At 36.5% G+C, this 288,358-nt stretch overlaps 10 protein-coding genes and 1 pseudogene across 15 annotated transcripts; 3 read left to right on the top strand and 8 right to left on the bottom strand.

The window, feature by feature from the left end:
* Nucleotides 1-77,397: 77,397 nt before the first annotated feature.
* LOC117408151 (parafibromin) lies at nt 77,398-168,177 on the bottom strand. The gene is made up of 17 exons (XM_034013160.3): nt 168,018-168,177; nt 167,298-167,403; nt 167,139-167,208; nt 166,770-166,832; nt 165,020-165,072; nt 164,584-164,672; nt 162,931-163,147; nt 155,536-155,634; nt 150,127-150,205; nt 134,576-134,640; nt 103,628-103,685; nt 99,468-99,503; nt 98,337-98,424; nt 84,378-84,539; nt 81,626-81,726; nt 80,574-80,715; nt 77,398-79,389 (listed from the first exon to the last, which is right to left on the bottom strand). Exons 1-17 carry the CDS (start codon nt 168,146-168,148, stop codon nt 79,353-79,355), a joined length of 1,596 nt encoding a protein of 531 aa, XP_033869051.1. The 5' UTR covers nt 168,149-168,177; the 3' UTR covers nt 77,398-79,352.
* On the top strand, nt 115,047-122,666 carry LOC117408167 (beta-1,3-galactosyltransferase 2-like). Its single transcript, XM_034013161.3, has 2 exons — nt 115,047-115,691; nt 120,572-122,666. The coding sequence occupies exon 2, from the start codon at nt 120,825-120,827 to the stop codon at nt 122,106-122,108; it is 1,284 nt and encodes a 427-aa protein (XP_033869052.1). The 5' UTR covers nt 115,047-115,691; nt 120,572-120,824; the 3' UTR covers nt 122,109-122,666.
* Nucleotides 168,178-168,853: 676 nt separating the features above from the next.
* On the top strand, nt 168,854-171,716 carry LOC117414012 (uncharacterized). Of its 2 annotated transcripts, none has more exons than XM_034023602.3 (4): nt 168,854-169,022; nt 169,930-169,996; nt 170,389-170,490; nt 170,905-171,716. In XM_034023602.3, exons 1-4 carry the CDS (start codon nt 168,946-168,948, stop codon nt 171,070-171,072), a joined length of 414 nt encoding a protein of 137 aa, XP_033879493.1. In that variant the 5' UTR covers nt 168,854-168,945; the 3' UTR covers nt 171,073-171,716. The 2 variants fall into 2 exon arrangements, with proteins under 2 accessions (XP_033879493.1, XP_033879484.1); XM_034023593.3 differs by having other exon boundaries at nt 168,860-169,022; nt 170,389-170,565; nt 170,905-171,495.
* Nucleotides 171,717-175,268: 3,552 nt separating this feature from the next.
* On the bottom strand, nt 175,269-183,681 carry LOC117413258 (RNA-binding protein RO60-like). 3 transcript variants are annotated; one of them, XM_059031817.1, is made up of 9 exons: nt 183,472-183,681; nt 182,202-182,808; nt 181,419-181,639; nt 181,188-181,289; nt 180,815-180,952; nt 180,449-180,565; nt 179,043-179,156; nt 178,779-178,925; nt 175,269-178,435 (listed from the first exon to the last, which is right to left on the bottom strand). In XM_059031817.1, exons 1-9 carry the CDS (start codon nt 183,475-183,477, stop codon nt 178,283-178,285), a joined length of 1,605 nt encoding a protein of 534 aa, XP_058887800.1. In that variant the 5' UTR covers nt 183,478-183,681; the 3' UTR covers nt 175,269-178,282. The 3 variants fall into 3 exon arrangements, with proteins under 3 accessions (XP_058887800.1, XP_033878059.2, XP_058887801.1); XM_034022168.3 differs by having other exon boundaries at nt 181,149-181,289; XM_059031818.1 differs by lacking the exons at nt 182,202-182,808; nt 183,472-183,681 and having other exon boundaries at nt 181,149-181,315; nt 181,419-181,523.
* Nucleotides 183,682-184,874: 1,193 nt separating this feature from the next.
* Nucleotides 184,875-195,242, top strand: LOC117414130 (ubiquitin carboxyl-terminal hydrolase isozyme L5-like). Its single transcript, XM_034023871.3, has 11 exons — nt 184,875-185,111; nt 185,616-185,679; nt 186,257-186,362; nt 186,906-187,031; nt 187,563-187,624; nt 192,454-192,584; nt 192,681-192,744; nt 193,119-193,221; nt 193,432-193,545; nt 194,572-194,670; nt 194,986-195,242. The coding sequence occupies exons 1-11, from the start codon at nt 185,036-185,038 to the stop codon at nt 195,028-195,030; spliced, it is 990 nt and encodes a 329-aa protein (XP_033879762.2). The 5' UTR covers nt 184,875-185,035; the 3' UTR covers nt 195,031-195,242.
* Nucleotides 195,243-203,248: 8,006 nt separating this feature from the next.
* On the bottom strand, nt 203,249-208,755 carry LOC117403615 (regulator of G-protein signaling 2-like). Of its 2 annotated transcripts, XM_034005855.3 has the most exons (5): nt 208,503-208,748; nt 207,855-207,953; nt 207,553-207,614; nt 207,112-207,278; nt 203,249-204,383 (listed from the first exon to the last, which is right to left on the bottom strand). In XM_034005855.3, exons 1-5 carry the CDS (start codon nt 208,610-208,612, stop codon nt 204,189-204,191), a joined length of 633 nt encoding a protein of 210 aa, XP_033861746.1. In that variant the 5' UTR covers nt 208,613-208,748; the 3' UTR covers nt 203,249-204,188. The 2 variants fall into 2 exon arrangements, with proteins under 2 accessions (XP_033861746.1, XP_033861755.1); XM_034005864.3 differs by lacking the exon at nt 207,855-207,953 and having other exon boundaries at nt 208,503-208,755.
* A 12,704-nt stretch (nt 208,756-221,459) lies between these two features.
* On the bottom strand, nt 221,460-224,331 carry LOC117402500 (regulator of G-protein signaling 21-like). Its single transcript, XM_034003716.3, has 5 exons — nt 224,162-224,331; nt 223,507-223,584; nt 223,331-223,392; nt 222,785-222,948; nt 221,460-222,255 (listed from the first exon to the last, which is right to left on the bottom strand). The coding sequence occupies exons 1-5, from the start codon at nt 224,257-224,259 to the stop codon at nt 222,067-222,069; spliced, it is 591 nt and encodes a 196-aa protein (XP_033859607.2). The 5' UTR covers nt 224,260-224,331; the 3' UTR covers nt 221,460-222,066.
* Nucleotides 224,332-229,314: 4,983 nt separating this feature from the next.
* LOC117402577 (regulator of G-protein signaling 21-like) lies at nt 229,315-233,037 on the bottom strand. Its single transcript, XM_034003885.3, has 5 exons — nt 232,854-233,037; nt 231,869-231,940; nt 231,289-231,347; nt 230,818-230,984; nt 229,315-230,126 (listed from the first exon to the last, which is right to left on the bottom strand). Exons 1-5 carry the CDS (start codon nt 232,940-232,942, stop codon nt 229,938-229,940), a joined length of 576 nt encoding a protein of 191 aa, XP_033859776.3. The 5' UTR covers nt 232,943-233,037; the 3' UTR covers nt 229,315-229,937.
* Nucleotides 233,038-250,123: 17,086 nt separating this feature from the next.
* Nucleotides 250,124-263,924, bottom strand: LOC117411125 (regulator of G-protein signaling 21-like). 2 transcript variants are annotated; one of them, XM_059031820.1, is made up of 5 exons: nt 263,817-263,924; nt 256,889-256,997; nt 255,836-255,897; nt 253,660-253,826; nt 250,124-253,023 (listed from the first exon to the last, which is right to left on the bottom strand). In XM_059031820.1, exons 2-5 carry the CDS (start codon nt 256,897-256,899, stop codon nt 252,850-252,852), a joined length of 414 nt encoding a protein of 137 aa, XP_058887803.1. In that variant the 5' UTR covers nt 256,900-256,997; nt 263,817-263,924; the 3' UTR covers nt 250,124-252,849. The 2 variants fall into 2 exon arrangements, with proteins under 2 accessions (XP_058887803.1, XP_034780247.2); XM_034924356.2 differs by having other exon boundaries at nt 255,836-255,915.
* Nucleotides 263,925-267,829: 3,905 nt separating this feature from the next.
* Nucleotides 267,830-273,055, bottom strand: LOC117411119 (cytochrome P450 2J2-like; annotated as a pseudogene).
* Nucleotides 273,056-279,259: 6,204 nt separating this feature from the next.
* Nucleotides 279,260-285,586, bottom strand: rgs18 (regulator of G protein signaling 18). The gene is made up of 5 exons (XM_034019709.3): nt 285,428-285,586; nt 283,702-283,806; nt 283,237-283,301; nt 281,692-281,855; nt 279,260-280,593 (listed from the first exon to the last, which is right to left on the bottom strand). The coding sequence occupies exons 1-5, from the start codon at nt 285,544-285,546 to the stop codon at nt 280,336-280,338; spliced, it is 711 nt and encodes a 236-aa protein (XP_033875600.1). The 5' UTR covers nt 285,547-285,586; the 3' UTR covers nt 279,260-280,335.
* Between the last annotated feature and the right edge of the window lie 2,772 nt (nt 285,587-288,358).

A 288,358-nucleotide genomic window follows, 5' to 3' on the forward strand; every position in this document is an offset into this window, starting at 1 on the left:
AACTGTAACATCCTATAGTGAGATTTGTAACAAAAATGTAGGTGTAATTTCTCACTCTATAGTAAATGTATATGTAAGCAATAACACATGATAGGGTGTCTTTCTGATTATTTAAATAAAGAAAACTTTTATTGAAAGAAGAAATCCAAGGAAATTGATTAATATAAAAATTGTATATGATTATGTTTACTTTCTATCAGTGTTGACTAATGAATAGTAAAAAATAAAAATAAAAAATTAAAAAAAGCTGAATATCTAAGTGGCCTGCAGTTCTTAACGACCAAAAATGGCGGCAATTCACTTAATTAAACTTTGATTTTAATGCAAAAATACAGTTAATTTAAGTTTTAAGAATGTGATGAGGCAAAAAAAGTTCCAGCCTGTTCCTACATGGTTAGAATGCCTAGACAGCCAATCACTGAGCTCCATTTCCCAATGCAATTTTTATAAAGGGAATTTGCCAACAGTGGAAAAATCAGGCCCCCAGTACCTCAACTGTAATATTTTAAATTATTTTTTTTAATTTTTTTTTATTTGTTTTGACGGTATTGCCAACACTGCAAAATCCCCTCTGTAATATTTTTTTTTCTGATCAAAAAAGCAGAGGCTATTAAAGGATCTAAGCTGGCTGGAAGGATCAGATAAATTCCCCATGCTCTGTAATCCCAGACACATGCCATACTGCACTTAAGAGCTTCACTCTAGTGTCTGGTTTTCTGCATCTCCTCGATTAATGCTGTCCTTTATATCCCCCTGGGGCAGTTGAATATGTTCAGTATAATTTCATATTATTGTAGGGACTGGACTATAAACATTACATACAATATATAAATGGCATTACAGTGTATTCTGCATTCAAGAATATTTCAAATCTACCCACCCACAAGTGCTGAAGAATAAGTGTCAGAGGTACAAAAAGACTACAGCTGGCACACCTGGGTAAAAATGTAATGATATTTTCAGATTGTACAAACCCTTTTTACATCAAATTCCTCCTCAAGAGGATTAGCACCAGTTCACATTTTGCAATTGGTTTCTTAGTTCTACTGTATTTTGAATCATGGAAAGCAATTACTTGCATGCAATTGCATTCACATTTAGAATAGATGATTTATTTAAAGTGCCACAGACAATGTATTGATTGATTAATACATAATTAAAAGTTCAATAACATTGATATTATTTATAAAAGCAATTCACTGATGGACACACAGATGTTCCAGATTAAATCTGAATTATTCTAACCGGAAAAACAACAACAACAACAACAACAACAAAAAACACCTTAAAGTTAAATCTTCATGTATCAACCCCCCTATATATGGCTGGTTGCATAGACTATGATCAGTAGTTAAGTATCACATGACTGAATGCACACAGCTGTCTTATTTTATAGCAGTGTCTATGCATTTTAATATTATGTAGCGCAACACAGAATTGCAAGCATGTGCAATAAATACAATCAAGAACACTGGTTTTTAGAACAACAATTTGGATCCTTTAACTGCTTAAAACATCAATGAAGACAACACTATAAATCTAAGATATGGTGATCTATTCAATTGATCTTAACAACGGCGGATCTAAAAACCATCCTCAGTTATACTTTTTTTTTTTTTTTTACTAGCTGAAATGAACTAAAAGGACTTACATGCACTGTTGGATGATTCATTACATTTGGCCCTTTATTAATTATTTAAACTGGGGTTGTAGTCTACTTAGATCTACCGCCATTTAGATCAATTAAATAGACCGCATGGTTATTTAAACACTAATGAAACTGTATTCAGGGTATTCAATTAGTATAAGTAAATCTAGACTCCATAGGTTTTGGTTAATATCTGTGGCAGGTTCATGATTATGGCCCTGTCTACACTATGCCTTTAAACAGTATTAGTTGCCTTTAAACTGGCTTAAAAGTGCTAAATACAGTTAGCGTCTACAGTACACAGCATTTAATACCGTACTTGAGGACCGGACTTGAGACCAGGTTGTTAACATAAAATATAATGGGATAATGTCATATTAGGTCCCATTGCGCTGCTAGGAACTGTAACCAGACTATTTTAATAGTGTTTGTATGCATTAAGCCTGACTAAATATGAAACTGTACTTTAGTGTGGACGCTTTGAGTTTGATTAATTAAAATGTTTTTGAGTATGGTTCACAATGTCAGTTATATAGTGTGGACAGGACCTATGAAAAATTAAAATGCTTCGAGTTTTAGGTCCATGTACATTTTTTATCACGCCAGTTATAAGGCAGTCAGAACTTGTTTCCAATTAAGTTAAACCGTTGTCTCTTTTAATAGAAGCATAAAGGGGAACCAGATGGAAGAAAACACTGTCTGGTTGTGGTTTTAAGAAGCTCAGAGACAGAAAGGGGGAGTCTAGGTCTCTCCGGGAAAGAGATTAAAGGCCAAAATGTGCATGGCATACACATATCTTAATTCCATTGCTAATTTGTTTAAATCTATGTTTGATTACAACTGATGTATTTTTAACATAGTTAAGTTATTTGTATTGTATCTGTGACTGTTTGAAATCATTAGCCTTTAAGCAGAAAAGCTACACTTTTATTATGTGTAGTTCCTTGCTAGAGTGGCCTTGTCAGATGTATTATAACAGCTGGTCTGGTAGCCCTGTTATAAAAGGATGGAATTGAGAAATCGCTGCTGGAGTGCAAAAGACAGTGACCAATACATGGAATGACATTATTGACTGGGTTCTGGCCAGCTACTGCTGATCAGATTCAGCATAATGTGTAACTATTTAATTTACTCTGAACTCTGAAAAAGGCACCCTATGATTATGCTAAGCATGACAACTGCACAACAAAATTATATTTTTAGTTTTATTTTTCCACATGTTGTGTTCATACAATAAACCTTCAAAACCTACTGAAAGCTTATTGAGCACATTAAACACAATATCCGATTTCATCTTTGGCTTATTGTCAATTTCCTGCACCCTCTAATAACTAAAATGCAGCTGAAGTGAAAAGAAAGGAGACAAATAATGAATGCTTCCTTGGATTAGGGAGTCTCGCTGCTTGACTTTTATTGTACCTGACATTTGGCAGCTGGTTGTAATTTACATCCAATTTAGCAAAAGGCTAAATATCCTCAACTTGCAGAATGTTATCTAATGGTGTAAAATGTATTGCTCACCTGACAAAGGATTGAGGTTTTCATAGTTTCTCAACGACTGAGGTCTATAGCAAGACTGAAATATGAAAACCCCTCTACAATATAATTATCAGAGTGATAACCTCATTTTCAGTAAAGGTTGGGATCTAAACTACTGATTTCATGTATTGCTGCTGTGCTTAAAATGTGTCTTGTTCATATGCACCATTTTGCACCAACCACCAATCCACCCCTAAAAACAGGGTGTTAATGCAATCCCTCATGTTGATCAAACTGACCCCTAGACACAAAGGTTTTATTCACTATTGCTGAATGGTTACTCTTTACTTTAAGAATCCATTAATCAAACATTTATAAATCTCTAAATGTTTATAACAACCTATAATACATGTATTGATGCAATTTTATTTTTGTTTAAAACAGATCTTTAAACTATGCTGAATAGAATACCACACATATCATAATATCTAAGTATTTAAGATTTATACTGTATGCTATAAAACATTTTGGAGGCTGTGTGGTCCAGTGGACCAGGGCTTGTAACCAGGAGGTCCCCGGTTCAAATCCCAGCTCAGCCACTGACTCATTGTGTGACCCTGAGCAAGTCACTTAACATCCTTGTGCTCCGTCTTTAGGGTGAGACATTGTTGTAAATGACTCTGCAGCTGATGCATAGTTCACACACCCTAGTCTCGTATCTTATAAAGCGCTTTGTGATGGTGGTCAACTATGAAAGGCACTACATAAAAATAAAGATTATTATTATTATTATTATTATTATTATTATTATTATTATTATTATTATTATTATACTTTGAATCAGATTTGTGTTAAATCTGAAGTACAATTATGAGTCAGGGGATGGATACTGTAGCATTAACTATTGACTCTTAAGAAGTAATGAATTGTTCAAGCAGCATTTCATCAGCTATTATTATTATTATTATTATTATTATTATTATTATTATTATTATTATTAATATTATTATTATTATTATTATTTATTTCTTAGCAGACGCCCTTATCCAGGGCGACTTACAATTGTTACAAGTTATCACATTATTTTTTACATACAATTACCCATTTATACAGTTGGGTTTTTACTGGAGCAATCTAGGTAAAGTACCTTGCTCAAGGGTACAGCAGCAGTGTCCCCCAGCTGGGATTGAACCCATGAACCTCCTGTCAAGAGTCCAGAGCCCAAACCACTACTCCACACCGCTGCCATAAGTTTTAACACTTATGTCAAGCTGAAGGGTGTAAATGAATACGGGGAAGAGCTTATCGGATGACAGGAGTATGGGGATCATAAGACTTTTGAAATATTGTTCGTGGTCACATGGTCAGATGGTCACATGAGAAAAAAACAATTGTTTCAGATCCTTATGAGGAGAGCTATATTTCTAAAGAGCAAGCTTCAGAGCTCACCTAAATATAAGGTTTACTATAGGTTGTGGCAACATTTTTAAAACTGTGTTGATAATGTTGTCATTGTTGCTGTTCATGTTTATGAAAAAGCTAATATATGTCACAATGTTTGCATTGTCTTCTATTTCACAAACTTACCTGCCAGCACATTTTATTAGTCACTGACGCTGACAGGGTGTGTGTGTTTCTAAGAAATGGTGACTTTAGCAGCTGTCCTTCATGACAGGCTATTTATGAATGCACAGCACTTATAGCTGGTTAGGTTATTGTATATTTAACTGTTACTTCTTCAGACTCCTGTGATTTATGCATGAAACTCAATTGGCTCTCAATAGCAATTGCAGTTCCTTCCATCTGATTTGCCTTTTGTTTAAATGAACTAATGGGAAATTACTGCATTGCCTCTCAGAAAGCTTCATGATAAGGTCAAATCAATAGTCTCTGAGGTTCTCCTCTAGTACTGCCTGGATGGTGCCAAAGATGACTAATGCACTGGGTGAAACGTCATTCTAGTAATCGGCACCAAGAGACTTTGCATATGCTAAAAGATCGCCTCAAAGCCTCCACTAGCCAAAGGTGGCTATCAATGCCATCTTGGTAAATAAGATCTTAAAGTGATAATTGTATGGCAGCAGTTTTCTATGTGTATGTAGAATACTATGTATTTGGTAACTGGAAGAGATATAAATGCTATCCCTGTGCCTGTATCTGTGTTATTGTTACTGAGTTGCTGCCTGAGAGACATCCATTGAAATAAGTTTCTGAATGTCAAGGACCAGTGCAGTAAAATTTCAATATCATAAACTATAGTACTCTACATCATTCTGTTCTGGTCACTTTTTTGACTTTTTTTTGAAACAGCACATGAAGATACACTGTTAACAAAATTACCCTGTGTACATGTTCCGTTTCTATGCTGCAGGTATTAGGCCCCCACAGGTCCCCACCCTCCAGTATGTACAGTTTGTAAAGTGAATGGCGGCGTTTACATGCACAAGTTATGACAGTATTCCTATTGCTATGCAGTTCTGATTTAGGAAAAAAAATCGGCTGTACCAGTGCAGATTACTCAATTCATAGTCATTTAGGGGAGAGGATATTTAAATGTCTGTGTCTGCTTACTAAGTAGGAAAAGAACGACTATCTCGAGGAGAGCTTCATGCGTTGCCATGAAGATAAAAACATTTAACAAGAGAAATGAATTAACGTGTTGTCGCGCACATTCTGAATTACGCCGCGCATTAGCTACGTGTTTGTCTGGTTACCTTTCCAACACACACACACACACACACACACAATTATCTAAAATATAATTTCTATAAGTTTTACTACTTAGAATTTATATTTGTGTGTGCGTATTTGTGGAACATCTAAAAGTTACTTTTCATTAACACTAAACCGCCTTTTACAATACATGTTTTTATTTTGAATATAACCTACAATATGCAATTTTGTTTGTGTGTGTGTGTATATATATATATATATATATATATATATATATATATATATATATATATATATATATACAAGCTTGCTGTTATCTCTACTGGACCTGGCAGCCATCAATTCCTTTGTTTTGTACAAGGTAGGAGAGATTTTATCTTGAAGCTAGCCACAGCACTTCAGCAGAAACATTTCGATCAGAAAACTGCAAAGATGCAGCAGCTCAACCTGGATTCTGTGCTGCGAGTGACACACACACACAAGATAAATCACATGTTACTTTCATGCTAGGTTAAAAACTACTTTTTTTTTACAGTTTTGTATGTGCATATACCTGTTTACACACTAGTTTCTTTTGAAATGTTTATTTTATTATAGTTTTTCATTTTTTAAGTAGTGCTTTATATGTGGTAAGTTAGAAAATAAACCCTGTTATGTTTAATTGTTCATTAAAATTACGCGTTTCGGCTGTGCAGATGTTTAATATGATGTGCTTGAATAAAACTTTTGAGTTGTATCCGATAGTTTGTCTTTCATTTTAATATTGATGGTGTTTAAAATGTACCAGCGGTTGTAGGTATGAGTATAACCACAACGGTTCTAGTGTTGAAGTAGTCCATAAATGTACAGTGTGTGTGTGTGTGTGTGTGTGTGTGTGTGTTGTGTGTGTGTGTGTGTGTGTGTTGGGGGGGGGTGTCTATGTTTTGTACGGCTTTTCTGCTGGAGATTACATGATATTAAATCAGAAAAAACTGGATCTTAACTGCTGAAACCTCGTGAGCCACAAGCACAATTCCTGCTCAGGTTTACATGGGTTTTTACAGCTATTTTTATCGTGAGAACGCGATTGACCCTGCCCTTAAAGTCGCGCTGCCAAAAGGACGTCCTTTTGCTGTTTCACGATGTATTCGCGTGACAACGTCACACAGTCGTTACTGTAGATTCGATTTTCAAGTGCATGTAATCCAAGCTATTAAGGCTCAGGTTGGCTCCTAACAGCTGCACAGGACACACCCTACCATTCAGTTTGTATTTTCAAGCAGGCACTAACAGTTTTTTTGGTGGAATAATGTCCATTTGAGACTGGGTAAGACCATCAAACTGTATCCATTAAAAAAAGGGTGAATGATCACTGTTTTTTAAATATTGAGCCTTCACCTTATTTCAAGTGTGAACTAAAATACTTCATAACATGATTTCTTTGGAGAACATTTGTAAACAGAACACTATCTCTTATCCATTAAAATATATTGGGGCTAATTTATGTGATTATACAGTACAGTGGATTGATGTGCACATAATTCAAATACAATACACTCTTTCATCATCAGTGAAAATGTTTCCTAATTGATAATGAATACATTACAGTCATACAATTACCTATGGTCTTGGAACATGGTCAGGTAGCTACATATTACTGAAAATGTATTTGGAATAAATACTTGGCCTAGCAGTTTATGTGAATACCATATCTGTACAAAAAAAAAAACATTTTAACATAAGAACATGGAGACCATCAGCCCATCAAAGCTTGTTTGGTTCCTAGTAGCTGATTGATCCCAGAACTTTGTCAAGTTGTGTCTTGAAATGATCCAAGTGATTCTGCCTCAGCAACATCACTAGTTAGTCCATTCCATACCTGCACCATTCTCTGTGTGAAGAAGTGTCTCCTTCCCTCCTGGTTTCTGTGCTGTGCTTAAAGAATTGGTTTAGGTAACTATGTGAACTCCTTTTAAGATTGTAGAGATATCAGTCATGTCAGTTCTAATTCTTCTGTGTTCCAGACTAAGTCAATTCAGTTCTTTCAATCGCTTTTTGTAGCTCAGTCCATTAAGCCCTGGGATTAGTCTGGTTGCTCTTCTTTGGACTCTCTCCAAGGCCACAATGTCCATTTGGTGCTGTGGTGACCATAACTGGACACAGTATTCCAAGTGTGGTCTCACCAGTGCATTATACAACCTCATCATAACCACCTTGGATTTGTACTCTACACTTTTGGCTATAGACCCAAGCCTTTTCTATTGCTTTTCCACACTGTGTGGTTGCTGACAGTGATGAGTCTATTACAACACTGAGGTCTTTCTCTGTGTGCCTGTTCTAGTTTGGTATTTTAATCTTACATTTTTGTTACCGGCATGTAACACTCTATATTTGTTGACAATGAGTTTCATTTGTCATTTTTCTGCCCTGTTCTGTATGCTTTGTGTTGTCTGCAAATTTGACAGGTTTGCTAGCCACCAATCTAAGTAATTTCTGTAAATAAGAAATATCAGTGGCCAAATTACAGAGCCCTGCAGCACCCAACTCAGTACATTGCCCCAGGTAGAAGTTTTCCCTCTTACAAGTACTCTGCTTCTTGTGTTTTAGTTTTGTATCTACTTGCATGTAGTACCTTGTACATGTATTATTGGATGTTTTCATAAATTATGTATTATGTCAGGTTACACAGTTACATTTTGACAAAAATACTTTTATTTAAATGGTACACAGTCATTTTTTCTGATCTGGCATAGTACTTTAACTTCTATACACCAACATTCATATTCAAGTTGGCTTGCAAAGTGCATACATTTTGCATACAAAGCAGGTTGGCTTGTAATGTGGGCACAGTTGACCCAATGAATCCATTGCTTCTTATGCATTGTAAATTCTCCAGTGAGAAGTGAACTCCCGCTATTCTCAGACCTGAGTTACCCCATGCTCCCAATTAAATGGTTCTGTAGAAGTTCGAATTCGTCCCACTTTAACCAATTACCTTGAAGCACAAAGTAATTTCTTTTCTACTGCATGTTCACCAAATACCATGGTCTTCTGTGCGGAAATGAATGAATAGCTTTTTTCACCTTAATTGGATGTTGCCAACTAGATTGGCATAAAGGGAAAGGCATAAGGCTAATTTCACCATAAGTTACATGAAATGTGTTTAAAATACCACATTTTGCATACACATGGTTATTATTATTATAATTATTTATTTCTTAGCAGACGCCCTTATCCAGGGCGACTTACAATCGAAAGCAAATACATTTCAAGTATCACAGTACAAGTAATAATACAATTAAGAGCAAGATAAATACAATGACTTTGGTTCAAGCAAGTACAAGTGTGACAAAATACAATTCAATGATATAGCAGATAAGTGTCAGTGATAGTTACATCAGGATTAAATACAAAATACTACAGATTAAACACTTGGCAGATTACAGTACTCTGACGTACAGGATTAAATGCAGTAAAATAGGGGGCAGATAAGAGCAAGTAAAGCGCATTTAAGGAAGGGTGATAAGTGTCCCAGGCGAAGAACAGAGGAGTTCTACAGGTGCTTTCTGAAGAGGTGAGTCTTGAGGAGGTGCCAGAATGTGGTCAGAGACTGGGCAGTCCTGACATCTGTAGGAAGGTCATTCCACCACTGCGGAGCGAGGGTGGTGAAGGAGCGGGCTCTGGAGGCAGGGGAGCGTAGAGGAGGTAGAGCCAGTCTTCTAGTGCAGGCGGAGCGGAGAGGTCGAGTGGGGGTGTAGGGAGAGATGAGGGTCTGGAGGTAGCTGGTTGTAGTCTGGTCAAGGCATCTGTAGGCTAGTACAAGAGTCTTGAACTGGATGCGAGCGGTGATCGGGAGCCAGTAGAGTGAGCGGAGCAGTGGAGTTGCGTGAGAGAAGCCAGGCAGAGAGAACACCAGGCGGGCAGCGGAGTTCTGGATGAGCTGGAGCGGATGGGTGGCGGACGCAGGGAGGCCAGCCAGGAGGGAGTTGCAGTAGTCTAGGCAGGAGAGACCAAGGCCTGGACCAGGAGCTGGGTGGCGTAGTTGGTGAGGAAGGGTCGGATTCTTCGGATGTTGCTCAGGAAGAATCAGCAAGTGCGTGCCAGAGTGGAGATGTGCTGGGAATAACAGAGGCAGGGGTTTAGGGTGACTCCGAGGTTCTTAGCGGAGGAAGAGGGAGAGAGTGTGGTAGATTCCAGAGGAACATAGATAGAGAGATCAGAGGAGGGGGAGGAGGAGGAGGGAAAGAAAAGGAGGTCAGATTTAGAGAGGTTGAGTTTGAGATGATGCGAGTGCATCCAGGAGGAGATAGCAGACAGACAGGTAGATATACGGGAGGGGATGGTGGAGTCAGAGGTGGGGAAGGAGAGGAAAATCTGAGCATCATCAGCATAGAAATGGTATGAGAAACCATAGGATGCGATGAGGGGGCCCAGGGAGCGGCTGTAGAGAGAGAACAGGAGAGGACCCAAGACTGACCCTTGGGGGACTCCTGTTGAGAGAGGGCGAGTTGTGGAGGTTGCTCCACGCCAGGTCACCTGGTAAGTGCGGTTGGAGAGGTAGGAGGAGAACCAGGTCAGAGCAGTTCCAGAGATTCCCAGGTCAGCAAGAGAGGATAGTAGGATAGAGTGATTGACAGTGTCAAAGGCAGCAGAGAGGGGTCGAGGAGAATTAGGACAGAGGAGAGAGAGGCAGCTCGGGCAGACTTTAGTGAGTTGGTGACAGACAGGAGGGCAGTTTCAGTGGAGTGAGCAGAGCGGAAGCCAGATTGGAGAGGGTCGAGCAGAGAGTGGTTGGACAGGAAAGCAGAGAGCTGGCGGTGTACAGTCCACTCGAGGGTTTTGGAGAGTAAGGGTAGGAGGGAGACGGGATGGTAGCTCTGGAGGGAGGTGGGGTCGAGGGTAGGTTTTTTGAGGAGGGGAGTGATAGAGGCTTTTTTGAAGGCAGAGGGAAAGAGACCAGAAAGGAGAGAGGTGTTGAGAAGGGAGGAGATGAAGGGAAGTAGAGCAGGAGCAGCAGCTTGAAAGAGGTGAGTGGGGAGGGAGTCCAGGGTACCTGCAGCAGCTTTATCATATGATAATGAGAAGTAATTACAAATATCTAATTTGCAATGTCCTATTTTCCTACATTTTTTAATAGACCCAATGTTAAAAACGATAAACATAAGTGTATTTATTTTTCATCTACTATAATAGCTGCATTACATCTTTCTCTGTTTTACACCAAGTTTCAATCTTTCCTTTTTTATCAGCTTCCCCAGCTGCTGACATTAATTAACATCTTATGTTATTCATCAGCCTGATTAAAACTAACTGCACATTTAAGAAGAGTTATTTTAAACAAGATGTTGTTTGTATTCCAAAAATCAGTAAATAAATCACATAGAATTTTTTTTTAAAAGGAACTGGCTACAATTGTTTGACAAATGCTTTGACTCTTTTTCAATTTTTAAATGACTAGTAAAATAATTGTAAAAATGTATTTTAGTATTGCTACATATCTTATGACCTATAGTTATTGATTCTTGTGTAAAGACAAAAATGTGTTTCAAGTAACACTAAGTATACATGTATTACATATCATCATGACAGTGTATCATGGAAAGGTCATTCCATATTTAATACAGTTTAGATGCAATATTGTATCTTTCGCCTGGCTTTCTAATGGAATTTAGGTTTTTTTATATTTTCTCCTGAAGTGCTAACATTTTAGTTTTCTCTGATTTACAAGCGTACTGTATGTATGCACTCATCCAATGAACCACTAAATTCTTGTGTCTGCCTTAGCTATAAACAAATTGGGCAACGGGTATATTTAGACGCTCATACAGTTATTGCACCAATATTGGTGTGGTGCTGTGACAGGGCAATCAACATTGATCAGTTCAACTTTATGTAGACTACAGACTGTAAAAGTAAAAATTCTACAAACACATAATGTGATTGAAGTTGTCATTGAAGTTCAAACATTTCACTGCAGCTCCCTCAGTATGTGCATTCCATCGATTTGAAAATTGAGGTCTACGATTATATTCTTGTCATTCTGGTCAGAAACCAAGCTGTCCAGCTGAGTGTAAAAATGCCCTGACAAATGCCTGTCTTAAAAAGCCAATCGAAATTGAAAAAGACAAGTATCTAATTAATGTCAAGAATATGTCATTACTATTACTGTAGCATTCATAATATGAACAAATAATAATAGTAGTACATGTGTCACATATAATGTTACTTGCTAAGAATTTTGTCATTAATCATAAGGGCATATTGTGTACATGGTCTTAATCTATCATTCCTTAACTCATCAATATATGGTTTCTTATTTCTATCTGTACCAACTTTATTTTCTTCTTTTGTTTAATCTAAAGCTTTCTTGCTTTCCAGTAAATTGTATTTTGTAATTCTGAAACTTGTTCCTTTTAATCAAGTAAAGACAGTTTTATGTCAGGGTCTTGTGTTAGGCTACACCCTGTGCAACCTTAAGAAATGAAGTTTCATAATCTGTAATTGTCAAATATGTGAATTGTAAACCTTTTTGAGACATACATTTATTTTCAAATGCTAAGTATTTGATACAAGTTATTTTAAATTAATCATACATTTGCACCCTTCTGTAGGTGTAGTGGTGGCAGATATCCACAATATTTTGTATTGAACCATATTCACAGGATAACACTGCTAAAATTGCACAAATATGTCTTTGGAATAAGAATGCTAAGGCTTTTTTTATTTTAATTGTTTTGATGTGATTAGTCAAATTAACTCAAGTTCCCAACTGTGACAAACTCCAAAATCTCGGATTCTGGGGGATGACATTCCTAAAATAAAGTATTGTCTAACACATGCTCTTCAGTGTTTATCTTTACAAAGCTGATATTCATTAGCATTTTTGAAGGCTCAAAATGAGAGGAAAGAACACTGAGAGATGTATTTTGTGTTTAATTCTGAATTACATGCTTTCATTTTATGTAACTGTGAAATTGTATAATTGTCATATGTGGAAACACAAAGTCAAGTAAAAAAAAAACATATTGTAGTTAGGGATTATCATGCACTGGTCATTTTTATCCACATGGAAGTGGTTAACCCTTGGTAACTGTGTTCTTGTTAAGCCCTGAATGATATTAGCTCAGTTTGGAATATAATTCTTGTTATATTATATATGATCATAACACATTATTTATGGTAGGAATATTTCGTAAGAGTAGTTATTTTCCTATTATAGTACTTTATTAATAATTCTGAAAGCTAGTATACTTTTGGAAGCCAAGCTATTCTGATGAAAATCAGGTTAAATCACCTGCAGGATGTATATCCTGTAACAGTAAATGTATATTAATTATGTGCATGTAGCCCCTTGCTTTAAATAATGCACGTCCTACATATTATATAAGCAATGAAAAATATGACCTCAACACCGGTGAAGGAGATCTGGCTCGGAGGAAGATGTGTTTCTAAAACAAAAGTGTCACCCCTGTGTGATGTCATTAGTCTGTGAGCACTTTTATCAAATCTGCCCCAGAGGCAGATTTGATAAAAGTGTAGACAAAATGTATTCGCCAAAACCTGTATGTGTGGCTCGTTTGGACACACAGGGGTCAGTCTTGGACTTTCTCTCACTACCCCAACCTCCTGCAATGCTAACAATCCATTCATCTGTATTCCTGTCAGTTTTTTTTTTTTAAATTCACGTTTTCATTGCACTTGTTTTTTATTTTTGCGTGTGAAAACTGTCAGCAGTTCAGCATAATAAAGTGTGCAATTTATGCTCATTCATATTTATTTTAAATATTAACAAGCTAATTTGCATAAGCAGATGGGGATTCTCACAGGGTAGTTGACCATTGCAAATCAAATTACTTAACTCTTTACTTTGGCAAGAAACTCTTATGGAACTTGAATTGAAGCCAGTTATAAAACTTTAAGTTTAAGGATCAGTTATTAAAAATCAATACAATATTTATAAATGTGTCATAAAGGATGTTATTATATATTATTTATAATACTAACAGTCTGTTGCAATACAATGTTATAATAGTATGTAACTAAGGCATTTACAGTATGAAAAGCCTAATAACTAACTTATATAAGCTTAACAAAAGTACCAGTGATTCTCTGTGTTATTAACTGTTCATTGCCAAATGTTTTTTTATGGCCTGAAACATGCACAACTGTTTTTTTTTCAATAATTGTGTTAAGCATATAGCAATCTGCAAATGATTCACATGCAACCATGTTTTTAACTTCGGGTAAGAAAGAAGTAGGAAAACACACCACTTCCTTGAATAGCTGATTGCTTAAAAACATTTTAACAAAAAAGAAAGGCTGACTTCTACCATGCCTTCAAAGGAAATTTTAGATTTTTGAACTGACAACTTAATAACACTTGGAATGATTCTGCCCATAGCTTGCTGAGTTATCAGTTACCATATCAACCTTGCCCACAGCAAAATGTTCCAGAGAAAATAATTATATATATATATATATATATATATATATATATATATATATATATATATATATATAGGTAGGGGCTTTAATATATACACAATACAGTACATACAAAGTCAATGAAACAGGAATTGTATCTGCTATTGCATATTTATTATAGGAAATAACATTAAACATAAACAATAGGAACCTAGTCATGTCAGTAATAACTTAAAATGTATTCACACAGAGCTTGATTGGGTATTGGTGGTGAATGCCTGGTCGGCACACAGGAACTGAAAAGGTTAAATAATATAAATGAGAACAAATAATTAGACCTGTTAATAAAGATTTCAATACACAATGGTATTCAATTTAAATATGACCAGGAAAGGGTATATCAATATATTCCTTTTCATGTATTCAACATAACCAAATGTTTTTCTCCCAGTGAATTGTGTTTGTGTATTCTAAGACGTCAGTTCGTATTGGTTACAATATACATGTATACAGGTGGTTTCACAGACCCACATTAGCACTAATATTACATTACCGTCAGGACTAGAACCTTCTGAAACTTGCTAGTCCTGATGTAAACTTGCTAGTCCTTATGTGAAATGCCTAAGTTGGAATCAACAACAACAGTAGGGGTCCTTAAAAGAGGCTTAGATTTTCTTTTGCTAAAATAAATTTAGATTAACATTTCTTTTTTTTTTTAACAAAGCACTTTCGTAAACTTTCATAAACGCTCATACATATCGATCAATCAATCACCTGTTTGCACCTTGTTACTGAGCGACTGCTGTAGGCCTACTGTGTGCTGAGAAACTGACACAGACAGCACCAAACGGGGTGAGAAACTGACACAGACAGCACCAGACGGAGTGACAGAGGAAAACATTCTGTCAGCTGTGTTACCTTGCCGACCATGAAGCTCCGCCTGAAATTGACACTGATGACAGAAATACAATGTTTATTTTATTGTACATTACATGTGTTGCTATTTACAAAAATGCTGGCTGGCTACGAATTACTATCTACAATAATTAATGTACTAACATACACTTGCGGTGTTCACTAAAGTCCCCATTTTAATACGTTTCACTGTAGCCCTCGGGATGAAATAAGTACAGTAGAATCTGCCAGAACTGATGGATAATGTTCTTTATGGTAATTGTTTGTTTATTAGTTTTAAAATATTTAGTAAAACGTGACCTATTGTTTGACCTCATACAACCGCACCCCTTTGCTAATGACATCTTCAGTCAGGGTCGTAACCCAGTATACATCTCCACATTACTGAAAAATGACTTTACACTTACTTCAAAAGATGAAACACATTTCAGTAAACTCAAACGATAAACTTTGCATCCCATGCAGAGGGAGAACACAAACATAAAATGATTAAACGTGAGAGTATATGTGTACATTTGTTTTAAGTACTCGCCCAGAAGACTACTGAGACACAGACATCAACTAGTCCTCAACAGATTTAATTCTGCTCAGGCGAGCGGGCGAGCGGGAGTTTCTAACCTTGCCTGTGACAGCATTAGGTAGTTTTTTGCTTACTTGTAATGTAGTGATGTTTTACATGAAAGGCTATCAAAAAAGTACATAACATTATACAGCATTTTGTTGACTGTTTCTCAAGCATACAGTCAATGTAATTTGCTTGGGTATCAGTTAACAGCATCTTATTAAGATGTGCAAAACTGCAAACATATATTTTTCATCCTGTATGCAAAATGAGTTGCCCGGAGCACTTTTATTTGCAGCAAAAAAAGCAACACTCAACAGTTCTTTATGAAATGCTGATATATTTTATACATTTTATAAATCACGTAGAAATTAATTGATACTACACCAAACCCACCTATACCTGAAAGTGATGCCCCACCTCACAGAGAAAATTATTTTTAAATAATGAAAATAGAGAACAAAATTCAAAACTCAATATAAGTCCAGGTGTTCAAGAAAAGAAAGTATTTTTTGACCATTTAGTCCAGTCTGGCAAATGTTCTAAATGAGGTCTCCAGTGACATAAGTGGTATTAAACCCTACTATATATATATATATATATATATATATATATATATATATATATATATATATATATATATATATATATATATATATATATATATTTTGTGGCAAGTTTTGAATCTCATAAAAGGTGCTGGATTGAATAATTAAGTATTTGTTATCAATAGCCAAAATAGCAGCAGCCATAGCAAAGTGAGCCACCCCATATCCTGCATGTAGGGCATGTTGAATAAGTCAGTTGCTAATTAGAGTGTTGCATTTAGTTAAACCATGATCAACACAGTCAGACATGTACTTCCCCTTCTCACTTTGACCTAGCTTGAAATATTACGTAGCAAATAAAAAACCATTTTCCTTTATTTGCACATCTTCTTGCATGCTAACCTATAAAATGACGCAACAAAGTATGAGGCTGCCATTGCTTCAATACATCAACTCAATAATTCTTGGAAGACAGCCTAGATTTCCTGCTAGCCAATAATGACCGCAGGGTTATGTTATCAGATAAACTTGATATTCAATACTGCAGTTCATGTGAAATCCGTCATCATTTTTGAGAAATGGATGAAATGTACCCTTACAATATTCCTAGCTGTTTCTTCCCTGTCTAACACACTGTTCCTCATTATTTGTGAAAGTCATAAAGCTCCTGATTAGCTCTGATCAAAATCCACTCAGCAACCAACTTCCATTGTGAAACATTGTTTTCCCATTTAATCATAGTGTATACATGCAACAGTTTGCTTTGATTTGTTTCAGTAATAACAGTACAGTAATAACACCGTGTAACAATTTTTTTTTTTTTTTGGTTCCTGGGTAGTAAGTGTTATTTCCTAATTGCTTATGCCTCAAAAGTATAGAAAATGGCTATTATTCCCCACAAACTTTGCTTTTGTGACCAGGACAGTGATATTTTGAAATTTTCCTTTTTTCCAGAACATTCCAGATAGATTCAGTGCTGAGTAAACTTGGAGTAACTTCTAGAACTTTCCAGTAATATAAATAGTAGTATAAATACAGGGGCCTTAAGCCCACCAGTTCAGTTTAGTTCCAGCTGCCTAAGTGGATACATACCTGCATTTTTCTGAGATGGCATCAAGGTCATAGGAGACTTCAAAATGGTGGCATTCCTGATGGGTCTCCAAGGCGGTTTTACCAAGTTTCCCTGCTATTTTGCCTTTGGGACAGCAGGGACACCAAGGCACACTACCACAGGCAGGACTGGCCACCGTCAAGTGGGAGCCACTGGTGGACCCCCGGAAGGTGCTGATGCCACCACTGCACATCAAATTGGGCCTTATGAAACAATTTGTCAGAGCTCTAGATAAGGAGTCAGCAGCCTACAAGACTTCTTCCCTAAGCTGTCTGAGGCAAAGGTCAAAGCTGGTGTCTTCGTCGGACCACAGATAAAGAAGATCCTGGAGTGCAATGAATTCCCCAAGAAGCTCACTAGTAAGGAGAAAGCGGCTTGGAACAGCTTTGTCGCAGTGGTTCGGGGCTTCCTGGGCAATCACAAGGCCGAAAACTATGTGGAGCTGGTTGAGACTGGTGAAGAACTACGGCACAATGGGCTGCAGGATGTCCCTCAAAGTCCATATCCTTGATGCTCATCTTGATAAATTCAAGGAGAACATGGGAGCGTACTCGGAGGAGCAAGGCGAGCGCTTCCACCAGGATATACTGGACTTTGAACGCCGCTACCAAGGACAGTATAACGAGAACATGATGGGAGACTACATTTGGGGGCTGATTCGTGAAAGTGATTTACAGTATGATCGTAAATCTCGAAAAACTACTCACTTCTAAATCTTTTGTAGTCATTTTTGTATTACTTTAGTATAAATGCATGTTAATTTGGATTCATATATTGTTTTTTTCTGACTTTATGTGAACGAAAAGACACAAATTCGCCCGTTTTCTCATTGGAAATAGGTAAATTTCAAAATATCACTGTCCTGGTCACAAAAGCAAAGTTTGTGGGGAATAATAGCCATTTTCTATACTTTTGAGGCATAAGCAATTAGGAAATAACACTTACTACCCAGGAACAAAAATTGTGTTACATAGTGTAATTTAAACATGTGTTTGTATGGTTTTTGTTGTTGTTGCTGTTGCTGTTTTTACAGTAATGGTACCATGACATAAAAATGAATGAATGAAGGAATGAATGAATGAATGAATGAATGAATAGTCTATTCAAAATGCCGGAATGACAGTTCGGAATGACTAGGCTTAGGAATAGAACGCGAGTTCTGAAGTCGTCTTGGTATTTAATTTTCTGTATACAATGGCACTGCTGCATGTGACACAAGCAGACCATATCCTAGGAACCTGAGCAGCATTTCTCAAGTGAGAATAATATAGCTGCATCAATGGACTTTTATAGTGGTGCACCTGATCGGAAACCATGACGGCGCTAATTCTGGGACTGCATCCAAAAATGTAAACATGCGCCAAAGTTCAGGAATAGAGCAGAGTTATACAGAAATTGTTATACGCAGTAACTTATGGGCATGATACTGGCTCTTTCATGGGATCAACCCCAATAAATGCTCTTATTAAATCCTTTATCTTCCAGCTTGCACCGCCCCAGTTTAATTTACACAAATAGGATACTATTTGGGGTATTATTTGAATTAAATCCATCATTCATTTAAAAATAGAAGGAAACACTGGTGTAATATACAGGGAAATGCTAGTTATGGCTTGGGGCTTATATTGTTTTTCTCATTCCGCTACAACCTTTTTCAAAAGCACTCTGACTTTCAACTTGGTCACATTCTGTACACAAAATGAAGAGAAAGTAGGTCTGTAACCCTGTCAATATAGAACACAACACATTTGACCAATCAAAAAACAACACTGGCAGTCACGTCTGGAGGTAGCCCACAGCCTAATGTGGTTCTGTGCTCTAAACCAGGGCAAAACATATCGTTTGTCAATGTTCATCCTTTATCCAAACAGCTTCCTAATATAGTATTACATTAAAGCAAATTTCTCGATGCATCTTCATGTTTTTTATTCACATTGTTTTGACAGATGGTACAGTCTCAGAATAATAATGTTCTTGATCTTTTTTTTTTGTTTGTTTTGACTGCGTATCCCCCCCAAGATTTTTTTTTTTCTGAGCTTGTGTGCAAACTACCAAGGGTATTGTGCACACATTTATTTTCATTTGCAGGTGTTTTATGTTAGGATTTTTTAGATTTTGTACAGATTTAGTAAGTAGAATTTCCAAGTTGTTTTTCGGTCTAATTTTCTAAATCAAAGGAGAAGGAGATTTTTTCTCTTTCCACCCACCAAAGCAACAGATTTTACAGATTCAAACCACGCTCACACTGCACAGTAGTGCTTTACTAGGTGACCCACTGGGCCTTTTTATAGTTATTAGAGAACAAAAAGATGCATGTGTTTTTAAATACAGCAGCAGATATAAAACACAAATATACCATATATGTTATTTTTATGTGTTAAATATTATAGACTGAATAGAGAAAAACAAAGCAATGTATTATATTTTTATTAGAACTGTTATATTTTGGATCTTGTTCTTGTCTGTCTGAAGGAAACAAGTTAAAACAAAAAGCAGCACTTCCAAATCCATGATACTCTAGTAGTATAACATTTAAATAATTTGTGTGTGTGTGTGTGTGTGTGTATATATATATATATATATATATATATATATATATATATATATATATATATATAGCACAAGTACAAGCACAAGCACTTTGTCAAGTTGAAGCTATGCATTGTCTGACTGTATTACATTTGTAATTTTAATGTTAATATATCAACATGCATGGATGTAACCTTGTTGGATTCAAACAAGATTACCAATTGTTAATAATGTTTTGGCTTTGTACTCTGTAATTATATATATATAAATAGCAAATGAAAATGCTTCTTGTTTCTTATGAGCCTAAATGAAAGCAACTCCATTCTTATTCTTGAATCTTGGTTGAAGGTTGAAGGTTGGTTTCCCACTGCAATGGTTGCTGGTTTTTTTCAAAGAGAATGGGAAAGTACTTTAGTTTGATGACTAACTACTCTGGCAGATTCTTCTACAGTGTCAAACATACCAGCTACCTAATACTAATTGTGATGAAGCAGCTGTCCCTGGCAAAGCTGTTTTAGGTTACCTTTTGCTTTCTGGTCCTGACAGCTCAGATGAAGAAACATTCACTTCCTTTCCTTGGGCTATGCTTAAATTGAGATATTTTGTAGCAAATAGTAATTAATCAAATGCATAGGGCCTTGTCATCTGTATATCTTTCAAAACCACCAAAAACATCCACATAATTTTGTGATTGTAGCCATATATGTTTGAAACCTATCAGTAAAATCTATGTTTACTGTTCTTTATGGAAGGGGCACATCGTTTGCTAAGTTTTGAGAATTTAGTGTACAAGAAAATGAAGACAAAAATGTGACTGGCTATTATAGAATTATATATAATATAATATACAATGTTGTTTTTGTGGGTTATAGGAAGGCATGATTGTGTGATCACAGGGTGTTTATTGTATTGTATGTTGATGGTACTCCAGAAACTGAATATATATATATATATATATATATATATATATATATATATATATATATATATATATATATACTCTGTATATATTGGTACACCCTTCAAGATACAAACAAAAAAGCCTTTCGCCATAAATCCTCAGCCACATGTGTTCAATGAAAAGGCTTTATTTCCAAATACACTGGCTGAACAAAGACATGCAACATTAATATGGTTCTTAACAAGCTGTACAAACTGTTACGATAATAATAAGAAAATATGAAAAACATGTCAGTGAAAAATAGATTAAAACATCTGAACCTAAAGCACTAAATCTCTTATAGATTTAATCAAACACAACAACACAATCCATAATCACGTTAAACCACACATTGTCCAGACATCAGAAACATTCTTTAACCAGGACAAAAAATAGCAGCTATTAACAACAAAAACAAAACCAAAAAGAATAGACAAGAAAGAAGGGGCTGGTTGCACAAATAAGTCTTAACTTAAGTCTAAAACTTAGTTTAAGTCCATTGAAATTGTCTAATGTAAGACCTTGAGAAGTCTGTTGCACAGACTTCATAGGTCTTATGTAAGACTGGTCTTAAGCTACTGTAACAATGACTGGTCTTATTTTTTTCGAGTCTGTTTGAAAAAAAATGGCTGCGTGCAATGTGAAGAAAATAACTTTTAGCAAAGAAAAATTGCCAATTGTACTAGAAGTAATTATTAAAAAAAGAATAATATTGGGGTGGTTTGGGGTGTCATAAAAAAATTCAGGCAAAAATAAAACCTGGCAAGAAAAAATTACTGAAAAGGTAAGTTGTACTGTAAATGACATTTTAAAAAATTTGCCACTGGCTGAGGCCATAAAAGAGTATTAAAAAAAGAAACCAAAAACGGCCATTCTGAAAAACATTCCCAGTTAACTTCTTTAATAGTTGATATTTATGGGATTTATTATGATAGTGATAGTAGCAGCAGGTCAATTAAAAATAAGTTAGTTAGTGTATATAGTTTCAAATAATCTTTAATTAAAAATGTATTCAATCAGTAGTATTCTTATATTCAAAGTCTTGTGGAAAAAGAAATCTGGTAATCACTCAATTTCAAGACAGTATTAATCTTGTTTAGGTACATACATACAATAAATACATAAATAAACTTAAACTTTTTTTTTTATAGAACCGTGCAGTGAAGTCGTATATACATCGTCATGGCATCCTTAAAACCGCTTGGTGAAGCTATGTAATTACCAACTTTGTGTAAAGCCAATCAAACACCTCTGTTATTGCAATGATCTATCCGTCAACGTGAGTTATACAGTGCTTGAAAATATTGTATTCTTATATGAGATATTTTTTCTCATGATTTTGTGTAACAGCAGTGTATGTGTGTGTGCCTGTTATATGAGAACAGACATGTCGGAAATGAAGTTCATTAAGCCCAGATTTTACTGAAATGTTTAGTTTGTTTATATTTTTTGCGAAAAGCTGCATGCACTTTTTAACGTTTTGTGTTGTTGACCTCAGCTGGGCAACGAAACTGGCAAAAAACATACAGATTAATTTAACTGTTAAAACTAAGTCGTTATACATCTATCAAAGTTTGACTTGTTTACAATAGTGTGTGTCTCTAGGACAAGGGTGGTTGTTTGTTCAGAAAACATTCATGAATAGGGTTGAATTAATCTGATACTACCATACCATGTTGGCTGATGATTTGTGAATCCCTGTGAAGTCTCCAACAACATTTTAAAAACGTTCAGTGGCATAAGAACGAATTACCACACAAACTTGAATGACTGCAGGGATGCTGTGGGTTCTGTTAGCTGCAGGCTCCAAGTCATTTTTTAACATTTCCACTGAAGTTAATACGTCCTCACAGTGGAAACACAGTCTTTCAAAACCTGCAATGTTATTGAAATTCTCTAACGGACTGTGTCTGTCCTTAAGTAGTCTTTCCCTACGAAATGCCATTTAATTAAAAAATTCAGCAAAAGCTATCAGTGATGCTGCCATGTTGGCTTCTATAACAATAGATACTTTATTCCCATTTAAGCCTGGTGAGGGGCAGGCTTAAAAAATGACTTAAATCTAAGACCAGGCTTAAATTAAGACTTTTTGTGCAACGGGTCTTATTTATTTTGGGCTTAAATTTTTAGTCTAAGTCCAATAAGCGGTCTTAAAAGCATTTCATACATTTTGTGCAACCGGCCCAAGAAGCCCACCAGTGAAAATTTCCTAGCAGGTACATGTGGAAATGGACAACTATCAAACCAAAAGCAACCTAAACATATCAAAACCGAGATCTGAAGAGATAAACATAAACGTGAGAACCTTAACCTTGAGTGGCCTTAATAAAACATTAACAACAATAACTCAACATAACTCAACAATGGACCAGACCAAAGCCTCTGCATTTACTTATTCATTGAGGTGACTGGGGAAATCCACCACTTAAAGCAACACCTTTTCGCATTTACTTAAAAAAAACAGATGAGTGAATCAAGACACATCCTGAATCTTGAAGAAAGGAATGTTTAATGTGACAATACCATATGTACAGTAACAAGCATTGGTTCGCTGTAGATGCAATATGACAGATGTCTAGATAGACATTAACTAAAATATGTATTCAAAGAAGAACATCCTAGTTACATGACAAAGACAAAGACAAAAACATGTTAAGTCAGATTTAGTCATAGATGTAATTTCTAAATAATGGTTTAGTGGTTTGATACTTTTCCTACAATTCCTTACAGTATTTAAGATTTAGGATGGACAAAACATAAAATGCTTATATAAGGAAAAAAATAAGGAATTTAAAACAAACAAAATTAACACTATGATAGCAGCAACATTTCATGTTACCATGTACAAGATCTACCAACCATTTACTAACAATGTGATATACTGACCACTGTTTTCTCAATGGAATGGAAAACAATGAGAGAATTTTTCTTTGCACACTGCATAGCCTCTAGTGTCACGTAGCCATGCTTTTTAAGTCAGGGGCTTGTTCACCGCAGATCAGAAAAAAATACTAAATTACCAGTTGCCTAAATCCATGTTGGTGTAATGTGTCATAATTTCTCAGAAGGTCATAGCAAAACATGCCACTAGGGGTGCAATTTGATACATAAAACAGTGACAGATTATATTTGCAATGCCTGCAGTAACTGTTTATCCATACAAAGCAGTATAAGCAGGTACCTTATGATGACAGCTCAACCTGAATCGTAGGGCTGTAATAATTAGCCCAGCCCACACGAGGCCCATATGTGCCTCCACTCAATCAAGCTTCCTGAAAATTGCATGTGAGAACATTAGGGGTCCCATTTATTAATGTTTCTTGTTATTAGTGACCAGCAAGCAAAGAAGAGACAGTACTGTGAAACTTTTACAGCTTTAATTACCTGGTAGAATTGCTCGGTGCTCCCAAGGTCAGACTTCACCCAGGACCTTGCTGTGAAGCTGATATCAGTATTCTGTTTTACACAAGCTTCTGCACATCTTAGCTTTGAAGCCTAGGAACATATGAATGCTGTTTTAAAGAAAAATCCATTCCGAACTAGCAGTCTCAGTGTTTCTGTACAGGATCTAGAGCCATTTTCACAAATAAATGCATAAATAAATACAAATAAATAAGCTTTTCTTGCTAATCGATTTTTTTTCTATTGCATTTGTAAGAAAACAAGAATAAAAACATGGAAAATCAAATACTATGCAGTCTTTTTTAGTTGATTTTCTAACATCATTGTTAGCTGAAGAACTATTGCAATGTGCAATGAAAAAAAGGGAATCTGACTATTGATGAAAATGATTTGGATTCTGCAAATATTTTACTTCAAGTATTTTTCAAAGTTGTTTCGGTTTCATTGACAAAGACTTCTAGTTCAATCTTTTGTCAAATTGTATTACTGTTTCTTTGTAGTATTACTGTAAATGTTATGATTGAGAGTTTAAAGTTATGATTGTGTATTTAAAGTAACCCATCAGAGCAAGAACCCGGTAAATCCTATTACAAACACAAAAATGTCAACTACATTAACATTCATTTATTTGACCTTAAGTATACATTGGGAATTATAAGGGACTCGTGATTGCATGTTATTACAATTCTACATTTTAAGAACTAAATCTGCAGTAATTTGTGTAATTACATTAAGGAGGTAGCTTTAAATAGTAACAGTTTCAGAATCTAAAGCCAATGGCAAAAAAAGTGCAAAAAAAAACAACACATAATTTTACACATTCTCCGACTGAAATCTGTGTCTTGGATCGGTGTAAAACATGAAAGTGTCTTTTGTCTGGTTACAAGATAGTTGCTAACTATGTATTGTCTTGTGTACTATTAAGTGTGAAAAGTACAAAAAGCAACATTCTATTAAAACCAGATGAAACAAATCCTTTTCACAACTAAAATAACTGCACCATAAAGCAAGCAGGAAAGACAGATAGATAAAGGTGAATGCACTGAATTCAGAAAGTATTGCTGCAGCTCCATTTTCACAAAATTTTCTAGCTTACCAATGTGTTTTGTTACAGCAATCAATCGTATCCAAGGAATGCAGCGAATGGCAATGCAGACAATAAGAAGTTAGCAAGGTCTTTCTGCATGATTTCTTAAAAATCACATACACCCCCAGCCAACTATAATATTATTATATCAAAATATTTGTATAGGGCAAAACCTACAGTACTGTACATAACAAGAAAAGTCATGCTTATATTCTCCTTCAAATAATACCTCCTTGAACTCAGTGCTTAGTCACAGTGTGAAGGAAAAATGACATTCTCCACCGCCATCTTGCCAGGATGTTGTGCTCAAGCGTAGAATCATGTTATATTTTGGCAATGATGCTGATGCTTTCTATGATGCTGAAAAAACTGATTCACTCTTTTATTACTTCAAATCTATTATATCCTGCAGCATTTTCTAAAGCCAGCGGTTTTATTCTAATCATAACATCCAGATGGCAGTAAAATATCACAAGTTCTATATTTTAGCTGGTCCTTTCACTGCGAAAGTCATATATTTTCAAATCAGGTTAATATTTCATTCGATGTGAGCTGCCAGTCAGGTATGGAAACCATGTCCTTTGATTTATCAGCATTTCAGTCAAACCAGCCTCCTGGACTGCTTCTGATCAAATCAATAATTTTTGCAGCGGCCTCACAGCAATGCATTCTACATCTCTCTCAAAAGCAGCCTCATTTTTGGCGCCATCTAAATCGCCTTAACACTTAAAGACCAACATTGATGTCCTATCTAAATTCTGGTTGGCAGACAATTGTGCAACAACCTCCTGCAATCCCAAGGAGGCACTTCGTGCAGCTTAAATTTGTTTCACTCACTTTAGCAGATTTCAGCTCCTCATGATTTGAATCTCTTTACTGATGCTTCATTCTTAGGATTCAGGGGTTACCTAGGGAATGAATGGTTCTCTAGCGAATGCCCTCCTGAAATTCAGAATTTTTCTTCCCACCTCAAAGCTACAGCTCTTCTGGAACTGTATCCCATCGTCGCAGCAGCTCACATCTGGGGCCACCGATGGTCAAGAAAATCTATCACATTCTTTAGCGACAATAAATCTACAGTCCATATCATCAATAAAGGAAGATCTTCCTCTCTCCTTATAATGCAGTTACTACGTCACCTCATTTGGATTTCAGCATCTTCTAATTTCTTAATTCAAGCCCATTACATTCCCAGTTCACATAATAATGCAGCTGATGCTCTTTCTCACCTACAGAGCGCCAGATTTCAGCAGTTGGTTCCCACAGCATCACCAGCACCTCTCACCTCAAGTTCTGGAATACCAGCACCTAGTATTCCTGTGAGCTCTCCTGTCTTCAAACCTTCTTAAATCTACTAGAAATTGTGTGTCTGCTGCTCTAGCTCCATCAACAAGATCATCCTACTCCACAGGCTGGTCTTCTTTCTCCTCCTTCTGCAAAAAATAAAAATTCAGCCAGCTCCATTTAATCAAGACTGGATCCTAGCCTTTATCGTCCACACACAAGACATTCTACAACTCTCCGCTTCCACAATCAAATCTTACATCTCCGGAATTCAGTTCCATTACTATCTCATGTCAGTGTCCTCTCCAATTCTTCTGGCGATTCCAGCAATCCACCTGATGCTCTGTGGCATATCTAAGAGCCCCCCTCCTACTTCCCCATCTCGACTTCCTATATCTCTGTATATTCTACAGTCGCTCATATCAATCTTACGAAAAGGCTGTTTCAACCCCTTTGACGATCTCCTCATGGAAGTCATGTGTGTAATTGCTTTCTTTGGATTTCTCGGATGCTCCGAATATACAGTCCCATCCCTTTCCAGCTTCCCTACTCTCGGCATTTGTTCCAATGACATCTACTTAGTTCCATATTTTCATTTTCTAATTATGCTCTGCATCTCTAAGACAGATCAACTTCATCAGGGTCAATTTATACAGCTGTCGAAGATTAATTCTCCTTTAGGTCCCTACACCTCCATGTCTAGATACATCTACAGCAAGAAGCCTTTCCTCATGACAGATTCACTGTTCACCAGCTCCTCCCGTGCAGTAGTTACAATACATTGGTTCTCATCTCACCTTGCCACTCTCATCTCCAAAACACGCCTTTCTCCTCAGTTCTACACTCCTTACTCCTTTAGAATTGGAGCAGCCACCTCAGCCAACATCAATCAGCATCTAATTAAGAGCCTAGGGTTCTGGTCCTCCTCAGCAGTGGAATCATACATACGCACATCTGTTTCCGATATAGCTGCAGCCCACCAAGAAATTGTTAGCATGCCTGGAGTGGGGGCTACCTGATTCACCAGGTCCACCAGAGGTTTTCCCCTCTATTGGGTGGGGTTTTTTCCTCTCCACTGTGTGGCAGTTAAACACATAATTTCACTCTACATATTCTTTTGTCCAAAAAAAAAAATTCAATATTAATAAACCATAATATAATGGCTTCACGTAGCATACAGTTGCATATGGTGAAGGAGATGGGCAGGCAAGTGGGCTTTACATAATGCAACATGTTTAGTTTTTTTTCCTGGTTATTAGAGGAAAAAAAATGCATCAACCCCTGCATCTGCTTTCTGAGTCTGTGTCTGTAAATAGATTTCTAGTTAGTTATATTTAGCTTGTTTGTCCCTTTCCTTGTGGAATCTTTGGGGAAGAGGTTCAGTATAAACAAAACACTGAACAAATCCCATTATTCAGTAACATATGCCATATTTCTTGTCTCAAAATATATTATTTAATGGCTGCAAAATAACATTAAAATGTAGATGTTCACTGAACAGTACTAAATTGAGAGAAAAGTATAGTTAAAACATGTTAATTGCTTCCAATTTTGAGCAATGATGTTACATTTAAAAGGGTATAAATCAGCAGACTGATTCCTCTCAAAAAATAACTCTTTCTGTTTTATTTATAGTAACAGAAGTGGAAAATAAATATTATTTAACCTGGTAACTTAATAGTAATTGGAATCAATATATATATATATATATATATATATATATATATATATATATATATATATATATATATATATATATATATTTTCTGTAGCTCTCAATGAGACTTCTGCACCTGTTAACAGGTAGTTTGGCTCACTCTTCCTGAGCAAACTGCTCCAGCTGTCTCAGGTTTGATGGGTGCCTTCTCCAGACTGCAAGTTTCAGCTCTTTCCATAGATGTTCGATAGGATTCAGATCAGGACTCATAGAAGGCCACTTCAGAATAGCCCAATGTTTTGTTCTTATCCATTCTTGGGTGCTTTTAGCTATGTGTTTTGAGTCATTATCCTGTTGGAGGACCCATGACCTGCGACTGAGACAGAGCTTTCTGACACTGGGCAGTACGTTTCGCTCCAGAATGCCTTGATAGTCTTGAGATTTCATTGTGCCCTGCACAGATTCAAGGCACCCTGTGCCAGGCGCAACAAAGCAGCCCCAAAACATAACCGAGCCTCCTCCATGTTTCACTGTAGGTATGGTGTTCTTTTCTTTGAAAGCTTCATTTTTTTGTCTGTGAACATAGAGCTGATATGACTTGCCAAAAAGCTCCAGTTTTGACTCATCTGTCCAAAGGACATTCTCCCAGAAGGATTGTAGCTTGTCAATATGCATTTTAGCAAATTTCAGTCTGGCTTTTTTATGTTTTTCTTTCAAAAGTGGAGTCCTCCTGGGTCTTCTTCCATGGAGCCCACTTTTGCTCGAAAAACGACGGATGGTGCGATCAGAAACTGACGTACCTTCACCTTGGAGTTCAGCTTGTATCTCTTTGGCAGTTATCCTTGGTTCTTTTTCTACTATTCACACTATCCTTCTGTTCAATCTGGGGTTGATTTTCCTCTTGCTGCCGCGCCCAGGGAGGTTGGCTACAGTTCCATGGACCTTAAACTTCTTAATAATATTTGCAACTGTTGTCACAGGAACATCAAGCTGCTTGGAGATGGTCTTGTAGCCTTTACCTTTACCATGCTTGTCTATTATTTTCTTTCTGATCTCCTCAGACAACTCTCTCCTTTGCTTTCTCTGGTCCATGTTCAGTGTGGTGCACACAATGATACCAAACAGCACAGTGACTACTTTTCTCCATTTAAATAGGCTGAATGACTGATTACAAGATTGGAGACATGTGTGATACTAATTAAAGAAGCTAATTAGTTTGAAATATCTCTATAATCCAATTATTTATTATCTTTTCTAAGGGGTACCAACAAATGTGTCCAGGCCATTTTAGAATATCTTTGTAGAATAAGCAATAACTCATCTCTTTTCACAGCTTCTTTGCTTTATTCTATGACATACCAAAGGCATGCAAGTATACATGATAAAATAGCTTTTAATTTAATCACTTTTCAGGAGGAATGAAGCATTATTTCAACGAGCTGTAAGGGTACCAACAAATTTGAGCACGTCTATATATATATATATATATATATATATATATATATATATATATATATATATATATATATATATATATATATATACTTAATAATGGTTTTGGTTTCAAATATATTTATTCCTATTTTCTGTTAATTCAGTTAACCACCCGTATTTGTTACAGCATCTGCTGCCTGTCAAATGCATTTTAGAGCCTGTGCAGTCCCAAATTGTTATTGCAGACCAGACACATTTTAGTAAGGTCAGCATGGGAGGACCTGAGCCAGCATTTGCTGCGTTATAGATCTACTTTGACCTATTTCACATAAATTCTGAATGCAATTCTCTTAGCAGCAAATCAACCAGCATCTATTGGGACGTTTGAATCAAATTGTGTGTAACTTGTATAAAAATGTTTAAATGTTATCTGAAGTGGGATTTAAATATTTGAAAATCTAAAAGTAAGGCAGACATTGGATGTAATATATAATTCATGCTGCACATTATTTCTCAATTATTATTATTATTATTATTATTATTATTATTATTATTATTTATTTCTTAGCAGACGCCCTTATCCAGGGCGACTTACAATCGCAAGCAAATACAAATACATTCAAGTGTTACAATACAAGTAATACAATAAGAGCAAGAAATACAATCATTTTTGTTCAAGTGTGACAAACCACAATTCAATAATACAGCAGATAATAGTGATAGTTACTTGTCCCATTGTCATAGGTATACAACTAGGCTGGCTCTCATTAACAAATCGTAAGCTTTTTCACTGGTACTGTTTTGTTTTTAAGGTTCTTAAAGGTTTGGTACCTCCTTATTGGAATGTTCTGGAGGAGAGGATTAACACTGGCTATAGTTTACGCTCTCAGGATTCTGTTAGTTTGGCAGTCCCAAAGGTTCGCACACATTTGGGAGAACTGTCTTTCACTTATCAGCCCCCAAAAAGGTGGAACTCTTTGACTTATAGTATGAAGTTGGAATTTGACAATCTCAACTTTTCTGGCTATAAAGATCGTATTTGGGAATTGCTTAGAGCCTCTTGCTATTGTTTTTCCTTTAGTCCACATTAACATATAGATGTGTTTTATTTATGTTGTTCTTTTTTGTAGGCTGCTGTTTGAACCATAAATGCAATTATTTTACTGTCTAGCAGGCCCCCTTGTAAATGAGGCATTGTTCTCAATGGGTAAATCTTCTGTATAAATAAATACAAAAATAAAAATAAGAAGCTGAGAGCTTTTTTAACTTACAGTATATACTAGATAAAAATCCATGATTGTTTCTTTCAAAACTGTATATGAGAGACCTTTGTAGTGAATCAAAGTGCAGGTAAGAGAAAATATTTATGGAAATATGTTATTAGCTATAACCTCTTTAAGTCCACCAGGAACATAATTTTATATTATTCACAATAAGTTGCCAAAAACAGTTTTGATTATGAATGAAAGTGCAGCTCAAAACAGGATGACCTTTGCACCTATTCTCCCAGTTACTCAAGACTGAATGTTAGCAAAAGCAGGTTATTAATAATATATGTAAGGGGTTAGGCTGTGGATTAAGCTGCCATTACAGAACACAAAATAATATAAAATGCATTAAGGTAATAGAAATAAACGTGTGTGTGGTGGGGGGTTGTGGCAAAGTGGTTTGCAGTGCGCAGGTGTAGAGGTGATGCAGTGTTCAGTAATAACAGCACAACACAGTTCATGGTGAAAGACAGCTGGGTTGCTTGTTTGGAAACCTTAAATAATAATACCTGGCTCTACACAATGATGTGTATAGCGCACGTAAACCACGGGGTTCAGTCCCGAAATAATAATAAATACACACTATACACAGACATGGTCACGAATTCCAACAGTGAGTGCTCCTAATGCAAGTGGTGATTTATACAGCAACAGTGAGACAGTTGTGCAGTGTAAACCGGGTTTGATGCTGGCTGATTATCGAAAGCTTCCAAATTTAGACTTCTATGAATTACAAAGGTGACAATTAATAGACAGACATATACAACACGAAAAACACTCACGGTTACTTCTTGCTGGTACCGTCCTTTACAGGTTTTTCCACAACCATAACAAAGGAACAGATTGCTTCGCCACATCCCCTGATATATCCTCAGTCACGCCCCCTTCGGTAGCGAGTGCAATCACGTATCCTCCAATCCCTGACTGACACATCGCCTACCACTTTAAGGCGATGACTTCTGGTATTGTTATTCCACCCCCTTACTGGATGGCCGACTTCCGACTGATCCTGGAATGAACTGCCAAACCATCCAGTCCGGGGCACACTGTTCCTGTTATACCGCTCCCTCAAAGGTCGGGAGGGAGATTGTTGACTAGGATTCATTCATTCTCTGTCACAGAGGTCTATAGAATTTGCAAGGCATTTATTTTCCATTAGTACAGATAAATAAATAGTGGTGCAACAGATGCTTTCACACAAAAGTATTTTTTCTATCAGTCATAAGGAAATGCTACTATGTAGTTACTCTTAACTCGATTGAGTCCTGTTTTTATTTAAAATTTCTGTTCAGTATTACTAAGAATTAGTGCGCTGTTTTAATATATTTCTGTCAACTCTTTTGTTAAGGGACCAGCACAAACATTCATACTGCTTACTACTAGTTCTACAGTTGGTATAGTACATTCATATTTACAGCACATACACCATCTACTGAACATAGTGTGCGTATTAATAAGCAAAGGGCAAGTTTTTTTTTTTATTATTCTGTTCAGAATTTTCTATACAAAGTGGGGAGTTTTGTACTTTATCCACTGTTAGCATGTCTCCCTGTCCTGTTTCTGAATAAAACCCCTCCTTGTCTCAACCAGAAGATTCATTTTGAAATAAGTGAGTTAACCAAGCACTTTATACACAATTACGTATATGCTTACATTTCAATTTTTTCATTTGAAATTTGTATACACCACTCACTCGATCAGGGTCCAATATAAATCCGCTATATATCGAGGGCAGCGATATAGCGAGAGACCCACAGAAAAAAACAGATAGTGTAACTGTAATGAACATTTATATGCACTTTATTGTTTACAGATGCAGAAAACAGGCAATCACTGTATGCTACATGGCAAACGGTAAAAGTAATACTTACATTACATACTGAACCAGTATTACTAAGCAAAATTACATGCGCAAATCAAAAGTAAAAACTTTTTTTTTTAAATCAGGGACTTAATTTTGTTTGCAGTAGAGTCAGTCAGGTTACATTTTTCTGCTTGTTTTTCTTGTTAACGTAATGTTCTGAGGACATGTGAGCCCAGTGCAGCAAATGCAAGTACCAAATGATCGATGATCTAATGCAGTGAATAATATTCAGAGGCATGCGCAGTTAGATTGTAAAAATGGGGAGCCAACTCCAGGACCGCGATATATCTGAACCCACAGTATAGCGAGGGGCGATATAACGAGGGGTGTGTGTATATAAGTTCATTTGTGTTAATAAGGAGTACTGTTTAAGATATTGTGCTATAATCCAAGTCCTAGTTAGACTTGACTATACAAGTAAATATTATGGGGCTGATGTACAGATACGTGCAAAGTGATTTGCGGCTGCAAACCCCCAATATTGTGGCCAAAATCTGCATTTTGCACGAGTTAACCATGTTTAGTGGCCGTAAAGTGGGACTTTAGCGGCCACAAAAAATGCGCCGTATTTAAAGAATCGTTTTCATCTGCCGTTCTGCACCCGGTATCAAATTAGCACTTTGCCATCATGAATCCATTTAAATGGTATTGAAATATATTCAAATTAAGAAAAGAGCATGGAGCTGGGCGGGGATCTGGAATACTAAGCATCTGTACCTTGGATTCTGAAAATGTTTTTTTTTACAATTGAAAACTCATCCTTGTGCATCATTTTGACTAGGAAAAGAATTATGTAGCCAGCTAGACTTTAAAGTAAATGGCATGTGGCTCTAAAGTGACAAAGCCACAATAACTTATTGATTAGGTACTGAGATAGCTGTACACAAGCTCAATATACACTGCTTCAAAAGCAAACAAAAGGAAAATTGCAGGGTGTATTCAAATGTCAGCTTAGATTAATTTTAAAGCTATAACAATAGAAGAAATGCTCAAAAGCAACTAGAAGAGCCTGACTCTATTAGAAAACAAGCTTCAGTGTTATTAATAGGAATAACAGATAATAATAATAATAATAATAATAATAATAATAATAATAATAATAATAATAATAATAATAATATTTTTATTTTTATATGGTGGACAACCAATTCATATTTTCTTGATAGTCCAATGTTTTGTGACACACAGAGAAGTCTACAACTGTGTTATATATGCACAGTATGTTCTCTTGATTACACCATTAGTAGCAAAGTGTGCAGCAAAATACAATTTCTTTATTTGTAATGCTAGTTTCAAGAAGAAACAACTTGTGCAGATGTAAATTAAAACCCTGAATCCAAGCCGCAACCCCCCACCCCCCCAATGGTACTACATTCATCGGACTTTGTAGTATACTGTAGTCTAAACCAAGCTCCTAAACCAAGCAATGATACTTGCAATCTTAGCAGTGTCTGAGGAAGATCATTTCAACCGATACAGTATTTTGATAATGAGTTTGAAGGAAACTGTCAACGACGCCTAGAAGTTTCAATATCTCAATTAAAATCTGCAGCAGGATAGTTTACTTTTTCTATGTTTAATGTTATGTTTAAGTTATTTACAGTATTCAAACTTTTTTTTAGGTAAGTGAATAAATATTTTTTTGTACAAACTCCACGTGTAATAGTCATTAATCGGAAGCTTACTTAACATCAAATAACATACATTTTTAGCATAAACTACATTTTAATGGTGCTGCTATACACTATTTTATTTATCCCGTGCCAAAAATAAACCACTCATCTCTGCTCTTAACTAATAGCCTGTATTGGTAAATATATTTGTATTTTAAGCAATATAACCGATCATTCTCTAATTGTGTTTACCACCAGCTGAAGAAAGTACTTTATTTATTTTACACAATACAATTTTTCTAACAAACTGCTGCACCACGTTGTTTTGAGCAAATTATAGATCTTAATAGTAGAATAATTTATACTGTGGTATATATTGTGCAACTTTAGGGTTCTTTTAAAGTTTTTAAAAGTCTTTAAAAAAATACATAAAATTGCTATGCCTTTTTTGAGCTTTTTGGTGTAGTAAAATATGAAATGCGAAGGTTCAAATCATTGTGTGAAAGGAAGTGTTTGACGCCTGGATACACAATCATTACACAACAGAAGCACATCAGCTCGGTGTGCAGTACTGGAGTTTTTCTTTTTAATGTGGTGGTGGGAACGCAAAGGGTCTTGTGCAGGGCTAGTTGTTTTAAAATATTTTATATATATATTAAAAAAAGTTCCCCCTTCAGGGCGTTGGGATTTTTTAATCTTAACCCCTCCTTTATCCCTTATCCCTATACAGAAAATTGCATATTTTAAAGTTAACATTTCAAAATGCTCTGAAAGAGGGGCATGTCGCCAGACCCCTGTGGAAGCAAGTGGCTCACTACTACACTATCAGCTGCTTGCTCTCTTAATGCCACACAAGAGTACTTATTTTTATCTCTCAAATGTTGGAGGGTATGTAATTTTATTAGAAAAGGGTTAGGGTTAGTCGGGTTGGGGTTGGGGTTAGGCTTGGAGTTAGGGTTATATCATGCAAAAAGATTTACACATTAAGTACATTGTAACTATGCATAATAACATTGTAATTATATGTAAGTAACCATGTATTTACTAAGTAAGTACTATGTAACTACATAGTAATTAGAGACACTTATTGTAAAGTGTTACCCACATTTGGTAATTAAAAACAAAAAAAAGCAAATCGCTAAAACAGTGTGAGCCAACACCTAATTTATAAGAGTCTGCTCTTCACATTTAGGGTGTGTGAAAAGTCATTTTTGGAAATAAATCAGTGGGACAAGGGCAGAGTTAGCCAAGATTTATTATTATCTATTTTGTAATGTAACAAGGACACTAGAATTGACAAGCACTAGCAGTCCATCCACTTTGAGATTGTATTTATAACATAGACCATAGATTAATGTCAGCCACAATATGGCTTCTCCAACAGAAACCCCTCCCACTGTCCTCCTTCCAAACTCCATGCTGAGAATTAATTGCGCACTGGGTTAAAGAATTGTGTTCCCTATTGACCTACTAAGTACCTAGTATTCATTTGAGGTGGTCCATCCAATACTTAAGAGATCTGACAAGTACAGACCCCAAACTGCTGTGGTTTTAAGGAAGTGTATAGTAATTATATTGTGATATTTAGTATGTACAGGGCTTACACTAAATTGCTTGTGGTTCAACCACACATGCTGTGGCTTAGCAGCCATGGAGTGCTGAATGTTGGTACTGTCACAGAACAATGGGGAAGTCAGTATTATATGGTTGATTAACTGTTTGATACTATGATAAATAAATGAATTGAGCCAAGCCAAGTAAATGCATTATTTTTATTCAGTTTTGCCAAATGTTTTGGTTCTCTAGCCCTTAAGCACAAGTATGCTCTAGATTCTACATGTCTCAGGGGTTGCTATCCAGTATCGGCCAGTGTCAATCATAATGTAAAGTAAAATGAACTGGGCTACTCACCAGCCTTGCTTACTACCTAAAGCTGTGCAACCACCAAGAAACATGTCAATGTGTTATTTCTGCTTCTAGCTTGAAACTAAACACGGGTGATGAAAAGACACAGTTTCATTTGTTTTGTAAAGTCAAAAGTTCAGATAGTGTGTAAGGCACTATAAATCCCAACTTTGATAAAAAAAAATAAAAAAATCTCTGCAGTCATTATTTTTTAGTCAGGACAACTCTTGCATCAAAACAACACTTTATGTACAGCCAGTAATTAAGCCTTTAACAACCAGTTCTGCCCCAAGAACTTGTGATGTGGCTGCGATTCCTCAACTAGCTCTTAGTGAAAGTCAGGGAGGCAGTCTGACTGTGCATCGTCCCTCCTCCCCACCCACAGAGAGATGGGTTGAAATTTCCCTTTGCTATGAGTGATTGACCGGTATGGGGCAGTTACATGCCTGAAACACTGTTCTGCTTTGCAGATCATTTTTGATGTTTTCTTTGTGAATCTTCTAAGGACCAGGTGCTGCTTGGCTTAGTATCCTATTTTCTGAGGAAACTAATGGTAAATGGATCCAGACGGTGTAAACATGCTGAGTTGTTAAGCACCACCTGGGTAACCAGCAAGAAGCAACTGCTATGAAATGTTTTTTTTCATTTTCCAGCTTCTTCTGGTCACAACAAACTTGTTGTATTCCAGCAGTGCTGCTCTCATTTACTTCATAATAAGAAAGGTTTTTCTTTTTACCTACGGAGTGTACAGTCATTGCAGTGACTTGCGTATTTATTTTCTAAAGTCTAAATACTTTTTTGGATTGTTTTATTTTGTTGACATTTTTTTTTTTAATTTAGTCGTTGCCAATTATTTTTTTATTATTATCTCCCCAATTTGGAATGGCCAATTATTTTTAGGCTTAGCTCACCGCAAACACCCCTGCGCTGACTCGGGAGGGCGAAGACAAACACACGCTGTCCTCCAAAGCATGTGCCATCAGCCGACCGCTTTTTTTCACACTGCAGACTCACCATGCAGCCACCCAAGAGCTACAGCGTCGGAGGACAACGCAGCTCTCGGGCAGCTTACAGGCAAGCCCGCAAGCGTCCGGTCAGAGTACAGGGGTCGCTGGTGTGCGGTGAGCCGAGGACACCCTGGCCGACCTAACCCTCCCTCCCCCTGGGCGGTGCTCAGCCAATTGAGCGCCGCCCCCTGGAAGCTCCCGTCCTCGGTCGGCAAAGGAATAGCCTGGACTTGAACTTGCGACGTCCAGACTATAGGGCACATCCTGCACTCCACGTGGAGCGCCTTTAATTGATGTGCCACTTGGGAGCCCCTTTGTTGACATTCTTCATCAAATTATGAACTGGTGTCAGTTAGCTATTTATCATTATCTTTGACAAGCAAGGGAAGAATTGCTTTATATCCCTTATTCCTGCATGGGAGGATTCGACACTAAGAAAATCCAATCTGACAAACAGAATGACTGTCCAGTCAACTGAGACTAAAAGAGTGTTTTTCAGCAGTTATGTACAATGTATTGTTTGTCTTCTTCAATTACAATGCTATGTTAGCCTGCAGAAGTAAATAAGTATGAGAACTACACTAGAGCCTCAGATTTGAGAGATTCATTTTAATATTTTTTGTTGATTTAAGGCCCCCTCAGGGCCTTGTATCACCTGAAAGACGTATCACGTTGAACACTTTATAACAGGAGAGGCATAGGTAGAAATAATGAGGGAATGGAGTTACCCAGGTCTGACATTACCGTCCTGAAACTGGTCACACTTTTGTTTAAGGATCATATTATAAATGTTATTAAATGTGTTTATTATTTATTTATTTCTTAGCAGACGCCCTTATCCAGGGCGACTTACAATCGTAAGCAAAAACATTTCAAGCGTTACAATACAGGTAATACAATAAGAGCAAGAAATACAATAACTTTTGTTCAAGTAAAGTACAAGTTTGACAAACCACAATTCAATAATACAGCAGGTAATAGTGATAGTTACATCAGGATATGATTAAATAGTGATAGTTACATCAGGATGTGATTAAATACAAAGTACTACAGGTTAAACACTTGGCAGATTACAGTATTCTGAAGTACAGGATTAAATGCAGTAAAATAGGGGCTGATAAGAGCAAAATAAAGCACATTTACATGAAGGGTGATAGTGTCCCAGGATACAAACAGAGGAGTTCTACAGGTGCTCTTTGAAGAGGTGAGTCTTAAGGAGGCGCCGGAATGTGGTCAGGGACTGGGCAGTCCTGACATCTGTAGGAAGGTCATTCCACCACTGCGGAGCAAGGGTGGAGAAGGAGCGGGCTTTGGAGGCAGGGGAGCGTAGCGGTGGTAGAGCTAGTCTTCTAGTGCAGGCGGAGCGGAGAGGTCGAGTGGGGGTGTAGGGAGAGATGAGGGTCTGGAGGTAGCTGGGTGCAGACTGGTCAAGGCATCTGTAGGCTAGTACAAGAGTCTTGAACTGGATGCGAGCGGTGATCGGGAGCCAGTGGAGCGAGCGGAGTAGTGGAGTAGCGTGGGCGAAGCGAGGCAGAGAGAACACTAGGCGGGCAGCAGAGTTCTGGATGAGCTGGAGCGGACGGGTGGCGGACGCAGGGAGGCCAGCCAGGAGGGAGTTGCAGTAGTCTAGGCGGGAGAGTACCAGGGCCTGGACCAGGAGCTGGAGGTGTTAACAAAAAAAATACATTTTAAAACAACACAATTGTAATGACACACTTCTCTATGCCATATTATACAGTTATTACAGTAGAATTTTCTAATGCCTTAGTTACGTTTTCTAACACTAGTTATACTAATTCTTATTACATGTTGGTATTGTTTATTACATCCTTTATAACACATTTATAGGGCTTTTTTTGGTATGTTTTTTATCAGAACAACTGGTGAGTGCATTGTGAACAGGATGACACAAGTCAGAACTAAATCAAAGCCATGCTTACCATATAAAAAATGGATAAGGTTCTTCCTTTTTCTTTGATGCAGCAGGGAAGTTTTATTTAGCGATCACTGCACAGTATGTTAATATTAATCTAGTGGCTTCTTTTTAATAATTTAATTTAAAATCTTTAAAATTCTGCTGATGTCCACATTATGCTTTTGGTATGCAAGTCCTATTTCCTTGCGGAGGAAATAAAAAGCCCAAAGGACATGGATCTTATTTTCTGTTGCTGTTTCATTTGATCAGAAATCCCATTTTTTCCTTAATGAATGATACAGTGCTACTTATTTATAACAATTTAGTTGAGAGCCATAGTTGAGAAACACAGCTATTGGAAAGGCCTTATGGGGCAAATGAGATCCATGTCCATACTGCCTTCTAATTCCTCAGTATAACAAAAAAAATTAAAAAAAATAAAAAAAACTCACGAGGTCACTAATATGTAATTAAAGATAACAGAGTTATATTTTATAGCACTCAGTGGCAGCAATTAGTTAAGCTTGGCTCCAGATTATCTCTGTATTGCTTTCTAAAGGTCTTCACATTATGTAGCTTTGGTGTTATCAAAATTGACTGGTTCACAGTTTGTAGCTGAGGTAACCTTGTTTAATTTTGCAGCTTTGGATAACACCAGATACACCTCTGGCCCACTGCTTAGGAATAGTGTTAATCACAGTCAGGCTGAATCAGGTGAGACCAGTGACAGTAGAGGCATGGAGTTCAGTCGCCGCTGACCTTGTTATAGCAGGAGAGGTTTATATAATGTTCCTCTTTTATTATGCAAGCTCTGGTTTCTCTATTTATAGTTTTCTCATGTGTATACTTCAGAATGTATTATGTTTGTGCTCAAAATAAAAACAATTGATCCCAAAAAAATTAAGGACTTCAAATAAAAGTGGATCTAAATTGGTTTTGTGCCATAACACTTGTTTCTCTTCTCCTCATAAGTCTTCAAATCCCTAAATCCCTATACTTGGGGTCAGGACATTGTTGAATTAAATCTATCCTTATAATAATATACAAATAAAAAGTGATTAGTATACCTGTGATATAAAAAATTAGAATAGTTAAAATCACTGTCATTTTTAAGCATCATATTTTATATAATTGTATCCCTGCTTCTGAGACAAGATTAGGTGTCCTAGTCATATTTCACTAAACATGCTTATTTATTCACAGAACTGGAGCAAGGCCTGTGCGGAGGAAGACCTTCAGGAATTGAGAATAGGAGAGAAGTGCTTTGTGACTTAGGAAAGAGTACAGGGTTTCCCTTTGGCTCGCGGAGGTGAGACCAAACCGATCGGCCTCCAAGTCTGGGAACTTGTAGGAAGCAACTGTTACTTCTCCCAATGGGGACCTAGAGGGTAGAGAATGGGAAACTGGGAGAGAGTTAGGATAGATTTGGCCTGGGGTCCCCTCTGGCTTGCTGAGAACCTTCCTAGTGGAGGACAAGGCCAACGTGGCTGAGCCTCTAAGGTTGGGAAGAGAGCTTAACTTACCCCCAGAGGTAGACCATAGCAGAGGTGGAGCAGCATACTGGAGGAGGAAGGCGTAGGGAGGATGGTAGGAAACAAAAAACGCAAGACAGAGAACAAGGGCATGATTTGGGGTTTAAATAGGGAGATTTGCAGATAACATTGGCGGGACAGGCTCAAGTCACACCCAAGGTTACAAGAATACAATACAATATTAAATCCATCTGATAATATTATGCCATTTTATTTTTAAAATGTATACAATATACTGTACAGAAAAATACATAATAATATACATAAAGGATAATATACGTAAAAGGGATTTACAGCAGATTCTTGAAGCCATGCCACCTCAATGGATAAACCACCTTGGGGGAGAAATGTGACTTCCCATTTAAAGAAATGCTCTAACAAATGCTTTTAATTTGAATGTAATCCCACTGGTATTCACATTTTATTAGTTTACTCTGCACCATATGTGAGCTCTGATTTTTAATTTGTGAGCAAGGGCCTTTGGAACTTATCTAATTATCCACAAGCAAATTGGATCCTTTATTAACAGACAACAAGCTAATTGGTTGCAGTTTTTCCATTTGTCTGAACCCTAAATCATCTCTTTCATATTACAATAAGGTGTATAATTAAAACGGCTTGGGTCCATACGACATGCCCTGGAATTGCCATCATTAGACATGGGTTTTAAAGGTTTTATAACCTTGACAGCTCTGCTTAAAGAAGTACCTGAAAACTGGAATTGAATCATGCATCGCTATTTAAATATCTATTGAATTGTATTAAGGTCTAATCTACCAAATAAAAAACATAATTTGAACTGCATTATACACCCAATCACAATATACAGTACAATTAGACAATTGTTATACAAGACTACTCATTGAAACGTTTGTTTCTTTTTACTACAGTACTACTACCCTGCCTGTCCAATTTATTAAGACATTTGTCATGGATTTGGCATCCCCCATGGTGTGTGGCATGTTTACCTTGTATAGGGTTCTCTTGAAGGCCAAATGAATGACATAGTTTGCTTAATTGACCACTATAATCCCTAGATCTCAATCCAGTAGTACACATTCATCATCACAATCCTCTGCCTACCTCTTGCGTGAAATATTAATGACTGAATAGATTAACATCTTTCGAGGCACACATGTTAATTCTCAATGTGCAGATTTTTCAAATCCAACACTTTTTTTGGGCAGCACCTTGAGGGGGTGGTCTGAGGTAAGTTGTTCTAAAAATGTATACTGTGTAACCTTGGCATGTGGTTTAAAGGGCAGGAGCTAGGACTTCCCCCTGTTCTGCCCTCGTCAAACTATCTGTCAATCCTATGTAAACCTAAGGCCATGTCCTTATTCCCTTCAGCCTCAACTATGTGGCACCTCTGCAGTGGTCTCCCTCTGGGGGCAAGTGAACTTCACTTCCTGGGCCTCCTCCTCAGCAAGGATGGTTCTCCACAAGCCAAAGAGAACCCTGACTCTTTACCAAGTCACAAGCACTCTCCTCCCCTTGTAATCCCTCCAGGTTCTTCCTTCGTGCAATCCATGCTCCTGTCCTGTGAATGTTGTATATGATATTGTAGTGGAAGTTGTAGAGTAGTATATTTGGGGTACTGTACACCTAAACAACACAGGAAACCAATGGGAATTACATATATTTTATCATTTTATTTACCAGCAAAAAAATAAAATAATTTAATATACTGTCCCACAATGTGTAGGTCTTCTCTATGCATTTTTTCAAATAACTACTATGTATCTGACAGATATTTGTTATATTTTATATTACATGTCAAGACAAGTCCAGTGTATTTCAAATACAAGAGTACAATATGATTACGTTCAGTATATTAAGTAACAGTATAACTTTAGCTTTCTTTGTTTGAGCTTTATTAGTGGTCTCCATGTTGCATAATGATGACAAGTGATCCTGCCAATAAAGTGAGTGCGTTATGAAAGAGAAACAACCATGCATGTGATCCAATTTCCAGATGCAATTAGGAATGAGATCATAAATCAATTCATGAGACATATGAGCCGACTAGACTTTACCAATTTGGTCAAATAAAACCACAATAATACATTTGATATAGTACATTTACAAGACTGCAAACGATATACTTGTTCTTATTATTATTGCCCCTGGTTTCCCAGTATTCAGTCAATCTTTCTGTGGATGCAGTGTATGTTGCTGGCAGATCCTTATCCCGATTTTCTTTCTCATTTTGAAATTCAAGAACTTCAGGCAGTTACATGTTAATGAAAAAGCACACATGCCTCCAGCTTTTTTACTAAATGCTTTGCCAGGTCAACACTTCATTGTACCGGATCTTGAAAATACATTTGTTGTTTTATTTGATATATGCTTAGGTTTCTGCTGTCTCAGTGCTTTACCAACAGCTGTCATGCAATGATGAGCACAGCAAGGGGGTACCTTACATTTACCCCATGGAGTAACCAAAAAACTGCAATAGACATTTTAACAATTGGACAGCTTAGTAATTAAATAGCTGGGTTGCAAGAGCAAATTTAAAATAGTTCCTTTTTTATTTTAATCAATCAGAATCAACTAATTGCAAAGCAGACATTCTCAAATCCGTGCCCTGCCGGTGGTTAATCGAAGCCTTCACCTTTTCTTGATTTAACACTTATTCAACTGCCTACTATGAAAGCACATGGGTTTGTCAAAATCATGTACATTTATAAAATGTATATACAATGTCTCAGTTTGTTTCAAAATGTTTTTCAAACCAAGATACCTCAAAATATAATTACAATTGTCCAGGAATGATATAATACAAATACATTACTGTTTAAGGGACCTCAAAAAAGATTCAATGTCACTTTAAGGGACTCAAATCTAAAATAATTGCCACAAAAATACTATTAAAAATAAAATACACATTTGCCATAATGTGTGCAACATTCATAAAAGAGTAAGCTACTTAGCTACTGTCCTTTACATAGAACCTGAACCAGAACCTGGTATATGTGTACGATATATTTATGCATTTTTGGAAGTTTGGTCGAATGAACACATTCCAGCTCCAGTGTAATCTCATGTCACATGTGCCCATCTCGCACATGTTCCTCGAAGTCGGAATCATGGCAGGGTGCACCATTTCTCCACTGGCCTTTACCATGGGAATGGGATCATTATTAGCCTCAAAATGGGAAGTGGGAGGAGAACAACTGGCTTCTGGCATGCTGCTGCCACCACACAGCATGCATGGATGACTTGATTACCGTGACTGCAATGGTAGCCTGCACCAATCGGTTACTTGGCAGACTAGCAGATAACATCAGATGGGTACATATGCAATTCAAGCCAGCCAAGTCAAGAAGCATCTCTATCATCAAAGGCAAAGTAGTGGATAAGGTGTTCTATATTGATGTGAGGCCTTTCTAGAGAAACCAACAGGAAAAGTGATTAGAACTAAGTTTGCCTGGGACCAGGGGTGAAATTCTGCTGGTACTCACCGGCAGTGGTGTAGTGCTATTTTTAGAAGAAAGGGGTCGCTATTATTTGAAACAGAAGTGCAACCGTTTGCAAAAAGAGATGTGTAAGGCCACAGCAACCCTTTATTTGATTGTTGCGATTGAGTTTTATCTTTTAAATAAATTTAGCTTATTTTATCTACATTATTTCTTATATGTGGGTCTAAAAATAAGAACTGTTCCAGTTCCTGTTCCAATTATTACATCTAATTGCAAATCGCAGCACAGCGTTAATAAAAGTTCCCTTCACCTCTCTACATTATTCACGCCTGTTCCAGACCAGGCACGCTATATTCAAACTTTTTTCATTATTTCTCTCAAAGGCTTCTTACGGTTATTGTATTCGTTGCTTATTTGTATGGATTATACACATGTATATCCTCATATTCTGTTAAGTACGGAAGTAGTGCTCTCCACGCCCAAGAGAAGTGGGGGAGTGGCACTCCCCCGCGACCCCTCAACACTACACCCCTGCTCACCGGTACTCTGTACCAGGATTTATTTAATCTGCTTTTCATCCAGCGCGGATGCATTCCATCCACTCACACAGTCCACTAGCGTAACGTTTCTCAAATGCGCTTTTATTCAGCACAGTTAGTGCTGCTTGCATTCTGTTTCCTCACACTGCTTCTGTTTCTGGTAGCTGCTATTGGCCACCATTAACGTCAGCATAATGACTGCATGTTGATTGGTCGAGCTTTCATTCTGATCAGATTTCATTTTGGCATGCGTCACAAATCTCCACCCATTTCACTTTGTGTCAGTGCTCATTCGTTGATCAACGAGAGAAGACCTTAGCAGTGCAACGTGAAAACAGCGGTGTGTATGAGGGGTGAAAGTAACAAAAAGTAAGTAATATAATGCAAACTCATCTATTAACAAAAACATAATCTATTAACAACAAAACAGCATACCTTAAATTGAAAGCCTATTTACTCAAGGACAAAAAACAGCATAAATTAAATTAAAATTAAATTTTATTTGAACTGTGTACAAAAAAAACCAGCTTCTCTTAAATGGAAATTCAATTCACACAAGGGGGTGAAAGATCTTTATTTGAGCTGTGTACTTTTGCTCCACAGTTCATTTAATCAACAGTATCACATTTGCCAATTTATCTAGAGTAGCCGACTGAGCTGGTGACGCACAAGAATTTGATATGAGGGGCTCCTGAGTGGCGCATCCAGTAAAAGCACTCGCTAGAGTGCAGGATGCGCTCTATAGCCTGGACGTCGCGAGTTCGAGTCCAGGCTATTCCACAGCCGACCGTGGACGGGAGCTTCCAGGGGGCGGCGCTCAATTGGCCGAGCGTCGCCCGGGGGGAGGGAGGGTTAGGTTGGCCAGGGTGTCCTCGGCTCACCGCGCACCAGTGACCCCTGTAGTCTGGCCGGGCGCCTGCGGGCTTGCCTGTAAGCTGCCCAGAGCTGCGTTGTCCTCTGACGCTGTAGCTCTGAGGCGGCTGCACGGTGAGTTCGCAGTGTGTAAAGAAGCTGACGGCACACGCTTCGGAGGACAGCGTGTGTTCATCTTCGCCCCTCCCGAGTCAGCGCAGGGGTGGTAGCGGTGAGCTGAGCATAATAAAATAATTGGGCATTTCAAATTGGGGAGAAAATAATAAAAACTAATTGGCAACGACTAAATTTATAAAAAAAAAAAAAAAAAGAATTCGATATGAGAGAACAGATTATTATTTTTTTATCGTGTATGTTATTTGTCCTTTTATACTTCAAACAAATATGTTACAAAGTTGCAAAAAGTGGGCAAACTGTGTATCCATTAAGATATTCATATTTATAAATATTTACAGTTGCAGGCTAGCTGCCTTCTACATTATAATGTAACAACAAGCTAGTTCCTAATTAGGCAGTGTAATATAGCGGGTTGTGAGAGACGGCAGGGAGGGGGTTAAAACCTCCCTGCAAAGAAAAAAAAAAAGAAAAACACGTGAGAATACACCGTTTTGTATTGCTTTATTGTTTTATTTAATTTTCTAATTGATTTGTTAATTGTTTTATTATTAATGATCATCCGCACCTGGGCTTTATTGGGGGAATTAGACCCAGGTGCAGGGTTTAAAAGGAGAGCAGGCAGTATGCTCGAGGCTGCTGAGTAGAAGGAGGCAGAAGGAAGGTGCTCTGCTTCCGAGCAGTCCTGATAAGTAAGTGCTGGAGACCTGTGAAGTGTGTTTGTGGTGTCAGGTAAACGGCTTAGCCGTCCTGCAAGTTAGTCAGGGAATAACCTGTATAGTTAGCGCTCCAAGAGGAGCTAGGTGTTTATTTTGTATTTTGTTTTATTTTGTCTTTATTAAAAATATAGCGCAACCGCGCTGAAAAATCCATTTCTGTGTGTGCTGGGTCGTATTTTTAAAGGGGCACGAACCCGAGTGAGTGCAATCGTGTTACAGCAGTTAAAGATAACTAAACCTTGAACTAAAAATGTGAGATTTCATTTGTGTGTACATCTAAAAAAAAAAAGGCAGAAGTAAACCACAATAATGATATTAATTTATGAAAATGTGTCTTTTGCCACTCTGTTTCTTGTGCAGAAACCACAATACCAGGGATAAAAAAAAGTCTACTTTTATACTGTTTCTGCCTGAAAAATCTTTTTCTGGAATAGGTCATGGGAATTAATCTACACAGAAACACAACCCAGAAGCACACAGAACATATTATTGTAAGATAAGTAGTAAGTACAAAATAAATAAAATAAACAGGGATATATGTTCTAATCCAAGGCTATTATTGTAGCATGGCCAGGTCCTGTTGTAGGCGAGTACCCAGGGTCTGGAAAGTATGGGGATGATTTCAGAGAATACTATGGAGATTGAAATGGCTAAGTACACATCATTAGTAGTACTAGTGCCTGTTACATAATAAATTTGAGGGGCATATTAGCCCCTATTGTCCATTGTTTGACTTATATCTTTTTGTATAATTTTTTCATAGCACAGTTGTTTTTATTTATACCATTTGTATAACATCATCCCTTTTTTATGATATCTTGAAACAAAACCCTCTCTACAGCAGTCACTGCACAGTGTAAAATGTCTTAATGCTTGTCATATAAGGTTTAACTTAAGTGTTATATTACAGTACATGACTGAAGCTGTTTCCTGTCAATCTTACTCTCTACTGGTTTTGTTGTGTTCCACTGTTCCTCTCCTATTTTAGTACTACTCCTTTGGTTTGGCACAGACATGGGCATTCTGACTTGCAAGATATTTTTGTGTTCACTCTTTTTGTATCCAGCATAGAAGCATGTTAAAAATGTCATATGCCTGGCAGCCCTTATTGATGAAACTCAATCTGCTTAAGCTGCCCTCCGATCCTTTAGTTTGTATTTTGAAGTCTAGTCATATATTGTTAAGACTAATTTTGTATATATTTATAACAGCAGAAATGTTTGAATGAATTTTTAATTTGACCATGCTGGCAAAAGCTTAAGTACAGAAAGCAATTAAACAACCATGCAATTAGAATGCATGATTATTTATGTTTGTCTTAAGGGTCATATGAATGCTTTACCATGTAGGTTACAAGCCAGCCTGTAATTGATATTTTCTAATAATAGAAGAGCTTTGCATGTTACTGAGGCAACCTTCTTTAATAGGAATTGCCGTTTCTAAGCCATTAAGTATTGTCTTAATTGTGCCATTATGCTCCTCATTAAGTGAAGATTGAGGTATAATCTCAACACTGATGCATCCTATTACATTGTGCTTCCCATCAATCAATCACCACTAACACACTTAATAATATACTCTTCTTGCAGTTTCCAAAACAGAGCATGCTATTCTGACCATGCCTATTAAAGGCCTGAAAAAGGGTACAAGAGTGAGAGAGAGAGGGATTGCAGTTGATAAACGGCACAAGTGTCTTGGTTTTATTTGTTTTACACAAAAAAAACACAGTGCAGGGTACGAAGACAAGTATGGTTAAGACATGAATGGCATTGCAGTAAAGATTATTCCTGGATGTAATATACACAAAGTGAAATTATTACACATTGGACTCACAAGAGTGCAGTACCCCAGTGTTACTGCCTGGTTCCACAGCAGATGGTACAGTATTGCCACGGTGCCCTCCAATAACACTGTCTGCATGGACTAATGAGACAGTGTTGACTTTCAGGCAAATCAGCCAAGGATGTATACCAGTGACGCAGGTGTGTCAGAAATGTTCCCTGAGTCTATTCTCATCTTTTGCCTTCATTAATTGTGCTTCATCTGTTTTAGGCTATGGTACTTGGTCAACCAAAAAGTATTAACGTTTATTGCAGGCTTATATTATTCTAAAAAATAAAATAAAGCTGCATGTACATTTGGTAAAAATGTAATTATGAAATAGGATGGGCCAAACAATATTACCTCTTACATACCAAATAGCATAAATCATTGTTATGAGCACTAGCAGGGGCGCATGACTTAGCTCCTAAATCAATATGTTGCTACAACAGCTTGTGTTTGCTGTTGCATTATCAGTCTTATTCCAGAAGTCCCTCAGAAGGTGGTTTCAGCAATAATTGGCTGTGGCTACACTACCTAAAAATCTGTCTTGTAACAGGATGCCTCTTACAAGCTACAGAATATGTTTTTGTTGTACAACCCTAGTTATTTGCCTGCACTTCTTTTAATAAACACATAGTTCGCAATGTTAGCATCCAAATATGAAACTGAAGACATACATACTATAACTTGGCTTCGGTTCTGACACAGATGAGGTAAATACAGCACCCATATTATATCCAAGATTTATTGTGACATTCAATCACATCTTCTGGAAGAAAGGTATGTTACATTCCAAGATTCTAAAGATCATTTGTCAGAAAAAAACACAAAGAGGTTATGGGTTATAAGCCTAAACAGGATTTGCACAAAATAATTGCAACCTTGCTTCAATACATCATCACAAGCCTACTCCATCAAGTTTCCAGGTTATTTAAGCAAGACAAACTCTCATTAAGCAAGACAAACTCTCATTCTCAAGGCCCAACCATTTTCTTTTTTTATACTTTATCAGTAAAAAATGTATGATTTATGATGATGTTTGGCTGGCTCCAGACCCCTTAATATAGTTGGATATTTATTATTAAGCTCTACACTTAACTAATAATACTAATAAAGAATAACTGGAATGATTCTCACCTGTGAATAAGAACCAGATCATCCCTAAACCAGTTTTGTTATCACTTTGATTAAAACATCTCTCTCCCCGAGTTGCCGCTCTATATCTAGTGTGGGTCATTTTGTTCACGTCACTGCCTTTTGTAATAAATCAGTGCAATTAGGTATAATAGTGTGTGTCTTCTAAAGGAAGCAGAAAGCCCTAATAAAACACATTTATTTTTAATAACATGCAGCTCAAAGGCACCCAGTTGGCATTAGGCTGGTTTATGTGACGGTGGAATATTATTAGAAACCAAAGTGAGAAATTTCATTTTTACAAGTTTCCATGGATATGTCATGGAAATAATCTTTATAGATGCCTGCAGTCAAAAACAGAATGAATTTCGCTTTCAGCATAAGTAGTACAGCATGAGATTGCATATTCTGATTACATTTCCATGTATAATAGTGAAACAAGTCATTTAAACTGAAAGAGTATTAAAATGATCTTGCCTTTCAGGAGCAGAATTTAGTAATTTGTTTATGTGTGCGTGCATCTGCGTATAGTAATCCTTTAAATTATTTATGCTGGTTGAAGTTATTTATATGTTCAAATACAGTCTCTAAGTTTGTACAGAAGTCATTTATCTGAAGCAGATTTTGTTGATCAGCAAGTGGCATGACATTCAAGGTAAAAAAAAAACCCAAAACCCAATCAATATTTTTTCATTTGTACTACATGTGTGGGAGTACCACTGAAAAATGATATTCCTTCAATAAGTGGCCAGCTGGAGTAAAGAAAATTACATCACAAATACTAGCTAGCCAAGCCAAGTTTGACCTGTTGGACAATGTCAGCTGTTATCTTCTAAATGGGATAAACATAAAAAATACAGCAAAAACATACTGTAAATATAAGCCCAATTTAAAAAATATATGTCCATATATATTTATAGTTTTACAAGTATAGAAGGTAAATTATAAAAACAATATGCTATTAAATGATAGTAACACAATGAACTGTTCAAACTAAAATGTCTACATGTCCTAGTTACAGTGCAAATGACTTTTACAATACTATATATTGTAGGAAGATGACAAAACAAAAATAAATATAAACAATGCAAGGAGTTCCACTGTCGCGAACCTTAAACTTGGGCACTTTGTATATGGGCCGTGGGGTCAGTTGAAGAAACACATGCACTGTTAGATATACAATTCACAGGTTTTTATGCATCTAACCAATATTCCCAATCCTGATTTCCTTCAACCATGAGTAGCTGTATCAGTATGGCTTTCCCCTGTGTCATTGCTCATTCATCCTCAAAGCTGTTTAATAATACATGGTCTTGTAATGATTTTACCAACAGAACAGACATTGATACATTTCACTTCTGTTCACAAGCAGCCCCTTTAAGAATTAGGTATTGGATGACATTTGAGTATTTTATGGCTTTAGCCCATTTTTGTCTCAATAATATACTGTAGGTACAAACAATAGCTACTGCAGCACTTTTTAAAAAGTAGACTGTAAATGTCATGACTGAAAACCAAACTAAGCACTTTCAATGTTGTTTTACAACTGAGCCATCATTTTTATACAGTGTGTCATACAGGGGCCTTAACTAACTTTTTACCTCTGTAAAGTGGGTGAGACAGAGTGAAAACAAAAGAGAAACACTCTATCACTACAATCATACATCACAGTATAACAGAAGGACATTATCCTAAAGACTGTCTTTTTAATACTGGTTGTTTGTGATTAACATTGTAAATGTAAAATAATAACAAATTGCTATGAAAAGATACAGTAAGCGTTAGTTCTGAGACCACCGCTGTAACTATATTTGTGTTTGGTAACGAATACTGCACATTTACGAGGACACAATGTGTTACTAGCGAGTTGCTTAAGTTTATTTTAAAGCTTAGACTTTCTTTTAGTTAAAGAAGAGAAGTGAAAGCGCTTGTATTTCATGTTTTGAATAAATGCGAACAGTTAATGCAGGGTAAAAATATATCTTTAAGCTGGGTTTTAACTATAGTATGCTTAACTGGTGAGAGTGGGTATATAATGTTTAGACAAAGGGAAATTGCCCTAATATTTTAATATGTGTGAATCAGTTAATGCAGATACTGTAACATTCATAAGACTATACTTTAATGAAGGTGTAGTGGATTAATCCTGGGGAGGGGCTAGTGAGAGGGAGGGCATACTTACCTGTGTAGAGCTCATTCTAGGGGGACTAGATTTGAGACCAGTGAGGCTGGAGTGACTAAGTAGCTGTGTATTCAGTCTATAATATCTGTGTTAAATACAGGCTTGTGGGTTTGATTTTGTTAATTATTATTGTTTTGCACTGCCAATTTTCCCCTGAGGCTTAAATAAAAGAGCACTTTTGGCATTTTAATCTGCCACCTGCAATAGCCACTTGACCACAATACAGCAGGAGACATTTGATTAAAAATATAAAGGAGACATAACTAATCAAGCAATACAGTCTACACATTGCTGTATTTCCTAAGTGGGATTTTTAGACATTTTTTTCATAAAACATAAAAAAATACCCTTTCTCATTAAAATGTGATTGTCCATCAACCAGCATACTCCTAAATGAATTCCAACCAGATAAGGGAATACTTCATCTCACTCACTGTTGGGTCTGTCAAGGAGAATAGCCTCCAAATCAATCTACACCACTTTTCCTGCAGAAAAAAAAGTGGCAATCCCATTTGTTGAGAATTGTCTGCTTCCTGTGCTCTGTTGCTATGGTTTTGGAAAACTGAGCTGTGTCAGGGTGTATGACTGTGAAGTATAGAACGCTGACGTTCCAATTGTATCTGTTGGTGGAGAGAAAAGGATCTCTGATTATTTGAGGCAAGGAATGTGGAGGCTGAAAAAGTAAAGAAAGATTAACATATGCCTTTTACAATGGGTATTTGTATACAGTATATGGGATATATTCTTCGAGACTATAGTTACATTATAGCTTGTTCAATAGATACTATATTTATATAATATATATGGAGGCTTGAGGCAAAGTGATTTGTAGTGCACAGGTGCAGTGGTGATGCAGTGCTCAGGAATAATAGACACAAGACAGTTCACAGTGAAAAAGCAGCTTTTTATTTGCCGACAAATAATAATACCTGGCTCTACACAACGATGTGTATTGCTCAGGCAAACCATGGGGTTCAGTCCTGAAATAATAATACACTAAACAAGCCACACACAAACACAACACGGTCACAAGTCCAGAGTGAGTGCTCTTAATGAAAGTGATGATTTACAGGTTCATTTGTGCATAATGGTGAGTGTAGTCCGGGTTTAATTGCTGGAGGTTGAGCTATAGCTACCGGAGGTTAGCCTTCTATAATGACAAGCACAGACAGTTAACACTCATGATACGCTTATCACAGTCTGTTTCCTTTCTCAGTCATTCTCATAAACACATCAAAGGAACCGATTACATCATCACATCCCGAATTATACCCTTAGTCACGCCCCCTGCGATAGCTAGTTCAGTCATGTCTCCTCCAATCCATGACTGATACATCACTTACCGCTTTAGGGCGATGACATTAGACATTGTGACTCCGCCCCCTTCCTGGCTGGCTGGCTTCCTACTGACCCTGGAATGAACTGCCAGACCAACCAGTATGAGGCACTCTGTTCTTGTTAAGCAGCGCCCTCACATATTGGGAGAGAAATTGTTGACTAGTATTCATTCGCTCGTTTATATATATATATATATATATATATATATATATATATATATATATATATATATAATGAAAATATAGTTCCCTTTACATATACCTTTAAGACTAGTCTATTTATCATATTTCCTGCACTCTAATTCCAAAGTTAGTATATCCATTCCATAGCCTTAATGTGCTTTGACTCCTAAACATCTGTTCAGGTGACATCACCTTGCAAAGCCATGTTAACAACAACAAAATAAAAGCTTTTTTGCTCTGAATTCATAGCCATTCCAGACATGTAGCATATAGTACACAAACATACTTACATTGTATTAGGTTTGGCTGTAACCTTACCAGGTTCTGGAACTATGTTCGTAGAAGGTAGTTCATCTGTTCTTTTCAAGTATCAAAGTTGTTTTGAGATGTTTTCTAATAATACTTTACATCTAATAAGAGCTGTTTAACTTTAAAAAATGAATTATTTTAATACACTCAGAACAACAGTGGCTCTCAAACTATGATTTACTGTCCGCTTCAGAGGAGAAAGCGATATTGCAGACCCCTGTTCAAGTCATTATTTTAATAATAACATTTTGTTTACTTGAACTCTCTCAGTTTTTCAGTTACATGTTTCAATGTAAAGCCCCTTTCACACTGGCATGCTCTACCCGGTTCGAAACCAACCTGGGTCGGGACCTGGTTTCATGCAGGTCAGCTACGTGATTTCTCACTGCTTTTGATAAAGTAGGGTGGACCTGGAGCCCATTTCATGAAGGTACTGTGATTGCAATGTGGTTGCAAGAATGCTTGGTGTTTTTCTGCCTGGTGTTGATGGCTGAAGTGTAATGCTGGCTCCAGGGATCAGCCTATTTTGCCTCACTGGTGCATTAGCACACACAACGGCTGCGATGCTGGATCCAGGGATCAACCACTGTGTGTTCTCCCTAGTGCATCAGCATAACGACCGTCTGGACTTCTCTGGGGTCTTCAAGAGGGCACCTTCCATCCTTGGTGTTTTGTCGACTAGCCCACGACACCTTAAGAGGGCTCGACGGTGATTCTGGTGTCCCAGCATCCCCCCCCCTCCGTCCCCCACTCAGCTAAGCCCAGATTACTTACCTTTACATCGACAATGCTTTCTTTCTACAATGCTTGATGTCCCCAACCAGAATCTTTTCGTCTCAACCAGAGCCAGTTGCTGCTCCTCTCTGCTGCTTCAGGTAAGTTCTTCACTATGCATCGCAACTCTTGAACACTGAATCCGATGTCTCTGAGAAACTGGGTTGTGGAGTGTGCTAAAAATCCTCAACAACCCACCTCCACCAGGTAAACCTGGACTCTCCAGCCTCGCAGCCAGTTGAGTGTACCGAAGTTTCTTCCTTTCATACGCCTCATCCACAGCATCCTCCCATGGACTTTATATCTCCTATGTAGGACTTTTTATCTTCTGTGTAGATCTTTATATTTCCTATGTAGGACTTTTTTTTTTTTTTTTAAGTCCTACATAGGAGTTAAAAGGTCCTACATAGGACATAGTGACCATTGAAAGGAACACTATGAAGTGTTATCATCCCATTCATAAGCTTCAGTAGGGAAACCTGTTTGCAGGACAGTATCATTCATTCTAATAGAATTATCTCCGACCAGCAATAAGAACATATTTTTAAATACACTTTACATTTAAAATGTGCCATACTTTACTGATAAGCTGCCCTCAGAGTTGAGCAGCCTAAAGTAATATAGAAGAGGAAGGTATGGGGAGGTGGATTACTTTAGGACTTTTAAATGTAAACTGATTGTATGTTTTTTTTAAATTTGTGAATACATTTAGCAAAAAGAAATTTTCAACAATATGTTGAAAATGTGTTAGCTTTGCCTCTTTAATTAACTCCTGTTCAATGCCCTGTTACAGTGTGTTTTGTATGGTATGTATTGAATATAGGTGAAACATAATTTAAGATTTTAAAAAAAAGCCAGTATTTACATATATAAATTCCCCCTGGGAAGAGGTCTTGGCAGAGAATGTGACTATTAGTGTACATGTACTTGGTTACAAATCAGGGGATTTGTGTTTGATTCCATCCATCGCAATCAGTTTTTATGAATAACTCCCTTTCTTTTCCACCAGTACTAACTCTGGTGGGTATACTGTACACTACACTGATGAGGATTCCCATTTATAGAATATTTTCCTCAAGTCCAGTTCTTAAACATGGGGTTCATGCATGTGACCAGGATGGCTTGTGGTGACGTCAGACCAGGAAGGATAATAGACACAGACAGGACTGGTGTATGAAAGCGCTGGTGCGCAAGGTGGCCAATCAGTCAAAAGTAGGGGGCTTCTTTGTGAGGAAAAAATGATAATAATAATAAAACAGAGGAAAAGCTTGTGGTTCTGATTTTAGATTTCCCAGATTTGTATAATACAACATTAAGTAGGTTTGAAATCTGCCTTCATCAAACCGGAGCTCCCATATCAGCCGACGATATTCGCCGTACCTTTTTCTTTTCTTGAGGATGTCATGGACCCACAGCGATTTTTGTTCTTTCTCCAGTAGAGCAGGGCAATCGCAATTATCTTTTTTTGTTTGCTGTTCATTGTTCCAGGTTTTGTGATGTCGCTTTTACAGTCCCCCCACCCCCCAAAAAAAGTTTGATATGATGGGATGGCAGTAGTTGCACTTTTTAATCTTGTGTATATGATAATGCTCAATAATATCAGTGTATAATGATGCCTTTAACAGATTATAGCCAAAATACATCTTTAAAATACTAACCTTATGTGAACACAGTCTTATATGGCATTATATTGTACTGCTTATGCTGCTATGAGAAAACATACCCTTAGGATCCAATAAGCAGAACAGAAATGATTATCACAATGTGTACTGTACAAGCACAGTATAGCACTCTTTGCTAAAGGAGAAATTTGCTCATGCTAGTAAAATACTATGGTACATAAATCTAATGGGTGATGCAATAGAAAAAACATAAGGGGCAGTGCTCAGTTCTGAATTTAAATTGACTGAATCCAATGACATGTATTCAATGGCTATCGCCTCAGCAACATTATATTTTGGTTTCTTATTTGTTTCTTTGCACGCTGCAGCACTATCATTTATTATTTGTTGTATGGTGGGCTGCCGTTGTTGTATGGCCAATGCTGTTTTATTCTGTCTTACCATTTGTTTCTGTAAATAAATTAACTGTCCAGTCTCTAGGCTTTCATTTACTTGCGAGGGGCATGTGTGGGGAACATGGGGTGAAGGAATTAGATTGTGGAATCTGGTTAAGGAGGTGCTAACCCTCCAGTTAAATTAGCTGGTGTAGTCACCAATTGAAGTACACCCTGTCTGGGTTAAACTAGAGAAGGGCTGAATCAAACCAGTACCGCACCTCGCCACATACAGAATGTACTCCCATTTATTATTAGTGTTTTGAGGGCTAAAGGGGCTGTGCAATAGAAGAAAATAAGTCACTTTGTGTGTCATAGACATATGTTCAATCCACAGCCTTGCAATTCTTTTAGATTGAGTGAGACAAGGTCACCTAACAAACACCTAGGTCTCCATTATTTTTGCTGAATTTTGGAGCTAGATTGTTAGATGGCTCATTCATCTTCTGAAGGTGAAGTAATCTGCAATACAACCAGTTTTTTTTTTAACTGAAGTGGCCTGACATCATGATAAACCCGAACTTATGATTTTCTTTCAAGGCTTCTGCACTGCTTTATGTTATTGAATATGTTTTTTCACCACATCAATTCAGCTTTAAAAAATATAATTTCTTTACTGATTGACCATATATATATATATATATATATATATATATATATATATATATATATATATATATATATATAGTAACAGAGCAGGGAGGTGGCTTAAAATCCTCCCTGCCAAAATACACGTGCAAATGCACGCTTATTTAATTTGTTAATTGTTTTATTGTTTTGGCAGTTGGCTTGTCAATGTAAATTAGAGCCAACTGCCAATATTTAAGGACAGCAGTCAGTCTGCTCGGGGCTGCAGAGTGAAAAAGCCCGACTGTGTGTGTGTGTGTGTGTGTGTGTGTGTGTGTGTTTGTGTGTGTGTGTGTGTGTGTGTGTGTGTGCGCGCAGCCATATTGAAAAAGGTAGAGTGTGAAATATTTTTGTCCTGTTTACAATATAACCTGTTTGTTTCGTTTTATGCCGATAAACAGCCTAGCTGTCCGGTTGATAGCTAGGATGCTCCTGTATGTTTAGTAAGCGCTCTGAAGGAGCTAGGTTTTGTTTTCGTTTTGTTTATTTTTGTATTATTAAAAGTGTGTGTAAGCGCTTAAAACCTCAAGTTTTGTGTCGGGTCTACGTTTTTATTGGGGCAAATGAATGTGAGTGAGAGCGGTCATGTTACAATATAACAAGAAAGGTCATTTGTGCACTACAATGCTTGATATTAACGAGGTGCTGACCAGTATAAGGTAATTACATGTAATGAAAGTAGAGTCTCTACAGCAATGCAAAAGTTCAAAATTCTTTCAGCCAAACTTTCAGTTTAGATGGCTTACCAAAAAAGTTTCAGTAGAGACATTCATCGTCACACTCTTGTCATCTTGCTTCAAAAGGATTACTTATTTAACTCCTGCCGTTTATTTTCTTCAAAAAAATCTCTTTATTAATTTAACAATTAGTTAGATATCTTATGTCTGTGTCAATTAAATAATTAATTTAATCAATAAACACTGAATAATCATTGCATTTAAGTAATTACAGATTTTACAAATAGGCAAGCAAATTCACAATTAATGTGAACCTGATGAAGACACAGTAGTGTCAAAACGCATTGTTTGTTTGTTTTTATAATCATGATTTTAAATGAATAAAGAGATTTTTTTGAAGAAAATAAAACGTCAGGAGTTCAATAATTAATCCTTTTGAAGCAAAATGACAAGAGTGCTACCATGAAAGAATGGCTGGAAGAATTTTGAACTTTTGCATTGCCGTAGAGACTCTACTTTCATTGCATGTAATTACCTTATACTGGTCAGCACTTCGTCAATATCAAGCATTGTAGTGCACAAATGACCTTTCTTGTTATATAAAATAATTGAGGATTTTTTATAAGGAATTCTCTACATTTTTGCTGCACGTTTTTACTTGTTTCCAATGGAGGATCTTCATTTATCTGGAGTAAACGCAGAACTGCAGGCTCAATGCCTCTCAATAACAGATGAACAATCAAAGGACATTGTTTTATCACAATCACTTTTTGAAGATCTCTAAAAAACGATTTTCACCTCTAATGATAGTGAAATTAGAGTGGATTTGAAATCCCAAATGAACTGCAAGCCTGCCATGAAGCCATTACAGAACTACAGCGTCGGAGGACCACACATTTACCTAAAGTCATGTTTTAATATAATGGGCACAAGCCTGGAGTTAAATGGCCAAGAGCTTGTGAGAAAACTGCATGGGACACAGTAAACACAGATCACTGCTTTGCATTGGAAAGATTAAGTGGAACAGTTGAAAAGAAAGAGGATAAATTTGGGGACATCATCTACGCATATGGAAGTGAGAGGTTTGGAGTTGAAAAAAGGAAGGAAAAAGTACAAACTATTCCTGGAAAGTCTAGACGGCAGCAGGAGATTGAACGCTTAGTTAGAGAAAGGAGACAGCTGAGGAAGCAATGGAGCAGAGCAGAACAAAATCAGAAGGAGGGACTCAGTCTGTTACAAAGGGTCATAAAAGATAAGCTTGCAACATTGTGCAGAGCTGAGCACCTACGGAAACGCTTCAAAAAGAAAGAGAGTGTGAGAACTAACTTTTATAAAGACCCATTCAAATTTGTAAAGAAGTTATTCACCAGTGAGAAAAATGGCACACTAAAAGCATCTAAGTTTGAGCTGGAGAGATATTTGGAAGAAACACATACAGATTCAAAAAGGCAGAAGCCTATGTCATTTCCTTCAGACATGCCACCTATCAATCCACTAGAATACCAAATGGAGGACTGTGCACCTAAGTGGAAAGAAGTAGAGCAAGCTGTGAAAAAAAAACAAGGGCGTCATCATCTCCAGGGCCTAATGGAGTTCCGTACAGTGTACAAGAGTGCTTCAGGAGTTCTACGAAAGTGGCATGGGAAAAACAGATTGTACCCAGAGCATGGCGCAGAGCAGGTCGGGTCTTTATGCCAAAAGAAAAAGATTCTACAAGCATCAGTCTGTTTCACCCTATTTCCCTATTAAACGTAGAAAGCAAGATTTTCTTAAAACATTATTACTCAGAGATTGTCAACTTACCTATTAAAGAACTGCTTCATTGACACTTCAGTACAGAAAGCGGGTATTCCAGGTTTCCCAGGATGCTTAAAACACATCAGTGTGATCTGGTAACAAATTCAATCAGCTAAAAAGGAGAGGAAGGAGCTCCATGTGACATTCCTGGATTTGGCTAATGCATACAGTTCAGTGCCACATGAACTTCTTTGGGCAGCATTTGATTTCTTTAGTGTACCGATGACAATAACAAATTTAGTGAAAGCCTACTTTGGAGATTTGCAATTTAGTTTTTCAACTTCAGAATTCAGCACTACGTGGCAATGCCTAGAAGTTTGAATAATGGCAGGCTGCACCATTTCTCCACTGGCTTTTACCATGGTAATGGAAGTAATTATTAGGGCATCAAAATGGGTAGTGTGTACAAGGTTTCTTTGACAACAGTAGGGAGGCTGGAAGCTTTAATCAGTTCATACATCAGGAAATGGTTGGGAGTTCCACGCTGCCTCAGCAGAGTGGGACTTTATGGTAAAGGAATACTGCAGCTACCAGTCTCCGCTCTAACCAAGGAGTTTAAGTGTGCCAAGGTCCGACTGCAAATTACATTAGTAGAGTAACGCGACAAATGCGTAAGGGGGGCAGCACCTGTGTTGAAAACTGGAAGAAAGTGGGCAGCAAAGAAAGCACTTCAAAGGCTGCCCTTCGAATCGGTGATATCATGGGGCAAGTTCAGCATGGAAGAGGGGGTCTTGGTCTCAGTTCAGCTCCTCCTACACGGCACAAGGCATTACCAGCTCAACGGAGAAAGCTGGAGGAGAAGATGATGTGCGTAAAGGCCGTTTCCAAGGCCAAGCACGGAGAATGAATGAGATGGGAGAGCGTGGAACAACACAAGATCGACTGGCAAGACCTATGGACAATGGTACAGAGCAGGATCAGTTTCCTCATCAGGTCAACATATGACGTTCTCCCATCACCACAGAACCTAAACCTTTGGGTAGGAGAGGATCCCTCATGTCCTTTGTTTTCATCACCTGCAACATTAAGGCACATTTACAGGATGTAAGGTGGGTCTTAGCCAAGGACGGTTTACATGGCGCCATGACAAGGTGCTGCAATGTTTGGCCTTAGCATTGGAAGACAAGCATAACATGACCAATAAGTTGCCACCAGTTCCAACAAAACATTACACACAAAAGACAACATTCCTCTGCCCAGGAGAGCAACCGCAAAGAAAAGGTGTTAAAACCAAGCCTCGCCCAGGACAACTGGAAGCTGCTAGAGGCTGGCAAATGCTGGCAGATGTTGGTCAACGGCTTGTTTTTTCAACCTCAGAGTGCCACCACTAACCTTCGACCAGATATTGTCTCATGGTCTGGATCAGCACACTTTGTTCACCTGGTAGAGTTAACTGCTATGGGAGGATGCTGTATGAGAGGAAAAAACTGCGGTATGCTCAACTAGCTGCTGTAGCGGACGTCGGATTCAGTGGCCAAGAGTTGCATCTGTCACAAAGACGGCCGGGGTGGGTGGCGTCAGACCAGAAGCAGGAAATAAACAGAGAGAGAGGTGTGGTTTGGTGAAGCTGAGCGAATGCTTTCGCTCACCATTTAATAAACAGAACAGAAAATAAAAGGTTGGAACAGACAACACAGGGCACGGCACTTGAGGCCAAAATAAATAGACGAACAAAACGGACTAGACAGACAAACAAACACGATGAGCACTTTAACTATTCACTTTTACAATTCACAATTACCTCCGTCTCCAATCCCGTTCTCCACTCACCGAACACCCAACCTCGAGTGAATGCTACGTGTCTCTATATATACTGTTGTGCTGGGATTCAATTACTAATTAATTATTCACTTGAATCCCAGCACGTGAATTAATTCTGTGCAACCCCGTGCTCACATATTACATTTAACCAGCACGTGAAGTGATTTGTGCCCTCCTCGTGCCTAAATATAAATCTACCTTTTTAAATCACACGTGAAACACAGACCCGTTTATATCCCGTGTACCAATCTATACACCAACATTAACACACGCACGCAACATACAACACATAATATGCACACAGGGGCGGGGCACATTGCCACAATCGCACAGTGAAGAACTTATCTGCAGCAGAGAGGAGCAGCAACTGGCTGTGATTGAGATGGAAAGATTCTGGTACAGGTAAGTAAGCTGGGTTGATTTGAGTAGGGGATGGAGGGGGGTGATGCTGGGATGTCAGAATTGCCGTTGAGCCCTCTTGAGGTGTTGTGGGATGGAAGGTGCCCACTTGAAGAACCCAGAGATGTATGCTACTTAGCTCAATCCAGACATTGTCATGCTGATGCACTGGGGAGACCGCACTGTGGTTGATCCCCGGAGCCAGCATCGCAGCCGTTGTGTGTGCTGATGCACTGGGGAGGCAAAATAAGCTGATCCCTGGAGCCAGCATTACACTTCAGTCATCAGCAGAAGGATGCCTACATCATCAGATGGAAGGAAATGCAAATTGATGGAGACGCAGATGGATCACATTAGTTTACTGTAAAGCTACATCTTAGTTGGTGCTTATATTGGCAAGAGCCAAGTTCAAATCAGAATGAAGTTTTAACATCTACTCTCATGTAATGGAAATAATAATCCAAAGTACACTCAATGCATCCTCTACTTAGAGCTTTCGTAAGACAAGTGCCAAGGCGTTTCCTTGTTTTAATGCTCCTGTTGTTCCACTGGTTGAATTTACTGAGAGAAAGGCCTCTAATATGACAACATGCTTTCTTATGCACTTTGGAAGGACCTTCATCTCACAAGATGGTGCCCTTCAGACATCTTTTGGAAATCAATAAGTGTCTACATTTCAAACACCAGATTTCATTACTATTGACAATCTGTTAATATCTTCTGCTTGTCTTGCACACAACCTTCCATTGAAGTTTTTTTTTTAGTGCACTGGGTATAAAGTTGACATATCTTAACCCTTTAAATACCGTATAGGTACTGTAAACAAATAAAACATTGCATGATGTTTACATTCCTTTTTCTGTGCCCAGTCTGCAGGGTGACCAAGAATTGTATTCTTGGGTTCCTGTACATGTGTTGGGATCCAGCATGATGAGCACACACAGGTCGGCTGTTAATCAAACATGTAAACAGCATTTATTTTAAAATAAACAAAAAAATGGTAATACGAGGTATAAAGTTTATATAATATGCAAACTACTAATCATATTTTGACGATTCTCGAAACCAGGTTACCTCCGGGCTGTAAAAACGCATTATACGTGCAAGCAAGAAATGTCATTAAGTCTTTACCATAACTTACCTTATACATTATGATAAAATAATCAATTTTTGCCTTTGGCCAAGCGTCATTCACAGACACACAGAGCATACGAAGTAGCCATTATGAGCTGCATGAATTTTGCCAGATAGACCAGCAGCAAATTTTCAAGAACACCAAAATCTTCGGGTGCCTATGGGTTCAATGCAACATGAATAGGAATGGTGCCAGTTGATTTGACCACTAATATACAAATAAGGGAGAGTCAAATATGGGAAGTTCTGAGATACGGTTAATAGATACTGTACATGCACCTTAGCTATCTCAGAAACGGATGTGCATTGCTGATGTATGCAAATGCTTTAATTATACTGCATGATGTAAAAAAACAGAAGTCATAAACAAAAAACAGCCCTGCATTTTTAGCCCTACATTTCTGAGTTAATGTTTCTCTATAGCGGAAAGGAAAATCAAAACAAAACATAAAGGCATTCTAAGGAAACTGCATCCTGAATAGTTATGTTCAGTGTTTATTATTCACTTCCACATTATAGGTGACATGTCCATGCTTCAATATCAGGCATATTTAGATATGCCAGTTCAACCCATGATTGCTTTAGAATTCCAACCCAAGGCAGCCCTTGGCCACAACAGTGACTAATAATCAGTTTAGAAAAAGAAATGCAGCTTTTAATTTATAATTCCAAATTACTGATGTCTTATGAGCAGCTATGACAGTTATGTAAGATACTTAGGTCAATAAACCTAAGTGTACTTTCGGTGTTCACCAGTGTTCGTCTGTGGAAAGATTTGTTTTTTCCTTTATATGATTACAATTTCTAAAGTGAAAACACAAGTAGAAAACCACATTGCAGTCATGAGACAGTGTCGGACATTTCAAACGCTTCTGTTCATATTACTTTGCTAGCAGACAAAGAGCATGTTTTGATACCGGGCTTCATTGTAACAGCTATGGGGTACTGCCTCATTTGATCTATGCCTGCGTATCTATGTCAGATTAAAAACAGCTGCATACAGTTTGTAATAGTTTTAATCTTGATATGCAACTGTATTTTTAGTTGCTGCAAAACATATCAGTGATGGTGTACTTGTGTGCACTTCAGATTTCAACAACATCAGATCTTTTGAAATATTATTGCCAGACCACTTTTTAAAAGGTCAAACATTTGATATTATATTTCTTAAAATTCCTTTAAATAGGTTCAGTCTCATTGAAAGTTAAACTGTGTCTTGGTCAGGCATCAATAAAAATAAAGCCAAGCTGCCTTGGCTTTTGATTAAATCAGAGATTAATTTTAAAAGCATGTTAAATTATTAAACAGTATTTAGGGCTACCCAAATATAACAATTTTTAGGATGATATTCACAAATGCTTAAATATTAATCCATGCAAATACAAAGCAGTCCCATTACAAGTTTAATATGGAGGATGATAGTCATTTTTATTTATTGCATTTCCTTAAAACAAATTTGTTTTTCCCCCTTCACCATATTCTGAGCTCTGAACTGACAATAAATCTTACATCCCTTTTTACTGCATAGGCTGCCTGATTGGCGCTGCCCTGTCTAATCACAGCAATTCATTTGAGAAAATCCAGGCTATATTAAATGATCTATGCTGGCTGAAGGGATCAGATAAATCCCTGTGTTCAATAAACCAAAGCGCTTTGCAGACCGCAATCATTCTTAACTGGTGCACTCATTCAGATCAGTCTTTGCCTAACCTAGAAAACGTGTATGAATTTGCCTGCTGGCTCAATCTGAATATTGTTATAATGTGGCTTTATGCTTAGCAAGGTTGTTTTTAAACATAAACTCCTTATTTTTTTCACATTTCTAAAGTACATGAGGTTTTGCTTGACCAGCAAGGTAGCTACAGTATGGCTATTGATGTTTTTTTGACATACTGTATCATATGAATATAAATACCACTATATTTCTTATGCTGGTGTTTACCAAAGGGGGGGGGGGGGATTTGTTTCCAAGTTATTGCATTATGTAGACCATTTAAATAGGTCCATATGTACATTTAAGAACAAACATATTAGGATCTTCGTTCATAAATGTGGACCCTTATGCAGTGATTATGCCCTTCTGTCTGTCTGTCACACTGCATGGTGAGAACAGCAATACGTTTTTCAAATCTGCTTCAATTTTTTTCCATTAACTCCTATCCTTCTATTGATCAGTGTGTATTTGGATATAATTGTATGCATTTCTCTATTTGTAATAGCAGGATGTATATTGAGTGTGTTTTATTTGCTAGAACAAGAATTAAGAGAAACTATGACTTGGGTGCTGGTAAATTATTATGGCAACAGGCTGCAATTGTTGTCCTCCAAATGCCTTTTCTATGCATATTTGGTCGAGATCCAATTGAACAGATTTCTGATTGTGCACAGGCTGCCATGGAAACATTCATAGCATATGACGCAGTTAGTTCCTGTGAAGCAGTTCCACTGTCTAATTAGTTTCTCTGTGACGTATATACAGTGAATACAGACACATGGATGAAATGTAATTAGCTGAAATGTTTTGGTAAAATAACAAAAAATTACATATCAGATTATTATTATTATTTAGGACTATTAAAGACTAAATGAATAAAGTGTTATAAAGCATATAACTGTGGCATTATAAGAAATATTGTATTGTAATTCCTTTACACCAGACCATGAGGCTTTACACTTTTGTGCTACAAAAACTATTGTAATAACGGTTAGTGTGGAGTAGTGGTTAGGGCTCTGGACTCTTGACCTGTGGGTCGTGGGTTCAATCCCTGGTAGGGGACACTGCTGCTGTACCCTTGAGCAAGGTACTTTACCTAGATTGCTCCAGTAAAAACCCAACTGTATAAAAGGGTAATTGTATGTAAAATAATGTGATATCTTGTAACAATTGTAAGTCGCCCTGGATAAGGGCGTCGGCTAAGAAATAAATAATAATAATAATAATAATATACCATGTAGGGTTGTGTTAATAATATCCTAATATCCTAGTGTATGCAATCATACTAAGATGTATGAGCTATAAGATTACAATTTTAATGACACACTGCCTCTAGAAAGCCTATGTCAGGTTATCAAGTTATTATTAAAGGTTTCTTCTAATACCTTAGTTACAGTGCGTTACTTATAAAACTGTGTTTATCCTCTAAAATACACACAGATGTATTATTATTATTACTTGTTTATTTAGCAGATGCCTTTATCCAAGGCGACTTACAGAGACTAGGGTGTGTGAACTATGCATCAGCTGCAGAGTCACTTACAGTTATGTCTCACCTGAAAGACAGAGCACAAGGAGGTTAAGTGACTTACTTATGGTCACACAATAAGTCAGTGGCTGAGGTGGGATTTGAACCGGGGACCTCCTGGTTACAAGCCCGTTTCTTTAACCACTGGACCACACAGCCTCCTGAATTATAAATAATGGAATTATAGTTTTCATTTACCTGTGAACCATATCTTTTAGTTGGAGCATAACACAAAGTAATCCAAAAAGTGAGGAGCCAATTACATAATGGGAGCTATTCTGCCAGAGACTGTGCAGGACTTAAGCAGCTTCAATAAAGGTCACAGACTTTGCAGATGAGACCAGATTTCAAGCAACACAGACAATGGTTTTGTCATAGCTAAATTAATCAGTATTAATGAAGACAACCTTGAAAACAACCTTGTTTCCTCTTAAAAAACTGTGATAATTTCAAACAAAAACCTATGATGGACATAAACTAGTGTATAGCAATACTGAAATCTGTACACAATATTTTCCACTAGTTTTTCATAATAATTTTAAGGTTAAAATAAATCCTAAACATTCCAAAATCTAAGACGGTATATCTATAGGTGGCATGTGTAAATGCTGTGAACCTGAACCTCATGTCTATTACTTCAAGAATATGTGTAAGGAAAACACTGAGCAGTATACCAAGACGTGGAGTATCTTGTTACTACTTTGGAAAGTTCTGTTGCCACCAGTGCATTTAGTTGTACAATATTGGTATAATGTTTCCATCAACTTCAGTGCAAATGTATACTAAAGGTAAATATGAGTCTTCTGAACACTATTACATGCCTTTTCTGAATTTAACACAGATACTATTAGTTAGCATGGTTGTCTCCTTAACCAGCTATATCTGAAGCAGCAGAGAGGAGCAGCAACTGGCTGTGGTTGAGACGGAAAGATTCTGGCTGGGGATCTCAAGCACAATAGAAAGAAAGAAACGCTGATGTACAGGTAAGTAAGCTGGGCTGAGTTGAGTGGGGGACGGAGGGGGGTGATGCTGGGACGCCAGAATCACCGTCGAGCCCTCTTGAGGTGTCGTGGGCTAGTCGACGAAACACTGAGGATGGAAGGTGCCCACTTGAAAACCCCAGAGATGTACCCTACTTAGCTCAATCCAGACGGTTGTCATGCTGATGCGCTGGGGAGGCCGCACTGTGGTTGATCCCCAGAGCCAGCATCGCAGCCGTTGTGTGTGCTGATGCGCCAGGGAGGCAAAATAAGCTGATCCCTGGAGCCAGCATTACACTTCAGCCATTAACACCAGACAGAAGGATATCTACATCATCATATGGAAGGAAACGTAAATGGATGGAGACACATATGGATCACATTAGTTTACTGTAAAGCTACGTCTTAGTTGGTGCTTATCTTGGCGAGAGCCGAGTTCAAATCAGCATGAAGTTTTAACATCTACTCTCGTGTAATGGAAATCATAACTGTGTTTAAAGATGATGTTTATTTTCTACACATATATAAATATATTGTGCTACTGTGGAAATTCTTACAGAAATTCCTAAATATAAAAGGTACATTACTCTTATTAGTCCTGATTTTCAAATCCTTAAACTTGTACTGAACATTGAAGCAGAAAATAGGGTTTAAAACACTAATTTCTTATTAATAACAGTGCTTGTTTGAATTAATTCTAGGAGTTACAGTTGTCAGAGTATACTTCATGATAGCGTTTACTTACATTCAAGCTGAAAGGTTTTGCTGTCAGATTCATGAAAGCATCCAGGCCTCAGCCTGGTTGCTTTCATGAATCTGACAGCAAAACTTTTGACAGCAAAACTTCCTGCTCCACTCCCTGGTTGTTGCTTCTGTTTTGCTACAGTGCTTTTCTGTAAACTAGAAAGTATAATCCAGACATATAAACAGTTTATCAAACCCTGGGGATGGGTAGCTGAGCACGGCAGCCAGGACTTCAAGAAAATAATCAGAAGTTTTTGAGGTAATTAAAAAGGTTGGCATGTGACAGTTTTTCACTGTATTGTATTAGGCATTGTTTTTTTTTTTTTTACTGTATATCATGTATTATACACTTCTCTGTAATTAAAGTATTATGGATTTTGGTGTTACTGTATCTTGTAAAGCGCTTTGTGATGGTGGTCCATTATGAAGGGCGCTATATAAAATAAAGATTCATTGATTGACTGATTGACTACATGCTACCAGGAATACTTTGACAGTCATCTATAAAGTATGTCAGTTACCTACATTCCCCCCATTGTGGTGGTAAAATGACAAAAAAAGTTGACGAGCACAGTAAAGAATAGTATAGAATAAGAAATGGCAATGATAGTGTAATGAGAATTTGATAAATGGATCTAGATACAAATGAGGTGTTTGTATCATGGTGTATTCTAAATGAGTGATTTACAGTAAGTGGAATAATATACTGTGTGCTCAAGATAGGTGTAAAAATGTAAGTGTGACATGCCGATGTAAGTATGTACAGAGAAACTATCAGACTACTGAATAATGTTAATACCAAGTTTCATTACAAATTAATTAGTGATTTTATAGAGAAATGCAAAAATGTAAGTGTGAAAAACAAATGGACAATCAGAATCTCATACTCTGAAAAGGTATCCTAAATAATATAGTTTCGTGACTGGATAAGCAGTTTTGCAGATAAATGTATGTACAACCAGCTGTAGCTGGAGATTACCATGGGGGAGGTAAGCACTTATGCATTTACTGTAGATGTGTGTGTGTTTATGCATGTAATCATACCACACAATATACACAAAATAACTGTGGATCTAGGTTATCCGATATTGCCTCCCAGAATGCGAATAGAAAAAGTGTAGATAAAGCCAACACCATCCCTTTAGCACACGATTTAGAACGCACATCAGCACAACAACAAAAAAGCCAACATCTGTGTACGGTTCTGAGGATTTTTCCAATTGAAAAAAGTACCCAACCATGAACACCTAGTTAAAATTGAACATGTCTGAATTCATAGGCTCAAAACACCCCCTGAAGGGCTTAAACTGAACGACAACACTGAAGCAATAAGGAAGGACAAGGCGTTGTTACTGCTGACATAATTGCTCACCTTGGGAGAGAGCGGAAACTGTTGGCTAGGGGGCCTCACACCCAAAGTGTTCAATCGTGTCAGTATAATGAAATCCTTAGAGTGTCTTACTGCTTTTACAAAACTGCTTGTTAAAGAACAACTAACAAGAGCAGAGTGTGTTATTGTTCCATATTCAGTAATCCATCTGAAAGAAACTGGTATTGGCTTTACTGTCAATATAAGATCATAAAAGCAAGCCAATCAGATAGCAGGATTTAATAAGCATGAAGACTACAATAGTTCTGATTGGCTAACCCAATTATTAAAGGTCTATTATATTCAGTGTCCCTGCAAATATACAGTACTGTGCAAAAGTTTTAGGCAGGTGTGAAAAAATGCTGTAAAGTAAGAATGCTTCAAAAAATAAACATGTTAATAGTTTAAATTTTGACTCATCAGTCCAGAGCACCTGCTGCCATTTTTCTGCACCCCAGTTCCTGTGTTTTCGTGCATAGTTGAGTCGCTTGGCCTTGTTTCCACGTCGGAGGTATGGCTTTTTGGCCGTAAGTCTTCCATGAAGGCCACTTCTGACCAGACTTCTCCGGACAGTAGAAGGGTGTACCAGGGTCCCACTGTTTTCTGCCAATTCTGAGCTGATGGCACTGCTGGACATCTTCCGATTGCAAAGGGAAGTAAGCATGATGTGTCTTTCATCTGCTGCAGTAAGTTTCCTTGGCCGACCACTGCGTCTACGGTCCTCAACGTTGTCCGTTTCTTTGTGCTTCTTCAAAAGAGCTTGGACAGCACATCTGGAAACCCCTGCCTGCCTTGAAATTTCTGCCTGGGAGAGACCTTGCTGATGCAGTATAACTACCTTGTGTCTTGTTGCTGTGCTCAGTCTTGCCATGGTGTATGACTTTTGACAGTAAACTTTCTTCAGCAACCTCACCTTGTTAGCTGAGTTTGGCTGTTCCTCACCCAGTTTTATTCCTCCTACATAGATGTTTCTGTTTCAGTTAATGATTGTGTTTCAACCTACATATTAATGTATTTGCTTACGATTGTAAGTCACCCTGGCTAAGGGCATCTGCTAAGAAATAAATAATAATAATAATAATAATAATAACACCTTGTAACAAATTTTTTATTTTATTTTTTGTTCCTGGGTAGTAAGTGTTATTTCCTAATTGTTTATGCCTCAAAAGTATAGAAAATTGCTATTATTCCCCACAAACTTTGCTTTTGTGACCAGGACAGTGATATTTTGAAATTTACCTATTTCCAGTGAGAAAACGGGCGAATTTGTGTCTTTTCGTTCACATAAAGTCAGAAAAAAACAACATATGAATCCAAATTAACATGTATTTATACTAAAGTAATACAAAAATGACTACAAAAGATTTAGAAGTGAGTAGTTTTTCGAGATTTACGATTATACTGTAAATCACTTTCACGAATCAGCCCCCAAATGTAGTCTCCCATCATGTTCTCGTTATACTGTCCTTGGTAGCGGCGTTCAAAGTCCAGTATATCCTGGTGGAAGCGCTCGCCTTGCTCCTCCGAGTACGCTCCCATGTTCTCCTTGAATTTATCAAGATGAGCATCAAGGAAATTGTCTTTGGGACAGCAGGGACACCAAGGCGCACTACCACAGGCGGGACTGGCCACAGCGGACCGAGTTCTCTGTGGGGAGGAACGTCGTCAAGTGGGAGCCACTGGTGGACCCCCGGAAGGTGCTGATGCCACCACTGCACATCAAATTGGGCCTTATGAAACAATTTGTCAGAGCTCTAGATAAGGAGTCGGCAGCCTTCCAGTACCTTCAAGACTTCTTCCCTAAGCTGTCTGAGGCAAAGGTCAAAGCCGGTGTCTTCGTTGGACCACAGATAAAGAAGATCCTGGAGTGCAATGAATTCCCCAAGAAGCTCACTAGTAAGGAGAAAGCGGCTTGGAACAGCTTTGTCGCAGTGGTTCGGGGCTTCCTGGGCAATCACAAGGCCGAAAACTATGTGGAGCTGGTTGAGACTCTGGTGAAGAACTACGGCACAATGGGCTGTAGGATGTCCCTCAAAGTCCATATCCTTGATGCTCATCTTGATAAATTCAAGGAGAACATGGGAGCGTACTCGGAGGAGCAAGGCGAGCGCTTCCACCAGGATATACTGGACTTTGAACGCCGCTACCAAGGACAGTATAACGAGAACATGATGGGAGACTACATTTGGGGGTTGATTCGTGAAAGTGATTTACAGTATAATCGTAAATCTCGAAAAACTACTCACTTCTAAATCTTTTGTAGTCATTTTTGTATTACTTTAGTATAAATACATGTTAATTTGGATTCATATGTTGTTTTTTTCTGACTTTATGTGAACGAAAAGACACAAATTCGCCCTTTTTCTCACTGGAAATAGGTAAATTTCAAAATATCACTTTTCTGGTCACAAAAGCAGTTTATGGGGAATAATAGCCATTTTCTATACTTTTGAGGCATAAGCAATTAGGAAATAACAATTACTACCCAGGAACAAAAATTGTGTTACATAGTGTAATAATAATTGATGATCATTAGCACCTGTTTGGTATAATTGTTTAATCATACACCTGACTATATGCCTACAAAATCCCTGACTTTGTGCAAGTGTACCTAGAAGAATTGATGCTGTTTTGAAGGCAAAGGGTGGTCACACCAAATATGGATTTGATTAAGATTTTTCTTCTGTTCACTCACTTTGCATTTAGTTAATTGATAAATATAATCTATTAACATGTCTATTTTTGAAAGCATTCTTACTTTACAGCTTTTTTTCACACCTGCCTAAAACTTCTGCACAGTACTGTACATGTGTAATAAATTAATGATAGTGCTGTTGTTTAATACAATATATTAGTACTATATTGCAAAACTAAAGTACAGTGCTCCCCTTTTATAAGGTGGACATTTATACTGCGGAACAGGTTATACGGCAGTACGGTCATGGCTCCCATTTGCCCCATAATGTCATTACACACTAACACTAGTATTCTCATTATAAAGCGGAACACAAATAGCAGTCTCTTAACTATGGCTCCCGACTACAGTGTTATAAAGGGGGAGCACTGTATTCATTACTTGCTATATAACGGACCTTGCTTTTATCTGACAGATAATGGTCTACTGTTATTTTTCAGTCATCAATAACAGTTAGCATCCTTATCACTGACACAGCATTTTATTCATCATTATTTAGCATTTTGACATATTTTCAGACAGAGAGAATATGCAAATAATGTAAAGAATAGCCTGGAGTGAAATGTATGGAAATCACGCAATCAAGAGATTAAAGCAACCTAGTTATACGCCATAGCAGGAAGCATGTGGATTTTGTAATTAGCCTAATTAGCCTTTAATCCTGAGAAGCCATATCACCGTGGATTTTGATCTCTTCAGATCTTGGAAGCTGTGCGAGCAGGAGAGGGAGTAACCACAAGGAAAAAAAAATAAAGGTTCTGTAAAGAGCAATGTTCCAGCATTTGACTCTCTATGTTTGAGGCACAGACCATCATTCAGATGAGAAGTCTTTTCTGCTTCATGGATAATATGGATAAATACTGGAGGAAATCAGAACAGGCAAAAATACATTGTTGAATTTAGTATTCAGTAGATATAGAACAATGAGACACGGCACTGTGGGGCTTGGAATTGCACCTGCTGCACACATAGCAGCACTTTGTATTCTGGGAAGAAACCCCACCCCCAACTCCCTCTTTTTATTGTGCAGAACCATTTTCGCTTTGGTGGGGAGAACAGACAATGACAAAGCATCCCCTTGCAGAGAGCAGTTCTGCACTAAAAGCTCATTATAAATACTGCCCACTGGAGATTACACTCTGACAAGCCCTAGTCACCACTCTAGTGCAGTGCTGGTGAGGTTGTACTGGTAGTAGACACATCAACGGTTTATTCTTCAAAGCACCTCACAAACCTCTTTCAGCCAATACTCCCACAGACGATTTCAGCTTGGGAAACAGTCATGTCTTTGTTCAGTAACAATACCTGTAAATACTTTTAGCAGCTACATTTAAGGCTTGCCGCACCCAATTGGAATCTTGCAATACTTTACATTAGGTTTTAATGGCACTCTGTTTTAAAAAATGGTTTATAAAGAGATCAACATACCGGTATAAATATATATATATATATACTGATGTAAGTTTTCCATCAATAGCTCATTGGGCACATACACAACGTTATTTACATTTTAAATAGTGAGCAGATAGTTTGGTTGATTATTTGTGTAGTATTGTTCCTTGGGATAACAAAATACTGAGCTCAATGTGATTTCATAAAAACACCAGGTGCTCAGTGTTTGGTATTTGAGTTAATGCACAAATATATATATATATATATATATATATATATATATATATATATATATATATATATATAGATAGATAGATAGATAGATAGATAGATAGACAGATAGATAGATAGACAGAGATATTTTTTTTTCATTTGCGTAATTGATGTATCCAGGCACTGCTGCTCTAATCGTTCTATATTATTCATTCAAGAGCTAGTGAAATTAGTAATCTTAATACTGAACAGTGTTGATATTACAATTTAGAGTTAGAAAAAGGAAGATAAAATAGGCAGTAGACAATAACAGTTTTGTGTTTCACATATTTTCTAACTCCTGCATTGACAGGTTTTTAAAATGTAATTATCTAAATCTTGTCTCTCCATACCATATGCCAACCACCAGAATACATTAAAAGGGCACCTAAAGTAACTCAACATTTAGACAGCTGGACTACAGGTAATTAACAGTCAAGCATCCACCAGATGTCTGCATTCCAGCTTCACTGAAGTTAAATTGCCAGTGTTATTCATGGCGACACAGTCAATGTCATTCCCTTGTGAAATCAGTCCACAGCGCTTGCCCTATTAGATGTAACTTCAGAGAAACACTGTAGTTTATTTGTATACCAAGTTAAACCTATTTTCCCAACATTCTATACATGCCTTTGCTGACCAGTAAAAATTATGCACATGGTTTTATTACACATAATAAAAAGCATTTTAGAGAATTTCTGTGTAAACTTAGCCTCAGTCTCCAACATGTATTGTTTATGACAGTATTAAGAATTTTGTTTAATAATGCATTTTGATTCTGTAACTTTGAGTGTCAGAAATAAAAGCAATACTTTCAGATCTTTGGTCCTTAACGGGTTAACTAGCACCGTGTGGCACTGTTAAAAAGGTTAGGCTCGGTGGTGTTAGAACGTATTTTATAGTGCGTAGTTCTCTTAGGTCTTTCCAGAGAAGTCTGAAATGTCAGTTCTTTACGAAAATTGCTTGGACTTTAGGGGAAACCTGTGCTATAGAACACAGGAGAGTTTCCTTCACGGTTTTTAATTGGCCAACTGAGACATCCCCTTTACAGTATCATGTACTAGAGACAAGTGGAATGTCTGATTATACTGTATTTTGATGGCTATGTGTGCACCTTGATCTAATGGCCTTAACCAACTGCATTTTTAGATTTCTATCTTTTTTTCTATTAGAGAGAATAATTTGTGGTGCCAGCAGGTTTTTTGTTAAGCTTCACTTGATCCCTAAGAATCAATTATACCATAATTCAAGGTAACAGATTAAGGACAAGCATGTACCACCTTTTAATAAACCAAAAAGCAAATTAAACAATTTCTAGCAATTTAACAAATAACCTTTATATAAAAAAAAAAAAAAAAAAAAATTAATTTGAAGCTAGTTCATGACAAAGGTATTTAGTGTGTCCTCCTTTTGCTTTTTTTATGGCTTTCAGACGTTTAGACCAGTTTACATCTTGCTGGTGAAATATGGGCCCATTCTGGCTTGCATATTTCCTTCCGCTCAGACAGAGTGGTTACACAACACTTCGCTACAAAGCATTTCTATTGGACTGAGATCTGGAGATTGCAAAGGCAATTCCAGAACTTTTATATTTGTTTTCAAGAAGTCCAGACTGGACTTAGCCTTATGCTTTGAATCGTTGTCGTGTTGGAATATAAATTGCCGGTCAAATCGGCCTACAAGCAGATGGTATCATTGAACGCCATGGAATGTTTTTATACATGGCTCCATTCATTCTATCTTCAAATCACATGAATGTCTCCAGTCCATGAACTGCTAAGACACCCTCCATGATTGAACCACCTTCATGTTTAACTGTAGGTACAAGGTTTTCTTCATTAAAGGCTTTCCCTTTTTTTCTCCAAACATCATTGGTAACAGCATTAATTGTTCATTAGTGTTCTTGGGCATGTTTTACATGCCAATACAATTCAAATTCCAAAGTACTGGCATGGCAGTTAAGAGTGACATATCAGAAGATTCTTGCTGAAATTACAATTTTCCATTAGAAACAAAATTATGTCTTAAAGAACACAATATTTTTGAAGTGGGGATGATTAGGGATGCTGAGATACAAATGCCACATCATCAGTAACACATCCAAAATGTGTTGTTTAGTCCAAACATTGTTTATTAAAAAAGGTTGAACTTTATGGGAGTATGGGCTTACTAATTACCTTTGTCAACCAATATACATGCTTTACAAAGGCGTATTTTTTCCATATCAATAACTCAACATAAATACGTTCTTTAAACACATAGTACATAGACATGGGTCTGCTTCATAGCCTTGTGTCAAACCTAAAAGGCATGCTGTATTTACATGTATACATTACAGGAAAGAGCCAAGAGATTCAATGTTTTCTGGGAATAATATTTCCCTCATTTTACACACTGAAAAAAAACAAAGTCACCTAACCAGTCTGAATCAATATTTGCCTAAACCAGACTAATAAAGATTACACACCTAACATAAACAGGAGATAAAAATAAGACAGCTAGAAACTCAGTAGAGCTATAAATGATCCGTTGTCATTTAGATTTACTGACTTGGCTGTCCCAGCACATTTACGGTTTGGTGCATTCTGTAAAGTACATATTATACTGACCTTGTTTGCGGTTCTGTGTCTGACTTCAGCTTCATTCTTTCATTTACCAGAAAGCTACTACTACAAAAAGCATTTGTTAACTGGAAGGAGATTTAACAACAGAAATGTGCCATTTGTATTAATAAAAGCTATGCATACTACAGTCAGCACTCGCATATCCAGCCCTATACAATGTTACTGTTACAGTGTTTTCAAGTTACCGGCTACTGTACCTGTGAATAGAAAAAACCATCATACCTAAATACACTGGAAGCAGCCTCTGAAAAGTGTAGGCAGGAAATCCTTATTTATTTTTTCTTCTCCCGCTGTGCAGGGAAGCTTACTGAACCACTCTCCCAGGGAAAGATGGCAGTGCCCTTGTCAGTGCATTGAAATAGTCGGTAAACTATTTGCCATCTAATGTTGCAGTTCTGATCTTGTGTTTAAGGAGGATGACCGTCCTTGTGTGGTCATGCTAAAACCCTGGAGCCCTTGTCTTCTGTGTTGGTGATCTCGATTTATTTAATTCACACACAAACACAAATTCCTGCTACAAAAAGCAGGGCAACACTTAACCACCAGAGTAGAGGGGCTGTTACATGAAAAAAAGCATAACTAACTGAAAGCTAGAAGGGGAAATTATATATATTATAATTATATATATATATATATAACATTTATTTATTAATGTAATTTATTTAAACACTTTGATAAAACAAAAACAATGAACAAAAACCAAAAGTGCCTATACTGCCTACGTCCAAGCGAATATAGGAGAAATTTGGACAATGACTGGTAGTGACGTGGGTTTTTATGGAGGAAATGACATGGGCTTTGGCGCAAAAAAAGATTATATCAATGACCTCTGGGTAAGAGATCATTTTATTCCTCCTGACCAAGCAACATGGAGACCAGGAGTTCACACTGTGTGGAGTTCATCTGACGAGGTAAAAAATATTGGTTTGCCCAGCACAGGGATAAGAAATTCTATTTAAGAGTTTTTTTTTTTTTTCTTCTTCTGATGAATTAAATGTTTGAGTTTAACAAATTATCATCCATCAATAAACAATAAAAAAGCATTAGCCATTCTAATTATTAATTGTCATTTCTGTAAAAAAAATTTTTTTTTTTTTATATATTTAAAAGCCTGTTTGAAACCACACAGTGAACGCCACACAGTGTGAACTCCTAATAGTTTTTCTCCATGCATTATAATAAGCCTGTGCTAGAACATTATAAAAAACACCATTTAGGCCATTCATTTAAAACTGGCTTCTTTATTCTACCGGATCTTAAAAGCATTAGCAGCATGGAGCACAATTCATTGGTTGAATGAGTAATGGCCATCCAGGCATGGACTACTCCCCGTAATTCCCCACAGCACACTAAAATAAATAAATCTTTTGGAGCGCTGATTGAAGTTGCAATGAAATCCAAGCAACAAATTGGTGCTCTTACAGAATTATATTTGGCCAATGCCAGCAATCACCACAAAGTGTTCTTTAATCATTTTTATGTCAGTAATGTCAAGATTCACACTTGCGGTATACACTACAGCATTGTGGGTCTTTGCATAAATTGACCAAAATTCTCTGTGCTTAAGATTTTAGCTTTACTGAAAAAAAAGTTACAGGTTAAAAGGCAATATAGATGAAAGCACATCTGTTCTTTTATTTTTATTTTTTTTCAAAAGCCGAAGCATTTCTACCACCACATTATCAGCCCCATAGGCTTGAAGTGAAGGCAGCATCACCAACCCTGTATACTGTATAACAGCAGCCATTTTATACAATCAAAAGGGGCATATTCACAAATGTGGAAGGTTGGAGAAATGAAGTAGCATAATGCAGAACATAAATCTTGTCTGCATTAGACAGCTTTGGTGAACATACAGAATCTTGCTAGTTTTCCACAGATTTCTATAAAATAAACTTATGAAATGTCAGCTATCCAGCCAGCCTGTGCTTAATGAATTATAAAACAATTTTGTGAAGAACAACAAAATAAACACACTGTGAGCTCTTAATGGATAAAACACCAAGTACCCTTTACTGCACCAAATAAGAAAAATGGAAGAAGAGAATCATCAAGGCTACAGGGTCTTTTGTATTTTCTCATATGCAGGATAGAGATCATTTACTGAGTTCATTGCATATCACATAAAAACTGGAAGGGTAATCATACCCTGAAAAATATGTACTTCATAAGCATATATTAAACATAATTAAAGGAATAAGAGAGGTCAATTTATTTATTTTGACATGTAGTTTAACAACAGTGTAAATCCCAAAACTAGGGGGCATGTACAACATCAATCCCTTAATTCATATGGAAGTAGTTTTGTAACCCACAAGCCAAAAACACTAGTATCTTGAATACCTGAAACACTTATTTAAGTAATTGTGAACAGATCCCTGCTTGGATAACATCATTATTCATACCTAACGACAGCATGGATTATTTCAACTGTCAACCATTTCACATTCAATATTCAAGCAGTTTATGAGAAGACACATTGTTTGCACTACTGAATAGAGCTGTCATTAAAAAAAGAAACAAATTAAATATGTGCTTTCTAGAAAGCAGACATAGGTGACCTCTAATACCTTTGCTGGTGAGCATGATGACTGCACTGCTTATCTTCTAAATAGTATGATACTGGAAATCACAAAAAATAAATGTGCCAAGAAACTATAAGTAAACATATTATTTCACCATTTCCTGATAATTCATAATACAAATTGATTTTGGTTCAATCAAATTGCCTAAATAGTCAAGAATCCAGTGGTGTCATCTGAGAAGTTCAATCTCTTTGAATTTGATAATGGAGACTCCTCTTTACAAACAGTTTACAGTATGTTCCTCCACGTCACATATTTTGTGTGGGTGTTGTCCCTTATTCACTTCTATGGCTATCAAGTTTGACCTATCACCGTCAATGGCCAGGTCTGAGATTTTAAGGCCATAATGTTGGACATTACTAATGTACAGTCACTACCAAAGAACTAATGTTTAACTAAAAAAAAAAAACCCTGCAACAAGTGTCATCATCATATAAAAATCACCAGTATTTTTTCATTTAATTATTTATTTCCACTCAATTTGAAAAAAAAAAAAAAACCTTGGGGGGGGGGGGGGGGGGAATAAAATATATGTAGGGATTTCTTCCTGAATGAAAACAAAATGAATGGCTATGAAAATATACACTTTTGGTATGCTTACTAGATGACAGCCTAAGGTCTGAAAAGAACTGGAAAAACCCCACAAAATGTTTACTTCAAGCTAAGGTAGACAACAATCATTTTGCCAGCACAGAAAATCCTTCAACAAATAGGTTCGAGTGGATGCAAGCTGCTTTTGTCTGATGAAGCTCCTGACAGTTCTTGGACACGCTGGTGAAAACGTTCATACTTCTTAATCCAACCACCAGAAAACCAGTGACAGACTGTAGACTCAGAATCTCAAGTGGGATTTGTGCTTCACCATGTACCTGTTTGTTTAATAAAAGAAAATCAGTATCAACAAAATGAAACCAAAGAAAAAGTTGAGTCCCAGGAGAGCAAGGAAAACGCATTGAGATACAAATTTTGTTAGGCTGCAGTTTCATACATATTGATGTGTACTTGAACTTTATGTCTCGGTATCAAGAACTGAACTTGGGCCGTGCACGTTAAAGCTGGCTTGCTTTTTTGTATAAAAGGACTGTTTTGGGCTGTTGAAACAAACTTGATCTGTAGTTTATTCCAATTATGGTTACACTAGTTGTTAATGAGGTATGTACAGCTATGGCCAAAAGTTTTGTATCACTCTAAAATTTCAAAGACTAAGACATAATTAAAAAACAAACGCACGCACACACACACATTATATATTATATATATATTATATATATATATATATATATATATATATATATATATATATATATATATATATATATATACACACACACACACATATACACATATACATATACATACATTATATACATACACACATTATATTTATATATATATATATATATATATATATATATATATATATATATATATATACACACACACACACACAGTCAACCTAGGTTAACTCGACATCCCACAGGGATGCCATTTAGTCAAAGAAACTACAAAATGATAGTAATAGTAGTACAGTATTTCAAAATGTCACACTGCTCAATTTGTCGGTTTTTCATTAAGCATATGGAAAACTACAATCATTCAATATATTAACGTAACATTATTCTGCAGGGTTCATTCGACTTTAGAAGCAAAATTCTAAAGGGTGATGCAAAACTTGTGGCCATAGCTGTACATCACGCAATATGATCCAATGCACAAACACAGAGTTATATGAATCATCTTACTGTTTTTCTTAATATATCTTTTATACTAATAAAATAAAGATCCCAGTTGGATTGCAATATGTGATTTCCCTAGCAGATTTATCTGTTTGGAATTGTTCAGAACTTAAAACACAAAAGGCAGAGCATGAGTTACTGGCAAACAAACAAAGGGAAATAAATCATAAACTGGCTGAAACTATCACAATGACTACCATCTCTTGCTGTGGAGATCTGGCATACAGAGGAGTAGTGCTAAACGTATAAACAATGCTACTGACACAATAACAAATGTGCTGTCCTTCATACAGTAAACACTGCACAACATTGCTCACCTGTCCAGTGTCTCCCAGAAACGCAAGAAAATAGGTCTGTCCAAATGCCTTTTGTGATGGCTTAGTTCCAACACAGTCACATCCCACTTCTGCACATTGGGATCCACCTTTACCTCATCGTACTTGAGGTGGAATGCTCTGACTAAATATAAACAATTAATTAAAATATTTTCATATCATCACTAGGGCAAGAAAATACAATACCAAGCTATCCCCAATGTATTCTATTTTAAAGCTTAAATAATAATACTATTTCTGAAAAAGTACAGACAAAACAGGGAATAAAAGAAAGCTCATTAACTTGGTGGGGATCAAACACTTTCTGCTGGACAATTTAAAGTGAATTAATGCATTGCTAGCAGCCTGGAGGTAAATACCCACACACGCTTTTTTTAACAATAGGTTATCTTAAGTAGGTCGCCGAGTTATTTCTATTCATTCTTTTGAAAGAATACATTCAGATACAATTTAACAAAACTCTATAATCCCTTAATATGTTTCAAGGACATGATTTTCCAAAAATGCAATTGTGTTTCAATTGACAAGATATTTCAACATCTAATCGATGATTCACGGGATGCATCTGGTCCATTTCCCTGGATTTACTGTGATCAGACTCAATTGTCTAGGTTATATCATCTTTTGAAACATGTGCCTGTATGTGATGACTCATGGTTAAAGAGGGCTGTGTGGATTGTGGACACATTAAGCAGGAAAACAATGGATTTAATTCCCCATAAAAGCTTACTGTACAAATCAAATAGCTTTTGGGTTCAGCAGTCTTTTTTTAAAACCAGGTAGCAATTTAAATTTGAAGTAAATTACTTGAACTGATCAGATCTGGAGTTTACATTTTTTATTTTAAAGCCTTACTTGGAAGCGACATGATTTGCTCTGAAGTTTAGCCTGCCTGCCAATCAGGATTTTAATGTAATACCTTGACTTCTTGTAAATTACATTTCTAAATTTGCAAGTGAAGTGTGCTTCTAAGCAACCACTTTGGGAGGGGGGGAAAAAACAACACAAAAAAACCCAGCTTTCAATTAACTTACTTTTTGCAAATATATCAACAGGTGACCCATCAGGCAGGACCCATGGCCAGCCCTTGAACTGCCAAGCAGGACCCTGCACAAATACTGCCACAACTCGATCCCTGAGGGCACAAAAACAAGAAAATCCCTACGTCACCTGGCAAAAAATAATTCTCGAAATATTTATTATGTATTTGTTACTTTCATTAGATGTCAGATCATTCTAGATGTCTTTAACAGTTGATCAATACGAGGTTTAAAAGATAATACATTCAACAAAAGGTGTCAAGATAATCCAAATCGGTGTTGTGTGATAATGACGCATTCCATTATTGAGAACTACCGGATTCTTTATATTACTGACCTGTACCATACTAAAAATGACCCATCTTGTCTTTGTTACATGTTTTTTTTTATACTTGCAAGTATCAATAGCTAAACACAGATTAAAACAGTGACAACTGTTAACTGTTTTACACACACGTAGATTTAATATTGAATTGTTTTATGTCATACTAAAGCCAAAGACCAAGAATCCACAACACATTTTGATACTTGATTGCACTTGTATTGTCCATTAAACCTTTAGGCAGGCAATCTACTCCGATGTCACATTATGTGACCCTGCTTCTAAAAGCAATAGACAAAAGGATTTTAAAAACTTGAGGTTTACTGGACTTTTAAAACAGCAACAGACTTGCACAGTATATTTATGTACCCCTGCACAGGCACACTTGCGTTTTGGCTGGAATGTCCCTGAAAATCTAGGAACACTACACGAATCCCTCACTTGTGAGGGAATATGATTTGGACCCTTGCTAAGAACCTAAAGTCATTTTATTTACTGTCTCTGAAAGGAAAATGTGGATTCACATTCAAAAGAATACCCAGGAGGCACAAAGTCACTTTAAATCTCTAAGGATCTTTTAGCATTTCATGAATATGGATTAAGTGTCATACAGCAGCTGACAGTGCTACTATAAGGAAAGCAATTCACATTTGCATACATTTCTTTTTTTAATGCCACCATTATGGAAAGCCAATGACTTTTTTTCTCCACTGCATCTGTGTTTGTATTGATAACCATAATTTAAGAAAACAGTCTGAACTAGGGGTGGGCATCGATATGAAAATTGTGTATTGATATCGTGCACGTATTTCGATAGATAATATCGAAGTCTTCCAAAAACACAGAAAAATATAATAACACAAATGCAATATGAAACATATATACATATAGACGTTAACAGACAAGGTCTTGTTATATTGTTTTTTTACTACTCCATGCCATCATGAGCCATCTCAAAACTGAAATATTTCTATACTTCACTGCGCAGGCTAGCCAATCCAGAAGTAATGTAATCTTCTCTGCATATAAATGCATGACACATCTAAAAGTATTAAGTATGGTGTCATGCTGAATGTTTTTATGTTTTAAAAGTACATCTCATTTATAAATCCCGAAAGTTCACATTTTAAAAATACATTAATAACAGTTTAAGTAAATCGCATGGAAAAAATGCAATAAACCACACTGATACATGCACATATCTCAAAATAATCCCAATGGTACTTAATGCAGCATGCAAATAGCGTTTAGTACCTTGTGAGCACGCTCTAAATGGAAGATATATATATATATATACAGATATATATATATATATATATATATATATATATATATATATATATATATATAGATATAGATAGATATATATATATATATATATATATATATATATATATATATATATATATATATATATATATATATATATATATATATATATACATATACATATCAAATTACTTAAGTCAATTTTCCTGTTAATTATGTTTGTTTGTGTTAAGTGTGTCTTCAGGTGTGTATCCCTTTAAAAAAAAGACGGTCCTGTTTCTTAATTAGTTGATGCACGCACTTTTTGAAAACAGGATATAGTTTCCAGTAAGGGATTGGCGGTGAGAGGAAACAGGTGAAGAAACGGCAGTAAAACACACAAGAGAGGGTACATAGGATGTGGATTTGTTGCTTTTCTTGATTTATAGCTATTGAAAGTTTGAAATACATTTTAGAAAAAGAAAAACGCCAAATCAGTGGAATAAAATGGTTTAATATTGCTTATGAGACTAACAATGATAGGTTTGTTTCGGGTTTGTTGTAATATAAAATAAACTTGATTATACTGCGTTTGTATTTTTAGCAGTATTAGCAATAAAAAGTATGTTTCTGCATGCATACGTGAATTTTTTTTAACCCACGATATGGAAATTATTATCGATATCAATATAATTTCAAAATACTGATATTGGTGCCCACCCCTAGTCTGAACATTTTTATTTTGAGACTATATTTGTTTCTGCATAAATCTAGTACAAATTCATAAACTACAGTTGTGTTAGGCTGTGACTTGGTATAGATACAAGATCCTGTCAAATGCTTCAGACATGTGTTGCTCCAATTTCTTGTTTGGCATCAAGAGCATAGAGATAGTCCTGGACCATATGATTGAGGGTTTTGCAAATTGACCTTTTGGAAATAAAAAACAAACTGACAACAAGGCTATTTAATGCAATGCATCAGCTGCTCATATCAAATGGTTGACATATTTGGCTGTATGACAAAGCTGGGTCAGATTTTAAAATACTTATTGATGGCGGTCACCAGAACACTAACACAGTTAACATAGTGTGAAAAAAATCCTGGTAAATAAGGCTGAGAAAAAATAAATACATTTGGATCAATGCTGTTGATAAGTGCCATGTCAAAACATACCAGTCTTGGGGTGCAAGCTTGAGGGGTTGGTCTATCACCCTGTAAGGTACTGTTACACTGAGATTGGTCCCACCAGGCTGGACCACATCCTTTCGTCTCTGGAGCAAGACTTCGTTTTCCCGCTGTAAGCCTTGCTTCTTCTTTTCCTCAGATGTTACAAACCTTTAAAAAGAAGACGTTTATGTTATTAAATTTTGTTTCACTAGGAATAGGGATGTCCAATTTACAATAAAAGACATAAAAACATGTTGTGGTAGCCATTCTTTGTAAGAATAGGGCTGCTACCATCTTTGTTTTTTTATGGGGGCTGGGGGCACTGGATTTCATCTCAACGCTATGAACAACAACAACAGCTGGCACTTTGTATTTCATCTGGACACAGAGTGCACCGTGATTTACTTTTGGTGTTCTAAATTAATTTTTTGATCTTTTAGTGGAAGGGCTTTGATAAGGTTCGTCTCAAATTGCTGGAAAGCTCTTTTCCCGTCTTAGTGTCTGGGATCAGTCATTGTATCCACCAGCATTAAGCACCGTGCTCCCTTGCCAATACATCATTAAAAAAATAAATAAATTGCTATATCGTTTTGAACCAGAAAACAGAACTCTGCCATGTACAGTATTTTACTCCCTCTTGCAACTACATTTTCTGACTGGGGAGAGGATTGCAAATATTTTCAGTTGTATGGTTGATACTGATGGAAACTATACAATACCTTTTTGCATTTACAGTGTTGGAGCATGATAACATATCCTCTGCCAGCACTGGATTAAAGTAGATCAGGTTAACAGCTGAGACCATAATCAAGGATGAAGGAACACTTGTATATAGTATAAACTTGTGGCAGAATAGACATCCCATGATGAACACAGGTTATATAAAGAATATGCAGACCACTTGCAATTTCTAATGACCTTGGATTAATGTATTTTCTAAAACCCAATATGACGAAAGGAGATATACTATACAGTGGACAACGAATGACTATGATTGTTAAACTGCTTCCAAATACCAACACTTTCACAAACCATGCATCTTTAAACCTCGTCCTAATGGGCTCTGTACAGTTTTACTTTCCAGCACCTACAAATGAGCTATCCTGCCAGACTGCAAACATATTGTTCTGGCTCAGTCTATGAAATCCTGAATGTTAACAGTGCACCTTAGGTTATAGCAGGTAGAGTAATTTAGGAATCAAGACCACATTTCAGGGATGGAAGGAAGCTTCCCATTGCATTACAGTTTGATCCATTCCTGTTTTTTCCAGGAGTTTAAAAAGACACACCTGAGCTTGTTACCTATATGCGCTGGCTAATCATGCTTACTTTAAAACCTGGAATGGGGGAAACTGATATGCAATGGGGTTATTTTCTTCCCCGCATTAACACAGGAAAATAAAAATGATAATTCCTACCTCAATGCCAAAATCAAAAGTGTATTTGTGCTTCAATACTGTACATATATAACTGGTTAAAGCAGAACATTTGTTTAAATGTACTGGTTTATCATCATGTCCAGTACTATTCCTTGGTGGTCAGAAATAATTAATTAGCCACAGGCTAAACAGGAGGTACATACTTTTTCAGAATCTAACCCTAGTTGCAGACTTGTACAGCAGCACCGGATGTTCATCTTTAAATTCTCCCCACCCAAAGGAAACACTACACTACGAATTCAAAGTAATCAATGCAATCACTTGCATACACTATAACAACTGTTAATATTTTAGAAAATGTAGTTCTCCTGAGTGAAAAGAAACAATTACCAGAGCAAATTTGCCACACACAACAATCTCAGATAACGCCTTGTCATTCTTTGGTAAATGTCATCTGTCTCACACTGCAAAGTATGACAAATTGCTACAGAATATTGTAATAGATTTTCCTTTGTTCTAATGCATCAGACACACAACACACTACCTTCCTGGATACCAGTGTCACTCCTGGTAGTACAAATTTGAAAGGTGCATTTCCCCGATTGCCTGCACCTCCCAGATCTCTGGTGGCTAACAGACATGATTCATCTCTGCCGGTACCACAGGAAAGAGGTCACTTCAGAGAATCTGCTGAGGGGATGTTTTACAAAATATCGCTGCAGTCATTTTTCTTCTTTCATGATCCTCAAATCAAGATAAATTCATCTGGGGTCTACTGGACTTCCTGGCAACATCCATGTAGAATGAACTCAAAAGACACTAAGGAAAGAATGATGATCCTTTGAAGGTTTTTCCAAAGAGTGTTATAAACGGGGGAGGGGGCGGGGGGTGCCGTGGGACACAACACACATCTGACTAAAATACAAAATAAAACTCCCTCTCTATAACGCACATATAGTGAAACAAAAATGTAACTTTCTGTGAATTATTCATGCATAAAGCAGCATGTAATCAACGCTATTTTTTACAAAAAAAAAAAAAAAAAAAGTGTAACATCCTCACTCGTGGATCATTTTAATTAGCAGTTTTTAAACTATAAATAGCCTGGCTAAACGGCGGTCAGTTCAAAGCGACGGACAAGCAAACCATGTGCAAGAAGCAGAGCGGGTCGGGCGAGGGAAAGAGGGAATGGGCTCGCACCAGGTTCGGCTGCTGGAGTGGGACTGAAGCAAAGCTGAAGTGTCTCGTCTCCCGGAGAAAGATGCAGCTCCTCTCGCAGCAAAAAAATAAATGCGTTAGGAAAGATAACCACGCAATATGCCTAATATTTATTTAGTTAGAAAACAAATGCTAAATAAGATGCCTGTGTTATAAAGTGCCAGCGCAGCTTTTCTTCAGTTCAGATACTGTATCAAAAAGGGAGAGACAGAAACAGAAGTTAGACTGAAGTTGTTTACAGTTTGAACACCGGTACTGTATTTATCGTAGAAATACTGCATGAATCACTAGTATAGGGAATTGGGGGACATGCTGTAGGAGTGTTATATCTGAAGCGCATTATAAACAACGCCTTATAGCGAGGGAGCACTGTGTGTGTGTGTGTAGATATGTATGTGTGTGTAATATATATATATATATATATATATATATATATATATATATATATATATATATATATATATATATATATATATATACACACATTATATATATATATATATATATAAAATAGGATAAAGAACTAATTCTTAATACAACAATCTTCCCAACACTGGGTACTACCACTGCTTTTGCTATGCAAATCTCATTAACACAAATGAAAAATACAGGAATTTAAATATATGAATAAAAAATAGACAGGATCAAAATTAGGCCCATGTAAGATAATCAGTATTCTCTAGTAATTCCATTAAATGTGGTTTCTTAAATGACCATTTGGATCATACACTATTTGCTCATATTTTCCCCATAACATATTCTGCCTAAAAAAACATAAAAAATTCCTGTTAATTGTGTGCCTTGCATTTCAAAACATAAAAGTTGTATCCCTAGCGTAATTAAACGTGATGCACCTTTGCAATGTGTCTAACAGCTTGAGCTACTCTCACTGGATCACACTGTCAGTAACTGATTTTACACTCAATTCAGTTCATTTTAACTAATCTTGCTACTAGCAATGGGGCACATAACAGATTCAAGAAGAAAACAGTATGGTTCTTCTCATTCTATAATTTGGCTAGTTGATTATGTTTTGAGTTTGTATCGTGTCTTCTCAAATCACAAATATTTAGTACCAAACAAAATAGGGCGGTTGGAAATAACCGATTACATTTAATGTATCCACTGCAATGTATGCGTGCGTTCTCTCAAAGACATGTTGCTCATCAATAGTGCTCCTATGGACTAAAAACTTGTATAGGAGAGCATGATGGTGGCTGTGAGGGTAATCAACAATGTACTAAAACTCTTCCCAAGTGTGTTTATGGTAACATGTATTGCTGTGGTTTTACTACACTAAATCTGAAGAGATAGAAAGGTTTACAGGAAACCAATATTTGTATTCTGTGAGTTGGGAAAAGTGGAGATTTCAAAAGACCCAGCAGGTTAAACCTCTTACGCCCTCTAGTCCCGCGGGCGGAACACGGAACTGCACGTAAAGATTATATTTCATAACTCATTTTTAATATTATTACAAAAGCAAAAGAGAAAAAAAGCTGACTCGATATCAAATCGTTGTTTTCCTACCGTCAAACAGCGAAGGAATTTTTCGAATCCGTCATTTCACCGCTGAGATATCCCATTCACAATGTGTCTAGTACCCCCTTGCATTCAAAACAAAAGCAATCGACTAGCTTGCGTTTTGCTGCTCTGGTCTTACAACCTTGATGACGATAAAGTCTCCCTGATCACGTTGTAGGGGAGGTCACAAGCTTTCCATTCATACCTTTGCTTTGTTTGTAACCCAATCCATCACAGAGTAATCGATGTGCAAACAAACACGCCCACCTCTTGAATGAGATAAGGGAAAAAAAAAAAAAAGCCTTTTAAAGGCAAATGCATGTGGCAATGGCTAGCCTGTGAGGTGCCAGAAGATAACATCCCTTTTAGAACTTAGTATATCAATTGACAAAGATTTACACAATGTTTATTTTTGGAGAGGTTTGGGGACCCTTGGGCTTAGCTTTGTAAAAACTCCTGTAGAATTTGATCCCTTTGTTCAAACAGTTCCAAATTTTTACCCAGTATATTAGACATGTTGGTGAAGCACTGGAAAAAAAATCTCTTTTCATATGCTACAAGTTGAAAAAATGACTATAGAACATAAAAAAATGAAAAGCGTTTGTTGTTTTTTTATGTATTTTTTCTGGATATCTCCTTCCAGTGTGGTACTGAGTAAGACTTTTATCACACCTGAGGTTTTAGTCTTGATGCCCAAGGGCTTACCTTGAATTCAAGCCCTGAACCATGCCTGTGCTGTCTATACTTTGGAAGATATTGTGATTTATTTAAGGGCACAGCCCCCCAGGCGGAAATTGTATTACAATTATACAATTTTTTTTTCTTTTTAACACAGAGAATTGCAGAGGCAATCCTGTAGCTTGTATACAATGTTATATACAACTAGGTCCATGTGATTGAAGAAATATGGATGATTAGTTTGGTTAAATGAACTGAATTAATTATTATTTGAGTCATAATAATGCAGTTATAAAACCACTTTGGACAGATGGTTGATGCTTGCACCCCAGCACCACCATATGGACTTTTAAAATGACAACAATCCAACAAAGCAACATTACTTTCATAAGTGAAAAAACTAGGGCACTCATTGGAGTGGACAAAGAGATAAATGCATTTCCGAGTGAATATACGCAACCTGAATTTACTTACCTATTAAATAAGGTCAATTATGTACAACTAAATACTTCTCATATTTAAGCCAATAGCTGATATCAAACGTAGAATACAGGCCCACAGTAACCCTCTCATAACAATGCAATAAGATTTTCAGCACTGCTGGAGACCAAAAATAGCTCTTAATGATGCAAATGTTAGTCTGACAGCTGGGCTACACTTCTACGCTGAAAGGAGTCTCGTATGTGTTTAATGTTGATGTGCACTTCAGCTAGCAGTGCCTGAATCAGTTGAAAAGGATGACGGATCCACTGTAATCTACAAAATTCCCCTAGACAACAGAAGGGTTTTATTATAGGTCGTATTAATAATTACTTGCAATCTGAAAATATATTTGTATTTGACTGCTTTGTTATATTCCATGTGTTTAGATATTTATTTGTGCGTTTCACAGTTGTAATACCCTGCTTGTTAAATTGTATTTCTCTTATTTTTTTCTATAATGTATTTCTCTGTACTTGTAATGTAAATCACCTTGGATGCAAGCATATACAAGTGCCATCTAATTAAATATTACTGTTTTTTATTATAGACTGTAAAAGTTGTTGACCGTACTGTACATTTTAATCCAGTGTTTATGTCTGTGTTCCTTCTGCTGCTGTAGTTTAACTTCTTCCATGGGCTATTTTCAAGAGGCTCATAACTACATATTAATTAGAACAGCAATGCATATTTAACACCAAAATACAATTTAAAAAATGTATTAAATCCATCAATCAAAGGAGCTGCAGTTTCCTGGTACAGCTGCTGCTACCAATATGAAACAAGCAGCCTTAACAATGAATCTGAATTTCCTCTGATGACTTTTAAAAGTTTGAATTTATTTTCAATGAAAAACAGACACTGGGAAAGAGTTAGACAATTTCCAACAGCGGAGTAAAAGATGTTCTCAATTAACCACTCGGCAGCAGCTAAGCATAGCACCTGTGCATACACACTAGCAGTTCCTCTGTGAAAGTAAAGAGAATGTATTCAATATACAGGCTGTGCAGTACAGAACAATGCTACCACCTTGGCCCCTAACGTATAAATAATTTCAAAAGGTTGAAAACTAAATATAGAAGCTCCATTTTGACAAATGGGTGATATATGGCTTGACTGGGAGATGTGCATTTGCTTATATTGAGGGGTTTGTTATAGCAAAATGAGCGATAAAACTGTTGGAGTAAGTTAATGAGATTGTGAATAAAAGTAGAATTACATGTACCGGTTTGTCTCATGTATGCAGTATTCTGCCTTGAGCAAAGCTTTAATTCTTTAACAAATAGGATAAAGCACAGTAAAAAAAAAAAAAAAAAATGCTGAATTGAAGCTGAACTTTTATTCAAAGTCAATCTAACATGAATCGTTTCAAAGTGCACCAAATCTTAATCCAACATGCAAGAATCCCAAACTGATCTTTTATTCCAAATCAACCTGACATGAAAAGTTTGACATGAAAAGCTCATCAAATCCGCAAGTTATTATTTTTTTTTGGTTTAAATCAATTTTGCTTGCTGCATGGTTACTGAACAAGCTAAAAACAGTTTTTTTGACAACCTATATTCACGTTTCTGCTTTTTTCAAACAATCAATATAGTTTCCAGCTTTGCTGAAACATAAAATGATTTTCGTTTGTTATATTGAATCGTGTTATAGCGAGGGTGTACTGTAATATAATTCTGTAAAAGGAAAAAAACTGTAGCACTTGCAGCAGTACAGACTGAAATATATTGCCACAAATGTGCAGGGTAGTGCTCGCTACCTCTGAAAGTTAGCAGTTGCTATATTTCAATAAAGTAACAGATGCAGTGTGGAATGGGGTAATTTATAGTTAATGTAAATTAAAAAAGTAAAATAAAATAAACATCACTTTGTAAAGATCTGAATAGGTTTTGTCATGTCAGTCAGATAATGACGTTGCCGTCGTTGAAGTTTGTCTTCTGTCTTGAGTCTAGGCAAGAGTCTAGATTTGAAAGAATGCAAGGACATTCTATATTTAAATAGACAATTCTTAACTTTCTTTTAAGACACCTAATTATAAGAGTAGCTTTGAAAAGATGGAAATAGTTTTCTCCTCATTTAAAAATATACTTCATGTGCTGACTTCACAGTTTAAACCCCCATCAATTACAAATTGCACGGACAGCTCAGGGAAACAGCCAGGTTGCTCATCCACGGAGGCTTCTGAAGGCCAATGCAGCTTTTTGCATATCATATTACATAGACGTTAGGGATCTGGCTGTCATAAAAACACATGCTTTTCAAGCATGCAAAATCTGCACACGATATGTTCAAAAACAACTTCAATATCTGACAGCACACAAAGCTGGTGAGCAGCACACAAACCTCTGGACCACCAAAAAGCCCTGGGTTTACAATAAATACACGGAATAGGGTTCAATAAAACCCCTAGGATGCTATTCTCTGTGCTTTTGTGCAGTCAATTTTACAAAACATGGCAGGGCCAAGTCTCTGCATTAACTCTTCATACCAAAAGTGAAAAACATACCGTAAAAATCATTTTATATGTCACACTGGCGTAAAAGTTGCTCCCCCCTTTTTGAGACTAAGTTTAGGAAAACAGTTTTTGTGTTAAAATATCTTTAAAAATAGTTTTTTTTCCCCCCTACATGCTCAACACAGATAAATAAAGAGACACAGGTTTAGTTTCGAAATAACCCTTGTTTGCAACATTTTATTCCATTAATAATTTTAGTGTTTTTCGTTTTTAGTTAAACTGCTAGAAACTATTCAGTTTTTCAAAATGTTTAAATTAGTTCAAGCAAATTTAAATGCACTGTCAAAATACATCAAAATATAGATATTGTAGCGATCCGTGCATTTGTGTTTATGTGTGTTATTCCCTCCCCGCTGTATTCCACCATTGCTTGTTTACCTTTTGTGTGTGTATTCCCATACCATAGATAATAGTTCCAGCTGCATTGGCTATTACAAATCTGTTATATTAATTCGAATTTAAAAGAAGTATTAAAACAGTGCCGCTTGCATTAATTAAAAAAGGAAAAAAAAAACAATAAACTAAATATTACACAATCTAATAACCAGTAAACAACACATGTTAGTGTTGCATACGGTGCAGTACAACTGCATTACATTTCCAGTTGCAAAAATGCATTAATTTTGTTAATCAGAACCATACACATACTTTACAAGCGTACCACTGCGTTGCATCGACATGTAGTACAAGTTACAGTATGGTATGTATTAAAGTCATTCCAAGTACTCCATTCAAACAATGTTTTCTACAAATTGGGCCATAAACACGTTCCTGCTCTATCAGCTCGTTTTTCTTTCAACATATTTAAATATATGTCTTTGTTTCCTCTCGTCACGCAACGTTTTTTCAGCACTGCGATTCATTTCAGCAAATTCAACACACAATTTCAAACCTGTTGTGTAGCATTTTCGGTTGTCTGACGGTCCTACTGTATCCAGTGTAACCGGGCCTTTGGCTCTTGGGTTTGTTGTGCACAAGTTATTTGACCCAACACAGGATTTTTTCTTTCTTCAGCACGTACTTGCGCACTTATATTCACACAATAAAATAAACAAACAAAAACCTAACTCCAACCGGGAGTGCTAAACTTTTTTTTTTTTTTTCTTTCCGATTAATCCTAACCTAACACTACTTGACTGCTAAGCCGTTACCCAGTCACACACAATCCATTACAGGTCTCCACAATACCTTTGCTGATTTCAATCAGACAGGTCTCCTCACGGCTGTACCAGCCTGCACCACAGCAGCCCTCACCACAGCAACCCTCACTACAGGGTTTCCCCTGCCTTTATGCAGGGCCCAATTAAAACAAACTGGAGCCAAGTGCTTTGTCTGACCCCTCCCCCTATTCTGCCACACCAGTCTCAAACTCAAACTTGATAAATTTACACTGCTTTCTAACTGCTTGCTACGGATCCCAGGGGCGGGTTTAGTCTGAATGTTGACAAATCAATGGCTCGGGAGGGTGGGAATAAGGAAATTCATAGAGATTGACAGCTAGCGTTAACAAAGAAGCAGTATAGGTGTGACGGTTTTAGTCTGAACGTTTACATTTAACATTCAAAGTAACTTGGGGTATTGAGAGTAACAAATTAAAACTTTTAATTAGAGCAGTGACTTTGTGTCAGATCCTGAAAAAATAATTGGGATGTTGACAGTTAAGTTTGTGTGAGCCATAATAACCGTGGCAGTAGTAATCCCACTGTGGCGCTGGTACAGTGGTTTAATATTAGACACACCGGCGCATACATCGCACCAGCGTGTTAGTCACTCCCCCCTTTTAAGGGCCCCGCAAAAATGGCTAGAAAATCGACTTGTACAACGTTTTTTACGGTATTTAAGAGGACCTCTTCAACGGTATCCAGGAATATTTTCAGAAAGTAATGCTTGTACCACCTGGAATGCCATCATATTTAATACAATTTCATTTCAAATTCCCTTACAGAGGCGATACACAGAAATCATGTACTTTATAGTTGGCTTCTGAAATAGCTAGTCATTACTTGCTATGCTTTTTGAACCTGGTCCATTTCAATCTATTTAAATTGTTCATTCTTATCTATAAGTGAGCAAGCAAGCTCCATTCAATTTTAACGCCGTTTGAGCACCACTTCACACAGCTAGTGTGATTGAACAGATAGATACCTGTGAATATAGTGAACTATAGCAAAAGGTCAGTTGGTCATTTTAATAGAAACTGTTACTGCATGTGGTGCATTGTGATTATGAAATCATTTTTAAATATCAAAATACCACAATTATTTTTTCCTACTGTATTAACTTCGCTGTATCCTGCCTTGGAAATTGAACCAGGTGGCTAAGAAATGGGAAAATCAGCTTCCATCCCTCTAACCAGACAGCAGCTGTTGAATGACATAAGGTTTCTGGAAAACCCTACATTAACTTAATATGTACCCCCCCACACCTCCCCTTAAATAAAATACTGTTAGTATTGACTATAAAGGTTTAATTGACATGCCTGCTTAACTCTCAACAAAGTGGATCCAAGCAATATTTAGGTAGCACAACATGCTCATTATAAGAGTAATTTTCAAGGATTCAAGAAACCTTTACATTGTTCACCACACTCTTGCAATAAAAGTAAAATTATTACTTTCATAAAAGGCCAAATTCTAGCAGGCTACACTTTCTATAGTTTAACATTTAAAATAAGTACCACAGACAACAGCATTAAAACACGATAATATGCAAGCCAGGTCAAATGAGGTTTCAGGGATAATATGGTACTTCCAAGCCGGTCTAAACAAAGGTTCTAATCTTAGATATACAAGCAAGTCATTTTATGTATGTATGTATTTATTTATTTATTTATTATACAAAAACACATTATCCTGGGATCCCAATTAAAAAATGGCCTAAAGCCAAGTGCTGTTTCTTTTCTCTGTAACCAACATTACACTGCAAATAACACCTTACAGACCTATCCAAAAAGACGTATGTGCATCCCACCACTGAAGTGATTAAAGAAAATCACAGTTCATACAAATGTACATTTCCACCCACAGAAGCCACTAAAAAAATGTAGTAGTTTATTTCCCTGAACTTGTACTTTTGTAAAAGGTCTAAGATTTCTCCAAATTTCTGCATGCAACCTTGTTTACCTGTGTGACCAAACCCAACCCACATACTTGGCCTTCAATGCATTTCTCACCTAATCTACATTACAGGCCTTTAAAACCTGAGTTCCTTTGTACATATACCGTATGCTGTATAAATTGCGTGCAGATTACCTCATTTTCTAGAACCAGCCTTCAGGGTACATTTAATATATCCTGTTCCATCTCCCATTTTATGCGTCCAGTGAGAACTGACTTTTGCGTATGAAGGTTGCATTTCTGAGATTTATGGACTCAATAAAATGCTATGATGGCAACTGCTCATATATAATATATATGTAGGGAATACTGCACCTAGGAATTCTAAGTCGATATGTTTTCAAAAGGGGTAATTTTGCTTTTAGGTTCATTTAATCTGCTGAAACATTCATTCCATAAAAAAATGCTTGCATAGTGGTGTGCTTTCTACCAATTATTTGTTTCTCTTTTTGTTTTATTTCTCCAGTAGAATGCAATATTTTTCTGTTAGATAAAAAAATTTCATCTTCATTACCAAGGTCAAATGTATTTTTGCAGCTCATTAAGGTGCAGAATAGCAGTTCAAGGTCAGACACTAATGGGACTGAACAACATATGATTCCTTTGTTATTACCCAATGGTCCTAAATCACAAAGCTCTACAAATGCACAATGTTCTACTGCAGTGTATACTCATGAAAGTGTCTTCAAGATCTGGAAGTCAAAGCACTACTGGAACAGCCAATCTCATGTTTCATTTAGTTAAGCTAATTGTACGGTTGTTTCGTCAGGCCTGAATAAATTATATTTTTCAGGACTGAGTTTTAGCTACAGGTAGTGGACAAAAAAATGGAAACACCAATGTAAAGTCACTTAATAGGGCGTTGGGCCACTATGGTATCCCGCTCTGTGAAGTTCTCGGCAGACCGTTTTTGATGAAACTGGCTGCTCACGCCCCAGGTTGAAATTTGCAGTCAATTGATCTGCAGTTGCTTGCCTGTTTTGCCTTGCATTTCAAATTAATTCATGGATATCACGATCCTGGAGTATGCGCTTCTGCCCACTGTTGCCCTTTGCTGATGATGTCTTCCCCTCGGAGTTCCATGCCGACATCACCTTAGACACCGTTGCTCGTGAAATATCAGCAAGTTGAGCTGTCTTGGTCACTGAAGCTCCTGCCAAACGCGCCCCAACAATCACCCCTCTTTCAAAGTCACTGAGGTCTCCTCTTGCAGCCATGCTAGCCATAATTATAGGCAACCAGGCCTGTCCAGCATCTTTATACATGACCGTAAGCATGCTGGGATGTTATTTGCTTAATTAACGCATGAGTCACACCTGTGTGAAAGCCCATTTACCCAGGTGTTTCCATTTTTTTGTCCACTACTTGCTTTGCCCATACATCAGAGCGGCCTCTCGTATTTCCCACTTCTGAAATCAATAGGTTTACATGGACTAAACTATTTCTTCCAGGAATTCTCTGTACATTACTACCAAAAATGCAGCTTAGAGATAAATCCATTAAGACACCAAGCTGTTCAAAGTGATAGCACCTAGTAATCAATGCGAAATAGCAGTCGCCCCCCCCCCCCAAATAGAATTTGCCACTTTTGTTGCTCAAATACAGATTTGTAATCATCAGCCAAAAGAGTCAGAAGGGAAATTAAAATGTTATTTTCTACAAATACTCTGTGTATTTCTACGGTTTTATTTTATTATTATTATTATTTTTTAAGAAAACTATTTATCTAGGCGTCTCTGACCGTTTGCTGGCAGTGACTGGGCTGGGCATCAATACATCCCAGCTATCACTATTCAACTCTAACATCTATTACAAATGCAACTCCTGAACAAGAACTACCATCATTGTGCAATATGGTTAATTGTTGAATAACATCCACAAATTCTAGGATCCAGTCAATGTATATGTAAAAAAATGATTGTATATCTTCGTGTTGAGAAATGACTGACATATCAGCAGACCCTTATTTTTCCAATTTACTTGTTTCTTTTTGTAATGACATCTATCAAGTCACAAATGTGTTTGCCATTAACTTTCTTTGTTTTCATTTGTACCATAATGAAATCTTATTAAATAGGAAAGAGTAACCTTTACAATTGGCAGCAGAACACTTTCTCTAATGTGAAATCCGTTGCAACTGGCTTGTTATACAGCTGTTCTCCTTATGTGAATGGTTTCAGAAGAACACACACTTCAGGAGGAACCATGGGTCAGCTGTACCAGCAGGTATTACAGTGGAATTAAATCTGCACCCACACTTTATGAACAGTGGGGTTTATAAAACAGCTGCTAAATCAACTGAATAAATTCAGTGTGATGTAATCTAGTTTCCTTTCTAATCTCTGACAATAAAGCTTTCCACATCATATAAGAATTAAAAAAATATTATTTATAATATAATAAAATGTGTGTGTTTGTGTGTGGTAAATTGAAAAACTGAAATGCTATAAAGGTGACGACGACACACTTTCGCAGCGACATGACCACACACCAGAAGTGACACAGAGGCGATGTGACAGGTTTGAAAACTGCCAGATCTATACAACTGTTCAAAATTGCTATTGACAAAACTATGATCAAGACTGGTACATATCCGTCAACATGATGTGAAAATTATGAGATAATTATGAAATTATTATGTCTTCTCTGATGGTATTTCAACATATACTGTATGGTAATAAATATATTATCTTTCAAATCTGTATCTTTATAGTTGTGATTCCCTTTGTCATAAAGCTCTGGGTATTCTTTCAAAACGACACGTATTATTATTTCCTTCGTCATTTTGGATACTGCTTCACACTGCTGGACCACGTACATTGAAGCTGTTCTTTGATTGCTCAATACCCTAGTCAACACGCAAAAAATAGGATTCAATCCTATTTATTTCGCGTCGCTCCAGTGCCACCCTGGTGCTGCTCCTGCATCACCTCTGGTGTGAAAGACGCTCATCAAAAGTATAGGTTCTATTCAGTTTGACGCATCACTGCACAGTTCCGCTGGCCGCATCGCTTCTGGTGGGTAGCAGCCTTTACACCATTGTTTATCAACTTACTTTAGATCCTGCAAAAGATCCTTTGCATTTAGCATGGTGATTAATGAAGTAGTGGCAGCAGGGATGATGACGATAGGGGTTCGAGAGCCTAGAAGAGGGAAAGCAGTTTTACATATTAGGAGAATCTCCTCATTTTATAAATGTACCTGTGCAGGTTTCCACTCAGGCAGTTCTTACTTGCTGAATAAAATTAGAATTTAGACATGCCTCCTTGTTCATTATTTGGTTGGAAGTCATGAGACCAAAAGCTGTCAACTTTATCATATGACTTTTCTACTGTGATTGGCATGATTTTTTGGTTAGATTTCCTGGACCAACACTTTATGAATAAAACCAATAGAACTCAAACACAACTGTATTAAACAGTATAATGTATATACCCTACTTTCTATGGCTTATATGTTGTGATCAGTCAAATGTTTAACAATACTATTAATAATACTAACACAATTAAATAAAGACCAATAATTCTTCAGGTACAGCATGCCTGGCCTAATCTTTCATGAATGTTGATTTTGTGAATCGTTTGTGATCATTACCATTTGGCCTTTAGTACTAGATTTCTGAAACTCACTTCTGGATTAGTGTTTGATCAGAAATACTACAACATATAGAGATCAAATAGTTTTCATGATAGAAATATACTGAAAAGGGAAATCGTTTGTAACTAAATAGCATGATTTCCATGGTCTTTTTTTTTTTACATCAAGAAAAAGATTCTTAAAGAGATTAAATTGATTAATAGACATTAGTGCTTGGACAAACATAGTATTTTCATGTTCAGATAAGTGTTCAAGATAAAATATTAAAATACTTTTTCATTTGCAAAACATTTAAGCCACTATGTAACACTGTATTAAAAGTACAGGTTGTGTGTATATATATATCAGGTAAACACAGTACATAAAGTATGCCTTGTCATGTCTTCACAATAAACAAAGCAGCCATATAAATCTTGCTAAATTACAAACTAGCGCAAATTCTGACAAGGTGGTAAATTGGTGCAAGGCAAAACACAAAAGTGATACTTATTTCTCATTTCTATCAATTGTGTAATTCCTGGCAGACGCAGACAATAATAGGCAAACCACTTCACCAAATGATAGGTTCAGCAAAAGATGAATACCTTACCCTTCTTTTGGTTTGGAGGAGGTCTGGCCTGAGAAACTGTCAAGAAAAAACACAAGCAGAATGTTATAAGATAAGAAGTTCATTTAAGTTAAACCCAGAAAATAACTTGCTACTTACATTAACCAATAGAGCTGGACTACAGCCCCACAAAATGAGGCAAAGAATACCAACATTCTGCTTTCCATCTGTCTGTCCTTCAAACTTGGTATCTCAGAAACGGCATGCAGGTCATTGTCAGATCAATTAAGTGACATCGTGTACCAGAATTCTGGGAAATCTTTGACCTATTACCTAGTCAAGGTCACAGAATACTAGGCCAATCCTCGGTTTTGAATATTCTCACCGTAGCAGTAGAACCTTTGATACAACATATATAAACCTTGTAAATGAAAAATCGTGGTTGTTTTAAGTAAACTTGTGAAATGCAAATAGGTCATAACATCCATTTTCACTTTTCTTAAAATAAGAGCTGAACCAATGCTCCAAAGTGGGTGAAATGCTGAACATACATACACACAGTTAAGAACTTTATATTTAATTCTAAAGACAATCTGTTAATAGAAAGTGGGTCATGTTCATGTTTCATAAAATGCAGTAGCTATGATGATGTCTGTAAAAACCGGAATACATGGTTCGAGTTTTCCAGGACAAACAAACTGGACAATCAACGTGATATGCTTTTTTGATAAATCAATGCAAGAAGGCTGGACTATGAAAGAATGTACCAAATCAAACTGCAGCACTTAACATTTTGGAGCACATCTGAACAAGTTAGCGGTACACTGCAGCTTTTTTTTTTTTTTTTTTTTTTTTTTTTAAAAGGTTTGAACATTTCATTTCCTACCATGTGCTGCCAGAAGAAATGACTGACGAGTGGGCTTGTTTTCGTACTTCACTGTAAAAAGCTCGTCTCATAAAAAGAGGATAGCAAACACCTATCTTTTTTTTCTAAAAGTACTTTGTAAAATAGAAAGTGCATTAAATATAGCAATGGTGTTTATGATTCCTCTGAAGAACCTTTTGAAAAGTCTTTATAATTAAAACAAAAGAAGGTTATTTATGTGTACAGAGTCAGCATCTTTGAGGTAATGACATCATATTTTAGTATTACATCAGCTGTTTTTTTTTGGTATAACAGATATGGATTTTGTTGGTATGCTAGATCTTCCAAAACCAATTTATGCGAGTGCTTCGTAGATAAAGATTCATCTGTAGAGGAATTTGAAAGACAATCCACTTATTAAAATGAGCAATGACCGCTAACTTCCAATATATAGACCTTAAAACTCAGGGATACATGACAAACTATTCACAGTTTGCATTACCATGGTGTATTACTCATTCAAAAGACTTATGAAAAACATGTCAAATCTGATTTAGAGATATTTACGAGTTTGCTGTTGTAAGCGGTTTTAGTTTTATAAAATAATATTGCAAAGGCTTGTGTATTAAATAGGATGCTCACTGCCAGGGAGAGGTGAGGTATATTTCCTAAAGTAGACAAGTGAGACATATTACTTTCTGGTTATGCAGTTTTGTTTTTCTAGAGATTTGCACACTGATGGAGAAAAAAAATATATATATTAAAAACTGGCATCTTCAAAACCTTATCTTATCCTCAGCACCACTTTTCTTCCTGGAGGTTTGTGCGACAGCAACTTTTGATTAATTTTCAATATCAGCTGCAGAGATTTCCCTCAGAGAAATTGCAATTTATCTAAATGCTTCTTGTGTACTATGTACCAAGAGAGCTTCCAAAAAAAACATAAATAAATAAATAAATAAATAAAATAAAAACAACCTTGTTGTAAGAGGGACGGAAGTTGAATACTTTCCTCATGTGCGCCTCATTTTTGTTCAGATTTCAAATAATCTTCTTGCTTAAACTTTTACTTGCATACTAAAAATACTTAAAACCATAATAGGCTACATTTGATCCATTACATTTCACAGCTTTAAGATTGCTATGTTCTGCATATCATATGGCAGATTTATGTTTCAAATGTATTTTTAAACCATTCACAAAGATCATCATCTTTTAAACACAATGGCAGCCCTGCTTTCAGAGCCAACTTGCAGAAACACGTGTGCTACCTGTTTAGTGACAAACCCAGCACGTTAATTGTCCATAGCAAATGTGTGGTGTAACCCTGCAGTAATGATCATGCATGCACTACGAGCACACACCAAGGAAATGGTGTTCATTAACCACTTCAACATCATGACGTACTCACGTAAGTCAAATGAAAACCCAGTTATAGTACCATGCTGTACGTCAAGTTTTCCATTCTATGATCGGTTTTTCAGTCTGGTGTTTCAGGTTTCGTTCTCTAAAGCAGTGCTCGTACTGTGGAATGTGCAATGAAAGTTGGGGGAGGGTCAGGTGACATTTTTATCCAATTGTGTGTCATGTACTCCTTGTGCTCCGTCTTTCGGGTGAGACGTAATTGTAAGTGACTCTGCAGCTGATGCATAGTTCCAACACCCTAGTCTCTGTAAGTCGCCTTGGATAAAGGCATCTGCTAAATAAACAAATAATAATAACATAGCTATTCCAGTCTAGCTGTGGGCGTTTAGAAGGCTGAGATATATTGCAGGAAGCCATTCAGCTTTTACAAGTATATATATGTGTGTTTTTAATTATTATTATTTTTTTATTTATTATTAGTTTTACTTGTTTAGTTATAGTTTATATAGTTTTTAGTGAAACATGGCAATGTACGTGGTCTTCAGGGGTTCGGAGGATTTTGATACCAGCGACAGTGATGCTAACTTATCACTCAGCAATTATGATGAAGAGGACGTGGAGCCAAGAACAGTACAAACTGTACAAACAGAAGAGCATGCAGCTACTTTACAGGTAAGCCAGCTGCAAACGGGAAGCTGTTTGGTTTGAAATGGCAGTACTGTGACGAAATACTATCAAAACACAGCACTGGGTACAGGCAATGCGGCAGCCAGATCCATCACAATGCTTGCGCAAAGTAGCTGTGTACACGCATTTGTGACTATCCCTCCAACACAAGCAAAACAGACACTGTAAAAAAGGTACAGGGTCTGCTATTAAAATGAAAACAAAAGAAAAGACACAAGAAATATGTGCAGAGGTTGCGAAGGCAACCCTGGGTTATGTTGTATTGAACATTTCAATAAATAGCACAGAGCAAGTCGATACTGGCACAAGTTTTGATGTTGTTTGATTTTTATTTGATAATTACTGTTTATCGATTATTATTGTTATTACCAGCGGTTTTTATTTCATTGTTAAAAAAAAATAATGTTTTTATCTCTATATTGAATATGGGTATGTAGTACACAGCAGCATAAAGGGTTAATGAAAAACAGAGTTTAAGTCATTTATTTGTGTTTTATTCATCATATGTTAACCTTTTATAGCAATTACAGGTTTGAAAACATTATTGTTATTATTTTCAAAATCTGGTACCTGGGAAGGGGTTTCATTTTTACATCTGGACTTGAAGTGGTTAAAAAGGCAATATCTATCCCCTATTACCCACCATAGCAATGAAAAATAGCACATGCATTAAGAAAATATTAACTTGTATTTAAAATAAAGAAAACTGGGTGTTGGTAGTTTCACTTGGACTTAGGTTTCAGAACTCCTTTCCACCCCTGGAAGCTACAATAAGCATCGTTTTTTTTTTTTTTAAGTATTTAACACAAATTCTGGCATGAGGGCTAGTCTACAAAGCTTTGCCAGCAATTGATTTTTTTTTTTTTTTTTATAAATACAATCTGGGTTTTGAGCTCAGGAGGAGATCTGTACAGACCATAACAATACTTTATCCAGCTGAATTTTAGTTCTTGCCCCTCATGTCCTTTTCAATATTCCTCTCTTAGTCACACAAATTTGTGTTCTCAAAAGCCAAGCATGTTAGATATGACAGACATTGTGACCGTACCAATAACCACAGCTGTGAATAAACCTGGTGGGAGGGTGTGGAAGTGTATTACCTACCTTGTGCTGTACATATACATAATAGTTTATTTTACAACAACCACACATGGAGGAAACACCTTCCCAGAATTTGGTCTACTCGAGCTGGAATGACTCACACAAATATGGCTCAAATTAAATCTTTGAACAGGTTAACAAAACATTTGACAGCCGAAATTTCAACCAGAAAGAGAGACTGTACCTGGTCTTGGAACAGGCTGAACTGCTGGGGTCTGTGCTTTCCTGGCTGAAGCCCCTTCCTAAAAAAATAAAAACAAAAGGCTTATCATCAGCCGAGCTAGAAAACAGGAATTGTTTCAGAGAAAGCAATACAAATAAATGGTACAAGTTAAATACTCATTAACTAAAATATAAAAGACTAAACTACATAATCTCCCTATGTGATATAAATATCCATAACTGGATCCATTTTCATTTCAAGGGACTCCTAAAACAGTAATGTAACAACTTCTTTTTTTTTTTAAATAAAGCAGCTATGGCAGTTACTGAAAAACCTCCATTCATTTATTATCAGGATCTAGACAGTGCATAATTTACACATTTAAATGTCAGACTCTTAAATCAATGGGGAGTAACAGACTAATGAGGACAGAGAACACGAAATAATAAATTACTGAAAGCTTTTTAAAACACTTTTTTTTTTTCCAAGCATCAGCATTGTTATTCATAATTTATTACAAAATATCCAAGTGATCAACAAAAACTGCCCCTCTGCAATTTTGTATGCAATGTAAAGCACTGCAAACAATTAAGAATAGGGCTCAAGGACTTCCATACACAGTACTTAATAATCATCCGTCCTTCGGATGAGAGGTAAAAACAAGTTCCAATTGTAAGTGACTCTGCAGCAGCAGTTGTGATTCATAGTTCGCCCCCAAGTCTCAGTCACTTTGGATAAAAGCATCTGCTAAATATTAATAAAAATAATAATAATAATAATAATAATAATAATAATAATAATAATAATAAATATCCACATCCCTAAAATTGCTGTTCTTGAAATGGTTTATATTTAGCCCTTATGAACGTTGTTGTATAATTCAATCAAATGTACTACTGTAACTGGGCACTGTATGAATATCTACACAACACAAAATAGATTAAAAAAAAAAAACCCTAGAAGGGAACTTGATGGTGCATATTCCTACAAAAAGGGATACTACTTTTAACATGTTTCTAATTTTAAAGTTGGCAGTTATAAAAAAAAGTTTGCCCCGCTGTACTGTAATTGTAATCAATAAAACATTTAGGAAGTGTGGAGAGATTTCTGTCCAGCAGTAGGCTAGATAAGCGCTGTCTGTTAGAGATAAATAATTTGGATTTATAACAACTTTACACCTTCAATGAAAGGTTTAGTATGTTTGCTGAGCTACAACTAATAGAACTAGTCCTATAAACACTTTCATCGTAAACTGCTAAAAAAAAAAAAAAAAAAAAGTCTAGGGCCTGAATCAATTCAAAAGATCAAAGCACTTCACTTTTAAAAAAAAAAAAAAAAAAAAGAACATATTTTTAGACAATATTGTGACTACAGCATTGCTACAGTGGTGATTCAGTGAAGTCAGAGATTTTATTTCTTTATTGTTGCATGTGGAATTTTTATTGTGTCATGTTAAATGTGAATGAAAAGTTATAATGCATATTTTTATAATGCATAGTTTGAATAATGCATAGAAATGCAAGTTGACATAATATTAAACTAAGCAGAAAACACGGAGAAAAATAATTTGTATACTGGATCAGACATTTCCCTTGCGTGCTTGTATTTAAGGCATGCCGAGTACTTCTATTACATACACAATTATATACACAACCTTAGCAATTCCTTCATAGGCAGGCCCAATGCTGTGGTTGCAAGAAAAATTCATACATGAAGGTACGGAACTGAAACTTGCATGGAATTCGTTTTGTTTGTAAAATGGAACAACCAAAGGTTTGCGTCTGGCGATTCACACAGCCAGGTCTTCACTGGAGATTATGAAGGGAGCTTCTCCTCATCGTGCTACAGCGAATCCTGCTGGCCAGGCGCCCAGTGAGCGCAAAAGCGGACACCTGCGGGGCTGGCCTTTGTCCTCCAGAGGTTGGTAGCTCACTGACATCTGCTCTCAAGTTCCTTGTGTAAAAAAGAGGAAGCTAGCTCAGTGGAGGGAGTGGAGGGCACCCACTGAACGTTCAGTTCGCCTGAGCTGTGTGGGGAATTTCTGTGGTGAGGAGGGAAAATGATTGGGCATTCCAAATTGGAGAGAGAAAAAAAAAATCTTATTTATTCAATAACAGTATGAATGCCAGCGCTACAAAAGTGTTTGAAAAAACTTTTCAAGCACGGGGTGCTTCGTCTAGGGACAACTGCATACAAAAAGCTCCTCCAGTAGACAGCCACAGTGAAGGGGAAGAAATGACAGCAACTCCCGTTAATCGTCCATATCCACACAGAGTTCTTAATAAAAGCAATACTCTATTTCATATCTTTAAAACTATATATATATATATATATATATATATATATATATATATATATATATATATATATCCGATTAAATGGTTTGTAAACAATGCATATAACTTCAAAAAGTCACACGACTTCAATATGTCCACCAAATTGGGCCAGAGGTTAACTTCAGTCAGCAACTCAGTTAACATAAAGGGTTAATATGAATAAATAAATATTAAATAAATATTATTTCTTAGCAGACGCCCTTATCCAGGGCGACTTACAAGATATCACATTATTTTTACATACAATTACCCATTTATGCAGTGGGGTTTTTACTGGAACAATCTAGGTAAAGTACCTTGCTCAAGGGTACAACAGCAGTGTCCCCCACTGGGGATTGAACCCATGACCCTCCGGTCAAGAGTCCAGAGCCCTAACCACTACTCCACACTGCTGCCCTACCTTGAAGTCACATTTAATAAAATATGGCTGTCCTTGCATGCAAAATCCAATGATGAAATTTCTGACTGGTAGGCTACAGTAGGCCATTTGGGAGCTGTTACTGTACGAAAGCCTTAAATGAGCCAAAAATTCATTAGAATTGCAAGAACAAATTAGCCAAATGCCATTATAGGCAAAAATAAGAGACAGGTGTGTAATTAACTTGTAGTGAACTATAAAAACTCTTTACAGTAAAGCCAATACTGTTCATGTATGCATTAATCACTGATATGCGAGACAATATACAATTGGCTGCCATCAGAAAACAGTGGCGATCTAAATCTATATGTAATACTTTTGCCAACAAAACTATAATTATCCAAAGCTGAGCAATTTCCTGAAAACTTTACTCTGTACTTTGTGCGAATGCTTGACTTAATAATGAAAACTTTCATGTTTGATAATTTTAGCAGTTTAACAATTTAAAAAAAAAATAGAATATCAAATATACTCACTAATACAATTGCACCACCTAGTGAAACTGATATTTGTTCAGTTTTAATTCCTGCAGAATGTATCAAATGTTGCTTTTATTATAACAGTGGAAAATGTGTTCTTGCCTCTTTCAAAACAAACAAATACTGTGCATTACAGGTGTTAAAACCAAAGGAAGGAGAATAATAAAATAATTAAACGTAACCCTGAACATCTAGCAATTGCAGAATCTGATCTGAATTACTTTGTCTGAAAAAGATTTAAACGTATTTAAGCACTTAAATGTTAAATATGTGAGTGGTACAAATCTACTGGTTACTTAATCAATACCTACAAACATACTAACTTGCAGAGTTTGGCTTCTGTAATAAAATAATGAAAATGATGATATGAGGGGGACATATTAGTTGAAAATACAGATATTTTAAAAGGCTTCAGTGCCTATGTAGGAGTATATTAGTTTAAACCACAGGGGGGCCCAAACATAGAATACATTTACTGTACAGTATAGCATTTGTTGTTTGCCCATATTTCCGCAGTAACATATGTTAATGCTTTGGAAACAAATGACTAAATTCATCAGCAGATACTTTTGGCTCAGCTTGTCAGTTGGACGTAGCTAGATGTTGACAGACAAATTCTATTCCCCAGAGGAGCTTTTCACATCACTGTCACCCTTCCACTCCAGAACTCTTTGCCAAGGGGACAGTACAGATGAAGAACAAAGTACTCTGTTGATGTTAGTTGATCTAATTGTTACTGAAACTCTGCACAACGTAGGACAGAAAGAAAGCTGATACTTAGGTCGGACAAAACCTTGTAGCAGCTGTCAGTTTAGGAGAGAGAACGAATTAAAATGAGACATCTCTGTCATCTGAGGATGATATGACAGAGAAAGCAGATTATATTTTATATATATATATTATATATAATTTTTTTTTTTTTTAAACACCGTGAAAAGCATTAGAAATTATTCAAATCTAGCAGGTATAGCTATGGACAAATCATGGTGCACTGGGATTGTTTATGCAAGTTATGCTCATTTCATAATTAAACTAAACATGTATTTTGGATTTGTCAATTTGGAATTTTAAATCTGATGTAAATGTGTAGCAGTTTTCCCAACCCCAACGTACAATCTGCTGCCTGGTTCACATAATCAGAGGGGTATGCAGCTGGTTCCCTCACTCTGTTCAGTCTGCACTTCAGTATCCTGCCATTACTCATTCACTCACAGCTTGTAATGTTCAAACTCATTCCAATGTTTACAATAATCAAGGCAACTCATTTGACTTCTTCAACTCTCAACCCAGTTTGTAATGTACAGTGAACAATGAAAGACCACTGGATAAAGCACACTCTTTAAAGCCCATTTTCCACTTTATACAGGTACCAGGTATAAAATGTAAAAACATGCTTTACTTAGACATTAGTCGGTGTGTACATGCTTGCATCTGTGGCCAACCCAGTTTACCCTGTGGGTCTATAAAAGGCTCAAGAACAAATTTGTACCAAAATCTCCTAATTCATTTTGCGTTTCCAAATGCAGCTCACATAATTAATCTCTTGGGAAACACATCATTCAGTACCGTGTCAGGTATGTGGAAAGTAACCCAAATATTTTACCTTCCAGGAATACTGCTTAGTGAAATTTATGTTCTTGGCATTATACATCATTCTCTCATTTTGTTATAATGACAGACAAAATACATTTTCAAGCTGTATTCTTCAATGCCAGTTGTAAGGTTTCATATACATTGTAATAATTGTATGTGCCCCTTTAAATGGTAAAGAAGTGAGAAATCATTTAAACTGTCTCTGAACATTCTGTGATGTTCCTGTGTTTAATGCAAGGCTTTTCAAATCTACTGCCTAACGTAGCCTGAACCATGCAACTCTGCACGTAGACATTCCACACCTACACTCATTCAACAAGACCAACATGAACTGGTATAACCTTGGGTCCCGTTGTTGTTTCCATGTTACTACTTCAATGTCTGTTTCCTAATTTCTATTGTAAAAATACAAGCCTACCTGGTGAAACCAGACATGTAACTTTTTACTTTTGCTTAAGTGACGCAATAGAATCACCGAACTCCACCTCCTATCGCAGGGGGGTCAGCTTTGCTATTGGTAAGAATTACCAAGCAACACCTCTTTTGGGTGGAACCCCACGTCCAGACAGCCGTCTAAATAACAACAAAACAGTATATTTAATAACGACAAATCACTCACGATAATAATGCAGGTCTTTCCTTCTGGTTCAGCTTAACCATAACAAGGGACAGATCACTTCGCTACTTTGCTGTTATTATTTCAGGACCAACCCGTGGATTACAGTGAAGCAATACACGCCGCTGTGTTTTGTGTCATCAGAAAATTGGATTGTACAAATAAAACACCACTGCACCTGGATTATCGTTGTCTGTCTGTTCATTGATCACTGCTGCATTACCTGCACCTGCACACTGTTAACCACTTTGCCACACACTATCACAGCGCTCCTTCAGTCTGAAAGAAAGAAGGTTCTTTCACCAAGAACAAGTAGAAGAATTGTGAGGAAGGTTAATAACAATCTGAGATTGACTGCCGAAGATATTCAAAGTGAATTCCATTTCAACCATAGGCCAAGTATTGCATGGTGAAGGTCTCAATGGTCACAAGCCAAGGAAAAAGCCACTCTTAGGACAACCGCTTAAAGTTTGCAAAACGGCATTTGTATGATGGAGAGGAGTTCTGGTCAAAGGTTTTGTGGAGTGATTAAAACGAACAAAAAGAAGAGCTATTTGGTCATGTTGATAGCTGTTACGTTTGGAGAAAGTCTGGTGAAGCATACAAAGAAAAAAAAACACCATGGAGGTGGTAATATCCTTCTATGGGGCTGTTTTTCCTCTAATGGCACAGGAAAGTTAGCTACAATAAATGGTAAAATGGATTCCATAGCATACCAAAATATATTGGCCAATCATCTGAAACCCTCCACTACAAAACTTGGTTTAAAGCACAACTGAACGTTCCAACACGACAACGATCCAAACCACACATAAAAGTCTACTTCAGAGTGGTTAAAGTCGAGTAAATCAAGTTTCTGGAATGGCCTAGTCAAAATCCAAATCTAAATCCGATTCAGAATCTTTGGTTGAAGACGGCTGTGCACAAGAGAAGTCTTCGGAATTTGAACAAACTGGAACAGTACAGAATCATGCCAAAAGCTCATTGACAAACATCCTAATCATTTAAAAGAGGTTATTATTGCTAAAGGTGCCTCAACTAGCTATTAATTTAATTTTCTTTGTCAGGGTATGAACACTTTTGAATTAGCATTTTTGGAGTTAAGCAAAAAAATTGCTTTAATACATAATTGTTGACATCTGTTTCTTGTAACTTTTTTTCCACATCCACAAAAGCAAAACTTTTGCTACAAAAGATTTTTCCTAGAATTATTTCTCCCCCCCTGTGGCAATGTGCCCCGTCCCTGTGTGCATTTGTATGTTGCGTGCGTGTGTTAATGTTGGTGTATAGATTGGTACACGGGATATAAACGGGTCTGTGTTTCACGTGTATTTAAAAAGTGTAGATTTGTATTTAGGCACGAGGAGAGCACAAATCACTTCACGTGCTGGTTAAATGTAATATGTGAGCACGGGGTTGCACAGAATTAATTCACGTGCTGGGATTCAAGTGAATAATTAATTAGTAATTGAATCCCAGCACAATAGTATATATAGACGCACATTTCTTGCACTCAGGGTTGGGTGTTCGGAAGAGGAGAACGGGTGAGAGAGCGAGGAGTAAAAGTAAAGTAAATAGAAAGATCGTAAATATAATAGTTGTTTGTACTCACCGTGTTTGTTTGTCTCCGTGCACCGTTTGTTAAGTGTTTAGTCCGTTTTGTTTATATGTTTCTTTTGGCTACCAGTGCCGTGTCCTGTTTTGTACTGGTAAACCTTTTTATTTGTTAATAAACGCTGAGTGCAGCCATTGCACTCAGCTCATCATCACCACCGTCTCTGTCTGTGTATTCCTTTTCTGGTCTGACGCCACCCACTCTGGCCGTCTTTGTGACACGTGGTGTCCTGCGTGGGATCTACAGCGCCTCCAGGACTCAGGCCAGAGCAGGAACGGCATTCTTGGATTTAAAAAAAAAAAAAAAAAAAAAAAAAAAGGAAAAATGGCAGAAGACGCGATCAAAGTGCGGGACTGGATGCTGGAAAATGCTGGGCTGGAGGCCCAGTCTATCCCAGTAGTCGTCCAGTTCCTGGAGTTTATGGATAGGGAACAATGGGAGGCTTATGCGAGGGAACAGACCGTAAGCACCTGGGAGGAAGGTGTGGGGTTGGTCCTCAGCTACCTGGAAGCAGTTATAAGTGGAACAGCAGCCCAGGTAGCAGGTCCACCAGCAGAGGAAGAATGCCTGCTGTCCCCGTCTCCACCAGCAGAGGAAGAATGCCTGCTGGTTTTGCCTCCACAGCCCAAGCGGGAGGAGCCCGAGCGTCCACAGCCCAAGCGGGAGGAGCCCGAACGTCCTACGCCTGAGTGGGAGGAGCCCGAACGTCCTACGCCTGAGTGGGAGGAGCCCGAACGTCCTACGCCTGAGTGGGAGGAGCCCGAGCGTCCACAGCCCAAAAGGGAGGAGTCGGTGCGTCCACAGCCCAACAGGGAGGAGTCGGTGCGTCCACAGCCCAACAGGGAGGAGTCGGGGCGTCCACAGCCCAACAGGGAGGAGTCGGGGCGTCCACAGCCCAAAAGGGAGGAGTCGGGGCGTCCACAGCCCGAGGAGAGGGAAGTCGGGGCTTCCACAGCCCTAGGACCCAAGCTGCCAGCAGAGGGTGAATACCTGCTGGTCCCACCTCCACCAGCAGAGGGTGAATGCCTGCTGGTTCCACCTCCACCGCAGTGGGAGGACTGCTTGCCCCTCCCACCTCCACCAGCAGAGGGTGAATGCCTGCTGGTTCCACCTCCACCGCAGTGGGAGGACTGCTTGCCCCTCCCACCTCCACCAGCAGAGGGTGAATACCTGCTGGTTCCACCTTCACCGCAGTGGGAGGACTGCTGGCCCCTCCCACCTCCACCAGCAGAGGGTGAATACCTGCTGGTTCCACCACCGCCAGGAGCAGAGGAGCTGGAGCTGCCTCTGCCTCCACCACCGCGAGGAGCAGAGGAGCTGGAGCTGCCTCTGCCTCCACCACCGCCAGGAGCAGAGGAGCTGGAGCTGCCTCTGCCTCCACCACCGCCAGGAGCAGAGGAGCTGGAGCTGCCTCTGCCTCCACCACCTCCAGGAGCAGAGGAGCAGGAGCTGCCTCTGCCTCCGCCACCACCACCGCAAGGAGCAGAGGAGCAGGAGCTGCCTTTGCCTCCGCCACCACCACCGGAAGGAGCAGAGGAGCAGGAGCTGCCTCTGCCACTTCCAGGAGCAGAGGAGCAGGAGCTGCCTCTGCCTCCACCACCGCCAGAAGCAGAACAGCAGGAGCTGTCTCTGCTTCCCGTACTTCCACCACGGGGAGTACGGTGGCCGGAGCCCCAGAAAGGGGAGCTGTCGGCCACAAAGAAAGGGGAGGAGGTCTGGAGACCACCAACCCCAGCAGCAGTTTCGCTGCCAGAGATCGTGGGGGAGGTCCGGAGACCTGCTCCCACTGCAGCTTCTTCGCTGCCGGCAGTACTGTGGTCGGAGCCCCACCAAGGGGAGCTACCGGCTACGAAGGAAGGGGGTGAGGTCAGGAGACCAGCATCCCCTGCAGCAAGTTCGCTGCAAGCATGGACCAGCAGGCTGTCAGCCGTGCCACTACCGGCAGGGGTGCTGACAGCATGGCCAGCCATGGGCCCACTGAAGCCTCCCTTCCCAGCCCGAGACTTTGTCCTGGACTGCTGGATTTTTAAGGGGGGAGGTGGCCGTTGAGGCCATGTGTGCTGCGCACAAGGGGGGGTATATGTGGCAATGTGCCCCGTCCCTGTGTGCATTTGTATGTTGCGTGCGTGTGTTAATGTTGGTGTATAGATTGGTACACGGGATATAAACGGGTCTGTGTTTCACGTGTATTTAAAAAGTGTAGATTTGTATTTAGGCACGAGGAGAGCACAAATCACTTCACGTGCTGGTTAAATGTAATATGTGAGCACGGGGTTGCACAGAATTAATTCACGTGCTGGGATTCAAGTGAATAATTAATTAGTAATTGAATCCCAGCACAATAGTATATATAGACGCACATTTCTTGCACTCAGGGTTGGGTGTTCGGAAGAGGAGAACGGGTGAGAGAGCGAGGAGTAAAAGTAAAGTAAATAGAAAGATCGTAAATATAATAGTTGTTTGTACTCACCATGTTTGTTTGTCTCCGTGCACCGTTTGTTAAGTGTTTAGTCCGTTTTGTTTATATGTTTCTTTTGGCTACCAGTGCCGTGTCCTGTTTTGTACTGGTAAACCTTTTTATTTGTTAATAAACGCTGAGTGCAGCCATTGCACTCAGCTCATCATCACCACCGTCTCTGTCTGTGTATTCCTTTTCTGGTCTGACGCCACCCACTCTGGCCGTCTTTGTGACACCCCCAAATTACAAATTTCCATTAGGTTATGTAAACTTTTGACTACAAGTGTGTGTATAATATATACACATTATTTATATTTATATATATATATGTGTATATATATATATATATATATATATATATACACACACACACACACACACACACACACACACATATATATATATATATATATATATATATATAAAATGCTTGAGAAAAGGTATGAACATATTTAAGATAATACAGGAATAACCAGATTTGTCCGTAAGAGAAAGCTATACGACCGAATGATTGAAGCAAATAAAATTTAAAACTCATAAGCAAAAATGTTATTACAAGGACTCAATCGTACTCAAACAAAACAGAGGGATTACTGTATATCACCATGTTACTTTGTCTAAAAACAAGGTTTTGTGCCACTTTCTTCTGTCACAAACTGACACATGGTTATAAATTGCATAAATCCCACCACCTTGTTGCTGACTAACCAATGGAAATGTAGGAAAGGTGATATTGTGAATACCGATTGGAAGTTGAGATTGCACAATTACTTAATTGACTTTTGATCCTGCAGAAAAACACATTAAATCCCTTATGAACGCTTTCTTGGAAACATACACTCAAAGAACTAGAAAACTACCCCAACACAAGTTCAGGTAGTTTGAGAAAATGTTGTATTTTTTCGATTTATGATGAATGCAAATGCATTTAAAATAATAATTTAATATGTATTCATGAATATTCTGATATAATTTCATTTGGTTGAAAACAAAAGTACAAAGATGTAACACAATAATTCCACTCATTTTCGCTATTGTGTACTGCCAACCCCCGAGGAGCAATCGGTTAGCGAGGGCTCGGTTTTAAAAATACTCCCAATTTGCTGCTTTTTCTCCGACTTGCGTGTTTAATGTCTCTGCGTTCCTTAGTGACCTCTTAAAGCGAATTGGGCAGACAAGCTGGGAACACAGCAGTAAAATATATTCCAAGAAGCAAAAATCAATATAATTTTGTTCAACACATATGAAAAAAAAAACTTAAAAAAAAAGTGCAATACACAGGAAAGCGTGAGGCCGACAAAATGAAAGTAATTAATATTAGGCAATATCCACAGGAAATATTCTGTTGACTATTTACTTTTTGAAGCATAAATATATGTATTGGAACCATCTAGAAAATACATTACTGTTTTAATGCAGAGGCATTTGATATCTTTTGCGGTTAAATTAGGTAAATAGTGTGTTTAATTAAATATAATTTCTTATATGAAAAATACAAATAACACAGATTTTATATATGGAAAACAAACACGCACACATTATGATGTGTACTTGACAGGGATGTATTAAAAAGGCATGCTGGCAGAAAATGCCCCATCAGTAAAAGATATGGTATGCCAAGCTAGTGGAAACACTTGAAAAAGGCAGATCTATTGACAGATTACTGATCAAAACAAGAAAATTTTATCATTATAAATGTGCTGCTAAAACCGTCCTAAAAACAAATTAGTATGAGGAATAATATGCACTGAAAATATCACATTCGAAATCTTTATGCATTTCACAAATATCCTCCCAAAAAAGAAGAAAACATAAGTTTAAAAAAAAAAAAAAAAGCATACTGTAGCTGCAGAACTAGCAGAAATGAATATGAATGAGTCACGTGGGAATCCCTGCCAAGTAAGCAGTGATGTTAAAATCCTCTCTGTCAGTCTGTCAAAGCCCACATTTAAACAGCTGCCTCTCCTGAGCAGACAAGGCAGTGTGCATTGCATTCTGTGGACCCAACACCAGAAAGCTAGTTCTAAAACAAACCGTTAGATTTTTTTGTTACCCTCATTCCTGCAGGACCCTGCCTAGCAACATGACGACGGATGTAAGCTCCGGCTATTCAATGCAATTCTGCTGGACTGGTGCATTCTCACCGCTTGCCTGAGATTGCAGTTGAATATTAAAAGCAGAGTAGGAGGAGGAATGGATACCGAACAGACAGAGCAAATCTCTGTTGTTATTTGACAGAAGGAAGGAGGAGGAAGAGAATTGTTTTCTCAATGCAGCTCCTGTGTATTGAGATTAAAATCATCTTGTATTCATTTTCTTTTAAAATACAGATACAAATAAATAAATAAAAAATCTTGGGCTATTGAAGCAGAATTAAATGATGACCATAGTCTGACAACGACAGATGGACAGACTGGATGCCAAGTGTAGAAAGGAACACAGCAATGTGTGCATGATTGGAGAATAGCAGCCTTTAAAAGTATTTATTTGCTGGAGTGGTGGTTTGCAGAAACTGCGCGTGCAGATGGCAAAAAACGTGAATCTACATTAGGAGGCTTCTACAGGAAGAGGTATGTCTCAATCATGTTTTATTTCTTATGTTTGTGATCACAAGAGACTCATTGTCTATCTGCATTCCTTAGGAGTGCAACATCTGATTTTTATACCACAAGGCAAAAAATTCAATGGATTCGATTTATCCCCTGAATAGAATAAACAGATATTATATTATTATGAATACATGAAATCGGATTAAAAAAAAAAAATCAAAATGGTAATGGTAATTGACAAGCATGATGTGCAGAAATCTATCTATATAAAGTTTTATTCACTGTGGAACATGACTGACCCAGTCATTTAACAGCGATGCAACAGAAAATGTGCTTCCACATACAATTACTATTTATAGTCTCAAATGTTAAACCTTATCAGTACCAAACAGTTGCTTCTGTTCTGACACATGCTATGAGCACTGAACCATCACATGCAGTCAAGTTACATTAGTTTCATACGCAGTTGTGTCACCCCACCCCCAATTTCTCCTTGTCTCCAATACACATGCATACTAAATTAACTGGCAAAGGTAAACATAGGCAGGCTATGATTAACCCCTTGCGGTCCTATGTCAGACCAGGTCCGACATTACAATTTTTCCTTTCCGGTCCGAAGTCGGACCCTGTCCGACATCATCAAAAAGGCGTCACACAGGTCCCTAGTCTTTTTTTTCTTGGAAAAAGACGAGAAAAGCTTTCAATGGCCGAGAGGCCGATAGAAGCAAAAAAAAAAAAAAAAAAAAAACCAGAGGCAGATCTGAGCAATACATATAGTCCCTTCACCACAAAGATAACACGGACATAAACAAACAAGATAGCTGCTTCTGCAGTTTGGTGATAAATCGAGTGATCAGGAGATGATTTATCAGTATGCACTATAGCGAACAAGGAGTGGGGCCGGGCTGGAGATGCAGTACTGAGTGTCCTTTTGATATGCAGTGCCTTTTAAACCTGTTTTACTGTGAATACAATTACTTTTAAACAGCGCGTGTAAAATAAACAGCTCGTGTGAAAATAAATTTGACTCGACGCGCCCGACAGGCGCTGAATAAATGGACCGGAAAAGGGTTAATGTACATCTTGGCACCAACACCATAGAATTTCCCTGATACATTGACCAGATTACCATTGTCATGAATTATGGATACACTGTATTAATGGGTTTATTAAATGTTTATTAAATATGTTTAACAGAAAAACAGGACTATTATGCATTCATAAAACACAATGATATCGTATAAAAAGAATGCTAAAATAAAACAGAATACATACCTTTATGATGGCTTAAACAGAGAATCATTTAAGCAGTCACATCATCTTATGTTAAAACTCCAGTACATCAACCAATTGCAATTAAAGAAAAGTGGATTCATAATACCCTCATAATACAATTCAAACCATGCTTTACAGTATCAAACCAGAATCATGCAGCTTTGGGGGGAAAGGATAACTCACATTAATGCAATTCAAGAAGAAAACTTGAGTATGGCTACCTAATCTGATTTAAGACTGCATCTGTAAACCGCTCAAACTGATCTATATATACCTTTAGCTTAAACAATAGCAGGGCTATTTAAAAGCTGTGTTGTGGTACCTTTGATTGGCAAAGACAATGCAGCACACTAGCAATTACTACATCATTAACAATGAAGTTGTAATTATTTGTATTTATTTTATTTCCCCATTTATTAACGTTACATATTATGCAGGTGTTTTATGCTAATGAAAGGAGACTCTTGAACGCTGGAGAATTACACTGTGCCTTAAATGTCTTCGTCTGTTTCCATAAGTACAGAAGTTGCACAATTTACCAATTGCCATTTAAGAGCTCCTGGTTGAAGACAACATGTCAGGCTTTTAATATATATATATATAAAAAAAGTTAGCCTATAGACATCAGATCAACCAGTGTAACTTGCCATATGGTAAACCTAATACCAAAGCGCAAAACATTTGTTGTTCAAGCAAAGCAGCCAGACACACTTGACCTAAGGCAAACCCTTCCCTCAATGAGACTAAGCTGTGCAATCTATCCATATTCAACACAATAATCCCTTAATCAGCTCAATAAACAATGTTTCCCTTGCACTTGATAAGTCTTGTGTTATCCACCCAACTCTGTGCATTTGAACAGTGCAAGTCAAACTACATAGACATGTAAGAGTCTGCACACACTTCTGCAGACTCAATGCCCGTCACAAATGACCTTTTCCACTGAGCCAAAAGGCCCACCAAGCAATCAATATAAGGAGTCCCTTTATCATCTCGAAGAAAGATTTTGAAAAATAAATGAGCATAATTTGGGATTACTTATATTATTACACACACACACACACACACACACACACACACATACATACACAAATAAACAAATTGTTTATCAAATGCCAAGCCTAAATATGTACTGTATTGTCCAAGCTTTTGAAAAACACTTAATTAACTTGTGTTTCTCATGGGGAAAATCTTGATTGTGATTGGAATTACCTAATTTCATAATACCGTAGATAAATGGATTTGCAACCTTATGAATATGATAGCTAATATATGATAACTCAAAATTCTCTTCAGCTGTTTGGATGTTGGTTTTCCAACTGATCACCATTTTACTGTGGTACCATCAAAGTAAAAAAGAACAGCTTCTTATCTCTTTACATCTATAGCAACTCTCTAAAAAGGAAATCAAAATATGTGAAATAAGTAGGCTTGCCACTTTTCTTTATTAAATCGGTAAAGCTCGTTAAATGTCGAATTCCTAAAATATGAGTTTGACATAAAATTTATATATGATAAAACGTCAGTAAAACCACTCGCTATTTTTTTTTTATTTTCTTACCAAAAACAATAATTTAGAAATCCTCTCTAGTTTGTGTAGTTTTTATACTTTGTCTGTCCCGTCTCCCTTCCGCTCTGAATGGCTGGGAGTCGCTGTCAGTCGCTCTCAGTGGTTTGATGGTAGGCTACTGTAGTTTCACCCTGTTCTGACAGATCTCGTTGACTGAATCAGTGCTAGAATGCTCTACAGCGCCTGTCATTCAAAGCGCCTATTTGAAATTAGCGGGTTAAGGTGTACGTAAGCTTTTGCTTTAGGGATACGGTGACAGTTACTAGTTTGATTTGAAAATGGGGCGCAAGAGAAAAACACTTAATGAATATTGTGCACAATACCCTGACCGATGGCTGAAGTATCCACGGCAGGACGAAGCGGGCCCATCTGCCTTGCCTTCCATGAGTCTGGCTGTGCTGAAGCAGGAGAGGGGGAGCTCAGACTCTGAATAATAAGTGCAAGTTAGTTCTGTTCAACTATCTAATGTTTTGTTCTGTGCATATTATTTGTACTCGTAAATTTATGCTATAAATGTCTGTGTTATACACTTTTATATGCTGCGTTTACTACGGTTTATTTGAGACAATTTTTAAATGTATAGCTCAGCTGTGACTAAAACGTTATTTAAATTAGAATGTTGGTAACTATGGTTTTGTTCCATGTTGAATATGATAAAGGGGTTTAAAAGCATAAAGGTCAATTTTACCCCCTGCTTAAATTGAAAAAATAAAGATTGAAAAAAACCCCGGTAAATTCTTTCTAAAATAAACGTCTATTAAATCGTTGATTTGGCAAAAAAAATAAAAAATCAAATAGTAGCAAGCTTATAATAAGAAATAAGTAAAGGAGACAAAAGTAATATGGCTGTATAAAAAAAAAAAGTAAAAAACATTTTGGAAAGTGTGAGTTACAACAAACATATTACATTTTTAGTCTATAATTGACTACCATGGTTCCCATGGCAACACCACAACCCATTTTGCTTACACTGGTGCTTCTGATACATTAATACAAGAAGTCTGAAACCTCTCATCTATCCACAGATGTAAACTTAGCACATGACATGTCAAATATGTAGAGCCAAGCACAAAACCTTGCATCAGAATACATTTGTTTTCATGCTTAAAAAAATAAATATAATAATAATAATAATAATAATAATAATAATAATAATAATAATAATAAATAATATAGCAAGGTAAACTGAAAATCACAAATTAACTTTGCACGATGTGATCAGCCAGCTCGAATCCCTACTAACCAAAGAAGGCACAGCTCTTGTTTCCTTAGCTGGCCTACAATACAGTGCACCGATTGTTGAGAACAATTGCTGTGAAGGCTAGGAGGGGGCCGATCCCTCAGGCAAATCAGATGACTATTGAGGGGGCAAGATCTTAAGCCATTTCATACAGAAGGTTAAATAAATATAAAATGTATACTGCTCTTTTACTGGAAATATAAATTGACTTAAAATACTACTAGTCACTCAATTCTACAAATTCCACTGTCTTTGACTGGAATCATAACTTTAGGCTACACTGCACTACTTGACCAACAGTAGAAAAATAGATTAAACCAATCACTTTAAACTCTGCTGTCAAAGCAAGCTGCAGGTCACTGCAATGATGCACGTTGTTAGATCGGAGGCTACACCTTTCTCCTTCTGCAAGTTCTATTTATAACCCAATAGAACTGCATCAAGCAGTATCCTTTTCCCCAACACTGCTCTGATAAGGTTGAAAGTGAATGATCGGTGAAGACGTTCTCATTTGCTGCCGTCTGTAGATTCTGCAGTGGAGTTTGCTGGACTCTGCAAATTCATTTTGACAGATGCATCTTCTCACTGGCTTTTCAGAGATAGGAGTCTGAATGAAGCAAGTACTAAGCACAGCAGGACCAAAGAAAATGTGCTCTGTGTTACACTTTATATAACTACAGATATAGGTCTCCTATATCTACACCTTTTTCTCCTTACAAACCACAAAGCCAATTTTAGCAAACCACGCTGAACATCTTAATATTGCAATGCATTATAATTTTTTTTTTATAACATCTTAAATTTCTTCTTTTTCAGGAATCAGCACACCCGATAACATGGACATGGAGTTCCAAGGGAAGCTTGTTTAAATACTGTAGTTCTTTATTTTTGATCTGTTCTAAAAGCTGCCAAGGTATCCATAAAAAAGAAATAATAATAATTACTAGACCACCGAAATGGAAACACCCCACTGATTCTTTTGAGAACTGTTGCAACGTTTACAAAAGCGGTGAAACTTTTTTAAATGTGAAAACCTAAACAAAACTTCAGAGAATTTGACATCTGCATCATGCAGTGGAGAAGGCGCCACTGCTGCCGATTAAAGATGACCTGGAATGCCAAGCGGTCACTTTTTCGAACACACATCATTGGCCTACTTTCTCTAGTTTTCCTTTTTGCCATTTTCCTGTTATTTAACCACCAGGACTGGCTGCCTGGCAGGGCTGGATTGAGAGAGAACCCTGTAGCCTATACTGTGCGGGGTTTCCGTTCAACCAAAAATGAAACCAATCAGAGTTCACTGAGGAGCATTTGGAAGGAAGCTCTTCCTGCAGTACCCAAGACACAGGCTGCTCTCAATTCCAGCCATCTCGAGCTGTCCTTGCAAGGGGTGACTGGACTGGAGAACACCTTGAGCGCCAACAACAGCTTGTACAGCGACAAAGGGACAGGAGGCAATGGCAGCCCTCAGCCCTACCGATACATCATCAATCAGCCAGACAAATGCCAGGGCAACAGTCCCTTCTTGATACTTTTGATATCAGCTGAACCGAAACAAGTAGAAGCCAGGAATGCCATTAGGCAGACCTGGGGAAATGTCAGCTTAACTCCAGGAATACGAACTGTACGACTTTTTCTGCTAGGAATAGCAAAAGACCAAAACAGCTACCTTCAGCGCTCCATATTAGAGGAGAGTAGGCACCACAATGACATCATTCAACAGGAGTACTTGGACACTTATTACAACCTTACCATCAAAACACTTATGGGAATGAACTGGGTGGCCACATACTGCCCATATGCTCACTACGTTATGAAGACAGACAGCGATATGTTTGTGAACACAGAATACTTGGTTCAGAAACTGTTGAGGCCAGATCTTCTCCCCAGACGCAACTATTTCACTGGTTATTTGATGAGGGGATATGCCCCGAATCGGAATAAGGATAGCAAATGGCACATGCCGCCTGAACTCTACCCCAGTGAGCGTTACCCAGTCTTCTGCTCTGGGACAGGATATGTCTTCTCAGGGGACCTGGCAGAGAAGATCTATAAAGTTTCTTTAAGCATCCGACGCTTGCACCTGGAGGATGTGTATGTGGGGATCTGCCTAGCCAAACTGCGCATTGACCCAGTGCCCCCACCCAATGAGTTTGTCTTCAATCACTGGAGGGTCTCCTATTCAAGTTGTAAATACAGTCACCTTATTACCTCCCATCAGTTCCAGCCCAATGATCTTATCAAATACTGGAACCACCTACAATATAATAAGCACAATGCTTGCATCAACACAGCCAAGGAAAAAGGAGGCCGGTATCGACACAGGAAACTGCACTGGAGAAGGCGTCACTGATGAACTGGGATGAAAAATGTAAATAGGGTGAAAAAAGCAGCATGTACAGTGGGCAATTATGAACGAGCAACTGCTCAGTGCTTTTAGCACCATCGTCAATCATAACTTAAAATTATTTTTTTAAGTTTCAAAGAAATGTCATGTACTGTAAGTAAAACAATGTGGGGTAGCATATAGAAGTTGCAGTATAATGGAAAGCCTATTAGTGTTAACTATGTGCAATACTGAGCATGCACAAATCAGTGGTAAAGTTGATGCTTCAGGTGCCAATAAAAAAAAGTAAACAAAACAAAGAAAATGCTGACACTTTTTCAAAAGCTTGCTAGTGCACTATGCAAAGTTTTGTTTGCACTGTTTCTATGTCATTTTAAAAAAGCGTACCTAATGAAGAGGAACACTATACAAAAAGGAACATTACACAAGCTTTAAAAAAATAAACCTGAAATCTGCTACATGATATGATTAGGGTAGAAAAGGCGTTCTTTGAGTAACATTTCTTGTCACAATCAATGATTATTATTTTGTGAATCCTACTTTACTTTTTTAGATAAACTGCTCTTGGGGTGGTGGGGGTGGTGGGGGGGGGGGGGGGGGGGTGACATTTATAAATGCGTTTTTGCCAACACACACACCTGGTGGTAAGGTAATAAGGATTTTCAGTATATCTATACACAACTACAGCTATGGCTGAACATTTTGCATTACCCTACAGAATTGATTCATTTTGCTTCATAATGTCGAATGAAACCTGCTGAATAATGTTACGTGAACATATTGACTTACACACTACTTCACAGTTTTCCATATACTTAACGAAAAACTGACAAAAAAAAACATGAAATACTGTACTAATATTATGGCTTCTGGTAGACTTTTGCAGTATCATTTTGTAGTTTATTTGATTACATGATGTTAAATAAATATCTAAAATTATGTTTATAGTTATATGTCCCAGTCCTAAAATTCTAGGTGATGCAAACTTTTGGCCATAGCGCTACATTAAAATAATGTTGTGTTTTTCAACTTTCTGGGTCACTCAATAAATTAGGACATTTTCAAAAGGGCAAATCAATGCATTAGTCAATGTTAATACTGACTTAACAACAAATACCACTTGAGTGCAGTATCAGAGTATAATTAAATGCCAACTACAACACTGTTCAAGCCGATAACTCCATTTAAATAAATGGTTTTCAATGGTTTTACAAGAAAAAAGGGTTGATCTAAAACAGATCCAAATACAAATCTATACTGAGAAAACAAACAAACAAAGAAACAAACAAACAAAAAACCGCACACACACAAATTGTATCTTCTGAAAGATTAATTCATGATTTTTTCAGATGTTGGGAAGGGCTATTTAAAATGAAATACTGCACACTTCTATTTTAAAAGGAAGACTGTTGCATTAGATTACAGTCCACAGTTTATTAATTTTGCTAATTAATACTTAATAGAACATGTTCCCTTTTACCAGGTAAAGCTAATGTGATTAGGATGTATGAAGACGACAGACTAATATCTGAAAACACAGCATTGAAACTTGCAATGGTACGGAGGACAATCTTCAACAGGGAAAGCTATAATGCAACTTAATTTTATAGTAAGCTTAAACAAATCATTAAAGACTTTAGCTTTAATTCTGACAAAATGCTGCTTATGCAAAGAGGTTTTTTTTTTCTTCATTCTAATTTTAAATGCTGTCTTAACAAATGGTATTTAAAGGCTCTGGTGTTCTATGGAGTTCAAGTGAAAATGTAACACAAGTTAATAAATCTAATCAATCTATATATATATATATATATAACATTGTGTTTATTCACTATGAAGAAGGTTTCTATGTACATCAAGCATGGTCTGTTGAAGAAAATCCCCTTCAATGAAAATAAAATAAGGCACAAATATTTAAAAAAACCAAACATGGACTGCTTCCTAAAAAAAAAAAAGAAAAAAGCTGATATTTACTTATTTTGTATACCTACTGCACATAAGAAATCTGGTATTCAACTTTCCATACCGACAGGAAAAGCCTCAGATTGAAAACTGAACCTAGTTTTTTGTAAATCCTTTTACAAGCAAATTTATGGCTCTTTTTACAGACCCAGATTTGCAGTAGTTATGGACTACACAATCCAATTTCTCAAAAGGTAAAATCAGATATTTGTGCCAATCAGGGTTTGTGAAACTCGGTCTTAATTACATTTGAGAAGATTACACAGACACAAAAAAGCCATCTTTAATGATTTTATTTAATTTTTTCTTTCAAACTTTAAGTTACATCTTATCCCTATAATTTATCTGTGTGGTGGAGTGCAATATGTAAGATAAGAGATATATATGTACATGTATTCGGATACAAAAATCAGATGTTTGTATTCGCTCAATGACAAATACTATGCACTTATTTACCACCTCATCAGAAGTTGCGCGACATTAAAAAATGGCAACTGAAAAAGAGCTCTGTGTGATATAGATATATCTATCTCTATCTATCTATCTATCTATCTATCTATGGATATTAAAAAAACAAGATCAATACAGCAGCACTTGAGCCTCATTTAAACGTTTTAGACAGCAAAAAATAAACAAACCAGATTATGCGAGCGCACATAGTGATCTCTATGGAAGGTCATCTGGTTGTGCTGCTTTAGAGCAAGTCAGAATCTCATGGGGCAGAAAAAATGCGTAATTCTGAAATGCCTCATTTAAACAGTGCCCAACTTGCTGGAAATGTGTAGTGATTTTTATATAGATTTTATATAGTACATATTTTTTATTGCGACTTTGTTACGTGGACTGTAAAACGAGAATCAAAACGGTGAGTTTTTGCCCCTTCATTTTACATAGCCATTTCCACGTTTGTTTTATTTGAAGTGTTTAAAAGTTAAATTTCAGTTTGTTTGCTTCTTCAGCTACAAAAAGAAACCTCATGTTATTACTTTATGAAAATGTGTCTATGGCCACTGTTGACTGTGAAGGAACGGCAATGGCACGGAATGAAAAAAAGTTAAAAAGAAAATGTGGTGTTAACTATGTACTATTTATTTCGGGAATAAACGGAATAACGTTTAACTTGAACTGCTATTTGGCATCCTTTGTTTTGTAGTTAATTCACTGGGGTATAATAAGGCCTACACAATGTGTTCTTTACTCCTGGGATATCTTCTACTTTAACATTACATAACATCTTTCTGTAAAATAAAAGGCACACATAGGGGCCATGCTCCTGCAACCCTCCCAACACCCCCTCCCCCCCACCGCTATGCTGTCTCTGCAAGCATTCTGAGCAATATAATGGCTTTTATTAATTTTTGAAAACTAACGAATATTAAAATTATGAGCAAATATCCAAATATGAAAATCCTGTGTTTGTCCAAGCACTAATTTCATGAACCAGAACCACCGAGTTAGTGTTTTTACTGGCCCGGATACAATTAACACACACATGTTAAATTTAAAAAAATAAATAAATACATAATAATAATAATAATAATAATAATAATAATAATAATAATAATAATAATAATAATAATAATAAATCTTTTTTATTATGTTTTCAATTTCCGTGTATTTCTACTGTGTACGGTAAATGAAGAGGGCCCACATCTCTCTTTAAAAAAAAAAAAAAAAAAAAAGTGTCTAAGCGAAGCTTTTTAATAAAATGGCCAATAGTTTCACTACAACAGTTTTATTAAACCTGTGATGTCACAGAGGAAGTGTCACTGTCTTTGAGTCAGACTGCAATAGTTCTTTGACTGTCGACTAGAAAGACCAATGGCCAGATTTGTGGGTTATAGCAGAAACTATTTTGGTTATGTGACACAGTGAGTTGCAATCTAGGGGTTTAATAATATTTGTTTCTACATAACAGTACAGTATACAATTCTAAAACAAAAAGACTAGTCCAGTGCATCTCTCAAGTTGTTTTTAATAAACTATACTTCAGATACACAGGGGAGCGTCAGGTTCAAATGGCAGGGGGGGGAACCCTCGCTGTAGGTATTTCTCAAGTAGTTGAGAGATCCAGGAGGTGCAAGGCGGAATCTTGCAATGCATTCCTTATGATCATCATAAGACCATAAATCTAAAACTCCTTTGTAATAAAAAGAACAGATTTTGTATTTATTCAAATATCTATCCAGGATACACAACTGAGATGACACATCTAGTTTACAGTGTGGTCCAGATTTGAAGAAAGAATGAATCCCCAAAGTCCTCTTGTTATTTTAATAGACAGAAATCGGATTTAACCTGACCTTAAAGTCAACCTGAGACTTACCAGAGTGACAGTCCCTAACCAGTCTATGGTACAACATTTCCATAGAAACAGACACAAACAACCAGCCCACAGCAAATTATTCTCTCTAGAGATTCTTCTGCTGTGCAATTTTCTAGGCCATCAGCTCAGCGATGATATCCACTAACATTTTCTAACAGATGGCAGATTTCAACAGTTACACATGGACTGGCAGATGGAATGAATCTAACAATGAACCAATATCTAATTGTTCATTTCTTTTTACAATCAACACTGCATCAGTAGTGGGAATTTAAAAATTCATGGCCCACCAGCCCAACCAACAGGATTATTTTTCAAGATGACGCTATATGTACTGACATATCTGTACACTGCAGCATATGAACAGTAGGGCTAGTCAAGATTATTTGGTTTTGAGATTATTGAAACATTTACAATTTACTGCACACATGGTTTAAATTAAAAGGACAAAATAAAAGGCATTTTATTTATTTTGTATCGTCTTGCCTTCAATCTCCAATGCTGCAGACAACTGACAAATCACCGTTTGTCAACACCTCTAGGGGCAGAAGATTTATGGATTGAGTTCATTACAACTTAGAAAATCTTTAAAACTGCAAGAGTTTAGTTCATTGCAATAGGTACTATCCTGCAGACTATAATTATGGCTGTCCACTGTACTAACCACAGGATTTGTTCATTGCAACGGACCCAAATGTTTAACCCTTTGCGGTCCTATGACGGACCAGGTCTGACATTACAATTTTCCCTTTCCGGTCCGATGTCAGACCCTGTCCGATATCATCAAAAAGACGTAAAACACAGGTCTCTAGTCTAGTTTTTTCTCTGGAAAAAGCTGAGAAACTCATTCAATGGCCGAGTGAGACCGATAGGAGCCGAGAGAAGCTTAGGAAAAAAAAAAAAAAAAAAAAAAAAAAGAAAAAGGGGCGGATCTGAGCAACACACGTAGCCCCGGCACCACAGAGATAACACGGACATAAACAAACAAGATAGCTACTTTTGCATCCAGCGCTCAAAGAATATCACAGACATTTGCAGAGCTTTTTGAGACGTTATAGTAATAAAATAATGACTTGGATTGCATTATTGAGGAGTTTGGTGATAAAACAAGTGATCAGGAGATGATTTATTAGTATGCACGACTATGAAGAGGTATGTGACAAATACAGCGAACAAGGGGTGGGGCAGGGCTGGAGATGCAGTACTGAGTGTCCTGTTGCTATGCAGGGCCTTTTAAACCTGTTTTACTGTGAAAAAAAAATTATTTTAAACAGCGAGTCATAAACTGCGCATGTGAAAATAAATTGGACCTGATATGCCTGAGACGCGCTGAATAAATGGACCGCTAAGGGTTAAAGTTAACTGTGTAATGAGGCTGGGTTTGAGCCTCAGACACTACCTATTATAGGTTGAGAAATTCCCCCAAAATTTGTATTTAAAATCTTACCATCTCCAATTAGCACCAAACCCAGTACTTAGGGTTGTTTCAGCCTGACACATTCAAAATAAAATAAGAGTTACCCAAAGACCAAAAGGATAGTACCTAAATGTTTCCAGTAGGACCTTATGTCAGTTCCTTCCATATATATTCATGATTTCCAGCAGAATAAAGTGTCAACTGTATCACTGTAACTGACTCGGAGAACAATGCGTTCTCGTGAAATATTAGGCACTGAAGAGTAACAGAAAAAAAAAAAAATTATAAAACACATTAATAAAAGCAGTGTATTTGAACAACAACAAAAAAAACCACCAACAACAACAACAACAACAACATAGCCTACAGTAGAATGTTTTCAAATTTCACTGAACAAAAGCGACACTGCAGAGTACATTGCTGTGGGATTATTACTGCAAAGATTAATGGACTTGCTTGAGTTTCAGAAAACATCTTTCAGCCACAGTAAGAGCTATTACGAAGAACATGTGGGTTTTTCTTGTAAACAAGCCAAAAAGGCCAAGAGCTATTAATGAAAACAACACTAAAAGACAAAGAAAGAATATGGGGGAAGGGGGCTTAATTACACACACACACATTATTTTTGTATATATATATATATATATATATATATGTATGCACTTATAATAAAGTATTGCCGTATTCCCACTGAAAATGTGCCTGCACTGATGCCACATTTCGTTTTCGAAATTCACCATTTACAGACCACAACATTGCCGGTTCAATGTCGGCAATTTGGCGTCACTTACACAGAAGACTGTGATCAAAACATTGATGCCTTTGGGTCTGCCGTGGCATGCGTGATATTTTTCACTATACTTTCTGAATATCACAATAGACTAATGAAAAGATTGGAAGACATACAGAGAGAATTTAATCATCACTTGCTTTTTATTACGCACAACACCGCGTGTCATTAACTTTTCTACCATTGTGGAATACACATTAACACCACGCACAGTTCCATCAAGTCGTGCATTCATCTCTTCTACTCAAATCATCAAAAGCTCCCTTACTTTTTTTTCGGACCAATTACTGCCGCAGTTCTGCCCTGGATTTCTGCCTCTCTCTTTCGGTGAATACTTGAATCTAAATGCCTGTCAACAGATGATTTTCAGTAGTGATCTAAAGTAACGTGGCAGGACGTACAGCGATCTGCTGCAGACACATTTTTAGCCTTTTTAGAGACATCCATTTTCTTGTTTACAGTGTGTAGTATTTTAATTTTCTGCCCAGACTGCATATAGGTCACATGACAATCACTGCACAGCACTATGTGCATGGCGAATAGTACACACAGTCACTCAGCAGAGCTGTAGTTTAGTTAATGTGTTTTTTTTTTTTTGTATGAAATAGAAAATAATTATGATTTTTTTTTTTTTTTTTTTTAATTTAAGTATAACGAAAAAAGAAAATCACGGTATTGGGCTAATTTCACGATTTCTGCGCAGTCAATGAAATCGCGATTTACACAGGGCCTTAGAAATCTGCAAATCAACCATTTGGCATATGGTTAAATGTATTGTATAAAGAAGCAAACAAACCTTTCCAAAAATCTATAAAACATTAACAACTTATGACTAGAGAATGGGACAATTGTTGCGGGTGGTACTGCAATCAACCAACACAGGCAAATGTTTGCAAAAAGGGTAGGCTATTCCAAATGTGTTGGCTACAGAAATATAAGTGGTTATAAAAGGAAATGTGTGTGCCTTTGTCTTATTCAGTGATATATGGTATAAAATGTTGCCCAATAAAAGAACTAGTACCTAAGAACAGTAATTAATCACGCTGAGCTATATTCTCCCTGGGAGTAAACTAAGAAATGTGCAAGGGGGGCACTGAACACCATCACATCACATAACATGTGCAGTTATTAATCACTTGCCCACATTTTCAGTAAATTACAGTGGGAGCAGCTTGTTCCTAACCCTGCACCACAGATTACAGCATGCTGCCTGTCACAACAGCTTGAAGCAACCCGAAAAACCAAGTTTGGTGTAAATCAAAGATGGTAGGTAGAGGGTTACCTGTTTTCACGGAATGACCCATGCATAAAAACCAACACCCATTCTTTCCAATTAAAACTGAAACATAAAACATGAGAAGAGGATTCCAGCATGACACGGCCAGATTCTAAAGAGTCGAATGCAGAACTGTGTGGTCACCTCTGATATGGAATAATCAATGATTACACACACGGTCCAAGATAAAAAGAAAACTAGTCTGTCACATACCATTTGGAAATACAGATCTTTCTTGTTGAAAACCATTATAAAACTGCCGAGATATGATTAAAAAATGAGCTTCCAAGTCTGTGGCAGAAAGCAATCTTCTATCTTTTGTCCATTATATTGTCAGGTCTTAGCAAAGCACAAAAGGTACTTTAGCAGAGAGCTTTAGATCCCTCACATGGTTGCTTGGACATTTGACAGCATATTATTCAATTCAAAGTACAAAGGCCATGATTGCCAACTGGACAAATGAGCAACCTGTGCCTTTATATTTAAAAAAAAAAAGCAAAAAAAAAAAAAAGCTTTTGATTTATTATTTTTATTCATTACAAAATAACAAGTACCAACTGTTTAAATGTTGCTTGCTAATGGTTGTTCTACGACATATCCATACCTACAGAAGACTGAATTAAACCTACTTCACAGGATCCAGAAGCGACTAGGCTGCAGTATTGCCTGGCTTCCATTACTGTATTTGGACTATATGCAATTACCTGGTGACTAATTTCAGAGACTAAGAAATGTGTTGCATTAGAGAAAAGTCAGTTTGAGCAGTATGTCACTGCTTTAGAGTGGATACATAGTTATAACGCTCTCTTCAGTGATTACATGAATAAAGCAGAAAGGAACAGCTACCCAAAACTGCTACTTAAAACAGTAACCCTCCACTGCATTTGTAGGATATATTTATTCATGATCCATAAATGATCATTTTAGATGTAACAAAATTAGCTGTGATCAAAAAACAGCTTGATGCATTGTCCATATTGATAAAAGGCTTTGTCAAATAAAACGTTTCATCTGACACTAAAAACTATATTGGGTTATTTAAAAAAGGATGCGATTATTATCTAGTTTCATCAGCAGGTTTTGAAATTAACTGTACTGGACTGGACCGGAAAGTGCGACCTTTCATGTCAGACCCCAAAAACATTGTTTTTCTAAAACAAGCCAAGACAACTATAGATCATTCTGATAAAGGAACTGAAGTTTTAACATAAAGGAAAACCGAATCTGTACAGCTACATTTCTGAATGTACTTTAAAATGTATACAGCTACAATTACAATATCAACTCCAGTTAATTGCATTGCAGCAGAAATGGGCCTCACTGAAATCCGTTGTCTGAGTATTTTATTGAAAGAAATCAGAAACTCAGAAAATCAGACTAATGTAATTCATTCACATACACCACAATCAGATATCCTAAATACAGGGTTCATACAGTTTTTCTGAGTTTGACAATTTTCTGTGTTGAAAACTAATAACCAATTATAAAAAATAAAGTTTGAGCATTAACAGTTTATTTAACTGTATAATAACAAAAATCTAAATTATACCTCACTTTTATAGATAAGCTCTGGATCAGTAACCTTTCTTATTCAGTAACACAAGTCAGTTTTGTTATCTATAGTGAGTGTTTCGTTCTAAAAGCAGTACAGCAATTGAGTGTTCTAATCAATGGTCAAAAAATCTTGTGTCTCAATCATAGGCACCTAACTTTGTTAAACAGTAGGGGGGCAAACTGACGGACTAACTGCTGAGCGTAGAGAAGCAAATGTTTATTTATTTATTTTTTTACAATTAAGAAGCTCTAAGAAACCAAGCAAACCTTGCTGTTGTGAAGTTATGGTATTAGTAATTGCAAACCCACAAAATTGGGCAGATGCTTCTAGGTCTGCATTAGAAGGTTCAAAGGTTTGTTCGCAAGCCAGGAATTCGAAGATTGTTTTAAACCTTCGAAAGTTCATCAGATGCCGTTCACGCACTGTGTGTGTTTTTTCTGTTAACAGAAATCGTTTGACAAATGTGTGAATACTATAAATCACACATTAAATGTCACTCACATGCAAAATTCGATCTTTTTATTTGTATAATGCATATTACTTAAACAGAAGTTGTTGTATTAAAATCCAAACAAATCGTAGCAACTCTATATGGCACCGCTGCCGTGTATGGAGCAGGGTATAGTATCCAAAGCACTGGGGAGTACCTATAGAGGTTGTAGTGTTTCAGTAAAATATGTACTGAATATCTAGTGTACAAGACAGTGTAAGAAGTGCTTTGGTAGAATATGTTTGAAACATACACAATATAAGCCAACACTAATAATTTTAATTTCGAAAAAACAGAGCACCGCCTGTCCCTCCCCCTTCCAGCTCGTGTTATTATTATTATTATTAAATATTTTTAGTAGTAAAATGTGACTTAAATTAAGTTTGTTTTGCCTAAGTCTGCTGCTGTTAGTGCTGCTGCAATGTAAGCTTACACGCAAGCAGCATCAATTACACGTAAATAAACAACGTGTATTTTTATTTAAATTATAAAAACATGATTACTGTTCGTTAATGTATTTTTAAACTACATATGAATGTTTTACTCCATTTATACAAATATAAAAAAGTAGCTGTGGTGATGTCACCAGTAAATTATGCAAATTAGTACCATCGAAGGTTCGAACCTTCCTTCGGTAATGTGTTCTGAACCTTCGAAGGTCAAAATGTACCCTTCGTTGCAGCCCTAGATGCTTCAGCATAAAATGTATAATATGTACTTACTGAGCACGCATTAAATACAAATACATGCAAGTCTCTGCACTGTGCTACACCTAGAACTCCTAGTTTATTAAAAGGAAAGTGTTAAACAAACAAAGAAAAGCAAGTACTGTTCTTTAGAAGGTAATTATTCCCCAAGTAAGGCAGCTCAGAATACTTGCCATGTCAAAAGCACTGTTTTACAATGCAAAAAAAGACTTAACTGAAGCAAATGCAAAGACATTATTTTTTGCTGAATAAAACAATTTCCAAAGTATAAACATAGTTGCAGGAAGGACCTGTCAAGAGTTGTTTATTATTTTATACCATTAAAATGGTCTTATTGCTGTAAGAAATGGAGTCTTTGCCTTTGTGCCTGCTTCTAAATATGTTCCAGGCAAAAGTTAGAGGGCAAAACACTAATGTAAAACCATAATGTAACTGCTGCTAGTGCAACAAGTAATTTCTTGCTAGTTTTACAATATTTATATTTTTTACTTCAATATTAAGGCAAGTTTTACACTTTCTTCAGATAGGGTACATTATTTATATCTTTAACCAGGGCTGACAGTGCACAGAACGGTGGGGAGAATATAAGCAAACAGTTTCATTACCTTATGATTCAGGTGCATGCCTTTAAAGATTATTTATACACACACAAATAAGATTTTTTGACTTGTCAAAACGTCTTAAGCAAATTCCTACTTGTTTTGCTTGAATGAGTAGTACACAACAAGCTTCAATATGAAAGCTGCTTCAGATTATTACGTGCTTAACAGTAACATTTTATTTTGAGTTGTTGTTGAACTTAAACCCGTTCATGGCCCTGCAGCAACACAAACCTACTAACGTCCTTATTTAAATATAATTTAATTAATAGTTAATAAACCAAAACTAAGAAATTACCTAGCCTATATTTAATTAATCATTTTTTGTAGTATCCAAACTGCATCTTCTGTTGCAGTCACACTGCTGCTAACATTAGATGTTATGTCATTATGAATGCCTTCCCCCCTTTTTTTTTTTTTACATTTTACACCGTTTATAGGCAAAACCATACAGTTGATAGATAGACAGATAAATAGATAGAGTGGCAAAATATAGTTTGGCATTTCTACACGAATCATAGGAGTGGACCTGGGAGATGGAATTCCGTCTACAGACAGAGCACTTTCACCCATGTATATTGTATATGTATTTGTATAGATTATTTTTTTTTCTTCTTTTTAATTCTCTGTAGATTTTAAGGTCATGATCAACCTTAAAATGGGGCAATTCTAGTTCTTAATGGCATTGTTGTTGTTGCTTAGGAATATTTAGTAATTTCCATTTAAATTTTGTCAGGCCGTCCAAATAGCCACAATACACTGCTACCGATGCATTCTATGCAAAATCTTCAGTTTTTAAGACCCAAAATAGAAGGAAAAAAATAGGTATGTTATGAAATAAAACTGACATTACAAAAGTCTCAAGCAGTTCTGGTTCATCTCGACCAGGGTCTGTGGAAGTCACAAATGGTCCTTGGTAATGCCATTACATGCAATTAAAATTTCTATCTGTATTTTTCTTGTATAACATTATAAAATGATTTGAGTGGATACCCAAATTAAAAATATAACCTCCACAGGAATATATTGGATATGCAAAACCCTGATTATCTTAGCATCTGGAGATACTGCAGCAATGCCAGAGCTTGTTGTTTAGAATGCACTAGTTTAGTGCAAGCCTTTTTACACTGACTGTGGCCCAACACAAACTACATAACCAGCTTTCCGCAAGTTGTTTAGTTCTCATAATGAAAACTTTTGGTCTATATTTACTCACCCCACACACAATTAATGTATTTAATAATTAAGTGAAAATGGGGGGGGGGGGGAAGACTTGCTCAGTTTTAAATTTGGGAAAATAGTTTGGAAGGTTTTCGGAAAATAGCAACAGCTGTTGACCATAAAAGCCACTTACCGTCACCGACTTCAAGGTCATGCCGTGGTAAGTACCCATGGTATCAATCTTGAAACCTTCAGTTTCTAAAATATACAAAGGTTAAATTTAATATCCTATAGTAAACATGAATAGTATCTAGACATATGGAACCGAGTTGAAATATGATAGTTTCGATGTACTACAAGCTGTAATAAAAGGGTCAATGGGATGCAAAAGAAGGTAATAATGCAAGATATTTAGAACACTTTTTTTTAATTACCAATTTTGATGCACACATTTACACTTTTACAGCCTATAGAATATCAGTCAATCATTTAATAATTACATTTGTTTTATTGTGTGGAAATTATTGGATTCCAGGGGTGGGTTGGTTATTTAAAACATCCAACTAAAACACACATTTTTTCCCAAAGAGAAGATAAGCTTTCAATCTATTAAATTACACTTTCAATGGACTTTATCAAAAAATATTCAACGTGTGCATCACCATGACTTTTTTTTTTTTCAAAACACTATTATTTTTAAAATTATTAAATACATAAATAAATAAAACGCATTGTACAAATTAAATGACACAAAAATACTCTCTGTTATTATATGCGAGTTACAGCTGGTCTCAAATCCTGATTAGCGCTTATCTTGGACTACCTAATTTAAGTAAAGTAATCCAGGATTAGTGCTAATCTGTGGAGCGCCACTTGTGCCAATTATTCATCAATTAATTTGTCAATTAATTCATAGATTAATTTGTCAATCTGTCCATCAATTCAGAAGTGAATTTGGCAATTCATCAATTAATTCATCAATTCGTGCAGCAATTCATAAATTAATTGGTCAAGTCATCCATATGAAAGCCTTGACAGGCTTCTGGGTGAATCGATTGCTCCATGATTGACCAATTGCCAACTGTCAAGCTCACACTGTGCCAACAAGGCAACCAATGAGAATCCAGTCTAAAGCAAAACTACATCAGCTAATAACGGTAGTTTACTAGAAAAGGTGTTTCAAATCACTTCAGCCACCAGCAAAAAAAAACAACTAAACTTTACTTCGATGGTGTATACTGAAGCCCTGAACCACAGATGGAAAAAAACAAAACAAAAAAAAAAACAGAATCCGTCTCGTACACACACAGAACAGCTGCAACTACTGCCTTTAAATTACAGATACAAAACTACGATAATGATTCTACAGAGATGTTAACTGCATAGGGTAAATAGATATACAAATGTTTTTGTTTTTTTTCAATATAGTAACATAGTATTAAATGCACAATATGGATTATATAATTAAGGAATACATATGGGCTTCCGTAGAACAGTGCAAAACACAAAGTTATTCATTTTGATTCACAAATGAGATTTTGGGTAGTTTTCTCTGCTTATGTTATAGTCCCGATTCAAATAGTTTTGTTAGGGTTTTCTATTAACACACATTTGTTTAAGCCTTTGAATAGCTTTGATATTTATGGGTGACCCATTAATACTGGTAGCTATATTGAAGTCTTGGCAATTAACAGTTTTGTAGAATCATTATCATAGTTTGTGTGTCTGTGATTTAAAGGCCGGAATGGTATGTCTGATCGTAAATACACAGAGCACAAAAACCAAAACGTACTTGTAGACTATCTACCCCTCTCATCTCACTCTGATTTACAGCAGCCTGGATCCTGCTCTGCATCACCAGCTATACCCTGCCACTCCACTTCACATAAATTCGGCAAACTTCTTATTAGAATACTGCTTTTTTATTCATTTATTGCAATTTTACCATATTTTGTTGATTTATTGTACTTGTCACTTACTACATAGTAAAGCTGCATGTCACCTTTGATAAAGACTTGTGCTAATAATAATACTACTACTAATAATAATAATAATAATATGGAAATCCATCACAATCTTTCCATAGATGTTATCATGAGATACATTCTGTGTTTTATTTATTTTTTTCATCTTTGATTTACAGCTTCGGTATGCACCAAAGTAAACTTTTTTTGTTTTTGACTTGCAGCAGAGGTGATTGAAACGCCTTTTCTAATAAGATGCAAGGTTATTGGCTGAAGCAGTTTTGCTTGAGACTGGATTCTCCTTGGCTGCAATTTTAGTACCTGCTCCAAATGGCTAGAAATTATTACGCCTTTTTGCGAGATTGACAGCTGGCAATTCAAACTACTGCTTGGTCTGTAATTGTAAACCTCTCTGATTATGATTCTGCACGGCCTGTTTAGTTTTGTAAACTATGAACTACTGTACAGATAGATTCTTAAAATGAATTACAGAAATAAAGCAGTGTTTGAATTAGTACGCGGAAAGGCTGTTAAAATTGTGTTAATTTCCTGCCTTTTCCTTTATTTACAATCTGGATTTTTTTCTAACAATCCACAACAATGAGTGTCCTTTTGGGCAGGTTAAATTGCTGATACTTTCTAGTTTTTTTTTACTCAAACGGTATATGCCGAGGCATGGATCAAATATGTGCCCATGTTAAGGAAGCTCATATTTTGTTTCTTATTATTGCACATAGCTTGATAAAAGTATCAGCCTACAACCAGTCAAGAAAACAGAAAAATTAATTAGCTCACGAAAATGCTCAGATAAGACACTTTTAATTATAATTTATTGTTACTTAAATGTAGTTCCAAAATAAAAAGTCAGATTATTGAATTTTACAATTAATACAATGTCTCTCCGTTTGAAGTCGTACATAATGGCCACTAACTGTAAACTGAAACTGATATTAACGAAACTGAAACAGGAATTATTAAAACAAAAATAGAAATTGTTAAGAATATTCATAACTAAACTGAAATTGGAAAAAAATAGAATAGAAATAGAAACTTAAATAAAAAAGTTGCAACTGAAATAACCTTGCTAAGGTTTCTTCAATTAACTTTGTATTCACTTCAGTGGCTCCCTGAATCATTATTTCTTTTGCAGGTGCTACACTGACTTTGCATTAAGTCTTCTTTGTCTTTAAGTAAACCAGTTTCTAAATAAAAAGACTGCAAATACTTCTATAGGCTACAGAGAACAGCTCACCTTATACTTCTGTGCCAATGTCTGTTAGGGAACAACTGTTAAGGATGCTGTGTGGTCCAGTGGTTAAAGAAAAGGGCTTGTAACCAGGAGGTCCCCAGTTCAAATCCCACCTCAGCCACTGACTCATTGTGTGACTCTGAGCAAGTCACTTAACCTCCCTGTGCTCCATCTATCAGGTGAGATGTAATTGTAAGTGACTCTGCAGCTGATGCATAGTTCACACACCCTAATCTCTGTAGTCGCCTTGGATAAAGGTGTCTTCTAAATAAAAAATAAATAATAATAACAACTGAGCATAAGGTCTTGTGAAGAACAAATATTTAACAAGTGTGTGACTTTCATAATCTGTATTTAAAAAACAAACAAACAAAAAACTACATGGCTGCAGAGTAAAGTCTCTGGTTTGCATAATTGAATTGCAATGCAAATGCCCCCTCCCCCCTCTCTCTTTGGCTGTATTGACTGATGGATGTTACAGGAATCTGTGTACACTTCATTGAGCTAATGACTGCATCTGTCACAAATGTGTCTTGTATAACGGATCCGCCCACATACCCACTACCATGGTCACTGTCATTTATCCTCTGAAATGTACAAGCAACAAAAAAGGAAAACTGTGCTTTATGCTGTTTATTACACCATTAGTACCTCATCTGTCTTTCATCATTAAAGGTTCGGTATCAAATTTTGACCACAGATGTTCCCAAATTCCATTGCCTCCTGTTAACACTAACTTTTTTTTGCCAAAACACTTACAACGTATACAAGTGCTTTGACGACATTAAAATTGCCTATGGATATATTGAGGATAAGGACTTGTAATGAGGCTTAACAGCATTAAAGGTCAGATTTACCCTAGATCATTACCCTGTAGCTACTAGGACCACAGTGTTATCCTAGATTTCAGTAAAGTTCTTAGCAACACTTAACTGGCTCCTATTTTTAACTCATTATATTTGGCATAAAGTGAGTATCTATTAACAGTGTCAAATAATGTAAGTTATGTATTTAACAATTACATTTGAGTATTCATTTTACAGAGCTTCAGACAAGTGATACTCAACTTCTGCAACTTGATAGTGGTTAAGTCCTTACATGTACATTTCACCTGACATTACTCTTTAGAGGCCAATAAGAAAGAACAGTATTATATAGATGATCACCAGGGATCCTAGTGTTCCGCAATAAAAAAAATGAAATTCTGTGTTATTCTGCGAGTAAAATAAAAGGGGCTAAAAATTAGTTTTCTCCGCCACATTAACAGTACTATTGGGTAACAGTTAACACAGGAAGTATTTATTGTTGTTCTTGTTACACTTGTTGTGTCTCTGTGTTGTATTTTAGTTTATAACTTGAATTATTATTGAACTGTTACCAGTGTAACATGTGTAAGTCGCTTTGGATAAATGCGTCTGCTAAATAAACAAATAAAATAAAATGGTTACACTTTCAAACTCTAAGCAAGTTACAAGCTTACCAGTGCCATTACTCAATAAAACAAACAAACAAACAGGCAGTGCTCGCACTTACAACACAATTGGTTCCTGAAAGTCGTATTGTAAGTCGAAGCACATTTTCCCATAGGAACAATGTTATAAATTGGGGTTACATTCCTGACTCTTTGGCCAGATTATATATTTTTACAAAAATGACCTGTTATATTGTACTGCAAATATTTAACTCTTTACACTCAACCCATTGATTTCGGTGGTTACGCGCATATTACTCAGGCATCTACCTGACTTGTTTAAAAGTACAGACTAGGGGATTTCCAATGATATATATAGTGTATGTATGCAGTACTCCTAGCCAGAAATACGATCGCCTGAAGTTAAGCCCCTCATTATGTGACAGAGTTCACAGCTTAGGTTTCGTTTTGAGTCCATTGCTCTTATCAGACATTGTTAAGAGCAAATCAATTCTAAAAAAAACAAACAGTTACATGCATTAAAAAAAAAAAAAAAAAAAAAAAAAAAAAACACACAACGCTAAAGTGACTGAGTCAGGGCGACTACGACAGGTACTGCGGTTCAGACACCAAGCATGCGCACATGATGTATGGCTCGTGTCTCGCCGCATCATAAACGCCGTATCGATATCGTAGTCAGAGCAGGGTAATAATGCAAAAGAGGTTCTAAGTGCCATGCGTAAGTGCTCTCTCTCTCTCTCTCTCTCTCTCTCTCTCTCTCTCAGTTTCACACTGTTCTTTGGCAGTTGTAAAGCCCGCCGCACACAGCCCGACTCAAGCCGTCCCGACTCATCCCATCTGAGTACGCAGAGATTCTGCAATCAGTTGTGCTCAGTTTTGGTTTGACATCACAACTGAGTTTATCCCGACTCGGTGTCGCACACTAAGACTGAATTATTGACCACAACTAGATACTGGTGATTACTATGTATGCAAATTTAATTAATACTGCCCTGTACACATTTTTGTACTAACTTAGCCCAACATAGCGACCCTCACATTATGCATGGCATTGTATGCCGATTAGACGGCAGAGAAAGCGCCGTGCAAACGTTTCAGGCAGTGTTTGACTTTTTGTATAGTTTGTCTACTACACTTTAGCCTGTGGTAAATAAAATCCAACCTGTTGATTTTTATTTGACTTTGACGTTTTTTTCTCAGCGTGTGGATCTAGGGGCTTGTGATTTGTGACCTATTGGAGATCGAACCATCAGTTACTTCTGTTTTACGAAAATATAGGCTGCCAGTAGATTGATAATAAAAAGGTAAATTGATCATTTACCTTTGATCAGTAAACGCCTAAGAAAACTATTAAAATGTGCATATATTGGTATTTTTGAATCCGGGACACTCAGAGCAATTCATGACTAATGTATTTTTACCTGTGAAACTAAAGCTGTCAATATTCCGCCATCCTGTATTACAAGTTACATGACCAGCTACGTCACTTAAACCTGCTTCACCATTGGTGGACACGCTTATGACCAATCGGCCCATCAGTCAGGCAACCGCCGCACACAGACAGACTGATCACATCTGAATGAAACTGCGTCTGAAAAAGATTCAACATGTTCAATCTTCAAATCTGAAGACATCCTGACTTAAATCTGCATAATCTTGGTTTCAAGGGCACGCACACTGCTACGATTCATCCAGACTCTGTACGGCCAATTGAGAGGAGTCGGGACGGCTTGAGTCGGGCTGTGCGGCGGTGTGCGTTTCAAATGTCCTTGCCAAACTCGTTGACCCGATCTTTAGGTTTGATTTTTTTTGTTTTCGGCATCTATGAACAGCTCTGAATACTGAAGTAAACTTGAATACTGGAAGCAGTTTTATTAGATAGGTATGTTTACGTAAATTTAACCCTTTGCGGTCCATTGTCGGACTGGGTCCGACATTGCAATTATTCCTCACAGGTCCTTTGTCGGACTGGGTCCGACATCATTATAGCAACGCAATAAACTGGTGTCTAGTCGTTTTTTCGCCGGAAAAAGCCGAGAAAACCATTCAATTGCCGAGTAGGAGCGACAGGAGCCGAGACAAGTCGAAAATAAATAAATAAATAAATAAATAAATAAAGGCGTATCTCATGAATAGTCATACATGGTATGAGGTATCAGATAACGGGGGCGGTCTGAAGTAAACAAGTTGGCCGACTGAATCAGCGCACAGAAAACACGGACATTTGCAGAGCTTTTCTGAGATGTTATAGTAATAAAATAAGGACTTGGATCGCATTATTGAGGAGTTTGGTGATAAAAACGAGTGATCCAGAGATGATCGATCGGTATGTACGACTATTATTATTATTTATTTCTTACATAGGTGAACGCTATAGCAAACGAAAGGGTGGGGCGGGGCTGGAGATGCCTAGTGAGTGCTTTGTTGATACGCAGGGCCATTTAAACCCGTTTGACTGTGGAAAAAAATACTTTTAAAACAGCGTTTCTAAAATTAACTGCGCGTGTGAAAATTAATTAGACCTGGCGTGCCTGACGCGCATTTAATAAATGGACCGCAAAGGGTTAAAGCAAAAGTTGCCTGTGTTAATGTTTATATATTATACGTGTATTGATTTGGTTATTACAAAACAAACAAAAAAAGCCTGGCATGTTTACTGACCCTCCCCAAGTGTAAAATAAAAAAATCTCCAAAAACATAGAAAATCTGCGTTTTTCTGTGTTATTCCGCAGCAAATGAATTCCTAGGATCCCTGATGATCACTGCAGTGGCAGAGTGCTTCGTTATAGCATCCTTCAGCATGTATAAACCATACGGACATACTGCAGTCAACAAAAGAAAACAAAAACATTAGATGCACAATGAGGATGTGAAACAGTTCACTTTTACAGGATGGTACTTGAAATGGAATAACAGAGAATATTTGATGATCAGCCAACTGAATTAAGACAATAACTCTGTTTACTGTCCAACCCCCAAAAACTTAGAAAGCCAATTACCTCTTATGGAATATAAATTATATATATATATATATATATATATATATATATATATATATATATATATATATATTACCTCAAATGTTTGTTTGTTTTTGGAGCGGTACAAAACCAATACTGTACATCCTTTTAAAAATCAAAGCACAAAGTTCATAGAATAAACTTCCCAGGTTCCCAGTCCGTTTCCAGTGTTTCAGGTATTAGGAACCCACCTGGAGGCATGAAACTGCAATTCATTCTATGCCACAAAGTTATTAGAAGAAAACATCTTGGAAAATGAAAATATCTACAGCAAGGGAGTTGTGAGTGTTATGTTGAGGAAAAGTTTATTTGTTATTTTTATTTATTTTAAACATGAGGCAGGACACTAAAATACTTACAGATCAGTATCAACTTCAAATCAATATTGTGATTGTGCTGTTAGAAATAGAGGTATCTACGGACATTACTTTCAAGAGTTGAAATGTGTTGTATATTATTTTCTCTACCCTACTTAAGGATGGCAGCATACAGCAACACAATCATGAATAGGGTAAATTCAAAAGACAGAAATCCTCACTGCAATGAAAAAAAAAAGCCACAGAAAAAACATGAAACAAAAGAAGTCACGGTGACAAGCAAGAAGCAGACTCTGGCAAGTGCCATGCTGCACAATTTCTGCACCTGCAAGATAACTGCTGTTGACTTCACGCAATAATAATTTCTCCCCACAGCCACAGTGACTGTAGTTTTCCTGGTAACTGAAGGACTTTTCAAATTACAATTTATTTAAAAGGTAACCCCCATGATGTTACAGCTACAGTCTCAATAAACCTTTCAATAATTACTGAACATTTTGTGCAATCACTTTGGACAAAGAGACCTCTAGAATACATTTGAGTAGAAAATACATTTGCTAGCTTTCTGCAGTAATCCTACCTCCAGTTCTTTAAATTTTATTTATTTATTTATTTATTTTATATATATATATATATATATATATATATATATATATATATATATATATATATATATATATAAATTTAATTTTTATTATATATATATATATATATAAATTTAATTTTTATATATATATATATATATATATATAAATTTTATTTTTATATATATATATATATATATATATATATATATATATATATATATATATATATATATATATATATATATATTTATTTTTATAATCCAGCGCAAACGTAAATCACTTTGCCCTTTTGTTTGCATCAAAAGCAGGCCCATGATTTGTAACATCACCAGACTTTCAATTTGTCTAATATATATAATATATAATACACACACACGTAATTTAGTTGTTGCCAATTATTTTTATTATTTTCTCCCAATTTGGAATGACCGATTATTTTTAGGCTCAGCTCACCGCTACCAACCCTGCGCTGACTCGGGAGGGCAAAGATGAACACATGCTGTCCTCCGAAGCGTGTGCCGTCAGCTGGCCGCTTTTTTTTTTTTTCACACTGCGGACTCACCATGCAGCCACCCAAGAGCTACAGTGTCGGAAGACAACGCAGCTCTCGGGCATCTTACAGGTAAGCCCGCAGGTGCCCGGCCAGACTACAGGGGTCGCTGGTGCGTGGTGAGCCGAGGACACCCTGGCCGACCTAAATATTTTAAACATAGATAAACAAAATCAAAAGGCAATGCAAACAAAAATACAGATAAAAGACTCGGGACTAGTTTTCAGTATGAAATGTGATACTGTCAAAATGAAAATATTACAAAGTTAGTATCGGGTATGACCTCCCTGAGCATTAACACAATCCTGGCAGAATTGATGCATAGACCTGATCAGCCTCTAGACTGCTATGGCATGTTCCGCCGTTCTTCCTGTGCAGCTGCAGCCAGCTGGCGGTTGGCTGGTTGCAGTTGTCTCCTGAGGACGGCACTGGCGATTTGGTCCTACAGATGTTTTATTGGACTCAGGTCAGGAGAAAAAGCTGGCCACGGCAAGACCTCGACATTGTTTTCTTGAAGTCGTGCAATCGTAATCCTGGCACTGTGTGGTCTTGCGTTGTCCTGCTGCAAAATCAACACTTCCGGATTGGCTTGCAGGAACAGAAAAACTGTTGCCTCAAGGACTTCATCAATGTATCGCTGAGCAGTAAGGTTGCCCTCAATCTGTACCAAAGGCTTTCTTGTGTTAAAGGAGATTCCGCACCAAGGCATTATTTCTACCGCCCCACTGGTTGGCTTGAACAACGCAACAGTCAGCATAACCCTCACCATCACGTCTCCACACACGTCGTCTTCCGTCAGGTCTGTCAAGGGCAAAACAGCATTCAATCGGTGAATAAAACACTCCACCACTCTCCCTACCACCACCTCCGCAGAAGACAGTGATCGTCTCTCAGCTGTCAACATGTTACCCCTGAACAGCCTCCGAGCATGCAAATCATTTTCATGCAGACGACGAGCTACAGTCATTCTGCTGATGCGCAACTTATTTCTTCCTGGAATTTCTCGTGCTGTAGCCACAGCAGTCTGAAAACAATTACGCAGGTGGATCAGTCAGATGCGACGGTCCTGGGCCGGTATGGTGACCCTCTGCCTTCCAGGACGTGGCCGGTCCTTCACAGAGCCGGTTTCCTGGTTTCCTGGACTAGTCTGCCGATTCTTGAAGCAGAACATCTCATTCTCTGGGGAACTTCTCTCACAGACAGGCTGCCTTCAAATCATGACGATAGCAACCAGGCAATCTTCATTACTCAAGCAGGGCAATGTCGTATCTTTCGCTGTTCTTGCGTTAATTAAAATCTTTTTGAATGGCCCTTCAAACAAGGTTTTCAACGTTTCCATTTATTGTAATTAATTCAAAAGAATGAAGCCTCTGTGCTGGTCTCAATCGCTCCGTAAACAGAGCTGACATAACCCGCAATGTTAGCGACCAAGCGTTTAAAAATTCCAATCATGTATTTTGATAATGAAAAGATACAGAAAAGGTATTTTTAAATGCTTGGTCACTTTTTTTTTTTTTAAACTGCCCAAATACTTTCGTCCGCAACTCTGTGTGTGTGTGTGTGTGTGTGTATAAAAAATATATATAAAATCTATCTCACACACACAATTTTTTTTTTTTGTATTTTTTTTTTTTTAAATCAACAGTCCGTATTAAATCACTGCATTTCTTTAACCACAGCGTCACCATTTAATTAGATTTTTATCCCTTCCACAAATTCAATACTCTACTAGACTAAAAAACTAATCTAAAATCCTGCTATTAAATCTAATCCAGGTACCAGGTTTTATGAACTTTGATCCTACCAGAGATGAATTTGATCTCATTTCTCAGCCTCCAATGCATAAATTCTCCTCTGGAGATGTTCTCACAATAAGAAATCATATGGATGGATTTATTGCAACTACGTTGATTAAAAAAATGACCATTGTGTATATAACTGTCAATATTCTAAGAATTCAATAACTTGTATTTGCCCATTTTGAGTTGGTTCAGGGCTTTGGAACATCCAGTATTGACAGGGGAACCATTTTCAAATGAATTCCACAGGAACACTTAGGAAAGGAAAAGTCATTCAAGGCCATGATATATTTTGTTAATTTATCCAAGTAGGCTTTACCTAAATGGGTAGAAAATGTTTTTACACTATTCCAGCATGTCATCAGTATGCACACTGTGACAAACACATGAACCATGCAATTACACCAAACCCATGTGAATTGACCACTACTTTACTTATCCTAGTACTGTAAAAGTATTAAAACGAATATAAAATTTTGCCCCCACCCCACTCAAACTTGATCGAGTCCAAAAGTGGAATGAAAGCCCAAAGAGAAATACTATAAATATTGATTAATGTGATACGTTGTAACAATTGTAAGTCGTCCTGTATAAGTGCGTCTGCTAATAAATAAATAATAATACATTTCTATGTGGCCAGACAAAGAGAGAGGAGGAGGAGACATCAATATTTAGAAGTCATCTGCCTTTTCTGAGCCTGTGTGACACACAATGTATGCAGCAATTTCGCCTCAACAGACAATCAATCACTGACATCTGCCAACTGTTTCAGGCTGACCTGGAAGGAGACGTGGAGAGAACACTGTTTGCCTGTAGCACTAAGGTATGCGCACCAACACAGCATAGACACCTCTACATAAATCCTAAGGGGACCAATTCAGTCCACATGCAAGTAGTGTGTGATCTGTAATGCCAACAACTACATCACAAATGTGTATGCAAACTACCATTGCTCCACTCATGACTTGTTTATCCTTCTAATTCGCAGGTGGCAGTTGCATTTCAGTGGGATGACAGTCTGAGAGGCTGGTTGACAGGGGACAACGGGTATCCACTGAAGCGGTGGCTACTGACACTGCTGCTCAACCCCACGACCCCTGCCGAACAGAGGTATAACCGTACCTTTAAATGTGCTCGTACTTCAATTGAGCGAACATTCGGAATCCTCAAAATGTGATTCCGATGTTTGGATGTCTCTGGGGGAACACTACAGTGCACTCCTCAGAAGGACAGCAATATCATCCTGGCTTGTTGTGTTTAACATAACATAGCTCTCCGTAATGGATGTTGAAGTTACAGAGGAAAGATTACAGGGTTTGAGGAAAGGAGATACTGAACTTGAAGCCCCAGTGTTGGAGGATGCAGATGCTGCAAGTGCCAGGATGGTCAGACAAAGCCTTACAGACAGGAGTTCCATAACTGGTCTGCAGGTATGCATGCGGACCATTAAATAAATGCGCTCACTCAGCAAGTGAAACAGAAAAAAATATTTACGTAACTTAATTTTGCTTATAGATTACTTTTTTCATTATTTCGTAAGTATTAACTCTCCCCTCCAGGCTGCTAAAAAATAAAAATATGTGTAGTCTTGCTTGAGGGGCTTGGTCAGCCTCCTCACTTGGGCTGCTGGACATTTTAATTTTTTTGTGCTTCCTTCTTTTTTTTGGTTTTAAAATACCCTCCGTTCGCTATCGCAGACGCACAGTACCCTTAAAGAGAATGTTGAATCCTTATTGGTTATAACCTTCCTCCCTCCCCTACCCTCCCGCCCACCTACCCACCCCACTGTGCTTTGATTGGCTGGGCACATGATTCGCTATTTGATGTGCGTTAGCCCACGCACGAGACTCGACTTCTAAAATCACGTTTAGTTCGCTAATCACAGCAGCTGGCGCACATATTTGCTAAATAGGGCCCTAGGTCTTCACATAACAAAGCTATATAAAAAAAAAATACACATTCAATTTATTTATTTATTTAATATTATATCTAAATAATAATATATAATATATCTATATCTATATCTAGATATAGATATATATTTATTATTAATATTATTATTTTATATAAAATCAAAAAGCTTAAATCCCCCACCCACCCAGCGCACACTTTGTAAGCTTTCAGAAAATGCCAATCATTTTGGAAGGCCCCTTAATAGATGAAGGATTCTTAACTGACAGAATATGCACAGTAGTTTCAACTGAATTGCATTTATCAAACCAGCATTCCAATTTTAAAATGTATCATCATAATTCAAGGCATGCAAGCATTTTTCAGGACCAACATAAACTAATCAATCAAGCATGTCTCAAGAACTTAGAGAAGTACAGTGCCCTTCAGTCTTGAATATAAATTAAAACACGCAAAGCAAATTTATCTACAAAAGGGCCAGGACTCTGCTTTCATTATTTCTCCAAACAATGGTTTAATTAAACTTGCACATACCATTCCCTGAATATATATATGAGAGGTTGGCACGGGTAGAAAAACCGGAACCGGATACCCGCCGTGTAATACCTGGGTACCCGGATCTTTTTCGGGTAATGATTAACAGTGGGCTGTGGACATAAATAAATTACATTTCCAGAGTACATTACGAGTGAGCTATGAATTTTTTTTTTTTTTTTAATGTGTTATACTGTCAGCTAAAAATAAAAATTGTTTATTTTTTATGGTCAACCTTTAGGAATTTAGAGGCACACATGGGCCTAAATTCAAATTTACGTTCACACAAGCACATTTTTAGTCACAATGTAGAGCCCTGTTGTTAGGTTGTTTTGTTTCCGATGTAGTTCCTGAGAATAGTCGCCGCAGTTACTATTACTGAGGTGTGCTTGCCACTCACTGTCTGTAAAACACTGATATCCTGTCAGTTAAGAAAAGGCTTAATGCTGAAGCTTGTTTTAACCTTGTCTTTATTACGCCAGCCGGAGACCTGTGCTTACAACTGTATCATATTCTACATTTTCTTTAAATTCTCAAATTAATAAATCCAAACCAAGACAGTAAAGAGAGACCCGGGAAGCATCGGGTAATTTAAAACTCTGGTTTTAGGGAACCTGTGCCGACCTCTAATAAATATCTACATCTATCTGTTTTCTACTTGATAAATTATCAATGTCAAAGAATTTTGTGTCTCAATCATAGGTGCCTAACTTTGTTAAAAAGTGTGTGGGGGGGGGGGGTCAAACTGAAGGACTAACTGCCAAGCTTAGAGAAGCAAAGAAAATCAAGTATCATAGTGTTCTTTTGAAGGCAAGTATTCCCTAAATAAGGCAGTTTAAAATACTTGCCATGTCGAAAGCATTGATGTACTTAAAAAAAGGCTTAAGTAAATGCAAATACTTTGTTTTAATCAGCAAAAAAAAAAGAAAACACACCACAGTTCAACAGGATATATTTAACAGTATACACTTGGCTGCAGGAAGACCAGTCATGAGTGGCTTCCTGTTTGATACCACTGAAATAGTGTTCTTCCTCTAAGAAATTGTGTTTTTGCTTGTTTAATATGGTCCATTGAGTTAGAGGGCAAAGTCTGCCCGTAATAAAATAACTTAAAACAACAATTTAACTGCTGCTAAAACAACCAAGTCATTTCTTGCTAGTTTTAAAATATTTATATTTTTTACTTCAAATATTGGGGAGTTTTGCACTTGTTTCGGAACGGCCACATTATTTTTTCTTTCTCTCCTGAATCTATATATGAATGGAGCAATATTACTGAACTGTTCGCGTCTCGCTTTGTGGTTGTTGAAATATGCAGAGTCTGTGCTCCAGTCGAGCTGACAGTCTGTGATTGGCTCTCGGCAGTTGCAGGCACAGGACAATGCAAAGTATTCATTGGCTGGTTTTGGCGATAATAAAATTAATTTGGACAAATTGTGTCTTTGTTTAGTATTTACTGTCCAATAGATGTGAACTATGCTTAAAAATACAGCATAGTTCCAGCGGGCATCTACCGTCTATTAGAGCCCGCTACAACTGGAAGATGATTGGCCGACAGTACTGAATCATTTTCTAATGTAATTAATAGAATAAAAACAAACTAAATAAACAACTAGCCTGTATTGAATTAATATTTTTTTTAGTCTCCACAAACTGCCACAGTCAATCATATTCTGTTATTAAATGTGGTCTTCATCAAAGAACGTCTGTGTTAGTCTCGTCACTATCACAGAAGACTTTTGTCAGTGTCTTAGTCGTATCTAGATAACTGACTGTTCATTTTTGTCATACCTACTGTTTTTTGTCCTCTCGTTGTCTGTTGACTAAATAAAAATGTATTGTTGACTAATATTTGTCAATATTTTCTTTAACGAAATTAACATTGTTATAGCCTTGGGCTGGGAGTAAATTAAAATTCATAGACACGCAAAAAAAGAGTAACAATTGTACTAAATTTAAAGGCGGTAGGTAAATAGTTAAATGGGGTAGAAATCCTCAATGTATTGTAATAAAAATGCATTCGAATGCAGTAGTCTTGATTGATTGTACTCTTACAAACCCTACAACATATAGATAGCTAGATCTACTTATCTATCTAAAATGACATGTACAATTATACTTTCCTAAACAATAAATACCATTATTTATTTATTGCTGAAATGTCATGGTTTCATTTTAAGCTGTTACATATTAATGCAATTTTATTTGTCAAAACTGAAACAAGTGCTGAATAGTAACTGATACAAAAGCAACATTTGGGAGAGAAAAGCTTCTATATTCCTCATCTTGAATAAAAAAAAGTCACCATTAAGTCTTAAATATATTATTGTATGTCATGTAATAATAAAAATAAAAGAAAAAAACACAAGACTTCATTTTACCTTCTTTCCCTTTGAATCTTTCCTGATCATATCTGTTGTAAGCAGCTGGCACCGGTTGTTTGTTCCTTAAGGAAGGATCCTAAAAAACAAAATGCAATTACATTAAAAAAAACAAAAAAAACACAACTTAATCTTCTATTCAAATAGAGTAGCTACCAAGGTTATCTTACTTCTTATTAGCACCAACTGTAGTACCACTGGCACCCTTTTTCAACTATGGGGGCTGCTACTGAAAAGACTACTAGATGCTGATTTTATTTTTTTCTTATAGTTGTTTCAGAAATTCCCACTAAGGATGCATCTCCAATTTGTGCCATTGTGCTCCCCTTTAAGTAAATAAATAGTTTACAAAAATCACTTTTGTAGAGGGGACAGAAATTACAGCTGCACACCCTCTAGTAAAATGGACAACATTACTGTTTTTCAGAAGCAAAGCCACCCATCCACCTAGGACATTCTTGCTGGAACAGTTAATAAACATGGTAACTAATAATCATCTAAGAAGACACAAGATATAAAACAGGCAAGATATTAAATATAACAAAAAAGGTACATGACCTCCATATTTAGGCTGCTACAATTGTTTTTGGCTTGATTTGCAAATGTTCACATTTGACCTGCAAGTTTCCTGCATCTTTCCTCCATTCAGAAGCAGACAAAAAAATGTGCATACGCTCAAAAACTGGCACCTCTACCGAGACAAGATTAATGGGCCCAGGGTTTCAAGCCATAGCATGGCCTAGCATTCAAAGATAAGTATGGCATCATACTCAATAAAATTAGCCTCTATGAGCCTTATTAAAATCAGCAGAGAAGTAGACTTCTCTTGGACTTGACACTTTGTAGCTCCAATGACCTGTATGCAGAAGTTCTCCTTCCTCCTTGAAACAGGTTTCCTTGAAGGCCCGTTACATTGTTAAACAGTATGAAAACTTGGCTGAAAAGAACATCAATTCATGAAGCCTTGAGGAGGTAGATTTAGTCAATTTAAGGGGATGTGTAAAAGCAAACATTAAAAATGCACACACTTTAGAGAATGTCTCGCAGATGATATTGAATTGCCAAGACCAAGGCTCGAAGGCACTACTGAATAAGACCATTTTGCTACCTACTTTCCAGGCAGGTAGCAAATCCTCACTACTGCCTTAAAGTTAACTTCTAGCCCTGGCTAAGACATTTAGTTGAGGTAGACTGCCTTTCTACTTTCTACATTTCTTTCTTTGTTAAAATTGAAGTGTCTGAAGGGAACAACACTCCAAAATTAAATTTGAAAGTTGGGTCTAAATTTAGCAAGTATAAATTTTGGCAGGGGTGGATAACCTACAGAGAAAAGGCATCACTGCCAAGTAACTATACAAAAAACAATTCTAAACCACTAGGTAGGGATCCAACAGTTTGGATTGTCCCAAACTGAATGATACCGACAAAGAATAAAACCAAATCAAAACCGAAACCTTAAAGTTTATTCAGATGTCTAGGGTTGTTTTCTTTTTTAGGTTTGTTGATGAAAGGTGCTGGTGCTAGTACCGGCAGGAATACGCAAACACTCAGCCTGCATACCCCAACTTAATTTATTTAAAAATACTGACCCAAGAAATGAAAAGCTGAAGTTGGAGGTTTGAGTTGAGAAAAAAAAAAAAAAAAGAAAAAAATAAGAAAAAGGTGTTGAGTCTGTTGTATTACTCATGTCCCAAACCATTGTAAAACTAAGCAGTGAACTGGGGGTGCTTAATAGTAATTTCAGGAAGACCATGCTTACCAAGCACCTGGATTCAAATGGGCGTTGTAGCCTTGGTGCAAATATCTGAAAGATGCTTTAAATTAGAAGCTTCTGGTAGCAGGTCAGTTTATCTTTATTGAGGTAGCTTAATTTACTGTACAGTGTTTGCTCCAGGACTTACAGACTGAGGGTCAATGTGGCCCCCTCTCAAAATTTTAGGGGGACATTTTCTTCAGTGAGGGGGGTCATTGGGTTTGATTCAGAACCAACCACCATTTCTTATTTTTGTTTGTTTTTAAATATGCCAGCAGAGTTTACTGACCTTTTTTCTGAATAAAAAATAAAACTGTAAAGCTGTAGATACAACCAAGGTGCCTCTACAATACTCACTGTCACTTTTGGGGACAATATTGGGAAATGTGTCAAAGTGATGCTGGTGTATCACTGAGTAGAGGATATTAATTGTACCAAATCACATTAGAACAGGGGTTTTCAATCTTTTCAAGCTGTGTACTCCTTTCCAAAAAACGTAGTCCACCGAGACAGTCATAAAATGAAAACAGAAAAAAGGTCTGTACTATAACATGATACAACAAAACGCACAAGCCTTGGAGTGTGTGATGGATACAATTATAAATGTTACAGTATTATAAAAGAAAAAAATATATATTGTATTTACTTTTAGCTAAAAATAGTCCCTCAGACAGGTTTCTAGTTTTTGGAAACATGCTCATTTTATTGTAAATATTAATTAATTAATCAACGAAGCCTCCGTGCTAGCCTCAAATCACTAAAAACTAGCATAGGACTATTCCATGATAGCAAATGGTAATCATGTATTTTTATTGATAATAAAATTACAGAAAAGGCGGCAAAGAAAAGTTCACTGTCCACGCATCTCTACAGCTGACCTCATTACGAAAACATATTATTGGCATTTTTAAATTCTTGCCGATTAAAACGCACAGTACTGATGCCAACTTAAAAAACAATAATAAAACGCTTACCTAGTATGTGATGGATGTCCCTGCTTGTTATCACACAACTCACTGATGATGGCAGGGAAATTGGAGAGAGCTTCAGTCGCAAGACATTTTTGGCGTTTTTAATCTCTAACGGTATTTCGTCTTGATCGCCCTTTGCTAGTAATGTTCTAGTAATGAGCCAACAATTCATATTTTTTCACTGGATTGAAAGCTAAAAACTCTTAACTCTCACACCAGACGTAATGCATGGCAATACTAGACCGCATGGCAATACCTTGGTTTCTGATTGGCCATACATTCTGTATTTTGAAATGTAGTACTTAAGTTACAATAAACTTTAATCGGGTCATTGAAAAAAATAAATATCGATTTACAGGCACGAACGCACACAGGAAATAAAATGAGTTAAAGACTAGGCTTTTAGTTTTTTAAAATGTGTACTTTATCCCAGACAGACCAACTGTTTATGACATTTAAACAACAGGGCTTATTTAAAACCGTACATATTTAATATGTAAATTAGTCGAGTGTGCACCGAACGCTCTGTCACAGCTCGTCAGTCTGGTGTTAGCGACTAAACGTTGATTACATGATAAAAGTCTGCAACAGATTGGCAAGTGGTACTAAATAAAATGCGTTGTCTGACATTTCAGAATTTTTCTCGCGTACCCCCAGGGGTACGTGTACCCCAGTTTGAAAACTGCTAGAAGAAACCACATTACTATACAGTTTAATAGTAGTAGTATTTAAATCCCATTGTCCTGACTGGTAAATTCTTACCTTCCAGCTTCCCCTTTATTTTGACAATTTCTATATAAAAAATTGCATTTTTTTTGTTTACATTTTTCATTCTTAGCCCCCAAGTAAATATTTTGGACAGTTTTCAAAGCAATTGTTGCTTTATTTTAACAACACACGTTGGTGTTGTTGATATGATAAACATGTATATAATTTAATTTTTTTCAAGGTTAAACGATGGCCCGTGTTACACAGAACACTAAAAATAAAATGTCAAATATACAATACATTTCGTTGGTTTTGTGGATTTGCTATATTTTTTAACTTATTTTAATACTGCACATAATGATATGGTTTTGAAAAATGCTACTTACCAAAACCGTGACTGCACGTGAACTGTATTACATAATTCTCAGTGCAAGATGTATATACAGTGCTGTATAAAATCACATACACTGTGTGTGTATGTGTGTGTGTCTAATATATATATATATATATATATATATAGACATTTCACATACTTTATAAAGTTAACCTTAGCTACTTTTTTTTTTTTTTTTTTTTTTTTTTAGTCAATGATGCGGTTTTCGTTTCGCAAATCTACTGCACACAGTATTTTTAAGCACAAATATAATAGCCTACATTTCAAAAGTCACTGACGAAGCTTATTACTTATTCTTCCAGAAGTAATGGTCGGGTTTAACAGGGATACTATTTGCGCCGGGCCATGTTATTAACAAGCCTGATGTCGTCCAGGCTTTACTGTGAAACTGACTAACCAGGGAGGGTGTGAGCGTATTCTACTGGACTGGAGAATAAAAACACGGGAGTTTAATTATGAAAACGCAAGTGTAAACAAACAAGTAAAAAAGATTAGCCTGTCGTCACACATGTCATGGTAATACAAAATGCATTAATTTACTGCGTATTGGTATTGCGTCTGGTCTGGGAAGGGGGACACACGGGCGTGTTAAGAGAATTTCAGCAGGACATTTTTTATTTCAGGGGGGCACTGGCACAATGGCGCGGCCTAGCGCGAACACTGCTGTATATGTATTGACATGTATGGTTTAACTCATGGACAGAATGGTATGAAGGCCACAATTGGTCTATAACTAGACCAAGATCATCTAAACTTTAGACAGAAAGGGTACTGACAGAAAGGATATTTTCTAAACGTTTTCACCACAATTGAATACCAGGTTTTTCTAGTTAAAAAAATAATAAAAAAATAAATAAACTCTGATATGACAGATTTATGTACAGGCACCTCCACAATATCACCTATGCACTCCCATTAGGACATAATTACTTGCAAGTCTCAGGTAGCGACATGCATGATCTTATTAATTAGAAAGGATTAGGCCTTGAAACAAGTGCACTTCTAATTTAAATGCTTGATCTGTACTTTGTAGTGCTGGGACAAATATCCGAACAAATATTTTTTTGACATATATTCGGATACAAAAAATCAGGTGTTCGTATTTGCTACAAATGATTTCAGGAATAATAAAAAAAAAAAACCTTTAACTCGAACTGCTATTTGGAATCCTTTGTTTTGTTGTTAATTCAATGGGGAAAAGTAAGGCCTACACAACATTTACTCCAGGGATATTTTTCTATTTTAACATGTTACATTTTATAAGGTCTTGCTGTAAAATAAAGGCACACACACACAGGGGCCACGGCCACACCCCCTGCTCCTGCTGCTATGCTGTCTCTGCCTGCGTTCAGAGCAATATAATGGCTTTTATTACTTTTTGAAAAACGAACAAATATTAAAATTATGAGCGAATATCCGAACATTAAAATCCTGTGTTCGTACCAGCACTAGTATTTTGACACATTATCAAATTAATATGTAATCCACAACTGGGACTGTGCAATGCATCACCATGTAAATGTACACCTGTCTACCCTCAGTGGTAGAAAACTGGAAGCTGTATTTAAAATGAATGTTCTCACCGCCTGTGTTGCATTCTGTGTTGGTCTCTGTTCAGGGGCACGTCCCTCTTCTCTGGCTTTCACAGACTGGAGAATTGCAAAGATGTTCTTGGCAAAGTTCTGCAATTAAAAGAAAATGAGTAATTGCTTCAGAATCTAATATATTCCTGACATGCAGTATGCAAGGAAAATTAAACATCATCAGAGTTTGCATAACTCATTGCTGTATAACGGAGGGAAATAAAGGGAAGTTACCTGTCTGAGATTCTGAGAATGAAGACAGATTGAAAATGGTCAACATTCACAGCATTATCATTTTAGAAAAGAATACTGTGTTCTTCAAATCAGAGCTTGACCTTTACCTTTCAGACGCTGTTGTATCTGTAGTACCCATCGCTCAAAAGAAAATACAAAATGAATTACAGAACAAAGTGCTTCAGCCATGACTTCAGTTTAGGCTCTATGATGTAACAGGTAAGGCAACCTTCCAATATCTGGTAAACTCTAGGCTTACTGTACATTAGTTGTATGTTCAAGTTGCCACTAGCAGTGGCCAATTATTCAGGGGTGACAAAAATATATAAGTTGTTCACATTCCTGCTAGGAAATAATAAAAACAAGATTTGTTTTTTGTTATTCTTAAAGTATTTCTAATTCCAATATCAGAAAGAGGTTTTAAAAACAATACTCTGTAAAAACAAATACTGTACACTGCCTTTTGTGAAAAAAAAAAAAAAGTTTACAATACATAAGGTTGTGATTTATGTGCATGGGAGGGACTATTCTATTCTATTTCTATGGTAACCAGCACCTGAGTGGCTGATATGAAGGTTGCTGCCAGTGTTCTCTTCGCTAGAGAAGTGTATGTAACATAAGGAAGGGATCACGAAGAACAGATGGGGTAGTGAAACAGAGGCACAAAATTAATCACACAGTCCCTGAAAATGCTTGCAAAATGTGTTTGAATGATTCGGTCTTGAAAATTAAGAAGCGTTACTACTAAAAAATAACATTTGTAACAGAAGATACGAATTATTTATCTTATTGGAATCAAGACTTCAAATGAACTCTGAAATTCAAACTTACATGTCAAGAACAAAATTGAGTGTATATTTTGCAACTGTTGGCTTTGGCAGAAGGAAGCAATATCCAATCATTCGTGCTCGACTTAGTAGTCACAGATAGCAATTACGAAAAAAAATGAATAAAAAAAAATGTAAGATTGTCTATGCTGAGAAATTAAAGCTTTTATTCCTTTGTGGTTTTTTTTTTTGGGGGGGGGGGGGGGGGGTTGTGTTTTTTTTTTTTTTTTAATGGAATCCTATTAAAACAGCTTATTGTCTATACCATTCAATATTCTATTCTATATTACCTACTACTCACATTTGATTAAAGTACTAAACAGATAGATTCAATAAAACTACAAGCCGAGAAATCAATTTAAATATGCAGAACTGAACTACTTACAAAAGCAGATACAAAAGTGTTGGCCATAATGATTAAGCGTTTTGCAGAACAAAGACAGATAGTATCTGGAGTCTCCCTACCACAGAACAATTCTGCCATCTAGTGAAAGAGATCGAACATTACCTGAAAAAGGTAAAAAGAAAATTGCTACCATCAGGCAAAAATCCCAACAAAACTTTTTTTGAAGACACCAACACTTTCTTTTAACACTACCAGTGCAGTGGCGTCATAGGTTGCATTACAATAATAAAATGTAGTACTTCATAAGCTAACTAGTGCAATATCACATGTATAAAACAATTAAATATGTTGTTTATACTGTCGCAGCATCAGCCCATGACAGAAATATCGGATGTCATGTTTATACCACGAATGCAGACATCAATAAAAACACACTGTATCCTCTATATGTACGTCTGGTATACAGTCACGTGGGATGCTGCTTTTTAATCCATGCCTACTACAGCACTTTAGTGCCGGCATAGCTCTTCACATAGGTAGTTAAGACAGGTTCTTGCTGTCTCTGAACTACCTTGCGAGGTGGTTCAGAGCCGTCATTAAATATGTTGGCTCTGAGCCGCTTCAGGCAATTCACACAGCCCAACATGCTGGTGCAATGCTGGCTTTGAGCCGTAATAACTTGTCTGCGTCAGAAGGGCTCAAGTTAAAGAATTCAAATTTAGTGTTAATAAATCAACATGGATTACTATGAAGATCTACTGAGATGGGCCATTTATATCAGGAAATTAACTGTTAAGACTTTGAGTGGATATTAATTTCAGAGTTTGAGTGGCCAGTAAGCTTTATTTTGGTGTGAATCTACTTCAGGGTCAGAACTTCTCTATATAGCAACTCATGAACGCGGAATCTTAGAAGGGGTAAGAACACATATAATGGCAGTTATCAATCAGCACAAAATCAGCCTGTAAATACTAGATGACATTTTGTTTAACATCCGTGTCTTTTGTATTGAACACTCATGAGATAACTCTCTCCACCGTAGAGATAGGGGAGACTTAGTCACACAGATACTTGCAGATCTGCACAGCCAAGCATTTGTAACGGCCAGCCAAATGTTGTCTAAAGCAGCTCAAGCAAGCTGGCCGCACAGATCTTTCAGCAGGTCTGAATTGCACTTATCGAATTGCATTTATCTTTTCTGCGAGTGAAAAAGCAACTCCGATGATGTTTACTAACATAGCACACACGTGACAAACACAAGGTGTGTAGCAAGCTAGTCGTTTTGCTCACTGCTACAGGTGATGTCAAGCAGACTGCAGCCGAAACCAGCCAGCACAGCTTGCTCGGGGAAACTGCTAGTCCGCAATCTTTACTAGGGCTGAGGCAGTCTCAATTCGAACCGTTTGATCTCTGACTGGTAACTATGGAAACAAACATGACTGATTTCAAAATTGCTTTTAGAGCCAGGTGGCTTAACCCCTTAAGATACACAAGGAATTAAGCTGTTGTTCAAATGGTTTACTCTGAAAATACATTACAGTGACTCAAGTATCACGAGGAAACTGTCAATTTGGATGACCAGATGCAACCTGTCAGTAAATGGTTACATCCGGTTATGTGCACCTCATTGCAAAAAAGTTACCATCGTGTTTTTTTTTTTTTGTTTTTTTTTTTAAATGGGACACATGTCCCTTGTACCTTAAAGGGTTAAGAAAATCTTACCTGCAAAGACCTAGACTGATGTTAATTATTAAAACAGGTATGTATTTATTGTATGCATTAAAAGTTGATGCATCATTTCAACGTATAATTTAAAAATGTGTGCAGTGGTACCTTACTTTAAAATAGAGGAGAAAAACAAGAAATGGCTATTTTGTAACCTTGGTTTATTTATGTATTTTTAAATAAATGTAATAATGATATTATTCAAAGCATTTATGAGCCCCCTACTGAATGCCCAACAGCTGGTTATTATAACTGTGAATTAAGTATGCAGTACAATAATTAACATGGAAAATAAGTACCATGTAGGCATTGTACTACAGCAAGCTGTGCTTCTTTAATTTAGAACAAATCCCCTGGCATTGCAGAATGTCAGAATCTGACACTTACATTTCTGCACACCAACTAGACATCAAACCGTTCCAATTTATGTCAAATGCGCTTTCCCTAACACTCCAATTTATGTTGACAGTCGTCAAAAGAATACTTGCTTGGCACATTCCAGTAACCTTCCTAAAACAAATGTCATCATCAATACTACAGCACATCAAACAAGCTAGGGAGAAACTTCAAAAAGGGTATTAATGCAAGAAGGAGGAAAATAAAATCAGCAAGGTCATGGTTTAATCTCTGTTGGCTGAATTCTGCAGCATATTTAGTCTTATTAGAGGTTGAGAAACGGTAAGAGTCAAGACTACATTTCCTTCAGACACACATTTTCTAAAAGCATCTCAGATGAAAGGCTAACATGAATCTCTTGTTGGCAGTTTCCATATGACCTGTCAAAGAACTTCACAAAGACGGTGCGTTGTACTGCGCCAATAAAGTTATTTAAAAACTATAGTCCTTGTGGTTCTGCATGCAAACTCCAGCAGCAGAACCACCTTGGACATAATTGGAACCTTTCATCTCAACACCCTTTATCACAATAGAAAAAGTGTCTCATGGCAAGACAACCTCAACCTACATCTGTCAATTTCTTCATACGAGTCCCACAAAGTACTGAAATTGGTCAGGCCAAGGTTATGGGACAGAATGCAGTCAAGCAGCGGTTGGGTATTACCAAGATGATCAAAACAATCAACTTAGTTTGTGTGGTTAATCTCACATGAAAAGGAGATAAGAAAATACTTCCCCTGTGTAGGTGTCTATTCTCCAATCAAAAGATCTGTTAAATGGTTTAGATTGTTATACTAGTGGGGTCTAGTGTATGAAATAGTCTCCTGTGTTTGCATTGTTGATTTTATGTATTAGTTGTGTTTTTGTGTTAAAAACCCCAAGCACTCCCTCCTCCTCCTCAGAGTCTCTTAAATGGTTACATTTTCTTGGCGGGAAGGAGCCCTGCTGTAAAAACCCGAAGCGGGAGTATTCACGCTTGCTGATTCCCCAGTTGCGGTAGGGAGAGGTACTGCTGGACTGTGCTACCGCTGAAGTGTACTACACAGAGGGCCCTAGTCACAGGGACATGCCCTGTAGTGCTGACTACAATCACTGTATTATTTTTGTTTCATTCTGTTAATAAACAGCACTATTAGTTTCAGTTAAACTGGCCGAGTGCATTACTTCACTCCACTGAATAAGGACGGCCTTTGGTCTCCAGCCACCCTCCCACGATCTGTGTGACCTGCCCGGGGTATGCCAGTGAGTAAGCCGACCAAGATGGACGGGCAGGTGGTAACAATATTTAGTAACACATTCTAGTGAAAGCAGAATTGAATCAAATAATGGCTGCAGCACAAAGCATTTACTGTGGACACAATCCTTAAGCCTGTCTCTCAGTGAATCAAACAAATCACTATTGCATATGGCTCCTAACCTAACACCTTGAACCCTTATTGGAGTGGCTTAATCATACAAAATTAAACATCTCAGAAATCTATATATCACAATTTTAACAAAATAAAAAGGTTTGTGCTTCATATTGAAACCAGCTATGAACTGAAACATACTGAACACCTAGGAAACATGTTTCATTTTTCAGCAGGCCTCATTAATAACATTACAAACATCTGAAAAGACAACAAAACACTACACAATATTTCTGTTTAACAAGTTTAAAGAACTGCATGTTTTATCAGGTAGCACTTGTAAATTGAATACACTTTTATGAAAACTGGGGAAAACATGAATTGCAAGTTTCCTGTGCAAAACTGTTATTAAATGAAGTGATGATCCAGTCCAATACCAATGTTCAATTAGCATTTCAACATATGCTAAATCAGTCTCGAAGTAAGGAACACTTTGATTAATAGGCATTGGATCAGAAGAATATAGTAAAATCTTGGACAGAAAAACTAGTGAGTGCAATTCCAGACAACTGTTGATTATGAAGCAATTTCCTTAAGTGGCCACTGCTTCTTCATCTCATTGTGGCTGTTCTGAACACCATCAACAGCCAATACATAATTAACCAACTGTTAAATTTATATTTTTTCACCAACAAAACTAGTTTTGCCATTTGCTCCTTTGGTGTAGGTTTTGTTTTAATTGCATATGCAAAACACATTTAGCTTAAAATACACACAAACAGATATTTGCTCGTTTACTTGCAAAAATCTGTACTACTACAGCAAGACAGGCTATACGGTTCTAAACGGTTAATGCTTTACAAAGCAGACAAATCAATAGCAGCTTTTATCTATGTGATCAGCACAAGACAGCTGTGCTATTTGTGTCCAGACCAATCAGTTTCACACAAACAGAGGTAAACTGTATTACAGTGCTAGACAGACGGAGTGAAGTTTACATATCATTTATTACAAAGTTAAAAGAAAGCCAGTTGTCTGCAACAGTGATAGAGCTGTGTTGCTCTAGTATCTGGAATAAATAGGCATATTCTTATTTCGGGTGCATATCTTTGTGTTCACAACGATACATTATACATACTGCGATACGATACGTATCCATAACAATAAATAACACATGAAAAATAGTGTCTTTGTTATTGTGTAACTTGCAAAATAAATTCTAAATGGCATCTACTGCTGAAATACTCCAACTAGCTTAATACAGCTTTATCACTTACAAAGTGAATATGTATAGGTATGAACATTTAACAAAACAGAGCTAGCCTTCAATTTGTTTAACATTTCTATTACATCGATTCATTTCTTGAGGCTCATCTATGCAATTTGCACGTGACCACAGCGGCTTTGCTTGGGGCCTGGAAAACATTACATTAAGAAACATTGCACAGCCATCTTTGATGGGAGATATTTTGTTTACAATTTGAGGAGAGATACTTAAAATAATTAATGCTAAAATTGTATAAACAAATCTAAATGAATTATTCAAAATAAATGGGGTAATTAAATAAAATGAAGGCAAGATCTATTTTGTTAAACTTCCACATCTATAAATATTCACTTTAAAAGATATTCCACTTTGAAACATTTCCATTGCATACAACGGTCTTCATTCTTGACAATCAGGGAATCAAAATAATAAGTATGCAGTTTAAAGTGGCAGTGAACAATCAAGAACGTCCCTGAAGGTAACCACAAAGCATATGTAAGCCAGAAGTAGAGATGCGTTAATTGCATCTCCTAATGCTGCAGTAAGCTATCAACTTATAAAATAATATGTTTATAAGTTGTCTCAATTTGATATGCATCGGTCATACAATTTAGACTATGATTAATATGAATTGTTGGTATACTGATATTTTGTTGTTTAATCTTAAATGACTCATACTAATGTCATAACTGTAATCAGGTGTTGTGGTAGAATACAATTTGATAAATGCTGAATTACTGTTTAACATACTTTTAGTTGTACTATGAGTTACATATCAGTTTGAACAAAAAAGTATCTGAAGGGAATAATAATTACAGAAAATAATTAATCATATTAATAAAAATCCAACAAAGGGAGTGCAAGAGAAAGAGCCTCTGTACAGTTCTAAACATAGAATGCTTGTCATCAACATTCTGAGGGAGCGACCTACACTCTCAGTGAAATTAGAAGTGTAGTTCAGCAGGTAATAGGTTCCAATGGGATTGTTTGAGAGACCCAAGTAATATCTGCCCCTGGATATAAAGTACAACTTGCTCCTACTGCACTTTACTTTTCAATAAACTGCATAGCCTACATTAACATAAATGTATTGAACTCTGCGATCATACTAAAACAATGCTTAGCATTGCAATCTATTGGTTACAGCAAAAGGCAAAGGATTATGGGTTCAAAATCCCAACTAGGGATGGACAGTTATCACATTACTCCCAGCTCCTCTTTAATGAATCGGAAAAATTATCTCGGAATTACCTTTCCACTGCTTTGTAAAATTGTTGTCCTTGTTCGCCATACTCTCTCCCTGCTGACAATGTCTCGAGTCGTGTCCACCTCAGCATCCACAAAACTTCTCTGTTTCAGTGCAGTAATGTCATCGTCCAAGTCAGTTTTGATTGTTGACCTTTTCTTGGCCATAATCTTGGCTTTGATGGCAGCAATCTTTTCAACAGACATGGCTTCTGACAAAGATCTTTTTAAAAATAAAGATTAAAAAAGTGTATTTTATTCTGTAACCGGTAGTGTAAAAAAAAAACAAAGACCACACATTTTCAGAGACATCCCTGGCTGTGAAAATGCAGATTTCAAATTGTAAATTAATACTGATTTGGATTTTACAGTCAAGTTTATTTTTAGCAAACATCCAAAATAATATTGGGGCATTATGATTAATTAAAATGCTCAACAACAGCCAGCGATTAATTGTCATTTAGTTGCCATGCACTTGGTAATCTGTATTGTTTGCGGTTACAAACATTAAAAAAGCATCTTGTGCCATCTTGTGGGCAAAACCGAAAGTACAGGCTTCTTCCAAAAGAAGATGACATTTACCAAGACTAATTATCCATTTAGCCTGTTTTTTTTTTTTTTTCTTAATCACATGATTTTTATGTAACTATCAGTTGATCACTTACAAAATAGTTTATAGGAATTATTGGACTCAATGTAAGTTTTTGGCAACATAGAAGATTAAGATTTACTTGATACAAAGTAAAAAACAAATTATTATACAATAAAATTTAGAAATAACTTGGGTGCAAATTTGTCACTATGGCGCCAGATTCAGGCGCCAGGATACCTCATATAGTGCCAGCAACGTTAAATTCTGTTGCGAGTAGACATGTTTTTTATATATATATATATATATATATATATATATATATATATATATATATATATATATATATATGAGCATTTATTTATTCCTTAGCAACCATAAATGATGATCGTTTTCCCATTGGGTCTGGACTACGCACATGACCCACCCACACTCTTCCACACACAGAAGAAAAGGCTTGTGTCATGGTAGAAGTTGTGAGGGGGGCTTATTTAAGGCGGGGTTTGATAGTTTAACACCAGTAGGCTCTCTGGTATACAAGTGAAATAAAACACAACTTTTAGAGATTGTATTTCAAGTGGTTGCGTTTCAGTAACCTTAGCATAATAACTTATTTTCAATGACCTAAGAATCAATGATTATATTCCTCAATATTAAAACACTAGTTTTATTATTGTACCACAATCGCACGTCCAGGGTCTAAACCAATGAGGCTTGATTGTGGAAGTCAAGTTATTCATTGATATGGTCAAATTAAAACAAAAAAAAAAGCAATTGACATTCTAGTCTACTGTGCTCCTTCCATTTCAACACCAGGCAAGTCTTGCTACATTTGCTCCATATCAACTAGCCTGTTGTCCTAATACAAGACAGCATAGGGTGACAGCTGTACATTAGGACACCAAATGGTAAAAACTGTACTTTGAGTATATAAAATACAACAGAACATTGCCATCTTTACAATCTCAATTACTAAAACTAACTAAAACAATCAATGGTCCTAAATTGAGTGTTTAATAGTTATGGATAATCTCTAAAGTTAAACATACATGTTCAAAATCAGCTCTTACCTAATCTGATCTGTTTGCACAATGCCTTCCTTGTGCCCTTCCAAACGAGCCGCCAACCGTTCCTTGTCAAGACGCACTCGTTCTTCATCCTTATGGAAAAGAAACGGTTACAATGAATTTGCCTGGGAGTTTCCAAACCAAGGGCTTGTTTTGTGAAAATTAATCCAGCCCCCTGCCTTCTCAGGTAAATAATATTCATTTTTCAAAGCACAGGAGACTACCGTATTCCTTCAAATTTAAGATGCAGCCCAAATTTCCCACCCTTAATTTGAAAAAATAAATCTGAAATAAAGCTGTCCTAAAATACAGGGGTCTGATCAGCATTTCTGATCAAATGGGCCACCCTAATGTAATTAACTTCTTTATGAAGATGCTTCCTACACAGTGTAAAACAAAAAAAGGTATTTTATAAAAAAAGAAATTACATTGTTTTTACCTCTATCCTTGGCTTTTTTGCCTCTGATGATGCGTCGTCTGCTGCTCTTTTAACTGTATATAAAAAAAGAGACACATACATACATTCATAAATACTTTTATAGGCTTCAGATAATACACATTATTGATTGGCAAACCAACTTAATACAGCAAGATCAGAATTTCAATGAGTAACCTTGGAAAACATGTTATTTTTATTTTAAAGCTAGCTTGTTTTCAGAGGGACCCAGGAAACAAAAAGTATGCATATATACATTTAACATCAATTCTCAAACCCACACTGAATGCTAATTTATTAAACTTTGCAGAAGCACTTAAACAAGTTATTTATAATCAGCAATTTTTGAACCAATTTTTTTTAAACAAAATAAAAATGTCATATGAATGTTTTATGAACATCTTACCTGAAGTTGCAATCTATTTATATATCGGCGAGTATCTTTTTAAATGGAAATACAAGTTAAACCTGTTGCTACATGGTCTAGATTAGACTGAAAAACTGGCTTAAATTAAAGAGTAAGTAGCAGGGTTATGAAAAATATAGCATTACACACCCCCAGGTGTTGCTACAACTGTTTCAATTTCGTACCTGCAATTTTTCTTTTCATTGTTAACATTCTGACAACTTTAAAGTCTGTTTGAAAGATCTTTAAAAATGTCCACTCTAGTGCGCCGATTGTAAAGGTTATTGCCCACATTGTCAAACAGGTAACACATCAATAACGATCCACGATGTGGTACGGAACAGAAAAGCCATTGATTTAGGGACAGATCTCAAACCCCGGTGCACTAGAGCTGGCATTTTGAAAAGAGCTTTGAAAAACTGACTTTAAAATTATAAAGTGTAAAAAGTTGTCAGGATGTTAACAATAAAGAGAAATTACAGGTGCATTCTTTAAACAGTTGTAGCAACACGTGGGGGCGTATTCTATATTTTTCAGAACCCCATTACTTAGTTGCTGCTGGTACGTTGAATTTGAAAAAGCCTTTTGACACCTTGTGGGCTAAATTGGTATGCTGGTCTTTTTTCAAGACTCATTTTGAGGTTTAAACCTCAATTAACCCAGTTTAAGCAGTATGTTGCAATTGACCCAAAAATTGAAAACATCCCAGGGGCATAATGTATAGAGAATAGCATCTCTGGTCATATGGTATTACTGATATGGCCAGAGGTTACACAGTGTGCAAGTGCAACTGTTAACTTGTTTTGGACATCACCCTAATGGGATTGAACTGAGAAATCATTGAGCTGTGTAAAACTATTAAAGACCATAACTCAAAGTCGTATGGCCTCAATATGGCAGCCATATTAGGCAATGTCAAGTTCACCAACACATTTAGCATACCATGTTAGCCTGTAAATTTGAACTCAAAATTGTGTCTGAGCTATTAGGCTTTGAAACTATGCTGCAATAGTGTCAATGACCATCATTTGGCTACAAACATACCAGCCAACACTTAGGCAAACATATATATATATCTCCCACACACACAATATGCTGTGATCAGCAACACTAGCTGTAAAACACAGATACTCCGAGCAGTGTGAGGTGCTCCGACAGCAGTGCCACATTTCCACTGCTAGTTATCTTTTTTACTGAAATATTGCCTGAAAATTAGGTTAATACTAATCAGAGTCATGACCCCAACCATTACAGCTGCGACCCCATTTGGGGTCCCGACCCACAGTTTGGGAAACCCCTGGCCTAAAGTATCTTCTAACAAAGCAGAATTCATTTACTAAGACATACCTTGTGTCGGTCTTTGCAAACCAATCTCAATAGGCGCGCTTCTGTCAATACTTGCAGATGTAGCTAAAAAATGAAAAGTAAAGAATTAATACAAGAGAGGCTAAATTACTGAAATCTTTTCTTAATGACTTAATTTTAAAAAAATATTTTGCAAGTATCACTACTAGCAAGACAAATGTTTTGTCCTACACAGTCTGTGGTTTCTTTTTCAGAGTAGCCACTACAAGTTATGCTTTGAAAGTTCTGTCTGCTTGCATATTTATAAGCATACAGTATAGCTTATAAGGTGATGCTGAATATGCTGTATTAGAATTGCAAAGAATGCCTATTATTATGCTAAAGATTTAGACCAAGATCATTCATACTTACAACTTTCACCATTTAGATAGGCCAGCAAATCTTTTCTGTCAGGTCTTCTCACCACAGGAATGTTCTCTGTCTAAACATGTAGAATACATACTGTCAATTTGAATGTGTAATTAAACTGTGCACTAACACTGCAGCACAAAGAAGACTGATGACACTTACTGCCGCCCTCCGCACATAGGAAGGGTGAGGGAGATGCACATTGTTCAGCAGGAACAAGATGGAATCCAATGTGTAGTATTCTTTGGGTTGACCCTCCTTCCCTGTCCTGCAAAAGTATTGCAGTGCGAATATATTAGGTAACAAAGAAAAAAAGGTGTTGGGGAAAGTTCAACAGTTAAGATTATGATATGTACTGCACTATGTTTACCGTGTGCTCAATGAATAAATTCGTTGAGAAAATAAAACAAAAAGTCAATAGGAAGCTAGTTACCCATGCAACTCCAGCTACCATAAACCAAATAATTACAGTAAATGAAAATACAAGTAGTGCAATATCAGGGACGTAATGCTGTAAAGAAACAAAAAACAACTGCTGGCATGATCAGGTCTTACTGCATAATCTACTTTAAAAGTTGAAGTTCTAAATTGTCAACAGCACATCCGATTACCTCCATGCTTACTCCAGCACAACTGCAAAACATATTTCCATTCCTGATCAAACACATTTAGAAAAAAATAGAACCATTAGAAACTGGCTCTTTCACTATATCAGTAGTGACAACTAGTAAATGTGTAATCCAAGACGTTTGGTTGAAATACCGACATGGTTTTCCCGATCCCTTAAAATTGAGTATGTCAACAACTCCTCCGACAGTACAGTGCAGTGGAGGAAAAAGTTTCCTGCTACTGCTAAAGATTAATAATAAAGCAATCGCTTACCCCCAAATGACATAGTTCGTTTTCACATTTTTGGGCCAGGAGAATTCGCCGAAGATAACTTCATCTCCCTTGGCGACGATTTCTTTTTTCTGGATGTTGTACTGACGCAGGACACTCAACACGTCCGCCATCTTCACTCGCTCTCTACTGAGTGTAAATTTCAAGCCCCCAGGAAAAAAAAGAAATCGACTACTAGTATTTGTGCACGGCGTGCCTGTCCGATCAGAGCGCCTGATCAAAAATCCATATATATATATATATATATATATATATATATATATATATATATATATATATATATATATATCAAATAAACCCCGCAGGTATATAGTGTAGAGTACGTGTTTGGTTAATATGTGCTACTGAAATACACATGTGCATGTTGCAAGTTTTTTTTTTTTTTTGTTTGTTTTTACATTCCCGCTGGTGCAGCTGTAATATTTGGGACTGACATCTATTCGCTGTATCATGTAACCCCACATTTGCACTGCCGCATTGAGTAATTTTCAGCGACAGGGAATGGTTTATTAAATTAAGGCTTAGAGGTCCACGTTGTTTTATTATTTGTTTTATTGTAAAAGGAACAACTATTACTGTACATCATGAACAACAAATGTAGTGTCTGTAGCTTCAGCACGTGCGCTCTTCCTAATAATAAACAACAAACGAGTCTGTGCTATCGACATACTTCGTACAGTAAAGAAGAATACTGGAAAATACTACAGTTGGTAAACAACTCTGGTAAAAATAGGGGAAATGTATCCCATGGGTTTGAAAGGCTTGTTTTTCAGGCAGTTCATGAGGCAACTTTTGTATGTTTGGGGTCGACGGCTTAGACAACATTTAAGTGCAGTTCAGCACGTGTTTCCGGTTTGTGTTTTCAAACCTCGGTTACTGTTGCTGAGATTGTTGGCTACCTGTTTTTATAATGTTCGCCTGTAGATCTGTCATTAGTAACACAAGGGGTTTGTTTAACAGGTTAAGTAATCGAATTTACAAATCCAGGTAATGTTGCTGTTAACATGGCTCGTCGTTTTTTTTTTTTTTTTTTTTTAATACAATGTTAATTGCATTTGCAGAATAATTGTATTAGTGGATATTTTGAAGTTACTAATAGGCTTTGGACTGTGTGTGTCCGGCAGATGCCCTTTATTTCTCGGTCTGATTAAATCTGTGTACCCTACGTCCGTACCATGTACGTTCATTTTTAATTTAGCTGTGAAGGTCACTAGGGGAATATTAATTTTCTATTCAATACATTACACATACACTCACTAAATTCACGACGTTGACGTCATACTAGCTTTTCCAAAGCGGATTCTTTAAATAAACAATACGAACAATATATTTAAAAGAGCTTGGAAGTTGGAGACCATGTTAAACTGCTGTCACTCAGATAATGTGCTGAAACTGACTTTAACTTAAGAGTGTTCTTAGCTTTATCAAACTCCTTTAACTTACTTAATATGACCATGAGGCAAAGCTTAACGTGTTAAGTAACATTTCTTGAAGAAGCTTGTTTGCGAGGTATGTGTTGGTTCCTATGGTCAGAGATTAGAGATTTAACTTGTTCTAATATAAGCAGTGGATGGCGAAGCTGAAAGTAATGGATTGCAGCTGGACCGTTGTTTTTATTTCTCTTCACTGTATTAAAGCCAGTACACCTACGCTGACAAGCCCTCAGCAGCTGTGTCAACTGTTAAAAGATGATGCATTGATATACATTGCATGGGGGAAGGTATTGTTTCAGTCTGAAACGTATTACTAGTTACAACTGTATAACCACAGTGGGTTATCAGAACTATTGAAAGCTGTCGGAATCCGTAAATTGATATTTTGTTCCAATTTAGTGCATATTATTGAAATATACCAAAAGATTATCTGGCGATATTTTCTTTTCCTTTCTTTACAGGATGGGAAACTTTACATCCAGTCCATCAGGTTCCTTCTCCAATACAGCATCTGCCAGCTTTGTTCAGGTATGTTTACATCAGTCAAAAACAGAAACAACTGGAATTACTATTTGACGTCAAACAATGTTGTTCCATGCTGGACATTTTCCCATTTTTTTATAAACAAGGAGGATTGGTGTAGGTATATGTATTGTGGAAAAAATATTTTCAAACAAAATTTCAGTTGAGATTTAATGTTGTTTTCACATGTCCTGGGTAGGCCAGTAATCAACAACAGGATCACTGACTTAAATGATTGATTCATTTCAGTCACCAAATCCCTGCTTGCACCACCTAGTGCTGCAAGTTGCTGTGTAAATAAAGGCGATTCTAGTATTCTGTAATTTGTTAGATTTCTCAATTTCTAGTTTATGTGAGGGTGTGGTGGTATTTGAAATGTAATGTTTCCTTTTTTTCAGGAAGTGGTTTCACGTAACTGCATTGTGATATTCTCCAAAACCACATGCCCTTCTTGTCGATTGGCTAAAAACGTGTTTAACGAAATCGGCACCCCGTATAAGGTAATCGAATTAGATCAGCATGAAGGAGGAAAACAACTTCAGGACACTTTGGGTGAAATGACCGGGGCGAAGACGGTGAGGTTCATTTAACACCAACTTGGCCCGGTTTCTATAATGCAAGTTCAAATATAAAAGCTAATTTTCTCAGAGAAACAAAACTACTTTATTTGAATGATATTTCCAAGAAGCAACTTACATTAGTGTTCTGAGTAATTACTAATTACTATATTCATTTGATACCCAGTATTCAGACTGGTATTGTGGATTATAAAGTTGTGTACTGTATGAACTCTTTTTACTGGATTTGCTTGTCATTTAGGTGGGTACATAATTTACTAAATTGCAATCGAAAACACACACAAACAGTTCTATATCAGTGCTAATCTAAATTATGTGTATTTTTTGTTTGCCTAGGTTCCAAGAGTGTTTGTAAATGGTACATGTATTGGCGGCGGTTCAGAAACAAAAGAACTTCATCAAAGAGGCAAGCTGTTGCCATTGGTAGAGCAGTGTGCCCCGTGCTGTGAGGGAAGTGGAATGGACGACTCAAGTGGGGCTCAGCCTGCCTCCTATAACTTATAATGGGCCCTGGAAATATAATCTCTTTGGACTGGCAATGAGCAGAGCTTCTGTATTATTCATACTGGTACAAGCAGGCTGCATGTGTTTGTACTGTATTTGTTTGTTTTTAAATTATCAGACATCTTATTTCCAACCAGTTTAGTTGAGAATTTTAGTGATTATGTAGAGTGAAGAATTTGGTGACTGTCATGTTGTGGCATTCAACCCAGATAAATCATGCCTATGCATGATCATGCCTGATTCACTACTGCTCTGACATCTGAGCCATCTTTAAAGTAGAGCTTGAAGGCCATTCCATAATCCATCTACCACTTTAAGTTACTGTAACAATGATTACAGTTAAATTAAATTAGCGCAGCTGCTATTGCTTATATATATATATATATATATATATATATATATATATATATATATATATATATATACATGTGTGTATATATGTATATCTACAGTGCCTTGCAAAAGTATTCAGACCCCTGACCAATTCTCTCATATTACTGAATTACAAATGGTACATTGAAATTTCGTTCTGTTTGATATTTTATTTTAAAACACTGAAACTCAAAATCAATTATTGTAAGGTGACATTGGTTTTATGTTGGGAAATATTTTTAAGAAAAATAAAAAACTGAAATATCTTGCTTGCATAAGTATTCAACCCCCACACATTAATATTTGGTAGAGCCATCTTTCGCTGCAATAACAGCTTTAAGTCTTTTGGGGTAAGTATGTACCAGCTTTGCACACAGTGTCGGAGTGTTTTTGGCCCATTGTTCTTGGCAGATTTGCTTCAGGTTGTTCAGACGACGCTTGTGGACCGCAATTTTCAAATAGTGCCACAGATTCTCAATGGGATTGAGATCAGGACTTTGACTGGGCCAGTGTAGGACATTCATCTTTTTGTTCTTGAGCCACTCCAATGTTGCTTTGGCCTTGTGCTTGGGATCATTGTCCTGCTGAAAGGTGAATTTCCTCCCAAGCTTCAGTTTTTTAGCGGACTGAAGCAGGTTCTCTTGCAGTATTTCCCTGTATTTTGCTCCATCCATTCTTCCTTCAGTTTTAACAAGATGCCCAGTCTCTGCTGATGAGAAGCATCCCCACAGCATGATACTGCCAACACCATACTTCACTGTAGGGATGGTGTGTCTTGAGGCATGGGCAGTGTTAGGTTTGCGCCACACATAGCGCTTTGAGTTTTGGCCAAAAAGCTCTATCTTGGTCTCATCTGACCACAAAACCTTTTCCCACATCGCAGCTGGGTCACTCTCATGCTTTCTGGCAAACTCCAGACGTGCTTTCAGATGGTACTTTTTGAGTAACGGCTTCTTTCTTGCTACCCCCCCATACAGGCCAGTGTTATGCAGAGCTCTTGATATGGTTGACTGGTGCACCATTACTCCACTCCCAGCCACTGAACTCTGTAGCTCCTTCAAAGTGATTGTTGGCCTCTCTGTGGCTTCTCTCACAAGTCTCCTTCTTGTTTGAGCGCTGAGTTTTGAGGGACGGCCTTTTCTTGGCAGTGCCTGGGTGGTGTGATGCCACTTCCACTTCCTGATTATTGATCCAACAGTGCTCACTGGGATACCCAAACACTTGGATATTATTTTGTACCCTTTCCCTAATCTATGCATTTGTATTACTTTATCTCTAACTTCTGTAGAATGCTCTTTGGCCTTCATTTTCCTTCATATTCACAGCCTGACCAATGATCCTTCAACAGTGGGGTTTTTATCCAGAAAATGTGACAGCAACTTTAATGGTTCACAGGTGGAGGCCAATGGTAAGGTAATTGTGTCTTCGTTAGGGCAATTTCTTTCATCTGGGGTTGAATACTTATGCAAGCAAGATATTTGAGTTTTTTATTTTTCTTAAAAATATTTCCCAACATAAAACCAATGTCACCTTACAATAATTGATTTTGAGTTTCAGTGTTTTAAAATAAAATATCAAACAGAACGAAATTTCAGTGTACCATTTGTAATTCAGTAATATGAGAGAATTGGTCAGGGGTCTGAATACTTTTGCAAGGCACAATATATATATATATATATATATATATATATATATATATACAATGTGCATTACAGTTCATTTGTAAATGAAAACAGAGAAACAGCGACATGGGAAAGTATGTATCTTGGAAGACTAAAAATAAATGTAAGGACTGGTTGGTGCCATGAATATTTTTAGAAACTTAATGTGTCTTTTTTTTTTTTTTTTATAAAATGCAAAGGAAGAAATTGAATACATGAAAAAAATAGAAACCAAAATACAGCTTATGGCTTACCTGTTCTGTATTCTATATAATGTGATATTGTTTGTTTTTGTGCCTCAAATATAATTTCTGTTTCATTGGTGTGTGTCTTTCACCACTTTTTTCTGTGCAATTATTGCAAAATGAAACAGAGTTTGCTTAAATATGTGGACTTTACTTACTTTGAAATGTACTGTGTGCTAAGACAAGTTTGTGGTTTTAAAATTCTAATATAAATACATTATTTTGTAATTACTTTTCATAGACACAAGTAACTTACTTGCTCTTTAAATCGCAACGCCTAAAATAATAAAAAAATGAACAAAGTTATACACTTATTTTGAATTTTGGGTCCCTATTAAGGCACATATTTAGGCCCAGGATATGCAGGATTTTAGACCCCTGCAAAACCCTGGAATTCGTTTTCGGTGGGGGGTATTGCCACTTACACCAGCGCTGGGGGAGGACCCCCATACCCGCCTGCCTTCTACTTGGGATTTCTAGCCTCCTACTTTAAATGAAAATGAAAAGACTGCCTTTATAACTGAATTATTATTTTATCAAAAATGATCACCAAGAGAGATGTTAAATGGGGTTTTACATTAATGGAAGTTTCTTGATAAAACAAGGAAATATACATTTCCTGTGAGTTTAACTAAATTGTGCTCCAACATAGAACAAACAATACTGTTATAAGTTGTGTGTAAAATAACATTTTAGAAACTAATTATATTTACATATTAGGCAAAATATAGAAAACAACAGTGCTGCCTCTGTCACTATATATATATATATATATATATATATATATATATATATATATATATATATATATATAAAATGGTGTACTGACTCGTAAAAGCAGGTAACAGCTTAGTTCAGGTGGCTGTAAGATCAAAACAGTCTAATGGAAATCGTTAACCTGAAATGTTCATGTCCTAAATATATGATCACACAGAAAATCACTATGAGTTTTAGGGAAATTGGTTGTGGAGAATATCAGATGTCTAAAGTAAATCAAAGTAATGCATTTGCTACATTCTCTTTGTTACATGTGTGATTATTTTCCTAAAATGTTATTTGCTAGTCAACCTAATTGGGCCCCAGTGTCTAAGAATTGTATAATTTACATTTAATAACCTAAATACTTTACCAACAAATGCCCCCAAAAGCTTTATATAAAGTGTGTTAATGCATGTACCCAGTAGTTTCTCTCGTTACTTATGTGCTTGTCCCTGACTTGTGTTGATAAACTCCTTTACAAAAATTAAATGGTTTTAACTTGTTTTAAAATGTCCCTTTCAGTTTGTTTCAAGTCCCTTTTACAACTTGTTTTGTAATCCCCATGTTCTCATTTACTTCCTACTTTGCAAATTCACTATTAACATTGCACCCTCAAACCCTTTTAACATGCTTTACAATCTCTATTAATGTACTTACTGTGTAATTACTGCTATAAAACTGAATTTATTAAAGGAAATGCTACAAGGTGGGATGTTTTATTCTCCTGCAATGCACTGTGTAAGCAGCACCTACATATTATTGCACCTTCTCATTTACAGTAATTTACCTATTGTGCAATGGCCCCTTGGTCTTAATTGGTATCTAGTATTTTAGATGTACAAAAGGCTCAATCAGAGGTCTTGAGTTCTTAGCCATCACATTTATACTTAGTACACAATCAGCTACAGTATTTTTTTGTCTGCTCTTCTACCTCTGTAGGCATATACTGTACACACTATTTATAAAATGTAACTTGAGATCTATAGCTACCTTAATCTAAGTAACCATGCTTCATTTACCAAAATTTTCTACAAAACAGAACTGTAAGCACCCATCTTGCAAGAAAGCCTTATACTTTAATGTTCCCCTCAAAACTTATCAAGATTAACTGTTTTCTTCCAAAAACCATAACAGTTTATGAAACAACCCTTAAAATCACTTCACAGTTGACTGGTCTTTAATATTTCTGAATCAGGTTTTACTTTCTAGGGGGTACATGTTGTACATTATTTATTAACTGTTTATTAGTATAAATATATTTAGACCAAAAACCATATTTTAAAGTTACATTAGTGCTATAGAAGTGTGCTTAATCCTAAAGTTTACATTCAATTAATGTTACCTGCATTTTAATATAATAAAATGTTAAAAAACAAACTAAGCATTTACAAAATGCACGCAGCTAGTATCTTTCATTTGTCCTTTTCTTAAGATCAATGTAACCTTGTTTCTTTCCAAACTCTTGTCTAATTCCTCAAGCACGTCTAACTTTGTCTAAAATGTACAGACGTGCTCAAATTTGTTGGTACCCTTACAGCTCATTGAAATAATGCTTCATTCCTCCTGAAAAGTGATGAAATTAAAAGCTATTTTATCATGTATACTTGCATGCCTTTGGTATGTCATAGAATAAAGCAAAGAAGCTGTGAAAAGAGATGAATTATTGCTTATTCTACAAAGATATTCTAAAATGGCCTGGACACATTTGTTGGTACCCCTTAGAAAAGATAATAAATAATTGGATTATAGTGATATTTTTTAACTAATTAGTTTCTTTAATTAGTATCACACGTCTCCAATCTTGTAATCAGTCATTCAGCCTATTTAAATGGAGAAAAGTAGTCACTGTGCTGTTTGGTATCATTGTGTGCACCACACTGAACATGGACCAGAGAAAGCAAAGGAGAGAGTTGTCTGAGGACATCAGAAAGAAAATAAAAGACAAGCATGGTAAAGGTAAAGGCTACAAGACCATCTCCAAGCAGCTTGATGTTCCTGTGACAACAGTTGCAAATATTATTAAGAAGTTTAAGGTCCATGGAACTGTAGCCAACCTCCCTGGTCGCAAGAGGAAAATCAACCCCAGATTGAACAGAAGGATAGTGCGAATGGTAGAAAAAGAACCAAGGATAACTGCCAAAGAGATATAAGCTGAACTCCAAGGTGAAGGTACATCAGTTTCTGATCGCACCATCCGTCACTTTTTGAGCGAAAGTGGACTCCATGGAAGAAGACCCAGGAGGACTCCACTTTTGACAGAAAAACATAAAAAAGCCAGACTGGAATTTGCTAAAATGCATATTGACAAGCCACAATGCTTCTGGAAGAATGTCCTTTGGACAGATGAGTCAAACTGGAGCTTTTTGGCAAGTCACATCAGCTCTATGTTCACAGACGAAAAAATGAAGCTTCCAAAGAAAAGAACACCATACCTACAGTGAAACATGGAGGAGGCTCGGTAATGTTTTGGGGCTAATTTGCTGCGCCTGACACAGGGTGCCTTGAATCTGTGCAGGGCACAATTAAATCTCAAGACTCAAATCATTCTGGAGCGAAACGTACTGCCCAGTGTCAGAAAGCTCTGTCTCAGTCGCAGGTCATGGGTCCTCCAACAGGATAATGACCCAAAACACGCAGCTAAAAGCACCCAAGAATGGATATGAACAAAACATCGGACTATTCTGAAGTGGCCTTCTATGAGTCCTGATCTGAATCCTATCGAACATCTATGGAAAGAGCTGAAACTTGCAGTCTGGAGAAGGCACCCATCAAACCTGAGACAGCTGGAGCAGTTTGCTCAGGAAGAGTGGGCCAAACTACCTGTTAACAGGTGCAGAAGTCTCATTGAGAGCTACAGAAAACGTTTGATTGCAGTGATTGCCTCTAAAGGTTGTGCAACAAAATATTAGGTTAGCAGTCCCATCATTTTTGTCCATGCCATTTTCGTTTGTTTTATTATTTAGAATATTATGTTGAATAAAAAATCAAAAGCAAAGTCTGATTTCTATTAAATATGGAATAAACAATGGTGGATGCCAATTACTTTTGTCAGTTTCAAGTTATTTCAGAGAAAATTGTGCATTCTTCGTTTTTTGTGGAGGGGTACCAACAAATTTGAGCACGTCTGTATATTACCAGGGGCTCCCAAGTGGCACATCCAGTAAAGGCGCTCCACGTGGAGTGCAGGTTGCGCCCTATAGTCTGGATGTTGCCAGTTCGAGTCAGGCTATTCCTTTGCCAACCGAAGACAGGAGCTCCCAAGCGCCGTCCGGGGGGAGGAAGAGCTAGGTCGGCCAGGGTGTCCTCGGCTCACCGTGCACCAGCGACCCCTGTGGTCTGGCCAGGCGCCTGCGGGCTTGCCTGCAAGCTGCCCAGGGCTGCGTTGTCCTCCAACGCTGTAGCTCTGGGTGGCTGCATGGTGAGTCTGCAGTGTGTAAAGAAACGGGCGGCTGACGGCACACGCTTCGGAGGACAGAGTGTGTTCGTCTTCGCCCCTCCCGAGTCAACGCAGGGGTGGTAGCGGTGGGCCAAGCCTAAAAATAATTGGACATTACTAAATTGGTATATTACCTAAATGATCCCATAAAAGAGAAAAATCTAAAATAAAAACAATACAATAAATAGCATGCACTGCTTCAAAACTATAAAACGTGGCTTATGAGCAATTTACTCATATAGTTACTGTATATAAAACTGTATGCATTAGCAATATAATGTATTCTTAGTTAATAAGATTTTGTTAATGTCTCATGACTTGTATGATAATCTTATACCATAATTCAAAATCATAACAAAATGTGCTGAAGAACAATTCTTGCTAAACCTATGCTGCACCTTGCCCTGTACACTGAACCTTTAATGGGTATTTAGTTTCAGTAGTTCTAAAATGTGTGTGCTTAAATTATTTTCATGTTCAGTTTGACTTTCATTGTATTATTAAATCAATGGTGTTGTCTAGTCTGCTGGACACAACAACTGGACAAATGAAATTGCCTCTCTAATGATTTTTATACATCATGCAGCAAAGGGGTTAAACCTTAATGGTTAGTTTAGTGTTGGGCTGGTATATCAGTACATGCTGATGTCTCCTCAAAATGCATTTCTACTTTCCATTGATATTGCAGCTGTGTGCAATTTGCTATTCTTCATTGTGGTTCAGTTTGTGTGGTTCATTTAAATCATATCCATAACAAAATTCTGGATGACTTCCAACGCTCCTGAGTCAAAGCCACAGATATCCAGCATCCCTCGGTCCTGAGGGTCTGCGATGGTGAAGCCATCTGAAGTCATCCCACAGACAATTAACTTTGAGAAAATTCCCATTTTCTAGAAACAAAAAGGTTTAAACAAAACAGGAACTGAGTGATGCTTTAAACAATAAATTACTGGCTAGATTTGTGCTGCACAAGGTGTTTTGGTGCATATACAAGTGGAAAACTGCAATTAAAGGATGATACTGATCTTACTCAATCAGCCTCCTTTTGAAATAAGTTACAATAAAATGTACTTTTAGGTTTTTATCTTATCACATTGCTTGTATCCTGTGATGTCAGCAAACTTTACATGCAGTACAGACTTATCAGGACAGACTGAAGCATTATAACATAGCTTTCAAATCAAGACTGGTAATTATTTTAATGCAGTGTAAAATAAATAGTCATCAACTTACATTTCTGTATTTCCTCAGTGCTTCTGCTGGGTGAATGTCCCCAAGCCAGGTCTCATTGTCAGTGAAAACAATAAAAACATCAGCAACAGTGTTGGTCTCCAGGGCCCACAGCATGGGAAGGGCACAGTCAGTGGCCCCCATAGTAATCTAAATTAGGTAGATAAGTAAACCAACTAAACAAAACATCAAACTATTTTTGCAAGTATTTTATACATATATTAATAACCCACTTTAATAAAACAGATTTCACTAGATGGTCCATACCTTTTCAAATTCTTTCACAACTTGTGCAAGAGTCATGTCTGCAGTGACTGGACAAGGGACCATGGAGTGTGAAAAAACCCCAATGTGTGAGTCCTTCTCTGTGCGTGCAAAAACCTGAGTAAAAATAAATAAATAAATAAATTAACAAACTCTTTCCTACAGTATCTTATCAACTGTTCGTGAACAGCTAGTAACTTAATTCACCTCCATATTCTACAACTACCTCAAACAAGACCTGATGGGAGGCCAGATTGTAGCTGCAGCAAGAAAAAGTGCCAGTTAATCAAACTATGAGACAATTTCACCACCCATTCATATTGTTTATATGGTATTCCGACTAATTTAAGCAAATTGCCCATACAGGTAGGTGTGTCTTTTAGTCAAAGCAGAGGGACTTCCTTTCACTTTCCAACAATTATAATCAATTAAAGTGTATTTATAGGTGAGGGAGTGCCCAGATGGCAATTTAATAGGGTAGCACTACTGGCTGTTTACAGGCTTAAAGGGGAACTGTACTCAAAATAACAAGGCTATCTAAATGCTCTGTATACATAACAAATGCGTCTCGCTGCGCCAGTTTTGTTAAAAAGCCAAGCGTTTGGCCAGTATTTCAATTTTTTGTCAGCTTTCTGGGTCAGCTGGAAATGCAGGCCGCCGCCATACTGGAACCTTTCTGGCACCGCTGTTACGTCATATCGTTGACAGCCACCCACACCAGTGAACACCGGCAGGGTGAATAATGTCAGAATGCAAAGCGTTCGGGTATAAAAATAACAAAAGGAAAAACAGTAACAAAAAGTAATTTTGTGTGCCTAAGCCTTTAAACCAGGGGTGGGCAATTCCGGTCCTGGAGGGCCGGTGTCCCTCCTGGCTTTTGTTCCAACGGTGCTCTAAATTACTTAATTACACTAATAATTGGTAATAATTGGTCCTATTAAGTAATTTAGGGCACAGTAAGAACAAAAGCCAGGAGGGACACCGGCCCTCCAGGACCGGAATTGCCCACCCCTGCTGTAAACCAACAAAGGGCGGCCATAACAAAACAATGGCTAAATAATATAGGAATGGGACATTCGCTCAATAGAATACTATGTGTGACTACAGAGCGAGTCAACGCCAGGACGTCGCGCGATGGAAGAGAGCTCCAATACATTCAATGTTCATTTGTTTTAATGCTTTTTATACAATATACTGCTCAAGGAGAGGATGAAAATGTGTCAAAAGCTTAAGTTTATGTTTTCTATTGAAATGGTTATAAATTCATTTGCAGGATAAGGCGTCAAATGGAAGGCTGCATATTTCTAAATTAATATTAAAAGGTCCCATTTTGTCAGGTGTATGTCATATACAAACTAAAAGCTATAACCTATACAAGTCTTCTGTCTTGTTAATTGGTATTGGCTTACCATAGTCATAACTGCAGCCGCCGTGGCGGCAGTAACAGAACTCCCTAAAACAGGGCTGTTCATTGAGTCACTGACATCAACAGCCAAGACCAACCGCTTCTCTGTGGGCTCCACATTCTGAGGAAAAGAGTGATTGTCATTAACCCTGTACTCTAATTATCATCACTTAGTCTCATCAAGAAATGCAGATTTCAACATAACAACCCCTAGGCTATATTATTATTTATTATTTATTTCTTAGCAGACGCCCCGGGCGACTTACAATTGTTATAAGATATCACATTATTTTTACATACAATTACCCATTTATACAGTTGGGTTTTTAAAATATAGTTTAAATAGCACCCCTCACTCCCCTGTTCCAACCTTGAAACTTGTGTAGAATGCACTGTCCAGTGCCTCAAGGATGTCTTTATCTGGGTTCCATGTCAGCTTGCCTTGGTTTCCACTGCCTTTTTTGTAGGTCTCTAAAGCCATTAAGACATTGAAAGGATGAATTTGTGCCTGGAAAATAAACATGAAGCGGTTTAAATCTCTTTCTAACCTATTTGGCATGCCAGTAGACGTGCACATCTCAAAATCAGGTCTAACTAACTGGCAGCTTTTGTAAGTCTCAAAATGAGCCAGGAATTGAATGAGTTAACTTTCAGTCCCTCCTCATCTATGCAATCACATACAAAGAGATGGTACCAGTTCTGACCTTCTTTAAAATGTTTTCATTCTGGAGTTTCTCACACACCATGGCAACTTCTCCTGTTGTTAGAACCATGTCTGCCGTCATCTTTCCTAGATTTCTCATCATCGCAATTAGCGGCATTTCCTTCAGCAAAGTCTTCCACACCTATAAAGTATAGTATTTTTAAAATACTAGAAGTAGAAATGATAAATAAAATATGATGAGGGGAAAAAAGTAGAAATATGAAATATACCTCAGTTACTAAAATTAATACTCCATTACAGTACAACATACCTCTTTAGATTTTAGGTGGCTGGTGAGTAACTGTTCTCTGACCAGCTTGTGTTCCTCTATCAAATGAATTACTTCTAACTCATCAGTGGTGTGTTTCACTTTGTCCACAGCTTCCAAGTATTGCAGAACCTTTCGGATGCAGTCTGAATTCTCCTTCTCGTTATACACTGTCTGGACCGCCTTCCAACCTTTTGTAATGTATTTAGCGACCACTGCAAGCCCTTAACACAACATAAATGATTATTAATTAAATTGTGCAGATAGTCGGGTTCAAAGGATATGCCTAATTCCAATTAATACCACATGCCTGTTTAACCCTTTTTAATCCTTCTGTTTTTCTGAAACACCACTGTCCAACTGTAGAACCTATCAGGAGGAGGTTTCCCTTTTAATTCACCAGAATTAATATATATTTAGAAACTTATGATAATAAACTGCCTTGGCAGCTGCTAAATATTTAGCAGACTAAATGTTTGGATAAAAAAAAAAAACATGGTTGCAACACTTTATTAATTCTGTGCATTTATTGAATTATAAAATTGAAAAACCTGCACAATTTCTATGGGGGTAGAACATTGCTATGGAGTTGGTGTGTCACTTATATAATTTGTCTTTTTTAGGATAGACAATGTTTGAGCCCCCTAAACGTTAGCCAAAGATCTGTGTGGTATGCCTTGGTTAAAGTTATGTTTTACAAGCTTTACAACTTCCTGTATGAAAATCATATTTAAACAAAAACTATAAAACATATACACAGTCCCAATACAATTTTTTGCTCTTTACCTTCATTTGCAGGTTTCATGTGTGACAGTCTCAGGAGATCCTTGTGCGACCAGCCATTCCTTTGCTTATATTTTGTGACAGCCATTGCCAAATACATGGCATCTTTCTCATTATACCAGTCTGCCACTGCTTTCCTCAGGGCTCGGCCCCACATACCACACTTCATGCCTTCCTTGAGGTCCTTTTTAAACTGGATGAAAGTAAACAGGTGGGTGGGAAGCTGACAAACCTCCCCCACGGCTTTGAAGGCGGCCTGCTTGGTTTTGATATCCGAGTGCTGCGAGCAAACGGCAAGAGCAAACAGGGCAGGGTTTGCTCTTGCTGCTCTCCCTTCAAGACTAAATGTTTTGATTTCTTGAACCACTTCGACACCCCTGCCATCCTCTATCAGTCTCATTAAAACCAATGCATTTTCCAATGTCAGCTGCTGCTCTTTGATGTAATATGTCCCACCTTCTGAGCCATAGCACAAAAAGCGACGCAGGCGTGTCATGTCATTCACCTCCCAGGTAAATCCACCTGCAGAGTTTAGGACCTGTTGCTCATTCAGGGGCAGTGACTGGGGAACTGTTTCTCCTGTGGCCTCCATTTGCTCAACTTCTTCCACCTATCAAAACAATACATTACAGTATTACTGTGCCACACTGGAAATTAGATGTTACGAGAGCATTATCTTGGAGGGAAAAAGTGTGCCAGACAGACCTCCACTATCTATTTTTTTTTTATATAACTAAAATGTTACAACTAATAACAAGTAATTTAGAAGTCTAATTTAGAAGATAAGAAAAAAAGATGAATCCATTGATATATCTGGACTATTGTTCTTTATAATAATTGTCTCTCCATATAACATTTACAGTCTATATCAGTACAATAATATTTAAACCAAGATAAATGCATTTAGACACAATCATTTGGCGGATTTTCTTTTTACATATGTATCCAAACAATCTAGAAACAGATATTAATACGAGAATTAAACAACCACTTTAGCTAAACGCAACGCATTGTGTAACCAAGGAAAAATGTGGTGTCTGTTTATGAACAAATCCGTTACTCAGCAGCACTCACTGCTCTCGACTACTACACTCCCATCCTTTGACAATGCAATAGCCCAACACTGCGTACATCAGTAAACACGTAAGACCCCTCATACGTCCTTTGTTGTACCACAACAAAGATGTAATGTAGTATTTAATGAACCATTCACCTGTTCAATCGACCTATTAGTGTATATGTGCCACTGAAATGTAAAAACACGGTTACTTACCTCCATATTGTTCAGAATCGATGCTGTGTATGTTCACTGTGGTAATATGTATATATTTGTTTCTTATTGGCCTCCGATTAAAAAAAAACAAGCCGTTGTGAAGCTATTAAGTATCAACGAAAAATAAGGCTCAACAGACAAATCTGCGCATGTGCAATTTCTTCTAATTTGACGCGTTGTCTGTAAGGACCACCAACGTCGACCCATGGTCTCAGTGTCCTTTGTAAATTCCGTCTCCCCACGTGATTGAATTTTTTATAAGTAAAACGACAGTCCAAAAACGGCAGAATAGTGTACATTTCTGGAAGCTTTTTTTTAAAATCAGATCTATGCCATGGTTAATCTAGCATCCTTGTACGTGTTACACAAATATTTCAGTGTTACATATTTATGGTAAAGCTATAACTAAACTAAGGTTTAACATATTTATGGCAGCATAGGTTTCACTACCACAACTTCATTTGACACAATTAAATACATAAAATAAGTTGGTTATTTGTTTATCTGCACTGTTCATCTTACATTAAACATTATTTAACGTTATATTCTAATTAGAATAAGAACTGCCAGTGCAAAGCAAGTGCTTATTCGTCTAAATCCGAACAGTCTAATTAATCTGTTCCTCTCCGTTTTTGCATAATCATTGTATTCTAGTTTAACTATAGGGTCGTGTTTCTGCTTTGTTTTTAAATGCACATAATAAGTTAGGTAGGATCCATTTTTTTAAATATAGGTCTATTGCTTTGACAAATTAACATTAACAATAATCCAACAAATGAGGGGTCTATAAAATAAACAGTCACCTAAGTTAATTGTGAGGGTCTGGAACCAACTCCCCAGTAATGTTGTTGAAGCTGACACCCTGCGATCCTTCAAGAAGCTGCTTGATGAGATTCTGGGATCAATAAGCTACTAACAACCAAACGAGCAAGATGGGCTGAATGACCTCCTCTCGTTTGTAAACTTTCTTATGTTCTTATGTTCTTAAAAAAAAAAAAAAAAAAAAAACTGCAACAGGTATATAAAAGCAATCGCTTGGTAAATAAATCTTAATAATTAAAAATGTCATGTTGTTTTAGGCTTTTTATTGTTAAGCAATAATGGTGTGAATGTACTCCATCACTTTTTGAAAAATTTCACCCGTGTATCAAACATTGTTAATACATATTTCATTGTTTTCCGTCTACATCGCCAGTAGTAATTCTCCCTCTTCAAATCCAAACCTCAGGTGACAGTCACCTGTTTGTCTTAAGAAGGAGTCTATGCTGGCGTCTAGACACTCATTTTGTTTAAAATGCAGTATGTTAGACCTACCTAATATGTTTGCATTCGACTACATTCAACCTTCCTCTGGACTAGCTAATGTTATGTTATATATTGTTACCATAGAGATGGGAAGTGTTAGGCAGCTGCTTCTTGCAGTGGCTGTCGGGAAAGGGGCGGAGTTTCCATTTTTTTTGCAGGCAGCTGCAGTGAAAAGCTAGACAGCGAATACGTTGATCATATTTAAATTGTTTCTAACCATCATTTACAAAATAAAATAAAAATAATAATTCTCAACAAAATGTCTGGAAGCGCGGGAGAATGGTGTCTAATGGAGAGTGACCCTGGAGTATTCACTGAACTCATTAAAGGGTTTGGTATGAGCTACATTTATCATATCATAGGCATGCTTTTAGTGTAAACAGGACGTCTATAACGTGCTGTGCTTGTGCTGTCTTTCTGATTTTGGGTACTTGTTATTTGTGTAAATACAGTATCCAAATAGAAATAAATTACTTATTTATTTATTATGTGTACTTTATGAGCTTTAAATTTCGCCAAGTCATGAACCGCAGCCGACTCAAAGTTCCTTAGACTGGTGCATTTTTACATTGGGCCCTGCATGCAGGCGCAGCAAAGTAATTGTTTTCGCTCCAGAGTTATCAAGATAAAAAAAAAAATAATAATAAAATAATAATAATAATAGCAATCGTAGCTGTAATGATTGTTGAACATTGCTGTTATGTGTACTCAATGTAACCTAATTACAGTCTTCCTGTTTGCCACGCTGTTTTAATTTGCGGTCGCCTTTTGGGGTGGCAGTTATGTGACGTTTTTTTTTTTTTTGTTGTTTTTTTTTTTTTTTCCTATACAATTTTTAGGTTGTAAGGGATCCCAAGTTGAAGAAATATGGAGCATGGAAGCAGAAAACTTTGAAAAACTGAAGTGGGTTTTCCAGACAAATGGACATTGGACAGATACATTTTGTATTTTGTGTACATTTACCAAACCTTACTTTAATAGTATGATTATCTAGCTGGTTATTTTGTAGCACTGCATAGTGGTATTTTGAAGCAGTAGAAAACAATGACCATTGATTAATTTATTTTAAATGCAGTTTTTAAAGAGTAGCCAAAGACAAAAAGAAGAAAGATGCATTTACCATTTAATATATATATATATATATATATATATATATATATATATATATATATATATATATATATAATATATATATATATATATATAATATACACACACACACACAGAAGGAACAAATGAATGCTTAATAAATATTCTACCAAAATAACGCATTACTGTTGCAAATAGCAGATTTCCAATAGTGTTATTATATTGGCACAGTATTATAACCATTAGGTGTCAAGTGAAGATGGATTCCATAAAAAGGTCTGATTCTTTGTGGGATTATGAATATTGATGATCACTTTTCCCTTCTTGTGACAGTGCATATATGGGAGAGAGTGATTTATTATTTTTTCTTTTGCTACTTGTTCTTTTCCAGACCAGTCCATGGATTGATTTTCCTTTTCAAATGGCAGCCAGGGGAGGAACCTGCGGGGTCCATTGTCCAGGATTCAAGACTTGATCACCTCTTCTTTGCTAAGCAGGTATTTGCAGTCACATTTTAAATAAACTTTTAGACTTTGCAGTGAAATAAAAACAGACACGTGGTTTATGTCCACATCTCTGAAACACTGGTCTTGTCTACTTACCTTATCTGATATATTGAAAAGCATTGAGCATTTTTTTTTTTTTTGCCATAAATTAAAATAGTTCAAGTCTTTGTGGGGTCTGACATAGATGATGAAAAAAAAATTGTATAAATTAAGTGTTTTTAAAGGGTTGTCCACCAAAAACAGTTAATGTAAATTATTAAAGCAGGGTGTCAAGCTACCCCCAGCTGTTCATATTTTGTAGCTGCAGCTGACCAATGACTGGTCAATATTTAGTAAGTAATGAGATCTCCTCCTACACTGGCTTACTCTCTAGTTATTCATTAAATAAATTCCTGCTTCTGCATTTGCAAGTCAGTTTCAAGTATGGGTTTAGGAACTGGAGGAAGTCACAATGAATGCATGCTGTTAATAGGCTATTGATATTGTTAAGGCAGGTGGTTCAGCATGTGTAATGCTTTCCTTTTTGGTTTTTAGGTCATTAATAATGCATGTGCGACCCAAGCTATAGTGAGTGTATTATTGAACTGCCACCATTCTGACATGCAGCTTGGTGAAACATTGACTGAATTCAAGGAATTCTCACAAAGTTTTGATGCTACCGTAAGTACAGTTTATGTTGTACTTTTGTGTTTGAATGTATAGTATTTAACTTTGGTTCTTTTCGTTTTCTTTTTGATACTGTATCTGAACAATTGTTGTAGGAGGTTGTTTAATTTTAGTTTTACAAATGATTTAATCTCTGAAGTAAAACACTTGCTATTTTAAGTAAGCCTGATATTAATAGGATTAAAAGATACACCTTTGGTTACGTTGCAGAGATATACAATTACTGTATTATGAGATTAGAAAACCATGCAAGGACAAGGTTGTAATGCTAATGTCCCCATGTTTGAAATGACCTGTAGTACAATTTGAATAGCAATTGTGGATTTAGTCATTTCTGCCTTTCCCACCTATGTGTGTGTGTGTGTGTGTGTGTGTTTTTTTTTTTTTTTTGTTACATACATTGACCAAGACTTCTTGACTCATTTGTCAGATGTTATTAGTTTATTTTCTATCAAAGCAACCAAAAAAGTAATGAATATAATTTCTTCTTTTTAAAAAAACAAAACAACAACAAAAAACTAACAGATGAAAGGCCTGGCACTAAGCAATTCTGAAGTGATTCGACAAGTCCACAACAGCTTTGCAAGGTAAAACATTTAGAAATGTGTTATATATGATTGTGAAATTGTTAGAGTGAACTATTTAAAGAAATATCACTTTTTCATACTTTAGCCACAATAAATAATTGTCTGGCACTGTAAATCACATCCTTAACCTATTATGCATAGATGATACAAGCCATTATTTGTTCAATTTTGAATACAAATAATTGTATCCCAATGTCCATTTTATCTCCATGCCTCTGGAAACATATGTTTTGACAGGGGCCTGTAAACTGTCTGAACAAATGAGGACAAAATCAAGCCATGCAACTGGCTTAAGTAATTTAACTAGGGCTGGGACAATGCATCGATGCAATCGTTGGAATAACCATCGATGGCTGAAAAAAAAACACGCATCTATCAGTTCATTAATAGGACCATTTTTTATTAGGACCGGCAAAATTTAAATCTACACTCTTATTCCTTGCCGTTCCTTGAAATAATAGTAATAATAATAAAAAAAACCTTCCCGCCCGCTACGCAGCATGTATTTTTTCAGTAATAACCGTGACAAAACAAAGAAAACCTATAGAAGAGACTAGAGGTAGGCTGCATTTGCTAATTAAATTGTCAGTGTAATTTAATTTTAAATAATGCGTCGGACGTTTGGAAGTTTTTTTACAAAAGAACAAAATGGAAAGGTAAAATGCGCTGTTTGTGGAGTTTTAATGAGCTTCTGTGGCAATACCACCAATCTGCGGGATCATATAGTAAGACAGCACCCGACAAAATACGAGAGTGGGAACACAAATAAAAAAATAAAAGGAAGCAACCTAATTACATTAATTTTCAGTGACAGCTTATTTTGGAAAGAAAGTTGATCCAAAAACCATCAGAGCAAAAGAAATAACAGGCCTGATAGTGGATGTTGTCACACAAGATATCAGACCTGTTAGTATAGTAGAGGGAGCTGCGTTTAGAAATCTGATTGCGAATCTTGCTCCGAAAGACAATCTCCAAATTCATTACTCTGGATCACAAACGTGTAAAGAAAAAGCTTTGCCAGGATTTAAGTCAGGAGTGTAATTCAATGTCCATCACTACCGATGTATGGACAAGCATGACCCAAGAAGCGTTTTTAACAATCATCTGCCATTACATTAAGCAAAACTGGGAACTCAAGTCAAAAGTATTAGCGACACGGAAATTACACGAGGGACACACATCTGTGAATTTAGCAGAAGCGATCAATCAGATAAACACAGAGTTTGAAGTGGCTACAAAAGTAATAGCTTGTTTTCATGACAACGCGGCCAACGTGTGCAGAGCAATGTCTTTGCTTTGTGCAAGCGAGCGTGCTGTGTTACTTTTTGGTAGTGTGGCAAGTGTGAGCTGTTCAGGGCACAATATAAATCTCTGCATTCAGAAAAGCTTGGAGGACGTACGACAAGTCCAAACGTTAGTGGCAGCAGCAAGGAGACTGGTTGCACATTTTAAAAAGAGTGAGATAGCAAAAAGTGCTTTAAATAGGAAACAAACAGAAATGCTGAACACAGAAAAAGCACCACTCAAGTTAATACAGGACGTACAAACAAGGTGTAACATGTTTTATTATATGTTTGAAACTTCTTGAATTAAAATGGCCAGTTATTGCTGTTTTGTCAAACCCAGATTTGACCAAAAAGTCACGACTGAGCAGTGGAAGCTAATGGCTGAGATACTACCTCTACTACAGCATTCGAACTGGCTACAGTACTTTTGAGTGCAGAGAAAAACATTACGGCTAGTTCTTTGTACCCACTTGCAACAGGGATAAAACACAGACTGACTGAAGTTCCTGATAAAGAGGAGACACCGTCTTCTTCAAATTCAGCTGATCTGCTAATTCCAGTTATACAGAGTTTGAGAGATAAGTTAGTGCGTAATTTGTCTCGGCGATTTTGTTTACATTAGCTGAATGACACTGCTTTTTGTGTCATTCCTTCACCCCACGATATCGCCAACTGGATTTCCTACCCGAACAGGCCATAGCCCGCATGTCTGAAGCACTGTCTTCCAAACTAGTGAGGCTGGTGGAGGATAACCTCGAAAATGACAGAAATCGTGCCTGTACTAGTGAGTCCAGCACAGAAGACTTGCATGTTAAAAAGAAAACGAAGACCAAACAAACAATGGAATTGTTACTTCGTAGACGGCAACAAACACACACTACTTCCAAAGAAACCTTAATCCAGCAAGATATGACGATTTAAGCTTCTGAAACCCCATTAAACATCAGCGAAGATCCCCTGATTTGGTGGAAAAATAACCAGACACGCTTTCCCAACCTAGCAGCCTTGGCAAAGAGCATGTTAAGTATCCCTGCAACATCGGTCCCGAGCGAGCGTGTGTTCAGCAAAGCAGGGATGCTTGTGAACAAACTCCGTTCTTTGAAACTGGAGAATGTGGATGCCATAATATTTCTGAATAAAAACAGAAAATAAGCTCTGGAGAGAGCACAGACTTTGTTACTTTGGACTTGTAAATAGTTATTGTGTTCCCCGTTGGATTTTTTTTTTCTCTCTAATCTGGTTGCTTTCAAGACATCTTAACCCTACGCTGCCTACGGGGAATGACCATATTCGGTCATAAATATGAACACTTTCTGTTTAAACACTAGTAGTTTTGGAACCTTAAATCAGAAATTAAAACCCAATACACCTACATAAAGGCATTAAGTAGATCTTTCCATCGTTGTAATTTATTTTGTTGTGGGGTGATTTTTTTTTTTTTTCTCATATGAGCTACACCCCCCAAAAAATTATCGATATATGAAAAATTATAAATAATATTTAAAAAAATTGTCAATTTCAACCTCTTTCCAAGTGTTATATAAAAAAACTTAGAGTATATTGTAGCTTCACAATTTGTCAAGGATTTAAAATCTGAAATCAGAATTGAAATATCTTGTACAGTTGCAGAGCTAGATAAGGTTTTGCAATGCATAGTATTTTACAAAAATCAACCTCTGAAATGGCAAAGGCAGACAAGGGTTAAAACTTGGCAAAAAGTGAGACTGGAAACACTATTGCCCTGTTTGAGATACAATTATATTTCAGTATAAAAATAAAGAAACAACACACAAGTAAAATGTTTATTTTTTTATTTGGAAAAAAAAAAGTATATTACAAATAAAAACAAAAAAGACAAAAAAAAAACTTCCATATTGTGCTGTATTTATTTATTTTCAAAACTACCCTGCAGTTGAAGTGCTGGGCTGGGGCTCCTCCAGATCACTCTCCTCCTCATCCTCCTGCAGCAGCTCTTCATCAAGGAGATCAGTCTGCATGGTGTACATGCCCTCGATCTCCTCCTCAGTCATGGCTCTCCTCCTCTTCGGTGACTGAACCAGAGCTGATTGTCTCCATCCATTTTCTTGCTTACACACACCCACATAAAATATTTAAGTAAATACGAATTCATAATGATAATAATAATTACTAATAATAATACTACCAATAATAATAAATAATATTCTCCTCCATCCTTTTTCACACACATAAAAAAGTAAACTAATAATAAGGACTCTTCATACACACACACAAAGTTAAAGCAAACTAATAATAAAATACATGGCTAAATATAATAGTGACTACAGCTAAATAATGTTTTCTGTTCTTTACACACAGTAAACTAGTAATAAAATACATGGCTAAATAATAATAACTACAGCTAAATGTCTTTGTTCTTTACATAGCCTACATACACAATGTAAAAATAAAAACTAAAACAATAATAAAAAAAACAACCAGATTTATTCCTCATTCTTTTACACATCGAATAAAAAAATAAGTTAATATAATAGATGCATAACTAAATAATAATAACGACTACAGATAAATAATGAATCGACTAGAAAAAGTAAAACACAGACGTACACAAACACCTAACTGGGCATCACATGCGATAGACCTATTAGTTTTGCCTTATCTCCTGAGGAGAAAGAAGTTCAAAAAATGGAAAAACAAGTCTAAAATAAAAACGTATATGAAACTAACTATAAGAAAGATTTAAAAAAAAAAACAAAAAAAAAAACTTGATGTTGGTACAGTAGTTACTCTTGTCTACAGCAGGCATAAAGTTAGCCCTGTCCAGCAAGCAAGCGCGCTCACAAAAGACACAGCGAAAAAAAAAAAAAAAACACTGCAGATGTACTCGGCACAAAAAATGAATATCAAGTTGAAAAAAACAACAACAATATGACTAATTAGTCCAAGTACTTACCGTTTAGATGATATGTAGATTAGCACTCTTGGGATTGTAAAACTGGAGATGCAGAGCTTCGAATCTGCTGTGCACTCAGTCACAATGGCACCGGCAGAAATTCCTCCTTGTAATCAAAATATTATATGTCCCGCCCACCCTAGCCCTAAACCAATGGCAAAGCAATCATGACAAGCCCCGTAGTCATCGCTATGTCCCACACTTTAAAAAAACAAAATTGCTGGTTGGACGGCTGAGATATGACGTGTTTTGTCATCGTAACAAAAGTTACGAAATTACAGCGCGTCGGCAGTTAAGGGTTAAGGTAAGACAGAAACATTTGTAATGTTTTATTAACTTTTTGGGGAAACCTCACCGACAGTGTGAACAGACATAAATAATTAGAATTGTGTAGTTTTAAGTTCAACTGGAGAAACGTTTACTTTTCGTGATTAGATTTGATGAAAATATATGTACTTGTTGTTTACACGTTTCTTTTGCATTATGAAAAAAAATGATGCATCGGGTCTTTATGAAAACAATGCATCGATAGTAAAAATCAACTATCGTCCCAGCCCTAAATTTAACTGATTTTAATTTAATAAATACTCAATTTTAATGCATTTTAATAGGCAGCAGATGTTTGAATTTGATACAAAGTCCACTGCAAAAGATGAAGATGCTTTTCATTTTGTGAGCTATGTTCCAGTTAACAGCAGGTTATATGAACTGGATGGGCTTCGTGAAGGTCCGATTGACCTGGGTGAGCTTCTTTTTGTTATCAATATATAGTTTAGTTTTGTTTTTTTTTGTTTTTTTGTATTTATCACATGCTGTAATTTTTGGTTGTTGTTTTCAGGTGTCTGTAATCAAGATGACTGGATCAGCACAGTTCGACCAGTTATAGAGAAAAGAATACAAAAGTAAATGTTCCACAATATTATCTAACTAGGATGTATGCCTGTTAAGACTGACCCAGTTTGTGTATTAGTCACTTATATATCTGAAACCCTGCCTTCTGAATAACAAGGTCATTGCTTTGAATTGGCAAAGAGTATGTGAATGGAATGTAAAGTTTTGCAACTGCCCAAGTAGCATGTCATATTTATGGACTAAAAAAAAAAAAACCTTGCTTACAAGACCTTCTGCACTAACTCCACCGTATATAGTATATTAATGCATGCAAATCATGAAATAATGAATGTTTTCTACCTATGAAATGTTTCTTTTGGCATATAACATTACTCGCTGCCCCCTTGTTTGAATACTGTAATTTGTTTTTGTTTTTTCTCTCTAGATACAGTGAAGGAGAAATAAGATTTAACCTGATGGCAATTGTCTCAGATAGAAAGCTGGTTTATGAACGCAAGATTGCAGAACTACAGAGTCAGCTCACAGAGGTAAGTTTTATAAAATGTTTTGCCAGATATCAAACACAGTAAGTGCATGCAACAGAACATTACATCAAGTAGATATGCAGAACAAATTCAAGTAGATGATGTGTACCCTTTATGTCAAAATAAATCCATACTGTATGTCTTTCTATGTTAGTCAGTGAACCAATGGTTAATGTTGTATTTGTTTTGTTTAAATCTAATTTTAATGTACAGGAAGAACCAATGGACACAGACCACAGTAGCACCCTGTTCAGTTCCATTCAGTCAGAAATTGCAAAATACCAATTGTTAATTGAGGAGGAGAATCAAAAATTAAAACAATACAAGGTAAGTGTACTTAAAATACTTTCAGATGTTCTTATATTAGGCAGTGAAGTTACATACAAAGTGTTTGCATAATGTGCATGTAACGGGAGATCTGTGCTGGCTATCTGGCGCATGCACCATCCTGCAGGGGGAGGTCGAGAGCCTTGTAAGGTCCGCCTGTCAATCATGGCAGTGACACAGAGAGGTTGGGTGAGGGTGTGTTGTCTTTCCCTCTCCTCTGAGTGGTTGAGAGGTGGGCCTTGTGGAAGGGGGGGGGGGGGGGGTCGCTCGACCTATAAGAACTACGCTCTGTTATTCATTCGGGTGGCCTTAACGGGAAACCCAGTGACACTGTGTTCGGAAGCCAGTGTAAAGAAAACCGAGGTAAGAACGTCAGCAGCTGGAGCGAGAGAACGGGACAAGCAAGCACGGCTGAGGAAAACAGCCGACAGTAAATAAGAGAGAAAAAAAATTGTTACGTACCCGAGGGGGACATGTGTAAGTAGCTGGGAGAACCTTAGCCACCCCTGTGTGTAGTGAATACCAGAGCGTAGGTTGGAGACCCGAGCTGACCGGTTTAGCGGCAGTGGGGGACGCTGCATAAGCAGCACCTTTTGTTTGTAGTTTTATTATTGTGTTTTTACCCTTTTTTTCTTTCGCCATTTTCATTATTTTTAAGCACCTGCGTGTGCTGCATAAAGCAAGTGCAACCCCTTTACCATCGTTGGTATTGGGGGATAGCAGAACCAGCGCCATCTGGCGGATGATAAAAGAATCAAAAGAAAATAATAATAACTGGGCACCAGAGAGGTGTTTCAATTAAAACCTTCTGTCTCCCAAGTCAGTGAATACCCACACCCTTCCACAGTGTGTTACATGTTTTGTCAAATATGACTGAGTTATTTAATTTGTTTGTGTAAGTGTACAGTTTAAAAATCTGTTTATCCTTTAAATTGTAGACATTCAATAAAAATGACCACTTAATTACTTTGCAAATTACCAATACCGTTTGCTGCCTGACAGCTTGATGTTTTTGTTTTACTTAAGATTGAAAATGTTAGAAGAAAGCACAACTACCTTCCCTTCATTATGGAACTACTGAAGACTTTGGCAGAATACCAACAATTAATACCATTGGTTGAAAAGGTGAGTTGTTCCATACACTTGTTAACAAAAGACTAATGCTGCAAATGTCTAACTTTACAAAACATATTTGTACTGTGTTTGTGGTTTGTTTACTGTTTGTTTATTGAGAACCACTGAACATGTTATATTCTGAACCACCACTAGATGGCACTGTTGGTAAAAATAAAAAAAACTGTGTAGTGTGACTGCATTATTTCCTTGCTAACTTTAATTTTCTGGTTTTGTTTTAATGTCTTATTGTGTTTAATGTATTGTCTCTTCTATAAAAGCTATACATTTCTATCTACATTTTAATCAGCTATATTTGTTTTTTAGGCGAAAGAAAAACAGAATGTCAAAAAGCCCCAAGAAGCCAAGTAACCATGTGCTGCTGTTAGCCTCCCCCTTCCTGTAAAGACTCCTTCTACCCATCGAACATTTCAATGCCATCTGTAATCTGCATAGCGTATTGAAAGCTCATCCATACCCACAGTTGCTAAATTACAAATGAAGTGTATGACATGCATGCATGCAGAAATGTTTAAATAAACATGTGTCTATTTTGTGTTTTCAAATATAAATAGATGTTTGTAGCTGGTTTGTCTTGATTTTTGTTAAGTCCATTGTTGTTGTTGTTGTTTTTTAAATATTGTAGCTTCTTTTACATGCTTTGGAAGACTAAAAATTGAATTTAGATGGTGTTTGTTAGTTCCAAGGCTCTTTGGAATGGGACCATTGTTATCAATAATAATTTTATATGGACACCATAATGGAATCAGTATATTGATATCTTCAACAAAACTAACAAACTGTATTTATTATGGTACTGAAAAAGGATGTCCTCTATAAACTGAAAGGTTTTTATAACTTGAGGTACAGGAAAGAATAATAAAGGCATTTGCTATTTGCAATATGTTGGCTTGTCACTAGATGGTGCTCTTTCCTAGTGAGGGAGCTTTATAAACAGGAAGTATACAACGGATCATTTTGTGAAGTAGGACTATTTTTTGAAAACATCAAAAAGCCTGTATACAGTGGTGTACTACTGTAATTTGGTTTGTGTGTACATACACAATGCATATGCTATCTGTGTACTAAGGAAGTTGTGTAAGAATTTAAGACAAAACCTGAAACCACAGATCTTAGAGGCTAAATGTGATACACTCCTAGCATCTCCACTTTATCTGGTACATACATCAGCAGTGACCTCTTTAAAATACCAAATTGCAAAACTGAACCAAGTACATGTAAATCTAATTTGTGCAGTGGAATACCAGACATCTAGTTAAAACATCTGACCTAAAAATGGGATGAACTACGTCAAATTCCTTATACGTTGTCCTGTAAACTAAATATCGCCTTATCTAAATTTTCATAGCATAGTAATATTACATAATTTTATCATCTGTATTTCCATAAAGGTTGCACACACTTTAAACAGAGTACAGTGTGTTTCTTGTCTTCAGTGGGATTTTAATTTGGTTGTAGAAACCCAAGATAAGCTAAGGTTAATAAACCAATCTATTTTGAGTTCAACGCATCAAGGACAGTAATAACTAGGAGTTTGTGAATAAGGAATTTATTCAGTAGTACTTTTTGCATCAATAAAATCTTGCAAAAATCCTGCTGGAGGTGATTCTTCATCTAATCAGTTATGAGGTGTTTTTAAGAGGCTGTGAAGGGTAGCCTTGAAGTGCAGCACCAGCTACACTTGCCTTGGAAACAGGACTAGAATCTCTGGTGGTGTTATTCCAAAAACATTTAAAAAGCCTGATTAAATGAAACGGTAAATCAAAAGCTGTGTTATACTTTTTACTTTGTGTGATAAATATTACTAAACCTGGTGTCTAATCACAAGCCTGAGTATTTCTTCCTATATATAAATAAACTGGTCTTTAACCCTACAGTTCTTGCAATAAAAAGAACCCTACTAAGCCCAGATCAGTGTTTTTTAAAATGTAAATAGTGCTCTAACATCGGCTTAGTGTGATATTATGTACTAAAATTATTTTATACCCATAAATTCAACTTTCCCCTTTATTTGTAATGGTAAAACACATGATATTTAGTAAGGTATATCTAATTGTAGTGTGCTAAGCATAGTATAATGTGGTACCATGTAATATAACACGTCAGCGACTCGGCACTAGCTTGTTGGTTGCAAAGGCTGCTAAAAGTCTGCTGGTGATTTTCCTGCTCAGCCTTGCCTCCTTTTATAACTTTTTTTTTGTTACATTTTTTTTTTCTGATCTCTTTAGATGACAGCTTACAATTGTATGAATTTGATGAAAGCTGTCTACATTTACCATTCTGACCTCTGATATGTGGTTTCAAAGATAACATTGGATGCATGTTTGCAGTGTTATCAGGCTAAACATACTTTAGTTCTTTGTTTCCACCAAAAGGACGCTGTGTAAAAGATGTTTTGTATTATATCCTTATCCACTTTCTAATTGAAATGCTACACTTAAAAAAAAAGGTGCAATGTAAGTAAAGATGTATACCAGTGTGTCTATGTTGTTCTTTAAAATTGGTTGCTTTCCCTTTGTAGCATTGCAATACATGTGTATCACTTCTCTATATTCCCCTCAAAAAAGGTGTTTTAATAGAAATATATTTTAATACCGTCTGCATGTTCAGTAATACACTATAGGGAGAGGACATTTTTTTTACTGTGTGAAGACCGGCAAAATATAAATTTTTGAACTTGATAGAGGTTATCTCATGGGATCATCTTGTTTGCAACCAGTTTTATGTCAGATACGATGAAGAATGACAGAATAACCGGCAACTTCCCGTTTCCATGTCAGAGCTCATAAAATATCTTACGATATAGACCGGATTCTGTAAGTATCTTTTTCCATGTTTGTCTGGCTCATTCATTTGTGCTAAACATGGTTTGAACAAGTATGTGTTAAAGAACCCCAATTTTTAAATTTCAGCCCATTCCCTATAGTGACACAATGGTGATTAAGGCCTTTTTTTCTTAATCTTTCAAAATATATATATATATATATATATATATATATATATATATATATATATATATATATATATATATATATATATATATACTGCTGAGCAAAAGTCTTAGACATGTTGCATTTTTCTACTCTGATGCATTGTGAGCATCAACAATTTACTCAAAGCCTCCACTAGTTTTTTTTTTTATTATTATCAAACCTTGACTTGCATAAAGAGAGAAATAGCTTGCATCACTCATTTTTCATGGTATGGTATCTGAAGCATAATCAGCAGAGAAACATCATCTGTAATTGACAAACCCAGGACTAAAAGACCCAAAAAGCTGTCTAACAAGGATGAGCAATACTTGAAGTTAATATCCTTAAGGAATAGAAAGAAGACAAGCGTTGAATTGACAACAACAGGCAGAAGGCACAGGTGTCGTTGTCCATCAAATCAACAGTACAAAGTTCACTTTTGAAACCAGGACTTAAAGGATGTGTTGCAATAAGAATACCTCTGTAGGGGAACAAGACTAAAAGGCAAAAATATGCACAAGAACACAGAAATTGAAATATGGATCAATGGTCAAAGGTGCTTTGGACTGTTGATGGATGGACAACGACACCTGTGCCTTCTGACAGTTCTGTTGTCAATTCAACACTTGTCTTCTTTCTATTCCTTAAGGATATTATCTTCAAGTATTGCTCATCCTTGTTAGACAGCTTTTGGGGTCTTCCAGTCCTGGGTTTGTCAATTACAGATGATGATTCTCTGTACTTGTTGATTATGCTTTGGATACCACACCTTGAAAATCAAGTGATGCGAGCTATTTCACTCAATGTTTTTGAATAGTAGAAAACACAAGTGGAGGTTTTGAGTAAATTGTTGATGTTCATAAAGCTTCAGAGTAGAAAAATGGAACATATCTAAGACTTTTGCACAGCAGTGTATAAAAATTGGATACTCATGGTTAAAACAAATACTTATTGTGCTGTATATTTCCTACAGGACATGACTTGTGCAGATCAGCACATTCTGTACATGAAACAATCAAAGGTATCAGGTTTTGTTAACAATCACTTCCTTCTGTTTAGTTATGTCTTCTGGCTATTCTAATTCTCTGATGAATATTTCCAAGTGTACTGGTAGATTTACATGCTTGATGCAATAGCGCTGCATAAACCTGACTGATAAAGTACATAATTATGTATAAATCAAGCACAGGATTTTGCAAATACTGCAGAACACTGGTCTGTTTTATTTTCATGTTGGCCATGTTTTGTTTCCACTGTTGCCTTGCCTAGGCCCAATTTCAATACTAGACAAGCAATCGGAAAAGAATGTTATGTTCTAGATACTGAAACTGACCCCTACATGCCAGACTAGACCATTTTGAGGCAATAGATATGATTTTGAATTTAGTATAGTTTAGTACTGTATAATCAGTATTTGTGTTTCATAGAGAAAATAATCTGTTTTAAAAAAGGGGATTTTTTTTTTTTGTAGGTGTGCCACAAAAACAACCGCACCTGCCTATGCATATCAAACTAGACTTGAAATTAAAATAAACTACGTCAATATGTCATCCATCTGCCGACCTTGGTGTTTTAAGGGTGATATCAAATTTGCTGAATTTTACAGCTGCTGTCGCACAACCAAAGGAATGAAAGCACATCAACTTCCTCTTTGCACCTGACTCAGTCAACTGGCTTCAGTTCATGAAAAACTCAGTGAAGTAACCAGCCTCCTTTTACAGCTTTCACAGTTAATGCGGTGGCATATTTCAAACTGACAAAAAACATTGATACTGTTAACCACTGTTAGTCACGTGGCATTAGTTGAAGCTATTTTTTTGTTTTTTCGTTTTTTTTAATGTTTGAATTTACAGAAGTTTATTTTCTTGCCTTAAACTGTTCTCAATCACATTCTGTTTCATCTTTGGGCTAATTTAAATTGTTTATGCTGTATTAGTTACTGTATGCTATACAGTACTAAGAACATTCACTTGTCTTGTTGCCACATTTTCAGTGACTAAGATATTAGTTCTCTACAACTACCAACTTTCCTGATTATCCAGTACCAGTCATTGTACACATAGTTCATGCTGGCCTGTTATAAAAATGTTGTTCTATTTTTATAGTTCTATTTTTAGAACATTTACTTACACAATTAGATAGTATGCCAGGAATGTACTGTATTGTAAGCAAAAAATGAATGTCATCTTTGGTTAAGAATATTTTGTGTACAAAGTCATCAAAGAGTTTACTCTACTAATAGAATATTGACATTTTGTTTGCAGCCATTCACCTGAAGCCAAAGCCTTGCTGTCTAAAAATAGACACCATATTATGAAATGTAGCAGCATAGTTAACATAGTCCATACGTGGACCCTGTGGAACATTTGGAATACTCTTTTGTCATTTCCTGAAGGTTTGCATAATGAAACTAGTACATGTCAGTTTTATGTACCGTGCCAGAATGTACTGTATTATCTAGACTAGTTCCACTGGACTATGACAGCTAATCAACATTAAACCTGTTTTTTTTTTTTATCACTTCACCCCTATGAATAAACACATTACCTGCGTCAGCATTTGATTCATTTATCCCTTACAGAGGCAATGCTCACCTGATCCTTGGTTAATAATAAAACAATTCTGCCCTGTGCTTTTCTTCTCTCCCTGGCAGTGTTGTTTTGCATATCTATTGCCTGTAATGCTTATTCTTTTTAACAAAGTATGTTTGCTGCAAGGAAAAACAAAATGTTACATACAACCAAAGTACATGGTTGACCCCTTAGATTTATCATCTGGCTTTATTTTAAGTTTTACTCCGCTGTTTTCATTTACTTTTTTTGAAATGATAACATTTTCATTTAACAGAACATAACTTTCTTCAGGGAACATTCAAGTTGTTTGATTCTAGTTTTGTAAATTGGTAGTAAAGAATAGTGTATGCACAATATACCCCATAATGTCAAAATGAAATGTTATACTTTCTTACTGTGCTCAAGTGAAACAGGTAAATTAAAGCTGGCTCACCAGCAATTTGAAATGCATTCTTTAAATATATATTTTTTAAATGTACTTTACAGGAGGAAGCAGGTACATTTACACAATTAAACTTCAAACTGAAGAAATTATAATTGTATCTATTATATTGGAAGACAGATTATGCAGTCTATTGTAGTGATCAAAATACCATCAATCTTGCAGGCATGATTTTTACAAAAGATCCATTCTTTAAATTTTCTGATGGAAGTATTAAGATCTGCCATTGTTTAGAGAATGAGACTCCAATGTTATCTTAAAAGCAAAAAATAAAATAAAAATGTATATGTTTACAAGAACAGTTTTACTTGACACATCATCAAAAGTACAGATCACTACAACACTCTACGTAGGATTACTATGCAGACTAAATAAATATACTTGTTATTATTCTCAGATGCCAAAAACAGAGAGAAGGACAAACAAACTAACATGTTTGTATGTGGCTAGATTAGTTTATTTTTTTTATTTTTGGGCACATTAGGGATCATTACATGAGTTCATTATATAGACAATATTATTTTAGATTTTTAACCTGCACATTTTGTTTTTTAACATGAACTAACATAATGCAAAAACCTTGAATAAAACAGGAGTGCTTTACAAATGTGCTCTAGCAGGTGCATCTGAACCAATACAGCAAAGCAGCAGTCATGCTGGATGTGTACTTCGCATTCGGAGATAGACATTACATTGCAGTCTGTCTGCTTCTTTGAGAAAATAAAAGATACAGGCCATATTTGCTGTAGAGAATTTGCAGGTAAAAAAAAAGTCATTCTAGAATGAAAATGTTGCAAGAAACCACCTGTTTTACACCAGCTGAGCACACTGAGAAAGAGAGAAGCAAACAGTTCCTTTGGAAAAAGGTGCAGGTCTGTTTACAGGAACAGTGTTATCCGTGCCACAATTGTCCATCTTTTTCTTTCTCCTTTTCCTGTGAATTACCACATACCTTTAGATAATGTTACCAAGTTTTAGTTGTGTTTTTGGGCAGAGGTCCAAAACACGTATATCTAGTTTAAGCCTCATACAAAGACGATAATGATAACATCTAGACACAGAACAGAATGTTACAGTAGAAAATGGAATGCAAAGCATTCGTTTGACATTTTGTGAAGTACAGTATGAATTAGAAAAAAAGGGGGTTGGACTTCAAGTCTGGGACCTTTGTGTATTTTCATGCTTTCATACTTTCAACCTTTAACCTAGCCAAACATCAATTACTTTTCTAATAGCATTTGTTCAATTTGTAAATATTGTATGTGAAAGGTTTTCAGCTTGGAAAGAATAAATTCAAGTTTGGGAAGAAAATGTTAGAGCCCCTTTACTTTTTATGTTTAAAAAGTGTGACTCTGTAAGAACATTTTGGGCAGCAGTGTGGAGTAGTGGTTAGGGCTCTGGACTCTGGACCGGAGGGTTGTGGGTTCAATCCCCAGTGGGGGACACTGCTGTTGTACCCTTGAGCAAGGTACTTTACCTAGATTGCTCCAGTAAAAACCCAACTGTATATATGGGTAATTGTATGTAAAATAATGTGATATCTGTATAATGTATAATGTGATATCTTGTAACAATTGTAAGTCGTCCTGGATAAGGGCGTCTGCTAAGAAATAAATAATAATAACATTTTATTTTATTTAAATTTTGTATACCCTTACAAAAGTTTACAGTGTATGCACCTTTATTGTGGGTAAACAAATCATTCTGGGCCTGGGCTATTAAATAAACTGTTTCCTTTTCAATAAGGCCTCAGAGACATAGTTAAAATAACCCATATTTAACTAGTTGAATTAGTGGACTATACTGTTAATAAAAAGTTAGAAGAATGTATTTTGTAAGTTGCAGTACGTGTGTGCCTAATCCATGTCTGTCCAATGGATGGGTTTGGAGCAATATGCATTCATTTTCAATATTGGATGGGGAACTTGCTTGTGAAAAGTGCACACAAGAACTGAAATTAAAAAGTCATGATACAGAAAATATATTTTTTTGACAGGGTGAATGACAAGAAAAAAAACAAACATTTGATGTGGTGATTAATGAAAACCCCAGCATGTTGTTTCTCACCAAGAAGACATATCTTCTTTAATTACTATCTGTAAATCTTTTGTAAATCTTCAGAGACGCCCTGATAACATGACTACACGCAATGCGGTCTGTGAATTTGTCCATCTGTTTTGCTCTATTTCGTCAGATTTTGATGCTTTTAAGCAATAGGAAGGTGTGGGTAAATATATTTCCGTGATTAGTCCACCATGATGATTATTGCTTAATATGGATTAGTCTTTCAAAAGAAAGAGTTGAGGAGAAGCTGACCTCAGGCTTCCTAATAGCTTAGACAATCTGTGTCAGTAGCATGAGAGGGTGACTAGCTGTACATTATATGTAGTAATATGTAGTAATGTTCCACAACTACTGAATATGCAATAGTGCTAAATGCAGAATGCTAAAATAAATTAAATAGCATCAATGATAAATGTTTTGACTAAAAGTATTTTTCAATGTCACCAACATTTTGTGAAAAAAGATATGCCAGTCAGACGTCACAATAACTAATGCAATAACATGAACGAAAAAGGCAGTTAACATAGTAGTATTTTATTTTTATTTTTAAAACACACAGCCAAAATAAAGATACATAGCTTAAGTTCTCAAAATGGTAGTCATAAAAATATACATATTTTTAAAAAATGAACAAAATGTATGGCATTTCTTAAGAACCATTAATTGTTTCTGAGATTCATTTTACCTTTGTCATAATACAATAAAAACAATGCATACACATGTTATAGAAAATACAGTAGCTTCAACAAAATAATTGTCTGAGACCAGCTTGATATATTTATTCACATTTCTGAAAGAATACAATTAAAACATACCCTGTTATTACAAAAATGTTATTCATCATAGGTTGCCAATGCGGATAAGACTTGTACATATACAGTGGGTAAAGACCAGTGAGATTCCTCATGGAGTACAGATTACTCTGGTCTTGGTACATTAGTTACATCATATTTTGACATTGCAACCTAGAATGATTTTTAGTGTTATAATCTACTATTTCAGTACTTTCCAATGCTTGGTCTGTGCATTCTACAGAGTGGTAGTAGCAACTGCTTAAAAAGATGACCAGCACCAACAGCATATTTAAATTACATTACATATATATATATATAGGCCTTAAAGTGGACTTCAGTTTCCCATTTACTGCTTCCCATTTTGAGTGCAAATACCAAATTGTCTTGGCCCCATAGCTAGTCTCAAAATAAACCCTATCCTGTGTATTTTACATACAGTAAAACATTTTATTTCACATCTTTGTTCACCTTTTATGGTGAAAGTTATTAATATCCATATAAGAGACATTTCCCTGACCAACTCGTCACATTTGCCAGTTCATTGTGTTTTTCAGCTCCCATCTGATTTTTACAACAGGAGCTGTAAGAATATACTGGATAGTGGAGGCTCTCAGAGTCCCTGTTTACCAGTCCTTCAGAACTTCTTTGGATACCAGTTAAAGGTTCATGATTTGCGATATTTGCTCTTCTCTTGTGATACAGAGCATAGTTCCTGGTAGATTTCAGACAATAGAAATCGTGGGTAAGAGTTATTCTCCATCAGGCTGTAGACCTTCTTCTGGGCAGTGTAGAAGCAGGTAGCCGTTGGCTGATGAAGATTCTGCATGATGTCTTTTTTTGTGTGGTAATCTAAATTAATCTGAAAATAAATTCATTCAATGAGATTTACTTTTTTTGTTTTGTTTTGCTTTTATTTATATAATGATTACAACTCATTAATCAGTATAGATCAAACTCGATTTTCAACAAGTACAGAGAAACATAATCTGTAATTGTATGCATATATATATATATATATATATGGCTTCTGATTCTCGGTTTTAACCAATAAAACACCCCCAATACAAAAAAAAATTAAATCGATGGATAGCCAATAATAAACACTGGAAAAACTGTGGAAATGGATAATCTATTCACGTTGACTTTACCCATTAAAAAAAATAACACCTACTACAAAAATAATAATAAATACATTTCCTAGTGCTGCTGGGCAATGTCCCGCCTTCCTGACTTGTATCTATCATTAATTAGTTCTGAATACTTTAAACCCGCCCCAACTACTGAGTGACAGCACATTCCTACATTTCTATTGGAGACTCCACTTGCAAGATTTAAAACGAGTTTACAATCAGGATGGAGGCTTGCTAGCGGGATTTAAAGCTGTATTACAGTTAAGATACAGAGGATTTAAAACAGAATTGTGGCGAAATGTACAAAAATGCCTACACACAAAAACCCCAGAAGAATGTGCCCGTGACCATAGGGATTTCATTGTGGAAGACAGCAAAGGAAAGAAGGTACAGCTTAAGTGTGCAAGTACTGTCGAGTTAGTATACATATTTTGACACAAAAAAAACGCTGGAGCATTTTGGAAAGTAACCGAAAACACTCATTTCATACAGTATATCAAAAAACAAAAGCCCCGAAAAAAAAAACGATTTACATAAAACTCAAAAATAGCTCAAAATAAGCACCGAAAAATACAACTAATAAAACCCGAAAAACAGAAGCCATATATATATACAGTGCCGTGAAAAAGTATTTGCCCCCTGTCTGATTTTCTGCATTTTTGCATATTTTTGACACTGAATGTTATCAGATCTTCAACCAAAACCTAATATTAGATAAAGGGACCCTGAGTGAACAAATAACACACAAATTTGATACATATTTAATTTATTTATTAAAGAAAGTTATGCAACACCCAATATCTCCTTGTGAAAAAGTAATCGCCCCCTTAGACTTAATAACTGGTTACGCCACCTTTAGCAGCAATAACTGCAACCAAACGCTTCCTGTAGTTATTGATTAGTCTCTCACAGTGCCCACTCCTCCATGCAGAACTGCTTCAACTCAGTGACATTTGTGGGTTTTCGAGCATGAACTGCTCGTTTCAGGTCCTGCCACAACATCTCAATGGGGTTTAGGTCTGGACTTTGACTAGGCCATTCCAAAACTTTAAATTTCTTGTTCTTCATCCATTCTGATGTAGACTTGCTTGTGTGTTTCGGATCATTGTCTTGCTGCATGACCCAGCTGCGCTGCAGCTTCAGCTCATGGACGGATGGCCTGACATTCTCCTGTAGAATTCTCTGATATAGAGCAGAATTCATGGTTTCTTCAATGATGGCAAGGCGTCCAGGTCCTGATGCAGGAAAGCATCCCCAAACCATGACACTACCGCCGCCATGCTTGACCGTTGGTATGAGGTTCTTACTGTGGAATGCAGTGTTTGGTTTTCGCCAGACATAGCCCATGTCGTCCACTTTTGACTCATCTGTCCATAGAACATTGTTCCAGAACTCTTGAGGATCATCCGGGTGCTTTTTGGCAAACTTGAGACAAGCATTCATGTTCTTCTTAGTGAGCAATGGTTTCCGCCTTGCTAATCTGCCACGAATCCCATTTTTGCCCTATGTCTTTCTGATGGTGGAGTCATGAATGACCTTAGCCGAGGCGAGAGAGGCCTGCAGATCCCTGGATGTTGTTCTAGGGTTCTTTGTGACTTCCTGGACGATTTTACGCCTTGCTCTTGGAGAGATTTTGGCAGGAGGGCCACTCCTGGGAAGATTCACTACTGTCCCAAACTTTCTCCATTTGGACAATATGGCTCTGACTGTGGTTCAGTGGAGCCCCAGAGCCTTAGAAATGGCTTTGTAAACCTTTCCAGACTGATAGGCATCAACAACTTTTTTTTCCGGAGGTCTTCAGGAATTCCTTTTGTTCATGGCATGATGTGCTTCTAGAACCTGTTTGCTGACAACTTCACTCTGATGGTAAGGGCCAAAGTTACTCAGATTTATATTGGGCAGGGCTGGCCCAAATCAGGCCTTGTTGTTAACCAAAGTACTCAAACAGCTGACCCTAATTATCCCTTTAATTGGGTTGAGTTAACTAGGGGGGCAATAACTTTTTCACTCCTGAAGATTGCATGTTTGATTACCTTGCACACCAAACAAATGAAAGAAGCACCATTTTTTCTCTCAGACTCCCTCTATATCAGGGGTGGGCAATCCTGGTCCTGGAGGGCCGGTGTCCCTCCTGGCTTTTGTTACTACTGTGCCCTAAATTACTTAATTGAACCAATTATTGCCGATTATTGGTCTAATTAAGTCATTTAAGGCACAGTTGGAACAAAAGCCAGGAGGGACACCGGCCCTCCAGGACCAGGATTGCCCACCCCTGCTCTATATACTACTACAACCCACAAAAAAATCTGACTAAATATAATGTGAAAAATGTGCAAAAATGCAGAAAATCAGACAGGGGGCAAATACTTTTTCATGGCACTGTATATATATATATATATATATATATATATATATATATATATATATATATTAGAATCTTATCGCTTTCTTATTCACCTCTTTCAGGGCCTTGTTCCAGATGAATTCTTCATGGATCTTTTTTGCCTTGGAGGCTAATTTCACAGGTGACTTGATCTTCTTGTATTCCTCACAGGCAAGCCAGAACTCGATGTTCTCTTCACAGTACTCAGATTTAAGGAAGATTCTGAATGCAGCTTGCCCATCTGGAAGGAGAAAAAAAAGACTGCTTTACTTGAGAGAATAGGTTTTGTGGTTGGTCTTGTAGAAATAATATCTAATTAACACATTCAGCTCCCTGGCCACACAGAAATATAAAGTTCTTCCAGAAAGAAAATGTAGAAATTCAGGAAAAGGGTTTTGGAAAATGGTAAGCTTGTGGAAAACGTATTAAAAATGTAAATATGCTAATCACCTAGTATAACCACATGCAATTTCTTATTGACAGGGATGTCTTTTATTATGTGTAAAAGTACTTACATTTGTGGGCAAGCAGTTTATCAAATGACTGGGCCCATTGGTTCACCTCATCAGAAGTAGGTCTGTAATAAAAACACATTTCTTTAATGAGTTTTATAAATGTACAGGCTAACAATTGAAAGATGTACCCATTGCATATTGCACATTGAGTACATACATTTAGATGAAGAAAATGTTAATCCGTTGCAACAGCCATACGAGTAACTAAACCTCTGACAACATCTTTATTTGACATCAAAGTTTGAGTATTATTTTCAATGTCTGATTACTTGCATGTCTACAACAGGTGAATCAGTGTTTACCTGTAGGCTTTGTTTGTTAAGGGATGGGTATCAGTAGCTGTGTGAGGTGAGGGAGTACATCGCAAAATATTGTTAAACAGGGCTCTCCAGTCTTTATGCCTATGAATGGAAATATTATACAGTTAAATAAATGATATGGTGAAAATTAATTAAACAATCAATATGTATATTTTTCTACCAATAACACCATTTTCATATCACTCTGCTTAATTAGTACAGTACATTTTACACAGTAATGCTTTTTTCCACTACTGTATTTTGTATATGCCTATGCAGTGAAGAACAATCGTGCTTTTAATGTTAAAGTCAACACCTATGACATTTGTCACGGATGACATTTGATATGTTCTATAAATATATGTTTAATTGCAACTGACAACACAGAAAGGAGTGTTTTATAAAGCATTGGGAAAGGTGTCAATACACTATTTTACCCCTAAAAACTGCTGCTGTTAGTGTTTCCTTTTAAGCTGTAATATGTTATTGGTGTGATGCAGTATATATTATTTCCACAAATCTTCCCAGGCCTAGTATAAATACTGCAAGTCAAATATTAGTACTGTGCATGTGCCAGCATTCCATCATAGCAGCATTACCAATGAACTCAAAACATAATTTCCAAAATACATGAACAATGAACTCAATTACCTGCTTTTCTTATTTTTTACTGGTGTTTCGGCTGTGTCCAAACAGCTAAAGCAGGCAGTTTCCATCTGGGATGAGTTGTGCTGAAGAGTCAGAAAAAATGTACTCTGCATCTTGGTCTCTTGTCTGCTTCCAGCAAAAGATAATAATCTTTCTCCTCATTGTCTGGAGCTTTGTGCTCCCTTTAAAGTTCTACAGGAGGTGGGTCCTGCTCCTACCTTTTTTGAAAGCTCATTGGCTCTTGGATGACAAGCTTTTCAATATTGCTACATGAGTAAGAACATTTCTGACTTGGGTAGAGCTCTGACGTTGCAGTACACAGTGCAGCCTCAGGCAAGGCACATGCGTAACCATTGCTTAAGAACAGGGAAGCAAAAAGATAAACACTGTATATTATCAGCTGAACATGGAAGTGCCTGTGTTTATTTCACACGGCAGCACTGGTTCTTAACTAGTCAAAGGGACCATTACCTTGCTAATGATTAACTCTAATCATACTAACTTTCATCATACAGCCCAGTATTACATTATGGAAAAATTCTACCATGCATAAAATATTTGATTGTATACAGGTAATAGGTCCAATCTACTGATTTAGCTTCTTCTGCATGAACTATTTTAGGATTTTAGACAGAGAATGCTTCCGTTTGAAATCATTCTATGACAATAATTGCGGTATTTTGTAGAGGTAAAAAAAGACAGGTACAAGTTGCAATATTACCAGTTCAAATATGATTTCAAGGAGTGGCTTCACAGACCCTGAACACTAATTGTGGACTGCCTTATCTGTGGTAGTATAAGAATAGTTCTAATTGGGTCTGTGAACATCAGGACAATCAAGAGATACCAGTACCAGTTGCCTCATTTTTATTTTATTAAGATAATATATTTTTTTTTTCAAATAGAAAGTGTGAGATGTTTGGCTATTGGTTGTTTAATAAGAAAAAAACAAGAGATAGCATTAAGAGGTCTGCCACATATAAATGTTAACAAAATGTAGTGTAATGACATGTGTCAATCAGTCTACACCATTTTTTTTTTTTTTTTAAGAAAACTGTTTTTCAGGATATAAGGCTTTCAGCCTCATCTCACTGACAGAGGTCTGAATCCGTACTGAGAGTGCACACCACAACACTGTCGTTACAGATCCTGACCCCTGTTGGCAAGATAAGCTCTACAGAGGAGCCTGGCTCTTTTGCATAGCGTTTAAGATGCTCAGCATTTGAGGATGTTAGGGACATTACATTAGAATAATAATGGGCCTCACAAAACTCAAGCACACAGTATTTAAATACAAACTCAATCTTTATTTTGTTAAAATGATGCATACCAAGTCAAGATATATGTAATCAATCGATGAGTTCTAATTATACATTACCTTAGTTTACCACTTTGTTAATGGTAATGGTAATTTTGCTCATATATATATAACTTGAGACATGACTCAGACAAGAAAGTGATAGCTGTGTAATAAGTAAGTCAAATCCAGTTTTCAATTTCACATTTTTAGCAAGATACTGACAATCAAACACAATTCGTCCAAATGGGAGCAATCATTTTTATATCATCAAAATGTTCATAATATTTCAGTTTTGTTGTTTAATATCCCATTATGTTACTAAATATATCTATCAATTTATTTTTCCTCTTTAGAGGAGGGGGGGCAGAAACAAATGTTGCACGTTTGATACTGTGGTATTCTCACCACTTTGCACACTTATACAGTTTCATTAATTTTCGTTTACAATACATCTCTGTCCTCTTATTGTAAGATGTTTTGAATAAATAAACCTGTAGAGGCAGATATCAGCCTCTAATTTGGGGTTACGGTATCAGTTCATTTGAATGCTGAATGTTGTATGGATGGAAACAACAAGGAATATTCAAATATGGCCCCGAAAGGGTTTTATTATAAACTATATTTGCAATTCGCATCGCGACATTACTGTAAGTATGGAACAACCCTACATACACCACAGGCTCTAGCCATTGCTTCTGCAGTATATTTTGGCATATTGTGTATTTCTGCTTTTTAAAATAAAGCTACTCACTGTTAATATTGAGAAATATTTCTTATTGAGTTACATTTGAATTCAAACATACTGTAAGTAGTTGACATTAATGCATGATGCATTCCACACTAATTTATAATAAAAGCACCCACGCCTTTCTCTAACCAGGGATGTATTTCTTAAAGTGCAGTATTTGTATATTTTGAATGTGACATATCACAGCACTTCGTTATAAGAACACTTCTGGTATTTTCTTCTTCTGAATAAAGACTATTCTGTATTATTAATTTACTGAATGTAGAGCTTACATTACAGCTTACATTTCATTGAAAGCTCCCATGTCATTTCACTGTAGTTTCACTGTTGAAACCAAAACACATTTTATGTTCAAGCTACAAAAAGTTAACTTCTTGTGCAGCAGGTATTATAAATCTACCTGCCTGATACATGCAACAAAGGCACTTGGAATGAGGCTCAGGGGAGGTCATAATATTTTTAAAAGCTTGGTTATTTGCATCTTGTTTTTGGACAATTGTATGGGTTGTCAATATTCTGAAAAGTCAATTTTCCCTATTTGTTCACCTTAGTGAATCTGTACTATTATTGAAGCATTTATCATAAACTGATTTTCTACTCAGATTTAAAATATTGTTTGCATATCATAACAGTAAAAACAGACAGACGCCTTCAGTTACGTCATGGAGATCTTACAACATTCGCTTTCGAAAGCATTTGTCTGTAACACATTTTCTGATCGTTATTTTGATTTGGCCTGTTTGAAATTAGTTTATATATGTTTCTGTTATTATGACAACATATTCAAATACAGTATGAACAGATTGGAATAGGACCCTTTGACCAGGATCCTTTGACGTGGCACACACACACACACTTGTACAGCTCCTCAGGAAGTCTATCACTTTTACAAGCCTTGACGTCAGCAATAGTGCTCTTCCAAAAATGGTCACTGTGTGATATTAGTTCACATTCTATTACTGTAGTCTTCAGATTGCATAGATTAAAAACACAGATACATCATTTAACATGTCAGGTCATGTAAGTCCATGTTTTTTTTTGTTTGTTTTCATATCATTCCTCATGCTTTCATAGAAAATAGGTTTGAATAAATGTTTCTTCTTCTTCTTCTTCTTCTTCTTCTTCTTCTTCTTCTTCTTCTTCTTCATTGACTCAATGCAACCCTTAGCACTTGTTAGATCCCATTTGGAAGCAATACTATTAATCAGAAGCTCTCAATTCATTTGATTATCATTAAGGCACTACATCTATGTTTAAGTGCTAAACCAGCACCTAAACATCTCATTTCAGTTTATTTAGTAATTTAGCAAAGGTCTAAGTAGTTGGGTGATCGCAACTTAATTCTCAACGTACTGTACAGCGCATCACTCAGCACAACTGGCTTTCCTTGTGAGCGCCCCAACACTGAGATGAATGAGTGATTGTTATGGTCATGATTGAAATCCATTTGTGGAAATTTCTAAAGAGAATCAAACAGTACCCGGTGTCTCTTTCATAAAAAGTGAATACACAAACACATTTTGATATTATTTGCTTATTAATGTACCTATTTATCCAGAGCCTTGAGATACAGAATGATTGCAGTATTTTCTCAGTATCGCTGGTGTCAATGTTCTGGCAGATGCCCATTTATTCCTCTGTTGTAAGAGGCACAAAGGGCACTAGTTACAAGTTTCCCTAGCCCTGGTCTACCCTAACTTGTTATAATGGAAAGAAAATGTTGTTAATTCTACAGTACTCGGTTTAATGTGTCAAAAAGCTATAGATATACCAGTCATGAGAACAACCCCAACAGCCCACACATGTCTTTGCTTTTTAATAGCACAGCCTATAAATCTAACATAAGTCACCTTGGGTAACTAGTTGTGGGTGGCTTTCAAGATCAGAGTGGGCTGAATTAGCTAGACAAAATTATGTCTGTTTTTTTTTTTAAACAGAGACAGCCTCTTCACTGAGTCTCACATTAAAATAATTTATTTGTTTCTATTTTCAAATCTTTGTAATCATTTAGCCTTTGTACACCACATGCTGCTGAGTGCTTATATCCTTTAATTGAGCCGATACACAGTTTATTATTGTAGTGCCAGAGTGCTCTGGCATGCAAGTGAAAGGATAATCATATTGATTGAAATATGATTAATTATGATGTACGTAAGATAATTAGATTCCAAAGCAGGTGTTCAAACATGCTCCCTTTACACAACCTCCAGCTTATGTAGCACATTAGGAAGGCAAGCGATACAGACTGAAAGGTCAATAGGACAAATAATGTTGTATCCTTCGTCTCAGTCTAGTTTATCAGTCAACAGTATATCTGTAAATATTTCACAGTTGAAAGACCAGACAACAGATCATGCAAAAGGATTACATTAAACAGACAGTTTTTTAGACAGTAGATTAGTCAAACCCTTGGTGTGGGTGGTTTAATATACCCCCGTGGGCAGAGCAGACAAAACCATGTCTATTTTAGTGACTTCATCTTTGTCCCACACTAGTCCTGTACAAAATGAGGTCAAAATTTAAAAGGTCACAGCAGTGTCACAGTAGTGTGTAATGTTGTTAAGTCTTTTTAATTAAGTTCCGTTGATATCTGCAATTTTCCAGCCCTTGCAATAGTGTTCATGTGTTAACAAATTTTGAGTTTTGATTACCAAATGAGGTAGAAAAGTATTATGACATCTAATGTCATTATAAAGCTGAAGCAATATGTAACCAAGCCAGATTATTACTTTACCTTAAAAGGTCAAATAAGACACAACAGGAAACACTTCAAAATACACATGTCCATTAATGGCACTGTTGCACACAATTCTGCAGTTGTAAGGACTGAGCTGGATATGAACCACAAACCACACAGTTCAAAGGCAAACATCTTACTATTCAGCTAAAGAGCAAGCTCTGCACTTGTGACGTAAGTATGGGTCTCATGCTGATGTCAGTATTATTAACTGATCAGCTGCGAGGAGGAGATTTATTACAAATACACTAATTAGGCTTTAGTGTATGTGGAATTATACCGTTTAATGTTTCTGAGAATTAGGGATCATACAATCATATACTGTACTATTGACCCAATGTAATAATTAGAGACAACTGCTGAAAGTAACCTATGGTAGTATCAGTTATGCAATGTAATTTCCTTATACCAGCTTACATTCCCCTGCTGAAGAGAATTGTAGGCCTCAGTTTGCTTGAATGAGGTACCAGGTTTTCCAGTTTGAATACAATTTGAGCATTTCTTTATACCAGTATGTGAGTAACATTTGACTATTTAAACAACTTGTATTCGTGAAATCCCTAGGAAACACCATTAACTACTGTAAAACAGGATTTACTTAATTTCGCTAATGGCCTTCAAGGTCAATTTTTGCTGCAATATATGTTTGCGCTTCTTTTTCTTTTAATGTACGGCACATGTATGAATAATATATTTCACGGCACATTCATTTTGCAGATTTTTAATAAACGCGAAATTAGCAAACATTTCTTGCTCGCGAAATTTTCTTGTTTTACAGTATTATAACCACTATTTTGTATTCAGTTGGTCCTACGTAGTAATGTCTGATTTGTAACTTAGCTTTGATATCTGATAATTCAACAGCCTTTCTATGAGTTGTATCATTTGCTGAACATTGATAAAACTAAACTTATGCATTTTAATAGAAAAAATATAACAGGTTCTCTTAATAGTGTTTGCATTTTTTTTTTTTTTACTTCTAGTAAGATTGAATTAGAGCAAGTAGCAGTTTATAAATATTTAGGTATTTGGCTGGACAGTGCTTTGTCTTTTAAAACCCATATTGATAAGTCTAGAATTGGTTTTCTATTTCGCAATAAATCATGTTTTACACGTTCTGCTAGGTATACTCTAGTCCAGATGTCTGTTCTTCCAATACTGGATTATGGTGATGTTGTCTACAAAATGGCCTTGAAAGCTGCTTGGGGAAGCTTGATGCTTTATACCATTCTGCTATAAGATTTATACTGCTTCTTACCTTACTCATCACTGCAGTCTTTATAATATGGTTGAATGGCCTTCATTGCACACTAGGCAATTGGATCATTGGCTTAGGTTAGTTTATAGAACCCTGATTGGGAAAACCGCACATCTGCACAACCTTTTACAGTTCTCTGCTTCAGTTTACAATTTAAGATCAGATTCATTTATTAGATTGGTTCTTCCCAGAGTGTCCACTGTTTTGGGGTGTAATTCATTTCAGTTTGCGGCTGCTTATGACTGGAATGAATTTCAAATCAAATTAGTTTTGTTTCGGAGGATGTTTTTAATCAGACTCTGAATTCACTATTGTCTGATGCATGTGTATGTACTTGTTAATGTGTTATTTATTTATTTATTTATTTATTTATTTATTTGTGCTGCTGTGATGTTTGTCTCTTGACCAGATCGTTGTTGTAAATTTGAATTTGTTCTCATTCTTCTTATCTGTTAAAACAAAGGTTAAATGAAAATGAAAATGAAACATGGGTTCAAAAGCCACCTGGCTTTGAAATAGTCAAAAATAAGTGGTATTAGATGAGCAAGAACCATCATCATCCTTTGACCTGCCAGAAACCTTTATTGACAGCAACCTTCTTTTCTTATAATCACTAGTGTTATAAGAAAACAGAAACCTTATGGTTTCCTGTAGCACACTGCTGCATCCTGTAGAAAACCCCACAGCTGTTTATCAGGAAATTAAAGATTTTTAACACTATGCTTTTTCTCTTCAATCTCAGAATTAGCATATATTAACATGACTGAAATATCCACATTTAAGATTAAAGTGATAGTGAGTGTTTATCGTAAACGGCATGATTTCCAGTTTTTTACAACATACTCTGTTTTAATCTCATGTAACCTCAGCCTATGCACAGTTATTAAAAAAAAAAATAATAATATCTCTCAAAAAGTATGTCTTGGTATTACATTCTGTGCAATTATCTTGTTGGCTACTAATCCACTATTGCATCAATTCATTTAGGGCAACAAAATATTTTTGTACTGCAAGAGTGTGCTATGAAATTGTGAATCATGCAATGCTTGTGAATTTAACAGGGATGAATAAATCTATTTTATTGTGACATTTTTCAGATATTACATTTTAAATTTGTCAGATTACGGGGTTTGAATGAACAGTCCAATACAATTTTGTTGAAGCGTAGCAAGATGAATGAAAAGGGCACCATTTTATTTCTGCTACATTCATACAGTACATATAATAAACCATTCACTTGTTTGTTTGTTTTATTTTTTATTTTAAAAATGTCATTTTTACTGTGGAAAAAGCCCTTTCATTTCATTTTATCTGCAAAACATATCTTTAATCTGATATAAATTTCTGCATTTCACACTGTATCAAACCTGTAAGACTTCTCATTTCACAATTCAGTTCAGGGTGGGTTCAAAGTCCATTTCCGTTGTCCCTTGTGAAACCTGATCTGACATGGTTTGGTGGTTTGGGTGAATTGGTTTAATTTTTATTAAATATTTTGTATGTCAAGTTCAAACATGCCCTTAATTGGCCAGGAGGATCAGGCCTCCAACATTGATTGGCTTCAGAGTCTAGTGAATTAGCCCACAGGGCCAACTTGCCCACTTCCTCCTCAACCTTAAACAAATTTAACTGACACACCAGAAAGACTTGAGCTGTTTGTTACAAACTGACTACAGACTATAAAGACTTCCTCAGGATGGCATGTTGTTTATTTTTTAGGTTTGGTAAGCAGGATAGGGTTGTAGTGATTGAACACCTCATTTACGTAGCCATCCCTGAGGACAATTATGTTGAGTGGATACATGTAATCTTGTTGTTTTTTCAGATGTGTATAGACTGACTATCACACCAGTATAAAGATCAATGTAATCTCCACTGGCATAATTTATGTTATACATTCAGCATAAACATTCAACATACACATTTTATAATAATGTATTATTCCTAATAGTGATCACATGATTCAGATGTTATCCTTAGAAATATTTTAAATCATGCTAATGTAAAATTGGGAAGTGATTCATGAAACTTTAACTTAAGTGCAGGTCATGTTGTTTCACTTTTCCATTAGCTCAATTTAAAAAAACAGTACAAACATGTTGCACTGTGACTCTCACTGTAGCTTGACAGTTCCTGCCAAAAAGGTTCAAACACTTGCAGGGACTTTTTGGTAAGGTGATATTTTATTTAAATACAGAACATGTTTGTGAGGAATTCATTAGACAAATGTCACAACAGTTTCCATTCACAGCAAAGCACAAGGTACATCAAGTGTCTCCTTTGTTAGTATAAAAACCATGACTGTAATTTACACTCAATGCGCTCTGTAGTTTTTGCTTAATGTATTGATATACAGTAACACAATGTTTTTGTTTTGTTTTTTTAATTAAGCAATAATTTGTTTTTAAATATGGTGTAGGAAAAGGTAAACATTGCAAATTCAAATAAACAAAATGACCATTAACTAAACAAATTGTATTACAGAAACTACATTTTAGTTGCCGTTCTTCTGTAATTTAGCATAAATAATATATACCTTAAAATCCATAGGAAATGTCACAATACACTACAGCTATTGATTTCTGTAGTGTATGACTGGAACTAGTTAAAACTATTACTTAGACAATCAGGGAGACTACAGCAGAAGAAAGAAAAGTAAAAAGCAAAAATATCAACAGTTCTATGCCATTTTAAATCCACCGTATTTTACATGTCATTTTATATAAACTGGCAGTGCAGTACTCATTATGTGGTAGAAATCCATGCTGCCGAACTCTTTGTACACCAGTCTTGTTGATCTTGGTCACCAGGTGTGTTGGCTGTAGTTGTTTAGTATTGTTGCTCATTCCCTTTTGTCCTTGATTTTGAAGTTGCAGTTGCACTGGGATACAAATGCTTTGACTGCTTTCATTCCCCTTTTGTTTCAACCCATTTTACAGCCAACTGCCTTTGTTCATGCATCTAATAATTTCTAACAAAGAGGGCACATATTTCATGGGGCAGGAACCAGGGCTGCGAGAGGAAGGGAGTGCTTTGCAACTTAGGATTCAAGGCTCAGCCTCTAGAGAAGGAGAGAGAGAGAGAGAGAGAGAGAGAGAGAGAGAGAGAGAGAGAAAATGACGGGCCGGACTCCAATCAAGAGAGCCTTCCCTATGGAGTCGAGGCTGGCCCTATCGGCCTCCGGGCCCCTGAGAACACAGTCCTCTGACTTCTCAGAGAGTCGTTATAGGCTTGGCCATGCAACTGGGTCCCAGTTAGCAACCGAGTTCGACCCTCCGAGGACAGAACGGCTCATATGAAGGCTTGACTTAAGGAAGAAAAGAGAATCTGAAAGAAACCAAATAATTGTTAGTTACGGGCACTAAGAGTATGAGGGCCATGTCCCAGGAGGATAAAGGAGAAAGTAAGACAGCCTTCTTTCATGAGGCAAGATAAAGCACATGAGCTGTGAAAGAACAGTGTGGCCAGTGGTCCCTTCTGACTGTAAGAAGAACTTTAGGTCGGGGAAGTGAGAATCACTATCACCCCAAAAAATGGACCACCGGCTCCCCGCTGAACCCACACCTGTGAAGACAAACAAAGACCGCGTGCCAATGTATAACATAAAAGCAAAAAGAGACAAACAATGACAAACAAAATAAGTAAACAATTAAATGGTTATGGCAACTAGCTATGTGATGGCCATCTGCTCGACGGAGAGGAAAAAAAAATCCTCTGTTAGGAGGAAAACCTCTGGTGGACCTGACGGAGAGGGCACCCCCACTCCGGGCATGCTAGCTATAGACTGATGTGCTGCAGTGATATCGGATAGCAGCGATCGGATGTTGGAGTTGACTGCTGAAGAGGACCAACACCCCACAGTCTTGATCAGGAGATGGCTGATGCGGGCTCTGGCTGCTGAAGAGGCTGCACCAATTATAAAGGAGTGTGTGGTGTAGAATTAGGGAGAAAGATCTGCTCTGGTGACAAGAGTGAAGAGGTGGAAAGAGAACCAGTGCCTGGTAATGATGCTTTTGGAGCAATTATAGGAAGTCTGGAAGGAGATGCAAGGGGGCACTTGGTGATTCCTCGGAGTGTCATATGTACTGCTGGGATGGCTGGATTATTGTAGATGCTTGGAAGATGAAGAGCTTGGATGATGAAATTGTGGGAAACTGATATCCAAACAATTGAAGATGAGCTCCTGGAACTTCATTTGTTGACTGATGTCTTTTCTTGCTTCTGAAGATATTTTTACGTCAGAATCCAGGTTTTTTGCAGTTGAGGTGAGAGCGAGAAGGCGCAATATGAATGTTCTGCCTTGGGGAATAATGTGAATTGCGAAATTGAAGTGGGTGAGGAGAGATAAGGGGTTGCATTTAGAGATTGATTTTGAAACTTTGAAGCTGTTAATGAGCTGATGAATGAACTCCAGGATTGTAGAGTGGGAGGCTGGCTTTAGATTTGACAGTGTACCGGGTGATTCCGAGGAATTCTAGTCAGGTTGCTGGGCCGATGGTTTATCTTGAGAGTGGGATGCCTACTGGAGAAAACAGGGATCGCAAATTGGAGATTGCTTGAGTAGGGGGTTCCGAAGGTGGGGATATAAGGAGAAAGTCGCCTTCCCAGCAGATCCTGAACAAGTGGTGGAGGGAGGGATGAATGGGCATGACTTATTGACAGTATGGTACTTTGTGAGCTTTTGTGAGCCAGGCGCGTGGCCTGTTGCTTTGATGGATTTAATAGCGTTGGAAGCTGTAATGTAACAAAGGGAGAATTGATTGTGGGGAATTAGGCCATTGAGACTGGAGAGGAACTGCCTCTCGGTCCGAAAAGATCGATGATTAGGCACTTTTCCCGATATTTTGCGGGTCGCTATTCTGATGGGGCTAAACCTGAAGACGGGAAACAGACCTGGGAAGAGGCCGCCCATGAATTCTTTGAATTCCATCTCAACTTGAATTAGAGACTCGTCGGCTTGAATTAGTGACTCTGGGCTCGGAGGAAGCAGAACGAAGATTTTTGCGTATGAATGGGACAGAGGGAGATTACGAAGGGGGCCATCCAAGGCTTTTAAAGCAGGGCGGTGCACAGCTTGTGTGTGTCTGTGACTGTGGGGTGGTGCAGAGCGTATGTGTGTCTGTGACCGCAGGATGGTCCAAAGCATATGTGTGTCTGTGACCCAGGGGTGGTGCAGAGCGTATGTGTGTCTGTGACCGCGAGGCGGTGCAAAGCATATGTGTGTCTACTATTACTTGCCTTTGGATCAACGGGGAGAGGGCCTGATGTCGGATGGCGGCTGCTGATTGGGAGCCTGAAGCAGATGCTGTAACCAGGTTGTACTCTGGAATGCTGATAGATGGGGGCAGAGCCAGAGCTGCCTGGGCTGGGGTGAGCAATGGAGCTGCTGAAACAGAAAATGTAATGAGAGAGGTGGCGGAAATTGGCACTTGAGAGGCTGAAGGAGGAACTGCAATGGTGCTTGTCTATGCCATCTGAACAAGTGTTTATTGCTGACAAGGCATTGTTAGTGCTGCTGAGCGAGCAGGGGCGGGGCGGCGAGTGAAAAATTTGGCTTTGCCGGGGTAAAATCGAAATTATGAAAATAACTTTAGTTCAGTAGCATAGAAAACTGGAAATGTACAGGGTGGGAAAGTCCAGTAAAATAGCAGTGTGAAGACTGTTTCCAAAAATTAAACTTGACAGAAACAATAACTCAGCCATTTCTTAGTACTTGCTAAGGGTTTAAATTAGAACTGTACTTGAAAATGTTCCCTTTCAGAAAAATAAAATTAAATGAGCTTGGAAAATAGCTTTGAGAATCTAGCTCTCAATGTTGCACACATATTAAAAGTAGCAACCATATGTGGTCGCTGAAGCAATTGAGATGCCGATGGTGTGAATGAGAGACTTCATGTCCTTCAAAATGTTGTTATAAAGCTAAAGGATGAGCTGTCTGGGTGTGTCTCCTGGTTGTTGTACTGCTGTGCTGGAGAGGAGGCAACGCCCATGACTGGAGAGGAGGGGCTGTTGTAGCCTGTCCTGGGACTCTGGGCGAGCGAGTTTGCGAATGCGCGCTTGTGAGAAGGAGGCAACGTGGGTGTAGCAGATATGTAGGTAGAATTATTATTGAACAATGCCATATTCTCGCTTTGAGCGGGGTATTGTTGTCGTGCAGGTTTTTTAAGAGTTTGGCGAGTGGCCAATCCTAAAATAGCTGCTCCGGAGACTGAGCCTGCTGGCAGGGGCGTTTTGATCTCCGTAGTACAAGGGCAGCAGGTCAGTAGGTCTGGGTAGAAATCTGCATAGAAGTAGACGATACTGGCTGAAGAGGCTGTGCCAATTCTAAAGGAGTGAGCTTCCATCGGAGAAATGAATGAGATAGAGAAATTAATGAGATATTTTGAGGAGAATCCGCAGTGTGTGCAAAAAAGCTAATGCAAGAGAAAGAGCTGAGCTGTGACTGGGTTTAAATAGGGAGTCAATGATGATAGACAGGTGAAATAAGGAAATAGCGAAGCCCTGGTTCACGCCCCCTGAATGTCACAAAAGTTAACATTTAAATATGTTTTTTTTTAAATATATTTTAAAAGAAAAAGATACACTGAGAAGTTCACATGTAATTCTGAATTGTAATTTTATTGTAACATCATTCTGAGTCTGCAATGAAAAAAATAAATATATATATATATATATATATATATATATATATATATATATATATATATATATATATATATATATATACACTTTCAGTTTGAGATACAATATCTATATATAATACATAACACATGACCTTAAATAGCACATTTATACACCTTTCATGTTAGGACAAGAAGAACCCCTATTTATCATACAGTGTAATATGCACCATTTTTGTGAGAAGGACCAATAACAGCTAAGGTCTCTTGAAAATGACCTTCTTGTTTTGTAACTGCTTTTTCTTTTAAAAAATCATACAGATTTCACTTACACATAGTAAAACATTTTGGTAATATAGGCCAATGTTTCTCATTTTAGATGCATTTGAAGCAGATTCTGATAACAAACCACACTTGTGAGTATTTAATTCAGGTATAAACAACATCAGGTGGAACACATACTGTAGCAGTGCTAGCCAGCACTGAATGGAAGAGATCACAAGATTACTTGCAGCAAATCCTACCGTTAGACCCCAAAGTACCATACTGTCAATAAAAACAGTGCTGCACTTACTCAGATGTCAACATCTCACTAGAATGTTACCTGAAAGTATATTATCCACATCTTGTCTGTGGCAACTCTGCTATGACATTGTTCTTGAACAGATTTCTGGAGCAATTAACGCAGTGCAACAGTCCTTCATAACTGCTCATGTAATTCTTATTCGCCTTCACTGATCTTGGAAGGGTCCAATCATCTATGGTTCTGCCGGATGCATTCTGCAACTCTTCAGAACCATTTTGCAAGCTCCAGCACTTTATTGCACAAAGGACTTCTTGGAACCCAATCTCTGCATTCTAGTTAGTAAAGATACTGCTAAGTTCATGTTACTGCTAACCTTCTTCACCCATTTACTGAATCAGGCTGCAGTTTGCCTGAAAGGATTTGGTAAATGTCCGATCTCAGAAACCTGGGGTAAGAGTCTCTTTCCATGAGCCCGTAGACTATTTTCTGGGCATCATCAAAGCAATGGATGGTTGGGTTTTGAACATTGGCTTTTATTGTTTCTCTTGTATGATGGTCAATATTGATCTGTAAAATAATAATACAAAAGTTAGGGTTGTCAGTATGTGCTATGGGATGTTAACAGCATCAGTTAGGGGAAGCATTTTTGATTTTTAAGTATGTAATAACATGGTAACAACTGGATAACTAAATGGTAACCACTAGTGGAATAAGTGTATTTTTACATGGACATGACCTGTGCCATGGAGTCATGCCCTGTAATACTAAATGCAACCAAATGCAGTTCACAGGGTTCCACATATTATAAATAATTAAGAATAATTAAAACCTGCCAGTCCTTTAACAATTTTCAATGTTCATTACTAATACAAACATGTACATTTTCACAACACAAGTCATTTGAAGCATGACTAGAGTTTCATTTTTTCTGCACTGCCTGATCTATCCTGAACTTCCTGTTACCCTGTAATTAACGTTGTTCAATAAGAGGAACATTATTACAGTTAGTAATTAACCAGCTTTACAGAAAAGTTGCTTTTCTAACAGGTAACAGTATTATCATATAAGTCCTTTTGATGAACGAGTGTAAACATACCTCCTTGGGTGCCTCGGCCCGTATGTAATGCTCGTAAATCTTCTTAGCCTTGCTAGACAATCGAGAAGACTTCACTTTCTTACAGTCCTCGCAAGTCAGCCAGAATTCAATGTTCTCATCACTGAACTCAGATCTGAGAAAAGCTCGAAATGTAGTCATGCCATCTACAAAAAAATACAAAAAATACAAAAATGGTCAGGGTTATGCTTTGCAATATTCTGTATATCTATCTATCTATCTATCTATCTATCTATCTATCTATCTAGCTATCTATTTATAAATTTCTATATATATAGTTCTATTATTATAGAAAGTTCTTCAGTCATTATTAAACCAATATTAGTCATTTTAATTTTTTTTTTAATACACATTTACAATATAAATGTATGCATTTTCATTAGAAGAAATGACTTCCCATTTACTATATTTTATATATGCTTTATGGATTATCCTTTCTTATTCCTTTACATGTTTTTTAGTGTATATTGATTATTTATATGAACAAGGAATGATTTACAATTAGTATAGCATTCAAACAATGCTTACATTTAGATTCTAGCAGTTTTTCTAACGACTGAGACCAAAGCAAGGCTTCTTCTGTAGTAAGTCTGTCAAAAAAAAAAAAAAAAAGTTAAATTCCATTAGTTAAAGGCATAGCAAAATATACACTAACAAAATATACTAAAAATGTCATACTGTGTACATCTATAGAAAATACTTACTTTGAGGGTTTTGAGGCTTCAGCATTGGAACTGGAGCTTGGAAATATGGACTGAAGGCGGCACATTAGATTTTTACCCCTAAAGAAAAAAAATATAGATACAATTATGAGATACCGGATACAATCATGAAATGCCCCAGAAATATACAACATCTACTGTGTAACAGGCTGATGATAATTCTGTAATGGAAGTAACTATATAAAGTACAGTAGCAGTACAAATGTAATGCTTTATTTTAATCTGACTTTAATCTCAGTATACCTCTTGGATACATGGGTATGCAGTCATTTTAATGGGACAAGAGTCGTTACAAAGGCAATGCATACAATTTAAATGGATAGTGACCAATGTCCTTAGTAAATTTAGATGGTGCTGTGATTCAATATGTACATCAAATAACCATAAGACTAGACAAAATGTATACATATGAATGCATAGATAGATGTGTGCTGCACATTGGTGCTGGAAGGGGATTAAATACATCCCTTTTTAGTATGTTTACTTAAACTGAAAATCATTATCTGACAGCAATGGTAAAACTCAGTATATAGCTGTATATTTAGTTTCTCACTGTTTTAACATTCTGCCTTGGTACAGCAAGGAAAATGGATGCTACATAGTTTATAATTAATCCTCTAATCTAATATAAACTTACACATTCTTTGGTTTCCTTTTGTCCCCCATTTGAATGTTGTTAGAGTCTGATTCCTTCAGTGGTTCTGGTGCTGTCTGAGGAAGCATTAATTCTGGCATCTTGGGTATATGGATTTAGTCCAGAGTGTCAGCACAGGCTGCTTTTCATACTAAAACTATCAGACTCCTCGATCATCAAGCTTCCTTTTATGTACACACCACCCCTGCAATGGTATGAGGCATGACCAGCTCTAGATACCACAAAAAAGAGGAAGTGTTCTATTTTGTCGTTGTGATGGTAACGTTGGAACATACTGTATGCTTACTTTCAAAACCATAGATGATGATTGAGGCATGCAAACCATGCAAACACGTGCAAAAGCATCCAGATAAAAAAAAAGATAAGCAAATAGTGACCTTTCTCATTTCTTGCGGTGTTTAACACAGACGTGTTATTGAGAGCTCAGTCTGCACTAAATAAAAGATCTTGTGTGGCGGGCTCATGTGCTAAATTGTTCATTTGAATGGAAACATTTTTAAATATTGTTGAAACATTACCCTACTGAAAACAGCAAACTGTGGCTGCCAGGAGCATTAACTGGAACAAATATTTTCTGATTTCAATACCCAGCAGGTATATAAAAAGAGATTTACTGCAATTAGGCTTTAGAAATTCTGCATACAGGCAAATGATTTTAAAATGGCTGTTTTCTTTTTTCTTTTCTTTTCATTTAACCAGCTCTTCAGTCAGTATTAAGTCTCTTGGCAAGCTGAAAACCAAAGTACCAGCTCAGACAGGCTAGACCAGGTGCTGGAAATGGTGGAATTTCTTCCAGGGTAAAAAGTAACTGTGATGTTACATATTTGGACTTATTCAGTACAGGTAGTAGTCATTTCTAGAGCCTGGCCACGCTTTCATAAGGTTTGATTATGGAATGGAAAGCCCCATACGAAAAAAATATATACAATAAACATATCTCTATAGGAGGCTGTGTGGTCCAGTGGTTAAAGAAAAGGGCTTGTAACCAGGAGGTCCCTGGTTCAAATCCCACCTCAGCCACTGACTCACTGTGTAACCCTGAGCAAGTCGCTTCACCTCCTTGTGCTCCGTCTTTCGGGTGAGACGTAGTTGTAAGTGACTCTGCAGCTGATGCATAGTTCACACACCCTAGTCTCTGTAAGTTGCCTTGGATAAAGGCATCTGCTAAATAAACAAATAATAATAATAATATTTAAAAAATATATTTTAAAATGCCGCAAAAATATATTGAAATACATTCTAAAAATATATAATTGTATATATTGAAATATATTTTAGACATACATTGCCATATTTTTTAAAATATATCCCAACATATAGTATGCAATATATACTGTTTCAATATACTTTGAAATATGTTGGGAATATATGTCAAAAATATATTTAAATATTTAAAATGTCCAAAGTGCAATGGAACTGTAGAGTTGCAACCAAAAATGGGAAGAGGTCATGAGTTCTCATTGTAATTTGTCTCTGTGTTGAGTATCACATGAGACATGACGTTTTTAAAGTGATGGCGGGTTTCACAGCGCAACCTCACTAAAAAGGAACATGTTAACCAAAAAATGCAAATGTGGTTACAAACAAGAGAGTCCCTGAGCATTCAAAACAGTTTTAAGACCACAAACACTAAAGTCAAACGAGAGCAAGAGACTTTATGCACTATTTTGTTTTTAAACCATGTGCTTGCCTGTTTTAACCAGTAAAAAATGCGGTTTTAACCAGTACCACAACAGCAAGAGGATTAGAAATAAATACAGGAACTACAACATCCACAATATTTCCCTGTTCTATAGTGACATTAAATAAACCTTTTCAAAGGGCTGATGTGTTTTCATTGTATAGCTTTATATTGCTTTGGCACTTTTGGTAATGCACGGATGTGTTTGGAAGTTGTGTAAATGTGTGTGCTGTATTTCTTGATTGAATATACCCCAATTTCATATGTTACAAGAAAACAGGATTTTAGAAGACGCTGGAACAAGAATTTAACCAAATTTTATAGGCATAAGTGTTCCTCTATGTATATGACCTTAAGGGAATAACAGTCTTTTTATACACAATCTCCAAAAGGAAATTTTGTCACTAAGTGATAAGATTATAAATTATCTTACCGGTATCTTTAAAAAAAACATGCTTTAAGGAGTGTGTAAAAAGTTAACAATACTGATTAAACTACATTTCTATTTTATCTTGTTTCCTTTTATTTCATAGCACACTTGTTGTGACATTGTTATCTCTCACGTAAATCACTAAATGTTATGGTCTGTAAATGTGCAAATTCAGCCATACACTATGGTTCCAGTCCAACTGCTTATCCGAGCACAGAAATGTATTTTTAAATTATAATGAACTGTTTTTATTTTTTATGCCACTGGTTGGTCTTGGCTGCATATACTGTACCTGAAAAAAAAGCCAAAAAAGTATAGACAATGAAAATATGTGTATAGTATAAAAGGTATACTATGGTTATTTTTCAATGTCTGGTTGTTTTTTTGATCTGCTAAAAAACAATAAGCAGCAACTCTATCAGTTGAGAGGTTACAGTGGCAAAGTGAGTCCAGTACAGTGAGATTCAGGGAAGTGGATTTTAAAGGTTAGGGTTTGGCACTGAGGCATTGGGCGGAGAACACAGGCATCGAGTTACAAGATATTTAACTCTTACTGTAAAGGTTTAAATTATGAGAAGAGAACTAGCTGAGTTCATGAAATATACTATTTCAAATTGTAAGACCCCAGTTTAAAAAGCAAGCACATACTAGTGAGAGTTAATGCTATGCTAACTTAATAACTATTACCTCAGAATACCAACACCTCCACACACAATATAAACCTCTTTTGTGACCTGGTTTCAATTAGAATTCACCTTTTCACCTTGAAAGACACACATGTACTACAATCTTCTGTTTCAATTTTACTCCTTTTAAAGTTTTCAATTTCCATAGACAATTCTAGTATACCGGCCTCCATTCATTCTATGCTCTATTATAGGAGCACACAGTATCAACTTGTTGGATTTAGTCCAGCATGTCCTGGGCTAGGCTATTCTATGCTTTTTTCAGGGGACTTGAATCATCAGCATTATACTTGACATACTGGACTTGAAAAGAGCTCTCATATCCTAATGTATAAATGAATATAATAAGCCAATGCTTTGCATCATTTAAAAGTCAGACCATGCTTTCAGAGTTTGTGAGGTTGAAATGCATGTTCAGTTATGGAAAATCTATCCAAATGCTAAATATAAATGCAACCCAGTAGCTTACTCAATCACTAAGTATCCCCTCTGGGCGATGTCTGACTAGTGTGACAAAAATAAACGTACTAGATCCAAATAATTTCAAAACTAAACTAAACAAGAATGCGGCAACAGATTGTATTCTAAAAATAAACTAAATATGTGCTCTAGTATTTTACTTTCAATAGACATTTAATGGTTTTATTAACCAGTTAAATGTTCAGCATTGTTAAAGACAAGCAACATTTGGAAGGAAGAAGAGTTAACAATACAATACAGTATATATATATATATATATATATATATATATATATATATATATATATATATTCTAATATCCACACGCCCCGGGTGTGTTATAAGTCACGAGGTGAAGCTGAGTGGCTTTAACTGCACCATTGCGCTTATAAAATGGGTCAACTAAATCAAATAAACAAAAAAGTAATTATTATTAAATACCCTTCCATTGTAAAAGAGTCCTTTAAAACTTAAAAAAAGAAAATAAAAAATGTATTAATTATATATATATATATAATATATATTTTTAATAAACATTGAAGTGATTAAAAACAAGAAGCACTATTTCTAGATGTTAAATTGAACACTGCCATTGAAATTGCAGCTTTGAAGATTTACAGGCCCTTTTTTTAGATGTTCATTCTGAACAGTAGGTGGCGCTGCGGCAAGCGATTTCGAGCAACATCATGCAGACTTTCTTTGCCACGTCTGGCCATGTTTAGTTGCACATCAAAACAAACCTTTCTCACAAGACCTGCAGCAGTGTCAGGTGACAGTGCTGGGGAAGATTATTTATTTATTTATTTTTTAATCGTCCTTTGTGATCCGGGAGTAGTGACAGGAGGTATCCATGCCAGATTTGCAGTAACGTTTCCAGGGACAACAAATATGGTTACATTTTGAAATAATCAGACAGTGGCATAATAAGGACATCCGATGCCCAGGCAGTGAACTTCTGTGTATTTTTTTTTCCCCTTGTCTTTTTCTATGTGCTAAGTAAGTTCAATGCCTAGCAGTATTTTTTTTTTCACCACTTGAATAAGTGTTGGCATCTGATTCAGACTCATCCAAAATCTCATTGAGTTTGGTTTCCCTAAAGATCAAAATTGATATACCTCGTCAGTCATTTTTAATGCGAATTTAAATATGGCTCCCATTTTTTTTCAAAATGATATATTAAATGTGGGTAGTCATGTGTCTTAATATAAATTTAAATATGTATATGTACAAGTGATTCAGCCCTTTTTGAAAAAAAGTTTCAACCCATGGGAATATGCTGTAATATTCACACCCCATGTGACCTGTTTTGACCATTTAAAAAAAAGTTTTATAACAGAAAATAAAGGGTTCTACTGATTATCACAATACAATTTAGCAGAGTGAGAGAGATCAAGAGGACATAAGTGGTAGCTGAGAAAAAGTAAGTTTAGAACAGAAGGTAGAAAACACTTTTTTACACAGTTATAAATGCATGGAATAGCCTACCAGGTGAAGTAGTAGGATCTAAACACTGGGATAAATTAGTTCTGCCTAGTAAGTGAACAGGGTGTGCTAACAAAGGATGAGACTTGATGGGTGGATTGGCCTTTTCTCATTCTCACACTTTTCTTATGTTCTTTATCAACCAGAACAGGGAAAAACATTTATTTTTGGAAATAATTTATGGACCGCCTTTTTTAATTAACTTTTTGGCTATGGTGCAAATGTTACGCACAGACTATCATGCATGAAGATAACAAGCTTGCAAATGATTTATAACACTTAAGTGATTTTAATTGGAACAGCTTTTTCAATCAAGTTACATAGCTTATGTTCTGCAACATCAAATACTGTGCATCAGCCAGTATTGATTAAAACAACAAAACAACAACACAAAGTATAACTTTTGCAAATATTTACTTTGGATCTGATTTGATAACAAAAATAAATATATAAGCTTATTTACTTCAATTACTTAACATGTTTCACATTAATCAAACACTTCTTACTGACTGACTCTCTAGGTAAGACTTTGTGAAAGAAAAAGCTATCTAATAACAATACATTTGGGAGTTTTTATTTCCTGTAAGCATTAAAAGGTGTACCTTAATTTTGGTTTAACAAAAAATGGTGCAAATTGCAATTTGGCATAAAGAGCTGCCCAGTGTTCTCATAACTGGTACAGATAACCTCCAACATCGAATTCCTTGAACAGTCTCTTCACAGTTAATACAACGCTCTTCATACATTCCTACACAAACTCAGTTGTACTAGAGTCTACATTATCACATAACTTCTCACACGGAAGAAAATACATTTGTTCTTGTAGAATGATATTAAGAAGTAAGGTATTAGTCATATCCTGCACAGTCTTTCAGTTGTCTCTGTCTCCCTTTGGGAGAGTCCATTCTACAGAAGGTGCTCTCTTATTTATGTCCCTCGGCCAGCCACCACTCTTGTGTGAGTGCTTGAGAATGACAGAAGCTTTAGATCTGGATTTCCATGCCCTTTCTATGTTTTTTCTCATCCATCATAATCACAAGTCTTTGGGGCATTCGCATGATTTAGATATATTTCAGATTTCAGGAACCTGGAGCAGGAGTCCTTTTCCATTAGACTATAAACTTGTTTCTGGGCTTCATCAAAGCAGGAAAGACTGGGCTCTTGAATGGCCTTTTTAATAGACTCTCTGGTGTGATGGTCAATGTTGATCTGCAAATAAAAACATTCTTATTTGACCTCTAGTTGATTTTGTTTTAGCTCACATAAATGACACTCAGTTAATGAATAATTATACTGGGATCAGTTACATTGTAGTTATAATGTAATACAACTTACTGGTAATCACTTGTAGTACAAGTACGCAGGTGTCATTACAATGTTGTGTGACCAATTGATACACTAAATATTTTTTTTACAAAATGATTTAATGTTAAACTTTTTCTTAACACTAGGAGTGCTCAGTTGTTAATTTCTGAGATATGTATGATTTCCCAGAAATAAATCACAGTGATTATCACATTTCCTCTGTTTAAAAGTGAGTACCTCATCGCTCATTGGTCGGCAGTTATGCTAAGAGTTACGCTCTTAAAGTGAGTTTAGTTTTATCAGATCTAGCTCAGATAGCTGTATAAAAAAATCCATGTATAGCCCTATACTTGTTTTTCAGCAACACTTTTGAATTGCATTATTTGCACTGTAATTACACAATAGTTACATAGCAGCTACATTATGAGTATACTACTACATAGAATTGTTTTACATTAAACACACTGTTGTGACTTAAGCCACTTTAAATACATCAATCCCAATGTTATATTTTATTATACCAAAATATGGCTTTGCATTCCTTATGTTTCTCAAATTAAGGCAATTAATCACTATTTAGAATGAGCATGCTAACCTCCTTTCGAGCCTGTAACTGAACAAATTCTTCGTAAATCTCTTTAGCTTTGGACGACAGATTAGCTGGAGACGTGTTCTTCTTGTAGTCCTCACAGGCCATCCAGAACTCAATGTTCTCCTCACTGAACTCTGACCGTAGGAACACTCTGAATGCAGCAAGACCGCCTAGAAAGGCATATATTTTGTTAATACTTGTCATTACGGTATTGAATTATGTACCTACCCCAAGACCTCCCTCCAGCCCCAGGTAACTGACCTGCAATCCTGCAGCCCCCAGAATGATCAGTTAACTCTATTATCAGCCCATTCCTTAACATACTTTCCTGAACTGTCACAATATAAAACAGTGATCATTCATAATTCTTCATATGTAATTATATTTATATCCCTGCTACTTCTTGTAAAATGTTACCATCCAGAAATTGTGTAACAGACACAAATTATTAAAGACAATAAGTTCACTACTTACATTTATCTGCAAGCAGTTTTTCCAGAGACTGAGGAAGAGTCTGTTTTTCAGTACAGGATCTACAAAAGAAAATACACACATATTGTAAGTTTTGATATATTTAATGTCACACATGCATCCACATAACAGCAGCAAAAAACCTCTTGTGAAACCCACATCAACACCTTATTTCTCACTTATAGTGCACCCTCTGTTGGAAATGAAAATCAACTGCAGAAGAAAAATTACCCCCCAAAACCATATCTACTGTTAACTTTAATGACTCAAATCAAATAAATAACAAAGTTGGCTTTTTTTTTGATGGGGGCAGTCAGTGCTGGGAAATGATCTTGCCTGATATAAAATAGTATGATAGACAATAGAAAATACAGGTTTGACTCAATAAGTAAATAGTGCTCTCCTTTCTGTGAAACTTCACTCATCACACTGAAATATTGTCCTTATATAGGACTGATTTAAGTGAAGCTGGCCTAGATGGAATTCTGAGTCATATCCTAATTGGCTTTTGTGAATGCATATGTTATATAGCTATAGTGGTAGCGTAGATGATGTTGTTTTGTAAGAAATAGACTATACTCACTTGGAAGGCTTTGCAAGTGGACTATCTGAGTTCACCACAATGGACTGGACACTGCCTTTCTGATCCTTTCCGCTGCAAAAGAGGAAAGGGGAAATGTTTAGTACAATGCACAGTATTTTGCTGGAGCTTTTGGCTCCAAATGACTGGGTTTACTTGAAGAGAATAATTAACAATGTCAATACTGCTTGTGTTTAATACCAGTGCTAATGTCTACAGTATGTGAATAATGTACAGTATCCTGTTGGGGTGAATTGTAAACTTTAACCTTATACACTCATTTTTCAAGCATGTTTAGGCAACGAAGAACAAATGCCTATACTGTTGTTTTCTATAATGTTCAATAATACTGTAAATTGCTATGCATTACCCTATGATGGCTTATAACGGTCTAGTTCATGTTTCAAGTAAAAAGCCTAACATATTGCAGAAGGAAGTGTGTCTGACTAGTAAGCAGCAGTTATCACATTCAGATTAGGTTCATTTAGATCCATTAATTGGGAAAGCGAGTCTGTGATTCTCCTTGGCCAGTGTTTATAAGGAATACCAGAGAAATCTACAGCAGTATGAACACCAGCTTGCTCGTATAGCCTTGTGAAACTTCTCACCAATTTTAAGCAAACTCTCTTTGTAATAACCAACTTCATGTAAAGACTAGCTCACCATTAAGACGGGCTGTGAGTTCTTTTCAATTTAGAGACTTTCAATTTTAAGATATTAAGATCTTACACTTTAAGGACCAGATTCAGTGTATTTAGATTAATAATTCATTTATGATCCCCAATCTGCTTCATCCCCTGGGAAGTTATAAATATTGTTCAAATAATGCTGGCTTTTTTTTATTAATACATGTATTATTGAGATTATTTTGCATTTCACAAGGCCTCCTTTTTAACACATTTACAATCTTTCATCCTGAACCTGAAAGTATAGGACAAATAGTCTGTTTAACATCATATATCTAATATCATACGAGTACAGTACTTACACATTTTTTGGTTTCTTTTTCTCACTGTTTTTGGAATTATCATCCTTCAGCTGGCTGAACAAAATCTTAGAGAAATACAGCTTGGGCATCCTTGTAGCTATGAAGGTACAATAAGTTGGTTCTTCTTAATCTGCTGTTCTTTTGTGTTTGAGTGCTCATCCTGGCACTACCTTATATTTATACCCAAGGGTATGACTGTAGAAAAGAGGCAAGTTTGTTCAGGCTTCAGTACAAACCGCAAGATAAAGGAAGTCCTTCTGGTTTCATGATGACGTCAGAGAAACGCAGTATGTTACATGGAGACAGGGCAGAAAACTGTAAACAAGTGGCAGATCTGAATTTTAAATATACACAGCTCAGAGAAATTATTAAGAAAAAACACATTTTTTATTACAGACATCTCTTGAGAACATTAAACCAAGATTTTAAGTTCTGTCCCTTTTCTTCTGTTAAAGAGCTTTTAGTTTGTTGCTTGTATTTTAAAGTTCTGTTTGGAACAGTTTTAGTTTTGTAAACGGCACAAGTAATATCATTTAACTGGTAAACAGGGCCATTATTGTAAAAAATGCAATCTTTAAAATACAGATTCATTTTTCAAGTTTTGTTTTTCCTCTGCTTTCATTTCTTTTCATAAGGTAGTGCCCTCTGCGGAAGCTTCCCAATTGGTGGATAAAAGTTATGCTGCAAATTGCTTTGATGAATTTTCCTATGAATTTAGACAATGAGGGCTGAAATGGCAATCCTGGTATTAGAAAAGTTAAACCAAGGAACAAAGTTAAATATAGTATATTATAGTATATAAAGCAGATATAGTATATTATATTTCCATCGCTGCAGTCCTAGATCCTGCTTCCCATCATTAATTTGGAAAATTGTGCAAATTGATTATTTTTGGAACTGGCAGGTGAGTAAACTTTTTGCTTTTTATTTTACCCCAGATTTTCTCCCCAATTTGGAATGTCCAGTATTTTTTTACTCCTTATCGAAGCAATTCCCCACACAGCTCAGAAGTTCTAAAGGTTCAGTAGGTGTCCTCCGATCCCACGACCAAGCCCACTTCCTTTTCTACACCCAGGAACTCGAGAGCAGACATCAGCGAGTCACCGGCCTCTGGAGAAGACAAAGGCTAGCCCTCGAGGTGTCCGCTCTGAGCTCACTGGGCACCTGGCCAGCAGGGTTCGCTGCAGCGCGATGAGGAGAAGCAGTCCATGCCTTCCAAACCCACGAGAGTGCCACAGCCAATGAGATGCTCCCTTCAGAATCCCCAGCGAAGACCGGCAACTCCGCACAGCAAGGACAGGAACCTGCACTGCATGATTTACCCTGCACACCATGTGGCTGTACTTTTACCAGGTGAACCACTCAGGGACCCCCAGTACAGTCATACTTTATGTTTTGCTCTAGTGCACATACTCAGTATGAAAGTATATAATGAACACCACCTTCTAAACAGAATTTGTATATATTGTGTTAACAACATACTGTATTTTATTTTTTACTCTATGCTGTGGTTTGGGAGTACCTTTCCCTTTTGAACTCAAATCCCTTCGGTGTAGAGATGGGGCTTTACTTAGGTGCTGCACTAGTCAGACCTAGAACTTTTCAAACTTTCCACTGCAGCAGGTATGTCTCTTGTAGTGTATATTTCATGTGACCGGCATGTGAAGAAATTCAAATCAGATCTTATCATGCAAGTCTGAAGAAGATTTTTTAGGTGCTTTCTGAGGGGAGGATGGAAACCGCAAAGGCTTCTTGGGGAGCTGCATTGAAGGTTACAATGCAGATTTTATGCTATGTATTCATGCACTCGCGCATTAAAACTCATTCTCTCTGTCTCTTTGTTTGCATATACAATGGGTTTGCAATGGGTCTACTGTATTTCAGCAGGTTTGACACCTGTGCTATGTAGGGGTAAAAACAATAACTTACAGTAATTTAGACAAAGTCATATAGTCAGCTAAAAAAACAGTTATTAAGAATTTAAGGCTGATTAAGCCTGTCAGAATTGCCCAGAAGCTTAAATTAGACATTTGCCAGTATGTTGGAGATACTGGAGATCAACTTAACCCTTACCAAACTTACCAAACAGTTAATCTCTATCCAGTATGTATGCAAATGAAGCTGATAAACAGTTTGGGTTTTACCTTTTCTGTAATTCATGATAGTGATACATAGAAATATGCATAACAGGTCAAATGGGTTTTCTAGTATACAGTTAGTACCTCATGATAGTGATTATTCATTATAGGATATAAATAACCATCTTAATGAAAGTATGCCATAGCAGTAAGATCCATTTAAACAAAAAAATAGTGTGAAAATACCCATAAAACAAGCCTATAAATAGAAACCTTTATCTCATGGAAAATGACAATTTATCTCCTGGTTCAAGTAATGATATATGTCAAGTTTTCTTTATGAGTAAAAAGGAGCTTTGTTTGCCATATATCTGCTCTGACAAAGAATGATACCATTAAAGATGTATTATTAATTGATATGCTGAGCAGGTGGAAATGTGTGACTAAAACCAACCTGAAGCAAATACCTTGTTTATTATTTCATGTTCATGCAATAATGTGGTGGGAAGCTCAGAATGCAAATCTGACACCAAATAAATCTGGAATATTATACCCTGAAACTGACAACTCCGGATTTAATCATTAGACAGTCAATCAAAATATAGTCTGGATTTAACGTCAGTTTAATGATATGAAACAACGTCTGTATCTAATGTTGTACCAACATTATATTTTAGTTGTATTTTGGTTGTGTCATCAGACAACCAAAATATAATTTTGATTGAACGTGTTAGAGACATTGCAACAATGTATATATCTGACTGTTATATATTCTGTGTATAGCACAATGCTCTGCTCCCTGGTATTCTGTGTATAGCATAATGCTTCCTGGTAGTAGTGTCATATTTTAGTTGAATTTTGGTTGTGTCACCAGACAACCAAAATATAGATTGAACGTCATGTTAGAGACTTTGCAACAACGTCTGTATCTGACGTTGTACCAATGTCATATTTTAGTTGAATTTTGGTTGCGTCGTCAGATAACCAAAATATAACCTTGATTCAATGTCAGTTTAGTGACATTGCAACAACGTCTATATCTGATGTTGAAAATACAAACCCTCACATGTGGTGCCAGAAGTGGGAAAACAGCGGAGATCCGAAGCCCAGCCATAAAGATAGGAACAAGCTGTTTCCCTTTTGACCAGAAGGGTATGTGATGGGGTGAACTGGTATTGGGTAACGCAATGCTGGCTGGATTAGTGGGATTGGAGGATGCCCACTAAATAACCTTTCAGGTTATCTGTGCGTGTGGAGATTCGCTGTAGATTGAGGATAGAAATAACTAAAAAGAGTAGCAAATTAAAAAGAAAATGCATTCATATTTTTTAAAACTAGGTAGTAAGGTATATTTGTGGGAATCTGGTGTGTGTATTACTTTGTAGGCCATTACTGCATAGTTATATTGCATGTGTTGTATTTAGGTTGAGAATCAGATTGTATCAGTGTCAAAGTGATTTTAGTTAGGTAAGAAAGTTGAAAGGTAGTTAAAATTGTGACGTTGTTACAATGTCAGATTTTGGCGTTATACTAACGTTATAATTCTAACGTCATTACAGCTTTCATAACCAATCATTACCCAACTATAAGCAGACGTCTGATTTCGGCAGTATAATAATGTTAAAATTGTGACGTTGTTACAATGTCAGATTCCGACGTTATAATAAAGTTAAAATTGTGACGTTGTTACAATTTCAGATTTTTACATTATAATAACGTAATTTAACGTCAAAAAACTTTCATAATCAACCGTCAGAAGACGTCAGTTTCTGATGTTTATGCAATGTCAGTGCAACCAAAATTGACCGCTGGGTAGCCTTTTGTCTCGGATAGCCTCGGCCTCCTTTGGGTCAAAAATAAAATAAGTAATTATCTCTCAATGGCGGCATTTACATGCACAAGTCATGACAGTTTTCCTCATAACCTGTTTGTCGTACTTGGGAAAAAAAAAATTGGCCGTACCAATGCAGATTTGCAGAACTCAATTTATAGTCATTTAGGGGAGGGGATATTTAAATGTCAGTGTCTACTTACTAAGTAGGAAAAGAACGACTCTGAATATCATGAGGAGAGCTTCATGCGGTGCCATAAAGACAAAAACAATGGCTTGCCAGTGCCATTGTAATTTACCTTTCACTATCCTTCAATTAAATAGTGACCTTTTATAAAACTTAAAAAAAAAACAGATCTAGACTTCATAGAGAAATAACTGTATGCTCTGTGGTTTAGGATATGCTGCAATGGAAGAAAAATAGAAATTCAGTTGTGTCACCTGCTAACTAAAGTGAAGGAAAGAGCAGTTTGAACTTTACAGACACTTTAACATTTCGAAAACCTCTTCAAACTGAGGGTTAAACACCTGGCACAGTGTAGGCCCTAACACCAACAAATAAAGCCATTCTTCTTCTACTGATTTTCTGATAGGAACCTTTGTATGTAAAAACAGGTGCTAAAGAAAGCATTTGGTGTTTGTTTTATAACCATATAAATGTGCAAGTAGATTATTTGATGTATGCATATTATGTATGCACAGTTATATGCTTGTATTTAGGACTGTTACATAAAACAGTTCACATCTATTAGAAATTCACTTACCAAACTTCAATATGGTCTTTTATCAATTTTAGTATCATAGGTTACCATGTTATTCAATAATCATACTTACAGCATATACATATTAGGCCGCACTTGTAGTATCACTTATTTTTATTTGTGAGGGCACTAATACTCAGGTATAGGTGTGTATGCTATTGTATGCTATAAATTACATTCTTTACAGAAACCAGCATATATCTAAATATTAAACCATACACCGACTGTAAGCCCATGTGCCTATTATGCATGTAATGCACTAAAAGATGCAGGATGAGGCACTGATTGGCCAGCTGCTGACAGTGGCCAATTGTCCTAAGTTTTGTGATACTGCTTTTCTGAACTTCCCCTAGACTCAAGAGCCTAAAAAAGTGCAAACATGACCATAGCAGTAGCTATAACAACTACATTATTCTCATTGTATTTATAGTGAATGTTAAGGAAGGAAAAAGCAGATTGTCGATTGTAACCCAAAACTGGTGCTATTTCTACAAATATAAAAAAAACATATACTATAATAAAGACGTTCCTTACTTATATCAACAACTATATTTGGTCATTCTGTAGACTAAATTGTATTTATTTACTTTCTTAACTGTTAACAACTAGCTTACTAACATTAAAAAAATGTTGTAACAGTAAAGTAAAACAAATAAGTGTCACTTAAAAAGTTACCACTTTGTTTTGTAATTAAAAAAAGAACCAAAATAACAAACACAAAAACAAATATTATAAACAAAGATGCTTGATGGGTGCACTTGGTTTTATAACTTGCTTGCATAACTGGATTGAGGTATGTTATTGACAAGTCCTGAATCAGTGTCTACTTTATCTATCTTCACCTCAGGGTTAAACATGGCTCGCTTTATGTCACATTTTGTAGTCAGGCGTCTGATTAGGGAGGCTCTGTGCTGAATCAGAATGGTATGAATGAATGATTAATACCTTCCACCCACAAAAATATTTTTATTCACTCCACCCTTACCTGCTGAGCTGCCACCCAATTTTACTAATCACAAAGTATTATTAATTACAGCATAATAAAAGAAATCCATAAAACGAGTTTGAAAGTATGAGAAACACCCCCAGATGCTCTTTTATTGCTAGACTTCCTAGCGGAAGGGTTTCAATGGGCAGTTTTGAACAAAGCACAATACTGTACATGTATTTTCTTTGTAAAGGTGATCTTGTAGCATGCTAAGTTGAATGCAGCGCTCAATTGGCTTGCCTGACTTTCGCGTCTGTCAAGCTTTAATCTCCTAGGTCATTTCACCTGAGCCGTGTCTTCAGGGTCCCATCATATCACTGTGTAAGTAGGTCAGGAAAGCAGATGTCTGGTTAGTGACTGGGAAGGAGTTGAAAGGGGGGGGGGGGGGGTGAGGACAAACTAGGAAGTGCAAGTAGTAACAGCATACCTTGAAGTAAGTCATGCAAACTAGAGCATGTAGTCAAGTATAAGGTAATAAAGTGCCATATATGTTTTTTGTTTGTTTGTTTGCTTGTTTTTTTTTTTAATTCAAGATAGATGATTTATCTAGCTTCTTTTAAAATTGCATGGGGGAACTACAGACTGTCGGAAATGGCAGTACATTTCATTAGCTTTAGCCCACGCAGGAAATACTTTCCAAAACAGCAGTCCCACCTAAAACAGTATAAGCAGTTAATAAATAGCCTGTAGTTTTATGTTAAGCAATTCTATTTGCTAAATAATGCTTTCTGGTTTCCCTTTGCCACAATACATCACTTTTTTTCTAAATGTATGGTATCATATAGAACATTTTTCCACCGTGCTAGCGAAGGAATGGCTTTTCATTTCATTAACATAATGTTTTTTGCAATTAAAAGGCAGGTTAATAAGAGTTTTGCTTCACATTTTGATATATTTAGATTAGATGTTAACCCTAGTTATCCTAAGGATGGGATATTCTAATGTTTAGTATATTTGAGATATGATTTAAGACACTTGCGCAGTCGCTTTACAAGACTAAAACACATGTATATGAGATCCAGTATCTCTACATGTCCGGCATTTATCACATCTAATAGTATTACATTTAAACATCTTGGCTGACTAAAATATATTACATTCATAATTTTAAATTGTATAGACCGTAATTAGCATTAGGGGTACCAAATGTGATATTATCATAAATATTACACCAATTGGTAATGGAAATGTTTTTCTTTCATCTGATGCATAGAAATATGCATGGCAGGTCAAACAGGTTTTCCATTAGTACCTCATGATAGTGATCATTCATTTTTTGATATAAATAACCATCCTAATGAGACAGCATGCCAATAGCAGTATGATCCTTTTAAACAAACAAAAAAATGTCTGAAAATATCCTTAAAACAAACCTATTAATAAAAACTTTTATCTCATGCAAAATCACAATTTATTTCCTGGTTGAAGTAATAATATAAGAGCCTACAGCTATGGCCAAAAGTTTTGCATCACCTAGAGTTTTAGGATTGAGACATTATTTTTTTTAAAATATATATATATATATATGAACATAATTTGGATCTTTTATTTCACATAATGTTATCAAAGAATCTACAAAATAGTATCACAAAAGTCTACCGGAATCCTACAATGTTTCATGTTAGATTTCAAAATGTCACATTATTACTTTTTTGTCAGTTTTTTTTATAAGGAAAACTACAAAGCGGTATGTAATTCAATGTTAATGTAACATTATTCAGCAAGTGTTAATTTTATAGGGTGATACAACACTTTTGACCATAGCTGTACGTCAAGTTTTCTGTCTGAATAAAACAGAGATTTTTTGGGGATAAAAAAGCCATGTATCTGCTCTGAAAACTAATGATACCATTAAAGATGTATTATAATATGCTGTAATGTAATTGATACGCTGAGCAGGTGGAAATGTGTGACCTAAACCAACCTAAAGCAAATACCTCGTACATTTTCATGACATAACCCGGTGGGAAGCTCAGAATGTAAATGCTTTCAACAAACGTAGATATCAAATCAATTATGAACCTTGCCAAGATACCACCTCTTACAATAGTCTGACACCAAAGGAGTCAAATACATCTGGAATAGTATACCCTGAAACTCACAACTCAGGATTGGAAAATATACAGCCTTTGTCTTGTTTTAAACACATTCTTTGATAAATTAAATGTTCTTAGAAACACAACTGGTATACAATGATCCTCAGGAGCAACACCGTTCTGACTAAAAGTATGAGAACAACAATCTGGACATCTTGTATCCATATGTTGAATGGTGTGAGTACAAACAACAAAACACACACATTGTTAAAATCCATTTTATTAAAATAATTTGAAGGGATAGTCCGCATGCAGTTAAAGTTATGATAAACACTTCAAACTGTTGATAACAAATAAATAAAAATACATTGCAGGACAGGACACAATAAAAACAGTGGGCCTTAGTCAGTCTTGTATAGTCTTGTAAATTATATAATTTGTCAAAACAGATTTAGAAAAAATATCTTTAAATAACATAATGAAATCTATATTTTGTTAAGTGTGATGCAAGAACAGTATTTGTTCATTTTTCCATTGATCATGGGCATGATTGAATCTAGAAGCAATTGTAAACACCCTTTTTGTGCTAATCTCTATTAATAAAATGTACTGTCATCAGGGAGGGAATACTACATTGTCATATATTCTCAGGTATTCCTAAGGAAATATAGTAGCTACATCTTGGCAAGGGCAAGGACCAATACTGACAAATGAGCAACTAAAAACAGAAGTTGTGTATTTGAGTAGTTTCACAAATAGTTTATGAAAACCCTTTTTTTCTAAATTTATGGTGCTATTTTTCATCTTTTGTTGGTGCAAGATGAATCATCTTGCATCAACATAATGGGACACATAACTAGGTATTGAGATAATGTTGAAACAACTTCTTTAGTTTAGCTTGACTATACTTTTATTTTAATTTTAACTGTATATATCTATTTGTAAATAATGTATGTTTTGTTGTTTAAGTTTGGCAGGGATGGAGTTAAATCTCATCCCTGTCAATTTCATGTGTATAATATGGCCATTCCCCAGTTAGATCATTAGGAATGGCCACGTGTATAAAAGGGAAGCAACATCCTTTGTTTGGAGGAAGGGTGTGGTTCAGTGAAGGCGATTGCTTACCCTGAGCACAGAGAGAGAGAGAGAGAGAAGGATTGCACATAGCCGAAGCTTGGGTTTGCAAGCTTTTGATTCATAAAAAAAGTGTGCAAAAAAGCACTTAATCTGCAGTTCTGAGTCAGACCAGCCTTACTGGGGGCTATACCACACCACACTTATTAACCAATATCAGAGGTATTTTATATCCATGTATATACAGACATCAATCCTACATTTACACTTTTAAATGGACACTTCAATATGTGGGGTTTGTTAGGTAGCACCTAAGAGAGCCACCAATGCTATAAACTGATAAACTGGTATTTATTTAAATTAAGTACAGTTTATAGCAACCCACTCTGTGTATTAGATTGAAATAATCAGACAATCAAAAGAAAGCTACTTTTACCCTACACAGTTAAAAATATAAATAACTTCACTGTCCACCCACAGGATGACACTTTTATGTTGCTATGGAAACATTTCAGTTTGAGCACAACATAAACTGATCATATCTTACCCCAGTCACTTGAGTGGCTTTGCAATTAAACTGCCTTCCCACCATTTATTTTCAAGCAGAACCACAAAAACATACAACAGAATAATACTATATACAAAAAAATATATTAAAAAACAGAAAGGTAATTAAAATGAGGACCCTGTATCCTCTGTTCAGATAATGACCCTGGCATGTGAGGTGAAGTTACACACTCCATAACTGCTCTTTGAAGCAGGCTTTGTGATTCTTACTGTGGTTAAGATGCTCGCTTGGAGATTGTGTGGTATCTGGTTCACACCCAGACTCTGCACCATAGACAGTTCCCTGGGTAAGCCCCTCACATTTGTACAGTGGGGATCTTCCCGTTAGGTAAGCACATCTGCCCCTACGTACGTGGGGGTACAGCTGGTGCTCTGAAGAACCAGTGAAGCACAGCAGCTGAAGTTTAAGAACATACAGTACATGGTACTTGGTGACAAAGTCCACGGATTCACTGCATGTAGAAAGTTAATGAAACATGTTACACTATTTCAATGTTGTGCATTAATGTTATTATTTACTGTATTAAAGCTGTTCAAAGCAGATATGATCTTATAGTCAATAAAACAGTTTGTGTGTGCCACACAATTAAGTAAGACCATATTTTTCAAAAGGAACATTTAGTTATGTTTTAAACCAACTTTGTTTTTTTTCCCTTTTCAGGGTTGCACTTAAAAGCAAAACTAACAAAATACATAGCAAAATACTTTTCTCTAGTGCAAAGATAAATGTACTTAGGACCATCATGAGCATGTATTATGGTTTTAAATGTTTATTCCATTTAGAAAAGTGGTGCATACTTAATGTTTGACTTAAAATATCCTAAACTGGGCTCCCGAGTGGCGCATCCGGTAAAGGCACTCTGCATGGAACGCAGGATGCGCCCTATAGCCTAGAGGTCGCCGGTTCAAGTCCAGGCTATTCCACTGCCGACTGTGGATGAGAGCTCCCAAGGGGCGGCGCACAATTGGCTGAGCGTTGCCCGGGTGGGGACGGCTTAGGTCAGCCAGGGTGTCCTTGGCTCACTGTGCACCAGCGACGCCTGTAGACTGACCGGGCGCCTATGGGCTTACCTGTAAGCTGCCCAGAGCTACATCGTCCTCCAAGGCTCTGAGGTGGCCGCATGGCGGGCCTGCAGAGTAGGGAAAAAAAGTGGTCAACTGACGACACACCTTTCAGAGGACGGCATGTGTTCGTCTTCGCCGCTTCCGAGTCAGCGCGAGGGTGGCAACGGTAAGCTGAGCCTAAAATAATACAATTGCCTATTTCAAATTGGGAGAAAAAGTTGGGTGAAAATCAATTGCCGACTATTCAATTTATATAAAAAATGTATATACATATATCCTAAACTTTACGAACCGACTCACATGGCTAAATATTGGTAATTATTTATTTATTTTTTTTTTTTTTTAAATAAATACCATGGTAGATCACTCCAATCAATATTCAGCCATACTGACTGGTAACCCAGGCAACCATTTGCACAATCACAGGGTACACTGCAAGCACATAAATCATTTATTTTGAAAACAAAACATATATTTAAAGAGGTCTCCTGTGTTCTTTTTTTAATCTGTATAATATGCAGACCCAATAAACAAATACTGAGGTGTTCCCAAATTGAATTGTATAGCTTGGCAAATGTCTCTTAACAATATCACTGGGTGACAAAATGTCAGCTTATGCAAATGCAGTACTGCATTTTGTTATCTATGCACAGCTGCTACTGTATGATGTGATGCAAATATATGATACAAAATAGCAATAGAAACTATTGTAATGGCAAGTGGTTACCAAGATATTCACTTTTGAGCTCAGACAAGTTTTTGTAACAACTATTGCATGCCTATAGCTGGGTATAATTGAGTGACTGCAGATCTGTTGAAGACCAGACATGAAATCTATGAGAAAACCACACTAGACTGTCTGCTTTGTGCTCATCTAGCAACTAGCATTCTCACCCAAAAAGAGGAAAGAGAAGTGAGACCAGTCACTAAACACGACTAAAAAAGAAAAGCACAGTTTCATTCCATGTGATGGGAATGGTATTTCCCTGTTAGAAATTCCAGCAATGGCTGACATTAAACTTGATGGAGCTGGTTGTGTGTTTTTTTTTGCTGGTCATGTTGGTTCAGTGGAAGGGAATATAATGCTATGTGAGATTTGATATAAGATTTAACAGTTAATGCTACGTAAGATTTGGTATAATAATACACATGGAGCAATACGTTGCAAGAGGTTACTTTAGGGAATGATTTCCTTTGGCCCAGGACTATAATGCTGGCTGCAAGTACATATTCCCATGGTAACCAGGATTCTGGATAATTCCATCGGCATGCAGGTTACATTTTTTGAGCTCCTTTTTTTGTTTAATATTATACATATTCCTTATTAGACTGAGGTTTTGCTTCACTTACGGTGAGCAATGTCTGCTTCCTGACATCATAATAAGGACATGTGTTGTATCTGGCACCACATGGTAAATAATAGATTAATTCTCAAACTGAACGCAGTAGGGATTCAAGGAAATGCATGCACATGGCTTAGGGAGTGGTTAACAGGTAGAAAACAGAAAGTACTGATTAGAGGAGAAACCTCAAAATGGAGTGAGGTAACCAGTGGTGTACCACAGGGATCAGTATTAGGTCCTCTGCTATTCCTAATCTACATTAATGATTTAGATTCTGGTATAGTAAGCAAACTCGTTAAATTTGCAGACGACACAAAAATAGGAGGAGTGGCAAACACTGTTGAAGCAGCAAAGGTCATTCAAAATGGTCTAGACAGCATTCAGAATTGGGCAGACACATGGCAAATGACATTTAATAGAGAAAAGTGTAAAGTATTGCATGCGGGCAATAAAAATGTGCATTATAAATATCATATGGGAGATACTGAAATTGAAGAAGGGAGCTATGAAAAAGACCTAGGAGTTTATGTTGACTCAGAAATGTCTTCATCTAGACAATGTGGGGAAGCTATAAAAAAGGCTAACAAGATGCTCGGATATATTGTGAGAAGTGTTGAATTTAAATCAAGGGAAGTTATGTTAAAACTCTACAATGCATTAGTAAGACCTCACCTAGAATATTGTGTTCAGTTCTGGTCACCTCGTTACAAAAAGGATATTGCTGCTCTAGAAAGAGTGCAAAAAAGAGCAACCAGAATTATCCCGGGTTTAAAAGGCATGTCGTATGCAGACAGGCTAAAAGAATTGAATCTATTCAGTCTTGAACAAAGAAGACTACGCGGCGATCTGATTCAAACATTCAAAATCCTAAAAGGTATAGACAATGTCAACCCAGGGGACTTCTTTGACCTGAAAAAAGAAACAAATACCAGGGGTCACAAATGGAGATTAGATAAAGGGGCATTCAGAACAGAAAATAGGAGGCACTTTTTTTACACAGAGAATTGTGAGGGTCTGGAACCAACTCCCCAGTAATGTTGTTGAAGCTGACATCCTGGGATCCTTCAAGAAGCTGCTTGATGAGATTCTGGGATCAATAAGCTACTAACAACCAAACAAGCAAGATGGGCTGAATGGCCTCCTCTCGTTTGTAAACTTTCTTATGTTCTTATGTTCTTATGTTCTTAATTAAAAATAAGTTTAATACAATAAATCGTTAATAGCCCAAAGCTGTATAACTTTTATGGGTGTCTTGTAAACTGAGATCATGTCTGCTTCACAATTCATAATCTCATAATATTAGGATAAGAATTGTGACCTTTAATGCCCTGGAAAAGATATTAAAAGTATAGTACCTAAAGGTTTTTTTTTTTTTTAAATGGTGTGGCAACATTGACTGGGCATTGTTCACCTCTGACAGAGGTGGAAGAACCCTCCCTAGTTTGAAGCCAGCCCCAAAGCAGTGTAAATATTGTATATTTTGCAGGCTATAGTGTTTTTTTGTGACTATTCCTGCTGGGGATTTCTTGATCCCCCAACTTGATAAACTCCCTGAGCTAATTAGACAGCCAATTAGCTGATTAGTTAGTTAAGCATATCCATCTGGAAAGCAGTTGTAAGGCTGCAATCAGTCTTTGTTAGAGAGAGCAGTGGAGGCTGTACAGACATGTCAGGCAGTTGCTGGTAAAAGCACCCAAACAATTTGTTATTTAAAACCCACAACATGCACTGTTGGGGCTTCTTTCTTGGCCTAAGCTAAGGCCACTTTGTTTTTTTGATTGACCTTTTATTTAGGTTTCATGTGTGTGTTGGCTAAAGCTAGGTAGAATCTGTTTATATATTTGGTTTATCAGGTGAAAAGAACTAAGAACTTCTGTCCTCCTAATCGCTAACAGGGATGTAACGGTTAGACAGCGTTCAAACTGGACATTGCAAATTGTATTGTATATGGGTAACTGAAACAATTGATACAAAAGAATTCCAGCAGGACTGGAATATATAAGGGTATTTCTATAAGTATTATAGCTTGTTTGAAAGCAATCCTGTCTTAAGCTGGGATGGGAAAGAGTACATTCTTGAGGCTAAGTTGGTCAGGACTTCCTTAAAGAATAATAGGCCAAGGTTTCTCAGTTGACCACACGCTTTCATCAGCTCTGGTTACTGTTAAAAGCATGTATCAGAGCTATCACAATACATAATCAAAACTACAGTACAATTGTACACTAATGACAAACTATATTAGGCCTTGAGAAATTAAATTATATTTTGAATAGATTCATTTCATTTTTGAAGAATTGGCTGCATCATTAAACTATTTTATAGTACAGGGTTGCCCTCCAGTGGCTCGTCTGCAAATTGCAAAAACAAAATGTATCTGAAAAGGGATACCGGTACATTGGAACTGTGAAACATCAAGGTAAACACTAGAGTTTTAATGTATTACATGTTTAACATACAAATACATATACGTGTACTGAAATTCAAATTTGACATGTATCTGTATTTAATAGATGTAATTGGTCATTGTTCTAATGGTATTTTACATGAAATGGTCCCACCCCAGTATATAACAAGAAAGCATACTGTATTTTGTGCTCAATAGTTTTGCCTGGGATGCGGTATTGCTCCTGAAACCAGAGAAGCTCTCTATGTTCCTCAAAACAGAAGTCACAGTATTATACACACAAGTCATTGAAGTAACTTATAATTCAATAGTATGTTTTCGGCAAAGGTGTTTTCAAAGTAAAATATTATGTTCAAAATTTTGGAAGCTATATCAGAGCTATGATTCATTTTTATTTCTATAGTTTTAATCTACAAAACTTCATATACAGTACCCAGGGTCAAAAGGAGAGAGACTTTATTGCACTCCTGTTGAGGCTTTATCTCCAGTTATAGTGCTAATTATATTGCAATAGTTCTCCAGACCACGAGGTATAAAGGCAGAGAATTATCTAACCATACTTGTGTGTTCAATCAGCAAATAAGTCAGAGCCAATATATTTTTTGAGGACACACAAAGGAGCTTCTGTCTAGCCAGTTTAAAAGTGAAACCCTAATTACACAACACCATGATTAACCCTGTCTTTAAAGTGGTTTATCTAAATCTAAAATTAGACGAGAAGGGCATAAGAATGAATCAGTGTCAGTGTGCAAATTGGTGTATAATGGTAAACTGGGGGATATATCTCGTTGTCTTTCAAACAATGACATTTGTCACCTGCAATTAAAATATCTATTTTTAAGTACTTGTTTTTAAATCCGCTTCGTTATTTTCAGGATTATGACATCTGTTTTCCTGGACATTTGTATCATGATGAAGGATAGCAGCATAGTAATATACCAGCAGGTTCATTTCACATAGCCACCACAGACACTGCAAGAGCAAAACCATGATGCTGTATATGTTAGGAGTATTCAAAAAAATATATAGCATTATGATAGATGCATTATTCATGAAGGGGGGAAAATGCATTAAACATACACACACTGGAGTTAAACTAAATATTTTAAAAACAGATTTATGGACTTTAACTCTCCCTCTGAAGTGAACATGGCATACCTACACCACCAACTAAATGTAATGCATTAACATGCTGGAAGAGAGCAGGGGAAGCTACATTCCTATTTATGTAGAAGAAAAATCGACAGATCACTTTTTGAGGATATGACATAGGATCATGAGGACACAGAGGAGCTAAATTATGGTAAGTGGTAGTGCATAATCAACAATATAGTAGCTCTGTAATAAGGAGAGAATACAAAATGTTCAGCGTTTGGAAGGGGTGTGATAATGGCTGCACGATTAGTTGGAACTTTGATCAATGCATATAATAGACCAAACACCTGCAGGTAATAAGGAAGCGCAAGGAGGTATTTAGATTTTTAACACTGCAGGTGGATTGATAAGGACTTAGAACATGGACAACCATAGTGCTACAGTAATAGCCAGAGATCCAGAAAATGGAAGACAGGTGTATTTGCATTAAAAGCTGGTCAACTGTGGTGACCTGTACATCATCCTAAGATGCCAGTTTAAGAAGAACAGACCAATGAGAGCCTAGAAAAGGTCAGACTGGTTCAGAATTTACACCTAATTTGCTCATGCCTCATTAACATCAACATTATTATGGTAGCCAACACCCTGTGGAATGGAAAAATGCTAATAATGTTAAGCAAAACACATGCAAAATGACAACTTGCAGATCCAGGAACAACCATGGAAAAATAAACAACGATAGTCAAATGAGAGAATCTAGGCTGTGCTTAGTGATGGAAAATGACCTTACATACTGTGGAAAAAACCCACAATATTAATTTTGTTGTTATTTTTTTTTTGTGTGTGCGTGTGCGATTATGCATATGTTGACAGTGCCAATGTGGGTTCTTTTTCTTCAGATTTTTGTTCTCTGTCGTTTTGCGATAAATAATGAACAAGTAGATAGCACATAATGCCATTTTACATTTGGGTAGAGGATAGCAGGGAAAGGTCAGGTATACAGTATTTAAACAATCAAAAAAGAAACACTGACCAGGGGTCACAAATGGAGATTAGATAAAGGGGCATTCAGAACAGAAAATAGGAGGCACTTTTTTACGCAGAGAATTGTGAGGGTCTGGAACCAACTCCCCAGTAATGTTGTTGAAGCTGACAACCTGGGATCACTCAAGAAGCTGCTTGATGAGATTCTGGGATCAATAAGCTACTAACAACCAAACAAGCAAGATGGGCTGAATGGCCTCCTCTCGTTTGTAAACTTTCTTATGTTATTATTATTATTATTATTATTATTAATTTCTTAGCAGACGCCCTTATCCAGGGCGACTTACAATTGTTACAAGATATCACATTATTTTTACATATAATTACCCATTTATAGAATTGGGTTTTTACTGGAGCAATCTAGGTAAAGTACCTTGCTCAAGGGTACAGCAGCAGTGTCCACCACCTGGGATTGAACCCACAACCCTCCGGTCAAGAGTCCAGAGCCCTAACCACTACACCACACTGCTGCCCTAATGTTCTAATACGAGGGGCACTGTTGTTCATGTAAGCTATTACAATATACTACATAGGGGAGACATGTGACATCTGTCCACAAAAACAAGTTTTCTAGTTCATTTGTTTAATGTAAAATTATTTTGTAATGATAAGGACACTCTTCAAATCATAAACAGTTGAAATAGGGGCACCTCGGCTGGTTTAGGAAATATTGCCTCTTGTGTCTTTAATGATGCTTAATTGAATAAAAAGAAAAAGCTGCACGGCATTGTCTTTTGATCAACAAGGCTTATGTGTACAAACAGTGATTAATTCTTACAAATTACATTCACATATTACTGTGAATGTACCACATGCCTGAAGTGCATAGACAGAACTAGGGCGGTAACATCTTGAAAAATATATCACATTTCCAGTCATTTTCTAGCTCTTAATAAATAATTACATAATGTTCAAGATAACTAGAAACTCAGGTTGACATACTATAAGCATTCTACCGGTCTACATTCAGAAAAAGATGTCAAGTCAAGCTCTATATTTACAGGGGTATGCAGTTACACTGTAGCACAATCAGCAGATTCCAGTATGCAGCCATGGTTTTTATTGATATTTGTGAACAGTACAGTTAATTATCCCCAGGTAAGACAGTAATTAAATCCAATAATGCCTCATCTATGCAACATCCCTATACCTAGATATTCAGAGAATGGAATCTGTGCAAGGCATCAATACACTTGTCTTTCTTTTAAAAGTGAATAACCTTATAATATGCTAAAACTGGAATAAATATCTATTCCAGGCTATTTAAGAGCCAATAATAAGCAATGTATAAGGCTAATCTAATTAAATATACAGTACTGCAAATGTGAAAAGAAGAACAATTTAACAAATTACATAAACAATCAAATATTTATTTTCTAAAACCAAGGAATTTTCCAGTAAAATCATTAAAAAAGGGCCTTCGCCACAATAGACTTTTAAACAGTGTTTACTTATGCCTTGTTTCCATTTGCCTTTAGGACTGAGTTCACAGCAATTTGAAACCAGTCATGTTTTTCCACCAGCAGCGAACCACAGACATCAAACTGCTTTGAATCCAAAATCTGGTAACCCCACACTCATGAGCAGACAAGGCAAATGATGCTCAGACTGAAAGGGTTTACAGAACCAAAGGCAATCAATTATAGGGATATATTGGCGAATGGATTTATACATTTGAAAAATACAAAAATATAATACACATGCGATTTTTGACCTTGCAGTTTAGATTTTACATTGATATTAAAACAAGGTGATATTTGTGTTTTACAGACTGCTTTCATGGCACAGGTGGACATGTGGCGTTACATTTAGTCTGACAAGACATTTCAGAAAATGCCAGATTCAAAAGCAGTTAAACCGGTCACTTTAGTTTTTAGTTTATTAACTATTAGAAACTATCTTTTACATATTAACAACAAAACTGTTCAGCAAACATCAGATTCCTACTTTGGGATGATCACCTCCAAGTCAATCTTATTATTGCAATGAGGTTACATCTGTTTTCAAGGCACTTTCAAAGTACAATAGATTATTTTTAGAAATAGGTTAATATATATATATATATAAACAAACTATTACAATAAACTATGTTAGCATGTAGTAAGTTAGTTGTTAACAGTTTATTAACTAAAAAGGTGACCCCTTATACCTAACAAGATACAATCAAGTGCACAATATGTTTGAAAATTCAAATAAGAAAGAAACAGCAAAAACAAAACCCTGCCTTCTCAAATTAACCACGGCGAATGTACATTACAGGGGTATACAATAGTTGAATACAGTGTAGTTTACAGCAAGTGCAAATACTACTAGAATACAATATGAGATAAGAAGTAACAATTTAGGATTAAGACCATCTACAATGACATAATAGTAGTGCAAGGATAGTGCATCAGCTGAGCATCCAGTAACATGGTGCTTAAGTCAGGCAAGCCCAGTGCATAGTAGGAGGGATAGACCAAGAGATCTACATGTGCAGTCTAAACAGGTGGGTCTTGAGGAAGCGGCGTAAGGCAATGAGAGACCGGTAGCTGCTTCCACCACAGAGGGATGAGGGAAGAGAAGGAAAAGGCATGGGAGGATTGAGAGTGGAGGGAAGGCATGACAAGTTGGCTCGTGGAGGATAAGAAAGGGGGTGTAGGGAGACATGAAGGAGGTAGGAGGGGGCAGTGTGGTTAAGAGAAGAACAAGAGTCTTAAATTGAATGCGAGCAGAGATAGGTAGCCAGTGGAGGGGACGGATAACCAAAGCAGGAAACCAGCTAGGAGAGAGTTACAGAGTACAAGAGCTTGGACCAAGCTGAATGGAATAAACTAGTGAGAAAAAGACAGATTAGGTAGATGTTCTCCAAGAAAGAAGCGGCAAGTGCGTGACAGGAAGGGGAAGTGTTGAGAGTAGGAGAGGGAGGGGTCAAAAGCAACACCGGAGGTTTTTAGCATAAGGAGATGGAGAAAGAGTGATAGAGTCAAGGGAGAGGTCAGAGCAGGCTTCTGTTTTTTTAAATAAATAAATAAATCAATAAATAAAAAACAAACAATGAGTTTGAAGGTCAGACCATTAAAATATGTTTGTTGTTTCAGGCATTAAAACCTTTATTTAAAAACAGTAAAAGTAATGGAAGAAGGATTTACTGGTAATAATCTGTACTTCCTGGTAGTGGTACTGATGTTTGTGAGTATGTACTGACGTGAACAGTTTGAGCAAAAACAGTTCTTGTTGCACAAATCTACTGTTTTGTACATAATATATCCTATTCTAAACTATTATATCTCCTTAAAACGTTAAATACTAAAATATCTTATGTCTGGGGAATATTCAGTGTTTTCAGGTTAATTCCACAATCCAAAGGGTATGCCTTTAATGGATTGTGTTTTCAATAAATAATGAGTTGCTTATTTTCTGTTTGACTGACAACTTGAAAGAAGTCTCAAGGCTTAATCAGAAGTGATCACAATATCGGTAAGAGCCCCCTTCTCAACACACACACATATACATATTGTACATAATATAGATTTGTTTTATATATATTTACACAACTAAGTATATTCGACCTCTTGTACAAGATAATGGGATTACGGTTGTTTCAAATCCAGCCTGAAGACACATTTATTGTATACATGATAATATTTAAATAAATTATTGAAGGTAAAACAAGAAACCAGTTGTGAAGGTGTTCTGTATTCATTGATGAACATTTATTTGGGGAAAAGTCACCTTTCATTCTGTTGACAATATGCCATGTAGATGTCTGATTTCAGAAACCTGGGATAACAATCTTTTGCCAACAGACTATAGATTATTTTCTGTGCATGATCAAAAGAGTTGAGGGTTGGTGTCGAAATATGTCTGGTAATGTTTTCTCGAGTTCCACAGTCTATATTTATCTGTAGGGATAAAAATATGCCTTTTTAATTAAACACAGAAATTACACTAAACACCTACTATCTCTTTACTTGCTAGATAATTGGTAGTTGGGATCTGGTAGTGTGGGATTTTTTGGCTTTGTTTGGTTTCTGAGGGACCTGATAAGTGAAAGAAGTTTATATTTCCAGAATGTTTAGTCTTTAATTTGTACTTAATTAACCTTTTTTGAAAGGAGATAATTTTACTTGAATGTTTTTAACAAATGAGAAACAAACAATTTGAGACCTTATTACAGGGAGTGATCTAGAAGATGTAATATTCAAGGATGTTATTTTTTTCCATTCAGCCATTCAGCATGATTTCTTATCCATATGATAAAGTTGCAATTTTCACAATTTTAAGAGAAGTAAAAGGAAATGAAACCTGGAGGAGGAGCCCAGTCTAGCTAGTCACCTGACCTTGTTGTGCACTTTGGGGTTGCTCAGCACAATCCCCAGCCAGATTTCCTCTCTAACTTGTGGGATTGCCAGCTAGTGAGCACCTACATTCATGTTTTATAATATCACCAGGTTTATTTTCCTTTAACATTAATTGCACTTTGGAGTAAAAAGCCTAATACAAGTGCCCCAGTATTAAATTATATAAAATTTAATTACCTCCTTGGGAGCTCCCACTTTGACATATTCTAAGAAGATCTCCTTAGACTTTTCAATCATTTTAGAGGTTGACTTCGTTTGCTTGTATTCCTCGCAGGCCAGCCAAAACAAAATGTTCTCTTCACTGAACTCTGATTTCAAGAACGCTACTAAGGCAATCCGGCCAGCTGTATCAAAGAATTAAAAAAAAGAAATTAAGCCTAACTACATGGTCTGGTATAAAATGAACAGTGATTCAATTAAATCATAGCCAATGAATCTTTACTTAAAGCAAGACAATCTTTTTAATGGAAAAGTACTATTTTTAGAATGTTTTCCAGTCATTCCTTTATATTTTAAATGTCTCTTCTCATTCAGACTTCTGCCATATTGTAAAGTCATCTTTGATGAATGTTGCTGTGGTTGGTCCACATGGAAGGGTGTCAATTCTAAAATAAAGTCCAATGACTTTATCTAGCAATAAATACAGTTGTATCATTCTATGGTGACAACCATAATCTTTTAAGGTATGAGGGCTGTGGAGGAGGCCCTCTGAAGTTCATAAGATAGCAAATAGTTCAGTGCACACATCATCAACAAGTATACAAAACGTGGAGGCATTCAATTCTCACCGTTCATTTAACATTTCTGAACAAAAAAATGTCTGACTACTGTAATTTGCTAAAGGTTTTTCTTTTTTATCATCAACTTTTTAACTCATTCATATTATTACATATACAGTCACTGTGGAACATAAGCTGTTCATTTAGTTTTCTGGAAATTTGCTTGTACTTTGCATACAATTGTACATTTCCTGGGCAATATTTAAATCACTGAAAGTAGACACAGAAAAATGGGGGACATGTATCAAGCATTTGCGACAGAATTAAGGCCATAGAGCAAGTTTACGCCGGCCTTAAAATTGCTCTGTATGTATCATGACACTTTTGGCAAGTTAAGGCCATATTAGCACTGCCAAAATGCGCTCCACAATGCAATGCGCATTTTAAGGCATGTCAAGCCTTAATTATGTGCATTGGAAAATTGTAGGTGGGGCTCATTTGTAAATGAAGTCTGTTATATTAAAATGAGATTCATGGGGGGCTCCCGAGTGGCGCATTTCAGTAAAGGCGCTCCGTGTGGAGCGCGGGATGTGCCCTATAGCTCGGAGATCGCAGGTTTGAATCCAGGCTATGTCATTGCCGACTGTGACCGGGGGTTCCTAGGGGGCGGTGCACAATTGGCCGAGCGCCGCCCGGGTAGGGAGGGCTTAGGTTGGCTGGACAACCCATGGTTCACCATGCACCAGCGACCCATGTGGATGATAGGGCACCTGCGGGTCTGCAGTGGAGCCATTCAGATCTCTGTTGTTCTCTGGCACTATGGGTCTGGTGGCTTCGCTGTGGATCCGCAGTGCGACAAAATACGGATTGGCAGGAACACGTTTTGGAGGACGTGTGTTTCAGCCTCCTTTTTTCCCGAGTCGCCGGGGGGTTGCAGTGGTGTCGTGGCACAGTGCTGCTTTACACTCCGCCAATGTAGCGCTGCATCGGTCAGTCTTGATACATGTCCCCCAATGGATCTCTAGGGCAATTTGTGATTTCTGCAATCAGCTAAATTCATTGTGTACAAACAGTCTGTAGTGATAAATGGCCCTGTTTACATGACATCTTTTAAACAAATTAACTCCATAAGTAAACATGAAGGACAAACCCGGCATCGAAATGAGCAAACTAATTGATCAACAACAAATATCCAACTTTTTAAAATGTTGCAATATTGTTCCATTATTTTTAATTAGATAATTACTACTCTGCATATACAATTTTTTTTGTGATTAGAGCTGTGGTTGTAAAACAATTTAGCAATATTGCAGGAAAACATGGATGTAGGTATTTTATAGTCAATCAATCAATCTTTATTTCTTATAAAGAACCTTTCATGACAAACCGCCTCAAAGTGCTTTACAGATAAAAATAACAAAAACGAATAACATACAAAACAACTTAGAGAAATAGTGAAAGATGATAAAATACCCCTTTATAAAATGGAAGAAATACACATTAATGTATAAAATGCTCTGGTGGTTATAAAAGTGTACTATGTCACTATCTTTCATTACTTGAAATATATTTTTTATTAGCCCTTTGCAACTATATTACAAAGACACTGTATTAAATAAATAAGTTGCTCTTACCTTTACTTTCCAGAAGTTTGTCCACTGACTCTGCCCACCCCGTTGCTTCGTCTTGTGGCGTCCTATAGGAAACACAACAGCTACCCTTGAAAATAGCATCACCATCTTTTTCGGATTAATTTATTAGTACAATATTGTGTACTTAATATATCAATATATCAATTATTTTGGTCTACTTATGGTCTACTTAGCTCTTTGTGTTAGGTCTTGCACTATTGAGATGTACCTGTGCTGGCCCTGCAGGCAAAAAGTGAATAAACTAAACTACACTACACCGTATATTATAAATGTAGCACATTTTAATAATAGTCATTTAATAAGTCTGGTTTTACAATACTATAATTTTCTTTTTTATCATTACCAACTACTAGTACCTTTGTGTTTCATGTTGCAAGGAGCTGCATGTTGCTTTTTTTCTGAAATACTAACTGAAACAAATGTATTCAAGACTAGTAAAATTGGTTTGTGGCTTCAAACTGTCACATTTTTAACCCTTAGGGACCCATTTCATATATTGCACAATTGTCTGTTGATGTGGAATAATTAATTACAGATACAGTATATAAAATGTTATTTTATTTATACTTATATTATATAAAAATCTATAACTACAGTTTATGATGCAGTGCTTAAAGTGAATTAATTATTTATTTTAACATAAAATAAAACCAAAAAGACATTTTTTTTTCTTTGTGTACTGATTTGTTCTCATGAAAAGAAAACAGTATACAGTACATTTATTAAAACAGTATGTTTGTACAAGAACCAAATATTCTAAAATATATATACATATAAACATCTGAAACCCTGAAAGTAAACTGCCTATACATTTGAAACCAAGGTAAATAATGACATTGTATTTCTTCACATCATTTTATTTAAACTATTGGAAACTTTTGGAAACATAAATATGTTTCCAAAATACTACGGTACGTTCATACTACCACTGCATGTCAAGTTGATTTTTTCTAGTATTCATTAAGATTAAGACTTATATTGCTATTGTTAATAATAAGGCAACATTCTCTACAGTATAGAGTTAATTAAACTCACCTTATTAACATTTTGTATCCTTAGTTTTTAGTTGTTTTTGTTTCCTTAGTTGTTAAATGATGCTGTGCTGGAAAATTCAAAAGTACTGACTGAACTGAATCTGTTAGCACTGTGAAAGGAAAAACAAAACAAAAAATAAAACATTAAAATTAGTATGCAAAATATATTAGATTTGTTAACCACAGAGTGTTTAACCATTTCCATTTTCACATGTCCTACCTTATTATTTTCCCAAATTAATTTACATCAAATAAGGGTTTTTAGTGCGTATCCTAAGAACGACAAAAAAATCAGTATTACTCTAGATATGGGCCCCTTTTAATGTGCAAGAACAGTGCAATGTGTGATCATTTCCTGGATTTCTTGTAGTGTGTATAGGTGGGGTCCATATTTTGCAGTAGCGCCATTTGAATGAGCATGTGCAGGTGTGTATTTGGACAAGCTGTGCTCTTAATGCTTAGGGAAGAAAGCTTTAAGCTCAAGTCTGTTTTAACATGGTGGGCCTATAGCTTGCCTAATACGAAAACGTAAAGTGGACTGTTTTTGGGAAACATGTTTTAGTAATTCATTTGCAAATATAACAATTTTTCAGTTACACCATTTTGTTTTCATTTTGGAAGGCATAAATTTGCACACCTGTTTATTACATTTTTAATTTATTAAACCCTTACTCAAAAAAGTTATGATTTCTTTCTCAGGATCTGAAAAAAATAAATAAATCATAAAATGCATGCCTTTCACTGTAAAGGTTTTCTTTTCAGAGCCCCTTTTTCCTGAGGGTATCTGTACTATTCAGTGTTGACCTTCAAGTCATGACAAGGCACGCCAAGTGCTTGACTCAGTAGAGCTCAGTAAGAACATGACAACCGTAATATTGCAATTATATTGCACCTTTCATGACAAGCTGTCCTAGGGGGCTTAACAAATAAAAAAAACAATCAACACAGTCTAAAAACAGTAAACAGTTTTAAGATCAGCTATTAAAAACCTCAACTCATACCCAATTAAGCTGGATGTAAGAAATACCCTTTCAAACAAACGGCCATTCATACATGATTTGTAATTGTTATGGAAGGAAAATGCCCTCAATCTTGGGAAACTGCAGCAAACACCTGTAGATTTAATTTATGCTAAGAACATTGTAAAAATCCTATATTCACTGTTTTCAACATTTCACATTTTCTTATGTGTAAATCAAATTACGAGGGAGCATTGTACTTGCTAACATCCAGAATTTCCAAGCTATTTTCTAAGCAAAAAGTAACTGTGGCCTTAGACTTAGAGGAGTCAGTGTGCCACCCTCACTTGTCCAATCATGCATTTACACCTGTAAAATCAGCTCATAGGCCAAAAGTATGGGTGGGATAAGGGCATTGCTTTAATCCTGTAGGGTTGGCTTTGTTGGCCTTTTCAGGACATAATCTCATGATGCATACTGTTGTCCAAATAGTATTCCATTCAAAAAATACATGGTTAGATTTTAATTGTAAGTGTTTAGTGTGCAAAATAAAGTCACTGCAGCTGGATCTTCCCAAGTAATTTCAATCCTGAAGTTGTTGGCTTTGATTCAATCCAATTGCAAATATGTTGCTGAATACAAAGTAAACATTGATAATCCAGTGAAAGCATTATATTGTATGTTGTAAATTATAATACAAATGCATGTCCCGATTCCTTTGATTTACAGCAACTACTTACATTCAACCTAAGTTGGTTTCTAACTCCACCCACGCGTACGCCTACACCTTGTGGCAAAGAAAAGTTTCTATTAGCTGGCAAATGAATTGTTTTCATTCATCTGTGCTACATGTTTACAGGAATCCTTGCAAAAACAAATTGCTTTGAACTGTGAGTACTGTGAGTACCACTGTGTACTAGTACTACTGTGGGTGCGATGCACAATTGGCTTGACAGAGGAATGAAGATCACCTGTTGATCTTCAGGTCTCCTGATCGGTAAGTGGGTTGCAGCAGTGGTTTAGATTGGAAATTTCAATATTGGGTAGAAAAACGTGGCTAACATTAACAAAAACTAAAACAGATCAAAACAATCTTAATAAATGAATGAATGTATATGTGCACATATTTATTAAAAGTGCAGCTATACTATGTTCACAATATTTAATACATATGTGAATACCGTATTCCTTCAAATTAATGCCGCCCTCGAATTAGAGCTGCCCTCCAATGAAAGCCTCACTCAGATATCAACTTTTTAATAGATGCCACCCTCGAAGAAATGCCGCTCTCAATAAAGAAATGTAAAGGCATTTTTTTTTTCTACCCCTGCTCAAAAAATAAATAAAGAAACACGCAACTCTGGCTATGTACATGTGACACCCCCAAAGAGACTGCAGCCTAATTCGAGCATGTGATACAAACTAATGTACACACACCTTAGTAAGCAAATTTTATTTTATGGTACAGTCCCGAGAGACCACCCAAGATGAACTACTTACAGCACAGCAGTCCTTCACATCTTTTTTTTTTTTTCCAGCAGAGTTCAGTGCCAATACTGCAAGGGATAAAACAATCGCTGTCTGTTCACCTCGTCCTCAGCTTGGATGGTGAAAACAAACTCAAAGGAACTTAGAGCTTTCCCGGTCACTCTAACTGCTATCTGAAAGCTGGCTGAAGATATCTTCTTGTAGGGGGTTTACTTGTTTTGTTTTTTATTCAATTGGAATTTTACTCAGTCCTGTACAAATATATATACAAAAAACTTGCTTCCTATCTATGAGAAGATTTAGTTTCGGTTTCTCCTACTGAGAAATTACAAACAAGCAGGTAAATTACAGTGAGAAAAAAAAACAAAAAAACGAGTAGGATATATTTTAGTTTTAGCAGAAATCAAACCGATATTCAGAGGTAGTATTTTTCATTAAGAAAAACAACTCCATCACACTCAACTACCGTTCTCTCTCCTCTTCTTGTCCCGCCCCATAGCAACCAATTCACACTCCTGATTCACTGGTACAGTACTTCCCTGACCTCCCAACTCCCACCTAATAGTCTCTCGTTAACTGTCAGTAAATGTACTGTATTCAAGCTCCCAAAAATTAAAAAAGAGTATATTGCTGCAGATCGGAGGTTCTCATGGCACCGCTTCTAAAATGCCTTAAATCATGTAATAAAATACTGCACCATTCAAAAGCCATAGTATTTCTGATAAACGTCGCCCTCAATTAAGTGCCACAGCCATTTTTAACAATTTAAAATAAACACTGCAGCACTAATTTGAAGTAATACGGTATAAACTCCTTATTTACAAATTATCCCTACGGTATTTTTAGCATTTAGCTGAATGTGTCCTATTGTAATAATATGAAGAATAGTGGTCGTAACTGAAAATAGCATAGAGATATGCACAGAATTCCCCATCATTATTATTATTAATTATACAATGGCAAGAAAAATTCCTAAGCTCTGATTGGTCAGCCTTGCACTAGACCCGTGATGTTATCACAGCATAACATCACAGATCTAGTACCGGCAACCTCCTTACTGAAAACCTAGACAGACATATTAATTGGCCATAACTGTCAATAACACAGAATAAACAATATGACAACTGTGGAAACCTCGTTTGGCAAAGAACCTTCAAACACAGAGCAGCCAGGTGACCAGACATCACCTCTTAATGAGACAAAAAAAACATAAAAAAGACACCTAGAGATCGACTCTGAGGGACTAGACAAGATAGGATCTTTCAGGAAGCATCCACAAAACTACAAACCAACTGGCAGTCAAAGTTTTTTTTATGACTGGATGAGCGAGAGTAACACAAATATAGACTTGAAAACTGTCACAAGAGAAAACCTTAATACAGTTCTATCACAATTTTATGCCTCTGTCAGAAATAGCTCCGGAGAGCCGTATGGCATAAGCAGTTACGTGGGGTTCAGAGCGGGCTTAAACAGACACTTAAAGGGTACATAAGGACCTTTTTATTTTATTGTGTTACATGTTCCCATGTGTTGCTATAACTGTTTACTTAAGGTGTGTGTATTGTTTTATTTTATTTTTTTTACATTTTGATCACTGAGATGGATTTACCAGTGAGCAGGAGGAGGATGATGGGAAATGTAGTTCTGAGAGGTCCATGTGGGTACATGGGAAGACATCTTGAGGCAGGGAATGCAATGTAAAAGTTAAAAAAAAGTGGTCAAAATGTAAACAAATAAAATTAAATTAAAACAGTGCACACACCTTATGTAAAAAGTTGTAGCAACACATGGGAACATGTAACACAATAAATAAAAAGGTCCTTATGTACCCTTTAAATGAACTGCCTCTGAGCCGTAACAAAAATATACTGTCATTATGCAGAGTTCAACTCTGCCAACAATGTGTTCACGGCATACATAAAAAACTTGAGAAGTCCTATTGTTATTAACTCACTTTAAAAAGAAATAACACTTTAGTAGATCTATTAGAACATCATAGTTAATACTTTACTACAGTTGTAAATGGTAAACAGGAACTATTTTATAAGGCAGAATGTTGTTCCCACATCTAATTAAAATCACTTTTAAACATGACATTAGTCTTATTTGCTGTTTTTTTACAGTATGAGCCATGTGTTGTTAAAGAAAAGGGCTTGTAACCAGGAGGTCCCCGGTTCAAATCCCACCACAGCCACTGACTCATTTTGTGATGCCGAGCAAGTCACTTAACCTCCTTGTGCTCCGTCTTTCGGGTGAGACGTAGTTGTAAGTGACTCTGCAGCTGACGCATAGTTCACACACCCTAGTCTCTGTAAGTCGCCTTGGATAAAGGCGTCTGCTAAATAAACAAATAATAATAGGAATAATGCACTTCAGGTTGTGTGTTGTGCTGGGTGTTGGATGCCTGCGGCCTCGTGCCCAACCACCCGAGGCGTGATGTTATCCCAGCACAACTAGGGGGTAAACTAGGCATCAACAACTGCTGCATTCACGTACAATAGGACCTCGGTTTTATGTCTCATCCAAAGGATAGAGCACAAGGAGGTTAAGTGACTTGCTCAGGGTCACACACAGTGAGTCAGTGGCTCATCTGGGATTTGAAGGGGACCTCCTGGTATCAAGCCCTTTTCTTTAACCACTGGACCACCAAGCCACCCATATATATTCTTACATACAAGACCTACTGTAACCGCTGTCAATGCACATGTTCCACATTTCCCAAGGTACTCTGATTTCAAGCACCTCTACGGCCTCATTCAGGTGTCAATAGAGGTAAAAATGTGTTTTTAACATGAAATTGTCATAAGGGACCAGGTCAGTGAACATGGGGATTAACACTTGAAAGCCCCTCTCCCCTGTCTCTGCAGTGTAAACTTTAGATATGAACATTGGCATTTGTTCTCCAGCTGAATCACACATGCTCCAAAATGTCTACCATCAGCTGTCATCCCCAGACAATCCCCTTAGAATTGGCTAGATCCAGAGTGCAACATTTAAGAAGCTCTTTGAACAACTAAGATATTTCTATAAAAAGGCACCTTTCACTTTAGATTTGCTTCATTTTGCTTAATATATATATATTAAAAGAAAAGGCTTTTTCTGTAAAATTAAAAAAAAAGAAACCTACAGTTTTCAGACTTTTGTTGGTTATATGAAGCAAGCATAGTTTATCTAAAGATAAATAAATTGTCGGTTAGCAAGACACAACCAAATAGTAAGAAGCAGCAGTATGTTTTGGAGAAAAAAAAAAAAAAAACCTGTCTCACTCTAGTTACTGTGGCTATTCAGTCCATGGGAAGGAATGCATCTTTGCAAAAGATAGCAAGAGGTAAATGCCTTCGGAAGTCATCTGTTAAGATACTGTATAAATGATGGATGATCAGAAATGAAGCGTATTCAGTGGTGATGTGTGCTCTGCTCTGGCAAACACAGATCTTTAAACACAGCTAAGTGGCAGTGATGGCCTTTGAAAAGCTGTTGCTGTGTAAAACTATGTCACGGCCACCATTTGCTTTAAAGAAACACACTACTCTGCCGGAGAGAAAATATCAGGCTAGGGTAATTGCAAATTGAAACAAACAGAAAGCAAACAAAAAAAATGTAAAAGATATTTGGGACATTATTTTAAAAAAATATGTCACGTAACCCTGCATTTGCTCAGCAGCATTTAGCGAAACAAGTGGCATCACGATAACTTATGGCATTTAATGCCAAGGTGTATTCATAGCGATATTGAAAGCCCATTTTAAACACGGATTTATTTAAAAAGCATTCAAAAAAGGAGGATAGCAAATCGTGGGTTTAGCAAATGTATTATTCTAAATTCCTTTGATCTGAAATATTAAAACTAATACAAATATCAAATATTATACAAGGACATTATTAAAGACCAATATTCAATATGCATTTGTGTATGTGATTTGGGAATTGAGGTTGCTATATAAAGTGCTATAATCAAGCAAATACATGTGGAAACTAAGCCAGACCCACTAATGAAAATGTAGAAAATTACTACAATCTGAACTAACTTTCACTTCGTAACAATATCAATAACATAATTTTTTTTTAAATCAAAACACTAACAAAACATCAAAAAAACAACACATCACAAAATGATATTCTCTGTTCAATCAAATAACCACATCAATAACTACCTCATAAACTTACAACATCTTGTAAGTTTTTTTAGCAAGTAATATTAAATTAGAAAATGGCAGCCCTGAACTCTATGTTAATCCTGCTTGGGTCCCCCACCCATGAGTGATTGTTGAATAATCAAAAATCCTGTGGCAAAAGAGCAGTGTATTAGGTAGCAGTCTGGAGATTTGCTGTGGTTTAGATCATTTAAAATAGACTACGTTGAACAGTATGTTTTATAATGTGTGCATTTTGCCATTCTTTAGTTGCACAATCTGTATCTCAAAAAACACAAAAAAACTACAGGGCTATTGCAGTCTTGTAACAAACTGTATGCATACTTACACGGTGTAGATCAGATGGCAGGATTGCCTATCCCTCTGTGCCGGCTTTCCCTCATACACTGTTACAAGGATCTCTTCCTGAGTTAGGCTACAGGTTTGTTGATTTATCTAAATTTACTTGAGGTAACACCCCCTAATTCCACATGCTTTGTATAACACATTCCCATTTACATCTCAGGCTTATATACTGTATATGGGGCTAGTGTTAGGTGTGCTGTAGTCTCCTGTCATGTGGTCAAACTAAAAACACAAGTTTGACCACATTTTCTGTCAAATTAAAAAAAATCACATTCTTTGCAAAAGGGGAAGCCATGTCTGTTATGGAAATCAATTGTTTCAGATCAGCATGCAAATCCTTGTAATGCAGGAAAAGAAAAGGAGAGCGACAGGAGACTACCCTTCTTCAAAAAGCACATCATTTTCCTCACTAAGGTTGATGGACAAAACCTGTATGTAAATTAAAACAGGTACCGCAGAGCACTGTGAAGCACACTGAATTTGCAACTCAAATCACTGATTTGCTGATAATGTTTAAAGAACCAGCCTGACAGGGATGCAATCTCTGGTTAGTAGCCTTTGAGAAGTGTCTTGATTTTTCATGGTTATTATACGGGTGGGGGGGGGGGGGGACTTTCATTGACGACATACTGAACCCTCACACACAGTATGTTGGTTTTCATGTTGGTTGTGCAGTCAAGCCAATGACACAGCGGATAGCACCAGATCCCTTTTAACATATTGCAAAAAACACAAGATCTACCCCCAAAAATTGCATTTGTTTAACACTGCATAATGGTAAAGGTGAGTTAAAACCTGACCTTGGGGACTGCTTGGAAGTACAATCAGCACTGAACAGCAGGCTGATTCATAGATTGCTAAAAGCTTTTATTATGGGTTGCTGTCTGATGGCATCGAGTCATTAATTATTTGGGCAAAGGATTTAGTAGCTTAATTTCTTAGACACAAGAACACTGATGCTGTTTTAATTACAGATCTCACGTGGATAGCACATTAATCAAAATAATAATTTAGGCTTTTAATTCTAATTTACTGAGTGACATATAATTAGCTCCAAATTGTTTATTTCCCAATTATGTTCTAATGGTGTCCCTGACTAAAAAATGTTTTAAAAAGAACAAACAACAACATTGTTATTATTGGAAATCAATGTTCTGACTAAAGAGAAGTTGATTATTAAAGACCATGTGTAAAGAAAAGCAAGCACAATTAAAATGAAGAAAATCAAGCACAAAAACATTTAGCACTTATTCTTTTTTTTGTGTAAAACTTTTGTATACGTTGGGTTTAGCTCATTAAAATAAAAATCTTTCACCAACTAATAATAAGCAAAAGGGTTGTTTTCACATAACTAAACCATTGCATCCTTAAATTGCCACGTAAATGGGAGTAACTTGTTCAGGAAAGGGAAATTGTTACAAGTTTTGAGTTGACCCTGTGTTTACTGCATTGATTTACATTGATTTGCAGCATGGTGACACCTTTTCTCAAGAGTAAACAGAGGTAGTTATGCAAATGTTGTCTAGGTTACGCTTATATTTTTTTCACCACTTTCTAGTGCTAAACACAATTACCTGCCGGGTTAGAGTTGTTTTTCATTTTAATAATAAAAAAAGAAGATCCATAAAATTCCTTTTTATTCATTTTTAAAAGTCCCCAGATTTTGTTTGTATTTTAAGAAAGAAACAAATCAGTGTATTGTCTATGATAACTTTTCAATGATCTTTTGTAATATCTAAATTGTAAATATGTTTTGCATGTTTTAAAATGATATATACATTTACATGTACACGGGTACATGCAAAGAAAAACACTTCATCTCATGTGGCCTCCTTTGATTCATACCGTTGACCTTAACCTAGATCTACATTAATCCTTAATTATACAGTACCAAACAAGCAGTGTTAAACATTTTTGCACTGGATATCATTTTGAAATATACTACTGTTGACAATTTAGCTTGCTGGTTTCTTAATGTTCAATTCAGCCAACTGTACAGTATATGATCTTGTTTAATTCATACAAAACCAGGTCTTAGATTTACCAATTTAATAGTTTAACACCATTCTATTCTTGAATTTTGAAGTTTTTAAACTTGTATACATTTTAGAAAATGTTAATGCACTGAAGCAGAACCTTTGCAGGATATAGTTATGTGGTGTACATGGTTTAGAATACCTTATTGACAATAGTTGAACCCAGTCTTGGCTGCCATCTGACCAAAGTACAAGGTTGGACTACTCTTGCATAAACCTATTATATGTCAGAACTGTCTTTGAATTAGAAAATGGAGACTAACAGCGGGTGACTGGGTGAGGCGAGACATACTTTGCTGAGACTGAACTATTGAAGCACCTAGAGCATGCAAAGAAACACTACACTGCATACAGAGCATTAATGTGTGTTGTTTATGCCAGTCAGACCTTCTTGAAAATAAGGCAAAGTTATGAACAGGAAGCAAGTGCCTTTCCAGATTCTGAAGTTTTCCACAACAAAATGACTCAATACACCCATGAGCAAAATCCCTCCTGTGATATAGTTCTTATTTGTTAAATATTACAGAAAATTTAAATAAAAATATTTGGAAACTTGAGATTTTAACCAGAAAAATAAGGTATGCATTCTGTTGCATGTTTTTGAACTTACCACTGTGTGGCGCTCTAGCTCCAAACAAACATCCACATACAGTTCAGCTTCTGTAAAAGTCCCAAAGCAATCCATAATGTGTGCCCAATTTAAAAGACTGAACTGGGAAATGTAGGTTAACTTATTAACAACATTCTATTATACATAAGTTGTTTTTCATGGAAAAGCATTTGCTGATCTTAAAAAAGTCTGAATTCTTAAGGAACCTTTAGTATTCTTAGCTTACTCTTTTGAAGGTCATTACTAGGATTATATTAAACAGCCTAGACAATGTAAAATGAAATCTTATTTGAATAAGAAAAACAAAACACCCTCAGATACCACATCCCAACCCCACAAGCAGAGAACTTTTAAATAGGTTCCTGTGAGAAGTGGAGAGCCCCCTTGTGAAATCGCTGATGAGTTTGCACTACTTGAGAGAAGTAAAAACCGTCTTGGGTCATTTTAATAATGTATTACAAGAATCCAGTAGTTTTGAAATGGATGTTTAAAACTTCTGCTAAAAAAAAAAAAAAAAAACTAATAAATGAGGTTGGAGTTTTTCGAGAAATGGTTTTGAAATGGTTTTGCATCAGGTATCCACAAACAAATTCTAAGCAAAATATTTCAAAATCTTACAAAACTATTACTGCACATGTGTAGGTCACTATTATTGTAATCGTCTTGTTCAAAATGTCTGATTTGAAAGTAACATGAAATTACCTCAATAATTGGTTCTATTTTTTATTATCTAGTTAGTCAGAGTATTTGTAGAGCATCAGAACCAGAGTTGCAACTGTGGAATCAAGGGCCACTATTCTTTTAAGGAATGACATGCTTTAGAATTACATTATATTTTGTTTATGTGCTTTTCCTTTGGTAGTTATCATGCAAATTTTTGGACAGCCATATCACATTTCTCCTATGTATGTGGAAGTTGGAGCTTTGTCCGAGTGAGTCAGATCTCTGATGTAAAAGAAGCTCCCTAATTTTTAGATAAACAACAAGTACTCAGAACTTTCCAAGTTTTATAACATTATGGGTAATATTGTGTAGTGTTCCATGTTCATTTTGTATCCTTAGAGAGGGTGGCACACATTCTATACTGTTGTAGAAAAAGTGTGATCCCGATCCTGAACTGAAGATTTGGCTCCACTCCTTCAGGGGGTGAGAGGGTGAACTTTTTTATGTTGTAATTTTGTCCATTTTCATAGCCACCTCTGAAACATTATCCAGCTAACCCTATACAATTTATCATGCCGTAAAAGGGTGTGTTATATTTTCCAATTTTATGTACCACACTAGTTCAGTGATCGTTATGATTGCAACACAGCCTTTGAATATATCTTATGGAAACACCACTCTCATCAGTCACTCGCAGTATGTTCTGATTACCTTTGGAAGAAAATATCCCCTCAATATTGTATCTTTAGTGGTCTTCCTGAGCACATTCCGAGGAACAATATTACCCATTCTCTGAAACTCATGAATCACTGCGTCAGTGTATGGCATATTAGGCCTATCTTCTATCGACGGTTGCCGTGCTTGTCCAATTACTCTGTCTATTTCCTCCTGGACCTTCTCTGTCAGGAGAAAACAACAACTAAGACTACAATATAGGACTGTCCTGGTGTAATGTTTGTACCCTGTGCCATTAGTTATAGGCACTACTTTCAGGTGTATGGCTCCCCAGTTAACATGTGTAGTTGATGGTACATTGAACTAAATATGCCTTGTCAATGTGAACCATGTGTAGTAAAGACCATAGTTACAGTTACTGGTGTGTATGTGTCGGTCCTAAGTTGTAGTTTATGTAAAACAAGTTAAATACACAACACCTGGTAAATATTATTTAAATGTCAAATTGGATACAAACTTGAGATAATGTATTTCAAAGATCAATGTCATTCAAGGATTTACTACATAACTTTCTTTTAACTTTCATTTTGGTTTGATTTGATCATTTTGACAGAGTTCTGAACTACATTGTGAACCAAAAATATCTACAGCACAACATATTTAATTTACTGTGACAGGATGGCTGCAGTGCACAGGTGTGGTGGCGTCAGACCCGAACAGAAACCACAACAAGTAATGGCGGGGCAAACTGAAACGCTACGGAGTTCAGCGCTTTATTAAATAATAAAACAAAAGATTTAAACAAAACACAAATGACCCAAAACAAAAGGCGTGTTAGCCAAACAAATAAACAAATAACAAATAAGTCTTGTGCTGGTGTTTAAACCAGCACGCTTAGCAATCGTTATCTCTTTACCGTCTCCGCTCTCGTTCTCCAACTCTGAACCCTCCCACATGGGCGCAGAACATTCAGGCTCCTCCCTCTCCTGCCATGGAGGGGGTTGGACGGGTGCTACATGCCCAACCTCACCAACGGCAAAGCACCATTCCTCACCTTTCAGACAGGTGAGGCAGACATCCAGCATAGCAGAGACCCGGCGGGACTTGCGACCAGCCCCGCGCTGCTGCTATTGCTGTTGGTGCTGCTTTCTCTGGCTGCTACTTCCTGTGTCTGTGTTTCTGGTCTGACGTCACCACTGCAAACCATCCTGTTCACAATTACACATTTAATTATCTTTTCAATCTTTTTTTCAATCGTTTTGTTTTGTTTTGTTTTTTAAGTTTGAAATTGCATCTGAATGTTCTGCGGCCGTTCACCATATGGTAGTGTTAAAAGCATTTAGCAACCAGTCATTAGCTGAAAACTATCAGAACTACATAACCTATCCTGTTTTTCTGGGTGTATAATCATGTAGAGGAGAGCCCAGCGCAGAGTAGTTGATGTTGTTTCAGTCCCAGCCGCAAACAGATCAAGAGTGCAATAACACAGATTCTCCTCATGGAATCTGGCTGCCATGTCATCTTTACACTGAAGGGAACAGTTCAATTTGAAAAAGTGCAATTCAGCATTTTCATTGCAAAAGTTAATTCTACTGTATGTTACCTACCCTTTCAATTTCTCCGAGGTAGCAGTGAATGTAATCTCTGAGTGCCGAGAGGCCCAGTCCTCCCTATGTTTTCATTGATTTAACAAACATTATAATCTTCTCCCAGTTAGAAAACATTGTGTTGTGCCATCCAGGTAGAACTTTTACTATAGCTGGGCATGCATTGTAAAGCTAAAAAAACAAACAAACAAACAAACAAAAAAAAAACATTGTTGCACCCGTGTTCATTTCTAGATGAAATTAATGCTAATATATTTGGTAGCATAGTTAATAGTTCATGAAATTTATGAATGGACATTTTTATTGTCCATTTACCTGTCCCCATATTGTCCCTTCTAGATGAAGAACTTCATCAAACATACACAGAATTTCTTGAAATTGGTTGTCACTGCATTCAAATCGATCACCAAAAACCACATAGCAGATTACATTAGAGACTGCATTGTTGATAAGGTAGTGCGGGTCAAATGGTTGCTATGAAAACTAAAAATGTGGAATACTGTGTAAATTAAATCTCTTGCATCCGGATATAAGGTATATTCAAATATAATTTTGAATATACGTAAGTTAAAATATGCATTTAAGATACAGATACATAGCTCTTATAACCCATTTGGAACATCTTATTAACAGGTTATAAATAAATAAATACAAAATATTATTCAACTGGAAGACCAGAAATGCTCTCCACCTGGTGTACTGTTGGGGTACTGTTAGTGTTTATCACTCCCGATAGGAGTCACTGTATCTAAAAGCATACATTAAAAAAAGAAAAAAAACTATGGGAAAGGGCAGCTACAGTACAGTGCATTCTAAATGACTTCTTTGACTGCCAAACCACAAACTGTGTGTCAGGTCTGCTGCATGACTGTACAGTATATGCAACACCCAGTATATCAGAGAAACTGGGAATTCAATTTCGACCAGATTTTCACAGCAGCACAGCTATGATTGCCATTGCTTTACTAGATTTTAGCCAACATAATAACCAGTACTTCAAATAACAGTCAAAAATGTCAGGTCTTCACACCATGAAATCGATCCACAATCGAAATGAGCAAGAATCAATCGCACAGCTGACTTGACTGATAATAAGGCACAGCTTCAGGAAAACCAAAAGACAGTTCCTTACATGAAGCTGGTAGTTTTTTTTATATATATACAATTGCCTGCTACTATAAAATATACACTTCATGATTTAGGAACCCAAAATTGAACATTTTAGGAACATTTGAAATAGTTACCCTGTTCCTTCTCAATAACCTCATTAAGGTATCTAATCTCCTCAATGATTCTATAGTCTTCTTGCCTATCCCAAAGTTTCTTAATGTCGACAAAGCAAACCTTGTTTGCTGTTTCCAAATGTATCCATTCAAAGCCACCACACCTAAATTCCAAAAAGTATACATTAAAATGTGACAAAACCTAGCTTAATCCATCTATTATGGGGCTCTATGTCACAACCCATTATAATATTTAAAAAAGATCACATTATCCTTATATTGTGAAAAAAATTGGATATCTTCATCAGATTTAAATAATATTACATTTCATTACAATAAGCTGATCTGCATTTTACATAAGGAATATTGATACCTGTAAGGTTAAATAGTGCACAAATATAGGCTATAAACTTATAAATCAGTAATAAAAAATATATTTATACTTAGACCTTTGTTGAGGCCATCAAACACAGGAACTGATAGACGATCTGCAAAAGATTCTGCTTGGTTGACTAAAGCCTCTTTGACCATCTTGTAGCCATTTCCAATCACAGCCTTGTTTGCTCGAAACTGCAGGCTATATTCATCTCCGTAATCTTCTGTAAGCTGGTGTTGTTGATATAAAAATAAAACAAACAAAAACAGGCAAACCATTCATATATATATATATATATATATATATATATATATATATATATATATATATATATATATATATATATATATTGTGAGCGAGCTTGCCACTCACTCGGGTTCGTGCCCCTTTAAGAACTGCGACCCAGGACAGAGAAATGGAGGTTTAAAGCGCGGCTGCGCTATTTTTATTAAACAGAAACAAAATAAACACAAAACAAAAACCTAACTCCGTTTTGGAGCGCTTACTAAACAGGTACTTTGCCTGGCTAACTTGCAGGACGGCTAAGCCGTTTACCTGGCACCACAGAACACACACGCTAACACAGCACTTACTTTTCTGACTGCTCAGAAGCAGAGCACCTCATCTGCCTCCTTCTACTCAGCAGCCTTGAGCAGACTGACTGCTCCTCTTAAATACCCTGCACCTGGCTCTAATTTACAATAGCTACCAGGTGCAGGGGATAATTAATAATAAAATAATTAACAAAACTAATTAACTAAATACAAAAAGGTGCCATTTTTCCTTCAGGGAGGTTTTAACCCCCTCCCTGCTGTCTCACACAACACACTGCCTTAGAATATATATATATATATATATATATATATATATATATATATATATATATATATATGAGACTGGTTGAAAAACCGTTTTTTAGTATGTCGATTAAGTAATTGGTGAAATTGATGTCAGGATGGTTCTGTAGTTTTTTTCCATAATATCTGAATATTTATGGGAGTGCAGACTGTCAGCATCGGAGAAAGTCACTTGCGAGCTAAAGGGCAGATTGTGTTGGAGTGAGCATCTCTGCAAGTACTGCACATGTGGATAAAATTGCATTGCCTGTTTGAGCAAAAGCCATTGTTGAAATTGTTGCAGACTTGTCTTCCTCCAGTGAATCTGATTCTGCACCCGTATTTGTCTGGTCTTGTGGATTAATCGGGAGGATCTGAATGTATAGGATTGGGAAAAGAGGATCTGTTTGAGTAATGAGGGGTGATACCAGGTAGTGATTAAGAAGTTGATGCTATAGCAATTTTAGGGCAGATGGATGTTGAGTGACCTGTAGAAGCGCAGACCCCACATGCGTTTGCTCTGAGACCGCTGAAAATCATGTTAAACAAATCTGCATCGGGTTGTGCCCAGTCGATGATGTGATTTTCAGATACCAATATAGCTGCTGCTTTTTGGTGAGAAGGCTTTATAGTCCCTCCATATCTGACAGACAATTCCACTATGTAGAATTCATAGGAGTCTAATTCAGCTCTGTGGTTAGGATATACTGAGCATAACACATCTCTAAATATGGAGAAAGCAAGGACGAATTCCCCCAATGTTAGATTTTTGAGTAATCTGGGGTCTCTGGATTTCAGTGTTACTGACAAATCTCCGCAATCCACTAATCTATGATCCAGGAATTCTGATGTCACCATTAGCAATGAAACGAGATTGATGTCTTTACCTTCAATTATATTGCACCGAATTTGTGGGGATATTGAGTAACACCTGTGGATGAGGAAGCAGAGCCGAATGCTGATGCGGTGGTGCGGTTGAAGATGGGAGGATCTACTGAAGGGACCAAGGTTAGAGCAGAAACGGAAGTAGATGTAGCGGCTGGTGCTTTTACTGCAGCTGGTGCTTTTACTGCAGGAATAGAGGAAAATACTAAAAGAGCTGAGGGTTGCTTCTCTTGCTTGATGCTAGATACCCTTTTGTCCAAATCACTCAGTTTGGTACTGACCGATGATAATGTGTCGGCAAATGGCCGCATACATGCTTTAATTTCTTGAAAAATCAGGGAGTGCTCTTGTTAAACTTTGCTGGCTAGAGCAGCCTGCTGGCCGTCGGGATGAATTGCTCTGACACAAACTGCCTGCTGTCTGGTTGGGGCTGCTGAACGGCTGAGCGCAGATTGGGGATCTTTTTTGGTTGGAAAGACTGCTCTTTTGTTGGTTAAAGAGAAGTTTAGATGAGTCTTGCAATCTGCTTTGGTTTACACCAAACGAATAAACACAAGACAGCTAGATAGGGGTGACTGATGGCTAAATAAGGTAGATTTAATTGATGAAAGAAGATGATAGGATGCAGATGGGCCTAGCTCCACCCCCCGAACCACACTTATAGGTTAACATGCATTGGGACATGATTTTTTTTTGCTGGAATAGTTTGAAGCATTGTAAATAATAGTAAGAGCAGGTGATGATAGAGAACCACCCTACTTAGATATTAAACAAGAAAGAAAATACATATTCTGAAAATTATAGTGCTGTGTGATGCAACATTGATAAAGTCTTTTACTACAGTACAGTACTTGTAATATGTCTTATCATTGTGAAGGTTTCACACAAATTGTAACTTCCATAAGCAGCAAGGAGTAGGACATTGTCATAAGCATATGACCTACAATTTGTGCTTAGTTTTGATCTTGATTTTTATCATTTGATTTCTACCTTTTGACCATATTTTTCTGATGAGTTTTGGTATGCTTGAGTTAGACAATGTGGAACAAAAAAAGAAAAAAATGTTCTTTGATCTATCTCTACATAACATACTCTGAAAGACTAGACTTTCATACCACTAAAATACATATACCTTTTAGGTGAATTCTGGCAATTTGTCTAGACACTTGTCCTGTGAGTGAAGGAAAAAAAAAATGATGCAGAGATCTGAATTGGTTTTTTCAGGTCTCATAGTTATTGCTTGTTAAATTAACACCAGTAGTAGTAGAATGTACAATTAGGCAGTAACATTAATATACTTCAAATAACTATTTAAAAATAGGACAAAACCATTTAATTTATATTCCAGTAATATTACAGCCTCTTAAAGAGATTTTCAAATGCTCATATCTTAAATGAAATGTTATATATGCACTAGGAGTTTAACGTCATTACCAGTCTCGAATGGAAACAACCCCATAACCACATCCACCATAAAACAGAAACTTGAAATGAGCAGTTTACAGGAAACCACAGCTGTGAGTTAGAAAGGATCTCACAGCTCTGCTTCTGTCTGAGTTTTGTTTTTACACACACACGCACACACACACATACACACAGTGTTCCTTAAGCTCTCTACTTGCCTCTATTTCCAGTAATTATCTTGAAATGATATGCATTAATATTCTCCTGGCACTTTATAGGTAGGTTATTGATCCGGCATTCTGGCTAAATTCCCAGATGAAGTTTAATTTCCACACAAACTGCTGACCCCTGGAGGATCAAGGCCAGCACTGCAGGTGACTGCTCACAAATCACCAGGCTCCCGTCAGATGCCCAGCGAAAAGTGACAACTTGTCACAACCAGTACGCAAATCTGCACTCCTCATTGTATAACTCATGTTGCACACAATGCATTCGTGCCTTTACCAAAGGGGATCCACCTAGGGATCACTAATTATATATATATATATATACAGTGCCTTGCGAAAGTATTCGGCCCCCTTGAACTTTGCGACCTTTTGCCACATTTCAGGCTTCAAACATAAAGATATGAAACTGTAATTTTTTGTGAAGAATCAACAACAAGTGGGACACAATCATGAAGTGGAACGAAATTTATTGGATATTTCAAACTTTTTTAACAAATAAAAAACTGAAAAATTGGGCTTGCAAAATTATTCAGCCCCCTTAAGTTAATACTTTGTAGCGCCACCTTTTGCTGCGATTACAGCTGTAAGTCGCTTGGGGTATGTCTCTATCAGTTTTGCACATCGAGAGACTGAAATTTTTGCCCATTCCTCCTTGCAAAACAGCTCGAGCTCAGTGAGGTTGGATGGAGAGCATTTGTGAACAGCAGTTTTCAGTTCTTTCCACAGATTCTCGATTGGATTCAGGTCTGTACTTTGACTTGGCCATTCTAACACCTGGATATGTTTATTTGTGAACCATTCCATTGTAGATTTTGCTTTATGTTTTGGATCATTGTCTTGTTGGAAGACAAATCTCCGTCCCAGTCTCAGGTCTTTTGCAGACTCCATCAGGTTTTCTTCCAGAATGGTCCTGTATTTGGCTCCATCCATCTTCCCATCAATTTTAACCATCTTCCCTGTCCCTGCTGAAGAAAAGCAGGCACAAACCATGATGCTGCCACCACCATGTTTGACAGTGGGGATGGTGTGTTCAGGGTGATGAGCTGTGTTGCTTTTACGCCAAACATAACGTTTTGCATTGTTGCCAAAAAGTTCGATTTTGGTTTCATCTGACCAGAGCACCTTCTTCCACATGTTTGGTGTGTCTCCCAGGTGGCTTGTGGCAAACTGTAAACGACACTTTTTATGGATATCTTTAAGAAATGGCTTTCTTCTTGCCACTCTTCCATAAAGGCCAGATTTGTGCAGTATACGACTGATTGTTGTCCTATGGACAGAGTCTCCCACCTCAGCTGTAGATCTCTGCAGTTCATCCAGAGTGATCATGGGCCTCTTGGCTGCATCTCTGATCAGTCTTCTCCTTGTATGAGCTGAAAGTTTAGAGGGACGGCCAGGTCTTGGTAGATTTGCAGTGGTCTGATACTCCTTCCATTTCAATATTATCGCTTGCACAGTGCTCCTTGGGTTGTTTAAAGCTTGGGAAATCTTTTTGTATCCAAATCCGGCTTTAAACTTCTCCACAACAGTATCTCGGACCTGCCTGGTGTGTTCCTTGTTCTTCATGATGCTCTCTGCGCTTTAAATGGACCTCTGAGACTATCACAGTGCAGGTGCATTTATACGGAGACTTGATTACACACAGGTGGATTCTATTTATCATCATTAGTCATTTAGGTCAACATTGGATCATTCAGAGATCCTCACTGAACTTCTGGAGAGAGTTTGCTGCACTGAAAGTAAAGGGGCTGAATAATTTTGCACGCCCAATTTTTCAGTTTTTTATTTGTTAAAAAAGTTTGAAATATCCAATAAATTTCATTCCACTTCATGATTGTGTCCCACTTGTTGTTGATTCTTCACAAAAAATTACAGTTTCATATCTTTATGTTTGAAGCCTGAAATGTGGCAAAAGGTCGCAAAGTTCAAGGGGGCCGAATACTTTCGCAAGGCACTGTATATATATATATATATATATATATATATATATATATATATATATATATATATATATATACTGTATATAATTCAGTTTTGGAAGCACAGTTAATCCCAAAAGCTCCGAACCTCTGCTTTAAGGAATTCATCTTTCTTGTCTCCATACTTGACGTTTGTGATTGCATTTGTGAAACTGAGCTTTAAATCTGTTGCAGGAAAAAGAAATAACTACTGCAAATCATTACTAGTATGTCTTGGAGTTTTATAACAAAATGTCAATGAGGTGGGAAACATACAGTTTTGATGCAAATTGACCTTTTTAAAGCACTTCACATGAGCACAGGGACACATTTAGAATTCAAAATGTAAAAATCGAATTTAGATGAGGTTCTTTGATTCAGAGAATGAATAAATGCCATTTTGTTTGGCGGAAAAGTTTATTATACATATAATTTCACTTTTTCGTTTTGTTTGTTATGCATTTTCCCATGCTTGCATTTATTTTGTAAGAGATTTTGTGATTTTTCTTTCTTCTGCGTTTCCCAAAGGAATTAACTTGAAGCCCCAGAAATATAGAATTACGTTTTCAGTTAACAACCACATTATTTATTTATTTATTTATTTATTTATTTATTTATTTATTTATGTATTTATGTATTTGTTTTTTCTTTCTATTTTGGTTTGACAGCTGTTTGCTTCTACTTCTGTAAACCCCTGCTAAACCACAACCCTTGATTTCCTGTGACATGACCCAGACAGCAGTGATCAACATGCCAACAGAAAAATTTTGTGATCAAAATAAAAGCTACTGTACTGTATTTCGCTATTCTCATCACTAAAGCAGATAGAGAGCCATTTTCTATATCAATTTAGATGATGTCAGTTGACTTAGAAGGAAGTTCTGAAAAAGCTGTAATATATACAAACTTTGGGGAAACTCAAGCTTCCCTAAAATGCTCTGCAAAGGCATTACTTGTCTAAGAACATTTCAGGACTGATTATGTTAAACTGTGAAGATACTTATAAAATGACTCTACTGTACTAAATATATACACAACCAAATAACTGAGTATGTTTGCTACTGGTTAGTTTGCTCTAATAAAGCATAGATATGTGATAAAAGGCACAGTATTTCACTAAATACTTTGTGAAGACCTACCGTGATCTGAGCAAAGTAGAACAACATGGATATTTTGTACTCTGTGGAAAACTATAGTTTTCCACTATATGCCCAACTCTAGTCCATACTTGTATAATATAAATATATACACACTTCATGGCCACTTTATTGGGACCTGTACCTATCATGGGGTTTGGCCAACATTTGCCCTGAACTCAGCCTGGAGGTGTCTACAGTGATGTTAATCCACTCAGTGATGTATATTTCACACAGATAGTGCAGAGATGTAGGCAGAGGACTGTGTTGATGAATGCATTGTTCACGTGCATCCCAAGAATGCTCAATTGGACCGAGATCCAGAGATTGTGGTGGCCATGGAAGATGCTTTAAATTGGGTATACAGGTCCTAATAAAGTGGCCAGGCAGTGTTTTTATATAATATTAATTTGTAGAATGCCTCTAAATCAGGTTACAATGAATGTATGCTTGATATTGAGCATGAGCTGGTAACTGTAGCTTTAATCATCTGTATCATTGAAAAAAATTACCATTACTTTGCATTTCCCTGCTGTGCAAATATATCTTGTGCTTTCAGTAGCTCTGTCTGCTTTTGTAATATTCCACTATGTTGCTCACTGTCTCTTTTTTTGTAAGATACTATGTTGCTGACAACTTGCAAATAAAAAAATAATGTTGTTGTTCCCTGCCGTGAAATGTAACCCAAAAGAATCCCAACAGTCCAATTCACTGAATATATTTGCTCAGGAAGCAATGTAATACAAACAGAAAAATAATTATACCATATTTTAAATTCATCCACCATGCCTTCTAGTAGATCTTTACTCTAAGGACTGCAGCCGGGAGATTCACAGTTGGGCAACATACCATAATAAGTTAGTCCAATCACTGTGTTAACTGCATTTACTGTATAGTATGTAAAGCACAATTTAAGACTCATGAATGTGACCGTTTCTAAGAGTGAGGGGGAAAGATACTTTCACTTGTCCTGCACAAAGTCCTTGTTGTTATAACTACCTTGTTGGGAAATGTTAACTCTTAACTAACTAGTTGTTGCAGGAGTTATGCCACCTGTAATAGGTTTCACCTCTGTTATCTGTATTTCTTTAGTTAATTACTCACTGGATGCAAAACAAAATCCAAGTATCTATGGAGGGCTTTAGCCTGATTACATCCATCTGATCTTGCAGGACAAGTAGAACCTCTTCCCTCTAATTTGGCTCTGCTTTCTCAGAACAGGTCACACATATCTAAGTTGCCCTTATAGATCAAGAACCAGGTTTGTTGCCTGATATCAACCATGTATAGGTCAAACCACAGTATATCAAACTGACATGCATTCTAGATTTTTGACTGTGAGGTTGAATACTGTTCCATGATCTGTGCGATGAAAGCACCAAGACAATGGCTCTTGTTATATTAGTAGATTCATATATTTTAGGTCTGAAATATGCTTTCTAAATTGAACCTAAATGTAATCCTAAGGTTTGATTTCATACTGCACAGTTGCACATCTTATACAGGTGTTTCATATTTGAAGCAATACAATCTTGAGCAGTCATAACTCTGTATGTTCAATCATATAACCCACATCAATCACCCATGTTTATTCATGCACAAAAACAAAATAGCATATCTACATTCAAAGATAATTTATTAGACTCAGTATGTATGAAGACACATTGAAAAATATGCAAATCTTTGTCTACAACCCTTAAATAATTTATTAAAAACATTACAATATTTATACAATTAGCAATAAATTAATTTGAAAGCTTTATAAAATAAAAACAAGTTTGTTATTTATAACATTGAGATATTTTAGCATTAATTACATGTTAATAAATGATTGAATTATGAGATTTCATGATGAAAGCTTTGCTGATATCTGTTTGGCTGTATGCCTCTTGTTATATGAATACTACTTATAATATAAATATAAATTTATACTAATATACAGTATGTATAGAGCACACATTTAAGCAGAGATCATGCTTAGCTACATGCATTTGTAGTTAAAAATGCCATATATATATATATATATATATATATATATATATATATATATATATATATATATATATATTTGCCTGGTTGGTAATAGTAATACCTATTGTGGTTTTTGTTTGTTCTTTTGTGATCTATGTGACATTCCAAAAACATTTCACAAAAATGCCATATCCCAGAGTCTTAGATTTTAAAAAAAACTGGCTAAGATAAAGTCATATAACATATTTCTGGATGGATAATCTTATTTCTGACTTCTTACTGAATGTGTCTGATGGACCACTGGTGGCCTCCCCATTGATGTGTGCCACAAAGTAAGTAGTGCAGCGCCTGAATATAAATTAATATTCAGATCTGTTAGGAATTTTGCTATTGTGGAACAGCGGTTTGAATTAAATTCAGTAAATACAAAACATCTTCACCTTCATTGACAGATTTAAATCCAAAATATTACTCAAACAAACCTAATGAACGTGTAATACTATATTTTAAAAACAAACAAACACTTTTGATGTTTTTAGGATAATAACAGATGAATAACAGATTCTGCATCACTGAACTTGAACATCAATGCCTCTCTGCACCCTATTCTTTTGACAGAATCACGTCACAAAATGACAGGAAGTCTTTATATGGCAAGTTAGAATGCAGGCAATTGTTTTCTACAACAATACTGTCCTAGATAATTAATCTGCATTATTTCTAGTGGCATGATCCCACTGTACTTAGAAACTGCTTTTTAAGGTTAAAACTTCTGTTCAAATGCTACTGTTTGGTACTTTGAAAAGGTTTCAAAATAATTCTCCAAATAGTATGTGTTTATCCAGTATAACAGAGTATAGCCAGTGTAGTTAAAAATATATTGTGAATATTTGAGCTCTTAGAGCCAAATTCCAAAGTCAGTTTCTGCTTCAATGCGGTCATTGAAGACACAAGATCGTGACCTTCTTCTAATCATGTTGTTGCTGGGTGGTTTCTTCTGGATCAGATTTAAATAGATGTCTGACTTTAGAAACCTTGGGTAACAGTCCTTTTTCATTAAGCTGTAGATTATGCTCTGGGCTGTGTCGAAGCAAGACTGCGTAGGATTCTGGACATTCTGTTTAATAATCTGGCTTGTAGAAAAGTCAATGTTCACCTGGAAAAAGAGAAACGTGTTAGTAAAGATCGTTTTAGCACTGGGCAGAGTCCTGCAAAAAAAACCCCTAAAATTGTATTGTATGATCAAAATAACTAAGTACATTTTACCTTGGTTTGTGTGTTATAACAGTCATATAAATAACAGCTTGTTATATATATATATATATATATATATATATATATATATATATATATATATATATATATATATATATTCCAGCTACATTGAATCTTTAGAGTTAAAAATCTTTGAAGGAAGGCTTCTGTTCACACAAAGCTTAGTGTCTGTCACAAGTGCCTCATTATCTATTGCTCAGGCTCTTAACATTTTACGAAGAAAGTTCTGGAAAGGCTCCAAAATTAGAGTTGCTTAATATATAACAGCATCAAGTCTTCAATATTAAGCAATATTTTATGCATAGTAACATTTAAATGGCAAAAGTAATTTAAAATCCCAAGATTAAAGACTTGGCTTTGGAAATTTATCAGGATAGATGAAACGTCTCTGCTGTCAGAAGTTTGATTAAATGAGGAAACAAATATTACATTTTAATTAATATTACTATGGCTTAAGATGGCTACCTCATGCTTTTACAAGGTCAGTTCCTGGATCTTGTCTTACTGTCCAACTGGTAAGAAATATGTACTTCTGTAACTTAATTATTAAGGCTTCAACTTGAGAAAGTTCCAAGTCAAACATCTTGTCTTAATTTTAGTAACCAAGCACATTGTATTCTATTACTCAAAGATAAATACTGTTTATGTAGGCTTCAAGGTGCAACACAAGTTTCACACAGAAGATATATCCCACACAACTGACATATCTTTATCTCATAGTAATTTCTACGTGCGGTTGACATGTGACCTTTGTTGTGCACATTTAACAGAATGTATAGCATAGCAAATTAAACATGATTTTAACATGCCTATACCTTAGATCAGATAAATCATGTTGGTGCTGACTAATCTGTTAAACTTAGAGTTGTCTGTTCTTGGCTTCAGTTTAATCACATTATATTTAAATGAAACCAATTGTATCCTTATGGTCACTCAATTGGAAAATGTTTGGTAAGAAAAAAAAAGACCCATAACATACCTCTTTAGGAGCTTCTGTTTCTATGTAAACCGAATAAATCTTCTTAGCCTTAGAGGCCAGTTTAGTGGATTTGTTTTTCTTGAAGTCCTCACAGGCCAACCAGAATTCAATGTTCTCCTCACTAAACTGGCTCTTCAAGAATGTAGTAAAGGTGTCCAATCCATCTGTAATAGTGTTGTAAGTGTTAATGAAGGTACTCGGTAAATATATCTGAAGAGATGTGAGAGCATTCAAGAACATACGAGATTCCAAGAAACAATCAGTTGGATTTGTTAATAAAACAACAAGAAATGTGTTATTAAATATCTTTACAATTATTAACATGGAATAATAGTTTATTGCAACAATATTTAAGAGCATATTACTAATTAAACATGTTGCTCATTTCAAGCTTTGTGTAATGTTAGAAAGTAATACGGGTTCTTATAAATAACTTCATTATGTGTCCTATAGAATGTCTAATGTTGTTTATAACACATTGTATAGATGCATTGTTAATAGTTTATAACATGTCCTTAAACTAAAGTGGTACCAAACAATCAAGCAAGCCTTCTCTGCCGTGTCAATGATACCTGCTCAAGCTCTGTTGATTTCCCTTAAAATTGCTTCTAAAGTAGATGGAAAGGGTTTTTCATCTTGAAGAGCCTTGGCTGAGAGCCTCTGGACATGCATCATCTGGCTCATGGCTTGTACTTTTGTTCATTTGTACCAGGGGATCGTTTTAATACACTACATGTATGTGTCCTAGAGTTGAAAAGGTTATACATACGCTGTAGGGGAGATCTATTATCTAGTTCACATCCATGTCATTTTTGACAGTTTTTATATTTTTATTATTACTTTCTCTGTTTGTCAGTTTCAGATTCTAACCCAATCTTTAAAGAAACACATTTCTCAGGTGTATTAGCTGGGAAATATCTACATCTCTCAAATAAACAAGAAGAAGAAAAAGAAGAAGAAGAAGAAGAAGAAGAAGAAGAAGAAGAAGAAGAAGAAGAAGAAGAAGAAGAAGACAAATACTTGACTAAGGATAGTTGAAACACATGATTGATATCAGGGACTGATGGTGTTATTTCTTTATTTCTTTCTTCTTTGGGCAAATAATCACTTTAACATATCGAAGCTGAATTTGGTGAATTTGCTATATTTATTTTAGGTTGGGTGGAATTACATTGAGGGCCCAAATTACCTATTTCTGTTAATCTTTTATAACATTGGCTGAAATGAGTATCAGGTGTAATGACACGAATCTGAACAGATATAACTTTGGATCCATTGGACTGTATAGACCTTTTATATGGCCAACCTGAAACAATAGTGTATGTAAAAGGTATCTACAGAGAGCAGTGGATGGATTATTCATGTGTGTCTCATAACATCAGTTTTAAACCAGTTATTTCTGGAGGTATCTGGTGTTTTCTAAAGCTGAAGCAAACACCCTTAAAGCTCTAATTGGGGTCATTATAAACAATTAAAATGTATGTCTTGGGAAACTTCATACACTACCTTGTGTTAAGCAGAGGTATTGTAGAAAACGAAACTCACCTTTATTAGCAAGCAGTTTCTCAAAAGAGTCACTCCATTTCAAAGCCTCTTCAGGGGAGATGATGCTGCACATAAAAAAGGTAATTGGTTGACATAAGTGAACAAATCACAATGTGTTTGCATTTTGTCACAGCATAAACTATTTTAATATAAACTGGGAATACTCAAAACCAAGGAAACAATGGGAAATGTATCATACTGTATGTGTCATCAAAGCACAAAATGGGAAAATTACAACTACATAGTACTATCATATAAGGTAACACAAAATAAGTGGAACATCTGTCATATGTACCAATGTACCATTGGAAATGAAACAGTTCATATTTCAGTGATACACGACTCAGTACCTGCTGTATCTGTAATCTCTATTTCTGACATCTCAAAGGTAAGAAACAGAAATCTACTCCTAACCACCTGTAATGCCAAGGGGGTTTCCCTTCAGCTTTGTTTAGAAATACTCACCTTGCAGTCGTTGGGCTTTTCATGGATTGTGGGTTGACATTTTCATGAGATCCTGATTTCGACAGTAGGAGGCTCAGTCTGTTCTTCTTCTCTCTTTCCTTTACCCTACAACATTTAAAAAAAAATCCTGAACTTTTCCACCCTTTTACTGTGTTAACGTCAGAAAGACTGAAAAAAACAACAAATCTAAGCTCATCAGCATTCTTCCCCACACAACACAGCTAACCAAGGTAATGTCTTACTCCCACAAATGGAGCAGCATGATTACCCAACACAAACCTTATCAAGATGCATTAATTAAACAAAATACTGAACAAGTAAAAGGCTATTAAACTCCATTATCATCAACGATTTCATGTCACAAAAGCTGCCAAAACAATATACACTGTAGGAACGATAATTTGACTGATTCCATACTAGCAATGGTAACCCATTCCATTCTCATCAGAAACTGTCTTTGAATTCAACTTTGTACAGCCAATAGAATATTGCTACTGACTAGAATTGTACTCACAACTGGAGTATATGGGCCCTTCTGAAAGTTATTTAAAGAATGTTTTTTGCTAAATTAGATAAATATTGATATTCATGAAACTTTATTAGCTTCTTTAATGACAATTACAAATACTGACGGTAATTATTTAGCTATTCAAAACATTATTTATATAATGTGTGTAAATTAAGGCCCTAAACTGTATTTGGTAAATGACTTAGTAATAAAGCATCAAAACTGTCAAACAGTAGCTATGGTTAGAATGCAATACATGGGTGAATGTGTGCAGTTGCAGTGCTGGATAGAATTGCAGAAGCTTGTGGTTACTGTTTCAGACCCTGCTCGAGAACTTACAAGCGCACAGTCAAAGTCGCCCACCGTCACTTTGTTAACCCACAAACCCGTAAAATTACTATCCTTCCGCTGAGACGTCGAACCGAGGTCCTATTGTAAGTGACTCTGCAGCAGCAGTTGTTGATGCATAGTTCACCCTCAAGTCTCTGTAAGTCACTTTGGATAAAAGCGTCTGCTAAATGTCTAATTAATAATAATAATAATAATAATAATAATAATAATAATAATAATAATAATAATAATAGTCCTGTAAGCTTACAGGCTTGCGAACGGCTATTGATCAAACTTTTAGACAACAGATAGCACATACTTTAAGAGCCTTTTTTATGCAACGTTATGATGTACACAAAATAAAACACTGAATGTTTTTACAATAAAGTGTGTTACATTGAAAAGAGTAAGGCTAAGATGTGTCTAACTGATTAAGTTCTTAATAACAAATGGTTCTGGGCAGAAATAAAAATTGAAATGTAATACATCCAGTTAATTCACTCAGTGAAACAGACATTTGCATAACATTTTCCCCACTAATAAATCTATTACAATACATTCACAGCACATTATTAAACTGAAAACATTTATAGTCATTGCTGTGTAAAAAAACAAACTCCCTTGTGTATCTGCTTGAAGTAGCACAGAACAGCATTCTCATTATGTTTATTTAAATCATTATTTAACTTTTTGCCTTACATATTTTGTAAACATTTATAAATATAACATGGAACTCATGCAGTAAGTTGTCAACACAAAGATTTATCAATCAAATTTGCCAATGTTATATCAACAGGGCTACAATGATTTTCAGAAAATAAACGTATTTTATGTTAGAGGTTTTTATGATCTTGTTATTGCTTTCACCAGGTAAAACATTAAGCATACCTTGTTTTATTTTCTTTCTTTATCACCGGGCAATCAGAAGGACTGAGCATTTTGAAGTAAGGTTCCTCTTTCTGTGCAGAAAAATTCAGTTGAGGAAAAAGAAACACCATTATTTCCATATTCTTTTCATTAATGCGTAATAGACCTCAGTTGCTTAACAACAGGTTGAAATTGTGTATCAGCGAATAAAAACACCTCACTTTTAAAGCTAATTGGTTGTTTGGTGGTGTCCACCCACATGATAACTTCCTGAATCAGGAAACTGTGACATTTACAGAATTTGCACTAAGAAATGTCCCTTCTATACTGCAGACTGTGCGGTTTACTTTAATGTTTTACGTTGACAACTGGGTTAAAAATAAAAAGATGTGAAAGGATGGCTGAACCAAATGGTTATCAACGATCATCATAAATAAATGAATATGAAACCAGATTGCAAGTGTCTGTACAGCGAGGTTCAGAACATACTAAATAAAACAGCCATAAGTGCCCCCAAATTATTCAGTTTTTGATGTTATTTATTCCAGGGGCTACCTGACCCACCAATATACACAGGGGCTATGTTTTATTGATATCATGTGAACTAAATGCTGGAATTTCTTGTTTGAGCTGGGTTTTCTGAATGCCCATTGAAAAAGGCCAGGTGATTGCTAAGCTGTTATGGGCTAATCCCAGCTGTCCCATTTGAAATTGGCAATTTTCAGCTTTAATTATTTATATATATATCTCCAGGTTGTTGATTCATCTGGTAAAAAAATGCCAACCTGTATTTCAAACATGCATACACATTTAAAACAAACAAACAAACAAAAAAAACAAACAAGTATTATGGACATAAACTGGATCAAACAAGAAAAGTCTATTATTATTAATGTCCCTTGCCAAATTAAATTATTAATGAATTAGTCATTCAGCAGAGACTAGGGGGTGAACTATGCATCACAACTGCTGCTGCAGAGTTACTTACAATAGGACCGCAGTTTTACATCTCATCTGGAGGATGGAGCACAAGGAGATAAGTGATTTACTTAGGGTCACCCACAGGGAGTCAGTGGCTGAGCTGGGATTGATCTGGGAACCTTCAGGTACAAACCCCTTTCTCTAACCACTGGACCACCAAGCCTCCATTTAACATTAAAACAGCAAATGACGTAGTGCCTCAATATTATTGTCAAAACAAGTTTTAAAAACAGCCTTCAATAGCACAGCAAGTTTGCTGTCACAAAAGTAGGTGACACTTTAAATGACCTACATCTATAGCATGTAGTATTTTTTTGTGTCAAAAAGCACACTTTCACAACCAGTCACAAAGACTTGCACTTAGGAAACTCCATGCAGATCAGTGGGGTGCAAGATTTAGTTGTGTCACATACAGTACATACAGACTGGCAAATACAAAACTGCCTCTATTGCTTGGGATATTAATTAATGTTTCAATTGTTTAAAAGAAGTAAACATACATAAAAAAATATGAAAGGCATTTTAAGGATGGCTTAGCAAGACTCCATCTTTTAGTAGGTAGAAATAAAAATAGAAGCTGTGAATTATGATTGCACAGCTTTCCCATAAACTAGATATCAACAGCTATTTTAATTTGCATTAAACTAAAGTAGGGGTTGTTACACCTAAATAAGCTTAGTTTAAAAACAAGATGGTCTGCATTTTTTACGCTCTGGTTTTCAGAGTTATCAATAGGGGACAGGAAGTAAGCTAGCATGTAAGGGGTTTTCATTGAGGTTTGAGTCAAGTCAGTACTTATTACTCATTTAGAATCTGCCTGACACAGTATTCTTCAGTGCTGTTAGTGTCACCATCATTTGTAACTAACCATTGTACTGCATGCATTTCAAACTGCTACTTTTCACACTGCAGACATAGATGTGCATAACAGCAAGCGATTGTTTGGAAGTCTAACTGTAAAAAATATCAAAGTTCCTGGAAATTTTCCGTTTGCCTGTGTATATTTGCAACTGTCATGTCTTATATGAACTAAATTACATTTAAAACGATTTTTTGCAACTTTTCAATGTACCGGTATTGCTTGTTCTCAATACTGTGTGAGGTTAATGTGCACAGGATCAAATATATTCCATGTTAATATTGGCTTTTAAAATGACAGCAGAGTCAATAATAAATAATATGAACTTAAGCAAAATGCAGCACTACATACAATGTTAGACATTACGAGGCAGCAGCTAGGACAAAATGAATTACTGAATTGGGAAGAGTGTACTGTCAGAATTTGAAATGGCATGTCCAATATAATGCGGAATTGATGCATCTGGTATGGTGGTCAAAAGGATATCCCATTTCTATCTTCTCATGAGTTCTTAATAAAAACAGACATTGAACATTTCTCAATATCAAAGAAAACATCCAATTTGCACTTAGCAAAAAAGTAATATTTAAGGGATTGTCATCTGTCATAGAAGCTTTTTTTGCAGTTTATTTACTTTTGAATTTTAATAGTGTCATGACACTCTCCATTTCTTGAATCTGTAGCCTGTCAGACTGGAAACTCTTTGTATAGTGTAATGCTTAGATATATCTATTTGTAATAACCACTGAAGGTGCACTCTAGAAAAAGAAAAGTGGTATTTATATTCAGGGGATGTTTTTTGTATGTCAGAAGTACTGATAAACAGAAAATATCATGTTCAAATGTTTTTATTGGTTTCAGCAGGTGTTGACAGGGTATATGGATGGGGTATAAGAGATTGGTCAAGTTTATTTTTTACTCCCATCCAAATCTGAAGTGAATGTGAATTGTGGTCAAAATAATATATTATTATGAATATATTTATATGGAGGATTACTTCTCACTGCCTAAAAAATAGTGCAATAGGCCCCTCATAATGCTCTACACTCTTGTTTAATTGTATTTGTATAGCTTCTATGTCCCACCCAATCAAACAAATAAAGCAAGATGTG

The sequence above is a fragment of the Acipenser ruthenus genome, chromosome 10, assembly GCF_902713425.1.
Source record: "Acipenser ruthenus chromosome 10, fAciRut3.2 maternal haplotype, whole genome shotgun sequence".
Lineage (NCBI taxonomy): Eukaryota > Metazoa > Chordata > Actinopteri > Acipenseriformes > Acipenseridae > Acipenser > Acipenser ruthenus.

What these genes read in the sequence shown, in the direction of transcription:
- LOC117411125 (XM_034924356.2), bottom strand. An exon ending in CAAACTTCTGGAAAGTAAAG is followed by an intron (nt 253,827 to 255,835) that starts GTAAGAGCAACT and finishes TCTTTGATACAG; the next exon opens with CTGGCCGGATTGCCTTAGTA. An exon ending in AAGTGGGAGCTCCCAAGGAG is followed by an intron (nt 253,024 to 253,659) that starts GTAATTAAATTT and finishes TTATCCCTACAG; the next exon opens with ATAAATATAGACTGTGGAAC.
- LOC117408151 (XM_034013160.3), bottom strand. Translation starts at nt 168,148, where the DNA reads ATGGCGGACGTGTTGAGTGTCCTGCGTCAGTACAACATCCAGAAAAAA. An exon ending in AAGATTCAAAGGGAAAGAAG is followed by an intron (nt 134,641 to 150,126) that starts GTAAAATGAAGT and finishes TGTATATTTTAG; the next exon opens with AAACTGAAGGTTTCAAGATT. An exon ending in TGTTGATATATTTGCAAAAA is followed by an intron (nt 80,716 to 81,625) that starts GTAAGTTAATTG and finishes GTTTATATTTAG; the next exon opens with TCAGAGCATTCCACCTCAAG.
- LOC117414130 (XM_034023871.3), top strand. Translation starts at nt 185,036, where the DNA reads ATGTCTGGAAGCGCGGGAGAATGGTGTCTAATGGAGAGTGACCCTGGA. An exon ending in TACAGAGTCAGCTCACAGAG is followed by an intron (nt 193,222 to 193,431) that starts GTAAGTTTTATA and finishes TTTAATGTACAG; the next exon opens with GAAGAACCAATGGACACAGA. An exon ending in AAAAATTAAAACAATACAAG is followed by an intron (nt 193,546 to 194,571) that starts GTAAGTGTACTT and finishes GTTTTACTTAAG; the next exon opens with ATTGAAAATGTTAGAAGAAA.
- LOC117402577 (XM_034003885.3), bottom strand. Translation starts at nt 232,942, where the DNA reads ATGCCCAAGCTGTATTTCTCTAAGATTTTGTTCAGCCAGCTGAAGGAT. An exon ending in AAAAAGAAACCAAAAAATGT is followed by an intron (nt 231,941 to 232,853) that starts GTAAGTACTGTA and finishes CCTCTTTTGCAG; the next exon opens with CGGAAAGGATCAGAAAGGCA. An exon ending in AAAACTGCTTGCAGATAAAT is followed by an intron (nt 230,985 to 231,288) that starts GTAAGTAGTGAA and finishes ATGCCTTTCTAG; the next exon opens with GCGGTCTTGCTGCATTCAGA.
- rgs18 (XM_034019709.3), bottom strand. Translation starts at nt 285,546, where the DNA reads ATGGAAATAATGGTGTTTCTTTTTCCTCAACTGAATTTTTCTGCACAG. An exon ending in AAGAAAGAAAATAAAACAAG is followed by an intron (nt 283,807 to 285,427) that starts GTATGCTTAATG and finishes TAAATGTTGTAG; the next exon opens with GGTAAAGGAAAGAGAGAAGA. An exon ending in AAAAGCCCAACGACTGCAAG is followed by an intron (nt 283,302 to 283,701) that starts GTGAGTATTTCT and finishes TTTTATGTGCAG; the next exon opens with CATCATCTCCCCTGAAGAGG.
- LOC117414012 (XM_034023593.3), top strand. Translation starts at nt 168,946, where the DNA reads ATGTTCGCCTGTAGATCTGTCATTAGTAACACAAGGGGTTTGTTTAAC. An exon ending in AATCGAATTTACAAATCCAG is followed by an intron (nt 169,023 to 169,929) that starts GTAATGTTGCTG and finishes CTTTCTTTACAG; the next exon opens with GATGGGAAACTTTACATCCA. An exon ending in CATCTGCCAGCTTTGTTCAG is followed by an intron (nt 169,997 to 170,388) that starts GTATGTTTACAT and finishes CCTTTTTTTCAG; the next exon opens with GAAGTGGTTTCACGTAACTG.
- LOC117408167 (XM_034013161.3), top strand. Translation starts at nt 120,825, where the DNA reads ATGCAGTGGAGAAGGCGCCACTGCTGCCGATTAAAGATGACCTGGAAT.
- LOC117403615 (XM_034005855.3), bottom strand. Translation starts at nt 208,612, where the DNA reads ATGCAGAGTACATTTTTTCTGACTCTTCAGCACAACTCATCCCAGATG. An exon ending in TTAACAAACAAAGCCTACAG is followed by an intron (nt 207,615 to 207,854) that starts GTAAACACTGAT and finishes TTTTTATTACAG; the next exon opens with ACCTACTTCTGATGAGGTGA. An exon ending in TAAACTGCTTGCCCACAAAT is followed by an intron (nt 207,279 to 207,552) that starts GTAAGTACTTTT and finishes TTCTCCTTCCAG; the next exon opens with ATGGGCAAGCTGCATTCAGA.
- LOC117402500 (XM_034003716.3), bottom strand. Translation starts at nt 224,259, where the DNA reads ATGCCAGAATTAATGCTTCCTCAGACAGCACCAGAACCACTGAAGGAA. An exon ending in AAAAGGAAACCAAAGAATGT is followed by an intron (nt 223,585 to 224,161) that starts GTAAGTTTATAT and finishes TTTTTTCTTTAG; the next exon opens with GGGTAAAAATCTAATGTGCC. An exon ending in AAAACTGCTAGAATCTAAAT is followed by an intron (nt 222,949 to 223,330) that starts GTAAGCATTGTT and finishes ATTTTTTTGTAG; the next exon opens with ATGGCATGACTACATTTCGA.
- LOC117413258 (XM_034022168.3), bottom strand. An exon ending in CGGCTGCAGTTATGACTATG is followed by an intron (nt 179,157 to 180,448) that starts GTAAGCCAATAC and finishes ATTTTTACTCAG; the next exon opens with GTTTTTGCACGCACAGAGAA. An exon ending in TTGTGAAAGAATTTGAAAAG is followed by an intron (nt 178,926 to 179,042) that starts GTATGGACCATC and finishes TACCTAATTTAG; the next exon opens with ATTACTATGGGGGCCACTGA.